Consider the following 288,358-nt stretch of genomic DNA (forward strand, 5'->3'; position numbering starts at 1 on the left):
GGTGACATTCATAGGTTCTGGGGATGAGAATGTGGACCGCCTCTCAACGTACTACAGACCCTATGGAGGTCTTTTTGTTAGTTTAAATCTTCTGACCTTTGCATGGGACAAAAATTTTCATATAAATGTAGCTAATGGCTATTTGCAGGATTAGTTTGCATGAGCGTTCCACAACCAGGTTAATTCTGCTAAGCAGCTGCTACTCTGCTCTTCAGAACTATTGCTCTAAATACGGGTGAGCATTTTCCAAACAGAAGAAGTCTCTGATAAAGTAACTCAAAACTAACCTCTTGGGGGGATGATGTGATGGTTAATTTTATGTGTTAACTTGACTGGGCTAAGAGGTGCCCCAATGGTTGGTAAAACATTAGTACTGGGTGTCTCAGTGAGGGTGTTTCTGGAAGAGCTTAGCACTTGAATCAGTAGATTGAGTAGAGATCTTCCTTACCAATGTGGGTAGGTACCATCCAATCCACTGAGGACCTGAATAGAATAAAAAGGTGCAGGAAGGATGAATTTGGTCTCTCCTTGAGCTGGGACATCCTTCTTTTATTTTTTTATTTTTATTTTTTAAAGATTTTATTTATTTATTTGACAAAGAGAGAGAGAGAGACAGCCAGCGAGAGAGAGAACACAGGCAGGGGGAGTGGGAGAGGAAGAACCAGGCTCCCTGTGGAGGAGCCTGATGCAGGGCTCGATCCCAGGACTCTGGGATCATGCCCTGAGCCAAAGGCAGACGCTTAACAACTGAGCCACCCAGGTGCCCCTGGGACATCCTTCTTCTCATGCCTTTGAACATCAGTGCTGCTGGCTCTTGGGTCTCTAGGCTCAGACTTACACCATCAGCTTTCCTGGTTCTCAGGCCTTCAGGTTTGGGCTGGAAATACACAATGTCTTTCCTGGGCCTCAGCTCCCAGATGTTGGGACTCCTCAGCCTCCATAATCACATGAGCCAGTCTGTCTTAATAAATCTCTTTTCCTGTACCTCTCCATGTCCTGTTGGTCCTGTTTCCCTGGAGAACCCTGACTTATGTACATGGTTGTCTAAGCTCTGACCGTGATACTCATTATGACTCAGCCCTAAACTTCAGTCTATGAGATTTCAGTGTTGAGAGGTTCATAGCTTGGCAGTAATAAGAAAACAATAATAATAAGTATTGTTTTTGAGTGTTTATAATGTTCCTGACTATAAGGACTCAAGGAAGGTTTAAATATACCCATTTGTAGATGAAAACTGAATTGTTTTTTTTAATTTTATTTGACAGAGATAGAGACAGCCAGTGAGAGAGGGAACACAAGCAGGGGGAGTTGGAGAGGAAGAAGCAGGCTCATAGCAGAGGAGCCTGATGTGGGGCTCGATCCCAGAACGCCGGGATCACGCCCTGAGCCGAAGGCAGACGCTTAACCTCTGTGCCACCCAAGTGCCCCGAAAACTGAATTTTTGAGAGGGCAAAATAAGAGATCCCTCCTATTGGGAACCTGGTATGGGACACAGTCAGGTTTTGAACCCAGGGCTGTAGGACTCCAGAGCTTGGTTGTTCCCACCACTGCATGCTGTATGTCAAGGCAGTACCCCCACTCCGTTAGGTTGTGTCTCAGCAGGACCAGCAGACTGCTGGGGCCCCGCACACATCTCTGGGCCTCCCTACATCAGTGGGGAGGGCTGACTTCCACCTGCTCCTACCTGTGTTGCTTTCCTGAAGGCTGCTTCACTGCCCACAGAGCAGATGAGAAGGTGGAAGCTGGGGGGCAGGGGGCGGGTGAGCTAGGGAGCAGGAGGGGCCTTTAGCCCACACACTGCCAGTAGATTTCAACCGGTGACAGGTGAAACTCAGCATATGAATACCCTAGCTCTCTGGGGGTATAAATCTAAGATTCACATTCTGTACCAGGGCTTTTAAAGCCTTCTTGCACATACAAACACTTAGGGTTTTGTTCCAAATCTGATTCTGACTCAGTAGTTTTGAAGTGGGACCTGAGACTTGGTGTTTAGAACCAAATCCCAGGCAATGCCAGTGGGGCTAGTCTGCTTTCTATCAGAGCTACTCCAAGTGTGATCCTCGCGGGCAGCACTGGCAGGACCTGGGAGCTTGCTAAAAATGCCAATTCCTGGACCCCACCCCAGACCTACTGAGTCAGAATCTCTGGGGGGTGGGACCCAGGTCCCAGGTATTTCTGATGCCTTACAAGTTTAAGAAGTCCTGCCCCACACTGTTTTCCCATTCCCTGCAGGGTTAAGCCCACAGTGGTAGTGACCTTGAAAAGTACCCAGCATTTCCTCACTTGCCTTCCAGATCTTACTTCCCTGATTCCCACGAGGTATTTCCCATCGCGTCCTAAATGAGTGATTTTTACTTGAATTCTGGTCTTAGGGCTGCCTTCTGGAGAACTCGAACTAGGATAACACTTTATGTAGTTTGCTTAATGATTGACTTTTTATCATGACAAAGCTCTGTGTAAGATGTACTTAGCTAGGTAACACAAAACTTTTATCTGCATCTCTTCGGCCACAGGCTAGATTTCAGCCCCCCCTCCCCTCCCCTCCATGCCTCCCCCTTTCTTTTCAAGGTACGCTTGTTTATTTGGGTCAAATGTCATTTATATCAGAGGTGGGCGAATCACGGTACCCTGCTTGTGTAAATACAGTGTATTTTGGAGCCCAGCCATGCCTAGCTGGGTATGTATTGCCCACAGCTGCTTTGGAGTTATAGTCTCCTAAGATAGAGATCATATGGCCTACAAAGTGGAAACTCTTCTCTCTCTTGTCCTTTATAGGGAAGTTGCTGACCCCCAATCTACATATCCCACTTCTCAACCCTCGTGTCACCTAACCTGGGAGAGCCTCTTTCTCTGCTTTCTTCCTGAGGGCTTTGCTGGGCCTGCCAGCCTCAGGTTGGTGTAAAGGAAAGAGCACTGGACCAGGAGTCAGGAGCCTTCTGGCCTGAGTCCTGGGTTGTCACTTTCTACCTGCGGGATGATGGGAAAATCACTTCCTAGAGCTCAGTGTCCCCACCGGTTAGATGAAGGGCCGCCCTGAATGGGAGTTGTACAAACTTGCCAAATCATAAGAAGCACCTGAGCCTTACTAAAAGCACATTCCTGGGCTCCACTCCCGACCGTAGTGAGCAGGTGGGGCTAGGGTGGGGCCTGAGAATCTGCACATTTGCCACGCAGCTCGGGAGTCCAGGAACCACTGACCTAAACCATTGCCAATGAACTTTTGGCACTCAAGTGCCATGTTGCTATAAATAACATTAGTGAACTGGATTTCTTCTACGGATATACACATTTTGTGCATAAATATTTTTATTCGTGCTGTGTTGCTGGCGAAGGAGCTGATATTACGATTGTCTCTTTGAATCTTTCAGAAGGCTCATGGGGACTTTCCTTGAGGTTACAATCTTTCCTTGTAGACTGTGTTGCTTGAAGAAGCTTCTTTGTTTTAAGGGCTATAGTACTATGTATACCATATTCAGGGGAGGATGGATAACCAACTGAAGTGTGAGAGTCCTACACTTTCTTATATACCCAAATGTTTATTTTTTGCATTCTGGAAGAGAGGAGATAGGATTAGTCTAGCAGTTTTCCACCAGGGGTGATTTGTGCCCCCAGCATCCAGTGGGTGGAGGCCAGGGATGCAGCTGAACGCCCTCCAGTGTTCCCAGCACAGCACCTACAACAGAATTACCCAGCTCTGAATACCGACATCCCTGAGGTCGAGAAGCCCTGCCTCAGACCTGGGTGCACATCAACAGCATTTCTGAGGTTGTGAGTGGACCTTGGATTTGTACCGAATGCCCAGTATTCCTACCTCCAGCACTGACTCTTCTGTGAAGCGACCTCACTGGATTCCCAGACAGACAGCTCCTTCTCCCCTTTCTCTGCAACAACCGATCACACCTGTGGCAATTGTTCGTTTGTCTTCTCTCCTCTATTTGTCAGGTTCTCCAGACACAAAGGACTCGTAGGATCTCTGTAGACAGAAAGAGAGTTATGATGAAGGATTGGCTTGTGTGATTATGGAGGCTGAGAAGTCCCATGGTCTCTGCTTGCAAGCTGGAGACCCAGCAAAGCTAGTGGTGTAGCTGTAGTCCCCCAAATGGCGGAAACAAGCAAAAGACACATTCCTACATCCTAAGAAGAGAATCTATTTAGGGGAAAAAAAATGAAGCTATAGCAGCTCCTCTCATACCAAAATAAGTTTGTAGGTGTGAACATTTAAATATAAAAAAACAAAATCATAAGTGAAAGAGAAAAATGTGCATAAATAGTTAAGTGATTCTAGAGAATGGATTCCCTTTCTTTAAAGATTTATTTATTTGCTTTAGAGAGAGAAAGAGCCCATGTGCACACATGTCCCTGCAAGCGTGTGCACAGGAGTGGAGGTAGGGGCAGAGGGAGAAAATCTTCAAGCGGACTCTGCACAGAGCATGGAGCCTGATGTGGGGCTCGATCTCATGACCCCGAGATGGTGACCTGAGCTGAAACCAAGAGTCAGATGCTTAACTGACTGAGCCACCCAGGTGCCCCTAGAGAATGGATTTCTATGAATTAAAAAAAAAAGTGAAAGACGTATTAATAAAACCGTAGATGGTTGTCATAAATATTAAGGGCAAAAATTGAATAACAAATATAACAGGCATTCATATCCATAATATATGTTACTATAAAATTAATAAGAAAACACCAACAACCTAATAGGTGAAGAACAGAATTTGCAACCACGTTATTTGATAAATGTGATGCTATTTGATAGACACACAGAAGTTTAACTTTATTAGCCAGTAAAAAAATATAAATAAAAACAAAGAGATATAACTTTCCGACTATAAAATTTTAGGCAAAGTTTCAAAAATAACAATATTTTAGCAAAGGTGTAATAGACGTGTGTGTGTATGTAAAACAGATGAGCAGGTGTAGAAAGAACCCAAGTAAAAGTAAAACCTTCAAAATGTTAATTCTGTATCATCAGTGGATGAGATTATAGGTGATTTGAGTTTTCTTTTTCAATACATTTTGGGGGGCAAGCAAATATTTATTACATTTATATGTAATACAAGAGTAGGTTTAAAAAGAAAGTTCTGATATTATAGAGCCATAGAGTTATTAGAATTTCATTTCTGAGAAGGACACTGGCCATTTTTCAGATGGAAAATGAAGACCCGGAGAGTGAGCTGCCGCCCCAAGTAAAACAGACTTTCAGCAGCACTTTTGAGACAGACTTAAAACAACAAAGAGACAAAGAAAAGGTGCGTGTCGGGGTCTCATCGGCCACCTGAACAGCAGCTGAAACCCAAGTGAGTCTGTAATTTGCAGCGATGTCCTTTGTATGGGCGTCTTGACGACTGGCATATCAAATGATCTCCTGAGTGAAACTCTGAGTGAGAAGCTGCATTTTAACATTGATCTAGCCTGTTATCTCAGAAAAATCCACTTAAGTACCATTTTCAATTTATTGGTGTATTTGTTTTATTAATTGCCAGGAGTCCCTTCCCCCCTCCTTTCATCCTCTCTTTCTCTATGTCTTCCTTCATCAACAAGGAAAGTCATTTGTCTACCAGGCACTGTAGTAGGAGCCAGGTAAGCTAAAATGAGCAAATAAATAAAAATGTCCCCCCCCCCCAAAGAAGTGCAAGTAAAACTGGTAAAATTTGAATAAACTCTGGACTTCCACGCGTGTGGATTTCCTGGTTTTGCTCATGCGCTGTAGCTATATAGGCTGTTACCATGGGGGGAGGTGGAGAAGTGTGCATGGAACCTGCTTGTACTCCCCGCCCCCACAATGTCCTGAAAATCTACAATTATTTCAAAATAAGAAGTAAAACAAAACAAAACAAAAAATAAGCAAACAGCAACCTACTAACTGTAAGAGGCAAACATGTTTTAAAATAATTAAAGAAGACAATTTAGGTGATATAAACTTCATTTAACACTTCATAAAGTGGGCGGTCTCCATTCCCAAGGGTCCGGAGAATTGCAAAATGGGGCAGAAGGCAGGAACCTTTTTTTTTTTTTTTTTTTTAAGATTTTATTTTTAAGTAATCTCTATACCCAGTGTGGGGCGCAAACCTACAACACTGAGATCAAGAGTTGCGCGATCCAGGGACTGAGCCAGCCAGGCGCCAAAGACAGGAAGCTTTTATAGGACAGAGAATAAGGAACAAGGAAATAAGAAGAAAACGCAGAGTTGGCTCCGCGATTGGGGGTTGGCGGACCTGATATACTGTGCTTCTGGCCAAGCAGAGCACTTCAAGGGACCTGAAGGTTACCTAAGTTTCCGTTCGCCCACGCCCACGTGGCGCCCTGGGCCTGAGCAGCTCGATCTTAGACCTAGAAATGTATTTCAACACGCGTGTACACAATGAGATAGAAACAGACAAGGGTGGGGAGAGCTTTGTGGCGCAGTAAATGAAAGGTTTGGAAGCTAGTAAAATGAAAAGTGGCGCCTGATAAATATCATAGACATTTCAGAACGGCCCGTGTTTCCTGAAGTTCACCTAGAGTTTGCAAATCGCCAACGTTTTACAGATAGAGGAAAGAGGGGTCCAAAGAAGCGAGGTAACTAATGTGGCAGGACCCTGACGCTGGCCCGTGTCCTCAAACTCCCTAGCTGTTAGGGCAGTGACACTTGTAAGGACTCAGATTCTTTTCTTTGGGCTCTAGGCTCACCACGAGTTTGGAGTTCCCTGGTCCAAGCCGGTCCTCCCCAGTTCCCCGGTCCCCAAGGCGTGCTCTCCGGACGCTTACCACGAGATGGCAGCAGAAGGTAAGCCATCCGCATCAGAGGCCCCGCGGGGGTCCTGTGGTCGGTGATCTTGGAGTCATCGCCTCCTGTTTTTCACTGGGGACCACGACCGGCACTGCTATCCTGACTTATTACCTACGTGATGACATACACCAACAGACAGAGTTAGGAGATGATGTCAAGATGAAGTAAGTAAATCACTTTCCTGTCTTCGGTCATTCTATGGTGAGCCAGCATCTTCGGGCAGAGTGTGTTCACACATACAGTGAGGTTCACAGTTGCGGATAGTGGATATAAGTCCATATTGCAAATGATGTTGATGATTTCACCCTTTGGGGGCTCACTTCCTATCAAGTCTTAGTAGATGGTCATTGCGTCTGCCTTATAACGTGGCTGATTGGCCGGCACTGGAAATAGAGCCGTTTTCTCCTTGTCTGCAAGCCTTAGTTTGAACCATACTAAATTGCTATTTTTCTTAGGTAGAAACTGAGCAAATATTAGAAATATCATGTGGGTTACCTTTACATGCATTCTTTGCATTACCTTCAGCCTGCATTTTCTTTGGCAGAATTTTTTTTAACTGCTCGTCCGTTTTGGAAGAATTGGTGATCTGAGTCATGTAACATCCATCTACTCCCTGGGCCCCCACTGTACAGTGTCACTGTACATTCAAGGCACAGACCGTGGCACTCCCGTGCTGTGGAGCTCTCTCTCCTGTCTCAGAGTTCCTTATGTGCTTTAAGAGACCACCATCGACCCTCTGACAGCCCGCAGGTGAGGTCCTGGGGTCGAGCCAGATGAGTAAAATCTTATTTTTTTTCTCATATTTTCAATAAAAAAATGTCACTCGAACATGATATTTTTGTGGCTGAAAATAGTTTTGCAATCCAACGCACATTTTACAAAAGAGGAAATAGGCCAAGACAAGCCTATTTATATTCCTTCTTTGGAGGAAGGTGACAATTTAGTTTCACACAACCTTGAACCACGTTAGATCACGTGCTGCCACACCAGCACATTCTATTCTACCCTGAAATGGGGCAGGGGAGAAAGCTTTAAAAGAATCCTCGTCTTGGATTCTCTCCTGGAGACCTATGTTGTCCCAGTGTACAAATCCTATTCCATCGCCCCACAGTTCCAGAGACCTTCACTTCAACTCTAAGATTGGAGACTTTCTGATGTGGTACCTTGTATAATTCCAGCCTCGGAAGAAATCGTGCTTCAGGAAAAGTTCCCTGAGTTCTTTCAGCCCCTGAAGCAGGTCAGGGGCAGTGGGCTTGTCTAATTTATTAGTTTCTCTGTCTTCCCCGGTGGTTGATTTGGTGTCTTGCATCTAGAAGCTGGTTAATAAATGTTTACTGAGGTGGATAGAAATTCCATGTAAGACGTTTGATTTTGGACAATGGCGCCCTGCATTGAAAATTGTATCTGTAAATGTGTAGTAGGACATGAGGGAAGGCTTTTCCCTTCTGAGCTCTACTTCTCAGTTCAGTCCAATAGAACTTTCTGCAATAATGGAAGTATTCTCTATTTGAGCTGTCTGATGCGGTGGCTGCTAGCCACAGTTATCTGTTGAGCACCTGAAATACGGCTAGTGAGATTGAGAAATTGAATCTTTAATTTTATTTAAAGTTTAAATAATCATATGTGTTTAGTGGCTACACATAGGACAGCACAGAAAATCTAGATGGTAAATTACTGAATTGTAGTAGCTTCAGACTTCAACACTCTTCCTTTCTCTTACAATGACCTCCTTCAAAGCACCTCACCATTTTGCACCACCTCACCATTAAATGTCCAATTTTCTCCCCTTCTCCCATATCCCTTAAGATCCCAAGGAAATATTCTCTCTTCTAAGTGCTTATTTTGTTCAGTTCATCATCTAAACAAAAATTACAAAAAATCTAAAACCAACAAGGAACATAATGCTAATTGAAATATAGGGTTGATCCCACCAATCTCTTAGGGAAGATGTGTCTTGGGTCCTTCCAGAGGGAGCAGTGACAGGACCGTTTGGCCATAGCTTTAAACTCAATGAGTCTCCAAATATTGGCTCCTCTATAAGGGCAAATGTGTAATCTGATCTTTTAAAAAATATATCCACATAGCTTCCTTTGCCAATGAAAAGGTTGGTATTGAGTCATGACATGCCGTGTTCCCTGGATTCAGTTCCTTGGGTATGCAGTCACCTGTTTAACTCCCACCCATTCTACAAGAGGTGACTTCATCATCACCTCCTCTGGATGAGTGTCTTGGTTTCCCTCGCTAATCAGATTTTCCTAGGATGCTTCCTCTCTGCATTTGGACCTCTCCTCATAGAGTTGTTGTAAAGACAAATAAAAGTGGGCACTATGGATGGGCTGGAATGTAAGTATAGAATAAGGCAGAGAAAGTGGTTCAGGAGTGTAACTGGGAAAGAGAAGAGATTGCTGTGTATTCATCGTAATTCAGGGTTACTGAAATGGAAATTTAAAGGATATGTGCAGGACCATCTGGTCAACCCCTTTATAGTTGGGCAAGGTAATATCTTAATCATTGAGACATTTGTCCATGTTACCTTTCAGTCCTTGTCCATAGACTTATTAAACTTGTACATATTCAGAAGAATATTTTGTTGTACATTTTATCAACTTGTATATTTTTTCTCTTTTTGTAGTATATTCCCTTATTTTCTCACATCCTATCTTGGCCATTCTGAAATAACCCAGACCATTTTGTATGTAACCCTTTACATCTTTCTCTGTGCTCATATCCATATACAAACAAATGTGTATTTCAAGCTTTTTTAATATTTATTTTTACATAAATTGGGTTGTATCGTATACATTTATTTGCCACTTGCTTTTCATACATCATATATATGCAACATCTGCTTGAATCGCTCCACAAAACCTGAGATGTGTAGTGCTGGATTTGGAGTCTGTTCTTATCCTGATTGAAAACAAACCAGTTTTCTATTTTTGTCAGAACGGTGGATAGGACACTGAACTACCCTCCCAGTGAAATCTTCAAATGCAGAATACAATTTTTAAAAATCCTAAAATTCATTAATGAGCTGTTAGGAGGGAAGGAAATCAAAGAGGCATACAGATTTCCAATGACACTTTCTTTCTGAGGACATCTGCTGAAACCCCAGTGAAGTTTGTGTTGATTGTAATGGGAAAAAGGAGAAAGACTAGATTCTACTGCAAGTGAGAAGAATAAGAGACCCCAAATATTGCTGCCACCCCACAAGCCAACAGAAGCTGAGTATGTAAGGGGAAACTAAAAATAAAGCTGCCAACTCCTCGAGCAGGGAACAGCAAGGAAAATGGTCTGCTTTGAGACTTGTACTAGATGAAGAGAGAAAAACCATCAGTGGATGGATTTTAATAGTAGAGGAGGCACAGTGAAAAAGAGAATTGATGAATTGAAACTTAGATCTGAAGAAAGTATCCAGGATGAAGCACAAAGAAATAAAGAGATGAAAAATAGTTAAGAAAGATTAGGAGACACAGGATAGAGTGAAGTGGTCTAATATTTGGAGTTTCAGTAGAGATGAGGTGTATGAGGGAGAGGAAAGGTTTGAAGAGAGAGTGATAAGTATTTTTCAGAACTGATGAAAAACACCAATCTTCATAGTTAGGAATCTATCTTTCCCTTCACCCCAATCAAGGTGAAGGGAAAGAAATACACAGCTAGAAACATCACAGTCAAACTTCAGAATCCCCAAAGAAAGAGAGTATCTTAAAAGCATATAGAGAAAAAGAGACTAGTTATAAAAGAATGGCAATTGAATGGGACTGACTTGTGAGCAGCAGGAATGAAAGCAAGTAGAGACAGTGGAATTTTGTGAATGTATAGAGAAAATAACTGTCAACCCAGGATTCTGCAGCTCAAAATCTACTAGTCAAGGTGTAATAAAGACATTTCAAGGAAGAACAAAAACAGAGAGTTTGCTACCAACAGGCTCTTACTACAGAGAATTCTGAAAGGATGTATTTGAGGGATGATAAAGGTGTTCCTAGATGGAAGGTTCGTAGATACAAGAAGGTATGATTAGTGAAAAAGCTGTGTGTGTGTGTGTGTGTGTGTGTGTGTGTGTATCTCTGAAACAAACATCAATTATATAAAACATTTATGGTGAAAAGCCGAGACAGAATTAAATAAACAGAACAACAATAGCATGCAACTTAGAAATGGCTGATTGAATAGAAAGCAATTTAAGGCTTTGCATTTCATGGGATGAGGATAAATGTATGATTAATTTTAGACTTTAGTAACTTAAATAGGCATGCTATAATCTATATGGAAATATGAAATAATAGAAATAGTGATTATAAATTCTAAATTGCTAGGAGTCCATGGAATAAGAAAAAAATTCAATCCAAGAGAGGAAAGAAACACAAAGTGTGAGACAAATAGAAAGTACAAACTAAACTGGTAGAAGTAAACCCAAATATATTTGTCATTGCAAAAAATTAACTTGCATATATTCCAGTTAAAAGACGAAGATTGTCAAACAGCGTTTTTAAAATTTTTTATTTTATTTTATTTTTTTTAAAGAGGCAAATTTAAAACATGAAGATACAAAAAAACCGAAAGTATAAAAAGTGATGTAACAGGCAAACGCTAGTCATAAGAAAGCAATATTAATAACTTCAGACTTTAAGGCCAAGAATGCTATGAGAAATAATGAAAGTTACTACATAATGACAAGGGTTCACATTATGAGAAAAATATAAAAATTCTAAACGTGTATTTGCCTAGCAACATACCCTCAGAATGATAAAACCAAAATTAGCTACAAGAAAAAATCGACAAATCCAATACCACACTAGGGAGATTTTAGTACAATTTTCTCAGTAATTGATAGGTCAAGTAGACAAAAGTATTAATAATAATATGAAAGAATTGAAAAGTTCAAACAATATACATAATCTCATGTTTAATAAAGTGTGAAAAAAAATTGTTTCAGGGGGTTCCTGGGTGGCTCAGTTGGTTAAGCGTCTACCTTCAGCTCAGGTCATGATCCCAGGGTCCTGGGATCAGCAGGGAGCCTGCTTCTCCTTCTGCCCCTCTCCCTGCTCATGCTCTCTCTCTCTCAAATAAATAAGTAAAATCTTTTAAAAAATTCTTTCAGAAGATTACATTTAACACATCACCTTTTTATTCAAGTTAAGAAAAGTTAAAATTAAATATGTAATTTTTAGGTATACACATATATGTCATAAAACTATAGTTTAAAGATTTAATTTATTTATGTATTTTAGAGATGGAAAGAGAGAGAGAGAATGAGAATGAGTGCTCAGGGGGAAGGAACAGAGGGAGAGGGACAAGCAGAGTCTGATGTGGGGCTTGGTCCCACAACCTGAGACCATGACCTGAGCCAAAAACAAGACTATATTCTAATAAATAAAAGTATGATAGTGACAAGATTCAGTATGATGATTAGTTCAGATGGCGAGAGGCACAGGAACAGAACTGGGGAAACACATAAGTACATGTAACTTGTCAACATTGTCGTTCGTGTATGGGGGGGTGCGTAGATAGGTGATTTTTCCTTATTAAAATAATAAATGAGGGCACCTGGGTGGCTCAGTAGGTTAAGCATTTGCCTTCAGCTCAGGTCATGATCCTAGGGTCCTGGTTTTGAGCCCCTGAATCAGGCTCCCTGCTCAGCGGGGAGTCTGCTTCTCCCTCTGCCGCTCCCCCTGCTCATGCTCTCTCTCTCAAATAAATAAATAAAATCTTTAAAAAAATAAATGAGCAAGAACCAAGGATATTAATCCGATTCCAATTCTGTAACTGAATATCCATATCTGTATCTCTACCTATATCTAGATCTATCTGAAGATGGACTGCCCAAGTTAAATTCCGGCTCTGCACTCAATCTCCTTTACCTTAGTTCCCTCTTTTGTAATGTGGAAATGATAATAATTGTCTTTATTACATCATGAACATGAAATGAACTAATACATACAAAGTCATTAGATCATTGTTTGACACATACCAGGGCGTCAATAAACGTTAGTAATTATTATTGCTTCGGAGAGAGAAAAGAACCTTTAGTGTCCTGGCTTTCTGTTTCACTTTGATTTACTCATGCTCTTCCCTGCTTCCTTCTCTTCTGAGAGAATCAGAGAAGGATTCCTCCACCTCTTTAAGGTCCTCTCCTTCACTCAAACTCTGAATCCCTTCCTCATCTCCATTACTTCCGTGTCCTTGTTCCATATACTGTCCTGTTCTCTCTTGATTTTCCCATCTCTTTGTATCAATAAGGTTGGTCTGCCAAGAAAACAGAATCCACTGTAGGTATTTCAAGCAGTGAGGGCTATATTACAGGGAATTAGAGGCTCACAAAACTATGGGTGTGGGTGAAGGTCAGGAAAGTCATTTCTAGCTTTCAGGGAAACAGAATATTCGTGCCATTTTTTTTTCCCCATCTGAGGCAACTTCCCTCCACTTTGATAAGTGAACTCTACTGAGCCTTCAGGATTTGGCTCCTTAATCCCCATGTCTGGAAAGATTGCCCTCAAATATTAGCCTTCCATAGTCTCCTAAATTCTGGCAGAGGACACGAGACCCCTGGGTCAGAGTGACAGAAATAGCCATTGCCAGAACAGCCTCATTTTCTTGCACTGGCTTCCTGAGCTCAATTTAGGTGAGTGACGTACTGAGGGCCTGGTGACCTCTGTACATGCGTGGGTTGAATCACAGGAGAGAAACCCATAGCTTAGAGGACGTAAATCTTTTATAGTGGGTTGCAAGCAAATCTGTCCCAAATTTACCCCAAGGAGAGACCTTAGCTTTATTATACTAGACAGTAAAAAAAAAAACAAACCAAAAACAAACCTTCTCTTTTCTCTGGAGGGCAATACTGTATCCTCCAAAGCTGTTTGCTATACAAACATTCTTGAAGAGACAGTGTGAGCGAAAGGGCAGTTAGTGCTTCTGCTGGCAAGATATGCAGAGATTTGAGAGACCCATGGCGAATGGTCTCCTACCACTTACTACAGCTAACTGTAATTGCTTGTTCATTTGACATTTTCTTTAACAGTACTGTAAGTTTCTTTTGGGTGGAGTGTAGTCTCTTTCCATTCCTTTATCCCTAAGATGGTAACCGGTGCATAGTAAATGTGAAGCAAGTGGTTGTGGAATGAATGAATGAATGAATGAATGAATGAATGAATGAATGAACACCACTGTTTGAGTTGTGACAGAAAGCTAGGATTGATGCTCCATGTCTGAAGTTAGAGCGGGACCTGGGAAGGAGCGCGGGGGTTCTCCTACCGGGTCGTGGATGCCCAGGGTCATGCATGGACAAGTATTTGGGAGTGTGATTGCAGGTGTAGGAAGATGAATGCAATTATGAGATACCCCAACATCCTCCTCCTCCTTTCCCCTCTTCCAGAGCATGCCAGCTGGATGTATGGAGTCTCCGAATAATTGTTGGGATACTTACTTGAATCCTAAGTCTGCCTCCAGGCTGGTGACTGGCAGATATTTCTGGGACGAGAAGAACCTTGAAACACCCGTCAAAGAATTTTGATAAAACAATAACATCCATCAGAATGAATGCTCCATGAGGGCATTTTTGGAGATAATAAGAGATGATAGATAATTTTGTTGACTGGATCAAAGAGTTTAATTTATGGAGCACTGACTATATGCCCAGGTGTGGGGCTAAGCACTTAATGTACTTCATTCATCCGTACAGGGAGCCTATGACCTAGGTACTAGAATAGCCCCATTTTGCTGACAAGGAAACTGAGGCCTAGAGAAAGTCAGACTTGTCCACTACGGCGCTGTTAGCAAATGCCAGGCTGGAGTTCAGACCCAGGCAGTGACTCTACACCAAACATCTCTCTGCCCATAAAATGTCAGCGATGGAGGGTTATCGTTTATTGAGAAGGAAGGTGGCAGAATATTAACCTATGTCATGCATTTTCGGTGGATCATTATCTGATTTTATGATCTGAAAATTTGTAGCTTGACAAGTATTTTGTGCTTGAACAAAGTCAAATTGCTGATCTTTAACCCTTTTTGCCCTACAAAAACGTCAGCTTCGTATAGTTCAACCTCAAACACGTGCTGTAAACATGATGTCAGGAAATGTTGCTTTCAAAAGGCAGCTTCAGAAACTTTAACTATCCCGAGTACAGGGTGTGCTTTGGATCCCCAAACCAGGCTGGGCACCACAGTTTTACTGTTTACCTAGACTCTGAGGTCACCCAGGGGACCTTTTCACAGAAAATAGGGACTAAGGGGAGGATGTTTCTTAACTGAGACCCATGCGGCCAAAAGCACAGTGGAAAGGAGCAGCAGTCAAGACCATAGCAGGTGCCGAAGGTGCCGAACTAGCAAGCAGCCCATCAGCCAAGAGGTCTTCGGGGGGATTAAAAATATTAAACTTCATATTGTCAGAATGAATTCCTGCCTGGAAATCTGAGGGGACAATTTTGCTGTTTCCAGCAATGACAAATCACCGTAGTATTCAATAAGTATAGTCATTACTGAGTTCGAGGACATAACCAGCATTGTGGCTCCAAGTTAATATTTGAGGCTAAATATTCATTTACATCATTAGCGTTATGAAATGCAGCCAGAAAATACTCGGTAGCTCAGTCTGTTGGCCGACTCCATCTGAAAGGAATCACAGCCCGTCAAGGACTGAACGGAAGGCGGAACTTTTGTTTGATTGGCATCGGTTCCAGTCATGCCAGCAGACACATAATTCCTCGTTTCCGTGTGAGCCACGCTTCCCCTTGCCTGTGGGGCAGGAGTGGTTTGATGTGACCTCTTGGAAGACTCAGTGCGGCATCTCACCCCCTTGTTAGATGAGGCTGGCAAGGCTAGATGCTACTAGAACGGTTACTGTGGCCTCCCTCCTCTCTCTGCATTCTGTCCCGTAGTTAGCAAGCCACACATACTAATGATAATTTAATAAGCATACCATTCCAACGGCAGATGACACTATTTGATTTTGCCGTGGAGGTCGTAGATCTGAAAGTCAAGAGGTTTCCGTGTCATTGTGACAGGAGTTCGCAGAGACTTCAACAAAATAAAATTGAGCGATTTTCCTCTCTTAATTAAGCTTTCTTTCGTCCAGAACATTATTTGTGATTAAGTACTGCCAATCAAATACATGACTTTTCTTCTGATGGACAAAATACAATTTTATAAGTTTATCGTGTCAGATGTTTTAAATGCAGAGTATAGGAAAGAAAGTCAAATCCTCACCATTTGGTGATAACCACGATTAGTATTTGTATACATATTTCTAATCCAGGCTCGTAAATGAATCCATTGATAAAACAAATTATATCGTACGACACATTACTTCTGGCATCAGGCCTTTTTTCCTGCTTCATATGTTGCAAACGTTTTCTCATCTGGATGAATATTCTTCTCTTCCCTGTTTTTGTGGCTGTTTGGTATCCCAAGGTGCAGATGACTGTGCACCAAGTTGATGGGACTTTTCATACATAGGATGTAGAGGAAAAGCGTTAGGGTTGGAATACAGAGCTCTAAACCTTAGCTCTTTGAGGGTCTTAGTTTCCTCAACTATAAAATGGGAATACTGACATTGGCCTGGCTGCCTTGTTGGCATGAAAGTTAGAGAGTTTCCGTGAAGCGTAGAACAGCATACGCTAGTATGCTGTTTTTTTTTTTTTTTTTTAAGATTTTATTTATTTTTTTGACAGAGGGAGAGAGAGTGCACAAGCAGAGGGAGCAGCAGGGGGAGAAGGAGAAGCAGGCTTCCCACTGAGCAGGGAGACTGACGTGGGCTGCTATCCCAGGACCCTGAGATCATGACCTGAGCCGAAGGCAGACGTTTAACCGACTGAGCCACCCAGGTGTCCCAAGGAATTCTTGCTTGTAAGTGCCTTCATGGGGCACGTGGGCAGGCCACAACACCGGAGTCAGCCTTAATCATTTGGTCTTAAAAATAGAAAAGTAAACCAACCAAACATCACCACCCAAGTTATGTCAAAACTTGAACCCCACAGTGTCTCATTATGCAGTTTTAGAATTTTGGTTAAAGTGGACTTTTTAAAAAACCAAAGTGCTATTTTAGGGATCTGTCTTCTTTTCAACAAAGAACTAACTAACTCCGAGTGACTAACTCAAGCTCCCGTGTGTGTGAGGCCTTCTGTCTTCAAACTATGTCACTGATGGGCTTCGATATTCAGTGGGAATTCAGGGAAGTCTCTCAGGTTCCTGGAATTAATCTATTTTGATGGTTGCTAGCTTTTAATAGTTCCCGAGTTCAGTTTCTTTTATCAAAAATGTAGTGAGAGGGACTTGCCTTCAAACCACCAAAATCAAGAGCTGGGTGAAAACCTGGAGCCCTCAGTATTTCCAGTTCCAAAAGCAAGCCTTTGCTTTCTTTGGACAACAGAAAACCCAGTTTAGACAAAATGCTTCCCGGGGTAAGCAGCCCTTGACTGAGTTCTTACGGTTACGGACCTCCCAGATGATTATCTCACGTGGATTATCTGACAAGAGGGTAGGGCTGGCAAGAAATTGTTCTCTTCTCACAGTGTGCAAAATTTTAGGTCTTGCATTGATCACAACCCAGGGCGAGGCAGGGTTTACCAAAAGAGAGGGAAAAAAAGGTAAAAGAAAAAAGAAAGAAAAAAGGGAACAAATCCCACAGTTTAAACCCTTCACATTGCTGCCCAGACTAAAAGCTAGTGCACCATTTTTAGTGTTGGCAAGAAACTCTCCTGTAGGGAAGGGACACACGTTCATTTTCCTTGCAGAGAAAGATGATTTTAGGAACAGGTTACAAATCCTTCAACTTGGAGGAGGCGAACTTGCTGAATTCGGCCTCCTCATTGTTACAGTGATCCCCCCCCCCTTTTTTTCTTTTTGAAAGAAGTCCCCTGGAATTGTCAGGCAATGTGGGAAAATATTGTGACAAACAAGGCTGTTTACGTTTGTGGTGGGGGCGACTGTTTTGTTTGCAGCTCGCTGCCTCTGCCCCTCCTTTTCATGGTTGGCGGTTCCCCGACAGCTCGGATTCCTCCGCTGACATCTGTTATAATGAGAGCTCTGACGGGAATAGATTTGCAAAATGATGGGCTCACAATGGGACGGGAGCTGTTCCCCAAACTTTCCTTGAGATAAGCAGATGGGGTCTGAAAATAGAGCATTTGAACCGATTAGGTCGAGGTGAACGCATTTATTCAGCGCTATTCTGCTCCTACCCCCACCCTACCCCAACTTCTCTCCCTACCCCCGTCACCCCTCGCCTCCCCCAGTTGAGAAACAGGAGGGTTTCTGATGCCTTCCTTTTCTTATTTGCCTCCTGAACACTTGCCTGGAGACAGGCCCCTTCCAGTTCCTAAAGCAGAAGCATGCTGGGTACTTACCTTGTGCCAACCGTCTGAACAACAGAGAAAAACCACCCCTCCTGCCTCATAAAGAGAAGCTGGGGCAACACATGGGGCTTTCCCACTCGTCACAAATGATAGCTGTTTGTGCTAGTTAACCTCTTCCAAGCCCGGGTCAGCTCCTGCTGGGAGGCAGGGGCAAGCTGGAGAGAGTGAAAGCCTGGCAGACCCCAGAGTCGCCAGCACGCCTCGGCCCCCCAACACACGCCACTGCCTTTCCAGAATACCAAACGAGCATGCGGCCCACTTCATAAGTCAGCCCGGCTCCATGTGCTGGTGACAGTTCGGATTCCAGAGGAGCACAGCCCCCAGCAAAACTCTGCAAACACTTCCTGATGCCTTTGATCTCCTGGCACCCGTCACCTTCTCTTCTCAGAGGCATCTCTGCAAAAGGGTTCAGGTGAAATGTTCCCATCCCAGCCTTCGTTATTTTCAGCATCTCCGCAAGCGCTGCTAGTATAAAGAGAAGATGTCCTTGTGCTTCTTAAACCTACAGTCAAGTCAGTAACATGCCCAAAGCATATTGATTGTAGCCAAACTACGACAGGATGATTGTAAGGTGTTCGGTCCTAAGATGTGTCCTGTGGGTCTCTGGGGAGAAGTTTGACCGTGTCAGAGGGTAAGGCTATCTAATGAAGTAGGAGAGAGGAGGGTGACCGCGGGGGGGAAATCTGGGAACTAGCTTTTCAGGGGACAGCAAACGCAGAAGTTTAAAAAGGATGAGAGGCCAATGCCCACGTAGGATGGGTCTCGCCTCCCCATTGGCATGCCACACGTCGTAAGAGAAATCAGATTTCTGCAAATGACAGGCTGAAATGATAATGGGAACGCATCTGTTAGAGCCGCCAGCGTTCTGAAGAGCCGCGCTCACACCCTCCAGTTGTCCGGAGAAAGCCGGCAGTCCGTAGAGCTCTGCTGCTCGGATCCCCCATCCCTGACTATCTCCTACTGCCAGCCCAGACCTGTGGATTGTGGTGCTAACTCAGCACAGGCTGTTTCCACGGTCGTATTGGTCAGGTTGGGTTGCTCGCCTGGCAGTGAACACTCTGAGTGGGGAGAATGAGCTGAGACCCAGCTGGACTAGTCCATTAACCCTGACAGCGGGTGGTGGGGAGGGGCTCCGACCTGAGCCACCGCAGCCCTTCTACGGGTAGGTCAAGGATGCTAATATTTCCAGGGTTACGTTCTGAAGGAATCCGCCTTGGAGTTACATCCCCGTTTCTCAGCAGAAATTGTAAGGGATCCGCTAGAGCTTAATATTTGTGGCTGTGAACAGTGGTAAAGAGAAGAGTGAAATAAGTAGACAGAGAGGTGGGGATCTTGTACCACTTGCATCAGGATTATTTGAGACGGGCTCTGTGTAGGGGGCAGGAATCACCTCTGTTTTTAGGTTGGGTCCTTCATGGAAGCTCTCAGGTACTTGGAGGAGAGGCATTTATTGGTTCTCATAAGATCATGGGACAAAATATTAAATTCACTTGGAATCGGTGCTTTTTTTTAAGGGCGTAAGCTCATAGTCCTTTGGAAACATTACTTGGTAGAAAGAACATTGCGTTTTGGGTCCAGAAAATTTGAATTTTGGCTTTACCGCTTACTGGCTGTGTGACTTTGAATACATTTCTTAACTTCTCTGAGTCTTGGTGCTGCAGAATGAATGTTGTGTCCCCCTAAAATTCATATATTGCAGACCTAACCCCTGACGTAATAATATTTCGAGGGGAGGTATTTGGGAGGTGATTAGGTCATGAGAGTGAAGCCCTCATGAATGGGATTAGCGTCCTTATAAAAAGAGACCCGAGAGGGATGATCTCACCCTACACCAGGGGAGGGTACAGCAAGAAGGTGGTTATTGGAAGCCAGAGTAGTTAAATATGCTTTAAAAAACCCGAGTACGTTTTATTCTGACTGAAGAGTAGAGTAGGTTATTTCGTCTCGGAGGTAGTTTCATAATTCTGTCATGAGTTTATTATTATGGATTCTCTGTCATTTTTTGTTGAGGACTAAAAGGTATAAAATTGGAAGTTCTGCACAGTTGAAGGAGGCAGCACATGACGGTGGTTGGTTTCTCGAAACCCGCACAGCCGGTCAGGAGAGCCGTCTCCGGAGAGACTGCCGCCACAGCGCCAGCTCGGCCTCTCGCTGGCTGGGTCATACTGACACTGCCTTAACTCCTTCAGTTGTCCTCACTTGTAAACTGGTGACCATGGTCTCACTTACCTGTTGGGGTTGTTATGAGGACAAACTGAATTAATATACACCAAGTGCATAGACCAGTGCTGTGTACCCCTCCAACCCCGCCATCACCATCACCGTCACCGTCACCATCACCATCACCGTCACCATCACACTGCGATGAACAGCTCTACAGCCAAACCTTGGCGTGTGCATTCAGAAGAATTCTGAGAGGAGCTCGATTGCTGGCTCAAAGAGCATTTGCCACCCTGCTTCTTTAAGACTCGGGAACTCCGCGGAGTAGATCTCATGGTTAATTGAGCAGCTGGGCCAGCTGTGTTTTGAGACTGGCATCCCTGGGACTCGGGAGAAGGCAACCCTGACCAAAACCAGATGTGGGTACTGTGGATGCTGGGTTTCCCTTGTCACTGTAGCATCATATGTGTCCCTGGAAACAGTTCCTGGAGATGTCCTGTGGCTGTGTTGGCACTTCTGTTTACCCACGTGCTGTCTGTGGATGGATCTGGGAAGAGTACTTCCGCTCATTGTGCTTCTGAGCAGTCCTTCGTCAGGAGACACCCTGTCAGGGAACGGCCCGGGCCATTGTGATGGATACATGTGCTCAGAGAATCACACATTTCAAATACATCAAAGTTGATTGGGTCCAGCCTCACCGTGTCACTGGGCTGACAGTCATTCTGTCGTAAGTAGCAGGGTTGATGGCTGCTTGGCTTTGCTGGGTTTGTTCACGGTGGCATTTTAAAGGGGGGACTTGCCCACAGTTAGCTGTTTCTCAGTGGGATTGTCCCTGATTTTGGAACAAAAAGGGCACACGTGGAAAACATGGCCACACATGTCTCTCTTGCCTCCACTCCGTGCCTCATGGAAGCGTGGCTGGACACGATGGGGCCCTGTACTTGCCAACATTTTGATTCCTTTCTACAGACCCAGCCTCTCCTCCCCAGCTAAAGGAAGGGACTGGGCTCTCAGAAGAGGTGCAAGTCACTGGGCTTGTCTCCTCTTTCACCTTTCTCTGTAGGCGAGTTAAAGGCCAGAGAACAAACAGGTGATAAAAGAACAAGAAATCCTTGAAAAAGGATAGGCAGCATGGGTCTTAGGGGCTGCGAAAAGAAGCCGAAAGACAAGGTCAGGTTCTGTTACTCTAAACCTGCTTAAGCTGAGCAGAAAGACAGAGTAATTGAATTAAATTGGCAGAAGAAAGATGTTTTGAGAAGCAGGGCTTAGATAGCGGCTGTGTTTTCCCAAAGTTTCTAGCACGTGCCATGTCCCCAGAGGTGCCTACCAGTGAGTGAATGAATGAATGAATGAATGAGAGTGATAATAAGGTCTCACAGGCCTGGGTTTTGATCTTCAGTTCATCACTTATTATCCCCGTGGCCTTAGGAAAGTCCCTTACACATTCTAAATCTGTTTTCTTACCTTTAAAATAAGACTAATAATACTTTCTTGCAGGATTGTGGAAAGGGTTAAGATAATATATGTAGGCACTCAGTGCATAGAGGTTATTATTAAGCAATTATTGTTTTTCATTCATATCACTTAAAACAGGGAGTTGTCAATCTTTTGGAACATGGCGCCCCTTTGTAATTTGCAAGTAGTTTGCAGATACCCCCCATGTTAGAATATGCACCACTGATGGAGAGCATACATCCTGGCTGAAATCAGTAACATTTTCATTCATTAATGAATGAATTTAGAGAGGGAGGGAGAGGAGCAGAAGGAAAGGGAGAGAGAGAATCTTAAGCAAGCTCCACACCCAGAGCAGAGCCCTCTGGGGGGCTTGATCTCACAGCCCTGAGATCATGACCTGAGCCAAAATCAAGAGTTGGGTGTTTAACCGACTGAGCCACCCAGGTGCCCCAAATCAGCAACATTTTTTAAATGAATTTCTCTCTGATTAATCACAACTCATCTACATGCATAGTAGTCAGATGAAAATGATGAGCCATTTATTCTCTCTGCATACAAGGCACGGTGCTCATATAAATTATCATGGGTTCTTGCAAAAGCCCCACTGACTTCCGGGTGACGAGGAGCCACCAGTGGAAAAGACTGAACTCTAACTGTGGGTGGGCCATTTCTAGAAGAGAGGATTAATTTATCTTACTATTGATAGTAAGCCACGTTGCATGCAGGAGATGGCCTCGCTACACACAGATGGTCCTTCGACTAACATCTTTCAAAGCTGGGATTATTTTCCTCTCTGAGAGTGATAGTTTCATGCTCATCCAGCCGCAGGATCCTGCTAGATACCATCTCTTTTTGTAATCCTCGTAACAATGGGACTGGTTTCCAAGCTGACCTGTTGAGGATAGAAGAGTGGTCTTTGTGGATGTTCTGTTTTTCTGTGTGCTTTACCATCAAAACCGTTGTGAACTTGTTATCTGAGCAGAGCCTGAGTCGAGGGCTTGTTTGCCGCAGTTTATTTTGGGAAGTGATTTCAAGGTATGTGTGGGGTGCTTGCTAGACAGAATGAAACTGGGAAGGCTTGAAAGCCAGTTGAAGGGTGTATTATTAACTGGTTACTGCTGAGGGCAACTGGAATGCAATCCATTGGGGACCTTTTAACAGCTGTGTAGAATGTCCCTCAACGTTGTTCCCCGAGACATGTAGGAGTGGGGCATTTTTTCCACCAGCTCCCATCTTGTGATGGTCAAGGGTTGCCCCATAGGATGTTAACTCTCTTTTCCGCTGTGGTTTGCACATGTGTCAAGATGGCTGGACGGGGCCGTGATGAAGAGATGGGGGTGTGGCTGAGGTACAAGGCTGCCATGTAATTCCTGGGCACAGCTGGTGCCACAGCAAGGGCTGGGTCAGAAAAGTGAGCCAAGAAAACAGGAAGTGGGACACAGGAGGTGCCCAAGCAGTGAGATAAAGCACAATGAAGGAGTGACTAATTCCTTCTGTAGTCCTGGGACGGTCTTACAGAGAAGGCAGTAAATAATTAAGCTGGGTCTTGAAGGATGAAGAGGAGCCCACCAGGTAGTGACAGGGATGAAGGGCATTCATGTAAGACAGAGGGAGTCAAAAGAGCCTATGTGGTGTGGGCCTGCCCGTGAAGTCTTCACCTTTCTACACTTTCTCTCAAGCCTTCCTGGCTCAGTTCACTATTTCACTTAGGTTTTTTATTTGTTTTGCTTTGACCGTCAGAAATAGAGAGTTATTCTGGGTGGGTGTTTACTGTAAGGTGATATTAGAAATCAGGGATTACAGGGGCACCTGGATGGCTCAGTCGGGGGCTCAGTCACTGGTCATGGCTTCTGCTCAGGTCATGATCTCGGGGTCCTGGGATCAGACCCCACATCAGGTTCCCCACTGGACAGGGAGTCTGCTTCTCCCCTTCTCCCTCTGCCTCTCCCCCTGCTTGTGCTCTCTCAGTCGCTCTCTCAAATAAATAAATCTTTAAAAAGAAAGAAATCAGGGATTACACATAGGAGGGATTTTTCTTTGGTCAGAAATGAATTCAGCCCTCTGTGCCTGAGGTCCACGTATGTCCCCTGAAGCCCCTCCTGCCCCCCTTACCTGGGACTGCCTGTGTCCAAGAGTTGCGGGTAGTTTGTGCCCTTTCCAAGGTGATGCAGGCACGGCCCAACCCAGTCTTTTGTGACTTCTATCCTAGAATCCCTATAATATGGGTTAGTTATACTCACGGCTCACTCTCTACATTGGGCAAATGGGGCTTGTTGTTTGTCACTTTGAGGAATATCTGGGCCACTTCAGTGGCTGCCTCACCCCTTCTTACTTCCAGGCAGTTCTCTGTGGTGTCTGTTTCCTGCCACTGCCAGACCAACAGCGTCCTTTGCCTTTTCCCCTCCTCTTCCCCTACAACGGCTCTCCGAATGGGCTCTCATAGCTACCACATCTGCCTCAATGTGGGTTACCCAAATCCATGCTCTTGTCAAACTCATTTCTCATGGCTAGAGCCCAGCATTCCCTGACTTCAGTCATCAGGGAGCAGATGTGTGTGAGTGTGTGTGTGTGTGTGTGTGTGTGTGTATTGGGGGCTGGTTGAGGGGTGGGAGGGTTTCCTGGGACCTTGGCAATCACACAGCTAGGTAGCTGCTTACTCCATTAAAGCATAAGGCTTGTGCACGTGTGGACCTGGTATTTATCGTGTGTCTATTCCAGTCCAGGCTTGTGCCCCATTTCCAAAAATGTCATCACATCAACTCTATGAGAAACGCATCGTTTCAATTTTGTGGAGGAGGAAGCAGACTCATAGGGTTGAGTAATTTGCCTAACATCACATAATTTCTAAGTGGCTGAACCAAGGCTCCCTTCCAAGCATTAAAAACATAACTGTTGGGGAGAAAAAAAAGAGCACAACTGTTGATATAAATTCAATTGCTGGGGCGCCTGGGTGGCACAGCGGTTGGGCGTCTGCCTTCGGCCCAGGGCGTGATCCCGGCGTTATGGGATCGAGCCCCACATCAGGCTCCTCTGCTATGAGCCTGCTTCTTCCTCTCCCACTCCCCCTGCTTGTGTTCCCTCTCTTGCTGGCTGTCTCTATCTCTGTCAAATAAATAAATAAAATCTTTAAAAAAAAAATTCAATTGCTATCTGCTTAGGACATGTTACTAAGGACCTGGTACTTGGATACTTGGGGAATAGTGGTGAGGGGTAGACTTTAAATAAAAACTTTTAAATATATAAATAAAGTTAAAAATAACTTTATATAAATGTTTAAACCAGTCAAAGAAGATTCTGGTGATTGCCACCAAGAGCTCTGACTGATTCAGCATTAGACTGTGGCAGGCCTACGAGCCAGGTTATGGCTTGGAGTTCAAAGTAACATCCGTGTGTCTTTCTCCTGATTCACAATTTCTTTAACCCTGATATCCTGACAGAAGTGCTTTAATTTCTGCTGGGTTTTCAGTGACATTAAAGTATTTCTATTGCCCTTTGAATATTGCTCACAATTTTTTTTGCCTTCAAATTTATGATGATAAAAAATAAAAAAACTGAAGGAAAAAATATGGAAGTGTTACCCACAAACCATTAATTTTTGTGCCCTTTCAGAAGCAATTATTTAAAAATTCTTTGCATTGAATTTTCTTTCAATTCTTAAAAAATATCACCTATGACTCTTTATTCTTTCCTCTAAGCAGAGCCTTTGCTAAGAGGCTGTTTTTAAATGCTAAATGCCAGGGATGGGAGGTTGATAATAGAGAAATATAAGAAACATAGAGTTCGGTTTGAGAGAAGAGACGTTCCCATTAAAAAATCAATAATTCAAAGCTCAAGGTAATACATTTCCCATAGGCCAACCTCTCTTGTGCTACTGGACTCCCTTGTGCTACTAAAATCTAAAATTAGATTTTATTTATTTATTTGAGAAAGAGAGAGAGAGAGCTAGTGAGCCTGAGCAGGGGGAGGGGCAGAGGGAAAGGGAGAAACAGGCTCCCTGTTGAGCAGGGAGCCTGATGCAGGGCTCCATCCCAGGACCCTGAGATCATGACATGAGCCGAAGTTAGACACTTAACCGACGACCACCTAGGGCCCTCCCCCCCGTAGGTATCTTTTATTCAGAAAAATATCAGAAAAGAAGTTTGAGTTCATTTGACTCTCCAACCACTCACCTGAAATGGTCTGTTTAATTTGTGGGTCATCCATCAGGTGGATCATGTCACTCTTGAACTTCAAGCAGGCTGACTACATTCCGTGTTTGGCATTGGCAAAGGCATCCTAAAGGCCTCCTTCCCACTCTGCCTTTGCTGCTCTAGCCTGGACTACTTCTGCCAGAATCTCATGGGCGAGCGAGCCATCCAGGCTGCAGGCTGCAAGCTTCCCAATCCGTAGCTTTGCTGGTGTGGGGGATGTTGACTGGCAGTCAAGGTGGAGCTATGTGGACATGCAGCTCCACAGTTGGTTAATTCTGCTGGTTTGACCAGAGCCAGCAGAAGAAGCTATTTGCCTGTCTCACCCAGAGAGTTCTTAAGCAGACAACTTTGGATGTATGCATGATTACAACAGAGAAAAATATATCGGGTCTGTCTTACTGTGTCACTAGACTGGTTTGCCCCAACCTCTTCCTTCTGTGGTTGTGTTATCACTGGGCAGGAATAGACTGTTGGGCAGCCTCATCTCACTGCTGTCCTGGTCTTCCGTGGTGGTTCCCTGCATAGCCCCATGCTTCCAGGTTCTCTTGGAAGGGATGTTGGGCCATGGCACGCGTCTGTGGTCAGAGCTGGGTGAGAACCTGTGTTTCCGATGAAATCAGGCAGATCCAAGTTGGTATTTAACCGATAAGTAGGATACTCGTTGCTTTTGTCATCCGTTTACCCTCCTATTGTAGTGCCCTGTTTCTCTTCAGCCATTTAAGCCTACCTGTTTATCAAAATGCTACTTGAACTTGAACTCAAGACAACTTAGGTTGTCTATTTTGCTTCCCATTGGGCTTATCTCTTAAATTCTTTGTATGTGGAATTTTTGTTTTAGTCCTTTTTAGAGAAAATACCAATTGGTAAAACAAACAAATTTCCATCTCTTTTTTTTTTTAAATATCAAATATCAGTTTATTTTTAAATATCAAGATAAAAACATCAAATGCCAGTGGCTTCTTTGAAGGATTACCTGTCTGCAGGTTGATCATAATAACATTTTAAATAACTCGTCAACTGAGGAATTTCTTATGTTTGCAGGTCCTCTATTTGTTGCTGTATTTTTTAGTTTTCTCAACTTTTGTTAAGGCAAATTTCCAAAGACCAATTATCTGTATAACCAAGCAGAAGGCTTAATCCGACACACGTACCTATTCTCAAATGTCTTTCTTACACATGATGTTAGCCAGAGCCCAAATAAAATTATTCAGTCTTCCTCTAAGTGAAACCGTCGGCGAGTTAAACATCCAGAAAGCATTCCTGCTGCCCCTATAAACTGGAAATTAATAGCCCTTCTTTCTTTTTAAAAACTCGATTATCGTTCCATTTTGCATAAAACATCACCTATGATAGCTTGCTTTCTTGTTCCGAGGCAACATTGCTTTCTATTAAATACGGTTTGCGTTTACAACTTAGCATATCATTAGAAAGCAGGCAGTTTGAAAACATAATATTTGTAGTTCACACTTTTTTTTGGAAACACCCCTTCTGTAGCAGTTGAAGGCCTTGGTTTGCACTGCGGTGATGAGGGGCCAGAGCATTGAGGGATTTCGCTTTTCAAGCTCAGATTCAACTCCAATGTGCTGGAAAGGAATACAAAGTACAGCTCTGCATTCATTAGCACTTAATTATACAACTAGTTGGGTTTTCAAAGGCATTTTCCTCCCCAAAGCAAAATCTCTGCCAGGTACTTTTGTTTCCCTGGAATGACATTTTATATTAAAAAAAAAAATTAAGTCTTCTCCCTGTTACAAATTGAGGAATATTCTTCTGTCCCTTCTTTTCCTAACGATCTACTGGAGAGCACAGGCCGCTCTTTTCTTATTTTCTTTTTCAATAAGCTGTTCTTAAATGGAAAACAGCAATGATAGCTTTTGTCTTTCAAATGATTAGCCCAAGGGGAAAATAATCCAGCTCCGTCCGTGCTTCTCTGATTTCATATTTCGTGCAAGAGTCACTAACACAAAAACTGAGAACAATGAATCTTTACACTCTGTAGACTAGGCTGTCTCCACCTCAGCACTATTGATATGTGAGGCTGGACGGCTCCGCTCATTGTTGTGTGGGGCTGTGTGGGGGCATTGTGGGTGTTTGGCGGCCTCCCTGGCCTCCACCCGCAAGGCGCCCGGAGCACTCCCCCCCCCCCCCCATTTGTGACAACCATCAAGGTCTCCAGACATTGCCAGATGTATCCTGGGGGAAAAACGGGTCCTTGATTAAGAACCACTGGTCTGGAACTATGAGGGACTAAAATCATAATTATTTATGTGCTCTGGTTTTGAACTCTTTCTCTGCAGGGGTATTTGAGAGTTGTTTTTTTAATACTCTTCATCTTCTGGCAGACTGTTTGGATTTAGAGGTTTTAAGCTATTTCCATCAGAGAGCTTGGGTCGAATTGGGACAGCATCTCTCAGCTTCTGTCCTTGCTCCCCCTTCCCCCCCCACCCCCCGCAACCCCCTAGTCCTACTCCTACCTATTTTCCACACAGCAGCTGCAGCCACCCTTTAAATGACTGGAGGTCACAGCTCTCCTCTTTGCAAAAACACTCCAATGGCTCCCAGCTCGCTCAAAGTCAAAGGAAAGTCCCTATGGTGTCTAGGGGGGTCCTACAGGATCTGGCCTCCCTTCTAACTCTGACTTTAGCTCCTGTGGATTCTTCCTAGCCATTCCACGGCCCTGCCCTGCACCTCCCCACCTCGGGCTTTTGCTCTTGCGCTGTCGTCTCCCTCAGAGAACGGCATGGCTCCCTTTCGCTTCTGCCTTCTGCTTGGATGACAGGCCTGCATGGCTCATCCCCCACTCCCTATCCTCCTTATCCTGCTTTATTTTTCTTCAAAACATAGGCCACCACGTGATGTAGCACTTCCTTGTTTACTTTCTGTTTTTCTCCACCTAAGTGTGAGCAAGGGGCCTGACTCCACCTCTTGCTCAGACTGTGTCCCAGTGCCTGGCACACCGACTTGTCCAGCACACATCTGGTGCTCAATAAATATATGGTAAAGGATTGAATACACTTTCTGTTAATAAATTGAGTTCAAATACTTTGGTTCTGTCTTCATTTTCTTCCTAATCCCGATCCCAAGATGGGCTATAATCCTTGCTCAAAGAAAGAGCCCATTTCCTAATCCAGATGAAACCTTTTTGTTGTTGTTATTTTATTGAGGGGAAGACTGATCATAGAGCTGGCTTTATTAATCAGGACTTTTTCAGTTGCAAAGGACAGAAAACCCAACTTAAGCAAAGAGGGGAAGGTATTTGCTCATGAAACTGAAAATTCAGGGCCTATCTGGCTTTAGGCGTGGCTGGTTCAGTGTGAAGTCATGTCCTCAGGAAACTCTCTTCGCTCCGCCTCCCTCCCTGGGACTTCATATTCTTCATCCAAGGACAAGAAATGGCCAAATGAATCCTTTTATCGGTTTAGCAACCCCCGTGGAGGGCAAGTTCCCTTTTCCTTAGGGTTCATGCAGACATCCTGACTCTCCCTGGTCTGGTGGGGCCACACGGCCTTCTCTGAACCAGTTATTGTGCTGGATCTGGGACACATGCCCCAGGGGACCCATGAACAGAGAGCAGAGGATGAGCATTTCTCCCAAAGGAATCTCAGCAAACTCTCACCTGAGGAAGCAGGAAGGATTGCTGGGCGGACAGAAGAGCAGAGGTCTGTTGCTCTAAGACCAGCTTCACCTCCACCCCCAACTCCAACCATCCTACAGATTCCCAGAGCCTCACTGGAGGACAGACCCCCTGGGCTGTTTGCTATACATTTCATAAAAGGAACCAAACTATCACTGAAAATGCAAGGAGACAGAGAAAATGCAGTATATTTCAGTACTTGTCACGATAGTGATAAAGGAAACATGGCTAACCCACTTGGGCAGGGGTCAAGGCTCCCCAGGAGCAGGCTCAAGTATGAACACTCTTATTTCCCAAACTGCTAAGAAGACTGGAGCAGGTACCTTTAGGGCTTCTGGTTTGCAGAGTAGATGAAGGCACATTTGTTTTTTGTGTTTTTTTTTTATAATTTTTATTTTGTTATATTAGTCACCATACAGTACATCCCCAGTTTTTGATGCAATGTTCCATGATTCATTAATTGGGTATAACACCCAGTGCACCATGCAATATGTGCCCTCCTTAATGACCATTGAAGGCCCATTTGAGGCAAGAAATTGACCTTCCAATACATACAAGTGAAACATGACATCAGTGTGAAAATATTTAAAGAATAACAGTTGGAAAAGGCATGAAAACATCACAGTACCAGGGATGTCATATAACTGGTCAACTTGGAGGCCAAGGAACATGGGTCCCCTTGCCCTGGCTTCAGGTGTACTAACTTTTATCGATAAAGTAACTCATCAGTGGCTCTTTTGAGTAATTGAATGCATTTATCTATGCCTCTAGAGAGCATGTGGGTTGAGGTAGAAGAAACAAGGAAAAGGGGAGTGGGACAATGGAGTGAGCCAGCCTGGAAAACCTTGCACCCGCAATTGAGGGTTAAAGGGTGCTTTTATAGTGTGACAATCTTTGTTACATCTCAGTTCTATATATACATATATATATATAATATATACACATATGCAGTACATACACAAGTATTATAAAATTTCATCAAATATATTTTATAATATATTTATATAGAAGTAAATTATATATTATAACTTACATAAAATACAAACATAATTTTATTAAATATATATAGCATTTGTTTTAGTTCTTGGTTCTTTTTTACTTCTTAGACCTTCCAAACATCCCTGGGATCCAACTGAAAGTCCTAATGAGACTAAAATCTTGGGTGAATGAAATTCTATTTTCTTCCCAAAGGTGTTTCTGTTGTCCCCCCCATTTCTTCTCTGGGGGCTTTAAAAATGACAGCTTCACTAGTGAGCCTCTTTTTTTTTTTTTTTAAGAGTTTTTGTGTATTTATTTGAGAGAGAGAGAGAGCACTCACCAGCGGGGGGGGTGGGAGGGTGGGGGGGAGGGGAGCAGAGGGAGAGGGAGAAGCAGACTCCCTGCTAAGCAGGGAGCCCGACATGGGACTTGGGGCTCAATCCCAGGACCCCAGGATCATGACCTGAGCCGAAGGCAGATGCTTAAGGGACTGAGCCACCCAGTGAGCCTCTTGAGTCAGGATGGGCAAGCCTCTTCCATCAGGATGGGCAAGCCTCTTCCCTGGCCTCATGGAAGGGAACCTTGACAACTGTCCAAAATGGTCAGGTAATGTCTTTCACTTTCTAGCTTGGGTCCACCCAACAACGTGCAGGCTCCTGGAAGAAGGGGGTGCTGGACCTGACGTGCAATGGACATGATATAAAAGAAGGTGCAAGCAGCATGAGGGATGGTCCATGAACCAAATTGCAGCCATTAAAGAAGGGACAAAATGTAAGATTATTGATGTCACATAAAAGTTTCCTTCTCTCCAATATCTACGATCTGGCCTCTCTTAAGCCTACAGCACAAAGGGAAGGAAGCCAGGGCAGGAGTGTGATACTGTAATTTTATCACAAATTAAATGATTGCTTCAGGGGGTTTTAAAGAAAATTGTATCTCCATGTCAGAACTCCCTAGGTTCAGAAAGTCTGAAGGTCTAAGATAAAACAGGATGTGGAAATTGTTGTGGTGGATTTTAGGGAAGAAAAGAGAAAGCCTCTCTCTTCGGATTTATTATATCCCACATCTGAGTATGGCTTCTGACAGTGAGCTGAGTTGCACTGCTCCAAACAGAAATTCAGAATAAAAATGAAACTTGGTTAGGGGTCAGTGTAGCCATGCATAATATTTAGTACCTGCTTTGCTCAGAAATGATGGTAAGTTGGTTCGGACTTGGAAACCTGCTTTGATTTACCTATTTTCTTTCTTTGGCAATATCATCTATATTTTACACAAAGATGCTTTTTTAAGTTTTTTTAAAATTGCACTTTCAAGCCTGACTATAGGTGTTCAAGCTTGGCTCAGGGGCTGAGATTTATTTTTTCCCTTTGAAGATGGCAGATTTGGAAATATTCCAGGAAAATGGTTCTTCCTTGAAGCTCTCAGTTGGGTGGTGATTAACTTCAGAAGGAGTGAGTTACTTTATAGATTATTCTTGTATCCACCACCCTCCTCCCCCATTCTTCAGCAACAAACATTATATGATTAGAGCGTAAGGTAGTTTAGGGTTGCTAACTGCTGAAGGGCACAGATGAGGAATCCCTGGAAAAGCTCAGTCTAGGCATACAACTGCTGCTCTGAGCCCTTTACGAGCATTCCATCACTCTAGTATTCAGTACATTAGGTTTAAACGCCACCTCAATCACCTATTGGCTGTGCGACTCTGAGCAAGTTATTTAACATTCTTTTGCCTCAGTTGGCCTCATCTATAAAATGGGGAGATGAACTGTAGCTACCTCAAAGGGTTCTTATGGGGTTGACTAGAACACTTAGAATCCTTAGCCCCTGCCTGGCACAGAAGCATTTATAGATGTGAGCTATTATTCAATTTCTTAAATGATTACTACCTTTTTAGAGGTGAGGGAACTAACATTTAGAGAGGTCAAATAATTTGCATAAGAACATACAGTTGGCAAGTGGTCAACCCAGGACCTGAATCCAGGCTCTTTGCCTCTGGTGCTTTGGTTATTGACCCTCAATATTATGTTGCCCTAAAGGAACTTACAATGCAGGAAGGAAGATGCATATGTTTGTAAGTAACTGTAATTTCCAGAAATCAAGGAAAGGTCCTAGGAGAGATTCTGTCCAACGAAGGAGAGGAAGGCTGTTTCATTTATAATTATTTTTTATTTTATTATGTTAGTCACCGTACAGTACATCCCCGGTTTCCGATGTAAGGCTCGATGATTCATTAGTTGTGTATAACACCCAGTGCACCATGCAATACGTGCGCTCCTTACTACCCATCACCGGCCTATCCCATTCCCCCACCCCCTCCCCTCTGAGGCCCTTAGTTTGTTTCTCAGAGTACATAGGAAGGCTGTTTCAGAGGAGAGCAACATCTCTTCCCATCAATGTTCTGGACGATTGTAATACTGTCAGTTGTATATCGACTGAATTGCATTTCTGGTTATTGGTTGTGGGCTTTCGAATTTGGTGTGGAACCTTTTTTCTTCCTATGTAAGGGTTAAATTTGGAAGCATACCATAAAAATGACATCCCCAGTGGCTTCAGTGTTGCTCAGACAAATTCAAAAGCTTACAAGGCCACTGGGAAATCAGTTCTCCATGATTCCCATGTTCAGCCTGACTGGAAAACCATCCCCCCACTCACAAGATCCATTGAACTTTGCTGATCTTATGGCCACGTTCCATTTCTTTTCCTCTAGTCTTTGTATTTTCATAACCATCAAGTAAGATTTTAATCTTACAATTCTTCATGGCATCAGACATTTTCCCAGTGATTTTAAGTCCTCACAGAATCTCCAGCTTTCTTTTTAACATGTGTCTGCATTTTTCCCCCCATCTTGTTCATTTGCTGAGTTCACCGCTAGGCGTTCATCCTTCACGTCGCCATTTCTTCAAAGGGACTGGAGGGACTTTTGGATTTGCTTCTAACAGGTTCTCTAGAATTTTGTTTGTCGGGGTGTTAGGTATCACTAAAACAGGCAAGGAAATGATAGTAATTTACTGTGACAAATGAGGCTGGGTTTGTGGTACCGTCTGATCAGTGCTGAACCGAACTACAGTAACCCAGAAGGAACAACGCACTAACGATGAGCCACAGCATTCCTTAACATGCATGATGTTCCTTCCTCATTCTTTCCATCATCCCATGGGCGGGGTGTTCCTAAATTGGTGCACATCACGGGTAGCTTAATAAAAGCATAGGTTGACAGGCCCCACCACTGGGGAATTCTGATGTGGAGGTCCAGGGGATTATCTAAGATATGTCACAAAGGGATGTGATAGAGGGTCATTGAAAGGAGCCTGGTAGGGACGGAGGCTGCTGTGCTAGACTGTGGATGTCCAGGGACAAAGCCTGTCTGAAGATGTGCAGTTGATTCGTCCTGTGACCTGAATGAGGTGAAGGAATCTATGAAGATTTGGGAAAGAACATTCCAGTTGGCAAGAGTATAATTGTGGTGTGTGTGAAGGAGAAAGGGAAACAATGTGACTAAAGAACAGGGAAAGTGTCCAAATCACATAGTCCTTTAAGGACCATTTTAAGGAGTTTGTGTCCCATTATAATTCCCTGTGCCATGATCCGACTTACATTTTAAAAAGACCACTCCGAGTGCTCTGTGGTGCATGGTATGGGTATAAGCAGGCTGAAGGCTACTTGGGAGTCTCGCTGAGAGCTGGTTGGAATGGAAGGATGAGTGGGAGTTGGCCAAGTGAAAAGAGTGGGGAGTGGAGTATTTCAGGAAGAAGAATGGCAGGTGCGAGGCCCTGGGGTGGAAAGATGGTTCTAGAAACCGAGAGGAGGTAGAGGAGGGGCTTCAGAGGAGAATGGAGTCTAGATAACATGGATTCCAGGATATCAGGGTAAAAATGCTGAGTATAAAATGTCAGCCAGGGTGGGCTGAAGGATCGGACATCTTTTGAATGACGCGCTTTTTGTAGGCAGAAGCACTTTTCATTTGTTCATAATGCAGCCTGCTCTGATTTTCCCAAGACAATCCAGAAATTAGGACTTTTGTTTTCTTATTTTTTAATTTTGGCAAGCTAGTTTTTATTTTTATTTTTATCTTTTATTAAGTTTTTTATTCTAACCCAGTAGAGTTAACATACAGCGTAATACTAGTTTCAGGTGTACAATATAGTGATTCAGCACTTCCATACAACACCCAGTGCTCATCCCAGCGAGTGCACTCCTTAATCCCCATCTCTTTTTTCTTTTTTTTTTTTTTAAAGATTTTATTTATTTATTTTGACAGAGAGAGAGAGCCAGTGAGAGAGGGAACACAAGCAGGGGGAGTGGGAGAGGAAGAAGCAGGCTCATAGCGGAGGAGCCTGATGTGGGGCTCGATCCCAGGACTCTGGGATCATGCCCTGAGCCGAAGGCAGACGCTTAACCGCTGTGCCACCCAGGCGCCCCTTAATCCCCATCTCTAATTTCATCCACCCCCCCATCCACCTCCCCTCTGGTAACCATTACTTTGTTCTCTATACTTGAGTCTGTTTCTTGGTTTGTCTCTCTTTCTGTCTTTTTTCTTTTGCTCATTTGTTTTGTTTCTTAAATTCCACATATAAGTGAAATCATATGGGATTTGTCTTTCTCCTGCCGACTTATTTCACTTAGCATTATACTCTCTAGCTCCATCCATGTCATTGCAAATGGCAAGATTTCATTCTTTTTTATGGCCGAATAATATTCCAATGGGCTTGTAATATACCACATCTTCTTTATCCATTCAATACAGAAACACTAACTCAAAGGGATACATGCACCCCTATGTTTATTGCAGCATTACTTACAATAGCCAAATTAGGAAAGCAGCCCAAGGGTCCATCAATAGATGGATGGCAAATTTGTTTTTAAAAAACAAACATTTTAAAATTCCATGTGAGCTAAAGAAAAAGGTGCCTGTGGGGTGGATTTCCAGTATGTGGTCTTTGAGCTGCATGACAAGCAAATGGTGTCTCTATGCAACAGTCTCCTGTTCTCTACACTTACCAACCATCTGAAGGAAAGATTTATATTACATGTATGTGTCAGTGATGACTGTGATGAACATGGTTCTGCCAAAATTGTGCCGTGTATAGTTGCCCAAGTTAGCAGCCCTACCTTTGAACAAGAATACAGAGTGGGAAGAAGTAACAGGAGAACATGAAATAGACAAGGGCAATGGTGTGTTGGAACCAATTTGCACCGGCTCATCAGAGCTGACTGTGCACATCTTTTGCTAACTCTGCACTCACTAATGTCAGCCCAGAAGCTGAAGTCAACCATGGCGGGAGTATTTACAGCAGGGGTATTGGGAGATGTTACAAATTAGGACTTTATCCTCTCAGAGAGCTGGTTGTTACACATTTACCAGGGCGCCACTGGACTCAATCATCTCTTGAAGGGCTTCAGTGACCTTTAAGTATTTAGATTTTAGACTGTAGGCAAGGGAGAGACAAGAAAGGGACCTCTGCATCCTTGGCCTCTTCATTCAAAGAGCCCTCCACTTTTGCCCTAACTGAAACCTTGTTTTCCTTTGAAGAGATGCCTGCTTTTGCACCCTGCTGCAGTGGATGCCTTACCCTTGCTCATCTGTGTCCAGCACAGAGCAAAGAAGGGAACAACATGCTTTCATCCCCCTCTGCCTCTTTCAACCGTGACTCCTCTGATCTCCAGTAACCTCCTCTCCTTGGACACTCAGTATGTTTCTAAACACTCTTTACCTGACCATTGAGTAGAGTTACTGCCAACTTCCCCAAATGAGAGCTTTGGTACTCCCTCCAAGACTTTCCACCCACACCAAGGGACATCAGCTCCCTAGAAGACTCACTGGTCACGTGGATAATCCATTAAGCACCTTAATCTCATGATCTTGTCACTTCACCAATACCAGGGACATTTCACCTCTGTTCCACTTCAGACACACCCAGAGTCGCACCCTGGACAGCAGAGCCAACTTTGGAACTGATGAGTCTTTGCAATGTGGCTGTGAGGACTTTTCTGCAGGTTGGAGGTAAGGATGAAATGAAATGATGTATGAAAAGTGTCTAGTAAATGCCTGGCATATAGTAGGTATCCAACAAATATTTCTTTCTTTGTCTTTTGTTTTCTTTTAAAGACAGAAACACAATCTTGAAGGCCTGGTGTTTCTTCCCCCTTTATTTTGAAGTATCATTTGAATTTGACATAAATGGCTCATGCGTATGTAGTAAACTTTCTGGTAGGTGACATCTTTAGGAATCTGTGTTTTCTCCAGCGCTCAGGAGCTGCTGGCATCCGATATTATTGGCAGCAATTGTGCTAACATGCACAACACAATACCCACCCTTTTAATTACAGAACATTCTTGCAGTAAAGTGACACTGATTCTCATCTGATTAATATTTATAGTTTTCACTTTTGGCTAAATGCCAGCTATCTTCATCATGTGAATTTCCTTGGCTTCCCAGCTCCCCTTTGCCGCTTCTCTTCCATTAGCTTATTTGCAAGAGCATGTATCTTTGTTTTACCCAGTCCATAATTTGTGGTTTCCTTAAGTCACAGGTTTTCTACCCAGGAGGGGCCTTTAATCAGCAATCATACCTAAATATAAGTGAGCAATATTATATGTGATTTTTATATGGCTTTTTAAGAACAACACCTGAATGCTTACATTTGAGGCGGTGGGGGGAAGGGTCACTGTTCACCATAACTTTGATTATTGCACAAAAATTGGTCCTCCTGGTTATTGATTAAGGGAGTACTGGACCTCTCTCATCTGTGCCCTCCTTTTTGCTGTTTTTCTAAATCATCCATTTGCTCCTCTTAGAATCCAAAAATCAATATTCTGAGATACAAGCCATACTTTACCTACTCACTGCAAAGGAATTTGTGTTTTTTCCACAAACTTTTGCAAGTGTGGGAAGGTGTTGGCCATAATAACAGCTATAATGTACTTTGTTATATATTATCATTTTAAAATCCAGATGTACGAGAGGTGAAATTATTTTCCCTGAAGTAGAAGGACCATACATATTAAGGAGTCCATCTTCAAAATGTCTTTATCTTCCATTTCAGTACAACTGTCACTGGTCTAATTTAAATCCTCATTATTTTGTGCTTGGACAGTTTCAATAGCATCCTAACTGTTCTTCTTGGCTTCTTTCCATCCAAACTCGCATTGTCATGTCCAATAATGTTCAGTGATGACCCACTGACCATGACACTGGTTTTCAAAGAGTGTTCCAAGGGGCATGCTGGGTTCTCCAGCAGTGGCTAGGCAGTGAGATTGTGGCCAGAGGACAGGGTGTCAGGTCCTACCCCTGTTTCAAGTAGGGTAGCTCTGTTTTGATTGATTTTATTGTATTTGTGTTCCTTGTAAGATTCTATTTAAAGCAAGCATTCTGCTGTTGAAAAATTTATTCATCCTTAAGACAAAGTCCACCTCCTTGGCATGATTTGTAAATCCCTCCTCCACATGCCTCCACACTGGCATTCCATCTTCCTCTTTCTTCTCCTTACATTGTTTGCCTTACAGTGAATTGCTCACTCATCATCCCTTTAATAGTATTTCCTGGCGCCTTTGTTCATACTGTGACATCTTTGCCTGGATTGTCTTCCCTTTGTCTACTTGAAAACTACGTCATTTATTCATTTAACTAATTATTGAGCACCTGCGATGTCCATGCCCTGTTTTAGGTGCTGGGGACTCCTACTAATTCTTCATGGCCCGATTTATCACGTTTCTGTGGTGCTATCCAGGCAAATTTATCTGATGCATCCTCTTTACTTCCATGATACTTTGTCCTACTGGTATTTTCTAATTAACTATGTGATGCCCTAATTTTTTTGTGTGTTTTTCTCTTTTTGAGAGAGGTATCCCTATCTTATGTATGGATATATTTTTTTCCCTCTTATCATAGTACTTGATTAGTTGCTCAGGAAATGTTTATTGGATAAATGAGTAAAGAAAAGAGTTTTTTTTTTTTTTTAAATCTATTTACCCCTACTAAACAGTGAGTGCCATAAGGGTGGGATCTTTGTCTAGCTTGCCTGACATGTGGCAGGTGTTCAATGATTATTTGTTGAATTGATGAAGAGTTCTCATCTCTGCTGTGAAGCCAGCAGCTGTCGGAATAGGAATAGAGCGGTTTATAAAAGGCACTTTGAGGTGTTCTTGGTGTGGAAAGGGCTCCCTCGGGAGGTTTGTGGGGTTGAGAGTGCCCTGGGCATCCTCAGCTACTGTCTGTAACAGTCTTGGGCTGGTTACTTGTACTTCTGTTTCAGTTACCTTGTCGATAGAGAGGATGGTCGGACTCAGACTCATCCTTCTTTAAATAGGAATGATGCCATGATTCTATGATTTTGGAAGTACAGCTGACCCTTGAGTAACATGGGTTTGAACCGCATGGGTCCACTTCTATGCAGATTTTTACAGTATTATAAATGTATTTTCTTCTTATGATTTTCCTAATAACTTTTTTTATTGTCTAGCTTATTGTAAAAATACAGTATATATACATATAACATACAAATTATGTGCTATTTATGTTATAGGTAAGGCTTTTGGTCAACGGTAGGCTATTAGTAGTTAATTTGGGGGGAGTCAAATGTTCTCTGTGGATTTTTGACTATGTAGGAGGTCAGTGCTCCTAACCCCCATGTTGTTCCAGGGTCAACTATACCTTGTGAATTGAAGAGCCTGCCTTCTCAGAACTCTCAACTTTAATCCATGAAAGTCATAATTAACAGCAGTTTTGGATGGGTAGAATTTTCTTTATCTTTTGAGCAAGTTAATACATTACACACTTGTTTTTTTTCCCTTCATCTGTTATGTCAGAACACATGGGTATTTGTATAATTGACTTTCTTCTCTTGCATATAAATGATAGGAACAGCAAATAAAATGGTGGCAACAGTAAATTTTAAAACCATAATTTTAATCATGAAATTAGTCTAATTTTTATGCTCATATCTAGAAATCATAAAAGGATGAGAGAAATGGTATTTGATGATTCTGAGATTTTAGTTGGAGGAATACATAGGATCGATATTACCAACTTGTATATAGTGTAACTTTAAATAAGGCTTTGGTTAAAGAGAAGAAAAATGGCTGGACTCAAAGACAGGAGAAAATCTGAGAAGGTTAATGGACAGTTTAATAATATCTTCAGCACAAAGGGTTGACTGGAAAAAAGGCCAATTTCTCTGTTTCTTCAGAAAGCAGGACTGTAGGAAAAGGGTTGAAGTGACTAAGTTGTCAAAGAAAGACTAGATTCTCAAGAGCTGCCAGCCCCTGGGAGAGCTAACAAGACAGGTTTGGGGCTTGCTTGACTCAGATATCTTTAGAAACGGGCTGGGATTTTACCTGGCTGGGAAGGTTTCAGATATGGGTCTGGGAGGTCCAGCCTGGGATTTGGTGAACTTTTTGCTGCTTCAGGTTGTTCTGCAGGGGAATAAAAGTACTTAGCCGGCCCAGAAAGAAAACACCATCTATTACCATTACGGTTAAAGCTTAATAACATGTTGCTTCCGTGGAGTCCATGGAAAATTTAGGTAAGGGAGTTTAAGGGGCATGGAATCCTTTGGCAGATAGGAAGGACCTTTGTTGGTGACTTTGGAGCAAATGTAATCCCAAGGCGGACACTCCTTTCCATCCACAGCCTCGCTCTGCCCCCTGCTGTTGGCTGCGTCTCTCATTGTACAAAAGCATTTCTAGTGAGAGGAACAGAACTAAGGGGATTTCAGGATTTCTGGGGATTTTCATCCCCAGAACCACTTTCTCCATGGAAAATAAACCCGTTTTGATAAACCTTGGGACCATCCGCCCCCAAAGAGCAAGAGTCACTCGTATTCTGATGTCAAAGGCTCCCCAGTCTGGGCGTTGGGCGGCAGACCAAAATATCAGATGAGCGGTGCGGAAGTTATCTGTAACTTAGGTGACAGGAGCCAGGAAGGGTCTGCCTGCCATGCGCACCCCATTGTGGTTGCCCAGCGACTGCGGGGCGCTCAGAACGGCGTTGCAGGGGCGTTGCTCAGAACGGTTCCAGGGACCGGGCTGGGCGGGTCAGTTGCCCTGCAGGAGGCTGCAGACGCCGGTCCTGGGACATGGCCCAAGAAGCTCCAGGTAGACGCGAAGGTCACACTTCTCGCCTTCTGGGTGGGTTCAAAGGGCTGGATCTATTGCTGTCTGCTCCTCCTCGGGACACCAGCCACCTCCGCGAGGGAAGGCGGTCCGGCTGTCTTTGCAAAGCCGGAGGGGCAGCGGCGAACGGCTGAGCCAGCCACTGTGGTCGCGGGCCCCCTCCGCGCGGCCGACCGTCCCAGGCCGGGGGCGGCTGAGGAACGCCCCACCCCCGCCGCCGCAGCCCGGACCGAGACGCACACGCTCCTTAATCCCCCCCCCCCCCCCCCGCCCCACGTTGCCCCGGCGACGGCCCAGACGAGCAGGTGATGCATTGACAGCGAGCAGATGGTCCCCCGCGGAGGCGAGCGCGGCCCACAATGCGCCCCGCGCGGCGATCTCACTGCCGCCCTCCCCCGCCCGGCTGGCCCTCTGCGGCCCGCATGCTAATACGGTGTGGGTGGGGGGTTCCGCGGGGGCGGGGCCGCGGGGGCTGCGGAGGGCACGCCCCGCCTTGCTCTCTGTGGCCCCGCGCACCTCGGATTTCTGAACGCCCTCCCCAAATCACTGCACCAGAAGAGTTCCTCTCTTTAAACTCACTGAGAGACACTCTCCCCCCGCCCAGCCTGCTCCGGCCCTCTCCTAATTCTCCCCAAGTGGTTAATTTCCATTGAGATAAACGCTTAACCCCCTCCTTCCGTGCTCTTACCCCCACTCTGCAGCCCCTACCCGCATCTGCTCCCTGCTGGCATTTAATATTCAATCTTAGAAGACCAGAGGAATGGATTTACCATCACACCTCCCCCCTCGCCCTTGCCCCAGTCCCTGCTTCTAGAGTTGGCGCTGACACTTGCTAAATGTGTGCAGACGTATTATTTATCTCACACCCCCTACCCCAGGGTTCGGGATCTCTTAGGCAGCTTCTCTTGGCCTTTCTTCCTGGAATTTCAAAAATAAATCACTCTTCCCCGTGACTACCATGCTGCTCCCTCTAGGGAGACCCTCCCATTCACATACCCTCCTCCTCCCATTCATTTGACACCCCCCCCCTTCTTTACCCTATTCACCGCTGTGTGGCAAATTGAGGCGATCTTATAGTAAGGGCATGAAAACTGCTAGGGCACTATTCACAATTTTAATACTAACTTCATAGCTGTCACATAAATTCATTCCCGAGCCTCCCCTATAATGGCCAAGAAGGAACTTTAAGGGAAGAAAAAAAAAAACCCCACAAAAAACAACACTGAAGACACTGCAATGGTGTCTTTCTTTGATTTGCAGGTGTTTTTTGAAACCATTACTACAGTAACTACAGATAGCTTTTTCTGGCTGCCACATAGGGTGCTTTAAAAAAAAAAGCCATCCTCCTTTTTATTTTACAGTAGATAAAAAAATGCCAGTAGGCTTTAAAAAAAGAAATAGAGAAAAAGAGAAAAAGAGACTAGTGAATAAAGTTGGGATAATACCGGGTCACAGAGCTGTCGAAACTAATGTCATAGTGCGGCTGCTGGGCGGGAGTACAGAAAACTTCTTGTTTCTTGATTTTTATGGAGATTTGGTCTAAGGCACGGAGCACTCTCTGAACAGGTTTAGAACAAGTGGCAAAGAAAGAACTCTGTACAATAAACTCCCTTCCTGATGGGCATTATGCCCACAAACACCTGTGATTTACAAAGAGGCGTTGCAGAGGACAAAGGGAGGCGAGAGGGTCAGGCTATTGTGGGGAAATGATGCCTCATGTACCCATGGCCCTAAGGGAGGGTTGTTTTATTTTAAAACTTGTCTTGGATGCTTGCTGTGCAAACTCACAATGAGAAAAGCAGCATTAGACTCTTCTAGTGGCTCCTAATGACGTCTTCAAATACTTCTAACTCATTTTGAACCTTCATTTTGATAAGTTCTTCAACTAGAGAATATTGTAGTTGCCAGAATTCAAGGAAGATCCACTGACATAAATCTTGAAGGCAGGAAAGCTAGAAATCATTTCATTAGACTTAGAAATTCAGAATGCTCACTGGAGGGGTGGACAACATTTGCGCTTATTAATTTTATGAACTTTTTTCTCTAAGGAATTTGGTAATTTTATGTCGATTTCCTTTCAATTTCTTTCTTCCTCTCCTTTCTCTTAGTTTTTGACTCTTCTTATGGCTTTTGCTTTCTCTCTGTCTTTTTGTAGTTTCTTTCCCTGTAATTTAGGGGGATAGGCAAAATATGAAAGCACAAGGCAATGACATAAAGAATTACATACAAGTCAGGGGATATTTCCTTTGGACAGAGTGGCCAAGGAAGGACTCTTCAGAGAAGATCCCCCATCTAAAGCAAGTGAAGGAACAAAGTGAGGAGCAAGCAAGCGGAGGCTTGTGCAGAGGCCCTAAGGCAGGAAAGAGCTTCAGGGGTCGTGAGTCAACCGGGAGAAGTTTCGTATGCCTGGCACACTGTGGGTGGGGGCGGCAAACTGTGAGATCAGGTGGAGACATTAGTCAGGACCAGATCATGGGAAACTGTGTCAGGCATGAGAAAAGACTGGATTTTATTCTAAGGGAAATAGGGAACTACTGAAGGATTTAAAGTGAGGGCGCTGTACAATTGAATGTATATTTTAAGAAGATCCTTATTGCTGCTGTGAGGAATGTGGACAGAATGATGGAAAGAATCAAAAGTGTAATAGCTCGTTAGGGAGCTGTTAGCAGGGTGTGCTAATAATCCAGATAGGAAATAATGATGTCCTGGATTAAGGAGATGCTAATGGGAATTAGAAGAATGGACGGATTTGGGACCTACCTTAGAGAAAGAATGATAAGACGATAAGACGTGATGAATGAGAGTGTGTGAGTGAGGTGAAGGGGGAAAGGGAGAAACCAAGGAGAACACATAGGAGAACCAAGGAGAACAACTTGGCAGATGGTGGTCACATTATGGAGATGGGGAATGTACATTAAGGACTGAAAAAGAGTACGGATCAAGAATTCTGTTTCAACATGCTAATTTTGAACTGTTATTGAGGAGGCCAAATGGAGAGGGTAGGCTTAGGAGCAGACACTTGACTGGCCCTGGGCCGTAGTCATTCCCTAAGATTCTCAGGATCAGTGATGTGGCTTGGCGTGAAGGCATGAGCAGGCTGGTAAGATGCCCTACGTCCTGAATCCAAAGTGGATATCCTGAGACAGCTGGTGGTTAGTGTCAGAGGAGTTGCTGAAAAGTTATGAGCTGGAGGAAGAACTATTAAGGGTCGTGATCAAATGGTTGACATGAATAAGCAGAAACTATGAAACCTGGCTTGGAGGGGGTTGTAATGTGTTAGAGGGAGAGAAGGTGGCTGGGGGAAGCAAGTTCATGTGAAGAAGCTGCAATGTGTGACTAGAGTAACATTAGAGGGAAGATCTATAAAGCCATGCACTTGAGGTCTTTACAGTTGCTTTTGACCCAGACTGAATCTCTTATCTTAGACTGTGAAACAACGACATGCAAATTTCTGGAAAGGTGTTTTGAGAAAAAAGGACAAACTACAAACACATAAAATTGAGAATGGAAAGAGGTCTCTAATATGTTAGGGGTTATGTTTGGGAAGTCAATAATTCCTTCCTCCCGTTCAGAGTCCTGCTTTGTAGAGTAAACACCTGTTTTGCATCAACATATCAGCTCTATTAACGTAGGCCAGAGGACTCTCTCACGTAAAGGGCTCCCTGGTAAAAATGAATTGGGGATTGAGACTTGACTTTTAAGCTAGATGGGTTTCCTACTCTCTCCAATCTGAATTGACTGAAGATAACTCACAAGTCACAGTGGAGAAGCTGAGTAGGTAAAATAATGACTGGCAGGCATGTTGGTCGAAGTGTGTGAATTCTGCTCACCAGATAGCAATCAGGAGCTTGCCAGAACCCAGGCCTGCTGTGTCGGGAACCAGAAAGCAGAAGAGGAAGCAAGAGGGCAGCCTGGGTGGCTCGGTCGGTTAGGCATCTGCCTTCGGCTCAGGTCATGATCTCAGGGTCCTGGGATCAAGTCCCACATTTGGCTCTTTGCTCAGCAGGGAGCCTGCTTCTCCCTCTACCCACCACTCTCCCTGCTTGTGTGCTCTCTCTCTGACAAATAAATAAATAAAATCTTAAAAAAAAAAAAAAGCAGCAGCAAGATAAAGACACACAGCGAGAGATATACCCTTATTACTTTTAAAATTGTGTAACTCCTGGTAAATTTGGCCCAATTATTTCTTGAGGGGAGGGGTGTTTGTTTCTAAAACTTCTCTTGAGAAGCAGAATAGAAGCTACTATACCTATAATTCCAAGGAAATGGAATGGATAAACTAGTTTCCTCTTGCTATAGTACATATAAAGATTTAAAATTTAAGAAAACACTATGTAGAATTTTGTGGTGATACATCCAAAATTCTCACAAAATTATTATATTGTATTTATAGGCAAAATAATTAAAATTAACTCAAGGGGAGATGGAAGACCTAACTAGAACAGCAGTCATGATAAAAATGAAAAATGTTTTCAAATAATTAACTCTGAAAAAGGCTCTGAGCCCAGGCAGTTTTACAAATGAGTTCTTTCGATGTTTTAAAGAATTAGAAGTTCCACTTTATAGATCATGTTGAATAAACTAATTGATGCCAAATAAGAGTAGAAATTTAATTATTAAAGGTATTCATAAAGATAAGTTGAAAAATATAATAAGGGTTTTCTATTTCTAAGGAAACTGTAGGCTAATTATCTCATATTATCATCTAAACTGACCAAATATGCTGGATAAAATATTTTAAAAACCAAGTATCAATGGGCTAAGAGCAGTGGAATAAACTCCCAAAATGTATAAGAAAAACGATAATTTAAAAGACACAATAAAAACTAATGAATCAGAAAATAAGCATATAAACAAGATCAATAAAGATAAAAGTTGGTTCTTTGAAAAGGATAATAAAATTGATAAGCCTCTGGCGAGATTTGTCAAGAAAAAGAGAGAAATGCAATATAAATAATATTAAGAATTTAAAAAAGAACATATATTGAATAGATTAAAAACAAAAGTGGATATTAATGTACACTTCATTGTCAAATTTGGAAACTTAAAAAACAAAAATTTCTTAGAAAAACACAATTTACTAAAATGGACTCAAAAGAAATAGAAAAAAAGTAGCCCTATAACCATTAAATAAATTAAATGAATAACTAAAAATTTTCTCACATGAAAAACATCAGAAGATAGTTTTACGAATATAGTCATCCAAATATTTAAGGGACAGGTATTTCAATCCTATGCAAACTCTATCAGCAACCAGAAAAAGAGAATATTCTCCAGGTCATTTTAGGAGGCTTTCACAACTTGATAACAAAGCAAGGCAAGGACATTATAAGGGGGAAAGAAGTCAATTTCAACATGATCATTAAAGAAATAAAAAGAAATAAAACAAAATATTAACAGAAAATCCAGCCATATGCTAAAAAGAATATATATTATGACCAAGTTGTTTTTATTCCAAGAAGGCCCAGCTGGTTTAATATTGGAAATTTGATTAATGTAACATCACTTTAACAAATTAAAAGGAAAAATATGATCATCTTACCAGATGTAGAGAAGACATTCAATAAAATTCACCATTTCTTTCTAATGAAAAAGCAAACAAACAACCTACCCCAACCCCAAAGCTTTTGCAAACTGGAAATAGAAGGAATTTATTTAACCTGATAAAGCAATCTACAAAGAATAAGTAAATAAAAAATACAGCAAACATTGTATTTGCTGGGAGAAATGTTGTATAAGTTCCTGTTTACATCAGAAACGATCAGGCATATATAATTTTTGTAAAGGCTGAAGCTTATGTTGTTTTGGTGGCTCCATTCCTTGAGCGTTAACACCTTGTCGCGTGTCCGTATCACCTCTTCTTATTTTTTGCAACTCCACACACCTCTTCTTTTCTTTTTCAGCATCTTTGCATGCAATTTCCCATCTTAACTTCCTTTTGATTGAAATATTTCATAGTTCAAGTCTCAATACTATAATTAAAAAATATGTACCAAAATGAATATGACAATAAAACACAAAAAATTAGAGACTTAGAGATGTAGGTCATTTCATTCTGAGACCTTCTTTTAGGTCTTTAGTAGTTTTAGGTCCATAGAAGAACCCAAAAGTAGGTACAGAGATATCTGATATACCTGACCACACAAAATCCTGGCCTCCCCCATGGTCAAAGTCCTCCACCCGAGTTGCACAGTTGTTTTAGTTGATGAACTTACAATGACACATCATTGTCACACCAAGTCCCTAGTTCCCGTTAGGGTTCACCTTTGGTGTTACACATTCTATGGGTTTGGACAAATGTATTAAAGACATGTGTCCATGGTTTTGGTATGATACAGAGCATTTTCACTGCCCCCCAAATCCTCTGTGCTCTGCCTATTCATCCCATCCTCACCAATTCCTGGCAACCACAATCTTTTTACTGTCTCCATAGTTTCGTCTGTTCCAGAATGTCATATACAGTGCATATAGTTGAAATCATACAGTATGTAGCCTTTTCAGATTGGCTCCTTTCCCTTAATAATATACATTTAAAGTTCCTCTATGTCTTTTCTTGACTTGATAGCTTAATTCTTTTTATTGATGAATAGTATTCCATTTTCTGGATACACCATAGTATATTAAACCATTTACCTATTGAAGGACATCTTGTTTGCTTCCAAGTTTTGGCCATTACCAACAAAGCTGCTATAAACATCCATCCAAGTGCAGGTTTTGTATGGACATGTTTTTAACCTCTTTGAGTAAATACCAAGAAGCACGATTGCTGGGTCATATGGTAAGAATATGTTTAGTTTTGTCATTTTGAAAACCTTTTATAGCAATTTATCAAAAGTGTTTCTCAATTTCACTAGGTTTTCCCTCTCTACCTACAATACCCTGTAAATCCTAATGATTCTTAGAGCTCACAGGGGCCTGTGCAAGCAACCTTTATTTGCTTTAGTAAATAAATAATAAATGTGTCTGTAGGAAAGACACAGATGTCCACTATTACGACTGTTGTTCAACACTATTTTAGAGTTGTAAGTTAGTGCAATAAGATAAGAAATTTAAAGTATAAAAAACTGAAAGGAAGAAACAAAGCTGTCACTATTAGCAGGTGATTAGCAATTGTTCACGTCAAAACCCCCAAATAATCTACAGGCATATAATTCAGAATTAATATGGTAGTTGAGCTAGCTTGCAGTTTTAAAAGTCTATAAAATTGGGGGAGCCTGAGTGGCTCAGTTGGTTGAGTGCCGGCCATCAGCTCAGGTCATGATCCCAGGGTCCTGGGATTGAACCCCACGATGGGCTCCCTGCTCAGTCTGCTTGTCCCTCTCCTTCTGCTCCTTCTCCCGTGCTCGCTCTCTGTCAAATAAATAAATAAAATCTTAAAAAAAATAACAGTGTATAAAATTGAATCACATTTCTATACCCTGGAAATTATTAGAAAAAATTTAATTTGAAAGATATCATTTATAATGCAAAACAACCAAAACCAAACAAACAAAAAATCCAACAATACCTAGGATTGTATCTTACAAAAGGTGGTCATGAACTTCTTACAGAATGGTATAAAATTTTATTGACAACCCTTGGAAAGAAATATGTTCATAGTTAGGATGGCTCAACTTCTTAAAAATGTCAGATTCCCCATTGGTGCATTATTGTAAGCCTGCTCTTCTTTCTCCATCCATCATTTATAGGGAGCTGAACTCACCAAATGGACGTCTAAGTGACGTACTATGGAGCAATGGGAGAAGAAACACTCTTGCTGACCATATATCAGATCCTTTGCAACGAGGATGCAGGTAGCGTATGAGAAAAAATATACTTTCATATTTTTTAGCTTCATTTCAGCCAATAATTTTGATTCTTGATTTAGTGCCATTTGTTATATTTTGGAACATTCACTTGGTTTCCATGTTTACCCACGTTATTGTGAATGATAGCATAGTTTTACACGCCCTCATAAAGTACACGTGTCTTTGCTACCGTAGGGACACCCTATACCTCCGCTAGGAAAACCTGGAGACACAGCCCATGTTTCCTTTACCAGTCTTTCATTTGTGTATTTGTAAGGTGACCCCAGACCATTTTAGGGTGGGACATGTGTACTCACTTTGACGTAACTGGTGCTGCTCCTGACAAGTTGTGAAAGTCAAGGCTTTTCAAGACAGAAGGAAACTTTCGGGCCTGGAAAGAAAGCAAGAATCCTCTGGAAATTAGAGAACGATACTGTATAGTTTTCTGTGGCTCCTGTAACAAATCGCCACAAACATAGTGGCTTCAAAGCACAAATGTATTATTTTACAGCTCTGTAGGCCCTAAGTCTGACATGGGTGTTACTGGGTTAAAATCAAGGTGTTGGCAAGGTTGCATTCCTTTCTGAAGACTTTAGGAGACATTCTATTTCCCGGCCTTTTCCAGCTTCTAGGGGCTACTTGCATTTTGTGGCTCATGTCACTTTTATGCCATCTTCAAAGCCAGTAACATCAGATGGGTCTTCCTCATATCACATCACTCTAACCTCCTCTTTTACCTCCCTTTTTAACCTTTTAAGGACCCTTGTGATTACACTGGGCCCATCTGGATAATCTAGGATAATGTCCCATCACAAGGTCCTTAACTTAATCTCATCTGCAGAGTCCCTTTTGCTATGTAAAGTCACATTTTCTCAGGTTCTGGGGATTAGGACATGAACATCCTGGAGGGGGGGGCAAGCTGTTCAACATTGCTTCCTATCTCCTTCACCTGCTCACTCCACTCTGGCCACACTGTTAGACTCCAGACTTCGTACTCACTGTTCCCTCAGTGTAGAATGCTGTTCCCTCCAAGGATGTTCTCTTTAATTTGTTCATGTCTCCGCCCGGATGTCCCTTCCTCAGAGGGCCTGCCTCTACCTAAAGTCCATTCTGTGCTTTTCAACCTCTTATTATGTTTCATTGTTCTCCATAATGCTTCTCACTACTCTCCAGCTTCCCTTCTGGAAAGTAAGCTCCTTCTATATAACTGACTTGATCCCTTTGGCTCCCGTTACCACCCAGCGTCTAACCTAGTGCCTGGCACATAAAAGCTCAAGTAAATGCATGAGTGAATCAATTTCTTACTTTCATCCTTTGCTTCAGTGAACTGGACCAAAGTGAAATCTGTATAATTCAAATTAATAGTTGAATTCAAATTGAAGTACAAAAAGTATGACCATTCCACTTAGTTACTTCACTGAGAGTGCTCTTTGAGTACATAGTCTAAGTAGCCAGATTACTAACATCAGTGAGTGATGAACTCCATGTTCATCGATGTTATGTTTCTGTGAATGCCCCTATTATTGCTTATAACTTTGGAGACTAGGGATTGATAATAATGAGACAGTAATAATTACCATCATCTTTGTTGCCATCTATGGAAATGCTTTCTAAGTGCCCAGGTACTAAATCCTTTACATGGATTATTTTAATCTTCTCACTCTGTGACATCACAGATCATGCATTTACTGTTTTGTCTACCCCAGAAAAGTATCCCCCCCCTACTCAACACCTCTTTTGGGAAACTACTCTTACCCACTCCCAGTGAGTGAGTGGTTCTAGGGGTAGCCCAACCATAGTACCCCGGCTATGGATGGGTGTATGACCTTGTCTGGACCAATCAGAGTGGGAGTCCAGAGGTTGACAGATAACCTCAGTCAAGCCGATCAGAATTCTTCCCATCAGTTTTTGAGCTCAGGCTGGGAAGAGAGGTTTCCTTTTTCTCTTGGGCCAAAAACTGCCAAGGATATGAGCCCACAGCTGCCTGTGGTCTGTGGAGAAGTAAATCATCAGAGAAAATGGAACAGAGATGGGAGTTGAGAAGTCCTCACTTATACATTATAAATTTTTCTCTGTTTTATAGATGAACAAACATATCTCAGAACAGTTAAATACTGGCCAGAGCTCAGGTAGCTGGTAAATAGCTAGCATATAAGGGAATTTGACCCTAAGTCAGCCTAACTGCAATATCCATCTTTTCTTTCCCTTTGCTGTTCCATGTCCTGGTACCCCAGATTCATAAATCTAACTACTCTTGCCATTTTACCTGGTTTCTGAAAACACACAGCAGGAAAAATGCATGCTCTATAGTACTAGTAGGGGACAATTTTTTAAAAAATCACGTACACATCTTATATTCTGATACATTTGTTCACTTGAGGCTCAAGGACTAGCTAGAATGACAGATAGGCTCCATAATTTGTACTAGTTCCAGTGGGATGGGAGTGGCTACTTAGACCTTTGTGTTGAGAAGGATTCTGAGGCTTCATCTGGGCTAGCAGAAGAGGAAGCAATGAAGACGTGAGCTACTCATTACCTCTATGTCTCATGATGTTTGAGAATTTGGATTATGTTTTGCAACTACTGAGCTATACATTGTAGCATATACAGTTTTCAGGGAGTGTTCAAACAAGGACTCTCATTTTTCAGTTCAAAGAATGTTTCCGTTGTTAGCCAGGGGCTCACCAGTGTACCAGACCAAATCCCTTAATAGTCTCTTCCTTAACAAATACCTTCCTCTACTAAACTCCCAGACAGTCCTGTCCCACAGTGATAGGGGCAGCAACATGACCTGAATTTTTAGCTTCTAGAGCTGAATGTCGTTTACTGGGATCCCTCTTTCCTGGTGAGGGGGATGTTAAATCACAGCCACCCTGAAAAATTGTCATGCACTGGTATTGTTGAACATTTTCTTACAATCAAATTGGGCCTCACATTTTGTTGGGTGGAAGTTCCATTTCTTCATCTTTGGCCCAAGTTACTTAGCAATGGCCAATCAAACTATGCACCCACCATATTGTTTTGCATGTTTGACTAGAACATTGACAGATTAATAGGAAGGGTAAATAGCAGAGCACAACTGCAGGGGCCCAGTGAGGGGCGGCAGGATTGACTGCTCCGGACTTTGTTGTGTTTGCTCAGAGGAAGCCGCAGCAAAAGCCTGCTGGGAGGAGGTGACCCGGGTCATGGGCGTTTGTTTCTTGTCTCTATAGAAAACAATTGTCTTCTCAGTGGAAGATGGCTTTTTCTGAATCTACATGGTTCCACCGAGGAGGAAGCATTTGCCATTCTGGGGTGCTTGCTAAAACACACACATACAAATACAAAGGCCACACAAAAGTTCACATTTACTGTATTCCCCCAGAGAATCCTTTGTCTTAGGTAAACCAGGAGAGAAGTCTAACTTTGGAAAGTTTATCTAGAGGGTCTCTAAACCTTCACCTCTTCACAGTTAACTCCCAATATTCGATGTCTATGAAGTTTTTATGAAGTTTCAAAACGATCCAGCCGCCTTCCCATACCCCCGGTTGATGAGGGCGGAATCCATTAACATTTAGCACTGTTGACTTTGTGGAGTCTAGCTTTGCTGGCAAGCTATTTTGATCTCAGAATTGCTCTATTTGGAATTAATATGAATGAAATATGTTAACGGTGAAGAAAAATCTACTTTGGGCAAAATTGAATCAACCAAAAGTAGTATAGTGGCTTTATTTAAAAGTGAGAACTATGTTTCTGGCTGATAGATTTTTTTGAACGTGACTGATTTTACATTTGCTGTGTTCTAGGAGTTTTTAGAATAAGGTTTACTTCTAATAAAAGATTGCAAAGGATTCCACACTGATTTTTGATTAATATTTCTTGATCTTTCTCTGTGTCTGTTTCTCTCTGTAATACATATAATATGTAATATATTTTGTAAACAAATAACATGTAATAATTATTATAGCTTTATACATTATATCTATATTCTATCTATCTATCTATCTATCTATCTATCTATCTATCTATCTACCTATCTAATCAGCCAGACCTTCTTCTGGATTTGGTGGGAAAGAGGTGTGGACCGATGGCACTTTACAATTCCTCCTTTTGGTACTTTTAATCAGTTTTGCTTTGTCATGCCCGGATGGCTGTGAACTGTATTCCACCATCTTTCTCACCTTCACTTCCTTTTCTCTCTTCTCTACCCTTTTGCTTACTTTTCTCTTCTGCCTTCATCTCCCTAGAGCTCAGGGCTTGGGAATTGCACGGAAGTGTTGCTGGTGGTTGGTGGAAGCCATTTCAATTCCTGGCTGTTTACTTCAGATTCCGTTGAGCTTTATGTGCCTCTTCAACAGAAAACCCACCATGGGGGAAAAAACACAAACTCAAAACACTCGAAGGAATAAAAACTTTTCATGACACTAAAAACTAGGACCAATCTGAGCATGAAGAAAAACCAAGTCAGCTGCATTGATATGAGAAGCTCCCTTTTATTCAGTTAAAACCAACCGACTCGGGCGCCTGGGTGGCTCAGTTGGTTAAGCAGCTGCCTTTGGCTCAAGTCCTGATCTCGGGGTCCTGGGATTGAGCCCCACATTGGGCTCCTTGCTCAGCAGGGAGTCTGCTTCTCCTTCTCCCTCTGCCTGCTGCACCCCGTGCTTGTCCTCTCTCTCTGTCAAATAAATAAAATCTTAAAAAAAAAAAATCAACCCACTCTGTGCTCCAAGGATAGTTCTTGTTCTTAGGGAGCTGACAGTCTTGGGTTGAGGCATGGGGGACAGATCATTATCCAGACAGTTACAAAACAGCACACCCAGTGCTGTGGTAGAGTGACCCCAGGAGGCTGTGGACAGGCACAGAGGGAGCACCAACACTAATTTCTCAAGATACTGGAAGACACATGCATAATTGTGTGCCTCTGTACTGTAGCTTAATTTAAACTCCTTTGCAGGGCATAAAACAAAGAGCAACTATCTAGTTGATGCCTGTATTGTAGACACATGAGAAGCCATGGGGAAGAGCCCTTGAATGTGGACGTAGAAATCACATCCATCACATTCACTGTGTAGAGTGTGGGCCTGACCCTGATCCTGGGACTCCATGAAAACCTGTGGAATGAAAGATGGATGACGCAAAGTCCAAAGACCTTAATTACCACTTATCAGCTGTGTAACCTTTAGTGTGGCCCTGGGTCTCTCCACGTGTCCCATTTCTTTACCTATCAGAGGACTCTATAACGTCTACCCGTGTTCCAGTATGATCAAGAGTCAGGTCCTATCCGTTGAGCACTTACTATGTGGGAGGTACTAGTCCAAGGATTTTTCACATGTTTCACTCATTTCATCTCCACAACAAAAATAGGAAGAAGGTAATATTATCCCCACTTTACAGACGATTATGTGTCACCAGTTTTTTGGTGGACTATAAAGTCTTGTATCATTTAAATAAAAGGCATTGCCATTAATATCATTAATATTTCCAAAGGCAAAACATGGGACTAGTCCTCTAGGAGGTCCTGTTTGTTGCCTGTAACTCTGTGGCTGTCCCACACTCAATTCTCACTGTAAGAATATTTTTGGCATCCATTTTTAGTAAGGATCTTTGGATCATAAAGAAGTAAAAGCCTTCCAAATTTTCAGAAAGAAAGATAGGTCTTTATTTTGAGTGTACATGTCACTGGAATTGGAAAGCCAATTCCCAAAGAACTAGCAGGACTGGCTGCCCCGTGAGGGACCAGCTTCTCTTTGACTCTGTCTGGAGGGCACAGGGCCTCTGCCTCCCTAATGAGTCCTCCGTTCTCTTCTCCCTTCAGTGGCATCTTTGGTTTTTTCACCATTGTGCTTTGTCTGTGGTCACCAAGGCCCCTCCAGCCCCAGTGCTGCATCATGACCTTTCAGCATCTTCTCCCAATTCTTGGGGTTACCTTCCTGTCATCCTCATTCTAGCTTCTGACATTGGTCCAGTGTATTTTCTCATGCGAGAGTCATGTCATGACTCTTAAGTCACTGATGGTCTGAACAGCTGGAACGAGGAGGGACCAGCTGTATTCTGTGCCCTCGAGCCCATTGGGAGCTGTGGCCGGTGCCCTTCTGGAAAGAGGAGAAAAAGGCAAACCTGAGATGGCCATCTGTCCTACATCTTATTCCTGCCCAGCAACTAGATCTAGTGTGAACTGAAGCATCAATTTTATTGTTCATTAAATTTACCCAATAGAGCTTTTTATTGAAGAGTCTCATATTACAAAGGAGAGAGGTGGATAGAACTTTTTTAAAAAATTATTTTCAGAGGTAGAATTTAGTGACTCATCAGTTACATATAACACCCAGGGCTCATTACATCAAGTGCCCTCCTTAATGTGCATCCCCCCACCCACCTCCCCTCCAGCAACCCTCAGTTTGTTTCCTAGAGTTCAGCATCTCTTATGGCTTGCCTCCCTCTCAATTTTCATCTTATTCTACTTTCCCTTCCCTTCCCTATGTTCATCTGTTTTGTTTCTCAAATTCCACATTGAGTGAAATCATATGGTATTTGTCTTTCTCCGACTATTTTGCTTGCATAACACCCTCTAGTTCCATCCATGTCATTGCAAATGGCAAGGCGTCATTCTTTTTGATGGCTGAGTAATATTCCCTTATACACGCGTGTGCGTGCGCGCGCGCACACACACACCCCCCACATCTTCTTTATTCATTTATCTGTCGATAGACAGCTGGGCTCTTTCCATATTTTGGCTATTGTAGACATTGCTGCTAGAAACATTGGGGTGCATGCAGCCCTTGGAAAAACTGTTTGCATCCTTTGGATAAATACCTAGTAGTGATTTTGTAGTATCCATGCTGTGAACAATTAGTAGCAGGTTATGCAATTGATTTGATGGGTTACTACCTACATTTTAACAATAGAAAATAAACAGAAAAGAATAGAGGTCAATGTGCTGTGTCCATGATAAGGTATTCATTGTTTCCTGACACTTTCATTGTGGTCATCTATGTGTGGCGGTGTTCACTGGTCACGATACATTTCTTACTATGGGATGTGACCAAAGACTTGAAAACTACTGATAGTGGTAAACACCGGGGTCTGGGGTCCTGTACTCCTGGTTCAAATCTTGACTCTACCATTTTGGAGCTGTATTACTTTGCCTCACTAAGCCACAGTTTCCTCTTCAGGAGAATGGGTTAAGAAGACTTAACTCATGCAATCAAGATGCTAAGATAATATGGGGAAAGTGTTTAGCATATCACTCAAGTAAATAGTAGCTTTTTTTTTTTTAATGAAATTGACTCCTGTTAATTGTTTACTTGATTGAGTATGGGAAGTTTCTGGAAATTCTCTACATTCAAGACGTGGATAGGCATCAGGAACTGGGAAATGGATGACAAAAAAAAGAGCAGAGAAAACATTTGACATTTTAATGTCATCTGGAAAGTCCGTTTCTAGGTCCCCTTGTGTTCTACGTGACTTCCAAGTCTCCTTTTCAATGCAACCATCAACGATATTCATAGTAAATATTGTTAGGAATGCCCCCAATCCAGTCCTCAGAGATTTTTGAAAGAAAGGTAGGGGAAACAGTAGCTCACGGGCTGTGTAAGGAAAAGGAAAGGATGGAGAAGAGTTGTCTTAGTTCATTAGGACGGTTATAACAAAATACCACAGACTGGTAGATTATAAGCAACCAAAATTTACATCTCATAGTTCTGGAGGTTGAAGTCCAAGATCATAGTGCCCTCATGGTCAGGTTCCGGTGAGGGCCCTCTTCCAGGTTATGGACTGCTGATTTCTTGCTGTGTCCTCATGTGGTGTGAGGGGACCTCTCTGGGGCCTCTTTTATAAGGGCCCTAATTCCATCCATAACGCTCCTCATGACTTAACCACCTTTCAAGGGTCCCATCTCCTAAGACCATCGTGCTAGGCATTAGGATTTCGACATATGAATTTGGGGTGTGGGGGGCAGGTGCAAACCTTCGATCATAGCAGTAATGCAATAAGAGGGGGGTATTTCAGCTACTTACTGGTACACAACCAATGCCTCAAACATCGTGCCATAAAACAACAGTCATTCTATTATGTTCATTAATTGTGAGAGCCAGGAATTCAGCCAAAGCATAGGGGGATGGCTTGCTTTGGTTCCATGATGCCTGGGATATTAGCTGGGAAGACATGAAAGTCAAGGTTGACTCAAATGGCTGGGTACTGGACACTTCTTCACTCCCCTGTCTGGCATCTGAGCTGAATGACTTAAAGGCTAGAACCGTCAGTCAGCACATCTACCTGTGGCTTCCCCATGTGATGTGAATTTCTTCATTGTATGGTGGCCTCAGCATGGTCAGACTTCTTATATGGTGGCTCATGGCTCCCAGCACAAGTGTTCCCAGCAGGTAAGGAGGAGGCTGTATTGCTTTCTGTCACTTAGCCCAGTGCATCATGTGACATCACTTCTCCTATGCTCGATTTGTCAAAGCAGTCACAAGCTTGCCCAGATTCAAGGGGTGGGGACGTAGATCTCCTGGCATCAGGAAGAATTTGTGACTCTGTTCTAAAGCCACGACAGGGTCAGATGGAGAGGCATCTGAATGCAGAAATTAAAAGGTGATTTTAGATGGGAAGGGTGGTATCACCAGGAGTCTTCAGTCGGGCCCATGACTTTCATGTTCTTGCCATAAAAGGGCCACAGAGACAACTTGGGAGGAAAGACAGAGAGGCAAGAAGGAGTCATTTATATTTGATTTTAGGTTGTCACTTGAGATATTTTCAGGATGGGCTGAGCTTCCCCCTGACAACTGGCTCTGGTTAATCCAGAAACAAATCCGCATTTTGTGACCCCTCTCCTCCAAAAGCACCCTCTCGGAGAGGTGGAAGGTGATGATGAACTGCTGCGAGCGGAGTGCCTGCCTCGTGCACTGCTGTAAGGATGTGGACGATGGATGGGGACGAAGTTTGTCTAAGGACCATTAAAACTCCTCCCCATCTCTCTGTTCTTTCTGCATTTTAAAGTAGGCTTTATTTTTACTAAAAATCTCTACTTAACAACAATGGGATGGGAATTAGAACAATTCTTGGTTTTACTTCCAAGTTCATCACCAAATGTTTGTGTGACCCTGGGCAAACCACTTTACCTGACGGATCATACGCTCTGTGAGGTCACTTTCAGTTCTCAGTGACTGATTTTATGCCTTCCCAAATGCGCCAGATATGTTCATTTAATGAGCAAACCAAGCTATACATAATGCATTTTGTATCCATAAACTGAAAAAGTGACTTTCCATCTGTAATTTTGCCTGTCAAAGGAGCACAGATTAAAAACCGAATGTGACTGAAGGGCATTAATATGGGACTCCTGTTCCGTCTAATGGCTGCAGCTTTTCTGGAAAGCAATTTGACTCGATTTTTTTGTACCAGGTATGTTGACATGTCCGTATCTGTCGATACCATTCATCCCTTCTGAGAATGCATCTTGATAAAATAGAGTGTGAGACCAAGATTTCTGTACAAGGACGGTCCCTACAATGTTATTTGTAGTTATGCAATAATGAGAGCCACCGCTGTGATCCACTAACAGGATCATTCTATGACTTACAGAGTTTACAGACAATGATATTAGGTGGCTACAAGAATCCTATTTTCAGAACAAAAAAGGGTTCATTCACAATAAAGTTGCATACAGTAATTAAATTCTGTATAGAAAAAGACTGGAAGGGGACACCTGGGTGGCTCAGTCGGTTAAGCGTCTGCTTTTGGTTCAGGTCATGATCCTGGGGTCCTGGGATCCAGCCCCTGAAACAGGCTCCCTGCTCAGCGGGGCGTCTTCTTCTCCCTCTCCCTCTCCACTCCCCCTGCTTGTGTGCCCTCTCTCTTTCTTGCACACATGCTTTCTCTCTCAAATAAATAAATAAAATCTTTAAAAAAAAATACTGGAAGGAACTGAATCAAGAGGTCTAGATAGAATTATTGGTGATTTTGTCCCCTTTTGGGTCTTCCAGGTTTTTGAAAATCTATGAGTGTGTACCTTCATAATCAGAAAAGAAAATGAATAGTATCGATAGATGTCTGTTACAAATCTTTTTTTCTTTTTTGTCTTGTTCTTGACAGCCTGCCCCAAAAGAGAGCTATCAGGGTAAGACCTCTCAGAGTTTGAGTGTCCTGAACACCAAGCCTTCTGCCTGACCCCTCCCCAAACTCCTGGCTCCCTCTCACCCCAGCTGGGCTTCCCTCCCCAGGCGCTGGCGCTGAGGCTGTAAGGTGGGGGAAGCGGGCAGGGCAGGGGGGTCCTACAGGTCCAGGGGAACAAAGTTTAGGAGGGGAGCTGTGAGTGGCTATGGGAGCCTGCAGGCACCAGACAGCCTGTGGGCTTGTGTGCGATCTCCCTGAAGAAGGCCCCAGATCTCTAAGACTATTAGCTGGATTTTACTGCAGTAAATTACCCCAGCTCTGCAAGAACATTAACAAATTACCATGAAAATGCTGTCCTCACCAGCACCAGTGTCTCTCAAAGGCTCACTTCAGTGGGTTTTTTTTGTCTGCGCTATAAGATTCACTTGTTAGTTCTACAGAAAAGGGGAGCCTGAGTCTCGAGGTAATTTGCACTTTGGCTGAATTCATCCACCCGTTTTTTTTGTTTTTGTTTTTTTTGTTTTTTGTTTTTCCCCCATAGGGTTTGTTTTTACAGCCAGGCCTCTGGATGCTTGTAAAAGACAGGAGCAGTTCTGTGGGCTCTTGAAATGGGGGAGAATTCCAAAGTCTTCTTCTGTTAAACACCACGAACGAGGAGATTGCCTCTTTGTCACGAGAGCGAGTGGTCTGAGTTAAGAACAGTGAGAATTTTACCTTTAAAAATCTGATCAGGACACAACCGCAGGTTGCAATGTGCATGCAGTTTGCCTTCTAGAAGTTTGTTCTCTGGGTGATAGAATTATTTAGCCATTCTATGAATAACTGTCACATGCATTATGTTTACAGAGCTTTGGAGAATAAACCCCTTTCTTAACCCAGCAAGTCTTAAGCTGTGTAGGGGCTAAGTCTGGGATTCGGGAGGGCAGGTGCCATTTATGAGGAGAAAAACTGTACTTTATACATCAACTCCTCTCTGAATGCTAGCATTTTAGGCTTTTCTGAACATTACATCTCATTAAGATGTAAAAGCGGGCTAAAAAAAATCAGGAGGGTGGTTAGCAGGTTATGAAGTAGAAATAGTATTGAAAATAAGCATTTATGGGCCGAACTTCTATTCTCAATGAGAGTTTTATTCTGTAAATGCAATCACATTCAGAAATAAGTTGTTTTCCAAAGCGCATTGAATGAAACTTTACCTATCTTGTATCTATCAATGAAAGTTTGCTGTTGCATTGTTTCCATTTTAAAATGGAAGCCTCTCATCAGGTCAATCGGCCAGTCCCAGATAGAAAAAACTGTAGCTTTCCTGCAGTCTTTTCTAATCTGCAGATAGATATATTTACCGACCAGAAGCGTTCAATATGTGCTTTAAAAAAACCAGCAAAATGGACAGAAAAACAAGAACTTCTCTTCCCCCCCCAAATAAACAAATAGCAAATAAACAAAAATCCATCAAAATAGAGAAGTTTGGCTTTCTGTAGTATGTCAGAAAGTTTGTAGTCAGAACAGCTAGACCACAGCATACACGAAGTTTTGCAGCTTTAAAAAACACATTATTTTGAATTGCATAAAGCAGTGGGCACCATGATCTTGCTAATGCTTTCAGTTTCAAAATATCTTAGTCGTGTCTAAGCCTTTTTGGCATCTGAGCTCTTCAAATAGATGCTATTTATTGAGGGGCAAGTGGCCCAAGGGAAATACAATGCATCTGCCACCATCGGAGGTCTGCAGGTTTGTGGTCCCCTGGTTGCAGACAAGAAGAGCACCTGTGCTGAAAGGTGCTTTCTCAGCCCGGTGTCCGCCCCTGGTCGTGGAGGGCCCACAGTCACTCCTTCCAAGGAAACCAGGGCAGAGCAGTCTTGCTTTTCAGCCAGGACAAGCCAGTGTCTTTGAAGAGACAGGGAGGGAGAAAGAGAGAGAGAGAGAGGCCCTCCATGATGATCCCAGCTGCTTGACCTGAGATGCCATCAGTACCTTCTTCTAATTGTATTCAGAGATGGGGAGCAGTCTCCGAGCACATCGTGTGCAGAGATTCATATCCATCAAATATTCAGCAGAAATCCCCTCTCTCGGAGCAAATACCCTCCTGTCTACCCTCCCCACTCCCCATGAATGAAGTGATGGATACTTTAAGTGATAGTATACAATGGTTACATGATGATTACGTCTATATGTGTATATTTTATAATTCTAATAAACAGTAAATTCTACCAAATTTTATAAATAAAATTCTGGTAAGTATATAGAATCTCATCAGTGATCTACATTTAGAGCAAAGTGCTTTCTCTTATCATATTATCAAATTTGTAACAGACAATGACAGTAGTGACTATGTTGCTCAGGTGTTTGAGGGCTTTAGCTGATATGGTCTGGACCGGGTTGATCTCAGCGTGGCTCCCTCACACACCTGTGCTCAGCTTTGAGTCTGTCTGTTAGGCAGCTCTGCTGATTTTGGCTCAGGGATTGGTTGGCTATTGGCTGATCTAGAATGGCATTGACCTGGAGGACTGGGGTGACCTGGCTCTGCCTTATGTGTCGTTCAGCCTCCAGCAGGCTAGCCAGGACACATGTTCGGGTAATGACACAGGGCAAGAGTGAGCAAGTCCAACAGTGCAAGGTCTTCGAGCCTATGCTTGTGTTTGCATTTGCTAGCATCCCACTGGCCAAAGCAAGTCACGTGGCTGGGCCCGGCTTTGAGCGGGAGCTACTACACGTTTATGGGGCACGGATACAGGGAGAGATATACAGGGAGCCGGTCATGCAATCAACCACATGGGACAACATTTTGAAATGTTATATGATTTATTTTGCATTTTTCAGAGTTCTTGCTTTTCTACCCATTCTATCCCTTGGGACTAAGCTAAATTTAACATGGCATTTCAGAAACAATGGCGTTGGAGGCCAGCTTTCAATTGTGAGAGTCAGGTATCTGAGAGAGAAGAGAGCTTTTGCATTCCAAGAGGCTTTCCTAGCAATAAGGTTGGCGAATTGATCAAAGCTTTATCATTACAGAGTAGATTGGATCCTGGAAAAGATTATCTGGCAGCTTCCTTCCAGATAGAGTAGAGATGGAATCACTTTCTGAGCTCGGGAGAGTGGGCGGGGGAGGGCTGATGAGATATGGAAGGGAATGCCCTGTGGATGATGGGCTGTGAGAGAGAGAGAGAGAGAGAGGAAGCAAAATGAAACAGTTCTCACTCGAGAGGGCTATAGGCAAAGTGGGGTCCTCAGTGAGAACCTGGGTTCAGATAGAACAGTCTTCTCAATATGTTCCTCCAGATTAGCATCATCAGTTGGGAACTCGACAGAATTCCAAATCCTGGGCCCCACCCCTGACATACTGAATCAGGACCTCTGGGGTCAGGCTCAGCAATATGCGTTTTAACAAGCCTGTATTGGTTATGTGCTGCTGTGTAACAAATTATGCCCAAACTCGGCAACTGAAAACAACGGACATCATCTTACAGTGTTTGAGGGTCTCGAATCTGGGCACATTAGCTGGGTGCCTCTGTTTCAAGGTCTGTCATTGGGCTATAGTCAAGCTGTTGGCTGGTCTGCAGTCATCTTAAGGCTGGTGTAGTCTTAGAAGTGATAAACAATGACTTCTGTGTTCTATTCCTAAGAAGCGAGTTGTGATTTCAGCTCACATTGGAAGGCATTACATAGTGTGTGAATACTAGGAGTGAGGAATTGTTAGGGACTCTTTCAGTGGCTGTCTGCTACAGAGTTTTCCAGGAGACCCTGATGCACTTAAAGTTTGAAAACCACTGAGTTACAGTAAGAGGTCAAGAGGACCATTCAGAAAAGAGTCTGAGAATATAGGGAATTTTGTTCACCATGGGCCATTGATTCCAGAAGGCACAATGGAAAAGCTTAGGGTTGTAGTTTTGAAACATTTTTGATAGCATCCCACATTAGAAAATATATTTTTCATCCTACCTCAGTAACACACACACACACACACACACACACACACACACACACACCCCTGGCCCTCCTCCCCCCAATTGCACATGACAAGATTAATCTCATTACATGTGATCTATTTCTTATTCTATTTTATCCTATTTTATTCTTTTATGTTCTGTCCCTTTGCATTGCATTGCATTCCATTCCATTTTTCTCTAAATAATTGCTGATTGTATCCCACTAAATTGACCCTATGATGTACTAATAGGTCATAACTAGCAGTTATAAAATATTTAGGGGAGGTAGAGAGAATTAGAAGATAGGGTCAGAATGTATAGAAAGCCTTAATCTCACAGCGAGTCTTGATAATCCTGGCTGATAGTAACTGTATTCTTACTCCATGCCAGGCATGGTACTGAGCGGTTTATGTATATATCTGTATGTAATATATACAGACCTTATTATATGTCATTGTTCTATTACAGTTGGAAATTGAGGGGCAGTTTCCTTAATACAGGGGGAGACTGAGGCACAAAGAATTTAAGCACCTTGCCTAATTCCACAGAGCAGGCAAATGACACAACCAGGATTCAAACCTGTCAGTGGCAGCTCCAAAGGCTGGCTCTTCTATTACAACGTTCTTTTTTTTTTTTTTTTTAAGATTTTATTTATTTATTCAGGGGAGACAGAGAGAGCGAGAGGCAGAGGCAGAGGGAGAAGCAGATGTGGTACTCGATCCCAGGACCCCAGGATCATGACACGAGCCGAAGGCCGACATTTAATCAATTGAGCCACCCAGGTGTCCAAGATTACCACGTTCTTGTTCAGGACACTGCCTGGACCAGAGGGAGGCGAGAAACAAAAGGTGTGGATGCACTGATTTTTAGGACATTCTCCACTGATGGGCTTTAGTGAGTAATGGGATCAAGGACCCGACAACACCTTTGATAGTACGTGCCATCACGCCGACAGTGTGCACAGACACCCCTCGTGTTCTTCACATCAAGTCGGGTCTGTTGGGCTTCCATGTCTTCCATGCCGGATTTTGCAGGCCCGGCTGTCTCATAGTAAATAATGCCCTTATTAATGGCAGTAACGCTTGACCTTTACCTAAGGAGTTTGCTTTCCTGTATTTTAGTCTGGTGGACACGTTGTGTGTGTGGCTTTTAGGGGACATTCCAGTTTGAGTTGCTAAAGAATGCAGCCTACAGCAGCACCCTGTTGTGTATTGTGGTGTTAGGAGGATGCTTCAGTTTCTGGCTGTAAACAACGTTTCTTTGTCTGGAGTGTAGGGCATCTTCCACAGCTTGTCAAAAATGGAAGGAACTCTCCGCTTCCTAGATGACGGGTAGATGGATCAGCACAGCGGAGTCTTAAACTCCACTGTATGTACGTTGGGGTCCAGACTAAATGAACATGCAAACGATTTGGACGGTATGAATGTGACTATTTTTTTTTTAAAGATCTTACGTTTGCATAGCACCTTGCAATTTCCAAAGCTCGTTTCCATATACTTTTTCTTTTGATCCTTAAGAGAATCCTAAGATAAAAAAAGGGTGGATAGTTTTATAACCAGTTTTCTATTTGTGGAAATGGAGACCCAAAAAGGGTAAAGATATCATTTAGAATGCTGGATGTGGCAAAGCCATTTATTATTTATTTATTATTAATTAATTAATTTTAAAGATTTATTCATTCATTTATTTGACAGAGAGAGAGAGAGAAAGGGAGGGAGAGGGAGAAGGAGCCTCCTTCTGAGCAGGGAGCCTGATGCGGGGCTCAATCCCAGGACCCCAGGATCATGACCTGAGCTGAAGGCAGACACTTAACCCATTGAACCACCCAGGTACCCCTGGATGTGGAAAAGTCATTTAATCCAAATCCCTGTTTTACAAACGAGGGAACCAAAGCCTGGAGAAGTCAGGTGGCTTATTCAGGGTCACACAGCTAGTAAAGGCAGAGCTGAATCAAGAATTCAAGTCTCCTCTTCTTATCACAATCTGCTATCTCTAATCTAATTTCATGAACATAAGTGCAGACATGGCAAATACGATATCATTTATGTCCACATGTCTATAAGTGTTATGGAAATGTTTTACAAATGCAAAGTGCATCTGGAAGGCGGTCTTTGCATATTTCTCTAATCATGAATGTATTGTTCCACTTCTTCGCAGACCTAAAATTTCCAGACTTGAATTTGTAAGCCCGTGATATTGTCTGTCCTCTAAAATAGACGAGGCAATGCAGGATTATGTTGTTAGGGGATTATGAAGAGCTATTTGTCATCTTCAAAGTAAGGGCAAGTTCTGATGTAGCTTGAAAAAAAGATACTATTGTTAGTTGTCTGAGCTAAGTGGCTGGATTGCCAGCAGTCTTCACGTTCTCTCTAAGCATATGTTCAAAATGGCATATTTGCATAAGTGTGAGAATATCAAATGAAATTTCACCATAATGCAATAAATGGGGTCCTAAAATTTTATTCTTATAAGACAGATTGCTTCATTGGAGGTTAGTGGAAGATGGTATTTTTAGTCGATCTGTCACAAAGACCACGGAAGTAAAGATCAATTTAATAGTGTTTTCAACAGACAGTATATTGCACCGAGGAAATACTGAAATGATCACGAGTGTCCCTTCCTAACATACTTTGGATCTAATCATGCCAATGATAAGACTTTAAGTTTGTTAGAGATTGGGAACCAATTGTCTATTACTTGATATCCAGATTCACATTTAACATACGCACTTTCACTCACACGTGTAATTTACAGATGGACTTTTTTACTAAAGTCTGCTTATTATAGGTTGTTTATAACTCAAAATACAGTTTCTCATAGAAATTTTCCCCCTGAAAACACTTACCGAGTGTTCGAAGCTGAACCCTCAAGTAGCTCAGTCCTGTGGGTCGGTTCTGAAGCCAACCTCAAAAACCTTTGCAGCTCTCATCGCACAGAGAGTAATTCAGTTAGCCTGAGACCCCAGCCCCCAGGCCCCAGTACTGGATCCTTCTTTGCAGAGATGGCTAGGTGTTAATCAAATCTTACTCTTGCTCCAGAGCACACAGTGGGACCACAATTCCCAGCCTCCCTTGCAGTTAGATGTGGCCATGGAATTTGTTCTGGTCAACAAATAAGTGAGGAAGTCATCGATTTCATGTCCAGGCTTGGCCCAGGAAAGTCTCCCAGGATTTCCTACATTTTATTCTCTTCTGTCCACTGGCTGGAAGAGAAGGTCCCCAAGTCCTAAGGGGTTGGTCATGCGAGAGGTTCCTGACTGATTGTGTTGAAGGCTGCCTGTTACATATCTGTAGGGATTGTTGGACGTACAAAAAATAAATTCCAATTGTGTGAAGTCATTGAGCTTTTGGGATTTATCTGTCACAGCAGTGAGTGTTAACAAATACTCTTTTTATGAATCCTGTGCCCACAGAGTTAAGCCACTTTGGTCTGAGCTTTTCAGGAAGATGGGATGGCTTAGGGTATGGGGAGCTCTCAAGGTAGCTGAGGAGGAAGGCTGCTTGTAGCAGAAGTATGGAGAGGACAGGAGTATAAGGGTCCTCAAAAGTGGGTGAAAGAGTGTCTTCTATCTGTGGCAGCAGCTCCAGGAAGAGCAAAAGCAGTGTCTTCAGCAGCTCTCTGCAATGCTTGCTTCATGTAAAACTCTTCTTTTTTTTTGTTTTAAAGATTTTATTTATTTATTCGACAGAGATAGAGACAGCCAGTGAGAGAGGGAACACAAGCAGGGGGAGTGGGAGAGGAAGAAGCAGGCTCACAGCGGAGGAGCCCGATGTGGGGCTCGATCCCATAACGCCGGGATCACGCCCTGAGCTGAAGGCAGATGCTTTAACCGCTGTGCCACCCAGGCGCCCCCATGTAAAACTCTTCTTAATTGAGAGATTGGCGCCACACACACACACACACACATACTCCTTTTTGAAACACCTAAATTTTAATTTAAGGTTGTGTCTACATCTGGAGAAGATGTGAAAGCTAATTAGGAAGCTGCGGCTGTCATGAGAATTCTACTCTCCAGTCTGTCAGGAGGCCAGCATGCTAGGGATACGCAGGCCCATCCTGGGAGATAAGGGACTCCTCTGATGGCCGACTTTGGCTTGAGGACTCCCAGACCTTCTAGATGCACTTTCCTTAGATTGTGTGTCAGTCTCAGAAGCTTCCACCCAGCCTCCCCTCTTTTCCTTTCTCCTTGCCTGGGGTCAGACTTGTTTTTCCCCATTTTTTTCCCACAGGTATTTCCCCTAATACTTTTCTTGCTTGTTTAATCTGTCGTGGCATCTGCTTCTCAGAAGATCTGAACCAACACAAAAATCATTCTAATCTGTTTGGAAGTATTGAAAGGGACCAATTCTCTTAAAACATGAGGGAGCTGTGGTTGTGTCATCTAGTTCCTTGACCAGGTGCGACTCCATTGTGGAACATGAGCATTGGCACTTGGGCTATCTTGGGTATGGTGGCAGAGACCCCAGTGGTCCACTCAAGAAACAGGGCAACCAAGTTGCAAAAGTCCCTGGGAAAGAGAATTTCTAGCTTTTAGATGCGGAGATCCCTGATGGAGATGGGGACAACAGAAAAGGAGGAACATTTACTAAGACCTTGCTAAGCTGGATGTTTTCCACAGGGATCTCATTGAATTATTAATGGAAATCCATTTCAGGTACTGTTTTTATCCCAAAGGGGATGAGGTTCAGAGACTGTAAGCAACATGCCTGACATCACAATCCGGTAAGAAGCAGAGCTGGCATTTGAACCCAGATTTCCAAACCACTGTCCATCACGCCCTTTCTCCTTTGCCACATGCCTTTTCAGAGAGCAGTTTTGTCGTGAATTCTTGGAAAAGCACTGTCTGTTTTCTTTCTTACAAGCTGGTGCTAGAAACCTACTGGTTTCAGAGTCTGTGGAGAAGGAAAGGCCTCCTCCCATGGTTGTAGGATTTGCCCCTGCCCCCCACGTCTTCTTTATGTGAAATGTCTCATAATTAAAAAGTGCAGATTCTATACAGACACAGAAGCTTTTCAGTATAGACCACATTTCCAAAAGTGGTTATTATGCATGGATGTGCTTGGAGAATTAGATTTCTGTGCTCTTGACTTTAATTGCCCTGTCTAGATATGTGATTAAGCTTTTGTTCTTTGTTTCAAGATGACCAGTCAATGGAGTTGTGTGGTTTTCATTTGATCTGAAGTGCAGTTGGAGGACGGGCAATGGAGCCCACTGCTTTTCTCCCTCCTTCTCAGTTGCTATGATTATTATTTCAATATATTCAGGTCTTATTAAACACCAAGAGTGATATGGAATAGCACTACATTATGGCCAATTTTTTGTGTGCAATGTGGAGTTTTTTTATTTAAAAAAAGTATCATATAAAGAGGGAATGAAGATTGAAAATTTTAGTTATGCCTTTACCCGACCCTGCCAAGACAGAGCATATAGACATGAAGTTTGTGGGAAGTCGGAGAAAACATAGTTTAATATAAAATTGTAGTCCCCTGTCTTTGAACATCTGTTACCATGGCAACTGATTGAAAAGCTTGAAAGATCAGGCTATTTAGGCAACTTAACTAGATGTTTTTAAAAGTATGAGAACTAAAAATATTTTAAAAACAGACCCATGTAGCTCCCCATTCAGCTGACCTGGCTGACACAGCAGTAAGACATTGTTGTGACAACTGGAGAGACTGCACAAAGGAACGTGTCTGGTAAACAACAGCTCCAGCCAGGGGAGCCGGCCTCGCACCAAAGCGGCCATTTTCTTGCTGTTTTCCGGGAGATGGTCAGCTGGATGGAGTTTACAGCACCCCCGCTACACCAGTACAAGGGCTCTAGTCGCTTCATCTTCTCTGCACCTTTCAGCCACAGATGAAGGAGCAGACTGTGTCTTCTGGGGCACAAGCAGGGCAAGGAGAAAAGTGAACTTCCTCAGAGAAACGGCCCCAGTGTCTTCTGTGGCTAACTCTACTAAAAGTGACTTTCTGGGAGGAACGTGATACAGAAACTCACTCTTACCTTTATGTTCATTTGGAATCGAAAACTGCCAGAATTCTCTCTGTAGCATCTTATGTCTAGGTTCAAAGTAGAAAGTAAACAGGTAACAGTTTCTAGTGACCACAAGCAACAAGGTTGAAGTTCTATGAACACAGTTCTTCAGTCATACCGATGAACAAGTTAACTGAGGAAATGTCACAAAAGGAAGAGGAAACATCAGGTTCCTGCATCCTTCTCCTCTGTGTCCCATGCGTGGACCATTTAGGCTTCTTAGGAATTGCATTTTTAGGATGGTGGTTGGACAGAGATAATCTCTTTCTTTGAGAAGTCTTTTCACCATCCTGGTGAATTTTTCAAAGCCGATTATAGTAGTTTAAAAATCATACAAAGAAAACAAATTATAAATGACTGTGTGATGGATTTTACTAGAAAGCGAGGCAGGGTCTGGCCTGGTTAGTACTTGGATGGGAGTATTTTACTAGCTTATTAATTTATTGCATAGAGTCACACATAAGAAACATCCCTAAATCTGCAAGGGATTTCTATTTATTTATTTAGAAAGAGAGAGAAAGAGTGAGATTGCAAGCAGTGGGTGAGGGGCAGAGGGCGAGAGAGGATCTTAAGCAGGCTCCACACGCAGCATGGAGGCTGACGTGGGGCTCTGATCTCACCACCCTGAGATCATGACCTGAGCCAAAATCAAGACTCGGATTTAACCAATTGAGCCAACCAGGCACCCCTGCGAGGAATTTCTAGAAGAAAAGAAAAGTGGATTAGTTCAGACTGAAGGGAAAAACTATACCCCGATTTCAATGGCCTACTGAACAACCTCAAGTCTTTTAGCAAGAACTGATTTGTATGGAAATGTGTGGAGTACCATGTACTTGGGCAGACATCAGAAGAAATATCCGGTGTAATTTCCAAATGCTTACTTTACGTTTGGCTGTTGGTTCTTTTCTCATGTGTGCTATGTTTCTACTGTTTGCCTAATGGAAATTGTGGGTATGGAGTTAAAAGTCTGCTTTTCCTGGTACAGTGAGCATGGCAGCTCTCAAATGATGGACTTTTGAACCCAAACATTAGTGAACTGAGGCAGGAATGAAATGTCTTTGTACTGACCTTTGACAAGATTTGAAAAATCCCTTTTGTTTCCAGAAAATGTCCTATAAATGTCAAAAGCCATCCTATTCAAAGGGGCTCTGTTCTAGAGCCATCAGTGACAGCAACATCGAGTAGACAAAGGACATGTAAGTCTGGGATTCTTAGTAAGTGAAGTGCGTCCTGGATAAAGTAAAAAGGAATATTGTGCAAGTAGATGTTTTTTTGTAGAAAACAAGTAGATAATTTTAGATGTCTCCTATTAAACTCATAAATACTTATTCTAAGGTTGACGGGATAAAAATTAACATGCAGGTCCATATCTTTCCTTTCCCTCTCTCTAAAGAGAGAAAAGAATGAAAAGAGCCCCGGGTTTATTCTTAAGAGAAAATCAGTGAAGGTGGAAAGAGGAACCTCACGTCTTAGGGGACATGCAGGAGAAAGGAGAACTCTCAGACAGTGTCATGAGAAACAGAAGGAAAGGGCTGTCCAAGATGGTGGCAGGAGACCCCGACGGTGGTGGGAGACCCACATGGTGCAGATGAGAGCTTATTTGAGGAAGAAGAACAAAAGACTATCTCAGCAAAGATAAAATGCAATGGAATATTACTCAGCCATAAAAAGAATGAAATCTTACTATTTGCAACAACCTGGATGGAGCTAGAGAGCATTATGCTAAGACAAATACCGTATGATTTCACTTATGTGGAATTTAAGAAACAAAATAAAAGATCATGGGGGAAAAAGAGGAAACCCAAGAAATAGACTCTTAACTCTACAGAACAAACAGATGGTTACCAGAGGGTGGTGTGTGGAGGGATGGCTTAAATAGGTGATGGGGATTAAGGAGTGCACTACTTGTGATGAGCACTGGTGATGTGTGGAAGTGTTGAATCACTAAATTGTACACCTGAAACTAATATTACACTGTATGTTAATTAACTAACTAGAATTTAAATTAAAACTTTAAAACATTTTCTAATAAACATTGCTTGGCACCGTGTTTTTGAACCCCCTCAAACCCATATCAAGGGTTATGATGGACATTTCTACTTATTTCACTCTTCTTTGAAAATTATATCACTCCAGATCTAGAATATAAGAGCCATTGCTTTATATGAGTAATGCAGATGAATTTAATTCAAGACACATTTGTAGGTGTGGGAGACTGCAGGGTGTACTCAGGTCATCATTTTGTTTTTTTTTTTAAGATTTTATTTATTTATTTGACAGAGATAGAGACAGTCAGCGAGAGAGGGGACACAAGCAGGGGAAGTGGGAGAGGAAGAAGCAGGCTCATAGTGGAGGAGCCTGACGTGGGGCTCGGTCCCATAACGCCGGGATCACGCCCTGAGCCGAAGGCAGACGCTTAACCGCTGTGCCACCCAGGCGCCCCTCAGGTCATCATTTTGAAATGGAAGTCTCCATGGCTTCCTTTTACATGGTTTTTCTACCTAGCCTTTTCCCTATATTATCTGAAAGATAAAAAGATGAGAAGGTAGAGTTCTTCCTTCTGAGAGCTAATAATGTAGTAGAACAAAGACTTGCATTCCTTGGTGTAACACTACTATGATTGCTAATAACATATATATATGTATATACATATATATATAATAACAGTTATATTTATATTTAAGTGCTGTTATATTTATATTTATATTTAAGTGCTGTTCTAACTGTGGGGAGAATTCCAGCAAGAAGGCGAGCAGATGGGATCGTTATTACTATTATTATTGTTGTTGTTGCAGATTGGTGATGAAACTAGGAACTTTTCAACAAACGGTGCTTGGAAAATTGCTTACCCCTAGATATACCTAGACTATCCCTAGGAAAAAAAGAAGTTTAACTCTTATCTCATACTATATATAAGAATCATTTCAAGATAGATTAGAGACTTAAAAGACAAATCTATAAACATTTTAAAAGATAATATAGAAGGACATCCTCATGACCTCTAGGAGAGATTTTTGGGAACAATATAAAAAGAGTACTAATTGTAAAATTAATTATAAAATTTTGTATTTGTGGAAGTCTCGATAAGGACAACATATTAAAAATTAGTTCCGTTCATTTAGACACCATAAAGAAAATGAAACAATAAGTTGAAAAAAGGGAGAAGATATTTGTAATACCCATAATCCAGAAAGTATTAATATCTAGGATATATAAACAACTTTTTATAACCACTTTATTCTTGAGAGATTTTTTTTTTAAAGATTTTATTTATTTGACAGAGAGAGACAGCCAGCAAGAGAGGGAACACAAGCAGGGGGAGTGGGAGAGGAAGAAGCAGGCTCCCAGCAGAGGGGCCCGATGTGGGGCTTGATCCCAGAACGCCGGGATCACGCCCTGAGCCGAAGGCAGACGCTTAACGACTGTGCCACCCAGGCGCCCGAGAGATTTTTTTTTTAAGTGGTCTCCATGCCCAGCATGGGTCTTGAACTCACAACCCTGAGGTTGGTTGAGAGTCACACGCTCTACTGACTGAGCCAGCCAGGCACCCCTATAACCACTTTATTTTTAAAAAACAAACACCACGACAGAAAAATGAGCAAACGACTTGGCCAAGCATTTTATAGAACGGCCTATGTAAATAATGGCCAATCAGAATATGAGGATGCTCATTCTCATTAAGACATCAAGGAAATGCAAGTTAAATTCAAGACGAGGGGCGCCTGGGTGGCTCAGTCGTTGGGCATCTGCCTTCAGCTCAGGACCTGATCCCAGAGTCCTGGGATCGAGCCCCACATCAGGCTCCTCCGCTAGGAGCCTGCTTCTTCCTCTTTCACTCCCCCTGCTTGTGTTCCCTCTCTCGCTGGCTGTCTCTCTCTCTGTCAAATAAATAAATAAATAAATAAATAAATAAATAAATAAATAAATAAAATCTTTAAAAAAATAATAAATTCAAGATGAGACAGCACTAGGTGAACGTGAAGGAGGGAATGGTGTCACCCCCACATTCATAAGCTGAAGGCCTAATTCGCACAAACTCAGAATGTGACTGCATTTGGAAATAGGACTTTCAAAGAGGTAATTAGGTTAAATGAGGTCACATGGGTGGGCCCTAATCAATTAGACTGGTGACCTCATAAGACGAGGACACAGAGAGACACAGGGATGTCTGTGCGGAGAGGAAGGACAAGGTGAAGACATAGAAAATAGCTGTCTACAAGCTGAGAGAAGCCTCAGAGTGAGCCCAATCTGCTGACACCTTGACTTTGGACTTTTAGCCTCCAGAACTGTGAGAAAATAAATTTCTATTGTTTAAGCCACCCAGTCTGTGGTATTTTTTATGTCAGCCCCAGGAAACTAATACAGTGGACTCCCTCTGTGCCCCGCCCCCAATAATTAAATAGAATATTGGTGAGAAAGTAGAACAATCAGAAATGCTACAAATTTATACAACGACTTTGAAAAGACCAATTTTGTATTATCTTGCATATTTGAATTTATGACCCATCAGTTTCAAATGCATACCCTGGATGAGAAGCTCTTGGTCAATTATGTTCAAGAATGCTTATAATAATGTTGTTTGTAATAGGAAAAAAATGAACACACAAAACAACCAAACATTGGATGTAAACAAAATATAAAATATTCACCCAAAGGAACATTATACCACAATAAAATGAATCAATGACAGTAACATGCAGCAGCACCGGATGATTCTTAAAATACATGAGATTAAAAACAAAACAAGTCATGGAAGAACAGAAAGTGTTAGTCTACTTACATAAAGCACAAAAAGGAGTAGAACCAAACCAGGTATTGTTAGGAATACAGATATATTTAGTTAAACTTTTTTTTTTTAATCGAGAGAATGATAATCCAATTCACAAAATATTTACCCCCCCGGGTAAAGAGCCAGAGATTGGCAAGGAGCACACAGAAAGCTTCAACTATTAGGGGAAATTCTTCTTCATGAAGAGGATTGTGAGTTCACTTATATTTGTTATTATGTCTACAATTTATGCATGACTATATGTATTCTCTATATATACCAAATATATGTTTAAAAAGATAAAAATAATATATTTACATGAAAGAATTTAGGAGGTAACATGACCGAGAAAGCACGTGCACTAACATTAATTTCAGACAAAATAATTTCAATGCAAAGGATATTTAAAAGGAAAAAGAAGAGAATTCTGATATTTATACAAGGATCAACCACTTAAGAAGGTATGATGGCAAACATTACGTGTATGTGCGTATGTATGTATCTCCTGATAGAGGAGAAAAGAATGTGCTTATTTGTATAATTGAAATACCCGTAAGGAGAAATTGAACGTGGGTAAATCTTCAGGACAGAAATAAATGAATCAAGTAGTCAAAAATGATTATGCCCGTGGAGAATATAAGTAACACAATTAACAAGTACACACATACATATATGTATCTGTGTCTATAAATACAAATAGGTAGTAAGCATCATTTTAAAATACATTTGGAAAATTTATAAGATTCAATCATGTACTTACACATTATGTACATAGGAGCACTCAACAATTCTCAAAATTAGATATCATAGAAGCCACATTGACTGATGACAAAGAATCATGCAATAAAACCTTAGAAAATGCTTGAAGTTTTGGAAGTTATAAACTAAGAACTAAAGGGTAATAAATGAAAACCCTTCATATCAAAACCTACTGGACATCAGCCATGCAGGGGCCAGGGAAACATATGTAGCTTTCAGTGGCATTTAATTAAAAACAAAAAACAGTAATAAAAAAAAAAGAATCAAGCTTTCAGTTTAAGAAGCTTCTAAATGAATAACAATATCCAGCCTGATCATTACAGTTACTGAAGATAAACTCAGATATTATTGAAATGGGAAACAAAGCTAGTGACATTGACCCATAAAACCGAAAGTTGCATGTTTGCAAAAAACAGTAAAAAAAACTTTGCTATATATAATAATAATAAAAAAAGAAAGGACAGAAGAAGAATTTTTATTTGACACTGGTGATAAGATACAAACAGACTTTAGAAACACAAAAATGTTAAAAGAAGTGCAGAATTAAATCTGGAAATAGGGAATTAAATTTCAAGGATTTAGCCACGCCCACTCAATGCAAATCTATGAAGTGTGTAGTAGGCTCTGTCTTTCACATTCTAATCCCCCGAAGAAAATAAATTTAGGACTGATGCCAACGCAACACGACTGCATATGCCGCCTCTGGTGGTGTTTATGGTCCGTGTCTCCCCAGTTCAGTTCGGTAATTTCTGCTGAGCGAGATGTTGGGGAGGTTTCAAATGCACCGTCCGCATTTGATTACAGATGTGTTTTGTTTGGTCTGCATAGCATTTACAGATTATTTTTGAATTATTACCGATTAAAAAAAAGAGAAATCCAGAGATTTTACTAGGGCATTTTACTAGCAATCTAGATTTCTAGGGCATCTGGGTGGCTCAGTAGTTAAGGGTCTGACTCTTGATTTCTGCTCAGATCATGATCTCAGGCTCCTGGGATTGAGCCTCGCCTCTGGCTCTGGGCTCATTGGAGAGTTTGCTTGAGATCCTCTCTCTCTCTCCCTCTCTGTCTGCCCTCCCCACCCCAAATACATAAATCTTTTTTTTTTTTAAGATTTTTATTTATTTATTCAACAGAGATAGAGACAGCCAGCGAGAGAGGGAACACAAGCAGGGGGAGTGGGAGAGGAAGAAGCAGGCTCATAGCGGAGGAGCCTGATGTGGGGCTCGATCCCAGAACGCTGGGATCACGCCCTGAGCCGAAGGCAGACGCTTAACCGCTGTGCCACCCAGGCACCCCCAAATACATAAATCTTAAAAAAAAAAATCTAGATTTCGGTCACGGCAAAATTGGAGTTACTGAGCCTTGGGTGCGGCCTGTGTGTTTCTACTTCCTGCATTCCCTGTGGAGTGAAGGGGCCCAAGTTTTAACCCCACCTCTGCCATCCACCAGCAAGATTGTTTTGAGAAAGTTACCCCACTCTGGAGTCTGTCGGTTTTCCGTATTTGCAGGGTGGAGGAAATATTAGGCTTATAAAGTGTTGGTTCAGGTTCATGGATATTAACTAAGATCCTGAACATGGAAACATCTAGCAGTTTCCTCTTTACCCTTGGTGGTTGTTCTTTTATAAAATCACTGCCCCCTGTTATTTACACAATTATTTGACAGAATATTCTGTAGTAACTGATATCCTCTGCTTAGTTATTTGCACAATGATCCGTGTGCTGTTTGGTTTTGGTTTAATCTAACGTGCAGAGGTCACTAGCCAGGTACCTCTTCACTAACTTGCAAACTCAAGACCTGTTTCTTTTCACAGCCTCCCCTATCCTAGCTTCACCTGGCAGCTCTCTTCATTAGACTGCATCTCCTTTTAGGAAAGCCCCACTTACGCCTCCATTCTTAGCTCCTAGAGCAAAACTTGGCACCTAATAGGCACTTCATACGTATTTGTTGAGTGAGTGATTTTAAGGAAGAGATTATTATATACAGAAGTATATATTATCTATAGTTATCTATAATCAAATACAAAATATATAGTTAATATATTTATATTATGTAATATAGATCTATAACTAACCATGTAATTATAAAAATATAAATATATTATGAGACAGAAATAGTGTATGTATAATTTCCAAGGCAATTTTCCTTTCAAATAATATGAAAAATTGTTTCTTTGCTCCTTGATGTATCTGTTATTTTTTAATTCATTCATTTTTTCATTTAAAAATTATGTGTAACAAAAAGAAAGCATGCAGTACAGTGTCTTGGCACATAGAAAGAATTTATTTGCTCATTCAAGAAATTGATCTCCACTATTGTGATCACAAAGCAGTGTGATTTGGTGATTTGTTAAAAAATAAAAAATAAGAATTCAGGGACTAGCAGGACGTGCATAGAAAGGTGGCACCAGGACATAACAAGGAACGGGCCGAATGCAGGGTTGATTTGATTTCAGCAGGAAGGAGCCATGGTAGAATAATCTAGTGCTCCATTTGCCGGACTGGAACATCCACGATAGGGTTTTCCAGGGAAATCTACCTGGTCTTCAGCCTGCTGAAGGTCTTGGGCAATCTGCTGACTTATACATCAGTGCTGTTCAGTGCTTGCAGGCGTCGTTGGTTGCAGAGCTGTCACACCCGCGTGACCGTGGCCAGGAAAGCAGATAGGAGATCATCAGTTACTTCTCTCCTTGCTTCTGCGGAGAGATGGCTGCGAGTGTACACAGGCATTAGGGTTACTGGCTCAATGATCTTGTAAGAATCGGAGAAGTGTATGTGGACCAGATTTCAGAAGATGGAACAGAGACTAGGGTAAAGGTGTGAACATGGAGGAAAATGAGCGTGTTGTGAAAATTTTAGCGGAAGTTGTAAAGGTTATGATACAGATCCTTGATTTTTTTTTAAAGATTTTATTTATTTATTTATTTATTTATTTATTTATTTATTTTTAAAGATTTTATTTATTTATGTGACAGAGAGACAGCCAGCGAGAGAGGGAACACAGCAGGGGGAGTGGGAAAGGAAGTAGCAGGCTCCCAGCGGAGGAGCCCGATGTGGGACTCGATCCCGGTAAGCCGGGATCACGCCCTGAGCCGAAGGCAGACGCTTTAACGACTGCGCTACCCAGGCGCCCCTGAAGATTTTATTTATTTATGTGACAGAGAGATAGCCAGCGAGAGAGGGAACACAGCAGGGGAGTGGGAGAGGAAGAAGCAGGATCCCAGTGGAGGAGCCCGATGTGGGACTCGATCCCAGAACTCCAGGATCACGCCCTGAGCCGAAGGCAGACACCTAACGACTGCACTACCCAGGCACCCTTGATTTTTAAGAGAGAAGAATTTGTTTTGAACAATTGCATTTTCTTTCAAGTGGAATGCCATTTCTCCCTTTCTTAACAGAGGGTTCTGTGTTTCTTTCTGGCATTTGAGAACACATTTCCTGATTTCACAATTGCCCATCTGAAAATTGCACGGGGCCTGAAACATGAGGGAGGCTGCGGAGCGCGTCCTGAAGACGGGGTTTTCTTTACACAGCTCCTCAGCTCAGTTCTCTGTCCTGGCGGCCGGGGACTCTCCCACGGTGAACTGTAACGGTTCTCGTCTGATCGGGGCTGCATCGGGTGCTGCTCACGGCCTCAGAGGCTGTTGCTGTCGGGATCCACAGAAATGTCTGAGTTCAGAAATGTATAAAAAATAGGGGCATATGGAGACGGAAGAAGAGGTGACAAGTTTTTGGGTATGTGTGGAAAGCATTTCTTAAAATAGCCCAGTTTGACATTATTGTGCCATTTTCCCTTTTTCTTTTAATAATCAAGTTTCAGAAGTTCAAAGTCTTTTACATCTGGAGAGAATTTTTTTTTCTCATTTCTGTTAAATTTGGCCCAATGCCTTGGGCTGGAATTAATAATATTAACAGCAGCATAAAAGTACAAGACCGTCTTGCAAAGTGTAAATTTCCTCCCCCTTTTTCTGTCCACTCTTCTAGGAAATCAGCTTTCCAATGAGCTTGTGAGGTTGGCGAAGGGGTGTCTAAAATCTCATGGCCTTTTGGAAAGTATAATACTTAGGAGTCTAAATACTTGGAAATAAATAATACAGCTTTTCACAGCATAAAAATAATTGCTCGTCAATTAGAAATGATGCTGGTCACATATAATCAACTGCTTCCTAAATAAGTGGATTTATTCCTTTCCCACTCAATGGTATGCGTTAATATCCCCAAATCGAAAATGGCAGAAATACAGTAAGATTTCACCCATTGCTGGCACAGAGCAAAGCACATTTTTCAAGGTGTGCTCCATGGGCAAATGTGAAGTTAACAGATGTTGAATGTAAAAAAAATGTCCATGGTCAAAGATTTTGACTAAGCCAATGTTGGCCGTGATTCACCAAGAGAAGGAAGCTACGGTATGCAGTGACTGCCTTGCTGATTTGGCCCCAGGGCCAAGGATCTGAATTTCTCTTTTGATGTAAAGTCAGACAGACCTAGGTTTGACTCCTGTGCCACTTTGGGCAAATCACAAAACCTCTCTGAACTCTAGTTCCTCTGCAAACTGGGTCCAATAGCATACACTCCATGGGTGTACGGGAACATCAGATGAGGTAATGCATCTAAAACACTCGGCAAAGTTACTGCAAATTTAAATGTTAATTTAAAATTTATGCCCTTATCCTTAATTTTGGAGTTAGGGGTCTATAGTGAAATAGCCACATGCATGGGACTAGGAGTTAGAAGAAGCAGGTCCTGACACTTTCTGACTAATCTCGGTAAACCTCTTAACCAAAAGAATTGGGTTCCTGGTGCCTTCACCTTAAAAAATCCTCCTCCTCCTCCTCCTCCTCCTCCCCCTCCTCCTCCTCCCCCTCCTCCCCCTCCTCCTCCTCCTCCTCCGCCTCCTCCTCCTCCCCCTCCTCCCCCTCCTCCTCCTCCTCCTCCGCCTCCTCCTCCCCCTCCTCCCCCTCCCCCTCCTCCTCCTCCCCCTCCTCCTCCTCCCCCTCCTCCCCCTCCTCCTCCTCCCCCTCCTCCTCCTCCTCCCCCTCCTCCTCCTCCTCCCCTCCCCCTCCCCCTCCCCCTCCCCCTCCTCCTCCCCCTCCTCCTCCTCCTCCCCCTCCTCCTCCAGAACAGCAACAACAAGATCTGTGCTCTTTTACATAGCACGTTTATGAGAATCAAGTTAGTTTTAAACTTGTTATGGAAATTCTCCAACATCATGCCATTTTATACACGAATTCTTCAGTATGTATCATTAATTGATAAGGATATCTATATTCATACCTAAATTTACATCTTTCTATATTTGCACATACTTACCATGCTGTTATTATTCCTGAGAAAATTATCGATAATTCATCAACACAGTGTAATGTAGTCCACATTTCTTTTTCCCAGATTGTCTCAAAGTGTCATTTTTCCACTTGATAGGATTAGGTCAAGACTCCAGGCAATGGCACGTTCTGTGTATGTTGTTATGTCTCTTGAGTTCACTTTCATTTGTAACTCTCTCCCTGTCCTTTTCCCTCCAACCCATATCACTCTTCTGTTAGAGAAAGTGGGTCATTTCTTTGCAAATGTCCTGCATCCTGGATTTTGCTGATTGCTTCATGGATGTGTCTTTTAACTTGTTCTTCTATCCCCTGTAATTTTGTAAACAGGTAGTTGGATCTAGAGGTTCAGTAGACACTGGTATAGTTTTTTTAGGGAAGATACTTCCAAGGTGGTGCTATGTTCTTCTTGTTGCATCACGTCATAAGTCACAAAATATCTAGTCTTAGTAGATATCTGAGGATTGATCAATGAACACAGATGGTGTCAACATGATCCTCTCTTTGTAAATTCCTCATCAACCATTCACCAATAATTTCAGCATCTATTTTTAATGATTGGCTAGAGCCATTTTTGCAGTAAGGATTACAAGATGGTGATTGCCTAATTTTGTCATTGTGTCTGCATTTTTTAGCTACAGTGTTTCTCGAAAGAAGAACTTTTCTGTCATTGACTATTTGGTTACCGTGAAACACAGGAAAGGAAGGATAAAACATTGCTCATGATTTTATTTATTAAATGAGTTATCTATTGGGTGCCAGGAACTGCACTGGTTGTGGGGGACACCAGAGCAAACATATCTCCACCCTACGGTCTAGGTAATACAGATGAGGAAATAAACACTCACCATATTGTGTGAAGTATTATAAAGATAGTATATAGTTCTATGGGAGTCCTTCTGGGTTTGGGGTTCTTTGTTCCTCTATTAGTGTTTTTAATCTATTTTATATGGTCTGTTCATTTGCTGGGGCTGCCATAAGAAAATGCCACAGTCTAGGTGACTTAAACCACAGAAATGTATTTTTTCACAGCTCTGGAGGCTAGAAGTCCAAGATCAAGGGTAAGTTTTTTCTGAGCCCTCTCTCCTTGGCTTGCAGATGGCTACATCCTTGCTGTGTTTTCACATGGTTTTCCTCTGGTCTGCATGTTGCCTGCATCCTAATCCCCTCTTTCTTATAAGGTCGCTGGTCAGATTGCATCAGGCCCCACCCATATGACCTCATTTAATTTTAATGACCTCTTTAAAGGCCTTTCTCCAAGTACAGTCACATTCAGAGGTACTGGAGATTAGCATTTCCACAGATAAATTGGGGGGGGGGGGCACAATTCAGCCCACACCGTAGAGTGAAGCTGAGAATTTACATGTTTTTCTCCCTCACTAGCTGGGAGCCTCCTTAGGGACCTTCTATGATACCTCCTGAATTCCTCACATGGTTCTAGTAAGTTTATAGTGAGAGGTTTCTAGAGAGTTAGATCACGATAGAAAACACTCACTGAAAGCTGTGTGAAGGAGAGGATAACACAGCTGTTGTTCCTTGAGCACTTATTATGGGTCAGGTTATTACCTCATTGCACCTTCAAAATGACCCTCAACTTTGACGTTTATTACTATCATTACCATTCCCACTTCTAAGGATGAGGAACTTGGGAGGAAAAAGATGTGTGTTTGTCTGGGCTGCCATGACAACGAAGTGCAAGATGCAGAATTTGAACCCAGCGCCCATGGTTTTACCACAATATTATGCTGCCCAAGATATTTAGGGAAATGATTTATAAATGGTAGATCTCCATAAAAGGTTAGATGTTTGTGTCGTTTGGTGGAAATAGCATGGACTCTAGAGTCAAAATAATCCTGTTTACCTCTTGACTTCATCTCTCCCAGCTGTGCGGTTTTGGGCTCCTAATTCCTCTGAGTCACAGTTTTTCAATCAAGAAAGGGGAAATAATGATGTGTAACTTGATGAATTTTTGTGAGCATTTGAGAACCTGTGTATGGAGACCCTAGCACAATGTCTGAAAGAGTAGATTCTAGATCAGTGATAACTATTATGCCAGACCCCTCACAGTCCCTTGCATGCTTTTATACTCAGTGATTTTTTTGTCATTCAATGCTTCTCCTCAAGAAGTGGAGACACAGGGGTAGTAGTAGCAGGTTTCGTTATTACAGCTGACCCCAGAGATACAGATCTAGTTCGTAGATTCATTTAGCAGCTCGTCCCCACCCCATTTATTTCGTGCCCATGGTGTATGAGAAACTGGGAGAGGCATTGTCTGCAGGGCAGGCAGCAGTCGCAGGTGGAGTGTGTCCTCGAAGGGCTTCACTTCTGCGTGGTGACTGGTGTCGATGTGTTTCTAACAGGTAGGTGCCAATACTTTCTATCCGTCCATTTGCCAAAGTGGCCAAATGTCATCCAATGCACACGATTATTACAAAAGTATGAACTGCACGAACCACCAGTGTCATGTACTTCTTGAAAAATCCATCTTTGGTTGATAGAGTTGAGTGAATTTTTATATTAAGCAAATAAAAAGTCATTTCATATATATATTTCAATAGAATTACAAATCACTTGGGAATAATTTTCAACTTGTTATCTTTTAAAGGGGATGCCTAGAGCTCTGACTCCCTTTGGAACATTCATTTGCCATAATTCTTTTTTTTTTTTTTGAAACTCATTAAATTTTAACTAGATGCATGCTCTTTCTGCTCCACTTGGGGGAAAAACATATTTTAAATATCTGTCAAGTCCGTCATCATTGCTCATAGAAATGCACCTAATTGTAAGCCTCGAAACGCTCATCTGCTCGGAGGAATGCCACGCATGTCAGCCAGTGAACATGCAGGGGACTCACATGTACAAATAGAGGGGCACAAAATCTTCCCAGAAGTTTCCCGGTACGTTAAAACGGAAGGTTTGGTTTGGAACTTTCTCATTCAACCCTACTAAGGACTTGGGGAGTGGGGTGGGGAGAGAAACCCACTTATCTTAAAGATTCATGATTCAAGCGCCTGATAGAATCTGCAGTTTCCATAGTGCTGGGCTCTAGATTTCCCTTTAATGTAATTAAGCCTCAAGATTTATGAATACAACAGGCCAGAACTTGATCCGTGTTCATTTTCAATTACTGCAGTGAAAGGGCCCTATCCAGATGTCTCTATTTACAGCATTCAGGCAGGCCGGACCAGGGGCCGAGGGGGGAGGGCCCACAAATTGTCACACTTGTTAATTCTTCACAGAGGATACTCAGCCGAGGTCCTGGCTTTGACCCTGTGACAAAAGGCTGGGGGCCCCTGGGGCAAGGGCATCAATGCTTCCAGGGACAACACGTTGACCCACGGGGGTCACTCCCTCTGCTTTGTAGGTATTTGTGTAATAATGGGGTCCATTCCTTATTTTTATTTCTGTTACAGTTCTGGGAGCATCCAAGGGAAAAGACTGGCTCTGATGTGAAAGACAAACATATATAATGAGAGCATCAAGTGTCCCCTGGCAACAGTAACCACGATAAAATGCTACAGGGGAAATACACAGTATGCAGTGACCCACATAATCGGGCCGATTTTGGGAGCATTGTTTTATTTTTCTTTTGAAGGGTGTTGTGTTTTTTTTTCTTCTTTCTTTTCTTTTTCTTTCTTTCTTTCTTTCTTTCTTTCTTTCTTTCTTTCTTTCTTTCTTTCTTTCTCTTTCTTTCTTTCTTTTCTCCAGTTCTTTCTTTCTCTCTCCCTCTCTCTCTTTCTTTCTTTTTTTTTAATGTTCCCAGGTCTGCAATTTAGTTTTGTTGGGATGATTAGAACACAAGTGTGTTTTCTATTGTTACAGTTACAGTCCTGCTTGTGTGAGAGCCGGTTTTCAACCACCAAATACCCACCTGCTAGGGCAGCCCAAAATATTCCATTTTATTCCCTCTATTTTTGCTTTAAAATGTTTCTGCGCTTTCTATGACCATTCTACAGGTTTCTTAGGCGTGTGCTAAGTGTTTTCTTACACTGATGTGGACGTTTGCATTGAGGTATCATTTTAAAAGGAAAATCCCACACAAAAGGCTTAGAAATAAGAGCCCAGCGGGAGACTCAGAACCTCTAATGAAATGAACTGCAGCCAGTAAAAAGCCCCAAATCCTACCCCACGCTTTTCCTCTGCGGCGTGTGTCCGGTCCACCATTTCATAGTCTCAGCTCAGACCAGAGTCGTTACCTTGTGAAAAAGAATGAATTGGGATATTGCTTTTGCCGAACAATAATTGGCTGTTCTATTAACGGGACGCTCAGGAAAATGGAATTGTTGGCCAATTCTCTTCCATTTCAGAAGGCTGTTTCGTGAAAGTATTGCAAATCTCTCCTTGATGAGCCCCTTTAAATCAATTTGGGATTCTTTTTTCAGTCATGACCTTCACAGGCCTCAAATTCATTCCCATCAATTTAAAGAGATTTGAATAGAACAAGGGATCCTTCAAAAACAGAGCTTTTTCCCCCAGATTTATTCCATTCTCCACCCTCAGAGCGACACCTCTTTTTTTCTTTAAGAACTGATTTAATAATTCAATACCGAATCCAATCAAATTCAATACTTCATTATACATACACTTATCCCTCTGGTTCCAGTGAATATATTTCAGATACAAATGGCATCATTTCTGACCATCTCGTATTTCCTTTTTTGGAAAATGAATGTACCAGGTGTGTAAGACCCGAGAATAAGGACTGAAGCTTTTTGTGACTAGTCATTCCTTCTGGAAAGCTGTTATCTTGACAATTTCAGCAATTTATCTGTACCTTTTGCAGAAACACTTGTGATCACTCAGATAGTACTGTGAGGGAATCATAGCCCCGTAGTATAACCTGGAACAGTTGTTTCGGAACAACACTGAAACTGTTCAAATGGACCGGAATATTTGTTTCATTAAGTTGTATTTACTTCTTTTGCTATTTCTGATTGCTATATTGATATCAGTACATTTTGTCTTCTAAAGTATTTTCAAGTTCACATTGATTTGGTCTGCCTCTTCTTGTGGCCTCTTTTCTTCTCTCTACAGTCTTTCCCTCCCTTCTCTCTTGTTCTCATTTTCTATTCATCTCTGGATTTCCATGTTTAAGATTATAGCAATAATGACCATGTAAAATGGGTGTATAGGAAGGGCAGTGCACCTTCTTCCCTTTCTCACATTTCCTTTGGCTTTTAAAAATGCTATTTTGGATGCAATATATATCTTTGTATACTTTTGTACAGCTAATAATAACTGGAAATTTCTGTTGCAGGGAACTCCCCACAGGTTCAGTTTTGTGCCAGAAAACACTTTGTGTAGGCTCCCTAGTGTCAAAATCCCTGCTCAGGCAGCACTGGAGGGATTTGATACCAGGTTTGGGCTCTAGGAGGCAGAGCTATGGCACTGTATCCCCAGAGGAGGCCAGGAATGCAACTGCCAAAGGGTGACTCTCAGCTAAGTTTCTCTGAAAGTGCCAAGGTCAGGCCGTAGAAGCCAAGTTCAGTTAAAGGAGTGGACTCAAACACATCTGGAGGACTGGCGTGGGTGCCAAGCAGAGCTGGAGAACTTGGGAGCCCAGCCTGCGAAACTCCAGGCAGTGGCCGTGCCAAGAGCTGGAGTTACTGGGATCCTTTCAATCATCAATGGCATGGTCTCCTATGTCCTTACTCTGCCTCTAGTCTATTTCATCCCATAAAACCTCCCCATTTGGGGCCAAGGTGATCTTTCTAAAATGTATCTTTGCTTTGAAGTCACACCTTGGCTTACAAACTTCTACTGCCCTCCCATTGCCTCCAAGATAAATTCACAAATTTATAATGTCCTTTGCCATGCTAAGCCCTGCTTCCTCTCTAGCTTTTTTTCTGCCACTAAACTCCCTTTCTTCTCTCCTCTGCCATTTCTCTGAACTATGTGTGGTTCTCTGCATGTGCTGTCTTTCTATCACTGCATATGCTGCCTTCCCACTCATCCTCCAGTCTGGGCTAGGTTTGGATGGTGCTTCCTTTAGGAAGTCTTCCGTGATTTCCCAGGACCAGGTAAATGACTCTCCTCTAGTGCGGCTGTGTGGGACACATCTATTTGATTTTCTCTTTTACTGACGAGTTCAGAAAACCAGAAGCACATGTGTAGAGAAGGCTGGGCTTTTGTCAACAGTAGAGACAACATAAATAAGCTGTTTGTGGCTTATATACATGGCTACCAAAAAACCCCCAAAACCCAAAACCAAGAAACCAACAAAGAACTTAATGAAATGTGGCATACAGAAAATTAACTTCTTGGGGCACCTAGGGTGGCTCAGTCTGTTAAGCATCTGCCTTCAGCTCAGGTCATGATCCCGGAGTCCTGGGATCGAGCCCCGCATTGGGCTCTCTGCTCAGCTGGGAGCCTGCTTCTCCCTCTCCCTCTGCCTGCTGCTCCCCCTGCTTGTGCTCCCTCTCTCTCTCTCTCTCTTTTTTTTTTAAGATTTTATTAATTTATTCGACAGAGATAGAGACAGCCAGCGAGAGAGGGAACACAAACAGGGGGAGTGGGAGAGGAAGAAGCAGGCTCATATTGGAAGAGCCTGATGTGGGGCTCGATCCCATAACACCGGGATCACACCCTGAGCCGAAGGCAGACGCTTAACCGCTGTGCCACCCAGGCGCCCCACTCCCTCTCTCTTTTAAATAAGTAAATAAAATCTCAAAAAAAAAAAAAAAAGAAAGAAAGAAAGAAAGAAAGAAAGAAGAAAGAAAGAAAGAAAACAAGCTTCTTAAAACAGTTTTCAAAAGTGTTCCTGAAAAAAAAAAGTGTTCCTGCAACCCGCTTGGCAGTTGGCTATAAATCATTAGTTTTGACTGCAGTAAATACACTGGTTTATGCCAGGTCCTCCTGCTGTATCCAAGTAGCTGCTTGCAATCTGCAGCTTGGTGCAGATCAAATGATCTTGGTAGCATTGTGTGTTGTCTACGAGTCTGTAGGCTTTCAGTGAAGGCTGCAAACCCCTATCTAAAAAGAGCACATGTCTACTGATATCAGACTTCTATCATCATTGTTTTGGAATCTCAAAGACCCGTGTTGATAGTTCTAGAAACCTGAATTTTTCAGATGGAAGATTGTTGTGTTGAGAAAACAAAATATTTTCTGAGTCAGTGAAAGGAGGATTTGGCTAGGTAGTACTTTAGAAATAGATCTGGGTTGAGATTAATTTAAATACCACTCCCATGCTAACCTAGAAATGAATGGCTATTCCAAATAGCTCTAGGCTGCAGAGTAGCAAAGTTATCTTTTAAAAATGTCTTTGACAACAAGTTGGGTTAGACTAGAATCAGAGTTCAACTGATGTTCTTTTCCAGAAATTGGTGTCAAGTGACATTATTAGATGTTGTTTCTCTTACTTGGATCTCCTGTAATAAGATACCCTTCATTAGCTCATTCGTCTAACGCTGACTCATCCATTCATCCACTTACTTATTCATTCATTCATCCTCCCACCTACCCATCAATCTCACCATCTTTCTTCCTGTCCATCTTCTGCGTCCGTCCATTTATCCATCCAGTAAATCTTTTGTAAACATCTACCCAGAGTGAGACATTCTTAGTTACAGAAGGGATTTAAAAACAAGCAAGACAGTCTATCCTCTCAAAGCACTTGAAGGTCACTAATGGGCTCTTAGGTCACTACAATGGGGGTCTGGATAGAGCTAAGGAGAGAAGAGTATCAAGGCAGAGGACAGACTATGAATGCTGCCACGCACTGGGAAACGGGAAGCATGGTGGGAACAGTGAGGTGTGTGGAAGGGGGGGCCCAGGGTGGTGTGCAGGGGAAAACGGTGGCTCTGGCTGGAAAGGCAGTTTGGATAAAGAGACAGAACGTTACATGCCAAACAAAAGAGTGTGGAGAAACTGGTGATTTTTCACCAGGGAAAATGATGTGAAGGTTAACTAGTCTTTTGGAAGATCAATCCGGTCGACTGGGGAGATGGGTTGGAAGAGGGGCATAAGAGAGAGGTAAAAGGCAGAGTCAGTGCTTCAGGATAATTAGGTTGGTCTGATTTGGGTCACTTATCACACATGGACTGGGCTACAGTTAAGTCAGGGAACTTTCCCATTCAAGCTCATCAGGTGCTGGTCACATGTCAGGGATAGACAGAGAAGTTGTTTGTGTTGTTCATTTTGGCTTACGTTTAATGTTGACTGTCTCCTAATTATTGAGGAGGGTGCTTTGTTTATTCAAAAGAACTGTTTCTGAGCTGAATATTCAGGTGGCTTTTGCTTAGGATGAAGACACAATTACCAAGCATGAACTGGAGAGTGCGGGAAGGAGAGGCCCTTTCTCTTAGTAAAATAACATCAACCTTAGAAACCAGTCTTTCGTCCTTGCGCATACCAGTTGTAATATCTTTTGTGTAACTACCGTGAAAACAAATATTTGACTCATTAGTGAGGTAGCTTTGACACGCAGTGCTCTGGGTATGGAGAGCTAAAACAGAGGCGAAGAATTTGGGATCAATTCTCAAGGTTACCAGTATAAAAGAAAACAAAATCAGAATCATGCAAAATATGGAAGAGTAGATTCTTTTTACAGAGGGGATAAAATGTTTCTAAAGTTGTTTCTTCAGGGCAAAAATATCTTTGCTGTCTCGGAAGCAAACTGTTTCAACTCCCTGCATACAGCAGTAAACATGGCACATGTATGAAGAAAGTTGCTCCTTTTTTGGGAGCAGGCCACTTTAATGCTTTCTTCTGTATTAAGAAAATGTCTTGTCCCCATGAATTTATTATTTCTGCATAGCCACGTTGAAGATAACCAACCTCAAACCTCACTGCACAAATGTTCTCTGGCTGCCACTGGATTTTCAGCCTCCCAAGAAAATTGTCCTAGTACGTCGAGCTCAGCCCAGGGCTGACTGCATGTCATCCCCTAAAATGCACTAATCCTTTTGGTTCATAGAATGATCTCTCAGATCTTGAGGGCTTGCCCAGCATCTCAGATCAACTGAAAAATTCTGGAAGTCAAAACTCTTTTTCTACTTTGCTTTTCTATCAACTTCTGTAGTATTTATATAAATGCACATGCCTTCATGGAATAAGACACATTTTAATTATAACAAAACCCAGCAGCCCAAGTGATACGCCACGACACACGTGGACATGCACTCAATTGCAAAAAAGGCCAGGAAGAAACACTTTGAACTGAAGACAAAGGTGCCTTAGGAATTGCTGCTAAATCATCAGGACCCATTGGAGAATGAGGACACTTGAAAGAGAAGGCAGAGGGGTTTTCTCTTCCTGGAAACAGGGGGGAAAAATGAATAAAATTTGGCACTTTCTCAGTGTAACAGCTGTGCCTGTCTCCACAAGAAAACACCATCAAGCAATTCGTGAATTCATGTTAAATAATTGCTCTTCATGTAAGGTGACTATTGTGTTCTGTCCCTTATTATGAAAATCTTGTGGTCTGATTTTCAGCACATTTAATCCTGTTCAAAACCAAATTAAACTCTGAAAGCATATGTTACTGTAAAGTATGAGTCACAGACTGTCATGATATTTTGCAGAAGATTATTCGGCAGCTGTCTTACAAACAAAAAAGCAAAGAGCTACATCTTCTCTGTGCTTGTTATGTGCCAGAGCCTGTGCTAACTGATGCATGGGCCAGCGTTAGGGGAGCATGGTGGGAGAAGCGTGAGCTTTGTATTCAGGGGGCCTGGGATTAGAACCCACAACATCACCTCTTACCAGAGAGGAGAGCTCTCCTGATGAAGGACCTGCTTCGTTGTCTAGCAAATGCTGGCAAGAGACAGTTTGGCCGAGCTTCCTCTGGGCTGGCCCTACGTTCCCCAGGCCATGCCGGGAGAACGGGAGGCCGTTAAGAACAGGCCACCTCACGGCTCTGGTGTCTCAGACTGTAGCTTCCTCCCAGTAGCAGGGTTGAGGGGTTTGAGGGACACGTGAGACAATGTGAATGCGTTGTTAGAAAATGTATTAATTTCATAGATTGGACCAGAATCCCCAAGAAAGGGGTCTGTGATGCCCAGGAGTTTTCAGACAGGTTTAAGCAATTACTCCCCTCTAAATATTCATTTTCTTATTGTTTCTTTTGATTTCCATAAAGTCCCCTGCCTCCGGGGGCAGCCTGTACCCCACTCAGGAGAGTCTCACCAGGCTGCCTAACTGACCAGAGTAGGCACATTCCTGACCATCTTTATCACCATCAGCATCATGGCGCCCTAGGCCACCCTCATGACTGGCCATGCAGTTCTCCCTCAGCTGAAACCAAGTATACACAGTTCTACTGGGCTGCTGGGGTTGAAATCATGAAGTGATCCTTCGCTCAATTCCATTACCTTTTCCAGACCCGTGTGGTCTGACACTAAGAGGTCTCCACTGCCGCTGTGTATTTGGTTCTCTTGTTTGGGGAAGACCGGTGGCATTTCCTCAGATGGTTAAAAAAAAAAGTTTCTTTCTCAAATACAACTTTAACTTGGGATTCAGAGAGCTAATGCATGTGGACGCCTGGCACAGCGTAGGTGTTTGATAAATGGTTGCTTTTGTTATTAGTCACTGAGGTCACAAAGCCAGCAAAGGAAGGAAGAGACAAATGAAACATGTCAGGCTCCGGAGGCCATGTTTTACCCGCTTCACACACGATTCAGCCTCTCCTGTGAAAAGAGAAGCCAAGTTTGCTCTTTGATAAGGGAGATTGGTATCTCTCAAATTTTGTTCCAGTTTATCTGATAAACACCACAGTGTGTTTGTATCACCATGATATTTATTTGGTTATTACTGTTCAGTTGAGGTAAAATTATCTTAGTGTTCAGTTGAAAGGCTGTTAATAGAAAAGGGCTTGGTGTTCAGTGCATTTCTCATTTTGATTTTGAAATATGGCATTTCACTGGTGCTCTTTCAAAGGTTAAAAATTTGGACCTAGTTAAAATGTTAGTGAGCAGAAAGAGTTCCAGAACATGTGCTTTACAAAGCGGGGGTATCAGATGGTGTTTGCTGCCTTGGTAACCAGTCCAGTTGTGGCTCCTGTGTTTATGTGTCGTCGACTTAATTGTACTCTATGAACTCAGGGCACCCTTGTTAGCTGTGAGGGCTCATTGCACGGGTCACTCAGCCCGTTTCCAGGGGAAACTATATTGGGCTCCTTCAGGACTTATGTTTGTATGAGTGGGAGTAGTGGATGGAATTCAAGTGATCAGGTTTTTGGGTTTTTTTTAAAGGATTTTATTTATTCATTTATTTGAGGAGGGGGTAAGGGGGCAGGGAGACGGACAAGCAGACTCCGCACTGAGCATGGAGCCTGACACAGGGCTCGACCTCATGACCATGAGATCACGATCAAGAGTCCGATACTTAACCAGCTGAGCCACCCAGGTGCCCCTCAAATGATCAGCTTTATGTCTCTTTCTCTCTCTCCCTTTCTCTCTCTGTCTCTAATTGTCCATATCACAGATTTACTTTCTGTGATTTTACTTTTGGATAATAACTGTATTTTATACTACCTGATGATACATACCCAATGGAAGGAAAGAATAGAGGGTTCTGTGAAGAATATATTGTTACAGAATTGTGTAATAAAATGGACAGTAAGTCCTCCTTGTACATTACTTCTTTTAAAATATTTGCTTATTAGGAAAGATTAATAGGGTTAGACATATATCCCTGTTAGAATAGTGTTATTACTGTAAAAGAAGGATGGTTCTTTAGGTACATAGCAAGTTAATTAGTTGCGTGTTAGCTCGAGATCGTGGATGAGACTGGTGAATGAATCTGCAGTTACACGATGCAGCAGAACGGACGAGAGGGGTTGGGAACAACACAGCACAGTCTTTTGCTGTCCTTTCCATCTTGAAGGGAATTAAGACAACAGTGAAAGCTCCTGAGGGTATATTTAGAGGTATTTTGAGGACAGATCTTAGTGCAAATCCCCCTTATTTAGTAGCTGAGTATCCTTGGGACTGACAGCTAATCGCTCAGTCAGTGTTTTCATCTGAAGAGAGACCATAATACCTACCCTGTAGGGCTGTTGAGATGTGCTCAGTAATGCTGGTCCCTCTCTCTCCGTAACCTACTGCTTAACTTTCAAGACAGTGAATGGATGTGAGCTTAGAGAGTCTCCTACTTTTAACCAGATTTGCCAATCAAAGGTTGATCTAATCTCTAAAACGAGAACCTCTCTGGAAATAATTTTCACCTGTACCAGTCTCCCAGCTATTCTTGCTAGACAAAGTTAACAGCCCCAAATGTCCTTCTCATAGCTCTTTTCTAGGCATTCCCTAGAGCTAAGGTGGTAAATAGGGGCATATGGTCCTCATCCATCCTGAGATTGGTTGTGCCCATGAGAATCATGGCAATCAGTCTCGATGCTCTTTCCCAAGAAACCTGGAAAAGCTCAATGTCCTGATAACAGTCCAGGTAGCTAATGCCAGTTGATCTGAGTTGATGTTCAAGTTGGAGGGGATTCGCCATCCTGATCGAACAGCTCTATAAGAAACAATTTACAGCACACACATTTGAACACAAGGGTCTCAGAGATGGGCACGCAAATATTTTTACCTTTTATTTACACAAGCACAGAGAGATTAAATGAGTTACTCCAAATCCCAAACTGGCTGCAGAACCAGGATTAAAATTTGGGGCCCTCGATCTCAAAATTAAGGCTCCTTTTACTCTAGGTTTTCACTCTGTGCTTATGAAAGAGTTGTTTCCCTGCAAACACTGGCTGCAGGAAGCAGTGAGTTCAAAGTCTTTGTGGAATCGTCCAACTACGAATTGGACGAGAGAGGGTGGGAGTGTTACTGGGGGGGATTCAAACATCAGCTAGGATGTTGGATTAAATGGTCTTGAGGATGACTTCAGAAGGGCCCCAGATTCTAAGATTCTCCTAACAGTGTCACTGAAAAATGCAATTTCCTAAACATGAAACATCTCAGGAAGTAAGTTCCATGTCTGGGGCTCATTTGCAATTACACATGCAAGACTCTAAATAAAATTTAGGTTAATTAGCTTTTGTCTGGTTTCGTGAAACACAGTTAGTACTTCTGACCACATGAGTGTGTTCGCTCATTGAAAGGTTGTTAGCAGACCTGTGAAAATGGTGAAATTTGGAAAATAAGGATTGCTATGTAAATGCTTTTACTCTTTTAAAGTCAAGGAGCTCCTAAATGCATGACCAGATATCATTTTCTTCTTGATAGGGAAGAAATCTTATTCATCTAAATATCACTTTTAAATAGGATCTATAAGAAAGTTGGCAATTTAACATAATTCTAGGACATGACATATCAGAAGTGCACATCTGTCCATTTTTGACAACAATGCATGTTAAGTAGATTTTCAAGTTTTTTTTTTATGGGGAACACAGTGATGTTCTTATTGAACCTTAAAAGCCATAGTGAGCCTCTCTTGTCTCCCACCTTCCCCTTGCAGCGCTGTAAATCTAACTTCTGCCTGTCCTATTGTTCAGAAAAAAGCAGCCATATTGTGCTGATTGCTATTAAATTAAAGCAGAAAGAGAGAGACACAAATGTGGGAGCCCATCTTACCAGCAGGGACACCACTATCTTTTATTTTGCATTTTGGGAGGGTCAGAAAGTCAGGACAGGCATCTGACCTCTGATAACCTCTTTGGTGCTTCTGTGTGCAGTTTTTGGGGGAAGAACTTAATTAAATACAATTGAATTTCCCTGCTAACATTGCCACTGAAAAGACTCCTTTTTAAATGGCTTGGTGTTTGCTGGTGAGGAACAAACAAAGATGCTTCTTTTGTTCCTCAAAGAAAAGTTAGCATATGTTAGTTAAGGATTTGTGATTTCTTTTGACTAGACTGGCGGGTTCCTAAAAATTGAATGAGTCTTCTGAAATGAGACCCACAATAAAAGATAAAGCATAGGACTGGCTGGAACTCTAACTCTTCTTATTCCTGACAATTATAGTGAAGGTTAATGTTTTTAAGACTTCACTACATTTATTTATACTCAACTAAAAATGATGATCTTAGATTTATGATGAAGTTGCTAATATTTGGCCACAAAACATATAACTGGTCTGTCTCTTTGATTCTCTGGCTACCAGAGGAAGAGAAGAACAGCCAGCCTCAGATGTATTGCTAGTACTTTCTGTTAGGAAACTATTACAAGAGGTGCCGACAGAAAGAATGTACAGTTTTTGGTTGTGAACAATTTGTCATGCATATTCATTGTTGATAAGAAGGTCATCTACAAGTTACACTTTAATAAGAAGCAATAAGCACATATATACGTGGGTTGAAAATCCATATTCCCATTTTGATAATGGGAGAATCCATTTTGATAACTGTTTGGTAATTATTTGTTATTTTTAGGCTTCTGAAATCAGAGGAATTGAGGAATCAATTTTATAATCAAGACCTACAGAAAGAGTGAGTTATTTTATTCAAGTTTGAGTCTTAGTGCTTATTTTGAGAGGAATCAGGTTTGTGTCTTAGATTCAAAGAATCTTTTAATCCCGCATGATTTTGTTTTCCTTGAAGAGAGGATTAGAATGAGGAATTGATGCTTTTGAATTTAAAGTTGACTATTGTGTGCATTAAGCCGACTTCCTAGACCACACCCCCTTCCTCTGTTTCTGAGTTCAGGTCTCTGTAATTATTTAGAGGGTGGGGGGAAGTCAACACTTGACCCCGCTGACCTGTCTGGCCTCTGTCTCATCTCTTGTTTAATACTCATGGTTGAACTCCTAAAAGTATTGTGTGCTACTCCCACAGCTTTTCTTTCCATCTCACTCTCTCTCTGGAGCTTAGTCTCCAGGATCACCCATGTGCCACATACTATGTCCCCCAGCTGAAGTCTCCAACTTTGGGGCCACCATGTGAGGTTGGAAGAATTTTTCCTACGCAAGGCTTCTAGGCCAAGGGGATACGTCGAGGCTGAAATCCAGGTGCATTGGAGCCCCCACCAAACCCTGTCATGGGGACGTATCAGTCTAGAGGGGGCAACATTTTGATTTTTGTACTTTGCCCGAAGGTTCCATAGCGCTAGCTGTGGCTCTGTCAACAATTCCCTTGGCCCGATCTTGATCTTATTCTTCGAAATCTAGATCTTTAATAAGACAATAAATAAGCATGTAATCAAGAGTGAAATCGTTAGTTTTTTTATGGGTACAAAATTCTTTGTAAACTGGAGTCTGCCCCAGACTGTTAAAATCTTAAATCACCATGGGATTGGGATGGGTTATTTTTCTGTTTTTTGAGCAAAATACCAGTTGAGGGAAGGAAAAATCAGGGCTGGGATCCTCATGGAAAATATGGTGTTGCTTCCTTATCAGATCAGTCCTGGGGTGCCTGGGTGGCACAGCGGTTAAGCGTCTGCCTTCGGCTCAGGGCGTGATCCTGGCGTTCTGGGATCGGGTCCCACATCGGGCTCCTCCGCTATGAGCCTGCTTCTTCCTCTCCCACTCCCCCTGCTTGTGTTCCCTCTCTCGCTGGCTGTCTCTGTCGAATAAATAAATAAAATCTTTAAAAAAAAAAAAAAAGATCAGTCCTGCCTTACATTCCACAGCCCAGGTGCTGAAATACTTAGGGGAGACGTCAGAACACAGGCAGAGAGCAGAGGGTGCAGAACCAGGCAGACTCATGCTGGCCTCTCCGTGCCACCACTTACTTAGGGATACCGCCTGTCAGAAATTCTCTGGGCTTCAGATTTCTCACCTACAAAATAGTGATAAGAATAGTCGCCTCTCAATAGTCCTCTGGTGGAGGATTAGGGGAGCTCTTGCAGGGATACACCTTCTATCTTGCCCGCAGTTGGAATGTTCTCACAATCTAGACGTTTCCCCATGCTGATCACCTGCTAACAATACTCTTAGTTCCTCTTCTTGAACTAGAAATTTTTTTCGCTCAAGCTTCGAGATTCAGTATCTTTTCCGAGAAGTGTCTCCTGATATATATTTTTAAATATTTGTTTATTTATTTGAGAGAGATAGCGCGAATGAGAGAGTATGCAAGCGGGGGGAGGGGTAGAGAGAGAGGGAGAGCGGGAATCTCAAGCAGACTCCCTGATATGGCGATGAAGTCTTGGTCAAAACCAGGAAGTAATTTTGTGACCAAGAAAACCTCAAATAAAACACTCCATATTAGATTAGAACAAGGCAGACTATCTAAATATTTAAAATGGTTTCAAGTAAGTGAGAAATGAGTTTTTCAGCTTAAGGTCTTGATTCTCTGCTTGGAAATAATAGTGTTGATCTTTTTAAAGAAGGACCATATTTCTGTAAAGAAATGCACACACCCCATCATGGCGAACACATTTTTTTTTGATAGCAGTTAAATGACCTGAGTGAGGATTTCAGAGCTCTCTCCTGGTTTCCGTTTTCTGTTCCGAATCCAAGGCAATGCAAGTATTTGCTTTTAGCATAGTTGATACCCGAGCACCTCGCAAATGTTTCCACAAAGCCAGCTGCCCTTTATAGATCCCCCTGGGAACCTTTCTTTTGGTTACCAACCCTCAAGCACCCACAGACCCTGTTTGCGAAGGTATTTGTCATATGGGAAGGGCTCACGAATCTTCCGATTTTTCGGAGGAAGATGCTCAACCTCCAGTTTGGAAAATTCTGTCCTTTGGCTCAGACCTCTGGGCTCATCTGAAGACTAGTTCCTCTGGCTGAGGAAAGGAAAAAAAAAATAAGCAAAAAACCAAACCAAACAGCACCTCTGTAGTGTGTCTTGGCTGACTCTGGTAGGCTGGAAAACTCTGACAAAATTCATCTTGACAGCTTTCTTGGATCTTGAATGTATTTTTGGAGCAAAGTTTGTGGTTCTGAGTGTTGTGGCCGCATGGAATGTCGAGTTTGCTTCCTTTGCTTCCTCATAGTTCAGTACTGAGTCTTCCCCCGGGGGGTTCGCTCATCACACCTCATTCTGCTCCTCTTTCCCCTGGATGTGACTGGCCTTTAATGCCAGGTGTCAAATTGAGTAAAGGACTTTAGTCAAATACTAGGGGGAACCAAGTTGCAAAACCGTCAGTGACAGAACCCTGGTGACTCCTGCGATGCGTGCTGTCCAAAAATTGGATTGTGGATTCAGATTTTACTCTTCACACATCTAAGACGTAGTTCAAGTATGTAGGCTGTGTGTGTGTGTGTGTGTGTGTGCGTGCGCACATGTATGTGCATGCCTGTGTGCACAAATAGAAAACTTGAACTCTCCAGCATATACCACCTGTTTTCACATCATTGTTGTCACAAAAGGATTTTCTTTCTTTCTTTCTCTCTCTTTTTTTAATTAGCTGAGCTGTCCTATTTTTCAATAACTGGCCTCTTCCCTAACATATGGGCTGTAACCGTATTTCTTTTCATTAGACCTGGGCCTCGTTTGTCATTTACACCATACTTTTGCCTTTCTCTTTCATTTTGAAAGAAAGAGAGGTTTTTCTATTATTTTAGAGCAAAGCACCTCTGGTTTATGTGGCGACTCTTGTGGCTTTCTAAATGCACTTGATTTAGCTTTCAATGTGTAATTACAGCCAAACAAGTTAATTGCTTTATAAGTGTCCAAAATTCCCTGGTTTAATTTTGCTTTCATTTACCAACCTTCATTATACATCCACTGTTCAACATAAACACAAATGATTGTTAATGAATGCCTAATGCCATATTCATTAGAAAATCAGGTTAATGACTGGCAATGAATACCCCAGCTCCTTTATTCTTTCAAGACATTTTTTTTTGCTTGTTGATTACAATAGTTTTTTTGTTTACAAGGAAATTCTACCTGCATTAGAGGCTTGCTTAAAAGTTCAAGATAAAGCTTTTCTAAGAAATCAGATAACCCCACTCCCTGATTCTTCTTTCTGTTTACTGGTGCCTTTACCCTTTACAAAGAATCTCCTATAAAATGGGACAGTCAGAATGCATATGATTTCCTTGAACCATTGGCTATCATGAAGCCTTATTGTTCAGACAGCAAAAATCTCAGGATTGTCCTGTACAGGTGTTCAAGTGGTGCACTGAACAATCTTTGGAGGTATTGTTTGCTTTGTACTCTGAATGATGTGAAATGTGCTATCCACAACCTGCATAACTCAGGCAGTGGCACTAAGAAATCCGCATTGAAATAAGAAATGTGTCACAGCAGTATGGCTTGGGACGGCACTCAGTGCTTGGTGCTGATTGTCCTAGACAAGAATTATCTACTCAGAAGACAACCAGATATGTGAAGATACATGGTTGGAGTGCATGGCAGGAAGTCCATTGAGGAGGAGAACTGAGGTACACATCATAGAGATGGGCCTTACACTCCACCTGGTGATTATTGTTTTATAAGTGAGACCCCTTTCCTTTCCCACAGATGTGGAGTTATTTTCGTAATCAAACTCGACAGCTGTGTTTTGAAGGCCATTTGTGTGCTGACAACAGAACAGAAGATTATGTATGGGCTTAAACACAGAACCCAGATGCAGAAATTTGGTTGCTGGCCAGTCACTACATGCTGGTGTGGACTGAGCAGTTTCCCCATCTATCCAATGAGAATGTTGGTGGTATGGTATTCCTTCCGGTTCTTATGCTCTGTGACTCCTTTTTGGGATCATGGGAGAGTCCACTTGCTTTCTTTGAAGCTATTGATTGGATGCTTACCGTGTGCCTGGCATGGAGGTGATGTCAGGGCTACTGTGTAAAAGATACATTTCCTTGTGTCATGGGAAGACAAGTAAGTGTGACCCAAGGCCCCCACTACACCTGTCAGGCAGTACAAGTGTGTGATACTTACAGTACCGTTCAGTGTCCGCGCTCTGAAATCTTGTTATGCTCCCTACTCTTCTCTCGATCTTCTTTCTTTATTCTTCCATCTGGACACTTCTTCTACTTTTCTTGTCACATTCCTTTAGTTTTGATACTTTGATCTCAGAGACATCCCTGTCTCTTCCAGTTTTGTCTCTTTTTGGGGTTCTGCTTCCATCAGCTGAGTCGGCAACACCTGTGCTCCTTGGCTGCACATATGTCTGTCCTCCACATGTCTCTCCCTCATAACATTCAGTGCCCCTGAAATTTCGCCCTGATTAGTGTGATTCTCTGGATACTATTTCTGCCTTAGACTCTAATCTCCTCAGGGAAACGATGTGGCAGACTAATTGTCTTTCTGGTGTCTGGACATACGCTTGTATCCTGGTCATAGAACTGTGAGGATATTGTCTTCGCCACAGCAGGCTCTGCAGGTCAATAAAAGGCCGAGGCACAATTTTAGCAAATATTAAACAATAAAAGGTCAAGGACCCTGAAGATTGCAACTAACTAAACAAATAAAAAGTATCAAATTGAAAAGCAGAAGTATGAAAAGAAATCCTGATTGTATTTTATTGAGGTTTGAATTGTGTCTGTCTGGCCTCACTGTTGTTCCCTTAGCACCTAGCACAGTGTTCTGGATGATGTCAAGTACTCAATGAATGAACAGCCATTGTTCAAATGAATTAACTCTGGTCTACCTAAAAATCATCTCAGGCATGGAAATATCTTTGTGGGAATTACTGACATGATACTAAGTGCCTTGTTTCAAATCTTTCAGAAATCCTTTTGCTACATTCCCATTGTGAGACCTGCTACCCTGTGGGAGAGAAACATATCCCATGCAAATGTGAGTAAGCAGAGTGGAACTGTGGTTGAATGATTTTGGCTTCGGTTGCTTGATACATAAGAAAACTTGTTCCTTTGTATTGTGTTTTTACTTTATAACTGGGAAAGATTTTCTTTTAAATTTCAAAACAGGGAGAACATTAAAAAACAATATCCTATGGAACTCTGGGTCTCTGTCTGGGATTTGCACTACTCTTGTATCCTTTACATGCAGATTCTGTACACTGAGAAAATAACTTGTTCATTGGCTAAGCAGCAGTAGAAATCACCACGCATCAGGTGTGTGGGCAGTGCTTGCGTCTGGCACAACATACAGCAACTAGGACAATAATTCCACCTAATATAACCAATAACAATAAATGACTGAGTTCATCAAGGGAAAGGCCGACCCGTTGGTCATGTTCTCCCCTCATCCCATCTTCTACCCCCGGGTTGCTAATGATCTCCTGTTGGTGAGAGCCACAGTGAGTGTTTGTTGCTACAGCGTGCAAATGCGTGTCTATGAATGACTGCAATGTGCACACGGAGATGGTCGCCATGGCTGGCCTGTCCAGTTGTCATGGAGCTGTGGGAGCTTCCCAGGTTCCCTCCCGCCAGAGCTGTGTTGACAAAAGCAGGATCTGCAAAGAAAAAAACCTTTCAGCCAACACTTAAATTTACATCCGAAGAGCTCTAATTGCCTTCATTTCCTTCCTATTTACCACACAGGGAATGGCAATGTCTTTTGGAGAGGACCACACAGCTCACTGACACTGAGGAAAGCAGAAAGTCCCAAGCATGTGGGGAGGGGGTCATGCTAGCGATGTCTTTCAGAGTCTCTACTTTCCAAAATTTGTGAGCAGAGTAGCTCCAAATTACTGCTTGCTGACAAGTAGCATATGGTAACTGCAAATAGCGTTCAAGAGTAGAAATCAAGAGATGTGGAAAATCATATTCTAAGAGTAAAGAAAAAGGCCAAGTGCGGGAAGAGGAGAAACATGACCCAGTTGAAAAACATGACCTGGTTTTCTGACTGTTCTTCTACACCCCCGAAGCACAGAATGTATCTAAATAAGGTGTCTGAAATATGCTGTTCTGGTAATCACTTTCCCATCAAGCAATTGACCTCTTAGGAACCTCTTAAGAATCAACTAAGGGATTCTGTGATTCCCAGCATGGACTGTGTTGAGGAGGAAACAGACCCCAATGAAGTCCCCGTATTGCTGCCATTCCACCACTAGCACCTTAAGACTCTAAGAAGGCAAAACTTCGTGGAAGGGAACCACAGGCCCATTCACCTGACAAGGAGTGACACAGGTCACAGGGAAAATCGGAGGTTGCTAATTAGCTTATATACTGCAGAGACATAGGGCTTCTCAAGCTCACAGACAGGTGCTGCCTGGGTGCCTCCCCCTCTTCCTCCCATAGCTCAACTAAGCACCAGGAAGCAAGTGCATGAAATCAGGGGCTTGGCATAGTTGGAGCCTCTTTCAGATTGTTCTGTCCCCTGTTTTTCTTTTCCCTCTTTCTTCTCCTCTTTCTGCATTTGTGTGACTTTGGAGGAATTATAGAAGAGGACTAAAAACTTTTAAGGTGTGTGTCTTTAAAAAACTTTTATATTATTTGTCATTGTTTATATTATATTGACTACTATACATTTTATTACATATTATATAGAAACCATATAATTGGGTCACACTGTTATTGTTTATTTCTGTGGCATACATTATTAGTCTATGGTTTCCAAAAATAATTACTTTGGAATGATTCATGGGTTAAAGAAGAAATAATGATGAAAAGAAGAAGAATACTCAGAATGGAATGATAATAATTTTAAAAATGAGAGATGCAGCTTAAGTGGTTCTTAGGGGTAGATTTATGCCTTAAATGTCATCGTAGAGAGAAATGAAGGCTGAACATTAAAGAGCGAGGCATCCAACTCAAACAACAAAATGAATTCAAAGGAAGCAGAAAAAAAGGAAAGAGAAGAGGAAAAAGTCACCAAAATAGGAACCAAAAAATACAGTCAGAGATAATTAACAAAACCAAAAACCTGTTGTTGGAAGGAGTGTATAAAATAGATAAACCAAGCAAGACTGATCAAGAAAAAAAAAGGAGAAACAATATTATGGATGAAAAGGAAAACATAAGTACCAATACGATGGTACTTATAAAATGCAGAGTCAATACTATAAATAACTTATGTCAACACATAAAAACACACTATTAAATCAATATTCAGAAATTTCCATTTTCTCAAATTTTCTCAAAAATAGCATGCCAAGAGTTTTGTAGCTGTTTTATTAAAATTTCAAATGTCAGATAATCCTTATATAGAGGAAAAGGAGAAGCCACCTAAGTTATTTTTTGAAGGTAGCAAAACATTTAAAATAAAATGGGGTAAACTATGCATTAATCTCATTAAATTAAATACTAGCAAAATCAAATTCAGCAACATACACAATAAAATACATCATAATCAAGTAGAATTTATTCTAGGGATACAAGAATAGTTTCCTATCAAAAAATCAATCCATGAAATATATATTAATAGATTTACAGAGTAAAATCATATAACCATCCCAGTGGATATGTCAAGATTAATTTATGGGAGGAAAAAAATCTTAGAAAAGTGGGAATAGAAGGGAACTTCCTTAACCTAAAAAAAATCTATAAAAATCTACAGAAAACACAATTCGATTTAATAGTGAGCCTTTGAAAGCATTTCTATTAAAGTAAGGAAAAACAAGAATGTTGACTATTATTGCTTCTATTCAAAAATGTCCTGGGGGCCCAAGGTAATGAAATACAAGAAAAAAAAGAGATACAAGAATTTTTTAAAAAAGATTTTATTTTTTTATTCAACACAGAGAAAGAGAGCACACAAATGGGGGAGGGGGAAAGGGAGAGGGAGAAGCAGGCTCCTTGCTCAGCAGGGAGCCTGATGTGGGGCCTGATCCCAGGGCCCTGGGATCATGACCTGAGCCGAAAGTAGATGCTTAACTGAATGAGCCACCCAGGCACCCCGAGATATAAGAATATTTGAAAAAAAAAAGATAATACTGATTATATACCTTCAAAATCTAAAATTATATTCATATTATTAAACCCTATAAATTATTAAAACCAAAGCTATAAATTACTTTGGAATAAACCTAACAAAATATTTGTAAGACACATATGGATAAGAGGACAAAGCATTACGTAAGGATATGTAAAGGAGGGTCTGAATAAAGGAAGAGGTGCTGTGCTAATGAGTGAGAAGATTATCACGGAATTTTCCTGAAGTTAAAGAGCGGATCCTACAAATTACATGAAAGATTAAAGACTAAGAGTAAATGAAAGAGTAATGAAGAATAAAATGTGCAAACTTGTCTGACCAGATATCAAAACTTTTTAGAAAGCTATAAGACGACAATGAGCCCAAGAATAGGCCGATAGGGGGTGCCTAGGTGGCACCATGGGTTAGGGATCCGACTCTTGGTTTCGGCTCAGCTCATGGTCTCGGGGTCATGAGATCAAGCCCTGTGATGGGCTCTGCACTCAGTATGAATTCTGCTTGACATTCTCTCCCTGCCCCCTCCCTCCTCCTCTGCTCCTCCCTCTGCTTGTGCTCGTGCATGCACGTGGGCACACGTGCTCTCTCTCTCTCTCTCTCAAATAAATAAATAAAATCTTTAAGAAAAAAAAAAGAATAGGCTGATAGAACATAGTAGAAAACATACTGCTTTCTGGAAAGTCTGGTTTCACGTGGTTCTACATTTTAAACACAGAGCCACATCAGTGATCGTACAGTAAATACATATTCTAGAGTCATGTCTATTCAAGGCTTGTATATAAGCTGTGGTGGATTCGAATGGGGAAAGATGCAGGAGAGTCAGTCATAAACGGGTTAGTAACCTTGCAGTGCATCGTTTCCACGGCAAGAGGTAAAACGGGCATTTGAGGGAATGAACCAGGAGGTAGCTAGTCATGGGTGAGCTGACGGCTGTGAGAAGTAAGGTAAATGTAGGGCAGGTCGTGACACTTGTGACCTAGAAAAGAGCATCCGTTCCTCAGTGGGTGTGAGTGAGTTAGATTTGTGTGAGGAAGGCATTTTCAGATCTTTGACGAATGAGTTATCTGAGAAGAGGAGTGTCTTCACCTCAGCATACCATGGTAGCAAGCTGATTCTCTATCTCTTCTGTGATTTCAGTGGGAAATTAATCTTGCTGTGGCTGAGATGGTCTGGGGACACCTTTTATATTCAACTAAGTGCTTCCGCAGACATTTAAGTGTGGCCTCTGAATGATTTTCAATATCCACTATGATTTTGTAATATCCACTATGAAAATCTGAGAATAAAAGAGAGGAATGGCCATTTGCTTTGACCCAAAGCTGATAGTAATTGGGCCAGAGGATAGCTGGAGAGTCCGTGTCCTAGAGGAATGACACAAGGGGGCATGTCTGCATCCCTGGGGAAGGTCCCACTAGCGACTCCGCTGGTGCCCAGGAATTTGCTCTGCCCAGAATCATCGGGCATAGAGCTGGAGAGCGCTGCACTGCAGAGCTGGAATCACAGGCATAGGACTGTGAATGAACAGCCCTGGGTAGTTGTCAGAGTTAAATGAGTTAACAAGGGTTAGATGTTATATTCTTTCAACAAACTGTATTAAGTGCAGTATATACCAGGCATGGTTTTCAGCTTCTAGCAGTGAACAAAATAAATGACCTTGACCTCATGGAGATTCCACTCCAGTGTGAGAGTCAGACAATTCATTGAGAGGTCAGATGCTGGTACGTACTGTAGAGCAAAAGTCGATCAGAGAACGGGGGTATGTGCCGTTGTTGATAGTGTTTCAAAAAGGATTCTTAATTGGACTCAACAGAAGCTAACTCAGGTCAATTCATCAGAAAAGGGAGTAAGCAAAATAAAATTGGGTAGTTCGCAGGATCTGCGGGAGGGCTATGGAACCAGATCCGAGGGTAGGCTTCCTGGAACAGTGACTCCAAGAACATGGCACAGCTGACCCAGTACCTGTTGCCACCTCCGTTGCCTCCACCACCGAGAATGAGCTGCCGCGGTTTGTACCACTGTCACTTCTGTGGGACACTCAAACTTGTGGCAGGAGGAGAAAGAGCTTCCTGCTCTTTCCCCACCTGTGACTGGTTCATGAGTCTGGCTGCTGATGTCAGTGCCTGGGCCTTGACAATGTCCATTTTTCAGATTTATTTCAAGATTCAGTGAGTTCAGGCTAATAACTTCAGCAAAGCTGCAGGACACAAAATCAACATGCGAAAACCAGCTCTGTTTCTACATGCCAGCAATGAACAATCTGAAAAGGAAATGAAAACAATTCTATTTACCTATTTATTCCATTTATGTACCTAGGAATAAATTTAAGCAAAAAAGCTCAGGATTGTATGTTGACTACTATAAAAAATGCTGAAAGAAATTAAAGAAGACCCAAATAAATGGACAGGCATCCTGCATTCATAGATTGGAAGGCTTGGCATTACTAATATGATAACACTATCCAAAGTGATCTTGATTGACAATGCAATCCGAGCAACATCCCAACTTTTCCTTTTAAGAAATAGAAAAATTCATCCTAAAAATCTATGGAAACTCAAGGGACCCCAAATGGCCAAAGCAATGTTGAAAATGTACAGATTTGGAGAGCTCATATTTCTTGATTTCAAAACTTACTACAAAGCTACAGAAATCTGAATAGTGTAGTACTCTAAGGCTAAACATATAGACCAATGGAATAGAAATGACAGCCCAGAAATAAACCCTCACTCATACGGTCAATTGATTTTTGACAAGCATGTTAAGACCATTCAATAGGGAAAGGACAGTCTTTTCAAGAAATTGTGTTAGGAGAACTGGATATTCACATGGAAAAGAATGCAATTGGACCTTGCAGAATATATGCAAATTAACTTAGAGTGGCTCAAAGACCTAAATAAGAGCTAAAACAGTAAAACTCCTAGAAGAAAACGGGAAAAAAAAATCCTCATTCGTTGCCATAAATATGGCAATGATTTCTTAAATATGATACCAAAGCACAGGCAACAAAAGAAAAAATGAGCTGGATTTCATCAGAATTAAACACTTTTGTACATCAAAGGACACTATCAAGAGAATGAAAAGACAGCCCACAGAATGGGAGAACACATTTGCAAATTATATCTGATAAGGGGTTAATATCCAGAATACATAAAGAGTTCCTAGAACTCAACAACAAAAAACAAATAATCTGGTTAAAAATGGCCAAAGGGCTTGAATAGACATTTCCCTGAAGAGCATATACAAATGGCTAATAAACATATGAAAAGATACTCCACACTATTAGTCATTAAGGAAATGCAAAACAAAACCTCAATAAGAAACCAGTTTACACCCATTAGATGACCATTATTACAAAAACGGAAACTACCAAGTGTTGGTAAGAATATGGAAAAATTGGAACCCCCTGTGCATTGCTGGTAGGAATGTAAAAAGTTTTGATACATACTACAACGTGAATGAACCCTGGAAACATTTTGCTGAGGGAAGATTATTGTATGATTACACTTATATGCAGTATGTGGTTCCAAGGTCAGAAACTAATTGGATGGCTTCTTGAATGAATACACAAACATTGGGTAGAAAGAAGAGGGGAACTCAATGAATGTGTTTTTCATTCATTGAAAGGGAAAGGATGGTCCTTGGGCCATCAGGTTAAGAAAGTCATGACATACAGAGGAAGAATGTTCTGGGCAGAAAGACCTGTAAGTGCAAAGGTACCGAGACAGTAAGATAGGCTAGGATGTTGAGGGAATAGCAAAGCCTCTGGAGAAGAGTCATGAGGGGAGAGTACTAGGTGAAATAAGAGAGGTAAGAAGGACTTCCCTCATTGCCTGGGACAGTCCAGGTTTACACCCGTTGTTTCCAGATAATTGTTAGTAAGCTTCTTTTTTATGCTAAAACATGTACTGAATTGGTCAAAGCCATGGTGCAGGTGCCAGATCCTGTTCAGTCTGTCTGTCTGTCTGTCTGTAAGTATGTGGGTACCAGTCCTGTTCAGTTCAGTAAGAAGCTGTTGGGGATCATACTCTGAATGAGATGAGGAGCCCCTGGAGGGCTGTGAGTGGCACGATATGACTTCGGTTTAACAGGACTGTTCAGCTGACTTCTTGGAGGTGGCAGACAAGCTTGCAGGCGTGGGTTTGCCCCAAGAGACGGGGCTCCTGCCGGAGGGGTGCCCAGGCAGCTGGCCTCATTCTCAGGACATCCTCCTGGGTCTAACACCTGGCGCCTGAGGCAACACTCCAGGGTACGTGGGGGTGTTCAGCCCACTTCAAAGCTGCCTGGCTTCGTGAGGGAGGGAGGGCGACGGCAGTCTGCTCTGTGTCTTTTAAGCAATCCCCCACTGCAGGACCGGTTGCTATCATTTGGGTCATGTGAGCTCTCTTCTGTGACACACACTTGTGCTTGAGGATCAGGGGCTCATATTAGTAACAATTTCAGGAGGACTCCCGAGTGGCAGAGGACTTGGAGCGCTCAAGCAGCCTCCTTCCCTCATGCTGGATGTGACATGGTTCCGATGAGTTTTGGGGCTTTAGAGTGATGCAAAAGGATGAAGTAAGCCAGAGATAACCTGGGGGCAGGACAAGATGGATTTCCAAAAGGCCAGTTCAGTTCCAGAGTAGAGTTTGGAATTGCCATCGAGCCCTTGACTGTATCCCAGGTTCCTTAGCAATGTGGTGCTGAGGATTCCGGCACCTGCTTTCGGAAGGTTGTTGATTGAATAGGTGGCAAATGGGATGAATGGTAAGGGATGGTGATTACACCAGCAAACCCTGGGGTCAGCGGCCTGAATTCAAACCTGTCTCTGCTGCTTGCCGCCCTGCATCCCGGATGCCTTAGCTTCCTCATCTGCAACATGGGATAATAATAGCACCAACCTCGTCAGGCTGTTGTGGGTTGAATGTAAAGTGCCTAGAGCGGTGCCTGGCACACATGGAAAGTCTGCCACACTTGTTAGCTTTTACTACTATTTCTTCTGACGAATGCACTCTATATTTACGCCCCTCTTTCTCATGAGGCCAGTCCTTTTTTTTTTTTTTTTAAATGAAACGTCTTTTTTTTTTTTTTTTGACTTTGGAAGTTAACTGGTGTTGAATCTTATAGACTAATCCGTTGAAGGCTGGTGTTTGGAGGCTGGTCTATTCTGATCACAGTGATTGGGCACGCTATCATCTTTCTGTTTTGGGAAGTAGGTGGATTTTTTTCCTGTGGAGTCCTCTGTACATCCGTCAGCCAATGTTGTTGGTATTAAGCAAAGGCAAGCATAGCCTTTATCTCAAATTTTCACTTTCATTTCAAATATGAGAAAAGCAAACTAAACTTGCCAAATTTCTAGGGGAAACCTTGTTTGGTTTTTTTAAATCTGACTAGACAGGTAAAATTTAAAACCCTGGTAAACAGAAATGATGAAATCAATTATCCTCAGAAAAATAAGGCAAGGATTCGCTAATATGGAATGTGACATCATTACAGTTCATTATAATCTTTTAAAAACTTTATTGAGTATTATCTGGATGGATTTATGAATCTGTCTTACCTGAGTAGTTTTCATATTCTGTTAATGGGTTACTTACATAACACAAGAATGAGTACATCTCAAGGAAAGATATATTTGGATTCATTACTCATCATAAGTATAATTATTGTTTAACAATATTATGAAGGGCTAATGATGAGATGCAGGTGTTTAAACACACAGTGCCAGTAGATCTGACACGGTATTCAGTTCTAGGCATATATATTTTTAAAGGCTTCTATTCACCAGGGGGACAATAAAACTCCACACAATGGTAAGTGTGTTTGCTAAAAACATGACGTGACTGGTTAATTTTTAGTCTTTAGATTTTGAAATGGATTTTTGTGTGTGTGTGCGGTGATACTTGTTTCTTAACTTGCTGGTCTATACTTTAAACCTTAGAGCAAAAAATTAAACAGAGCTCTATTGATAAAGTCCACCTCTCTGGGCTCTTCCAGTCATCTCTGGAAGGTGCTGGGAGGTTGGAGGACACATGTACGGTTCGACGTCAGACTGAGCGAATAAACTCCAGGTGGTGGTCTGAAGCTTTGACAAGTATTTTTTACCTGGAATTATTGGTACCTTATGAAGGATGCAGCTCAACCTTCTCATTTCCCAAGTGAGAAAACTGAGGCTGGAGAAGGTCATGGTTTGCCCAAGGAAACAGGGCTGGTGGACCACACTCTTTGTACACTCAAACCTGAGCCTCTTAATTGTTGTGGCAGAACTCTTCCTAGCATGCTGTGTTGCCTCCTGTCAAATGTGAGACTCTAACTATTTGAATTCTTTTTTTTAAAAAAGATTTTATTTATTTATTTGACAGAGATAGAGACAGCCAGTGAGAGAGGGAACACAAGCAGGGGGAGTGGGAGAGGAAGAAGCAGGCTCATAGCAGAGGAGCCTGATGTGGGGCTCGATCCCATAACGCTGGGATCACGCCCTGAGCCGAAGGCAGACGCTTAACCACTGTGCCACCCAGGCGACCCTCTAACTATTTGAATTCTTGATTAATATATCCAGTCAGTAGACATTTTTGAGTATTAACTATGTGCCCGTTTTAGGCTCCAGGATCTCTAAATTCTTAAACTTGGTTTTGATGTCACTATTCTGCTCTTTATTCTTCTATAAGCTAATGTTTTCTTCACTAAGTTCTGTGAGTGTGTTAAAATGTTTATGGCTTATCTTGAATTTTTAGCCCTTAATTGGGAAGGAGCAGGAAGAAACCAACATTTACTGAACAATGCTGTGCACTTTATAAGTGCCTTTATGAAAAGCTTAAGAGTTGGCATTGCATCCTGGAAAAAGAGAAGCTAAGTCATTTGATAAGGTTTAAATATCTTTTAAGTGACAATGCAGGAAATTTGTTCACCCACAGTTAAGATAGTGTCTGGCATTCAAACCATTTAAGTTTTGTTGAATGAGTGAATGAATGAATGAATGAATGCTGGGCTTTTTAAACCGAGGTCTATATGGCTCCAAAGATCTTTCCACTAGATTCAGTGGCCTTTTTGGTATCCTCAAGGTCAGAAACACACTGGCTTTAAATATTACCTAGCATATAAGCAATGGTTTCATAAATACTTTTGCTTATGATGGCATATAAATTCCCTACGGCTTAGAATGCTTGCATAGCTGTCATTGTACTTATCTTTTAAGAATAAGAAACTGTGCACCTAAAAGATTAATTTTTGAAATTGTCATTGGAAGATCAAAGGAGATAACAATGAGCATAATAGAGCTGTGACTACTCCTTGAAATCCTGGAGGCACGAACATGCCCTCCAGTATTTGAGGCAGCTCTGTCTGCATTGTGGAGCTCAAGCACTTCTGGTGATTTTCCCAATCCATGAAAGGGTCGCGGCACCCAGAGTTCACTTAATTAAATGATTTACATGGATGTATGATTTTAGTTCAAAGTATCTTACATTTCCCTGAGTTAAGCAACTTTTTGATATTACCTAATCTAATTTTTCAAAGGTTTTTAAAAACATGTTCCCATTTTACAGGTGGGGAATGTTGAATTCAAGAACAGCTAAGTAGAGGGGCACGTGAGTGGGTTAGTAGTTAAGCGTCTGACTCTTGGTTTCAGCTCAGATCATGATCTCAGGGTCCTGGGATCCAGCTCCACTTCGGGCTCCCTGTTCAGTGGGAAGTCTGCTTGTCTCCCTTTCCTTCTGCCCCTCCCCCTGCTCGTGTTTGCATGCACGCTCTCTCTTCCTCCCTTACAAAAAAAGAAAAAAAAAAGAATAGCTAAGTAGAGTTTAAATCCTATAGCACAAGTCCAACTACTACATCCTTTCCCTTGGTTGTGGTTTATTATCACACTCCCAGTTATTTGCCAATTTATTCATTCAAGGAATGAATTTAAAGAATTCATTTAAAGAATGTGCATTTGTTATTATATTATATGAAGCTGAGCCAGAGAAACATAAGTCAAATGGTTGCCAAGAGCACGCATCTACATTTCCTCATGTATAAAGAGATATGGGAACAGGGTTTATTCATTGCAGTATTCCCTGAGATAGCAAAAAACCAGAAACAGCCTATATATTTATCAGCAGGGACTGGTTAAATGCATTCTGGACACTATAGAATGCTAGAGCCTTTTAAAAAGAATGAGGCAGGATGTTATGTGCTGATGAGAAGAGATGCCCATAATGAATTTATAAGTAGAAGAAGCAAATCGTAGGCAGTAAGTATCATACTGTGACAAGGGTGACAAAGACAAGGTGCATGTGTGTATTCACAACCTTGACCTCTCCACTGGCCTTGGAAGAGAAAAGTGCCTTTGTTGCTTTGGCCCACCAGCCACGTCAGACCTTTCACTGGCTATGGAGGGGAACTGAGAGAATCCCAGGAAAGCTAGTGATTTGGGAATGAACTAAAGCTACTAAGGAATAAAATTATATTTAGAAGAGGCAGGAGGAAAGGGGAAAACTAAAGCTAGCATAGATTGAATTTTGAGGAGATTTTTTGGGGGTGGGGAGGACAAAGGTATGGGGGGGAGAAAGGCAGGGGGAAGGAAGTGGGAGGACTGGAGAGTGAGAGAGAGATAGAGAGAGAGAGAGAGAGCGCGCTACCATGCTGTGAAGAGCAGGACTTTAAGGAGAAAAGGGGAGATATGAGACCAATTTGAGAACACACTGCTGTTTGCCATGTAAGGCAACACTTTTCTTATTTTTTAAAAGATTACTGATGGAAAGATTTTACTTGCTTTCCAACTGGTTTTTGGATGTAGGGATTGGGCTTGCTTTCTTTTCACTGTGGCACCCATACTGAAGTGGATGGACGATGAGGAAACAGCTTTATCTGGCTTACATTGTGCTCTTGTGTGTAAAAAAAAAAGTATATATGTGTATAATGGCACTATATATGTATTCAAACTTTCTGAATGCAACTAAGAACATTTTTGCAATGTTAATTACCTTTTGAGAGTGGTGAAATTGACATACTCTTCTATACTGTTTACGATTTTTAGAGTGAGCATTTATTACTTTTAAAATTTAAAAAATAGATATATTTTAGTGATACTGTTTATGTTTCTCTTAAATGGAATAGGAATACGAAGAGGAGGAGTTGTCCCAAGCAGCAGTTATGTTTCTTGCCTCAAAAGACTTTAAATATGTAAGATTGTGGAGAAAACTGCTTCTGATGCCTAACTGAAGTTTAAACAATTGCATCAAGACTTATTGGAAACGGAATAGTGCACAGACCAAAGGGAAGATCTAGCTAAATCACTAAGTGCCAATTCCTCGAAGGGAGTGTATCAGGGAGGACCTTTCTATTCTCAAATTGCAGAAAGGGCATCAGGGGCTCATAGCATCTGTGAGAATCTAGACAGCTGAGTTTGGAAAATGGCATCTAAAGTATTTCTGAAGGTTAAGAAACAAAGATATTTGCCAAGAATTGGGGAGATGATGGGTGTCTGTCTTTCCAACTTATACTGGGTGCTGCCTCTTCACATGGCAAATAATTGGCTTGATGCTGAATAGACCAGAATAAAAAACAACCAAAAAAGCCAGACAAATGTTTATAGTAAGGTCTAAGGGATCAATACACAACACTCCTCTCTGCATGTATTTTGAACCAGTGAGAGAGACAGAGAAGCTGGGTGATAGAAGTCAAGATAGCAGATAGGTTAGGAATGTGATTTAGGTGTGTGGCCAAAATGGGCTTTCTGTTTTGACCTCCAAAATGGCAGCCTTGCCTGAACCATCATGGTAGCACTTGGAAATGACAGAACTCCTGAAGAGTGGGAGACAATAGACCCTTCCTGATAGTCTTACCTCGTGACTAAAGGCATACTGGAGCCACCTGCTTTCTGTAGATCTCAAAGATGAAGGAGAGTGCAACAAGTCAAGCATGCTCAGTTCTTTCCTCCAAACTCCCCAGTCAAGTGAATCACTGCACCTCCAGGGATCGATGAGAAGGCAGGAGTGATTTGCAGGTGGGGTCTTCTCTCCAGGACAAAACTGGAATATACTTTTTTTCTTAAAAAAGTGAGAAGTTTTAATGGGGGAGGACCTGGACCCTTCATATGGGAGTTGGTGTCTTAAAATGAAGCCCTCTCATTCTGGTGTTTGGAAGCCCCAGCCAGCTCACCCACCCAGAAGTGAAGCCAGTCAGTTCACATGTCTTGACCACCTCTACCAAGCTCACGGTCATGGGAAGGAGCCCTGAATTCTCCAAAAAGAGAAGCATATCTGCGCAAACAGAAAGGAAACGCATCAACAAGGCTTTTATTCATAATATAGGCCTACCTTTCAGATATTGTGGATTTGGTCCCAGACCACTGTAAAAAAGTGAAAATCACAATAAAATCAGTCTAATGATTTTTTTTTGTTTTTCAGTGCTTATAAAAGTTATGTTTACACTATGCTGCACTCTATTAAGTGTGAAATAACATTATGTCTAAAAAAACCCCAATATACATATACCTTAATTAAATAATACTTTATTGCTAAAAAATGCTAACCATCATCTGAGCTTTCAGCAAGTTGTAATCATCAATCACATATCACCATAAGAAATATAAGAAATAATGAAAAAGTTTGAAATATTGCAAGAATCATCAATATGTGACACAGACGCACCAAGCGAGCAAATGCTGTGGGGGAAGAGTGCTGATGGACTTGCTCTATGCAGGATTGCCACAAAACTCCAACTTGTAAAAAATGCACTATCTGTGAAGCACAATAAAGTAAAACACTATAAAACGAGGTATGCCTGTGCCAAGGACTGCCAGTTGCACAACTGAAGGGAAACCAATTGCACAAAAAGGACCAAGAAGACCCAACAAATAGAGAAATTGTCATAGAAGAAACAGACATAATTCAGAAGCCAGAAGAAAATTTTCACTCTAGAAGATATCTAATTCTGGGGAATTCTGAGAAAATCCATAAAATAAGAATGGCTGTGTCCTTGAAAAAGAAGCACTCAACAAACAAAGAGTTCATGGAATCAAATATATGCTGGCTAAAAGTAAATCATTTAACAGAAGACTGCAAGAAGAAGTTGCAGAACATCTCCCAGAGTGTAATGCAAAAAAAAAAAAAAAAAAAAAAAGCAAGAGGATAGTTAAGGCCAGGAAATCAATCAAAAAGTAATCAAAGCAAACATGGAAGACAGGAGGAGAAGCACAGGGTAGACTTGGCCTGAAGCACCAATGCCTCCTCACTGGTGCATCAGCGAGGCTGCAAGCAGGAGTGTGTAGGGCTGCCATGCCCAGGCACTGATCTTCATCTCCTTCATCAAGTTCTGTGTCACCCTCTCTCCTACTTCTGTTGTTCCCATTTGACTTCTTTTTTTTTTAATTATTATTATGTTCAATTAGCCAACATATAGTACCTCATTAGTTTTTGATGTAGTGTCCAGTGATTCATTAGTTGCATTTGACTTCTGTTGAACGGAGAGCTTAGCAATGTGCCCAAGGCTGGGGAGCTCATTGTTAGTGCCTAGCCAGCAGTGGAACTACTCCGACCAGTCCTGATGAACCTTTTGCCTCAGGATGGTGTCAGAGTGAGCATTGCTGTAATACAAGTAGCCTCAGTATAAACTTCACAGAATAAATTCTAGACACCCAGGGGAAAAATGACTTAAATGAAAGATTAGAAGTTTGATATCTAAAACCAAATTGAATTATGAAGATGAATAAAATTGAGAATCTTATATATATGTAAGTTTGGGGTATGGAGTGCCATTTTGGCAGTTATTTGGACCTGTGTGTGACTCATTTTCCTCCTCTGTAAAATGGGGAGGGAAAAGTAGTGATTTCATCGGGTTACCATAAGGATTTGATGAGCTCACATGTCTAAAGTGTTTGAAACAATGCCTGGTTTATACAAGGTAGTCAACAGAGTGTTTTTTGCTACAAATATAATGAATAGTAGATTAATAATATATATGTATATATATATATAATGAATAGTAGATTAATAATATATATGTATATATATATAATGAATAGTAGATTAATAATATATATGTATATATATATAATGAATAGTAGATTAATAATATATATGTATATATATAATGAATAGTAGATTAATAATATATATGTATATATATATAATGAATAGTAGATTAATAATATATATGTGTATATATATAATGAATAGTAGATTAATAATATATATGTGTATATATATAATGAATAGTAGATTAATAATATATATGTGTATATATATAATGAATAGTAGATTAATAATATATATGTGTATATATATAATGAATAGTAGATTAATAATAAAAGTTATTCCTAAAAAAATAAAAATCTATAGGTAAGGACAAGCATGCCATCTTTCTCTTCCAAAAGCAGGTGCTTCTTTATGTTTTGGAAGATCTCAACATTCTTATTTTAGAAATTTCACAACTTGATTTTCTTTCCATCCTTCTAATTAGATCTGCTTTTGTATATCAAACGTCTAACCCCTTCAAATAACTTTTCCCTCTGAGTTCCCAAAATTGATTCTGCGTGTTGCTTGTTTGTATTATAGCAATGCTCACTCTGACACCATCGTCTTTGCCGAGAGGTGCTTTTCAATCTTCAGAATTTTGGTATTGTTCGGTGAGAAGCATTGCATTTCTTTTCAACAGCACAGGATTAAGAAGTAACACTTTATGAAAGAAAAAATATCTCACTGTAGAAGCTTAACATCTGTTTGTGCAATGACCCCAATAGGTAACTCTGAATCCCCTTTGGTAAATTTCCTATTAGAATTCTGGCTGGTCTACTTCTTATTTGTTAGAAATAACTTTCACCAGAGGAAATTGGGCAGAAAACCTTGCCAGCATATTTAACTTCTTGTCCTTTAAGAAATTATACTTTGATTTTAGAGGTTTGACTTTGCTAGATAATGAAATTATCATGGTGGAACAAGCCATAGAAATAATAAATACAGTAATTCTTCTTTGCCTATTGTGTGTCTTTGCTATTCATAAATTTTAGGGCCTTAGATATTAGATACACTTACGTAAGGCCTCATGAACGGTAATTATCTTTTGGCCAAAGAAAAAGCCCAAACGAATGCTAAGCTGCATTATCGCTTGGCTTCTGACATGAGCTGATAATCAGATTTTCTTGCTTAAATCCATGGTGCTCGAACAATGCTACCCACTGTCTGTGCTTCCCGATATTACCCTTAATTAGAAAGAACAGAAACACAAATCTGAATTATTTCAAAATCTGGTTTCCATGGTCAGTGGTTTGAAGGGCTTAACTTTATTATAAATAAACCTGGCTTTATTGGCTAATGAAATCTGAAATGTGAAGCCTGGGATAGAGGGAGTGTAATACTCTGATGTTTACACATCAAAATATCCAGTGTGGGCAAAGTGTTTTGTAATAAATCTTTGGATAATTGAATTATGGTTCCTTTGTCCAAGGACAATCTGAAACCCCAACACTAAGGAGAACCTGAAAGGAACTTCAGTTTATGTTTTCTTTAGAAGTAACACCTTTAGATTTAATAATATATGTACCCATAGCTGTCAAGAAGGTGTTGACCTTTTATTTATTCTCTTCCACTTTAGTCATTTTTTTTTGGACAAATTTGGCACATAGTTATAAGTGCGTGATGGTCTGGCCCTGTGCACGTGCACATCCCTCAATGTAGTAGTTTTAAATATTCACATTGGGCTCTTTTTGCTACATAGGATTGTGTGTGGGCTGGCCTCTGAGCAAGACAGATGATAAAATGAGAGATCAGCTGTATTTTTATTTATGGTCTTGTAAAAAGAAGGCTAACAATAGGCAAGGATGCCTGACACCATTTGAAGGGCTAATTAATAACTAAATGGAGATGATAACTTCGTTCATTTCCTGGAAAACAATATCGGGAAGCTAATTCCTAGAATTGCTATCACATGTAAGGACCTCAGATGCTGTTGACAATGTATGTATACATACATACACATCATGCATGTATATTTACACATATGCCTTATTTTATATATAGTAAATCTCTATATATCTCTTGCTTCTCTGTAGATGGTAGGGGCCTAAGTATCAGTGTGTTTGTAAACAGTGGCTCTGATTCCTTCTATTCTCTGTTTAATGGTAATTTTTTCTAAGACCCTATCTTTTCTCCTTTGTGAATGTTATCTTTTTCCTTTCAACCCCTCATTAATATTTTCTTCCCACTCATTCCCCCATGACCTCTGTGCTAGGCACTTTGCAATTGCTTTCTCACTTAGACATTCAGGGCAACAGGAATTACTTTTCAATCTGTTTTCCAGATGAAGATATTGACTCTTAGAGAGCTAGAATAATTTTCCTAGGATCACATATCTAGCAAATGGTGGAGGCAGATTCCAACACAGGTATTATCAATTCCAAATCCCATGATCTTGCGTACTGGGTTGTACTGTCCTATCAAACTGTACGTTAGTGTCTTTTAGTTTATTTCTTTTGTCTTCTTTGCCATTGTATTTCATTGGCTGGGGTAGATGGCCCTCTTTCTCCAGTCACCAGGGACCAAGCTGGATGTGTCTGGAGTTCAGGCTCCTGTGACATAAGAGACATCATGGAGCTAGGTACTTGCTTTGGGTGAGATATTGGGGCAAGAAGTGTTGCCTTTACCACTTCCAGGGATAGCAATCATAGAGAAGCCATTGGTGCCTCTGGTGTTCCTGGTAAGAAGTATGAGGAAGAAGCCATTTTGATCAGCTGGATGGATACTCTGGGCTATGAAATGGATGAGCACAGGGGCAAAATATCATCTAACCTGGACAATATAAAAGAGTGAGCAGTGAGGGGTGACTGGTTAAACATGGTAGACTGACGCCATCTATTCATCTCTTCTCCTTCTCCCCAGACCCCTCAGAATCAACAACAGAACAAAGCCTCCCAAATGTACGTTGCAAATGGGTCACAGGTGGGCAGAGATAGTAATCTCTTTAGTCCTCTCAGTAGTGTTGTGAGGGCTGGGATAGCAGGTAAAGTCAGACCAGTTGGCCTTGGCCTTGAATAGTCTTATCCATTTACCCCAGTGTTCCCTACAAATGCTATATATTTTTTGTCTCATGGAATTTTGAAAATGATTGGGAAGCACTGCTTTAAAACAAAATGCATTCACCCCCAAGATAAAAAACAAAGACAAAGAGAGGAGTTAACATTTCAACAATTCTTTGTTGAAAGCTGTAAAATTGGCTAAAATGTGGTCACTGACCTAACAGAATGGAGTGATTCCCAACACAATTTTATGCGGGGGTCCTACAAGAAGAAGTGAATCAATTCATTCTACCCCCAAGAGACCTGGAACTTGAAGGTTTCACATAACTTCTAAAGCAGGAAACAGGCACAGGGCTTAAAACAAGGGGCTGGCAATAGTCTGGATCCAGAACCCCATTTTTCCTTGGCTCACCCTGTAGAGTCAAGGTAAGGATTTATTGTCTGGCAAAATTAAGCTAGAGAGGCTCTCAACCCAGAGACACTGGGCTCAGAAATGAGGTGGAATCTCCAAATAGGGATTTCTGGAAATTTTAGGTAGTAGCCTTTGGGACCTCCAGGCCCTTTTCCCTGTTCTATTCCCAGAATTCGATCAGCCAGACAAATATTTCCTGGGCCGGCATTCGGAGCATTCTTTGTGGAGAAGTCAGAGAAAAGCCCTTCACTTTCTGACATGGAGGGATCTGTCATGAGAAAGGCAGGCTTACTGCCTGATGCCACGGTGAAGCCTTGCTCTAGGGAATCCAGAGTTTGCAGGCAGCATTTTCGTGCTTTACTATTAAATATCAATGGGTAGCCAACATTGCAAATAATTTTTTATAATTTTTAATTTTCAGAAGAATCTTTCTGCCGATACAAATGTTACTCAAGCTGTTAAGAGTATTTTTATAGATGGTGACAACATTGGGATACATTTATGATAAATTGTTTTGAAATATAAATTTTAGTACATCTAGAGTCGATGATTTTTTCAGACAATTTTTCTAAAAATATTTAACTCTTCCTACAAATTTGTTTTGTGTAAATCTGAATTTAATTTTAAACTTAAAGTTTGTACGATGGTAGTTTCACGTTTCCTCTGACATTTCTGTCATTTGTGGAGGTCTTACAAGAAACTGAAGGTGGCTTAATGATTTTCACATAATTCAAAACATTTGTTATGCAATTCCAGGAAGATCTTCCTAACTCAATGCAAATAGGGAAGCTGGTTTTATCTCCTTACTCTGTGGCTCATTACATATATTGACAAAAGCAAAATACCTCTTTCTTTTGGTTGTAAGGGTTTGTAGCAACTATCATATTTTTCATTCTGGGGATAAGGAAAGTACCTAGGATTTTTGGACTCAGCTGATTGGAGAATGATGCCAACTAATGCAAAGTGGGCATCATCCTTACCAGTATCAGTACCATCTTTGTCAGAATTATCAGTTTTACCCAGAGTGAAATAAACCATTCCATGACCATAGACTGCATTTTAAATCCTCATATCACAAATACAGGTCCCTGGGCACCAGGCAGAACAGGCAAGAGAGTTCAGCTCACCCAATTCAAGCTTTTTTTTTTTTTTTTAAGATTTTATTTATTTATTTGACAGAGAGAGTGACAGCCAGCGAGAGAGGGAACACAAGCAGGGGGAGTGGGAGAGGAAGAAGCAGGCTCCGAGCAGAGGAGCCTGATGTGGGGCTCAATCCCAGGACTCTGGAATCATGCCCTGAGCCGAAGGCAGACGCTTAATGACTGAGCCACCCAGGCACCCCCCAATTCAAACTGTTTTACCCAAAAAGCAATTCAAGGCCGACTTGTGCTTGCCACGTTGGTAAGGTGCCACATTGGTAAGGTGGCTGTGGGAACCCCAGACTCTATGCTCTCTCACAGCCAAACCTTGAACCTGGACGTCGCGACAAAAATCTCATGCTCTCCCATTGGTTCTGAATTTCAGTCCCTGGAGCCAACAGAATGTAATGCACTGCTGTGCTCAGATGTGGGCATTTGCTTTATCCCTGAAGTTTGGGGGAGGCACGCATGTTAAGCACAGGGATCATGATTTGAAGTCACATGGATGCCCGAAGACTTGCTCCTGGAGGTAGAATAAAAGTATGTAGGGGCTGAAAGGGCACAAATACCTTCCCCTGTCATGGTGGTAATAGAGGCTATAACCCTCTCTTCGGAGGAGACGTCAGCTTTGGGTTAGAGAAAGCGCTCAGGCTTTACGTGTGGACTGTTTATTTGCCCCTGCACTCGTCCTCGGCACTGGCCAGTCGCAACGCCTGGCTGCAGTTCGTTTCACTCTAACGCTCAGTGGGAAGAGATGAAGAGCAGTGATCCAGGTCACACAGGGCATGATGCTACTTCACCACATGGTGGGTAATGCTTCATGTAGACGAAATAATAGTTTTACTCCATATTTATATTCAGATCCCTGGGGTAATATTCTACGTGGCTATTCTCAATCACAATTTGAATTTCCTCTTGCTGAAATCCCGCCCTTATTTCTTGTTGTGGGTCTTTATGTTCAGTTAAAGAATGATTCTGGATTTCCCAAAATGGAGTCGAAGAGCTCTCTGCCAAGGAATACGGCTAGTGAGGAAATCCAAGCCTTTCTTTCTGGACTGCAGCGGTGGTCCATTTTCATTATCATACGGGGACAAGTATACTGTCAGAGAAGCTCCAATTTCTGTTCTCCTCTTCCCGTGTCCTCTAATTACAGTCGCTGCTAGGTGTCCTGAGGCTGATGCTTCCCCTACAGGTTGCCAAGAGAGAAAGAAAACACACTGTCATTGGCTACTGTACTTAGAATGGTTCCTAAACCCGAGCAAGAAAACCACAGTGAGGTTGGCAAGCAGACAATTGGAAAGTACAGGTGCTGGCAGTACGCACAGCCCCAAATCAACATGACTTGGGAGGAGAGGGGGTTGGAGAACAAAGAAAGGTGCTTTTCATTCAGAGAAATTTATTTCTTTTAAATATTTGCAATCTGCGGCCGATAGCGCAGGAGGCCACTTGGCATTATTTCCCCACAAAAGGGAGGGCTGGGTGGTAATGAGCAGGTGCTGGAGTGGCCTGTGGCGCGAGGTGCACCATCCGTCAAGAATATCAATATTGACTGTTCTTGTATCTTTGTGGTGGAAGTTTGCTCTTCTTAAACAACAACAGAAAAAGGTGCGGGTTGTGCTTTAATTTATAGAGCATGGATTTGACTTCAGGCTGTAAATCAACTGCGAACAGCAAGGACTTCACAGGCAGAACTAAGTACCCCCCATCCCTGCCCAATGATGACATGTTCAGTGTTTTAAGGAGTAAAATGTATCTGGCTCATGACATTGACGGTCTTTTCTCCATCCATTCTTTCTCTTTCCTGTTAAATCATACCTTGAAGAAGATACAATATGAATGTTATGCTATACTTCAAAATATGTTTTAAAATATACACTGATTTAGTTCACTTTGACTCAACATGTCAATACAGCAGCGTGTCTTATGCAGCAGGGACTGTGCTAGGCACTGGGGTGACCAAGATGGAGAAGACAGTTGCTTTTTGGTGCCTTAGTTTCCCCGGTTTGTCAAGCTTAGATCACAGCAGGAATCCTGGTCATGACCAGCCTCCTATACCATGGAAAGATGTGATATTTTATCCTTCAGATCAAAGTGTAGCCTACACCTTTGACATGCATACAAATCAGCTGGGAACTTTGTTAGAATTCAGATTTTGATTTGGTAGGACTCAGGCCAGGTTGTAGAATCTCGAGTCTTAACAAGCTCTCGAATGACGTTAATAACGCTGGTCCATGGATACACTTTGAGTAAGAAACATCTACATATTACTTGTATCAATCACCTGTATGATGCCTATGAACCATGCCCATTCCTGGGCCCCCTCTCAACTTTTTGAATCAAAATCTGCATTTTAACATGTTCTCCAGGTGACTTGTATGCACAACAAAGTTTTAGAGCCATCAACTAGTTGATAGGAAGCCATCGAACGGTTGAGAAGGTGAGTGTTATGTCTATTATTATACTTATTATTTTGGGTTTTAGAAAGAGAAGGTGAAAAGGGAATTCCACTGAGGTGAATGGTGGAAATGGGTGGAGAAGCTAAGACAGGACTGTAGCAGGGGGATGGGTCTGAAGGACATTGAGAGGGTGGGGCTGACAGAATTCGGTTATGAGTGGGTCTGGGGGTGAAGAGGGTAGGAGGAGGCCAGAGTGACTTTCCACGTTCTGGTTTGGATGTCTCCATTTCTGGTTGTGCCAATAAGATGGGGAAGCAGTATGGTGTGGGGTTAAGAAGGTGGGCTTGGGAGTGGCAAAGAGTAGATTTGAGACCGGTCTTCAACGCTGACTTACACAGCCTTGGCAAGTTAATTTTTCATCAGCAAAACACGGGTGATGGTTGTTGTGAGGTAATATTAGCCCCATTTTGCAGAGGTAGAGCCTGAGGAGTGGAGGATAAGTTGTCCTGCTCCCACAGGTGCAGAGGAGTGGAGATGAGTTTTCCACATGGGGTCTTCCTTGTTGGGCAGTCCCTGCTCTGAACCTTTAGCTCCAAGGTTTGTCCAAGGAGAGATGCGCTCCAGTAGTTAGCGGCGCTCACTCAGCCACCCAAAGTCTCTTCTCACTTCACGTTCTCTCAAGGTCTCTTACTGTCACCTCTGAGACACCCCCTCCCTTTAAATTATAGCAAGCCCCTCCCTTTCGCTTGTCTTAGCTCATCTAAGATGATTTTCAAAAAGACTTGACTTAAGATGGAACAAATACTGTCAGAAATAAAGCAAATGCTGGCAGCAGTGGAGACTTAGAAAGTATGGGTGTCTGACCTTGACTCGGTTAATCTCCCATACCCTGTGGCTGGTGCAGCTGGCCTGGGCCACTGGGTTCCTGGCTCCCTTTCCACCTTTTAACAGACTATGTGTCCTCTTGTTTCATCCCTCCTTGGTCTGTAGTCACGGCCAAGGAAATGTTTCTCTTCTGTTCCCTCCTAAGGCTCTCCCTCTCACCTTAAAGATTCTGGCTTGAGATACAAGGCTTTTCCACAGGGAATGGATGGGGCTGGGGGAATATGGCGGTGGGATGAAAACCTCACCCTTCAGGTAAGATCCTGTTCCTCATGCAAGCGTGGTTTGGTCTCATAGACCCAGTGGGTTGACACCACCTTGAACATATATTATCCGAACAATCATATCCAATCATATCCAAACCACCAGCATTACACACAAACACTAATGGGCAGTTGGTACTGACTACATGTTTGCTGAATTGATTTATTTCAAATTGAATCGGGCCATCCTAATTTATGACCTTATTCCTATTAATTATCCAATATCTGTCTCTTTCTCCTCCTTGTTTTCCCCTTTTATTTTTATTATTTCAAAGAGACAAAGCCCAATTTCAAACCTTTCCCCACTTCAATCTTCTGTCATCCTTCTTCCTACCCTATGTCTCCACTGACTGTACTCGGAATTACCCTCATCAAGACATCCCATGGCTATGACATCTCTGCTTTCAAATCTTTGCTTTAAAGTCACCCTGTCCAAGAAGGCATCTCATATTTATGTATATAAATTAGTATGTTATCCTCAATATTTTCCATTCCCCTTACCTTATTTTTCTTCTTAGCAATAAAAAATCGCCACCTAATATATTATAGATGAATTTATTTATTTTATGTCACCTCGACTAGTATGTCAATTTCATGAGGACAGAGACTTCATCTGTTATATCCCCAGTTTCTAGAACAACATCCAGCATGTAGTGTAACTCAATAAAAATTTGTTGAATGAAGAGATAAATAATTAGCCACTTTAATGAAGTATTTGGGAAGAGTTTGCATATATATTGGTAACTGGCGTCGATTGCAGTTACTTTCAGAATTATCTTATTTAAAAAATAAAGACACAAAAAGAGTTTTGAAATATCATTCATTTATGGAAGTAAGCATGACAGGTGGCATGGATTATTTTAGGAGCCGCAGATCTAATTTTATTTTGTGTATTTTCCCCCTTTACCTTATAGCCCAGCCCTCCTCATGAAAGAGCTGCCTTACCTTGCTCCAGATTCACTCATCACATGAAGAATTTCTCTGAATCTCTTAAACTTAGAAGTTTATGTTTTCTGCACTTCCCAGGTAAGTTTGGAGATAATCCCAAGAAAGACCAGAGTTTCTAAAGAAACTCTAAACTAGGTACAGGTAAAAGCATAAAGACTCTATTGAAGAACACTTGAAATATGTTCCAAATAGCAACAATAAAGAATTTATTGGCTTGTGACGTTAGCAAATCCATGGGAGGGACTGGCTCAAAGTATGGTTGGATCCACTCTTCACTGATAGTATCATGATTTTCTTTTTCTTTTTCTTTTCCTCCATATTGATATAATTCTTTTTGAGTTATTTTAATGGATAGCAATAATGGGTGTTGGCAGCTACAGGTTTATATGATTCTTAGAGCTTGTAAGTTCATAAGTAGAGAGACTCTCTTTGGCCCTGCACCTTTAACAGTCCCCACCTTCTATCCACTGACTCTGCTTGGCCAAACTTGAGTCTCATGTTCATTCCTGGAACACTCAGGGCGTGTGGGAGAATAGAGCACAGGAGTCAACTTTTGCTACCCCAGCATTTAGCTCTGACAGTTGCATTTAAATTACACAAAATATGTGTGTGTGGGGGGGGGAGGGTAGGAGGAAGGAGAATGGGAAGCACAGTTTCCCAAAATAAATTGATAAAGGACATGCAAAAAGTATTGTTTTGTGTCAAACCAAAATAATAAGTGGCTGCATTACTTATATTCTATACAGTGCTGTCACCATAAACTATTTTGACAACTTTGGACCATTTCCCTGACCTGAAAGGATAAATGAATTTATGTGTCCAATTTCCTACCTAAGAGAAAACAAGTTTTTAGGGCAATTGATAAAGCAGATAACTGCTACACTCTCATTTGGACAATGTCTTAGTTTAGAATGTATTTATTTATTTACTTGTATTTATATAGCAATAAAGTTTGTGGCATATATGTACATATCAGGACTGTTTGAAAGGTTTTGTTGATTTTATACTTCCAAAGTTCTGGAGTAATACGATTTCAATGGGATCTTGTCACATTGTGATACCCACTCAAACTCTTCTTCCTCTTTTTTTTTTTTTTTTTAACAAAAGTTAGGAAACTGAGTTGGGGGGGGCAGAAATACATTTGCATGGCTCAAAACCCAAAATATGAACAGGTATACAGTGGAAAGTCCTGTTCCCACCCTTCCTCCAATCTGCTTCATTCCCCCTCCCCCACAGGACCCTGCTTTTTCTGGTTTCTTGGGAATCCATCCACATTTTCTCTAAGCCAAGAAAAGTGTGTCCATGAGCAAATATAAGTGTATAGGTTAGTAGCAGCGTTCTGGCCTTTGCTGTCTTCGCTTAACACTATAACTTGGGGCTCTAAACACAGCGGTGCACTGAGAGTTTCTTCTTTCATTTTTCTTGCAACTTCAGAGTAACATACTTTATGAATATACTTTAACCAGTTTCCTTTGATAAACACTAGTGATTCCCCCTCCCCTGCCAAAAACCTCAATGAAATAATTAGGATTTCATATTTAGAGCCTTGATGGCATGTATTAAAAATTATTGAAAATTTTGACCCAGTCCACTTTTGTTAGTTTTAGAGAAAGAGTAATTTAGGCTTTGTTCTAGCCAACTAATATAATTCAATGCCAACCCCTTAATTCTTTTTGAAATACAATGGAAGAACGGAAAATAATTGCCACTCTCAGTATCTGAAAAATGTGTGGCTTCAAGAGTCAGTGTACTAGGATTTGATGGTTGAGAGAATGGGTATAACTTTGAGACATGTCATGGTTAACAATTACACGGCTTGCTCTGATAGCTCTAAATTCCTTGCCATGTTGATATGTGTCTTAAATTTGGGGACATGAAGTCTTTAGGCATGCTGGAATTGAGGGAGCACTGAGGAGTGGGGTTATGAAGACTGCAGGGACTCTTCCAGAGACGAGGCGCTCACTTGGCTGGAGGCAGGACAAGAGGAGCGGCAACATCTTGGTTCTGGGAGGTAGAAAAGAGGGCACTTAGGGTTAGGCACTTAGGAGAAGAGGAGAGTCAAACTAGATTGGTTTGATTGGTCGGCAGTGGGGAACATTTATTTATTTATTTATTTATTCATTCATTCATTCATTCATTCATTCATTCATTCATTTGCAAGGGAGTGATGTAATTCGATTGTACCTAGCAGTAGCCATAGACAGTGATTGAGGGGGCAGGATTATAGCCAGGAAAACCACTTTTGAGGTTATTATAATCATCTAAGTGAAAAATGGTAAGAGCAGGAACATGGCAGTGAGGTTAGAGGGAGGAAGGTAACTAAAAGAGATATTTAAGAGGTAATATCTATAGGACGTGGTCATGGATTACAGATGAGGACTGAGGGAGAGGGCCAAGTTGGGGAGGGTTATGTATTCACTAAGTCATTCAACAAAGGAAGAGGGAGCACCTATTTAATGACTGGCCCCATGCGAGTTTCTAGAGACACAGAAGTGAGCAAGATGTATAAGGTTCCTGTCCTCTTGGGATGTGCCTTTTGAGGAAGGCAACAATTAATAAGCAAGCAAACAAATAAACAAGATGGGTGAGTTGCCTCATGCCCCTTCCTAGTCAGCTTCCCTTCTACTTCAGTCCCTGACAATGTTCCTATAGTTTTACCTTTTCTAGAATGTCATATACTTATTTGTGATAATGGTTACAAATCTTTATGTGTTTGATGAAACTCATAGCTGGACACTAAAAAGAGTGAAGTTTATTTTATATAAATCATGTCTCTGTAAAACTCACATTAAAAATGCTTGTATACCCAAAATTTTAAAAAATTAGAAAAGACTAGAAGAAAAAGTGGATTAATAAATGAGAATAACTGAGATGGCAGAGGGCTGGGGGCTGTTTAAGATATGGAGGTCAAGAAAATGGTCTCTGAAGAACTGACATTCAGCCCAAGATTTGTGTATTTCATGTGTTCAGAAAAGAAAAAAAAAGAGACCAGTGTGGCTAGAATATAGTTAATAAAGAAGAAAGCTGTATAAATTAAGATTAAGAGGCAAGCAGAGTCCATATTGTAAAGAGCATTTTAGGTCACACGGAGGGGCTTTGGATTTTATCCTAAATGCTGTGGGAAGCCATGGAGATTTTAAGTGGAGCTGTACAATCTTCTGATTTACTTTTTAAAATGATTCCAATGTGGTTGTTTGGATAATTAATTATAAAGGGGACAAGTGAGGAAGCAGGGAGACCAATTAGGAGACTATAATAGAAATCCAAGTGAAAGATGAAGGGGAACCAGATGGCAGTAATGGCAGTGAGGATGGGAACAGGTGGGTGGAAGTTAGAAATAAATTGTAGGTAGAAAAAACCAATAAGCCTGCTGACGGTTAGGATATGGGGATAAGGTACAGGTAGGAATCCAGAATGATTCTCATTTCTTTGGCTTGAACCAACTGGATGATGGTACTGTCACTTACCGGGTTGGAGAATTACTGGGTGAGGAGCTGTTTTAGGGAGAAAAGTAAGGAGTAGAGTAAGAGCTTATTTCTGTCATAGTCACAAAGTTTGGGAGATTTTGGAGATTGCCATCTTGATCAGTCTAGAGCAATCACTTTCACCCTTGAAATGGCTTCTCACAGATATTGCCTCTCAACACACTGCTTCTTGAATAACTCCAGTAATCTTACATCCCTGGGATCTTTCAAGCTTCTATTTTTATGACATGACTAAGGAAAGTCCACAAAATTACAAACATGGCCACAGTAATTCATTGTACCCCTAAAGGTATGCCTCTTTGAAATATGTCTTTTTAAATCCTCCTATGAAGAGGTAGAGTTCATTTCTCTACTCCTTGAATCTGTACTTGGCCACATGATTTGTTCTGGCTGATGGGATCTTAGAAAATATGGCATAAATAGAAAATTGGAAAGTGCTTGTATATTGAGGCTGGCCTCTCTCACCGCGGGAAACTCTTCCATCATTCCATAAATGAGTTCAGGCTATCCTACTGGATGATGAGGAACTTGAGGCTGTCACCCCAGCTAACACTATGAGGGGACCATCAGCCTTTGACTCTCCCCTCCTGGCTATGATCATGAAGTCAGGTCCGGGCCCAGGCTGATGGCAATGGCCAAAGAAGGACCTTTTGGAGTCCTGATTGGTCTGAGAAACCGGGACCTTCCCTTCAGCAGACAGGTGCAACATTTCTCGTAACATACCTAACCCTTTGGCTAAAAGCAACAAGTACACATTTACTAAAATATAACAAGAAAGAATTAGAGTGCTAGTTTTGCTTTGAATGAACCAAACCCAAGTGGCATGAAGAGAAAAAGGAAGCTAAACCCATTTTCTTATCAGCTGAGCAGAAGTGAGCAAAGGTGACAGTTCTAATGGACCCGAAGAGACACAGACATTCAAATGGGCATGTTTATAGATGTTTTATTTCTTTGTGACTTAGAATAAGGCTCTGAACTGGAGGAAACATTATGAAGTCCTGAGGAGGCTATAAGGAAGTCTTGAGAGAAGATGACCTGTTGAAGACAGGGGAGAAATTCTGGGGGCTGAGATTAGAACTCAAAGAAATAGTATTTAAGGAACATGCATGGGAGGGGAACTGAGGTGTGTGGTCTAGAAAGGTGAGAAAGAAGCAGGAGTCAACAAGAGGCACTGCGGCTAGGAGTGCCCAGTCTGCACTTAGATTTTTGAGTTTGCATTCCAAATTAACCAATGACTAGCTGTATAACCTTGGGCAAGTCTCTTAACCTCTCTTTACTTTAGCTTTCCTAAGTTAAAATGGGGGGATACCAATATATTTAACTCCTAAGGTTTATTGTGAGGGGTGAGTATCACAACATGTTCGAGTTTTGGGGACAGTGCCTGGCCCATACTACATGCCCAGTAATCATTAGCATTACTGGTATGACAATCAAAGGACGTGATGGGTTTTAAAAGAAGGGAGAGGTTAGCTGGCATCAAGTACTAAGGAAAGACAAATAAGAAATGCACTAAGAATGCTCATTTTATTTAATAAGCAGGATGTCTTGGGAACACTGGAAAGAAAAGTTTTTGCAGAGTCACAGGGCTCAAAGTAGGCTACTGAGACTGGAGGCATAAGGAAGAAGTGAGACCACCAGTGATCCAAGCCTGGCTTCCTCATTGGCTGTGTGACCTCACACAAGCCACCTAACCTCTCTGGATTAGTCTCTTCTGCTATAAACCAAAAGGAGGAGGACACTCGGTGGTCTGTTCTCCTTTTTGAAATATTTTTCAATCAACCAATGGGAGCTTAGACGGTCATCCAGCAGAATGTGGTAGAAATGATTTTTTTATTTTCAAATGGGAGGGTTGATGACCTGCCAAAGTTTATGGCCTCCCCCTTCTCGTTTTCCTTGGTGCTCTTCCTTTCAGAGCCAGACACATACACCAATATGGGTATAAATGCAGACAAGAGTGTGGGCACGTCTGTGTGCACCCACAAACACAAATCCTGCTGTCCCGAGACCCATAAGACAAGACAGTACATAAGCAGATTATGCCACAGACCACAGATTCACCCACCACTTACTAAAAACCTACCATGTTCTGGGTGTTCTGCTAGGTGTTAGGGATACCTATCCTGGGGATAAATCCATCAGGATGATTGTCCTTAAAGATCTTATAGTTTAATGGGAAGATTAGGAATTTACCAAAGGACAAGGTAGCTGACTGGTAATGAGATCTACAATACAATTCAACAAATATTTATTAAATGCTAACTCCTTGGCAACCACTGTACTGGGTATTGGGGGAGAGCCCTGAGAAAAAGGAGAGTGTAAAATTATTTCTAATAAAGAAGTCTCATAAACTTTCAGTTTTTTAATGAGGTCCATCAGTTGATAGTCCCCAGGTGATCTCAACATGTCACCTGGGAGGTTTGCTGCTGGCCTCAGTCTGGGCAGTAGAGTAAGGGAACTGTGGAAAGAGGGGGGGATGGGACAGGGGAATGAGATGACACTTCCTGTGTCCCTAGGTGTGCTTTGGGAAGGTTTCTGTGATTACTACCCCATACTACCGTTCTGTTGGCGCTAATATCAGCCTCAACACAATGCATTGTCTGGAAAAGTCTCACCAAGATTGGAGACTCCTGTGTTACAGACCATAGGGACTTCCTGGAGAAGACTCATTTCTGCTCTTCCCAGGTAGAATAGGAAAAGAGGAAATGGCTTAAAAATGTCTTATTTTGTCCAGACATATCTCCTGCCAGTTTGCAGAATCACATCATAGCCGACCACAGGTGGGTGAAGCTGAATGGGTCTAGCAGGGACAGCTTCCTCTCTGTTTTCCTGAAACTCTCTTGCTCTTTCTTTGCCATATCCAAAGGCTCTCATTTCCTCTCCTACTAAAACTAGTGAGAAAACTCTCGGATTCTGACAGGACTCTTTCCTGCCACTTACCCTGGTGAAGAAATGCTGGCTCTCACTGGAACCTTAAATGCTCTCTACCTTTCTCACCACTTTCTTGCAAAGAGCTTGGAGTGGGATTTACCATCCACCCATCCCTTGGTGAAAATCACTTTCCATGAGTTGACAGAAATCTGCATTTGGGGCAATTTCCAGTTGTTTGGCTTTTGAGAGGAAACAGTGCAAATATAAACCCAGGGCTTAGTTCTTGGGAAATTCAGGAAGCGTCTTGCAGAAGAGGAGGGGGAGAAGGACACTTGTCAAACTGCCTGCGCTGCTCGTCCTCATATAAATGCTCTTTCTCCTTTGTTCCCACCGGACTCTGAAGAATACAACTCAAGCACAAAGCGGAGGAGGCACTGGCAAGTGAAAGCAACAGTGTTTTCTAATCCGAGTGGATCAAAACCACACAAGTTTTGATTCTGTAAAGAGTCTTCCTTAGCATGCTGGATTAATCCCATGGATTAATAAGACACAGTCGCCTCCGCTCACTGGTGCCTCCTAGCCTTTGTACTTGCCCTCCGCCTCCCCCTTTGCTTTTTAAAATTCTGTGGAACTCTGAAAGAACAAAAGGCATTTTCTATGAGTATCCCGGCCAATGGTCCATTAGTTCAACCCGCCTGGAAGGTAGGCTCTCTGAATTTCTCAGTTGTGTGGAACTCCTGTTTGAGCCTATATGGTGACCTCTGTGCCTTGGGGAGAACTCAGGGTGTCTTTTGGACCCTACACTTGGCATAGTTTGCTGTGAGGGAAAAGTAGCACACTGCAGTTCTTTACCTGTAAACAAGACAAAGACTACATCAAAGGCATTTCATGTGTAGTGGAGGATATTAGATAAGGGCTTGGTGAGGGATGTGTATGTTGGTCTCAATTCTGTTTAGCCTGTTTCACATTCACGAACCCAAGCCTCCCTGTCTTCTGGGGTAAGATCAGTCAGCCTGTGTCTAAGTCAACAACAGCTAAAGCTTGAGGACTGTGACTATGGTGCCAGACATCGTTTTACCTCTTCACCTGAAGTATTCACTTCATCCTCACAGAGACCTTAGGAGGCGTCATGGTGTTATTTCTATTTCCTGAAACAAGAACTGGGACCAGAGATGTGCAGCGTCTGACTGGAGTTCATGCCACTGCTAAATGCTGTAGCTGAGATTGTGCAGATCCAGCATGCTCCCAAGTTGTGATCCTAACCATGGTCCCTCCCTGCCTAAAGCCGGTTCCTTTAAGCCCTGGTAAATGGTGCCTTCTTCCAGAAGATAGATTCCTAGGCTATGTTGGAACACGCCTTCATGAATTGTGCCTTTTTCAAAATGATAACATGGCAGACAATTTCCTATTTTAGCCCCAGCTCATAGTTACCATCATTAGGTGGAAAACCCTGATGAACCTCATAGGGAAAAACAACAGAGGGGAAAATGGATGGAGAACAGGGAGCAGCTAGTAATGCAAGAAAAAGCAATGTCTTGAAATGGACAGGCACATACAGACACTTCGGCACCTTGTACTTATTGTTCGAGTGCCATTATGATGTGGTGAAGGGACTTGGTTTTACTCTTCAGAGTCTATCTCTTGTACAGCCGCCGCCTCCTTCACCTTCCCTCCAGAGGAAGAATTCTTTCTTTTTTCTCAGGCCACTTGGTCTCTTCTTCAAATCGATCAGCAAAGAAGAATTCTGCCCTCACTGATTAGCTCCTTGGCTTTCAATATCAGACCAGGGTAATGGTGAGTGAAGAAGCAGGAAAGTAGCAAGGACAAGAGAAGAAGAAAAATGATGGCGTGGAGGGGGGCCAAGAGGAAAGGGCAGGGAGCCTGTGGTGCCAGCTGGTGTGAAGGGGGGGGCTTTGGGGGTCTGGGAGTGGGGCAGCATGGTGGGGGGGATATGGGGACAGCTGCTATTTATACAGGAGAGAGAATGAGGGGAGAAAAAGGGCAAAGAAGGGGCAGAATGGGGGGAGGGGGAGAGGGAGAAAATGAGGAAGAATGGGGGAAAGAGGCTTTCAAGGAATTTGTTGTGCCTTATGAATGTAGACTTCCTTCAGTATTTTCAAAATAGACTGAAATTAAGATGCAGATTGATCTTCAGTAATCGTTAGACAACAGTTAAATTTACTTTATTGAGACTTCTAGATGCATCTAGGCAAGAAGGAGCCACAGGTGGGCTCCCCTCCTTAGGGGTTACTCATCTTAAAATCTCCAGGGTGTGGGCACATGCACCATCCTTTTCTTGGTCCAACTTGAGCCCCATTGCTAGAAGATGTGGACCATGCCTGTTGTTTCTCTTTGCACATACATGGTGTAGCTGATTTATCTCTTCACTTTCGATTCAAAATAATATTTGCTGAGTGCCTACTCTGGGCAAACCAGTACCAAACAAGACATAGTTCTTGGCATTTAGAACTGGCTTTCTAGGGGAGGATGCAGAAAGTAAACCACTAAAATATATAAACAACATAATTACAGATTGTGCAAAAAAAAAAATAGTAGAAATAAACTTGGAGCAATTCCCTGCAAAAGTGACGGTTAAATCTGGATCCGAAAGATAAAAAGGACCTAGTTACGTGAAGAGCTCTGGGAAGAGAAGTATGCTACTAATTTTTAGGAAAACGCCTTGGAAATATATTTTTAATAAGAGTTCCTCACATCTCTATTTTTTTTAAAAATCAAAGTCTTCAGAAAGATCAATAGAACTTACCCAACCTGAACGAAAGAAAGAACATTCTAGCTGTTATGTGGGACAATGACCAAAGTGTTAGCATTTTTATTGTTGGAGCCCAGAAGGTGAGGAGGAAGAGTGAGACTGAAGAAGCATTTGGAGGAATAAAAGCATTTGGTGAAAAGCATAAACCCACACATTTAAGAAGCTGAGAGAATCCCAAATAGATTTAAAACAAAATCCACATAAAAACACATCCAAATTAAACTTCTGAAAATTGAAGATAAAATCAGTGTATTCTGTTACCCTAAAATCGCCGGTATAAATTTTTAAAAAGTGAAGACTTAGTGTCTTAGGGGCAGGGAAAAGTGATAACTGGTTTTATCAGTAGGACACAGCAAGAAATATTTGACACAGTTGAAAGGGTTTTACAGAAGATAAGTTAATGAAAGGGTTAATATGCAGAAAGGAGTCTCACCTATCTTTTCTTCTGAGGAAAGATTTTAATCTCTCTGTACCTTTTCCTCCCACTGTAACATGCAGATAATAATAGGATCCTATTTTAGTAGCTACCTTAAATATTTTACAAAATATTCTCCCATCTGTATTTCTATGATGGAAATTTTATACAAAAGGTGCATTTTGACTTTTCCTTCAAACAAGCAAGTTAGCAAACCATGCTTAATCCCAGTGCCCCTTCACTTCCCGGTCTTCAGTTATAGAACTTGGAATACTATTTTTAGTAAATATTTTATTTAATTAATTATGAATGCATTGGTTTTAATTCAATTATATAGCTCCTCTTGTTTCTGAATCATATTATTTACCACAATCCTGTAAAGCTAATCTATGTGCTTTTATTTTTTTTCTATGTCCACCCTCAGCCTTCTGCTAACTCTCATTTTTAATTCTTACTCTAGATTAATTTTTCAGTTTATTAGGGACATTTTCAAGTAAAATTTTAAAGGAACACGTTTACTTGTTTTTTGGTTTTTTTGTTTGTTTGTTTGTTTTGTTTTTAATTTCAGAAACAGTGAACTTCTTGTTTGTCCTGCACATCAGTATTCTTTTAAATCCAACGAGCAGAAGCCTGCCAAGCCCAGTGTGGGCTTGAATTAGTTCCCCCCATGTTAGTAAGACATCACCTTCCAGAAGAGCAGTCTTCCTGCGTGTGGATATCTTCATGAGCAAACTCTTCTCGCAACCCTCCTCAGACTTGCCTGCCGGTCTCTTTACGTTGAACCCAGTCACATGTCCTCCCCTCAACCAATCACCGTGGACGGAATGAGATTACCGTTAATAGGGATTTTCCCCTGAGCTGGGGAGAGGGCTACTTCTCGGAGGTGTGGATGCCTCAATGAAAGGCGGCTTCTGTTTGTAGAGATCGTGGTTTCTACTGCACCAACAGTGTCTGCTGCATCTTCCTTACTCTGGATTTTTTTTTTTTTTTGTAATGTTGGTTATTCCATTTAGTCATCCAAAGAAGATCTTGATTTTGCTATTGGACATTTAATTTACTTGGGATTGCTCCTCATCTCACCCTGCTCTGTCTTGTCTCTGCTCACTGGTCTTTGCCAGTCATCCTGTTGTTTGTTTCTCATCCTGTTCTTTTGCTGATTTCTCTTCCTGTCCAGTAAGGCTGTATCCTCTTTCCATTAAGTATGCCAACCTTGGTGGTGTTTGTTTGTTCTTTCCTGACTCAAAAATCATTTCATCTTTCTCCATCAGACACTTTCATGTTCCTTCCATATTCGAAGCTGCCTCTCCAAAAATCCCTTATAGGGTCCAGAGCAAGGGTGCCTCGCTTCATGTTCATTCCCTACCCTGAGCCCCAGACCATCCAAGCAGCTTGACAACTGGATCTGCCATCTCATCTTTTATCATTGAACTGGACAGAATGCACAAGTCTTCAAGCCAGTCCTGAAAATCTGCTTCTATGCAGCTGTCAGTACGATCTTCTGAAACCCTTCACGTCAGCTCTCTCTTACTCAACGTCTTTCAGTGGCTTCTTCTTAAAAGGATGGTCTGGTTGCAAGATTCTGCCTCTCACTGGCCTGTGTCTACATTGCCAAGCTCTGTTTTTGAAATTTCCTAAAATGATTGGTTGGGGTTTTTTGTGAGCCTTTGGGATGATGCATTCTCTCCTTCATTTTGCTGTATGTAACTACATTTCCATTTTATATAACATTATATGAATTCATTGTTTGTCTTCTTTGAGTGAGCAGGAATCTCTGCTCCTTGGTGCTTTCTAGAAGACATGATGTACAAGTGTCATTTGCCTCTGTGCATTATCCACTCGGAAGTTGTTAGAATCTTTTTTCAGGCCTACTGCTGAAAAGTAAGGTGATGGTACAGGGCCAGACCTGTGCCCAGGTTTAGCCTCCACTGTAACCCTAACCCCACCTCCACCTAGCACTGCTTTCCCATGAGAAGCTGGGACTTCCCGCCCACTGCCCGATTCTCTGGTACTCATGGATTATACGAAGGATTACACTCCAGCGAGCATTGTTACCATGCTCTTCTCTAACCTAACGCTCGGGATGGAGGATCTACATCTTTTGGGATAGACTGTACCTCTGCCACTGTCCCTCTGTCCCTCATACGTCCAAGCGGGGTGTCGGGCAGGGATTGGAAAAACACATGGCCTGCCTCAAAAATCACTGGGTATGGTATGTAGAGGTGACTATGCATTGTTGTTGTTGTTTTTATTTTTATCTTGGCCACAGACCCTTGTAATCTGGGCTGGTTGGGGAGGTGGACACCTGGATGAGGCAAAGCATCTTCCTCCCATTTTCCCATGAGCTGGGCCTTTTTGCTAATCTTCTAAAGTGTAGATATGGTATTGGCAGTTCTCTTTCCATGTCATTCTTCATAAAAATGCCCCTTAGAATTCATCATGGAGCGTCTCGCAGACTTAGAGTTAGTAAAATGTGTGGAGAAACTGCACCTGGGAACAATGGCTGGAAGTTCACACCATACTTCCAATAATGGATTTTTCACTTGGTAATATGGAGATTATAGAATTTTGGCCGTATAACCTTGTTTACATTTCATAGCATCCATACAAGTGGCAATTACAAGAGATGGCACAGACTGTCGTGGCCCTGTGATGTCAGCTCTGGGATGGGCTGACAACAGCTCTTCCATACTTCTCATCGCTTGGTACCTCATTTCATTTTTTAACATGGAGCTTATGGCCTCTTCCTCTCCCCATTAATGCTAGGAATAAGACTACACAGAAATGCAAGAGTGAAATTTTGATGTTATGTAGTTTGAAACTTGTCTTCATTCATAAATACCTTGTGACCTAGTCTTTGCTTCAGCCTGCGGCTTTGTCAAGATGGTACCTGACTTGATAACAGAATTCCTAGGAGCAATGTCACAGAGCATCTCGATACAGGAGGCCTATTTGGGGAAACCGTGTCAGTTGCTGAGGGCTTCTGCCTGGAATGGCCAAACCACTGGGAACAGATGCATTTGTGTAGGAGTGCCTCCTAAATTCACACTGAGGCTTCTAGAGAGGAATAAACATTCTTTCCCAGTTACATCTGGTAGAGGCTCACTTGATTTCAACATTCTCTAGCATGGTGTAGAGATGATTTATAAAAAGGGTCTTTTTTTAATAAATCATCTGTTTTATAAATCAACTGTTACACAGTTGACCCTTGAACATGGGTTTAAACCACATGGGTCCACTTATATGCAATGAAAAAAAGTAAATACAATACAGTACTGGAAATTTATTTTCTCTTCCTTATGATTTCCTTAATAACAATTTCTTGTGCTAGCTTATTTTATTGTAAATATACAGTATATAAGACATATAACATACAAAATATGTGCTAATTGACCATTTATGGTATTGGTAAGGCTTCCGGTCAACAGTAGGCTATTAGTAGTTAAGTTTTTGGGGAGTCAGGAGCTACATACAGATTTTTGACTGTGCAGGGATTGGTGCTTCTAGTGCCCATGCTGTTCAACGGTCAACTATACACGGCTAAGTGCTAGTGTTTATAGTGTTTATCCATTCATGCACCACTGTTACATGCTGCAATGAATGAAGTTAGGTTAGCCCATTGTTATATCAGCAATAACATATTATTTATTTAAAGATTTAACCTTTGACAATTTTTTGATGTTTAAACATCATTTTATTTTATTTATTTATTATTTATTTATTTTTTGCTTAAATTCAATTAGCCAGTATAGTACCTATTTAGTTTTTGATATAATGTTTAATGATTCATTAGTTGCATGTGGGACCCAGTGCTCATCACATCAGGTGCCCTTCTTCTTGCCGAGTTACCTCTGACAAATTTTAATTTAATATTTGATGGAGTGTGATTAAGGAAAGTGATTACTATCAAAATTGTGGAGGATTATCATAGGCTTCCTCTTTATTTTGAAAACAACAGGATTTGCTTTCGATGACTTTCCTTGTCACTTCACGTTGGAGGAATCTAATTACCAGAGTACAATGCAAGCATTTCTACTATGAAAAATTCATTGCAGAAAGTGTGGCCAAAAGAGTGAGAATTCTCGGATCCTCCTAACTTAACAAAACTTATCATTGTTTCGAAGACTTATTTAGACTGTCCCCATATGCATAGATATTATCATAGGGTTTCAATCATAGAAAATGTATGACTCTATAATGCTTTAACTTACCATCACATCATTTTTCTATAAAGCCTCATAGTTCAGCTCAACAAACATTTTTACATATTCTTGTAATGGCTCAACAATTTACTCAGTTGACCTACTATCATTGAATTAAGCATTTCTCCCTTATGGGACATACAGGTTGCTTTTACTCATTTTTTCCCTTTCATGAATAACTTCAAAATGCTTGCCTCGATAGAATTCAAGCACCACATTAACGTCAACTATTGCCCTTGCTGTATATTTAATAGGAGTGTCAGCAAGAATAACCCCAATGAAGCGTCCAAGATTTACAAAGTTCTGAACAGAGGCAAACATAATTCCATCATTTGCTGATTGACTAGCTTAATCTGCAAATGTGGTGACATTAAAAGCACTGCTGGGTTCTGCAAGGTGCTGGGATTACAATAAAATAATAGTAATAGTAATCCTGAAAATAAGAACAACAATATCAACAATGGTAGTAGTGATAAGAACAGCCACTAAAATTTGTGGAGCACTTTATGCTGAGTGCTCTTCTAAATGCCTTAAGTGTATAAACTCATTTGACTCTCACAGCAACCCTATGAGTAAGATGCCATTTTATATATATATATACATATATTATATATATATATTATATATATATATTTTTTTATATTTTATATATATATAATATATATATTTTTTTTTACAGAAGAGGAGACATACACAGAGAGGTTAAAAATTCCTTATTATTGTGGTGCAAATTAATATTTCTTGGATACTTCATGTCAATGACTTTACTAACTGCTTTCCATGTATCTTTTTATTTATTTCTCCCCAAATCCTTATTAGGCATGTAATTTTTCGGTTTTACATGTGAAGTGTTGAAGCCAAAGGGGCAAGTCAGGGGACAAGGTCACAGTACTTATAAAGCTCAAAGCACAGACTTAAACCCAACTTTGCTGGATCCCAAAGTTGCTGAAAGGAGCTTACCTGGGACTGAGACTATTGGTGTGGAACCAAAATCCAGGGACATCAAATGATTTACCCAGAGCCACCTGATGTGCAGTAGGAAATCCCAGATTGAAACCCATCTCCTTCCTCCTAGGCCCATGCCCTTCGAGCACCCTGCTGTGCTTTCTATTATCTTTTCCAGGGTTGCTCGCTCGCACTCGCTCGCTCTCTGCTCCTTACTCCATGCACACCTGCCTCCGTCAGCTTCTATAGACCAGCTTCCTCTGCTGTACTTGTGCCTGAACTATCATAGACAGTCCCAAGTGTGCCCTCATCCCCAGGTCCACCAGACTTTAAGGCCAGCTGACTTAGCCCCTGGGTCTGGATTTCAGATTTCTGAGAGTGGAAGTCTGATTGGTCCAATGTGGGCCAGGATTATCCAACCACCTGTGTTGGGTGAGTGTGTGTCACATGGTTCAAGGCTGTGGTGAGCCTGTTTCTCTCAGAAGGGGATATGGGCAGCAAAGCGGGTTTATTGCTGACTGGAATCAGATAGGAAAACCCAGAGCTTTCCCAGTAGAGGAATGGGACTGTGTGGTCCTTGCCACCTACTAGTGCTTTCGTTGGTCAGCCCACCGAGTTCTCATATACTGTTCTTCATGGAAGACTTCAGTGTCCATTGGCTCCGGCATCATCCTGAGCATTTCAGCGTGGCCCCCTTTGTGCCATGAGAACACAGCTTGGGGAAGTTTGAATTAGATTAATTTTCATCTTTGTGGATGAGGTCAGGAGGACTTCTTTATCTTGATCTGAGACCCAGCTGCCCCATCTTCCCTCTTTATTTGTATCACAAAGATGAAAATGGTTGAAAACAACTTAATTTTATACAAATACAGGAGGGGCCTCTGATACATGGCCTTTCCCTGTTTTGGTCGCATCAGCTGACAACTGGTAACATGCCTGCGCCTAGCTACTACTCCTTGTCCAGATTTAAAGATGAAAAAGATAAAAATCTTTCCTTCCAGAGACGTACATTCAGGGCACATGGATACACTAATTGGTAGTGCTTATTATGGTGCCAATTCAATGAGTTTGTACCATTAGTGTTAGTGGCCCTGGAGAAAAATGTTGGACTTTCTCCCCATGATCCTATTCAAGCATTACTAAAATTCTGGCTTCTGAAATGCCATTAGAAAGCATGTCAGGAAGTATTCCTTAGCTGACCTTATTGCTTCTCTTAAGATTGTTCAACTACATAATGACTTTTATAAATATTCTTTTTGAAATAGAGAACCTTGTTCACAGTCTCATTTGAGAAAAATCTTTGATTTCAGCATGTTTCCCTTTTCAAAGCAATGTTTTAATTTTGGTGCACTGAGGTTTTCTCCCCTCAAGGTAAAAAGAAGTCAGATTGAATTGATTTTGTGTTTCAAATGCCTACACAAAAACATATTAAAAGAAGATATTAAATATCTCCATTTTTTATGGGAAGGCATTTGGGGGAATCATTTTGTGTGTGCTGGGGTATAGAAGAGTTTTGCTTTCATTTGTGAACATTAGAATTTCATTTTGTTAAATCACATTGGCAGCAAACTTCGGTGTTTTGAAAGTGGATCACTCCGTTTGGATTTGTACTAAAATTTTAATAATTACATATTTTCCTTTTATTGTTTTCAATGTTACAACATCTCTGCCAGGTTTTTTAAAACTCTCTACTCCCTGGATGTGGAGTATGAGTTGTAAACAGGGGAGTGGGCAAAGGGTTCTCAAGCACTGCTCTTGAATCTGTCCCCCGTACTTGTCTGGTTATTTTCTTTCTGGCATCTGGAAGGGTGGCAGAGACCTGGTGACAGGACAATGAAGTTTTCCTATCAATGCTGACCCTCGGAAGCAGACATCATCTCTGTAATGTAATTCAGTCCCACTGGCTGTGCATTCTGTAGCTTCTGTCGTGGAGTTTTATTCAAGAGTAGGCTTGTTTTTATAGAGAGATAGAGGAAAATGCATATTTAATCTTTGAATTTGCATTTCTATTTTTTTAACCTGAAAGAGTTAGGATGTTTTCTAATTTACAAGCTTTTTTTTTTTTTTTAAAAGATTTTATTTATTTATTTGACAGAGAGAGACAGCCAGCGAGAGAGGGAACACAAGCAGGGGGAGTGGGAGAGGAAGAAGCAGGCTCATAGTGGAGGAGCCTGATGTGGGGCTCGATCCCATAACGCCGGGATCACGCCCTGAGCCGAAGGCAGACGCTTAACCGCTGTGCCACCCAGGCGCCCCTAATTTACAAGCTTTCTAATTAACTTTGCTTAAGCTTCTCCGGGAGTATGTACTATGAGGTAATAATGCTATATATACCGCAGGCAGATTGAAAGACTAGAGTGTGTGTAGAACACCTAGTACAGTGCCCAGCACAACAGGTTCTCAATGCGTATGCGTTATTCTCCGTCACCTCTCTTTATCTGAGCATCATGTGTCATGGAATCCAATAAGACATCATTCCTTGTCTAGATCTCTGTAAGAAGAAACTAAATGTATCCCAGACTAAACGGGATCAGAGATGAAGTCTGGCCTGACGCTTGATATCTTTATAACCTTTTTAGTCTTAGAGAGTTGGCTCTTCTGTTGAAAGTAAAAGGTCGAGAAGGCTCATAAGTGTTTTGAGTATCTGCTGAGTTTTGAGGTTCATCATGTGCACATGTGTCTAACCCAGTACCCCTCCACCTGGGAGATCCGTAGAAATGCAGACATGCTGGCAAATCGATCAGCTCGGTGTAGATATTTTATCCATCAATCCACCCATATCATCTATCTATCTATCTATCTATCTATCTATCTATCTATCTATCTATCATCTTCTTTTTCCTCCTCCTCTTCTTCTTTATCATAATCACCATTATCATCGATCTACGTACTTATTTGAAATACTGATTATGCTACATAGCTAATAGATGCATGGTAGGTAGTGAATATCATAGACTAGGAGGAAACTGAGAGATGATGGGCCCGTAACACCAAAGCATATTCCCTCTAGTTAAGGGAACTTTTCTCTCTCTCTTTCTTTTTAAAATGTAAAATGGGCTTAAGCTAAGTGACCTTTTAATCAGGGCATAATTGGCATAAAATAAATGGCACCTATTTAAGGTACACAAATGTAATAAATTTTGACATATGTAGACACCTTTGAAACCTTCAGCATGCTCATGACCGTAAACATACCCATCATGCCCCAAAGCTTCCTCCTTTACCTTGTAATCCCTCCTTCTGGTCCCTCCAGGCTTCCCCTCCCTGGACAACCCACTCACTGGTCTGCTTTCTGTCACTATAAGGTAGTTTGCGTTTTCTAGAATTTTATGAAACTGGTATCAGGCAGTATGTCCTCTTTTTGGCAGGGGAAGAGGAGGCCTGTCTTCTTTCACTGTAATTATTTTGAGATTCACCCACGCTCTTGCACAGACCAGTAGTTTGCTCCTTATCATTGTTCGGTATCATTGTAAGGTATACCACAATTTGTTTATTCCTTCATCTCTTGAGAGGCTTTGGATTGTTTCCAGTTTGGAACTAGGACAAAGTGAGTGCAAACGTCTGAGTACAAGCCTTCATACAGACATATGTTTTCATTTCTCTTGGATAAATACCTAGGAGGGAGTGGTTGGGTCATCTGGTAGTTGAACGTTTTTCTTCCCTGTTGGTCTGTGTTAAGTCCCATCAGCAGTGTGGGGCATTCCAGTTGCTCCACAACGCTTCCCTGGTTTTGATTCCCATTCTAACAGGGGTGTAATGGCTTTCATGTGCATGTTAATGACTAATGTTGAGAATCTTGTCACATGCTCATTTGTTATCCACGTATCTTCTTGGGTGAATTGGCTGTTCAAATTTTTTGTCAAGGCTCAGGGACTCTTTGAAGGTGGTGAGCTGGACAATCTCAGTGATTACTTAGGTTTCTGCCACCCCTCCAGAGTCCCTGTGCTTTCTGATTTACATGTTAATTTTTTACTAGCAGCTTTTTAAGAAGTCTTTCCAGCGTTCCAAGAAACACTGTTAAAGGCATTTTATAATGTGACAGTAGTTTATTTTATTTAAATTCTGATTGAATTATTTGAGTGCAGATGATTCTTTGCAGATCACTTGAAGTTCTGAAATAAATGTTCTTGCTGGAGTAGCACACAGATGAAATATAAATCCAAATGTGTATTTGAATTTACTCAATAAAATATGTATCTCAATATGTCATCCTGCCTTAGAGACTCAAAATGCAAATAATATTTATGTCTTAAATTGTTCTTATTGTGGAAGTTAAGAAAAGAGAAATCTTCTAAATGTAATCTGTTTGTAGCTTAAAAATCAGTAAAATGATGAAACATGGACATATTTATGTTTAATATGGATGAATATTCCAGATTGCTTTTATAAAAATGTGCTTTTCTATGAATCTTTAGCCCAAAAGAGAGATGAGCTCGTGCCCTGAGGCTAGGTGGCTGTGTCTTAACGGAATTGGATTCAGCTAATGATTTGGTAAAAGTGTTGAAATCAGTCAAAATGTCTCCTGTTGTCCTCCTCCTCTCCTGCTCCCACTCCTGTTGCACTGTTTCCCATGCCAGCTCTTTCTGCAAATGTACACGTCACCAGCCTTTGTGAACTGAGAATCAGCCAGAGAATCCACAGAACACCTCTGTTATTGGGCATGCTTCAGGGACCCAAGAACTATAAGTAACAAGGTAAATCTGTGGCCTTAAAACTGAAAGGGGTAAAAGTGTTGGGGAAAAAAAAGAAACCCTTTAAGAAGTTCTTACCTTCAGAAAGGGCTTTATGAAGAAATACAATCTGGAAGGAAAGGATTAAAAGATTAAATGCTACAGAGCAATTCCAAGTGACCAGGAAACACTTATTCGGTCCTCATTAGAAGAGTTTGCTGAACTGAAGCCAGATGCTACTCTGAACTTTGCCAGGATGACATCAGTTTCAAGTGCATAAGTATAGCAGTAAAACACAGAATCTGAAATGTTGAGTTCCAGGTGTTCGTGAGAGAGTTGTTACAGATTTTCAAAGGGAACCTGGAAACATGGGTTTCTTTGTCCTGTTAGAGAGTTTTGGTTGTCCTTTGCAGAGAGGAGATAGGGCAAGCTAGAAGAGAAGGTAGTCTTTAAGGAAGAATGCACAAAAGAAGAGACAGAACTTTATGGCTGTGCTGCTTAATATACTAGCCACTAGCCATATCTAGCAGCTTAAATGTAACTTAATTAAACTAAAATAAAATGTAAAATTGATTTCTTCCATTGTGCTAGCCACATTTCCTATATTGATTAGCCACATCTGGCTAGTGGCTGCTGTATTGGACCACACAAATAGAGAACATTTCCATCTGTGTGGAAAGTTCTTGTACAATGCTGCTTTAGGGAAGGCTTACATTTTAGACGGGTGGATGGAAGCAGAGAGGACAGTGTCTGAAGAGAAAAGGAAAGTCACAGAAGTAAGGAGCAGATGAAATAGCAAAATGCTGCAAAAAAAAAAAAAAAAAAAAAGTAAGATGCTGCCTGGTGGACCAGAAGGAAGAGGACATAGAAGAGGTTGCTGGGTTGGGTCTCTGTGGTGCAGTGATGACCATCTGGAGAGCAGTTTCAGTAGTGGAGGCCAAATTCAAATAGGATTAAGGAATAAATTAGGAGTGAGAAAATGGAGGCATTCAGAGTGGGCCCCCTTCCTCAAAAGTTTGGTTGTACAGGAAAAGAGAAAGAGAAAATAGCAGTATCAGAACTAAAAGATCTGAGTTGTTCACAGGTGCAGAGGAAGAGATGGAAATTTCCAACAGAAACAGGGACAGTCAACACAATAAGATGCTGGGAGAAGGAGAAAGTGTGAAAGGAAGAGGCCCGGTAGAGGTTTACCTGTGTCCTGAGGAAGGAAAGAGGACGAAGAGTGGATGCGAGGGACAGACAGGTAGCCCACGAAGGGGTTCCTGGTAGAAGGTTTCGTCTTCTCAACGGTGTTAGGGTCAGGCTGGGAATGAGGTTCTGGGCTTGAGGAGTACGGAGGAGTTTTGTATGGCCACCATGGCAAGCCCACAGAGATGAAGTCATGAGTGTGAAGGAACTCATGCAGCAGCCCCTCCCAAATTAAATGTTGGCTTTCTAGTGGAGAACTTCTAGAGGCAATACCTTAACCCCAGGCCATGACTCTATGTAAGGAAAAGAATTTCAGGGTCACTTACTAAGCCCAAGTAGACATACACTGGACAAGGCAAGGAGACTTGATAGCACACGTCAGCTCAACACACGTGGGTAGGGCCCCACTCCTCCCTCCGTAGAGTTAACCCTGATTGTCACCCCCTATTTACCCAACCAGCTCGTTCGAAGCAGGGCAGTTTTGTCCAGGGGGATGTTCAGAGAATCATTTTTACACAGCAGCCATTTAACCATTGATTAGGGAGGTTGGGTAGCATGAGCATGGAGAGGGAAGAGGAGAGGATGGGCTTGGACTGGTGGCAGGGTGCCATGGTGTGTGTGGCTTACTACAGAAGACCCCACTAGAGGGACACAGTCCAAGTGAGAAGCCATATGTTATATTAAAATTCCCTGTCCCTCCAGGTTTCTGGTCTGCTCCTCCTCACGGACCCAGGCCGTTGTCCCCAGCCATATACCAGGGACCCCAGCCGTATACCTTGTCCCCAGCCGTATACCTAGGCTGCCGGATAGGAGCAAACCTGCAGCAGCTACTCCAGTGACACTGGACTTGACACTTTCTGCTTTGGCTTCTCCTTGGATACCTTTCTCGGCCACAGACCAATCAGAACAGCAACTCTGCTTTAATGTCTCCAACTCATTTAACTATAACTTTCCATTATAATGTTTTTGAGAATGCAGCAGAAGTACTTTCTTTAAGAGCAGATTCATTGGTGAAGCAACCCAACCTTCTCTCAAGGGCTGAGCTTTGAACCAGATTTGATGCCCACCAGCAGGATGAAAATAGGGTGCCAGAGACTTGAGAAGCCTTTGTTTGACCAAGTTATTGTTAATTCTCCTCAGGATGGAATCAGAAGGGGGCTTGTTTCTAATGCCTGTGTGAACCATGAAGGGAGCCACTTCAAGCTGGGTTTTTTTTTTTTCCCCCAGTGAGGCATTTTTAGTGTTTTATGAATTGATATGTATGGGGGGAAAAGGCTTGGCTCAAAGTAAGAGAGTAGACCCATAAGAAACTCCTCTCATGTTCCAAGTTAGCATTTGTTAATGGTTTCTTCGAATCGGAAACCCCGGGATTAAGCAGATTTGATGTTTTGAGAATAAATTCATTGATTGTGAACTCAAAAATAGCCAAGCTTTGTAATCTGCTGTGTTGTTCCACACTATCTGGGGAAGTTTGCATAACTTACTTTTTAAACCACAAAACGCCACAAAGGAAGTATTATTTTTTTTCCCTTTCCTACCACATTTTATCAACAGATAAGAAAACAGACTTGGAGGAATCAAGAGACAGGTAGTAATGGCGAAGTGTGGAGGGAAGTGTGGGATAGATGACTTTCAAATTATGCTGTTGTCTCTTCATTTTCTGGCTAAAAATATATAGAAAACACTTTGTCAGCTGTTCTTTGACCCAAAATAGAGCCTGTTTATTCTACAATTCGAATTTTAGAGCAGAAATACATAAAGACTATAATTTTTAAAGTTTTTATTGATTGATTGATTGATTGAGACTATAATTATAGGCCAGTCAGAGGGACAATGCTGTTAAATAGATATAATGTCCAATATCAGCTTACAGTGTCCACTGGCAGGGATTCTCCAACTGTGATCTAGAAAATGCTCGTGGTTCCTAGACTGGTCTTGCGCCATATTCAAGATTATTTAAAATATTGAAAGTATTTACTCTACAATTGCGTATTGAAAATTTATCCACTGTAGCCCCAAGCATCCAGCTGCAATTAAGAATAGAGCAGGGAGCAAAAAGAAGCCATCGTGTCTTCGGTGAGTTTGCAGTCTAGAAGGTGATGCAGGTGTTATTCTGACTGATCACAAGTATAAAGAGAAAATGACAGTCGTCACTCATTGTTTCTGGCACTGATTCAGATTTTGCTTGTGAGATTCCTCTCAACTGTCTCATTAAATCAGCACCCCTCTGGTGATTTATTCCGGCAAAGCATTTCTTTTTCACCCGCAAATAAGAGGGAGGATCTTTAGGAACTTCTGACATGGTACGGTGGTCTGCAAACTGAAGATATTTGAGAACCACTGACCTATAGCCAGACTTTGAGAATTGAATTAGAGAACATGTCAATTGCCCATCTCTTTTTCTCAGGGTTTCTACGTTTGCATGCAGAGTATGTGAAGGCCAAGGTCAGAAAGCAGTCAGATTAAAAAAAAAAAATCTGAAAAACTTATCGGGAGTAAATCAGTGTTGCCTTGCCCTAGAAAATGCAAAAATGGGTGCAAACTTAGGTATTTTTGTCTTGCAGCATATCTACTAAGTGCATGTTTATTTTCTGTCTGCTTGAAGATCTTTTTGCCTTGAGAGAAATTATCTGCCTATTAAGGCTTTTACTCTTGGGGTAGTGAACTTGAAATCCTAACCGGGTTCCTAAATCTTCATGCTAAGAGCATCAAGTGCATTTTCTGTCGGAGGAAGGCGGTGAGTGTTTAAAGAGGCCAAGAAGGGCATCCTGCTTGAGACAGCACTAATGGCATTCAGCGTAAATTTATGCCTACCTCTTATGCATCAGGGGCAAAAAGCATGCTGGTGCTCGGCTTGGACGTCCCAATCTTTATGTGGACTGAATTCATCATTTTGGGGAAAAAAAAAAAAAGAAGATTAAAGCCATTTTATTAAAAGAAAGGTATTTGGTTGTGAAATCTGGGCATCTCCCATTGGGTTGTAGCCTTTCATGAAGAGAAAACAACATCGACAGCAACACAAAATTACAGTTTGCTCCTAAATGCCATGGACTCTAGACTGTCACCTATTTGAAAGGAAGCAAAAGCAAAAGGGACAGAGCTTGAAGCTGGAAAAGAAAACACACACACAAACACACACACACACACACACACACAACTTTTGTTAATGTATAGGCATTCAACTCGCACTGTTCATTAACACACATATTGCTAACGCTTGGCAATGAAGCGGACATTTTTCTTGAGTGGGGTCGAGAAACTAATTATTCGCCATATGGTGGTTGGCTCAGGAACAATTGCTGAAGCCGTGGAAGCAAAGGGAAGTTGGCCGAGCGATTTCTTTGGGCAGTTTGCACAGCTCTGACTCTCTTGACATATGCCATTCATGTGGCCTCTGGAGAACAGATGGGCCAGGGCTGGGAACGGAGGGGAAATCATGGCTGGGATCTAGTGGCAGCCCCTGTCTCTTTATCCTTCAGAATGACTTGGAGTCACATGGCCTGTGAAAATAACAAGTAGGGGATTGTACTCCGAGGACTTCCCTGCCTTCTTTTTAGAAAGCCGCAGCGTAATTTTGACTGCCTTTTCGTATTTTGTTTATTAAAGGGATCAGGGTTTTAGATGAAAGAGATTCCTGGGTTGTGGGTAGGGTCTGGCCTATGCCAATGACACTTGGTCATTGTCAGCAGGAAAAATGCTGGCAGTTTGATAAGGGATAAGAAAATAGAGGGTTTTTTAAATTAAAATTTAAATTACTCTTTATTTGTTCTCTTCCCATTTGTAAATCTCACATAGGCAAGTTAAGATAAGGGCTGGCTCAGATTCAGGAGACTTAAACCTCCTGAAACTCGTTAGGGTGGGTTCTTCCCCGCCCCCCCCCCCCCCCCCGGGGAGCCAATGCAGGAAAGCCAAGAGTAATGTAGACATTGTGGAGGCACAACTTGGGTGCTTTCTGGATTTTACATTGTCCAAAAGAAACAAAAGAGGAGAAAGAGAAGATATTGCCAATTAGAGATTAACTGGGCATTTATATGCATAAAAACAGCTGAAGCTAAAATTGTTCACTCAGCAACTTAAATTTTAATTAAGAAGCCCTTGCAGTGAGGGCACCAAAGTTACAGCCCTGGGAAGGTATTTATGCTGCTGTTCTTACTTTTCAATTATAGCCCTGGTACTCCTACTAAATATGAGGTGTGGTTCTTGGTCTTAATTCTGGAGATTGGCTTCCCAAGCCGACTCCTCACAGAGAGACACCCTGAAGGCCAGCTGCCGTCGTTTACATTTTATGAGCTTCTAAAAGCAAAATCACTTGGTGATTTGAAGTTCAAGAATTATAGGTCTTTTGTTTTTCTTTTGACTTTTTACATTTCGAATTTCTATTACTGAATGTTTGGTGCTACTACAAGATGGTTTTGAAAGAGGACACTGGGAGTTTTTCAGCTCATCTGGGAAGTGGGTGTTCTGAGCTTTTACAGGCAGTACACAGTTTCCCTGCTAGAGCTGGAAAAGGGAAAATGGGTTTTGTTCTTCTTTATGTTTGTTTCTTGTTTCTGAAATTTATTCTTAACTTAAAAAAAAAGATTTATTTGTTTGTTTTGAGAGGTGGGGGGAGAGAAAGAGAGAGAGAGACAGAGAAGGGGAGAGGCAGGGACAGATGCAGAGGGAAAGAGAGAGAGAAAATCCCAAAGCACACTTCCTGCTGAGTGTGGAGCCCGACCCAGGGCTAGATCTTATGACCCTGAGATCACCACCTGAGCTGAAATCAAGAGTTGGTCCCTTAACCGAATGAGCCACGCAGATGCTCCTGAAATTTATTTTAACTTTGGGTAAGTTTTAGGCAGAGGTCATCACCCTGTTCTCAAATTTGTGTAGTTTTCCTTTGTGGCCCTATGAGGCAAGCATGATCAGCATTTTATATTTTCATTTCTTTTTTTTTTATTATGTTAGTTACCATACAGTCCATCATTAGTTTTTGATGTAAAGTTCCATGATTCATTGTTTGCGTATAACACCCAGTGCTCCATGCAATACGTGCCCTCCTTACTACCCCTCACTGGGCTAGCCCATCCCCCACCCCATATTTTCATTTCTTGCCACCTGAAGTCCCTCTTTTTGTGTATCATGTCTTCAGATGACATGTTATGCAGCTTAGAGTGGCTTCCTAAAAATTCGTTTGATTCTTAAAACAGAGAGGCAGACTGGTTACTCCACAGTCAGCAAACTCCCTCTGTAAAGGTCGAGATAGTGAATAGTTTAGGATTTGCAGGGCATGGGTGGGCCACATTTGGTCCCTGGGCCATGGATTGTAGATTTATGCAGCGTTGCTGAGCAAGTGTTGTACTCAGTCAAGTATTAACATCTTTCCAGCCAGGCCATTTTTTCATTTCAGCCTCTCCTGGTCTTGCGGAATCCATCCTTCAGAGTCCCTTTAAAAGTAATGTGCTCTCGTCCCTCCCCCGCTGCTCAAAGTGTGGTCTGAGGGCCAGCCGCCCGGGCATCAGCACTCAGGAGCTTGTTGGGAATGCAGAGTCACAGGCTCTTCCCCAGATCTCCTGAAACAGAGTCTGCTTTTTAAAGAGGAAGTGCTGGGTAGACAGCAGAGCCCTCTCAGAGATGTCCAATAACTCAAGAGTAAGGCATTTAATGAGACAGGCATAAGAAAAATCTGGGCTTGGTTTCTGATCGGAGGTGTGACCTTGGTGTAATTTAAACGCAACTGTCAGAGCTAAATGCTGGGGTAGCAAAAGTTGACTCCTGTGCTCTATTCTCCCACACACCCTGAGTGTTTCAGGAATGAACATGAGACTCAAGTTTGGCCAAACAGAGTCAGTGGATAGAAGATAACTCTCCAAGGTCACACCTCTGATCAGAAACCAAGCCCAGATTTTTCTTATGCCTGTCTCATTAAATGCCTTACTCTTAATCTCTGGTAGACCACCTGTATAGATCTAGAACTCTGGAATTTGAGGATCCGCAATGAGAATCTTCCCAAATCAGAGTGAATCCTTTCGAGAATGACTTTCCAGCTGCAAGATGGAAACTCAGACTGGGTCCTTCCTAACAAGTCCTGTCGATGCTTCCAGTGCACCTGATTCCCGTTCTTTCCATCCATTCCCACATTCAATACTCACTTCTTTCAACTTGTATCACTGCACAGTTCATTCATTCAAAGGATATTTGTCAAGTGCTGTATGAGTTTCCTGGGGTGGTTATAAAAGGTAGCACAAAGCAGGTGACTTCCCCCACACAAGTTCACTCCCTCACTGTTCTGGAGGCTGGAAACTTGAAATCGAGGTGTCGCGGGGTCATGCTCTCAGCAGGGTCTAGGGGAGGATTCGCAGGCCCCTTCCTAGCTTTTGGTGCTTGCCAGCAGCCCTTGGTGTTTCTCCACTTGGAGCTGTGTGGTTCTAACCTCTGCTTCCATTGTCAACTGACCTTCTCCCTGTGTGTCTCTGGGCCTCTTCTCCCTGTCTTAGAAGGACACTGGTCACTGTAAATTAAGAGCCCTCTTTACTCCAGTATGAGCTCCTCTTAACTTACATCTTAATTACATCTCTAATGACTCTTTTCTTTTTTTTTAAAGATTTTATTTATTTATTTGACAGAGAGAGACAGCCAGCGAGAGAGGGAACACAAGCAGGGGGAGTGGGAAAGGAAGAAGCAGGCTCCTAGTGAAGCCTGATGTGGGGCTCAATCCCAGAACACTGGGATCACTCCCTGAGCCGAAGGCAGATGCTTAACGACTGAGCCACCCAGGCGCCCCTCTAATGACTCTTTTCAAATAAGGTCGCATTCATAGGTGTTAGCAGTTAGGAATTCAACATCTGCTTTCTGGGGACACAATTCAGCCCACGACAAGTGCTGACCATGTACAGGCATTCCAGTGGATACAGTGGCAAACCAGCTACACACAGGGGCCTCTATGGAACAGAAAGAATATTTTCATAAAATATTTTCAGTTAGGGATGAGTGCTATTTAGAAATCAAACAGGGTACCTATATAAAAACTCAAGGGACTTTTTTAGCTGGTGAAATCATTTAAGGCCTCCTTTGTCCTCCCCCGATTTATTGAGATATGATTGACAAAAATTGTATATGTTTAAGGTGTCTAAGGTGGTGTTTTGAAATATGCGTACATTGTGAAACGATTGCCAAAATCATTACCCAAATCTAACTAACACATTGATCATTTCACATAGTTACTGTGTGTGTGTGTGTGTGTGTGTGTGTGTGTGTGTGTGTGTGTGGTGAGGACCCTTAAAACCTCGTCTTGTAGCAAATGTCAGGGATATAATGTAGTGTTATTAACTGTAGCCACCATGCCGTACACGAGGTCTCCAGAACTTTTAATCTTATAACTGAAAGTTGGTACCCTTGGACCAAGGTCTCCCCATTTCTCCCACCCTCAGCCCCTGGTAACCACTTTTCTACTCTCTGTTTCTATGAGTTCGGCTTTTGAGATTCTACATATAAGTGAGATCATGCAGTATTTTGCCTCTCCGTGTCTGGCTTACTTCACCCAGCACAATGTTCTCTGCAGCTCTAGGGTCATCCATGTTGTTGCAAATGACACATTTCCTTCTTTCTTAAGGCAGAATTATATTCCATTATCCACAGACACCACATTTTCATTATCCATTCATCTGCTGATGAACACTCTAGGTTTTTTTTTTCGCATATCTTAGCTGTTGTGAATAATGCTGCCATGAATGTGGGAATGCAGGTATCTTTTTGAGACATCTTCATCTCTTCATCTTCTTTGGAAATATACCAGAAGTGGGATTGTTGGATCATATAGTATCTTATTTTTAAGTTTTTTTAAAAGATTTTATTTATTTGAGATAGAGAGAGAGAGCATGAAAGGGGGGAGGGTCAGAGGGAGAAACGGACTCCCCACTCAGCAGGGAGTCTGATGTGGGACTTGATCCTGGGACTCCAGGATCATGACCTGAGCCAAAGGCAGTCACTTAACCAACTGAGCCACCCAGGCGCTCTCTTATTTTTAAGTTTTTGAAGAACCTTTATATTGTTTTCCATAATGAGTGTACCAACTTATATTCCCACCAACAGTGTATAAGGGTTCCCCCATCTCTACATCCTTGTCAACATTTGTTATACGACTTTTTGATAATAGACATCCTACCAGGTGTGAGATGATATCCCATTGTGGTTTTGATTTGCATTTCCCTGGTGATTGGTAATACTGAGCACATTTTCATATACCTGTTGGCTATTCATATGTCTTCTTTGGAAAAGTGTGTATTCAAGTCCTGTGCTCATTTTTTAATCAGTTTGGTTTTGTGCTACTGAGTTATATGGATTCCCGTATATGCTTTAAATATTAACTCCTTATCAGATATATGGTTTGCTAATATTTTCCATTATTCCATTGGTTACATTTTGATTTTGTTGATTGTCTCCTCTGTTGTGCAGGCAATTTCGTTTGATGTAGTCCCTTTTCTTTATTTTTGCTCTTGTTTCCTATTCCTCCTGATCCTTTTAGTTTGCTAGGACTTTGTTGATGGTTTTGCATCTATGTGGGTCAGGAATATTGGCCTGTGATTTCATTTTCTTGTTGTATCCTTGTCTGGTTTTGGTATTCGTTCGGGTATGGTGGACTTGTAAAATGAGTTTTGAAGTGTTCCCTCCTCTTCATTTTTTTTTTTTTTGAAAAATTTGAGAAGGATTGGTATGAACTCTTCTTTAAATGTTTGGTAGAGGGGCGCCTGGGTGGCTCAGTCCTTAAGCGGCTGCCTTCGGCTCAGGGCGTGATCCCAGTGTTCTGGGATCGAGCCCCGCACCATGCTCCTCTGCTGGGAGCCGGCTTCTTCCTCTCCCACTCCCCTTGCTTGTGTTCCCTCTCTCGTGGCTGTCTCTCTCTGTCAAATAAATAAATAAATAAAATCTTAAAAAAAAAGTGTTTGGTAGAGTTCACCAGTAAAGCCATCTGGTCCTGGGCTTTTTTGTTGTTGTTGTTGTTGGGAGATTTTTGATAATTAAGGACGCTTAAATGTCAGCAAACTCCCTGTGCTGTCCTTAGTCTCACACTTCAAATCACCTTGTATTTCATGCTTGAGGAATTTGCCCCAAACACTGATTTCATCACTCTGACTTATTTCCTCTGGAGTAAATTTTAGGTATGGTGAGTCAACCAGAGAGGTCACCATTTACTTAATGACCTTAAAGAAAGCAACTTTCGAAGAAAGCTTCAGTACTGTTATCAGTGAAATGGTATTATTATGAAAATTAAATGAGCTACTTTGCATACCATGCTAAGGCCAGAGCCTAGCACCCAGGTCCTTGATGAACAATTGCTGTACAGTGTATGATTTTTCATTTCCTTCTTTTACCTCTTCTTTATACCTCCTTTTGCACAAATTGCTTTCATTGTTACTCTCTTAATTTCTGTATCTCTGTGTCCTTCCTAGAATTCCCCCCCTCCCAATTTCCATTAATTGAAATCCTCTCCATTTTCCAGAGCCCATCTCAAATGCTGAACATCTTTTCCTATACTCCCCACTGTGGAGGGTGGAGAGGTTAGAACCCTTCCCTATTCTAACTCTCCATAGGACTTCACGCCGAAGAGCCTGTATCCTAACCTGCCTCCCCTTGTGGGCAAGAACCATCTCTACCTCATTTATTTAACTATATGTGTCTAAGCTAATGACACATTTGCTAAGGCCCTGCCTGATTTAGCCCTGCTTACCTCCCCAGCATCCTTGTTCTCCATGGTGCGCTCCCATGCTGGGCTTCTCTCACTGTCCTGTTTTTCAATCCTACACTATCTCTCCCATCTTTCACAATGCAGTTCCCTCTGTAATGTGAGTACTTCCGCCCCTTTACATCAGTGAACTGGGCCACATGCTCCTCCCATGTGCCCCCTTAGCTCCCTGGGCTTACCTTTCCGTTGTATTTTCTACATTGTATGAGAATTGCTATATTTCCATCAGACATAAATGAGAAATAGCCTTATAGAGTCTCCTTCCACATAACAATCACTCAAACATTTTATGAAGAAATGAGTGGACACTTCCTTGCAGTTCAAGTAGTTAAAACTTTCATCAGGGCTAATCATGAACTATTAGATCTTTTATGCTTGTTTTATTAAGAAGGAGCTACCAGTTAGCAGACGCGAGTCTTCTATATCATTCTAGGTACTTTATGTTTGGCTGTTGGCCATACTTTTTAATAAGATAAATATATTATTTATTTGATTATGGACTTGAACTTCATGAACTAACTTTCTTTTCTTTCTTTCTTTCTTTCTTTCTTTCTTTCTTTCTTTCTTTCTTTCTTTCTTTCTTTCTTTCTTTCACTGCTTTCCACTGCATATCTGATAGTTAGATTTGGCCTGCGGAACCACTATCATCAACTGTCAGTCTAATATATCCAACAGTCCTTCAAATACAGTTCTAACCCTCAGAAAATCCCTGATGAAGTTCATGAATGAGCTAGTATTCATTTCCAGGTCTTCTGTCTCTATGCCTAGTTGCACCCCTATAGTCATTAAAAGAGACAGTGGGCTGTTGTTCAAAACATTTGCTGCCCTGAATTGTGAGGGGTTTATGCTTCTCTGCCTCATTGACAGAAGGTTGGCTATGTGATTGTTCAGGCTGATGAAGTACGAACAGAAGTGTGTCACTTCTTGGCCTCTTTCCCCCCTGCTATGATACGAGCAGCATCCCACATAGAGACTGCTCTTTCCACATGAGGCCCAGAATGAAGCTGATGTGGAGCAGAGCTGAAGCTGACTTGATAATGAATTGTGAAGTACTGAGAATAATTCTTTTTTTCTATTACCCACCAAGACTTGGGAGATGTTTGTCATTGCACCGTAACCTAGACTTAAACTGACCAATAGATAGGACTCGAAATCAGATGCTAGTTGATTTCCCCTCAGCAGTAAGGTCTAGAAGAGTGGTTCAGAGAATCATAATAGCTACATAGGCTAGAGCAATCTGGCATAAACCTAAGGCAAGAATGGCTGACTTCCTTAGCCATCTTCACTTCCCTTCCATTCTAGGATAGATGAGGTCCTACGATTCCACAGAGGTGCCATGCTGTAGTGCAAATGCAATGAACCAGAGCTTTCTCTAGCTCTAACTATCTTGTGCTATTTAACCTTGGGGAACTTAGTGTTTCTGAGCCTCTGTTATCTCATCAGTAAAGTGGGAATATTAATGTCTGCTGACTCTATATCCCAGGACTTCTATGAGAGGTTCCTATTCCATTGGTGCAGGATTCCATGACAGCCTTTATCACATTATGTGATTATTTAGTTACCTTGCTGTCTCTAGGCTGGAGCAGCTGGGGGTAGAGATTGGGCTTCATTTATTTATTGCTCTAAGACCAATGTTTAGCACAATGCCTTGTGTGTCAGAGAAGGCAACAATGACTAGTTAGGTGAACTTTGAAAGTTGTAAGTCGTCTTTGAGAGAGAATGATGCATGGAGCAAAGGCCTTTCCAGGAGGTGGTGTGTGTGTCTGGTACAGGATGCCGATTGCACTCTCACTGAAACACATCAAGCCGTGTATGCCTTTGTGCACGTCCGTAGAATGGGAGTGATGGAGGGGTGGAGGGAGGCAGTCACTAATCTTTCCCCATCCAATTGACAATAGACACCAGGAGCCAGAATAGGAGCAAAGCTTCAGTTTCATCAGCGAATGGTAAACCTGGGTGGGAGAATGTGGCGGTTTTTCCTGGGGTGCTTACAGCATGGGCAAAGGAGGCACCAGGTGAGCCTGCCCCTCATAAGAGCAGACATATAAGAAAATAGCAGTGTGACAGAAGGCATTACTCCTTTTTCCTGCTTTGGGGTACAGTGATCCCGTAGCTGCTAGTCTGTCCAGTCCTACTCTGAGGAAGGGAGTAAGGTGAGGGGTAAGAGAGAGGGCTGGTGAGACCTTGACATTGAGTTCCTCCTACCCTTCAGTTTAGATGCATGGAAACAAAATAGATGAGGAAGACATAAATAATCTTTGCAAACAGAGGAGTCAGGTAAGGACACAGATGACTGTAATTCAAAATAATACAGTTGGTGAGAAATTAAGCTGTCTGGGAGTTAGAGCAGGAAAAGATAAAGAAAAGTCATACAGTCGGGAAGCAGAAGGTGAGGGTTTAAGAACAACAGTGATGGTGGACAAATGGCCTTCATCCTTCCCCACAGAGTCATGCTTGTCTTGGCCAACTATCCGCAATAAATTCAGATCCAAATAGTGCTTCTACGCTGTGGGCCGGAGCAGCGAACCACATCAGTTTAAAGTTAATAGTTACAGATTATCCAGACTTTGACACCAAGGGATTCATTGAGACTAATGGGTCTAATCCTATTAGAACTCCCTGTGCGCTCCTGGGAGCAATTCCTTTACCTCCAATGAAACGACCTCATTTTTGAATTTACAAAATAAGATAAGATAATCTGAAAATCATTACTGGTATTTAACACAGATGCACGTCCATGAAATCAAGAGCCACAGCCTCTATATATAGGTCCACCTGGAATAAGATTAAATTCCTTTCAGTGGGGTATTAAAAGCAACTGATATTCCTCCCAACCCACCACTACAAATATAATAAAAAATGCTTTGATGCTGGTCTGAATGGGAAGGAAGATATTATAAAATCACACAAGAATTATTTGTTAATTATAACTGCTTGTACACTTGGAGAAAGGTGAATGAGCAAAGGAAGTCCAGTGACATGGTTTTTTAAAGTAGGCTCCACGCTCAGAGTGGAGCCCAACCTTGGGATCAAGACACGAGCTGAGATCAAGGGTCTGATGCTTATCCGATGGAACCACCCAGGCACCCCAAGGAAGTGCAGTGACATTTTTATCTCCCTAAAAGTTTATGGCACTTCAATTTTCTTAAATTTTTGGAGTTGTGAATCTCAGTCTGTTTTGAAGTTTGATGTCTTGGCCTGCCAAAATGAGTCATTTCACTTGACAATTTCTCTTCTCTTCTTTTTTTTTTTTAAGATTTCATTTATTTATTCGACAGAGATAGAGACAGTCAGCGAGAGAGGGAACACAGGCAGGGGGAGTGGGAGAGGAAGAAGCAGGCTCATAGCGGAGGAGCCTGATGTGGGGCTCGATCCCATAACGCCGGGATCACGCCCTGAGCCGAAGGCAGACACTTAACCGCTATGCCACCCAGGCGCCCCTCACTTGACAATTTCTTTTTATTGCTTCTGTCAAAAAGACTGTCCAGAAGGAACGATGATATTATCACACAACCATATTATAAAGTCATAAAAAAGTCTTCAAGGGATATTTATTGGCATTGCAAATGTGTGGTGATGGAGGGTTAAGTTAAAAATAGAATATAAAATCTCTATTACTATAGGTGTCATTATATCTTCATGGATATACCTCTACATTATACATTTGACATAGATCTCATCAATACATACAATGATCCATTTTTAGACAGAGAAAGGAGGAAGACTGGATAAAAATAACATTAAAGTGCTAAGAGTGGTTATGTATTTTTTCCTTGTTCCCATGTCTTTTCTTCATTTGCCAAATTTTGTACAATGAATATGTATGCTTTTATTAGCAAACAAAAAGCCTTTATGTTTTGTAAAAAGCAATGGCTCATCATTTTGTCTCTTTTGGACTATCTTACTAACCGTTGAAACAGCAAGGTGACAAACTAAAAGATGTTAGAAATCCTTACACACAAATGCGCAGCCCCTGCACTTGAAAAGCACAGAGATGCGAGCCCTCTGTGTGGCCCCATTGTGTGAAGTACCGCCTCCTGTGCGGTCATGGTCCTGAATGTCTCTCTGCCTCGCTACCCTCATCACATCATTTTATAATCTCCTCTGTACTCTTTCTTTCTCCCTCACTAGGTCTGGATAGTCCGAAGTGCACTAATTATCTTTGTATTCCTAGTTTTGGGGGCACAGTACCTGGACCATACTAGGTGCTCAATAATTGTTTTCAATTCAGAAATGTCCAAGAAATACAAAGGAGGGCCCTCTGTCTGTCTCCTTCCAAGGTACTGAATTTACTGGTGTCGGAGCAGTCTGTGGGATTGATCCACCCCCACCTAGAACAGACTGCCTTCCTCAACATTCATTCCATTTTTTTCAACCCTATGACTTGCATGAAAACCACCGCTCAAGAGGCAACCCTTTCCACCATTGCCCACCTATATATGTTAGAAAGCTTGTCTTTCCAAAGAATGGAGATGTGTTCTGTTCAAGAGCTGTTTCACTCAATGAAACCCAACAGTGGGCAAGGGATGGAGTTTTGGGAAGGTGGGGAGATGCATCTTCCTACTGTGAGGGAAGAACTGACTGAAATTGTGGAGGCATGGCTGGAGGAGGATGAGTGAAATAAGTGTGCTAGCTTGTGTGATACTATTAATATCACTGACATAGACTGAATTTGAAATATAGGACTTTCTGGTATTTTTATCTGCCTGGAATCCAATGTCCTTTTTTTCTAGTAACATCACCCTCCTCCCCGACTCTCAGTCCCTGTAACTTGGGTGGCGCTGAGCCTACTCCCAATTTCATGAGCACACGACCCAGTGAGTCTCACCAGAGCATTTGAATCTCCTTGGCATTGTAATATTGGTTCGAGGGTTGGCATCTGACCCAAAGCAGGCCATCAGATGCTGTCCTTGCAGTTTTGCTGAAACTATTGAGAAAAAGAATCCCTGTTTCCTGATGAGATTGCTAACCTGTTAAGATGTTGGCCTGGAACACAGATGATCATTTTATCACCATGAAAGAACAGACTGCCCAAGAATGAAGCCAATGCATGGAAAAATAGTGCTGAGACTTGGATCTGAATCTTGATGACATCATTTCTACATATCTGAATTCAGTCATTCCTGAATCAAGATCCTCCTGGACTTTTCAGTGCAAAATAATAAACTCAGTTTTTTGCATAAGCCCGTTTGTATTGGATCTTGGTTACTTTCAACGAATGGAGTCCCGTCTAATACAGAGAAGGTCTGTCTGTTCTCACTCCGTCTGTGAAACTGAATTCCTAGTGTTGGAACAGTCTTTGGAAGTGATCCACCTTCACCCAGAAGAGACTCCTTTCATCAACATTCAGTTCTTTCCGCAGCGTGGCTTACGTACTCTTGGAGGTGGAAAACCACTGGTGCTGAGCAGCAATCCTTACCACCGCTGCCCACCTGTAGTTATTGAAAAGATGGTGTCAGTGTCTGGTCTTAGTTCTGTCCTCTAGAGTGACAGAGACTAGAGGTCTTTTCTCTCTTTTTTTTTTTTTTAAGATTTTATTTATTTGACAGAGATAGAGACAGCCAGCAAGAGAGGGAACACAAGCAGGGGGAGTGGGAGAGGAAGAAGCAGGCTCATAGCGGAGGAGCCTGATGTGGGGCTCGATCCCATAACGCCGGGATCACGCCCTGAGCCGAAGGCAGACGCTTAACCGCTGTGCCACCCAGGCGCCCCTAGAGGTCTTTTCTCTTCAGGTATTTGAGTATCACTGTGAATCATGTCTCTTTCTCAATCAAACTGATTTTCTCCAGACGGAATATCATCTCTCCCTCTAATATAGGGGTTTTCTCTGAGTGTGATCCACAGTGTTTTCAAATAGACTATAAGACACTCCGTTTACCCTTCAGAATATTTTTTAGTATAACCATGTCCCATGCACTATAACATTTCTCTGAAATTCAGGCTTATCGAGGCATCCTATAGGTTATTTGCTAAGTCTGACAACTTTATCCACATATCACTTGAGTTAGAGTCACCTAGGAGCTCCCCGCCTTAGAGGTCCTGCCACTAAAGGTACATAGTTGTTCACTGGCGTTTGAGAACCACTTCTTTAACCATTTTGTACACCCCTACATGTCCTACTCTGGGCATACTTTCGTTGGTTAGTGTCCCAAGTTTTTGAAACTTTTGCGGTCTTAAGCAACACCAAGGCTCTGGGATAGTTCATTAAATGTATTGAGTCTTTTTTATATGGCAGACACGGGTCTAGGTAATAAACAACACAAAGAGTTCTGCCTTATGGAACATACATTCTAGTGGGACAGCCAGACTGCAAACAAGTAAACATGCAAATATGTCATAACATGATTTCAGGCGCTGGTGAGTCCTATGAAGAAAAGTAGATCAGGGTAGGGAGAGAGCAATGAGATTAAGAGATGCTGTTTTAGAGAAGGTGACCAGGAAGGCCTCTCAGAGGAGTGAGATTTGCACAGAGCCTGGTGGAGACAAGGGGTTGAACCAATACCAAGGTCTAGAGAAGTAACATTCTAAAGTAGAGGCACCAGGAAAGGCATGGAAGCTGGGTGGAAACAAGAAACAAGCGTGGAGTGGTCAAGAAGCTGGAGTGGAGTTAAAAAAGATGGAGGGTGGGAAGGCATGTAGGCAGAGAGATTAAGAGGGGGCAGATTGTGTAAGGCTTTGTGACTGTGGTAAGACACTTTGATTTTTTGTAAGTGCAATGGGAAGCGATTGGAAGGGTTTGAGTGAGGAAATTAACAGGATCTGACTTAACTTTTAAAAGGCTCCTTCTGGTGGCTTTATTGAGAATGAACTGAAGAGCACGAGAATGGACACTGGACCATGGTTGTGAGACTTTGAACAAAGTTTTGGTTCCTGCCTTTGACAACCTGCTGTTGTCTTGCTGATCTTTTTCCAGTTTTCTCAAGAGCATCACAACATGATGGTGAAAGAATATGGGCTCCGAAGCCGAAGGGCCTTGGGTTTGAACCCCAACGCTGTCAATTACTATCTGTGGGACATTGGCCCAGATTCTTAACTACCCTGGGCCTTATTTTCTTAATTTGAATAAGATGAGGGTCATAATTATACCTACCTCATCAGGTTGTTGTGGGGAATTAAATTAGTTAATGTAAGTAAAATGTTTTGAACGGTTCCTGGCCCATCGTGAACATCCAATAAACGTTAGACGTTATTATGATTATTGAGCACAACCTGCTCTTTCTTGCCTTAGGACACTGCTGTCCGTTTTCCTCTTCTATCAGGCTAATGTCTGTTCATCCTTCATGCTCTGAGTTGTTACAGGAAGCCTTTCCGATCACTTTCACCACATCCTCCTGGGCAAAACGAGTCACAAGACCAGCCCAGATTAAGAGATGGGGAGGGGCTCCTGGGTGGCTCAGTCGTTGAGCGTCTGCCTTCGCCTCCGGGCGTGATCCTGGAGTTCTGGAATCGAGCCCCATGTCAGGCTCTTCCACTGGGAGCCTGCTTCTTTCTCTCCCACTCCTCCTTTCTCACTGGCTGTCTCTCTCTCTGTCAAATGAATAAATCAAATCTTAAAAAAAAAAAAGAGATGGGGAAACACGCTCTCTCTTGAGATGGGACAGAGTCACACTGCGGAGAAAGGGCGGAGTTAGGGCCATTTTGCAATCTATAACCAGAGAAACCAAGAGAACTATTGTCAAAAGCTGCCAGAACGCACACTTTCAGTCACCTCAGAACCCAAAAGACCCCGTCTCAAGACAGCGTGTGACCGTCTACCTTGGCATTACAAGCCTGCGCTCTCCTGTTGTCCAGAATGCTGGCTCTTCTCTTGGCCGGATTCGCTGCCTTCTAAATGGAAGGGTTGCCAGCAGCAGTCTGGGGGCATGAGAGAGTGGGATGGGGGGTGGGGGGGAGAACCTATGCTCCAGCAGCCACATGCCCCTCGGGCTGCATACTGAGTCCTCAGGGGAGAACGCTCCGGTTTGATGCCAGCTCCGAACAGCTCGGGGCCACAGACCTCGAGGTCTGTAAACATCAGATGCTTTTAACGCTGCCTTTCTTGCTTTGCCACAGGAGCGAGGCTCAAAGAGGGAGTCCCTCCCTCTGCCCATGAATGCGGCCCGCCTGCCAACACCAATTCCAGCTGTGAACATGTAATCAGCTCTTCTATGGCCCCAAAAGGGGAGTCCCAGAGGCCTAAATTTAATTTTCATGCACATTTGTCTTCTCCTTCCACGTTATGCAAACACTATTTTGTCGCCAACACAGGCGCCAACTGTTTTGTTTGGATAATTGCTCGAAGTCAACCCCAAACTACAGGGAGCTCCCTTTTTCGGAAAGCGCGTTTTGGTTAATTTTCGGTTCACCAAATGATATCTTCCTTCAGCTCTTCCTTCAGGGTTTCAGCGAGGATTTCTGTCAACATTTTATTCATTCGGAAGCAGTTCGACCCCAGCGTCAGGCTCATTCGCCTGCATCCCGGGTCGGTTGGAATGAGCAAAGAAAACAGGAGCTCGGCAGCCCTGCGGTCATCTGCCACTGCTGTTTTTCTTTCAAATAATTCGCTATTCATCTTGCCACAATCAGCTGGTCCTAGAGTGGCTGTAATAACCCAAGTGAAGGTTTGTGGCCATAATAGGGAGGAGGGGAGAGAGAAAAATGAACTCTTGTAAAACAAAGATCTTATTTTTATGGAAATGAATAGAAACTCTGAAGTAAGGATGAGACATATGGAAAAGCATAAAATATGAACAGAACGTTTTAAAATAGAAGGTCCTCAGAAATGCTCCATATGGCCCGGCAGTGTTTAAGGTAACAGAAAACAGTTCATGTCGCAGCTGCAAGTGTTCATTCCTGGGGTTCAGGACTCAGTTCACAAAACTGTACTCTCCAATTTGTCTTGAAGAATGCTTGCTTTGTCTAGCTCCTGGGGCTAATTCTCTTAGCGTTAGAGGGAGAGTTAAATGAGTAAGTTATTAATTAAGACCGACAATTTTAATTAATTGTATTTCATTCTTAATGAAAGGATAAATTGCGCATAAATGATCTCTCCTCCTACCTTACTTAATAATCAATAGTTATGAAATAGTTATGAAAACTTCATGCTGTCTTAGAGCCTCTTCAGAGCTTAGGGGATCTCCGTATTAGAGCATAGTAATAACACGGGGCTCATAATGGAAACATCATTCCAAAAAACACTACCCGGGACATTCGAATGGCATCTCCTAAAAGCACAGCTCATATTCACCATTAATGCTAGTCCGTGATTACTATCTAAAGAGTCAACCAACAAAAATCGCACATTTTACCGAGGATTTTCTGATGTTTGCCATGGTGTTGAAAATGACTTGGGAAAATCAGTGTGCACATCAAATGAGTTTTGTGAGTTAGAATTCGCCATCGATAATATGCATCTCAATATCCTTCGTGCCCTGCAGAGAATGAAGGGAAGATTTAATTCACCAAATAGGAAACTAAGTCATGTTCAATGCTTGCATCATAATATGTCCTCTGCTGCCCTAACTGTAGGAAGGCGTTCCTTTTTAATATCCTGGGCTAGGGTGTGACTCAAATCTTTGGATACTGGCTTTGTTTTTTCGCGATTTCCATCTTAAATTCGAATGCAGAAAATGCGATAGAAGGAAACGGGAACAGAATAACAAAATGAAGGAGTCTATTTTTGTTTGCTCAATAAGACCTTTTTATTTTTCTGACAGCATCAAAAGTCTCATTCTTACTTTTCTCTCCTTTAAGTTTGTAAATTCTGCCAGAACATTTACCATGCCATTGTAGTGCCATTCGTTTCTCATTTTACTTTCTCTGCACAGTCCTGATCAACTAATTTCATTTTTCCTGCCGCTAAACTATTTTTTTTTTTTTTGGCTGAATTGACTGGATGTTTGGCTTTGTGTAGACACAGCCTCACTGTAAGTTGGCCCCCTAATTCAATAATTCACCATGAAGACTGGTTTTCATCTTCAGTGTGTTGAACAGGCATCTAATCAACCATTAATTTCCTTTTTGTTGGATGAACATAGTAACTATTTCTTTCCTTCTGATGAGAAACAGAGGCAGAGAGGATGAGGGGTTGCCCTAAGTCAGAAAGGGAGGTTGCAGAATTCAGCCTCAGGAATCCTTCCAGTATTCAGGAGTGATGTGGTGGAGAAAGGCCAGAATTTGGGGGGGAAAAGAGCTGGAGAAGAACTAATGGTTAGGTGCACCTATGCGGGGGTAGACATGGCGTTCAGCACTTTAAGTCAAACCTGACTTTTACCGATGAAGAGTTGGACAACCTAGACAAGTCCCTTAGCTTTTCTAAACCTATTTCTTTATCATCCTAGAGTGAAACAGATCGAGCAGAATTCAGCAATGTTTTATTTTTTTATGATGCATAATTGTAATATTTCCAATGACAAATGTGAAATTATGCATATTGTTACTTGGTGCCTTGTCATTTTCATTCTTGTCTTTTGAATTTATTAAGAGTTGGTAATAAATTTCACCATATTTATGAGGATGAAAAGTCTTCATTACTTATCTAAGTAACTTTATTATAAGCCACTCCATTTACTTAAGAGAAATAGCAGATGAGCCTAAGAGCATTCTTAGGAATTTAGACACTTGTGGTGGAGATCAATTCAAACTTAAAAAAAAGTGCAGTTACAGTTTATGTAATACAATAATATTGACTAGTTTTGAGGCACCTGGGTGGTTCAGTCGGTTAAGCGTCTGCCTTTGGCTCAGGTTATGATCCTGGGGTCCTGGGGTTGAGCCTTGTGCTGGGCTCCCTGCTTGTGGGGAGTCTGCTTCTCCGTCTTCCTTTGACCTGCCCCCCTTCTCTCTGTCTCTCAAATAAATAAATAAATAAATAAATAAATAAAATCTTTAAAAAATATATTGACTAGTTTTATTAAAGTTATTTTGAGTAGACATCATGGATATCAGTCTGAATTACATTGATTTTATTTCTCTAAAGTAAATGGAATTTGGGCTGAAGCCTCAGGGCTTATCTGAACCAGGAACTATGAGAGCCTCTAGGACCCTCCATCTTGTGCTCCCTCATTCTTCTTGCATGTTACCTTTATTTCCTCAGAGTAGCTTCTTCAATGAAGACTGAAAACATGGTCTCCAATAACTCATAGCTCATATTTCAGAGCATCTTTCTGGAAGGGAATAGAGATGTCGTGTCTTAGGTCCTAAGAATAAAAATATCTGGAAAGAATCTGAGCTTGAGTCAGTTGCACAAAACTGTGTAGTGGGAGTGTTACCATCTTGGGTGATTTTCCCATTGTAGCTGAAGGGAAGAATCTAATAATAAGGAAACTCTCCTTTAAACCACTTTGAGTCATAGGATCATTGGCCTGAAGAAAGTGTGTGTGTGTGTGTGTGTGTGTGTGTGTGTGTGTGTGTGTGTGCAGACAGAATAAAACATGATTACTAAAGTTTAATAAAGCATTGACAAAAGAAATTCTTTTTTTAAAATTTTTTTTAAAAAATTTGCTTAAATACTTCGAATGGTTACTTTTGTATGTTAATGCATTTATTTAGAAAACATTCCTGACCTCTCACAGAGTGTAACATGCTAGGCACTGGGCTGAATTCAGAGAAGTACAAAAATGCAGATTCTTTCCTCAAATGATTTACAACATTTTTTTTGTTAAAAAAATACTCACCTAAGACATTTTAAAAAACTATTTTTATTTTTATTTGTTTTTTTTTTTAAGAGAGGGAGAGGTGGGGGAGGGGCAGAGGAAGAGAGAGAATCTTAAGCAGGCCCCATACCTAGTGTGGAGACTGACCCAGGCTTGATCTCACAGCCCTGAGATCATGACCCACGCTGAATTCAAGAGTTGAATGCTTAACCGACAGAGCCACCCAGGTGCCCTCTCATCTAAGATTTTTAGTTACAATGTAGTTAGTGTCCAGTGAGAATACAGGAAGAACTAGAACCACTTACCCTGAGTGTTGGCAAAGTGCTGTGAACATGGGCAGCAGGGGAAGGCTTCACAAAACGAGTGGTACTTACCCTGGGCCTTGAAGACTAATAGGATGTAGACAGGTAGTCAACATTCCACGTGGAGAGTGTTCTAAGTGGAGTCAATGTACAGGGATGGAAAGAGGACTCAATGCCAAGGCAAGTGGCTGAGTGTTTCAAAACACCTTCCTGATATATTATGTATACAATTATTTTGCCTAAAATATGCCCTTTTCACAGATAATTCAAAAGTTGGCTTCCTTTTATCCTTTATCTGGTTATGCCTTGTTATGAAATAATAGAATATGAATTTGTGAGGCTGTATTGTAGTTAGTTGGTGTCTTGTCTATAGTACACTAAAAGTAAATTGTTCCAATGCTGAATCCTTCCTTAATGTGTATGAGAATTTCTTTTACTTAACAGAAACTTATTATAGGTCAAGAGCTGATGAATTGAGACTTTGATCCTGTTTTATTATTGAAAGTTACTATTTATGTACAAAAATTTATGGAGTACCTACGATGATGAAATTGACATATTCTGTCTCTCTTCTCATGGAGCTTGGACTAATTTTGAAGACAGGATAATTCGATAAGCAATTTCAAGTGTTGATTGTTATGATAAAGCAAGTCCAAGGAACTATGAGAACATGCAGAGAGGGAGCTAAGCAGTTCAGAGCTTAGGGAAAAGAACAAGAAAAGGAGAGGGGTAGAGATTGGTCAGAGGAACAGGGACTGTGGAAGATATGCCACATAGAAAATATCTGGATGTCAGGAGATAGTATTGAAAGTCTGATGTATCCAAGGAACTAAAAAGAACTGTCTCTCTTCTTTCTCTTTCCATTTCTTGTCTCTCCCTTCCTGAGCCACACCATGACTATGACTGAGGTCAGAGTGACCCAGCTGAGGGATACATGCTTATTCACTAATCTTTCTCATGCTTATATTCTTTTCAGATCTCTTAGGTTGAAATAAATTCTAACTTCTTTTCAAGATGGTGCTTAATAACCAGAACCCTATATTTCTAATATCGAACGTAGAACTGGTTCTAACCAAGACTGTCAAATAAGGAAGCTTGCCGTCTGCGCCTGGGTTTCGTAATAAATACATGTGATACAATTTAGCTTTGTTCAATTCTGCCATCATACTTCCCTTTGGATAGCCTTTACCCAAGACTCAGTGTAATCAATAGACCTAGGTCTTTGAGTTCTTTTGTACCAACTGTATTAAATCTCACTGATAGAAATTTCATGGGCTTGTTGGTCTTTACTATTAAGAAGACCATTCGAGGCTCTGAGATGTTAAAATAAGCGATTTCTCTTTTCAGTGTGGAAGGTTATTCCTGTCAAGAGGAGATGCCATTTGGTCTAATGATTACATGTTATTAAATTAATATTTTGATTGGGTTGCCTGGTTATTCTAACCCCCTATGGCCTCGAGGTATATTCCTTCAAGATGATCTCTCACCATAATGTCTGCTGCTGATTCAAAGAAGTGAAAGGGTATTTGTTAAAAGAGGAGATCATCGCTCAAGATCCTTTGCCTCGTTGGTGTCAGCCGTCAGGCTAATACATTTACTTGGACAACAGTAGGGTCTGACAGAACTTAGAAAGTTCTCTTTCTCGGTTGTGAAATATGATGGATGTGCCATACTCGTGACCTTTACACAAGGCCACATGTTAATATTCAGGACCTCCCTTTGTTGGCCTCCAACAATGGCTGTCATTAAGAAAGCTTGGTTTGCCAATATGCCCTCTGTTAGGATGTTGGACCACTTCTGATTGGTCACCAGGAAGTATCATGTGCCTTTGATGGAAATGACATGGAAGATGTATGGTCAAAGTGCTGTGCTCAGCACCACTGCTGTGCAGGGGAGAAAACCACTATGACCCAAATAGCCCTGCGCTCAAACAATGTCGCACCAACCAAAGACAACATATTGGGAAGAAAAATGCTTGTAAACTGCGTGTGTTGGAAGATGTATTGGCCAGACGGCCATAGGGCAATCTTTGAACTATTGAAATCTTTAGAAATATTGTTTGGTTCTGAAACAATACTTACAAACCTAATTAATCAAGCATAGATGGTTTATTTTCAGGCTTTCCACAGTGTGTTGCTTTAATGCAAGAATAGGGTCTGTCGGGTTCTTTCTGCAGTTTCACAGAGGCGCGCAGAAACTCAGCATGGGCATTCATGTTCATACAAGTTGAAGCTCTAAATTTCAAAATAATATCTACATAGATCTCTGGTGATCCCTTCAACAAAGGCCGGGGTAAGAGGTAGCCTGGATTCCTCTTTCAATTGTTCCTGATTCTATGTGTGACTTTTTTTTTTCCACCCTTCTTCATTTTGTTTGTCAGAATCAGAATCATTTATTCACAGAATCATTTAAGAAAGATCCACCTTTCTGTTGCATTCTCTAGCTTGCGGGGAAAACACTTTTTCTTTCTTTCTTTCTTTCTTTCTTTCTTTCTTTCTTTCTTTCTTTCTTTCTTTCTTTCTTTCTTTCTTTCTTTCTTTCTTTCTTTCTTTCTTTCTTTCTTTCTTTCTTTCTTTCTTTCTTTCTTTCTTTCTTTCTTTCTTTCTTTCTTTCTTTCTTTCTTTCTTTCTTTCTTTCTTTCTTATTTTAACAGAATACCTATCATGAAGGGTTGCTTTCCTGAACATGTGCTATTGAATAGTGTGATTTAAAATGTTTTCCAGTCTTAGTATCACATTTAAAAGGGTCATTGGGAAACTTCACGTCCTTCGGGGGAAGGGTGAGAGATGTGAAGCACATTTCATGCACAAAAGCTAAGGTGCCGTCTGGAGTGATAGCACAGGCAGGTAGCACAAGCCTTTGTGTCTCGAGCAAGCCGTGGCTGAAATAAGCTAATCACTCAGATGAAAGAATTGTCCAAGTCCTTAGCTGCATGCAAAATACTGCGGGGCCGGAGTTTTAGCAAGACATGAAATATTGCACTGGGTCATGGCAGTTGAATGGCGTGAGTACAGTCCCCGAGGGTCAAGTCCTGGTTATTTATTTAGACGCAGGTTATCAACTTGGTGGATTACCCAAGTGCTTCCCACTGTGTCCTCCAGGGCGAATGTCACTATTCACCAGCTGGTTAGACTATGAAGGGGCAGGAGAAGGAAAAGAGGCTGAAACTCAACCCATGATTCTAAAGCTTGTAAGCAATTTAGATGAAAGATTTGGTGAGAAGGGAGATGCTCGAGCTCATTATTTAACAGGAAAATGTACGGATTAAAGCCGCAGTAGCAGAACTGTTTCATACTTGCCAGGATGGTAAAGATCGAGAAACCTAATCAAGGAATAGCAAGTGTTGGCAAGGCTGGGGGACAGTAAGAAGCCTTCTACACTGCCGGTGGAGTGTAAATTGGTAAAAACACTTGGAAAACAGTGGGTAGTGTATAATGAGGCGGAAGACATGCACACCCAGTGACTTGGCTCTTGCACTTCTAGAGAAACTAGTGTACAGGCAGCAGGAGCCGTGTGCAAAAATGTTCACAGCAGTCTTGTTTGTGATATAAAACAACAAAACGACTTCACCCGCATACCCATCAATAAGACAATGGATGAATAAGTAGTGGAGATTTGTGTATTGAAATTGGGTTGGTCTGTGGCTATTTGTTTTCTTTAAACTATGTGTATATGTCATGCGTACTCTTCTAAGCGTATTAAATTGTAAAATATGAAATTGCCCACGTTTGACCATTTTTGTCCTACAAAATAGCAATTTCATCTGGTAACGTAATGCTCCAAAAATAAATCAAGAAAAAAAATGTTCAGTGTAGTTTAAAAAACTCAGAGACTCATAGGCCTGGAGGCCTGGAGAATAGGGCTGGAGAATAATTAAGAGATCATAGTATTTCATCTATAGATGAGGAAACCAGGGTCTGGAAACGTTCATTCAATGAATCCACTAGAAACCCAGTGTGCTGGTTCTCAAATTATGTTCTGTGTTTGAAAGAATCTAGGGTCTAACTACAGATCCAGTCCGCTTCTATGTCCCTAGACTGGAAAGTTTCTGCAATTCCGTGTACTTAGAACTGAGTAAGGCTGATGTATGATGGGGAAGAGGTGGTGTCATGGGAGGACGGTGAGGTATGTTTGAACGCTCTTCAGTTACCTTTGATGTGCAGTGAGAGGCTGGCTCTGTGTGTCCTTTTACTAGAATGATATCAGAAGAAACACCCTGTTGCAGAAAGCAGGGACAGGACCCTCACACTTTCCAGAGTACCTGAGCTGTGACAGGTGCCTGCCCTTTTAGTGACCGCTTCATTCTCCTAAACCCATGGTAGACATCGGCAACTTCCCCATGAACCAAGACACGGCTGTGGAACTCCTCTTTAAAACTCAGTGCCACCTCCAATTTGGGCTTCTGGTGTTTGAGATGAAACTTGTTTGCCCTTTTTGGTAGTGAGAGCTGGGTGGTGACTGGGGTGAACTGAGCAGTGTGGACCAATCCCAAAGGAAAGAAAAGGGAAGTGGTTACTCTCAGACAAATCTGCAGAAAGGGAGGATACAGGGTGATGTGCACATGGATAAAGGTAATGTTATAACGCCAAAGAGCATCCATCGGAGAGGTGAGAGATTCATTCGTTTTTTCCAAGAGAAGTTTCTGAGCATGAACTTCCTGCCTAGTGTTTGAGATACTGTGGGGAATGATTGAGAGATGGTACTTGCCCTCATAGAGCTAGGAATATTGGCATAAACTTGTAAATGATTAGATATACAAAATATTATTATACTATGTTGAATAAAAACAGATCAGGGAACGGAGACATGATGGAGGTCAGGAGGCCATTTGGGAATGAAATGGAGGAGTAGGCTTCTTTTAGAAGCAGTTACCTTTTAGATTAAAAATAAAAAAATTAAAGATTTTACTTATTCCTCTCTGAGTTCTTCCTTTCTTTATGTAGATCTGAATTTATGACCTCTATTATTTTCCTTCTCCTTGAGAACTTGTTTTAACATTTCTTGTAAGGAAGGTCTGTGGACAATAAATTTTCTCCAATTTTTGAAAAGATTTTATTTATTTGGAAAGAGAGAGAGAGAGAGAGAGAACCAGCGGGGGAGGGGGGCAGAAGCAGAGAGAAGCAGACTCCTCACTGAGCAGGGAGCTCAACTCAGGGTTTGATCCCAGGACCCCTGGGATCATGACCTGAGGTGGAGGCAGACGCTTAACCGACTGAGCCACCCAGGTGCCCCTCTCCACTTTTTTATTATTATTTGAGAAAGTATTTCTCCGTAAGTGTTGAAGTGTAATTTTGCTGGATATAGAACTCAAGGCTGCTGTTTTTGGTTTTTTTCTTCCAATACTTTGTAACTATTTCATTCCACTCTCTTCCTGCTTGCTGTTTCTGATGAGAAATCCACTTTAATTCTTATCCTTATTCTTCTAAAAGGTGCTCCCTGCCTCTCCCCACCCCTGATTCTTCCAAGATCTTCTCTTTGTGTTTGGATTTCTGCAGTTTGAACATGATATGCCTAGATGTCATTTTTTTTTCTTTTTGTCATTTCTCTTGCTTAATGTTCTTTGAGCAACCTGGGTCTATGGTTTGGTGTCTGTCATTAATTTTTGAAAGTTCTCAGCCATCATTACTTCAAATATTTCTTCTGCCTCATTCTCTCTCTTTTCATCTTCCAAAAAGGATGTGTATGTTGTATCTCATAAAATTGTCCCACAGTTCTTGTATGTTCTGTACTGTTTTTTAAATTTTTAAATTTTTAATTTTTCCTCCAATCCTTTCTCTCTGCATTTTAGTTCAGAAGTCCTTAATGACCTATTTTCATGCTCACTGATTCTTTCCAGTGTACTGAGGAGCCCATTGAAGACATTCTTCATTTCTGTTACAGTGTATTGTATTTATAGCATTTCTTTTTTTGTTGTATTTTTATTGTATTTCATTTTTTAATAAAAACTGTATATATTTAAAGTGTACAACATGATGATTTGATACACACACACACACACACACACATAGTGAAATGATTACTACTATAAAGCTAATTAACATGTCATCTCCTTACATAGTCACCATTTTTCTGGTGTGTGATGATAGCACCTGAAATCTACCCTCTTAGCAAATTCCCAGGATTCAGTACAGTATTAGTAACTATAGTTACCATGCTGCACATTAGATCTCTAGATTTATTCATCCTATGTAACTGCGACTTTGTACCCTTGACTAACACCCCATCTCCCCCACCTCCCTGCCCCTGGTAACTAGCGTTCTGCTCTCTGCTTCTATGTGTTCAACTTTGTTGAATTTCACATATAAGTGAAATCAAGTAGTGTTTCTTTTTGGTTCTTTGAGTTTCCATCTCTCTGCTTACCTTACTTATGTGCTCTTTCTTGTTGTGTGCTTTCTCTATTAGAGCCCTAAGCATATTAATCAGAGTTATTTTAAATGCCTTCTCTGATAATTCCAACATCAGTGTCATATCTGAGTCTGGTTCTTAGGCTTTGCTTTGTCTCTTCCACTGTGTTTCTTCTTGCTTTTTGGCATGCCTCATAATGTTTTGTGGAAGGCCAATCTTGATATAGGAGGAAATAGGAACTGAGATAAACAGATCCTTGCGTGGAGGGGGGTATTGATGTGAATCTGGCTAGGTGTTGGGTTGTGTTTAATGTTTGTTATAGCTGTAGGTGTCAGAGGCTTCGTATTTCCTCAGTGTTCCTGCTTTTGTCTTTGGCTTTTCCCCCTTCGTCTTCAGCTTCTTCAGCTGTAATACACTAGGGACCTAGTGTTGTGATGATAAGATGTATGCCTTTGCTATGGAGAGGGCTCTAGGCATATTTTACAATGACTCTTCTTCCCTTTTCGGTGTCAGAAGTGTGAAAGGATCTTTCTTAGATCCTCAGCTTGAGAAACTAGGGTGGGGGACTGTGAGTGGGATTCTTCTAAGGCAAAACCCACTGAAATACGTATACAGACCCCCCAAAACTGTAGCCCTCAGGATTTTCTCGCTCTCAAACTCTTCTACACTTAGCCTCCAACAATTCATCAAAATTACCATTTAAATGATCCTACCAGTTTATGGCTTCAGAGGCTTCTACTCTAGGGAAACAGACCTTGGTTTGAGTCTTTGGGTTCACCTGTGTCCAGATTATAGAGTGCCAGTTTGTTCTGTGAACTCAGTCTCTGATGGGTCCAAATAAAGTTATTGATTTTTAGTTCATTTAGCTCTTTCTCGTTGCAAGGATAGGAATGTCAGTTTCCAAGCTGTTTCCATGTTGGAGCTAAAACTGGAAGTCCATTTCTTATATTTTCCCCCATTTTTGTTATCATTTTCCCCATTTTACGGATGAGACAGAGCCACACAGACTCTCTAGCTCATAACCGCTGTACAAAACGACCATGCACATCCATTTGAGTTTTCCGCTTGAGTCCTTATCACTGAAAGAGCCCAGCCAGGAGCTACAGAGGGAGAGAGGAAGGAACGTTTTCAATAACAACAACAATAATAATAACAGCTAAGCCTCGCTGAGTACTTCCTGTGTGCCAGGCATTGCTTTGTTTTTAATTTAGTCTGCACTTGAACCCTGTCATAATACCTGTAGGTATTATGATTATTGACATTATGAGTGAGAAAACTAAGAGAGCATTTGAGCAACTTGGTCTTAGTAACACAGCCAGAAAGAGGTAAGAGAGATTTGGGCCGAGGAGTCTGGGTGCAGAACTTGTACACTTGGTCTTTAAGCTCTACCACTGCTCAGGGCTTGATGCGTCATCGACTCCTTCTGTAGACTCAACCCCATTGGCTCACAAAGGACTCTCACTCCACAGCCAGGAGAGATGGTGTAAAGTGGCAGATTCTATTAAACTCCATGGTGTGGTTTAAGAATCCTTTTAAAGAGTATGTTGTTGGAGTTTTCAGCATTAATTAAAGACCTGTTTCAGGGTTGCGTTTGGTTTTATATGCAGGAGATGACATAAATTAGCTTCAGTTCCTATTTGTGCCGACCGTCAAGGGCAAATGAGCTTTGGGAAATTAATTGTCTCTGGGTTTTAGTTCTCCTTCCAAGACAGTCGCCTCTGGTCCTCCCATAACATGAACATGCTAGTCAAGAAAGCAAAGAGACAGAGGGGGGATGCAAACACATAGGAGTTATATATTGAGGGGTACCTGCTGGGCTCAGGCACAAAGGGCTGCGGCACCGTGCCTGCTGGTGTCGTGGAGGGGCGGAAAGTGCAGGAGTTACAGGACTAGAAAATGAATAAAATGAATGAATCAGAATCTGTCATGACTTATCATGAACTATTTTGCTGCTCAAGAGAAAGATAAATTGCTTCTGTGGAACACGTTCAGCTCTGAGGCTTATTTTACTGTACCTTGAAATCTCCTGTCTGCCACAATATTGCTTCCAATGAAATTAGCAACAGATGGAAGACCTGAGAGCAAGATGACAGGCGGAGTCGCCTACACATGAAAAGAACTCGCAAACCTGGGATAATGGGAAGAATTTTTTTTAGCAAACAACACACCACAAAACAAGGGCCTCGATTAGTGAGAAAAGTTGGACGGGTGGCTGGGGGAGCCACAAGAATGTGGGCTTTCATGGGGGCGAGTTCCAGGCATTGGGCCATAGGCAGATGCCCTTTCTTCCTTGGCACATCAGAAGCCCTGCTGACAGCATTGACGACGGCCCGAAGCGTGGACCTAGGACCGTGTCAGAGCTGTGGTCAGGCGCCACCGCTTGTTAGCTGTTCTTGTGCCCACTTCTATCCCTCCCTTCATCAAAACCGGTTCCCGTAGTTTGCTCTGGCAAAGCCGGCATTGACTGTGTGGGAAAAAAACAAAACCCCCTCAACATCTAAGACGTGGGTCCCCACCCCAGCTTCTGTGATGCACGGTGAGTGGTGTGGACAAGGTGCTCACTCGCTGACTTCAGTTTTCTCCTCAGAAAAATGAGGAAGCAAAAGGGTTGTTGTCAGACGCAAGGGGGATTACTGATGGGAAAAGAAATAAGATGTAAAGGAGTATACAAGCTGTAAAGTGATACAGAATGCTGGTTTTTGAAATGAAGACTTGTCCACAGAGAGGTAATACTCTGAGGAGAAAGACGCCTCGGACTTCATGTTTCAGCACGTTCATGATTGCTGGGACTAACTCATAGTTAACAGTACCTGAACTTCCTTCCGAGTGAATTAGACAAATGTTTCCCTGATCACTCATTATAATCCCCAAGAGGCTCGCAAACCACAGGTCCTGGGGTCCTGGGACCATGTGTCCGTATTTTTCAAAGCATGCTGGGTATTGGCTAATGCACAGCCAGGATTGGAAAATACCACATTAGATTCAAGAGATGTGAGACCTAACAACGTGCACTGGGCTTGAAATCATGAGCGGTGGATTTGGGCTCAAGGTCTGTCACTATCTTGGTGGGGAAATTTGAAAACTTAAAAAAAAAAAAAGACTGGAAACCATTGGAGATTGCAAAATACCCTTCCATTTGCCACAGTCTCAGGGTGTTTAATGCTAAAACAACTGGTGGTTCTATTCAATCAGGCAACCTGGTAATTGTATTGTAAAGGAAACTTGAAATTCACTCCAGTGTCTGTGAGATTGAGAGGCTCTGCTTTGCTGCACTAATGTCCATTTTGCTGTAAATCAACTGGTCAATGTAGTCTCAAAATGATCCATTTTGTTGGCCTGGGTAACATTTTGTCATTGGCGTAGTACCTGGTATCTGATAGGATCGCGATAAATATTGGTTGAATAACTAAATAAGCATAGTCACCACCTGTCCCAACACCATATAAGGAGGCTTTAATAATTATTCCCCATATATAGTATTACATATATCCATGTATATAATACGCTTATTATATTGCAAATACAATGTTATTTGCTCTTCTAATAATCGAGGAAATCTCTGTTGCAGAGGTAGTGAGATTCAGCCTCCTAGAGGTGTTTTTTTAAAAAGATTTTATTTATTTGAGAGAAGGAGAGAGAGCACAAACAGGGGGAGGGGCAGAGGGAGAGGGAGAAGCAGACTCCCGGCAGAGCAGGGAGCCCGATGGAGGACTCGATCCCAGGACCCTGAGATCATGACCTGAGCCGAAGGCAGATGCTTAACCGATTGAGCCACCCCGACGCCCCACAGGCTCCTGGAGGTATTTAAGCAGCGGTGGATGATGAGGGTGGTGGGTCAGCCTCAGATGATCTATAAGGTCTCTTTCAACTCCTAACTTTTAGGATGAGAAGGTGTGTGAAGTGTCTTTGAAACTTCCATCCTGTCCTTGATGTTTGAACAATAGAACAAGGGCAGATCAAATGGCGATGGTTCTAATGCTATGGATTTTCCTTTGGGATCCAGAGTCCCAGAGCTGCTGTCCTGAAAGATTCTAGCTATTGCTTTGCATTTGGGAAAGCCTGGTGCATTTGTGCGCCATTTCGAATTCTGGGCTTAAAATGAAATGAGGCAATCAATTAAAATGAAAACAGAGCTCAATCTTCCTAAAGTGTTGGAGGTAGACAAAACTTCTAGAACTCTAAAATTTGCTTACGCACAAAGCTTGCACATGCATTCCCATGGTGCCCAGCTGAATATTTATAAAATCATATTCTGAGATGAAGATGGTATGAAGGGACGCAAATGATACTGTGACTTTTATAGGGCTGGCCGTGGGCCAAAGATGCAAATTGATGGCCTGTAGTGATTCAGAGAGCAGATGTGTTTTGTGGAGCTCACGCTGTGTTTTTTTCAAAAATTGAGTGAGTTACCAACACTGAAAAATTATAAATGTTTATATATATAAAAAATATATTTCTGCTTCTCCTGAGAATCCAGAAAAATCTGTCTACACTGGGTCCACCTGCCCTCACGGCAACATATAAGGCGTGATCTGAGAAGTGGTTAGCCCCAGTTGACAGGACATGTACTCCCAGGGTACCCTTCCTTGGCCCTTTGTCTCATTTCTATTATCTGCAAACCCCCAGAGGCATTCGCTTTGATTCCTCCTTTTGCAGACAAGGCTGTGGTTTAGGAGGAGTGTGTCCTGGTCGCTAACATGACCAGCATCCTCTTTGCCCCTTGCCCACAGCTGGAGCACAGGGAATAGGAATCTTGCTAAGACTTTTTGCACCCTGGCACCGTTCTGACACACAGTAGAACTCATGCAATAGATTCCCTTCCCCTTCCACACTTCCCAGCTCCTGGTTTTTCCTCTTTTCTACCTTTTACTCCCCAAATCTGAACATCTTTTTATTTTTTTCTTTTTTTAAGTATGAAAAGGCTGCTGTTAATAACTGCTCTGGGACAATAGGAGCTGTTGTGGATACCTGTTTCCTAGCACTGCTGTCATAAAGAATCACAAATGGGATGGCTGAAAACCAAATTGTTTTCTCCCAGTTCTGGCAGCCAGAAGTGAGAAATCCAGGTGTCAGTAGGATTGACGCCTTCTGGAGATTCTCACGGAGAATTCCTTCCATACCCTCTTTTGAGCTGCTGCTGCTGGTTGCTGTAATCCTTGGCATAGCTTGGCTCGGAGATCCCACACTGCCGTCCCTGCCTCCGTCATCACCTGGTGTTCTTCCTGTGCGCCCATGTCTGTTTCTCCTTCCGACAAGGATGCTTGTCATATTGGATTATGGCCTCACTCTAACAACCTCAACTTGATTGCACCTGCAAAGACCCTATTTCCAAATAATTCCCAGGTGCAGAGGGTTAGGACTTCCACATATCCTCTTAGGGACACAATTCAACCCATTAGCTTCAAACTAGCTTTCTGACCTATAAAATGGAGGTAATAATAGCATCTGTCAGATACAGTTCGTGTGAGGACTGATTGACCAACATGTCTAGGCTTCCAACAGAAGCACTTTCAGCCTTTTACCACCCTTGCCATATCTTTTCCCTCCTCTGCTTCTCCCACTTAGGCTCTCAGGTCCTTGGCTTCTTTGTCCTTTCTGTTTGCTTGGTACAGAAATGTGAAACAAACAAATAATCCACATATTGCTTGATTTCATTCTTCCTACCATTAATCTCGAAGGTAATACTGAAGTGCATTCTTTTAAACTAACATGCTTACCTTTTGCAGTGTCTCCAGGAAAGATTCAGACTCCAGTGGCATGTGAAAGCCTGCTTTGTGCCCACCTGCACACCGTCCCCAGGTCTCCTGTGGTGAGTGTAGCTTCTTCGGAAGAAGAGAGCCATGGAGAATCCAGCTCCTCCCAGTTACCATCCAATGAATGCGATGAGACCCTAGTGATCCCCACTGTCAGACGAGAAATTAGGAGAGCCAGAGGAGCACCCAGTGAGGCCTGGAGCAGTCCCATTTTGGCAAAGCACGTGACAAAAAAGCCTATTAGATCGCAGTCAGTCATTCCCTTGCACCTGGAGGCTGCAGGCACGCACATCAGTAGGCACGCGAGACTTCAGAACCGGCCCTCCCGCAGTTCCAGGGGAGATTCTGCCCCACTCGGTAAGGATCACTTTGTGGTTCTTGGGTTTTGTTTTTGTTTTTAATTAATTATTTTAGAGAGAAAGAGCACAAGTGGGAGGAGCAGAGGGAGAGAATCTCAAGCAGACTCCACACTGAGCTCAGAGCCTGATGTGACCTTGAGATCATGATCTGAGCGGAAACCAAGAGTCAGATGCTTAACTGACTGCACCCAGGCGCCCTGACTTCGTGATTCTTAATTCTTTGTTTCTCTCTTCAATTGGTCACACTTTGTTTTTAACTTCATATAAACAGTAAAATTACTGACTCAATGGCAGATCCTATTCTAGAAGGTTCTGTAAGAGCTATATCAGTCAGTCTTGAATGGAAGTCTACTCGTTGCCAAGTATTGTATTGGAGGAGGGAACAAGTGTGCTTTGATGACAAGTAATGTGATGATTCAGGTATTGCACCAGATAATAATGATAATGACAATTATTGCTGTCATGGTCAATCCAGCTCTCATTTAATTAGCTCTCACCATGTGCCAGACAGTGTGCTGAGCATTTCACATTATTTTATGAAACCGTCTCATAACACTTTTAGGCAGGTAATGCCATTATCCCCATTTTACAGGTAAGGAAACTGTGAATTCATAGCACACGATAATGTGTATGACGACAAAGTGTTTCAAAATTGCTCATAGGAGGAATGAGTAAAAATAAGGAAATGGACCAGGAGGAATAAGCTTTGAAACCAGGGACACCTAGGCTCAAATCTCCCCCTTCTCCCATTTCCATTCTGTAGCCATGATCAGTCCTACACATGTTCTTTGAGCTCCGTATTTTCATCTGCAAACTAATGACAGTTACTGCCTTGAAGAGATGTTGTCATTAGGGTACTGGTATAAATGAAGTCCGCTGGACACAGCAGGGACCAAACTGCGGTGGGGGTGATGGCGGCGGTGTTTATGGTGCTGTCGTCCGGACTGGAGGTAAGAAAATGTGAGTAAACAACGTATATTCCAGATGCTCTAGAACCATCATGTAGAAAGATTAGATTAATTTTACATAACTTTTTTTTTGGAAACTTTTTTGGTAGATTTCACTTCATATGTTTATGCAGTTTGTTGGAATTGACCAATAGAAGAAAGAGACAGATTTTTACTCAATACAAAGGAGAATTTTCTTTGAACTGGAGGAGAGTGTCCTGCTTGGACTGGAGGTGGCGGAGGAGGAGCTGGTAGACCTCCTACCAAAGATGCTCATTCAGAGATCGCTTCATTTCTGGGAAGACGGGCTTGAGGATGGGATGCTGAGGATACTGGCTGGTCAACATTTTTTTTGTCTTACTATGTATAAGGCCATGTGCTAAAATCTGAACATACATCTTCAGTTTTGATCCACGTGGCCATCCTCTGAGACAGGAACTGCTATCTTCCCATGCTTTAGATGCAAAACCTGAAGCCCATGGAGATTCTGTAGCGTTAGGGCTGGAGCAGGATTCAAGCCCTCCATTGTGACTCCAGGTCAGAGTATACCTGTGCTGATTTTAAACATGATGATAACAGCTCTTGGGTATGGAGCGCTTACTGCTTACTAGATGCTTTACTTTTAGCACGCGCTTCTCTCAGATACTTAACTAGCTTGCTTTTTCACTTCCTTCAAGTCTTTTTTGAAATTGCCACCTATGTGTGCATTACTTTTCTACTTTGGATTTATTACCAGCTGACACTCACTCAGTTCTTCATTTGCTTCTTTAGTCACCTACTTTCCCATCCCGATCCCCTTTCCCCACAACTAGAACGTGAGCTCTGTAAGTGCAGGGATATGGCCTGCTTTGTGCTTCTCTGAATCGCCAGTGTCTAGAATACCGGCAGACATATAACAGACGAATCTAAAAGAACGAATAAATGAATGAACAAACTTAATCCTATTAGTGACCTTGTGAAGTAGGTAATACAATCCTCATGGTTCAGGTAAGGACAAAGGGGCTTAGGCCAGGTGATGTGTCAGGATTTGCATCTACGATGGTCTGACACCAAAGCCTTGTTGATTCCATTACACCACACTCCCTCCCTAAGAGAGTCTGTTACAAAATGCATCATTACCGAATTGCATTCAGGGAAGGAATTCCTATTCTTTGTTTATGGCACAGCCTTGACCTGTCTTGACCTGCCTAGGTTATATTCTGTGGCTCTAAATTCCAAAACCATATCCATGTTCTCTTATAGAATTCTCTTGCACTGATTATTGATAGCAATGAATTGGTCATCTGCCACAGCTGCAAGTCCAAATCCACAAACAGCTATTAAGCATCTAGTTTTCAGAAAGCAGTGTGTTTGGCGTTCTGAAAGCTTTTACTTACCTGGAGATATTGAAATGCCATTCCACCTTTATCTCCAGGAAATAATTCTTACACTGAAAAATCAAAGTCACGAAAAGTTTTTCTTGGGTAGGTTGACTTGGGTAGGTTGAGTGTGTAGTGGGAGATGTCCAGTACGTACAAGGCATAGTGTGTAATGAACTAATTGAATTGCCTGGATATAGACTAGCTGTTTGACACCCACTGTAAAGAGGGTACTGTGCATTTTTAATCTCATGCATAATTTTTGAAATGTGAATGCTGTGGATTGCTCCAAATTCTATATATCTACATGCTAGTCAAAGCCCTTTAAAACTTGTGGAAAGTGATTTAAAGCACAAAAATTTTCTTAATTTACTACTGAAGAATTAGACTTTATATAGGTCAACGGGTAGAATTTCTCAGGGAAAAACTTTACATAAGGAAATATATATATATATATATATATGGAAATGCAGGTGGAATATATATATTCTTTTACAGTATTGACTGTATTATTGTAAAAAAAATCTCGACTTTTTCATAAAATTATTTGACTGGGCAAATAAAGAAAAACATCAAACTGATTATTAGTATTAGTGTGTATGGATGTGTTATATAGATCCAGATCAGATTAATTCCTTGATTGTTTTAATTTTCAGCTGTTTGAAACTTCTAAAACTTCCAGAATATTCCCTCTTGGGTGTTTAAATGATCAGTTGGACGTCTACATGGGTTATGGATCCGTTTGTTTGCCTGCTCTCTCATTTCACTTAATTTTCCACTCAAACTTTTCCCTGATTTAGAATTTGTGGCCCTATTTTCATCACCAATTCTTCTGTTTCATCTCCCTCGAGCCGTTTCGGACAGCTTTCCTTGAAATAACAAGTTTTATGAAGAGTCTGTAAAAATGATTTTTTTGGAGACGGTGCTTTTAAACAGCAGGAAAGGAATAGATTGCATTTTATTTTCTTAAGGCAATGCCGGGAAAGCACGCAAGGGGAATGAATGTCCGGGGCCTCTCTCTCTCTCTCTCTCTCTTTCTCTCAGCACACTGCAAATGTTGATTTCTCACACATCCAGTTATCAGCAGAGATTTTCTGCAAGTCGCGGCGGGGCGGGTGAATTCCGCACGCTTCAGGGCCACTCCTCCCTTGTCTGCCTTCCAGGTCCCGCAGCGAGGCCTTACACGGCCATCGGCCTCTGCAGGAGAAGCCAGACCCTCTTGGCCTCGTCGGGGGTCCCCCGGAGCTCCTCGGAGCCGGAGATGGAGGACAGGAAGGCAGCCCCAGGAGGCGCTCAGGCAGACCCCCATCGCCAAAGCCGGCCCCTGGGCGCGCCCCTGAGTCCTGCCGGAGGAGGCGCGGTTGCCGTGGCACCGGAGATGCTCCCCAAGCATCCTAGTCCCCCAGGGAAAAGGGGGCCCAGGGCGGACGCCTCCCTTCACGGCAATCTGGCAGGAGCGCCCCTTCCTCTGCTCCCCGGTGCTCCCACCCATCTCCCCTCAAAGAAGTTAATCAAGGTTTGCTCTTCTCCCCCCGCCCGCCCACCCCAGCGTTTCCATACGGTTTGTTCACAGGCCCCTCCTAGGCCGGGGGTGAATGCTCACTTACACTGACCGCTGCGAGGGAATTGTCCGCGGGCGCTGCCCATCTTCCAATCAATGCCTGCCCGCGACAGAAAGGACCTCAGATGTACGGGTTTCCACAGAACCATTGTTAGGCTTTTGTGAAGCAGTTTTGAACCTAATAAATAATGTCAAAAGTCTCTATCGCAGCCAAAAATGTTCCTTTTGAAGCATTTCTAAGAGTATTTTTGTTCTGCGGTGTCTCCCAGTGTCACAAAGAATTTGTGCCTCACAATGGGGATGGGGTACATCGCGTGCCACTTCGCAATGTGCCTGCGGGGATCGGACCCCTCTTTGTGTTGCTCGCACAGGTAAAGGGTTTCATTTGCCAACTTGAGCTCTGGTTTAAGGATGTTTTCTAAGGGCCTTTTGAGTCTCTAAACAGAGGTTTGGAAAACATAATTGAATGTCTGTAATTTAATAGTTAACATGAAATTTGATTACTCCTGATGTGCCTCGGGGAATTCTTCAGACTGTGTTAGGGTTTTTTAATGTCAGGAACCTGAAGCTGGCTGCTCCGCTGAGGTCTCGAAACACTTGGAACTCAGTTTAATGCAAAAGAGATACTGAGTTTTCTTATTTTGGAATAAACCTTAGGTAACATTCTATCAAATTGGCCATTTTAGGCAATATTTTTTTACTTCAGTTAACGTAGGTTCGACAGCACATTTCACCATGATTTAATGCAGAAACTGACTTTATCAAATGATTTTATGTTTTTTTAAAATGTAGTATTCTTTTTTTCAGCATTGAAAGAGAAACACGATTCAATGAGACCGATACATCCATGTGTACTTATGCAATCAAGTTCTTTGCAATTTTTCCCCCAGGCTTGGATTCAGAGTCTGATAAATGGAGTTTATAAATCCTACTGCATTTTCCCCCATTCAGTTCGAATTAATAGAGTATGCCCATATTCAAGACTTACCATCAAGTCTACAAGTCCAAATTTAAGTCTCCAAGTTTTAATAGGAATGAAATGTCGTTAACTCGTAACTGCTTAACATTTAGAACTCTGTTTAGTCCTTTTGAGGTTGACTTGATTTCTGAGCATTCCCTAGGGGGTAATGCACTTTAAAGGAAAACAAACGAACAAACAAAAAACAATTCCCAGGCTTTAGAGCATTCCTTCGTCCAGACTATGATTATTTTTATTATTTATTTATTAACACGATTTTATTGTAATAGAGCAAACAGGTTACCAGGGGTGGTTGCTGTATTTCCCTGAGGGGATAGTGGCATCTGCTACCAGAGTGCACATGACAATCCCAAGTTCAACTTCATGACATTTGGTTGGAGAGAATGTGTGGGTAAATTCAGGCTTTAGGTGAAATTTTGATTCTGGGATATTTTAATTTGCTATTTATTAATTAGGACCACTGATATTTTTTTTCAGATAAAGAAATCATTGCTTTGCTTGAAGTGATTTTAAAACAACTAACCAGAAATCTGTAATGGTCAATTGCAGGAGTAAGAAATGTTTCTGATATAGTAAATCGATTCTCTCATCTGTGGAAGTGCAAAATAGTGAATTTACTAAAAATACGATAGAGAAGAAGCAATTCTATTCATAATGGAGAAAGGAGGTATAAACGAAAGATGTGAAATATGTGGTATACCATATTTTATCTTTAAAAAATTTCTTTATTTTTTAGAGAGAGAGAGTTCAGGGGTGGAGGTGGGCAGGGGCAGAGGGAGAGAGAATCTTGAGCAGACTCCAACACAGCGTGGAGCCTAACGTGGACCCTGAGATCACGACCTGAGCCGAAATCCAGAGTCAGATGCTTAACCCACCCAGGCACCCCGATATACCATATTTTAAAGCAGTTTCTCAAAGTGTGTTCCATGGAACATTGGAATTAGAAAGATGCTTTGTGAGATGGGGAGTCTATAAATAGATACGTCTGAGGGATGTGATCCGAGCAAGCTCCCTCTTAGAGAGTCGCAGTAATATATTAGGGAGCCTCAGAAATTACATCATAAAAAAATGATAAACTCTGTTTAGCCTAGTGTTTTTCAATTTTATTTGATCAGGAAATCCTGATATTTATTTATTTATTTATTTATTTATTTATTTATTTATTTATTTATTTATACACACACACATATATTTAAAAATAGCACCTGCCAATATCTTTCACACTAGTTCCTGCGGAACACATGTGAGAAAACTTTGCTCCAACTCTATTCTAAATATACCAAAATTCATGTAAACCGGTAGGGTTCAAAATAAGGATTTCTCTTCAGACGTAGTGAAGAAAGAAGAATCAGAGCTAAGAAAGCAACCCTTAATAAATACCTCCAGGACCCCATGCTTCTTTGGAGGAATGTCTAGCTGTTATGCTTATTTTTTCTCCTTTGGGTGCACCTGGTTGGAAGAAGGTTAGTCAGTCCAGCCAGGACCCTGTTTTGGTAGTGATGGATGTGGAGCGTTTCCAACGTGACCGTGAGAGTGAGGGGCTACAGGCACTCAGGGTCTTCGGAATGATGACCACTTTTGTATTAGAACTTAGACATGAATGCACCAACGTGAATGTAGTTAAATCTTTCCCAATGCTATTATTTCTGAAAACAATGCCGAATTAAACAGCCATAACTGAGGATGAATCAATTTTAAGATATAAATTATATATATTTATTTATAGTACTTTCACTGAGGAATAGAATAAAGTCCTATGGTATAAAATAACTGTTACTAAGGTTCTGAATTACAACTTGTTTATATTTCTTCAAGGGTGTCTGATTCGACTTATGATACATTTATTACACATACTGTAAGTGTCTTCTAAGGAAGATAATATGCCACTTTAGCCAAAAAATGTTTTTCTGAAAATCGCATTGGCAAATAGATATTGATGAATTTTTTAAATGGATGTGTTGAAGAAACTAAGTATTTAACACACTCTCTAGTGAATGATGTTTACAAATGAGGATTCCTTTTATAATATATAAAATAAACAATTACAATGACAGATAACATTTATTGAGTGTGCATTATGTATTAGGGACTATTCTAGATAGTAGATATTAATTCATTTAGTTCTCATGATGGCTTTATGAAGTACTCATTATTACTCTTGTCTATTTCACTGATGGACGAAGCTTTATTTTTAGCAGTTGTAAGATACATATGTATGTGTATAGACACCCATATACACACATATAAGCTTTAAAAACTATATTGTTATGCAATTTTATTTCATTATAAATGCATATTATATACTGTATTATTAAAGCTGACGTATGTGTATGTATGTCTCTCTGGGTGTATTCCACTTACACAGATAGCATCTATAAATCCATACACCATGCTCTTGCTGCCTAAGTGAGGGAGGCATAGAAAGTCTATTTATAGATCCCTTTCCCTCTGATGACAAGGTGCAGAATGGGAGTTGGTAACTGTGGGTTGACGTCTTTGAAGAGCAAAGTCGGGCCAGAGACTGATCGAATAGTTCTTTTTGTCTGACACGTCATCTCTGTGAACGAAGGCTCCAAAAATAAGGGTAGAGAAGATGGTTTTGAGGTTCATTAGAGATGGCAGCACTTTTTCAAGGCAGCGCTGGAGCTCATTGACATCAGACTTGTGGAAGGGATGGGATGTGGCAGAGTGAGGAGTAAGGAAGAGCTAAGGTGTTGGGGTCTGTCTAGATCCGAAGAACCAAGAATGCATTCTGGTAAATGTGACCTGAACTTAGGCTCCCTCCATCTTTTGGCTGGAGTTTCTTCACTGTGAAATGGCGATGACATCTTTTGTTCGCTGCAAAGGTGAATTTGGGAATTAAGTTTTCTATCACATCAAAGCATTTTGAAAAGTAAGAGAACATGCAAATGGAAGTCATTCTTTGTGACTAATAACAATAACTGTCCTGAGCGTCAGCACTGGCTGTGCAGGGGTGAGTTAGGGCCTTGGCATTCAATGGCTGCTCACGCTGACAGTAGTAAGTATTCTTTCTGGTGACCACGAGACCCATCATGTCCCTCTCTGAGAAGGTTTTATATGCTATATTCTTTACCTTGTCTCAGTGCTGTGGGGTAAGCCGTAGTGTCCCATTTACTGACGCAGAAACCGAAACAGAGAAACAAAGCAATTTGCCGCAGTGATGATTGCCGCCAGCAGAGATGTTTGCAGACATTCCTTATGAAAAACGATGTACATCGCTGAGAAATTATCAAATCATTCCATTTAGAGCCTCCAATTTAGAAAAGTTCAGTTCAGAGCACAGAATGCCCAAGGCAGTCTCTATCATCACATGCCATCTTTGGTTCAACTTTCTCCAAAAGTCTCAAGCTACCCAGATAGGGGCGGAATAAGGCAACGTTTTTGTAAACTACAGATGTGATGTTAAGGATTCAAAGTCACACAGGGATCCAGGAAAGAGCTTGTTGTCAGGAGAAGACTTGACATTAAGAAAGACGCTCCAGCATCCGTAGATGGGTGGCATCCCTCCCGCACAGGCCAAGGTCGTTGTGAAATGGTAGCTGCTGCATCAGAACTTCTGAACAAGTTCGTCCCTCTGTCTGGGCTTTTTCTCCTATTGCTTCCTCCATACACACCACCCTGTGTTTTCCCACTCCTATGGGAATCAATCTGATTTTTAAGTCAGTGATATCAGGATCAGTAATTGTAAAGTGTCTGTTGGGTGCTTCCTGTCCTAGGTAGCTCTTGTGAGAGATCTGAGATGTGTGACTTCACTCAACCGCATTTATCGGGCATTCCCCAGGCGCCAGACACTGGCCTTGGTGTTGGGGATATTGACTGAAAAGGACAAGGTCCTTTTCCTTGACAAGCTCCCCCTGGTCTAAGACTCAGCTCTTTCATTCATTCATTCTATCAAATTTAATGAACACCCACGATATTCTTGATAGCTTAGTGGTGAAGAGCCGTTTTGGTCAAGTAAAACCTAAGGGGTGAGACATGAAATAATGACACGATGATAAGGTCTATAATCCTTTAAACATCATTCAGAAATCCAAAATCTCGGAAGACTGAAAATTCTTTTATAACTCATTTGGCATTGGCAATGACCCGAACTGGAGTAAGGCAATTTGTAGTTCTGTCTCACTTAGTGTGAATAGTCATGTATTTTGATAAAGATGTATTAATATATTTGATTATGGGTGTTGCCTTGGACCCTAATGAATAGTGTTACATGAAAAATAATTTATGCACCATTATAAATACATAGTAAACTATATAATACATAGTTTATGCACTATCATATACAAAAACATTCAAATTCCCAAACTCAACCTGGAGGGTTTTGGACAAAGGATTTTGAAGTTGTCTAATGGATAAACTCAGTGGAAACTTACAGAAGGGAGAAGTCAATCCAAGTTGGAACTGTCACAGAAGGCTTCCTGTGGCAGGATTTAAACTTGACTTTGAAGAGTGGAGGATTTGAAAGAACAAAGTAGTGAATGTGATGGGAAATAACAAGGAAGAGATCCACTTCTGTGGGCCCTGAAGGTTATACATTTTGAGGGGGTCTTTTTAAGGAAAAGAATACAAAATTATGGATATTGTTAGTTAGATGGGCTGGGAAAGACCTTTGCAGATGAAAGGGCTTAAAGCTTAAGTTATTTGTTTTTTAGTAAATTCATCTTTGAGCAAGGCCAAAAGCATAGATCATTTATTTTACAAAGTGAAATACACCTGTAGGTCTACGAATAAATATATATGTTGGTATGTGGGAGAGAAAAGACTTGAGTTCTTGTAGGAGAAAGGAGCGAATTTGACTGTTTTCATCTTTTTGAATTGTTTGAGATTTTGAAAATTGATAACCACAACATACTGTCTTTTTAAAAAACAATCTAGGCATAATATGTATGGCCTTTGAAAAATGGTCCAAAAAGTTGTTTTTTTTTAAAGAATGAATCTAATTATGAGTGTATTTCAGAATGAATGGCCTTTCTTAGTTTTCTCATGTTTGATTCTGTAGCTAGTCAACTTCTAAAGTGATAAGAAGATTTGACAATCATAAATAATATAATATATTTAAGTGGCCAAACTCTTTAAAGGGAAGATAAAGCCATATTTCATTTGAAAATTTCTTTTTAATTTTCTTTAGATTTCAGGGGATACACTAGAAGGTACCTGGGTGGCTCAGATGGTTAAGCATCTGCCTTCAGCTCAGGTCAGGATCTCGGGGTCCTGGGATTGAGCCCCACGTCTGGATCAAGCTCCCTGCTCGGCGGGGAGCCTGCTTCTCCCTCTCCCTCTGCTGTTCCCCCTGCTTGTGCTCTCTCATTCTCTCTGTCAAATAGATAAACAAAATCTTAAAAAAAAATCTTTAGAGATGAATAATTTAAGATTAAAATGGAAATGTCAATTAGACTACCTAGCAATACTCTTTTCCAAAGCTATGCACATTTATTTCAATTTATTCATAAAAATAATACTGATAGTCCATGTTTTGTGGGAACTTCCTATGGGCCACGTACCGCTCTGATCCCTTTATCACAGTGGACCTCCACCCTCCTTTCTTTTTTGAGTCTTTTGTTTTTGCCGTGAAGATCTGATTGTAATTCTTGCTTGACTTCTTATTTATTTATTTTTAATAGCTTTATTAAGATATAACTCACATGTCATATACAAGTCCTCTGCTGACATTGTACCCTTTGCTGGTTTTTCAGTATTTTCACAGATCTGTGCGGCCATCTTCACAACTAGTTGTGCATTTTCATCAGCTCACGTAGAAACTCTATACCCTTAGCGATTATCTTTCCCCCTCCTGGCTCTAAATGATCACTAATCTCCTTTCTGTCCCTATACATTTCCCTATTCTGGGAATTCAGTATGAATGGGATCATATAATATGTGGCATTTTGTGGCTGGCTTTTCCATTTCATGTAATTTGTCAAGAGTCATGCATGTGGTAGCAAGTGTTGGTATTCATTCCTGTTCATGGCCAAACAATATTCCATCGGCTGCCTAGACCACATTTTGCTTATGCGTTCATCAGTTGATGGACATTGGGGTTGTTCCCACTTTTTGGTTATCATGAATCATGCTGCTGAAAACACTTGTATGCAAGTTTTTGGGTGGGCATATGTCTTGATTCCTCCTGGAGGCAGTGTCTGCATGAATCCTGCCGGTACTGCCTGGCCTGTTGTTCTTATCCCCTTTCCCACAGGCGGAAACAGGGTTGCGAGGTTAGGGCACTTGTCCAAAGTCACATGACCTGTGCAAGGTGAAGCCAGGCCATAAACCACACGCTTCTCTCTAGACCAGTCCTTCTCCGAAGGTTATCCAGGCTCTCCTTTTAAGGACGTCTGAGAAATTGTACAAAAGTAATAACTGCCATTTAAATATACCCACCTCCAGCCATTTACCTGTCATCTGACTAAGTGCTACCCCTGTTTCCTAAAGTGCATCCAGAAAATATCATTCTTACAAATGTTATGAGCTGCAGGGAATTAGCGCCCCTTGCACATCTTACATCATTTGTTTTTAATCACGTTTTTCTCACTTTGCCCCAAATTACACTTATGTTTCTAATATGCAGTGTGGGTAGAGTTTCGGAATGGCAAAGACCATCCCGAAACCGTCTATTAACGAGTCCCCTCCCCCTCCCTGAATTTTTCTTTGGGATGAAATCAGTATTGCGTGTTAGTTCCTTCCTTCCCACACCTCCTCTAGGTTAAAGCTGAATTCTTTGAGATCGCGATTTTTTGTGTGTGTGTGCGACTTTAACAATATTCTCTTCACATGTCCTTGCATAAGCCCAACAATTGCTTGTTGACCCATTTTAACCTCTTTTGAGCGTCATCTTCAAAGTGTAACTGTCCTTGACAATGAAAGAGACCTTCCTATTGTCTGGTCCTTCCAGGCAATCTTTAGCACGGAGCTAAATGGCTTTCAGATGGAGGCGTTGGCCAGAGGAATGAGACAAAGTAAGCTGTTGTTCCTGAGTGACTTTGCTAAAGTTTCCCTTTTCTCTCTTAGAATGGTGCCTTTCTATAGAAGATGACAGACGTTTTGACAGGTGCAATATGCTTTGAACTGTTGTGTCCAATAATTCTTTTGTCTTGGGTTTTCCCAGCAGAGTGGTACATCTTAGGATGCTGATATGCGTATTGTTTGCTTTTCATTTACTGTGGTGAAGCCTTCCTCCTTGCTTTCCCTCCTCTTCACTCTTGAGGCCCTTTGCACGCATGTCACTAACCCAGATGGGAAGGCAGGCACTGGTGCAGGAACCTCTCCCCGAACCTCCCCCACCCTTTTTTTTCTCAAAATGGAAATCACTTCTAGCTTTAGTTTTCTCATTATTGTTTTAAAAAAAGAAAGAAAAGAAAAAAATTACTTACAGAAGGACAAAACACAGTGGCACATCAGAGGCAATGGTCGACAGAGCTAAAACCCTAATAATACTAATGCCTAACACGTAGTGAGACCCTCCGTGTGTCAGATAGTATGCTAAGACCTTGACATGCCTTGTCTATTGTGGAAACAGTGGAAATTACCTATGACCTAATAACCCAATGACACCCATTGTTTACATTTTGGAGCATACCCTTTCATACATTTTTCTTAGCATATTACATTTTGTACTTTTGGGGGGGATGAGCCCACACTGAACACACTGTTTTTTACACAGATTTATTTCCCATCACAATGAATGTGGCTATCTTTGCCAAATCAGCAAATAGTTTATATCATACCATGTTAAATACCTACATCGAATTTTGTTGTACCACCATAATTTAATTAACCAATTAATTATGTGAGGACACTTCTGGGACTTCCACATTTCACTATTGCAAATATTTTTTTGTGATGAATTTGATGAATATATCTTATGTATTCTTATATGTACTTTTCTGATTATTTTTATAATGTAAATTTCTAAGTGTGGAATCGCTGGTCAAAATGCATGCAAGATTTAGCTTTTGATTATCTTTTGCCCCGTCCAGAAAAATTCCTAAGTATTTCATCTGACATGTTCTCTGACTTCCAGAACTTAAAAAAGAGATGATGTTACGAAAGAGTTAGCTTAAACAAAAATAGACACCAGAGACCCTAAATTAAATCATTTTGCCTCTTCACCTTTTGCCATGGTGAATTTGATCTACATTGATTTTTCCGCTTTGGTATAACAGGGGAAAGTGTTTATCTGACAAAATAGAGGATTCCTCTTACTTCAGGAGCTAAAACTGGGAGCATCCATGTATATAATGAAATAGTAGTAATTGTCCAACATCTAAACTGATATGGAAACAGAAATGTAATATTGTCCAGTTTGTTTCTCTGGATGTTCTTTTGTGTATTTCCATTAATTGTGGTCATTGCCTAACACCTTGTCCCAAGTATGACTAAAAAGAACAGGCTGAACCAAGATAGGAGGGAATTGTCTAGGAAAGAAAAGGAAAAAAAAAAAAAGAAAGAAAGAAAAAAGAAAAGAAAAGAAAAGTTACCCCATCCCCTGTAATAAGTAATTTTACTTTTGTTTTAATTTATATTTTTCATTTTATTTTTTTTCATATTTTTCATATTAAGAAAATTTTAGAATTGGAGGAAGAAGGAACCAACAGAGTTTGGATTTGGGGTATTGCTAACATCAGAAATAGATGCTGGGATGTTCATGTGTCTACTTTCAGAGCCATTTAAAGATACTTACAAATAAAGTGCTTCCCTACAAGCAGTATGGAGCAGAAGCGAATGCAGGGCAACATCTGTCACAAGTCTGACGTCATGGCATCTGGTTGAGAGAATGCCTGAAAAATCAAAATACCGTGCACTGTGGAAAATGACAAAGTATGGCATCGGTGGTTTGGACTGGAAAAAAAAAAAAGACAAGATTAAATGTAAATGTTTATTGAAACTAATGGGAAAAAATACTTAGAATTTTCAAATAAGGACACATTAAGTTGCGTAGTGTGCTCCATGTAATTTTTATTTCCAATTTGTTTTTCTTGTAAACAGTACGGCCAGCTTACCCTTCTTACTTGGGGACTCCCCAGCCCCCACCCTTTGGCCCCCACCTCCAGCTTTCTACTTTGTCTTACACGGCAGCTCGCTGCAGCCTGAGCTAAACGGTGGCAATGAGAAATTGACTTATGCTGTGAATTCTGCTAAGCGGGACTGCTGCTTTCGCTGAAGCAGCAGGACACGGGCAGTTTGGCAGGCCATGGGTCATGTGATCCGCTGACCTCTATCTGGGCTCCGTGACTCTGCCTAGTAACAATTGATTAATGGTGTATGGTAACTCTGAGAGCAGGTCTCATCCGTTCCCCTGAGTTTGAAGACTTCCTCATTATCTTAGGCCTTTCACTGCTGCCCTTAGGAAATTTTACTCACAAATTAGGTTGAACAAAGTCTTCTCAAAGAAAATTATTTTCGGTGTTTGGTCATTTACTGCATTGACAAAGGGTATGGGAGGCAAGTGGCGATTATAGGGCCCGGACCCCGTTCGGGCCTCCGTCCTCTGTGCTGCGGGGCTGGGTTTTCAGAAGAGGCAATGTAATGAAAACTATCCCTCGAGGGACAAGTTGGCCTCAAACTTTTTTGGGGGTGGGGGAAGAATATCTGATTTTCGTGCTGGCCTAGAGGTTATGCATGCACTTATTTACTGAGCTTTATTACCCAATAGCCATCTGGATTTGTGACAGGCGCTGCTAATTGTCTACCCACTACTCATTCTCTGCTTCTTAGTAACGGAACCCCGGTTTTATTTAGGGCAACAATATGCTAGGTTAAAAGTACTCTCATCTCTACACTTCCTGGTAGTTAGAGTCATGCTGTCCACCTGTTCTGGTCAACGAGTTATAAACAGAATTCTACGGAGAAAGCTGCCATTTTTCTGATACAAGGAGCACACACAGCTGGCATGTCCTTTGTCCCTTACTTTTCTCCTTCCTGCTTCCTGACACATGCAATACCCGGGGAGGGAGCAGCCATCTCCTGACCCTGAGGACAAGAGCCACAGGCAAAGAATGGTATGGTGGGAAGGTAGAAGGAAACTGAACTGAGGGGTGAGCCCTAAATTCTCTACCCTTGGATTTCGTCTTATGTAAGAAAGATTGAACTCATTTGGTTAAGCCCCTGAAGTCCGGTGTCTATCATATATAATTGAGTATGTTCAAATCCTGGCCTATCATTTTCCACTTGGGGGATGCTCTCTGGACCTCCGTTTTCTCCTTCTACCAGGTGGGGTTGGCAAGAGCTATCCCTACCTCAGAAGGTCGTCGTGAGGATTCAATGCAGCAGACCATGTGTGTCAAGGTCTTAGCATAATATCTGACATGGGGAAGGTGCTGATTATGTATTAGCTATTATTGTTATTACTAAGGATTTAGTGCTGGTTGCCACTGTCTCTGACGTGCCACTGTGTTTTATCTCTGATACTCAAGTTTATCTCATCTTTTTAGAATCCAAAAGACGATCAGATATTTACGTTACTTATGCTGAGCTAGCATTTGACACATCATTTACTTCTCATCTATTGCATGTGTACCCAATCCGTGGACAAATTGCTAAAACACAAAACAAAGTCAAATATAAACATTAGATATAATTGGATTATGATTTCTTAAATTTAAAATCAATTAACATATAGTGTATGATTAGTTTCGGGGTAGAGCTTAGTGATTCATCAGTCCATATAACCCCCAGTGCTCATCACATCACATGCCCTCCTTAATGTCTATCACCCAATTACCCCATCCCCACACTCACCTCCCCTCCAGCAGCCCTCAGTTTGTTTCCTAGAGTTAAGAGTCTCTTATGGTTTGCCTCCCTCTCTGATTTCATTTTATTTTTCTTTCCCTTCCCCTATGTTTTTCTGTTTTGTTTCTTAGATTCCACATATGAGTGAAGTCATACGATATTTGTCTTTCTCTGAATGACTTATTTTGCTTAGCATAATACCCTCTATTTCCATCTGTGTCATTGCAAATGGCAGGATTTCCTCCTTTTTGATGGCTGAGTAATATTCTAGTGTGTGTGTGTGTGTGTGTGTGTGTGTGTGTACACATATCACATTTTCTTTATCCATTCTTCTGTCGATGGACATGATTTGAGTGGCTGTTTCTATTTCCAGAGGGACAAAGAAACTAGACTTTTTTCAAGGGAAAACAAACCATGATTCGTATCCAGATCCCCTATTTGAGTACTAAATTAGAGATTCCCCTTTGTTACCAGGGGCAAGGAATCAAAAGTTGGGCTTGTGATTAAACACACACGATAGACTCAGAAGTCTTTTGCAAGCACATTACATCCACCTGGATTTTGTGCCATCACCTAACCAAAGAAACTTTAGAATTCTCTGTTGTTAACAATCAGAGAACTTTTATTTAGTAAACCCTCTTATGCCAGGATGGAGGGATAAAAATATGTCAGTTTGACAGCAATCCATTCCACAAATAATTTGAGTCTATTTTAGGTATTTTTTTTCTCTGTTACCCTTAAAGTGCGTTTTTGTAACAATGTTTTTGTAAAGCATAAGCTTCAGGAGAACTGATTTCTATTCTATTTTATTTTTTTAAAGATTTTATTTATTTATTTGAGAGAGAGAGATTACGAGAGATAGAACACAATCGGGGGAGGGGGAGAAGCAGGCTTCCCACTGAGCAGGGAGCCTGACATGGGGCTCGATCCCAGGACCCTGGGATCATCACCTGATCAGAAGACAGACACTTAACCGAGTGAGCCACCCAGGCACCCCAAATAAATAAATCTTAAAAAAAAATACTGATGATGATGATGATGGCTAAAGTGTATTGTTTACTTAGTACGCGCCAGCCTACGCTAAGCATTGTATACATACCTCTGGCCAGTGAAGCATCAAAGAACCATGTTGGGCTTCTCAGGAAAGACCTACTCAACATCGCTAAAGGAGAGGTGTGTGAGAAGTCCCAGTTCAGAGCAGTGGCAGCCATTTTTACACCGGGAAGGCAGGTCAAGAGAGTTCCAGAGATGCTGGATAATATCCCTGTTATTGCTAAACAGTCAATGGACAGCCCATCTCCAGACTTCTTGTCAACAGAATAACAAATATTTGCATGATTTAAGCCAGGTTTTCTGCCCCTTGTAAGCAAAAGCATTCCAACTGGTATAAACGATTATGTATCAGACAGTGCTAAGCCTTTTATACCTTAGTCTCACAGCAATTCTAAGAGGTGGGTGCTGTCACTGCCCTCAATTTTACAGGTGAGGAAACAGGTCGAGACAGCTCATGCATCAGACCCAAATCACAGACCGTTGGTGACTCTGTGGTGGTGTCTGTGTTCCCCACAAGGCCCTGAACCTGTGGTCGGGAGCATCAGTCACTCCTCCTTGTACCTCTAGGGGGCAGGTGGATCTCCAGAAAGCCAGCGGACTGATTACCGAATGACTGCTCTATTTTTCATGTCCAGTTCACTCTACCCCCCATTTTTTTTTTCATATTTGTCTCAAGCGAATATAAGGTCATGGTCAAGGGACGATGCTTGTGAACAAAACCTTCCCTTTCCCTATGTTACCAAACAGGCATGATGGAATGAAAAATAAAAAGTCCAGATAGTTGTTTATATCTACAGCAGTTTTGAAATTTTGGAAATGTGAGAAGCCCTTGCCGTGTCATTTGATGTTCTCGGGGGCGGCTTTGATTAGGAACACTTAGGGGTCAAGACTCAGGAGAGATTCATAAATTCTGTCACAAGTCTTTGACGATACTCTGCTGCTCAAAAGCTCTCCTCATCCCCAAATTTACCTAAATGGTGTCTTAGATGAAGCTGGCACAAAGTTTTCAGGCTTTTTTCCCCCTCCTAATAATTAGAGTGGACTATTAACAAAATATGTATTGCGTTTGAAAATACTTACAAGTTACCTATTCTCTCTCTGTTCTGGTTTTCTGGACCTGAAAGAGGACAAACTATTTACCAGCTCATTCATTTCATTGTCATTCACAAAACATTTATTGAACAACCACTACACGTCAAGGAAGGTGACAGGCACCAGAAACTGACTAGGGTAGAAAGAAGACATTACCTTTTTCTGTAAATGTGGATAGAACCAAGTAATAGCACAGATGGCCCGCATGGATGTCTGGGTGATACGAGATAATCAGCGTCTAACCCGATGGCTTTCAAATTCAAATCTATGAAAATGAAAAGTAAAATGATAACGGTTTGGCCTGCCTTTCTTTTCTTTCCTAGTAAATGTAAAAGATAACAATTATAGCTATGAACTTTATGAATGTAATTAAAAGTAGTGGTTTGCTCTTGAAAAGTGAAGGTAACACTGAATTCAGGTCAATTCTTGGGCAAGTGGCGAGGTTCTTCAAAGCCAGGGGGAGTCTGGAAAGTGGGAGCTGGCCCTGGTGATCGGGGCCATTTGTTGATACCCAATCTGAAGAGGAATGGAACCAGCTTTCCTGAAAGACCATTTGCCCCAGTGTCTAGAGGGTGGGGACACTTTGGAAGGATCCATGGCACAGCTAAAGAAGGGCCTTGGAAGTGAACAGTGCCGATCCAGTGCAAGCCTTCTAGAATTCGGGTAAGAATTCACCCTTCATCTGGTTGTATGGTCGATGGAGTGCTTGCTTAAGCTGTTCAGGGCCTCTCCAGCATCTACCGGTTGGAGCCAAGCCCTCAACCGAGGGTTGTGACTAGACTTCACAGTTTTGTTTGAGTCAGAAGTGCAAGGAGATCAGAGTCATACCCTGATGCCCTCTCTCTAATATTAGATGACCTTTTCAAAGAAAAAAAATGCTTAAACTGGAAAACCATTTCGTCTTACCCATCCCACTGGTACTGCCCTAGAGAGCTCCAGCTCCCACTGCTCAATTTCCTATCTTTGGAGACTAGGGCTGGGACTATTGACACTGTTAATTTAATATAGTTGTTCCATAGCAACCCTTCAGCCAATGTTTCTGTAATTTACCCTTAGTTTCACAACTTCTTAGAACTACATTCTGGTAAGATGAGAACAAAGCACATTAACATAAAAATTAGTAATTTTTCATAAAACTAAGCAGTCCTCTAAAATTTTTTTTTGCTTTTGCTAAAAAATTGTTATTTGTGTTTTAACATTTTCATTTTTGAATGAATTTGTTAAATTCCCTCACGCCCACCCCCCCAAGAAAAAAATCTTGCTGCAATTTTGATTGCAACTTTTTCGGTATACATTGAGAAATTTTGAGAAAGAAATTTACTTTAAAAAATGTTGTCAACCTATTCGTGAAAATGATTTATTTTCCAATTTATTCAGGACTTTTCTGTATCCCTTAATAGAGTTAAAAATTGTCCTGTTGAGGGTCAAATGTGTTTGTTTATCAGTGGTTCTCGAGCGTGGTCCAGAAGCTCCTAGGGGTCCTTGATACCCTTTCAAGGAGTCTGCAAGATCAAAATGATTTTCATAATTATATCAGAAGTTATTTATTTTTTTAGTCTCATTTTCCAAAAGCTAAATGACATGTGATATAACAGATTGAATGCAGGAGATATGACAATTAGCCAAACATTAGAGATTTCCAAAAATGTAAAACAATGCCATTCTCATTAATTTTTTGGAAGCACAGCTATTTTTCATTTAATAATATTATTTATGTTATATGTAATAACTTTATTATAATTCTTAATATAATTTAAATTTATCATTCTTAATGTTAGGGACCTCAATAAATTGTCCAGTGTGTAAAAGGGTCCTAAAATTTAAAAATTGGAAAACCTCTGTCCTGGGTTACGGTTTGTTGCTGTTGCAAGTAGTATTTTATTTTCTATTACATTCACTAATTGGTTATTGCCATTGGTATCTTTCAAGTAAACTTTATGTTTTAGAATAGTTTTAGACTTTGAGAAAAGAGAAGGTAGTACAGACACACCCAGTTATTCCTATTGTTAGCATCTTACATTAGTCTCGAATATTTTATACAGCTAATATACTGATATTAATATATTGTTATTAACTAAAGTCTAGCACTTTATTCAGATCCCCTTAGTTTTTACCTGGTGCCATTTTTCTCTTCCGGGATTCTATCGAGGATACCAACTACATTTAGCAGTGAGGCCTCCTAAGGGTTCCTCTCGGCTGTGACAATTTTTTAGACTTTCTTTATTTTTGAAGACCTTGACCAATTTGTCAGGCATTTCATAGAAGTTCCCTCAGTTAGGATTTGAATGCTATTTTCCTCATGATTAGGCTGGGGTTGGGGATTTTGTGAGGAAGCCCACAGAAGTCAAGTCCCTTCTCATTGCACCATACTATCAACATGACAGTATCAATGTTAACCTTGGTCACTCAGCTGAGGTGGTGTTTGTCAGGTTCTTCCCCTTAATGTCACTCTTTTTATTCCCTTTTCATATGGAATTCATTATGGGCAGCCCAAACATAAGAGATGGGGAGTTATGGCCCCAAAGAGATGGACCATAACTCCCTATCTCTTTGAGAGAAGAGTATCATTTGTTGGTGGAAGTTATTGATGCTTTGGCTGGTTTTGTATCCAGTAAGCTCCTTCAACTTTATTGGTTCTAATAGTTGTTTGCATTTCTTGGATTTTTATTGTAAATGATTCTGAAAATTTTGTCTTTTCTCTTTCAGTCCTTATATCTAATTAGAAAATTTTTCATATTGAAACATTCCTTCAGGACTGTATCGGTCAGCTTTAATTAGGTTATGACATGAGAAGAAACATTCTCAGATCTCGAGGTTTACAAAATCAAAATTTATTTCTTGATCATATTTACCTCTTAGTAACAAGTTGGTTGCAGTTGGCTGTAACTCTGTCTTCCTTCTTTAGTGGCTCAAGTGGAAGAAACAGCTCTTATCAGAAATAGCCTTCTAGGGGCACCTGGGTGGCTCAGTCAGGTAAACATCTGCCTTCCACTCTGGTCATGATCTCAGGGTGCTGGGGTCAAGCCCTGTATTGAGCTCCCTGCTCAGCAGGAAGTCTGCTTCTCCCTCTCCCTCTGCCCTGCTCGTGCTCTCTCTCTCAAATAAATAAATAAATAAAATCTGAAAGAAAGAAAGAAAGAAAGAAAGAAAGAAAGAAAGAAAGAAAGAAAAAGAAAGACTTTTAATGGCAAAGGGAAAGGAGCAATGGTTGAACCATGTGGTAACTCTGTTTCTTCTTGTGTCAATATTGACTTTTTACATTTTTTCCCAAAACTGATGTGTTTAATATAGGTTTCAAAATTATTGATGTGTGGTTATTCATGATATTCTTTTATGGTATAAAGGATAACTATTATATCCTTTCCCCCCTAATTCTATCAACTCATTTTCTTTCATCTTTGTCAATTAAATTATTTTCAATTTTCAAAAATTTATTTTCAATAAAATTATTATCCCTAATGCTTCTAGATGAATTATCCCCAGAAATAAGGTCTTTTTTCCAAATGGTCAGCCATAGGAAAGTGGAGATGTAGTATATGCCAATAAAAACACGGAGTTGGTATTCAAGGGTTAAAATTCAACTGAACTTAGGTAAGGCATTTACTCTAAGTCTTTTAAAAAACTATAGATGGGGAAAAAAGAGTGATTTTTTTTCCTCCAAAACTTGTCTCTTTTCTCACAAAAGAAAACTCCGAAATGTGCTAAATGTGGATAGAACCAAGTAGTTAAGATATCAGGGGGAAAGAGAGTTCAATTCTGGCATATCGGTCAGGGCTCTGGAAACTAAAGGAAACTAATTTCAAATTGAGCATTGAGTGTTTGGCTAGATCGAAAGAATAACAGCTGGAAACTTCCACTTATTAAATTTGAAAAATCTGTATTTCTGGGTTTTTTTCAGGCAGTAAATGTTAAAGCTTGAGAAGGATTCATTTATTTAGTACATCTGAAAATATGGTTTCCCACAGTGTGTGCGTGCATGCCACACACACGCACACACACACACACACACACTCAGAAACCCCAGGAAAAGCAAGTACCTATTTCTGTGCCCAGATGAACCAATGTGTGATAAGTCAGGTCCCCAGATCAGCCTCAATGAGAAAGAAGAGCGAACAAGGATTACGTGAGAGAAGAGTTATAGCTCCGTAGGCTGCAAAATGGAGAGGACTAACTTGAGACTTCCCAGGGAAAGAGAAGAAAATTAAGCTTTTCATATATACTGAGTATCATACATATTTAATACCCACTGTAACCCAGAGAAATGGGTTTTATTGTTCTCAATTTAAAGATGAGGCGTGCATCGGAAACCGGGGATGTACTGTATGGTGACTAACATAATATAATAAAAAATCATTAAAAAAATAAATAAAGATGAGGCGTGGTTTATTATTTTTTCATTTTTTTTGAAAGGGAGAGATACGTTAAACTTTTTATTGTGATAAATACATATGACATGAAATTTATTATTTTTACCATTTTAAAGTGTACAATTCAGTGTCATTTAGTACCTTCCCAATGGCTTGGTTGGTTTAAAGATGTCCCCGAGGTCAACCACCTCATATGCAGAGACAGGGGAACATCCGATTCCAGACAGCCGAGGAGATGTTTGGAGCACAGACTTTGCAGCTGCTCTGAGTTTCAGAGCTGCTCTGCTGCCTGGGAGCTGTGTGGCCTTGGGTAAACTACTTCACCTCTCTGTGTCTCAGATTCCCGATCTGTAGAACGGAATCTCTAACAGTACCTATGGCCTTGGGTTGTTGTGAGGATTAAATGAATGAATGCATAGTAGAGCAAGGGGGAATGGTTTCTGTCCCCGAAGATGTCCTTGATAATACCCTACCGTGAACCTGGAAAGGAGAAAAATGTGGAACCAGGGGAGGGCATAGGAATGCTCTTGGGAGGACTTTTCTGGACCCTGGACAGCACATTGAATACTTACAATTCTGCTTTCCCTTCTTGGACTTGACCTTTCTAGCTAAAAGAGCCAGTATCCGAGCCATCCCATAAGCGTGTCATCTTGAAACTGCAGATGCCGGTGCTGCTTCAGACCGATTAAATAATCCAGTAAGAGGCTGAGGCTTCTCTTCTTCCCCTTCCTGTCTCCCCCCTTCTGCCTCTCCCTCCTCCCCCTTCTCCTCTTTTTCCTTTCTCCAGTTTCTGGTTTCTTAGGTTGCTTGTCCTATTCCCATACCACCTCCTTATTCTTACTCCTTAGACCTTTAGACATAGCATCCTGCATTTTAATAAACCTGACAGATTTTCAGGCATGGAATTAGGAATGAAAGGGTCCAGACTTTTCATTTCCTCGATGAGAAAATGTGCCAGGAGAGTGAATTGATGTGCTGAAGGTGACAGAGGTGGTAGAGTGAAAATGATGAAGCCCGGGAGTGTCCTCCAGCAGTTAGAATGGCCTGCTCTCCAGTACAGCGGGGTAGGGAGGCCGTTATTCAATGATGTGTTTATGTTTTAAATAATTATTATAAGCAATCGTTATGGCCATCAACATTTTGTATATCACTTCAATTAGATAATTATTAGATAATTAGATAAATTATGTACATGCAACACATTCTTGTTCTTTTGTTATTACTTTTTTTTTTTTTAACCTTAGTGACCCTAAGTGGAAAAAGAAGGCCATGCTCTTTTCCTTATCAAGCTGAACCCCGGCCAAAGGCTTCACTGCGTGGGTCACTGGTGGATCCAGGCTGGAAATGTGAATTTGAGCTTCCAGATGGTCCGATACTGAGTCACACCAGCACAGAAAGAGTGACTAATATCCTGACAGCTAAACATCAGCAGGTGTTAAGATGTAAGGAGGAAAACAACCTGTATTAAAAATATTCTTCTATTTAGTGTCTAACAGGGAACACACTTGCTTAAAAGGTAGCATAAAAATAAGCTGGAACAAATGAGCAAATTAGACTTCATGTGCAAAGATAATGAACTTGTGATTTACTGGAAGATGAGAGCCTGACCAAGGACCGAGCAGAAAGCACGTTTGGGTGACAGTTGAGAGACAGAGAAAAGCAGGTCACACTCTGGTCAGGAGGCCTGAGCGGTCCTGCCATGGCCTCTAGCCAGCTGTGTGGCCCACCGACCCGGGCCTGTTTTTTTCCAGGCAAAAGGAATGGACTGGTCTCGAAATTCTCTCTAAAGGAAGACACTTACAATGATTCAAAGTCTACAGTTCTATCTCGTTGTGATCTTACACTACTTTCTACAAAGCCTACCTTCTGTGGGAGAAAGAAACCCCTGCAGTCCCTATGGCAGGTGTCAGAGGTCATAGGTTAGAAGGCAAGGGTGCTCTTTATTGGAAATGTAGGAAATACAATCTAGTTTTCAAACCAGTTTCCCATGGGGGGCGCAATTCGACGTAATGATTGGGAGCCTAGGCCTTGGAGACAGATGCCTGGTTCCATCCCTGATGAGCTGCGTGCCCTCCATCAAGATGTGAAATCGCCATCGGCCTCGGTCCGCTCAGGGGGCCGTGGTGAGCGTGCAGTGATCTCACACAGTGCTGGGCACATAGTAGGCGCTCAGTGTTCTTGTCATTCCCTTACCAACTCAGCAGACTACCTGAGTGTCTCTTTAAGGTCAACGTTGTTGAGTCAATACTAAAGAACTAGGAATAACACGGTCACGGTCATTGTGATGGACGCGTGGACAGTGTGTTCCTCGTCCTGCCCGTGGTTATTCCACAGCACCGTCTAACGTCATGCTTCGTTTAGTCATCCTAGTTCGCACCACCTCTTTATTCTCACCTCTCAGGTCTTTCATCACTGTGTTCTACATATTAGTAAACTTGACAGATGTACAATCATGAAATTAGAGAGTCCCCACTTATCATTTCACGGATGAGAAAATGTGCCAGGAGAGTTCGGGGATGTGCCCGACAGTACAGAGTTGGCGGTGGAGCTCAAATTCTGTTGTGAGGGTGGCCGTTCGTCACAGCCATGTGGCCAGTACTAGGGTTGTGTTTGGTTTTGAAATAATGATCAAAAGCTGTCAACATGGTGCAAACAAGTCAGTCCATTTAAATGCACTTAAATGAACCTCCTGGAAGTAAGTGTCGGTTGTCACCTGCTTGTGGAGTAGAACAGGCTCCATGATTGACTCTTCCACTGGCGGGTGTCCTTGTTCTTACTCATCCCGGTGTTAACAATCCAGCCTCGCCGTCATCCGCCCCGAGTTCGCATTTACTCCACACTCTTGCAGTGCTAGCCGTAGTCCCGAGCGCTCTCTTTACGCTGTCTTGTTTATCTCCCCATGAAAATCCAGGGAAATAGACATCATTGTCTCCATTTTATGGATGAGTAAACTAAGGCTCCAAAAGAGTGTCTTGCTGAGTCACACAAGTGGCACGGAGGCAGACTCGGGATCACAGCAGATGGGTTTTTGTTCCTCTGCAATGTACTTTCCTGCTCTCCCTCCGACTCAAAGCCCCTCTCCAGGACCACCTGTTTCATAGGCACGGACAGGCAAGCAAAGAGTGGATTTAGTCTCACCTCTCTGTGAAAATCCCATCTGAACATTGTATCTTCCTAAGGACAACTGTTTCAAAGTGGCTCGTTTGTCTTAGTTGTTGGGGTTAAGCTCTTGTACTCAATCTGGGAACAAGCGATTTCCAACTTGGAGTGCAAACAGGACACGTAGGTGCTAAACCCTCAAACAGAGAGGAGGGCTGCCAACGCCCCTGTCCCGGTCTATAGGGGAGGCCACTGTGGCTTGCGAAAGTCACACAGCTCTTGGTGACACACAGCAAGGTGCCGTCGGGCTATTTTAGAGCTGAGAAAAAACAAACAGTTCTAGAATTACTGCTTTGTCCCTAGCAGAGAAGAGAATACAATTCACGTTTCTGGGTTCTTGGTTTTGTTCTCTATTTCATTATTCTTTCCTACCCTGCTCTGGGGAACTGTCAAAATTATCTCACTTAGCTATCACTGTAATTAAAGAATACCAGTAGGTTCAATTTTAATAAACTGAGTACTGGTTATCGCTCCTTTGATGTATCAATCTGACATGCTTGTGTTTTTTTTTCATTTTTAAGATCTAAATGCTGTAAAATTATTAAAAATGGAAAACCAATAATCAAAATCTAATCTGAGGTTTCTTTAGTTTTTCACACTCTGTTGAAATTTTTTCTCTTTTTTTCCTTCCTCCCTCTCTCCCTCTCCCCCTCCCTTTCTCTTTCTCTCTCTCTCTCAATCTTTCCCCCATCCCACCCCCACCCCAGGCCCAATCTAGTAGAAATGCTTTCCATTCCTTCGTGTCTGGTGTACTCCTACTGATACTCTAAAACCCATCCTAAGTGTGACTTTTTCACTTTCCTTCTCTCCATCCCCAGAGGGAAGAGCTGCTTTTCTGTATGTGCATAGCACCTAGCTCGTGTGTCAGAGTGCCCGCCATGTTGTATTATAAATATTTGCTGCCAAACATTTATGGATCTCATGGTTCATCTACTCAAATCCTTTAGGGACTTCTCATTAATTTCAGTATAAATTTTGAACTCCTTAGACTGAAATCCAGAATCCTTTGCTGTTAAACCCTGAGAACCTCTCCTTCCCATCTTATCATCCACACTTTTATTCTGAGCTCCAGACATAAAGCTGAGATGCCAAAAAGAGTTATGCTATTCATGTCTACATCTCTGGCCCATTCTTTCCCCACTGTCCGGAGGACCTCCCTTCCTCCACCCTTTGCCAGGGGACATTTGAAAGTCACCTCTCTTTGGAGCCCTTTCTGAGCCTCCCTGGCTGCCAGGGTGCAACCTCCATGCTCTCCCAGGACACTCCTGGTACCCTTACCACCATGCTGAGCATTCTGCTTTGAATTTGTCCGTCCCCCACCCGACCAGGACTTCAGGAGAGAATCTGGGTCTTTTGTCTGTCCATCTCCAACACCCAGCTGAGTGTCACGCAGTTTTTGGGTGCTCCATAAATCCTTGTTGAATTTGATAAATTAAGAGCAGCCACGGCCAGTGGTGATTCCAATAGTCATTGCATGAATAATGAAAACTGATTTATAAAACTTGTCCTAGGATCACCTGTGTTGGGCAGATAGACTTTAATAGAACACGCAGATTCCCAAAACCATGATTACGATTGCTACCGTTGTTCTTATTTTTTTTTTTTTGTTCTGGGCTTTGGAGAACGAAACACAAGACGAGTATGGCCCTATTCGATGGGGTTGGCTTGGGCAGCTGGGCCAGAGGGCGTCCCCAGCGTCCAGCCCAGGTGCTTCCTCTCAAACGAAGCTCCAGCCACACTTCACCTTTGCTTTACCTTGTCACTTGTCTATTTAGGCCATTTATTTGCTTTCACTGACCAGTTCTCTCTCAGCTCGGGTTTTTTATTTGACTTCGGCAGGTGTAACATAATATTTTGAGGTAGTGCCTGGTTGTTTTAAAACAGCACTTCATTTTACAGGTTAGAGAACTAACAGAGACCCTTGAAATCCCACAAAGATAATGAAGACAAAAAGTAAACACCTCTGAAGTTGTAGTCAGAAGTCATTTCCCTCCTAGTTTCTGGTTACTTTCCCTCTTAATTCCTGGCAGCCTGCAATCACAGGGCTCTGGTCGCAGGCACCAAATGGTAATTTATCATCTTTCTTGGCAGGCTTCCTGCTTCATCCTGCACCTGCCTTCTTGAAAGAAAACAAGACATCAGATACTTATTCAAATAATGGAATAGCTGATCAACTGGGTCTCCACACAATAGTGAGTTATCCATGATAAAAGAACAACTTTTTCATGCATTCTATGTGACATATGCATCCTTTCTCTTAAGATTTATGAACCCATGACTATTAGTATTGTTAATATAATCAAACCTTTTACAGCCTCTCTCCGAAGCTTAAACTTATTATCAATTGGCTGCTGGAGGGGAGTCAATCAATTTCATAAATGCTTAAACACCTGCACTCTCTTTGGATCAGGAGGAAAAAATCAATACTAAGTCTTCATTTTTCTCCAAGTATAATGCAACCAAATCTTGCTTACAAGTTTAGGAGGACTTGTAATTCAGACAGCCACACTTCAAAGACATGGTGAGCTTGATCCTGAATGGTGATGTGTGTGTGTGTGTTCTTTAATCACTCTTCCCCTTTTTTATTCTTGAATCCTAATGGAAGAGCAGGCCACTAAGGAAAAAATAAATAAATAAAAGAAACAGCCTCTGCTAATATCCTTTAGAGTTAAGTTCCCTGTTTGTGGTGTATTTCGCAACAAACATTTATTACATACTTGTTAACGAGGCATGGTGACAGTCCCTGAATATGGGAGCGTGCCTGAGACGGGCCTTCAGGATGCTCTCTTCGATGATGGACAAAGACCTGTAAACAGCTTGTTCTCATGGCTATGTAAGTCAGAATCATGTAATTGTTGGAGGTGGGGAAAAAGAAAAGAGGGAAAAAAACAAAGGAAAGGAAATGAAAAAGAAAATAGAAAGGACAGTTTATTAGAAGCTAATTGCTGTTACTAACACAGGCTAGGACGTCCGCTCCTGGAGGACATTTAATGTTTGCAAGATACGGTGAAAACATGGAGGGAAGTGCAAGCATTCTAAAAATGCTATCAATTCCTTTTTGGTCATAGTTTTTTCCTTCTTTGTTATTTTTAAAAGATGTTTTTCAAAACGCGGAAGGACTGCGTCGCATGCAGGAACTGCTTACTCAGCACCAAGAACTAAGCGAAGTTCACTTTTTGCACTTCTGCTTCAGATCTTATTTAAATAAAAGCAATGGAATGTTGCCTACAAACTTGCCGTCACCTTGGGGCCTTTTCCCCTCCCCACGCCTTGTCTCTCCGCCCTTTCTAGAGGCAGCTCCTTGCTGAATTTGCTGCCCCTTCCCAGCTCCTGTGTTTATAGCTATATGCCGCTGGCTTACCCTGTGCTTTGTCATCTGTAAAAAGAAGTCATTGAGGCTAGCTGTCCTTGCCATCCCAAGTGGCTTGTCTGAGCCTCCAATCCGACCCTGATGTAAAAGTGCTTTCAGAGGGGAGGGTGGGGGGGAACGGGACAGACCGGTGATGGGTAGTAAGGAGGGCATGTATTGCATGGTGCACTGGGTGTTATACACAACTAATGAATCATCGAGCCTTACATCGGAAACCGGGGATGTACTGTATGGTGACTAACATAATATAATAAAAAATCATTAAAAAAAAAAAAGAGAAGTACAAAAAACCACTCATTGCTTTGGCTCGAAAATCTTCAAATTGTCATCAATCTACAAGTGAAGCCCTGAAATGAGAACCATGGATGTATTTGGTAGTTATGACATTTTTGTTGAACAATGGACTATGATTTTTTTAATATATAGCCATTTGAAAATCAAAAAAAAGTGCTTTGTAAACTATAAATTATGATTGAAACATTATTATTTTTTAATGATGCTAATCCAATTTATGAATAATTGTGATACTGCTTATGTGCTTATAACTTCATAGAAACTCACACACACACACACACACACACACACACACACACTACAACTACCTTTTTTCCCTCTCTCAATCCTAGGCTCTGTTATCTACCATGTGAATGGTAGAATGTCAATGAATGTTTGTTGACTGTGTGGTGCCTCTCTTTCCATTAAATGCTCAGCAATATGAGGCCAATGTCTATTTTCATTGTGCTGACTCCTCACTACCTGGAATGGTGTTGCTGAATTGACCGGAACCAGAGAAAGTTTCCAGAGTGATGGCATTCTCTCCGAGACGGGAAGATTATACAGGATTTCCACAGATGAATGATGGGTGGACACTGCCACTGGGAATTACCTGAGAAAAAGCTGGTGATGGTGGAAACAGGCACCCTGGGCTTCTACTCTGCTCTCTATATGCTTCTCCCTGGATTTGGATTAGAAGGTGTTCCTAATTAGCATACATCTTTTTAATAGTCATATTTTCTTTGTAGTTAAGTTGCAAAGCAAAATGGCTGCCAGGGGTTAGAATAATTACTGTCTGGCCTTTCTTGGAATTTTCCCCAGATACCCTAGAAGGTTATTTTTCCACTTTTTACACCTGGCGTGCTGTTTGATAGTGTGACACCTGGTGACTGGAATTTTCTAGCTCCCCACCTGCTCACAAAATATGTTATTTCTTTAATCTAAAAATACTCTACTTTTTTTTAAAGATGTAGAACAGAAAAGAACGAAATTAAAAAGTTTAAACAGTCAAATTCAGCAAGAAACATTCCAGACCAACCTGGGTTCCATCTGACTAATGTTTTTATACCCCAAATCTACAGAGAAATGGAAGAGAGAGCCCCCACTTTTGCACATGCTTATCTTGACCAAGCTGACATTCCCTTGCTTTGCTTTTTATTATTTTTAAAATTTCTTTAGATACAAATACAGCTACTTTAACAATAGAGAAAAAGAACTTTGCAAAAGGGGCTGCTCAGACTAGCTAATCTAATAGAAATTTCCCATCCCTGACTTCTCCGGTAACGCAGTATGGACACATTCTCTTCAATAATAGCCATCAGCTGGACTGGCCAGGGCGAGGCCATCTGCCTTATAACATACAGGATGCAGACAGAAACACAACCAGTCCTGGAGATTTTGTTTTATAAGATTTCTTCCTTCTATTTCGGATACCAAGTTTTCAGAGTTTTGGTATCATTTCCAAATAAAAATATACTTTTGTATTGAATTATGATGATTTGATCTTAAAGAGACCTCTTCAATAATACACTTGTCTGGTGCCTTTAGAAGGTTTGTGTGGGAGGTGATCAAAGGAAGACACAGTGCCTGCCCTCCGAGAGGGCCAACTCCACCACAGATGACGTTGGCTGACTTGTCTGGACAAGGATCGTGTTCTCTGCTTATAAGGCTGGTAGGTTATACCCTGAGAGGAGTCTTTCCACCAAATGCCAGCTACAGGATACCTGTTTAAGATGATCAAAGGTAGCTTTGGTCAACAGATCTTGCAAGACAAGGTGTTCAGGCATGGAGGTAGTTAGAGCCGTGGCAGTGGCATGACCCACCACCAAACAAACCAGTCTGAGAAGTTTCAAAGGGTGGTGGTGGGCAGTGTGTGTGGACCGTATTTTCTCCGACAGATGCTATGGCTTTTGTCGTCTCACTTCCCCTTTTGCCATGCCTCCTACCCAAAGTGTGTCTCAGTTTCTACGTATCCTTGGAACGACTCCAGCTACCATCATTATGTGCAATGCCTTGACTTTGTCATCTGTAAAATGACATCAGTAAAACCAGTCCCCCGTCTGATGCCATGGGGCATTTTTGAGCATCAGAAAGATACTGGGTATAAAACCCTAGTCTCTTTGTTAGTTTTAAATTACTATTAAAACAATAGTTATCATTTTATGATATAATTCTAATCTATTAAAATAGAACAAGATGAAATAGTATCAAAATATGGGAAGCACTTGTCTGCCACTTTGGTAAAAGATAAACAGGTCAGGGACATAATCAGTCTCGTTTGTTGTTGCATCCCTGACACCTGGCATAGCACTGACACATGAAAGTCACTGGATAAGTATTTGCTAAAGGAAAGCAAGTATTGCAAAGAATGAGAGGCGATGTTGCTTGGGCCCATTTACCTGGGTAGCCAGGTCAATAAAGGAGAGGAGGAGAAACCATCAGGAAATGTCAGGCTTCAGGAATTTGTAGGCTAAACTAGCTTGAATTACATAGAGTGGCACTGAAACCCATTATTTGGCGAGCTAATAAGTATGTGTAGAGGGCCTACTGCATGCCAGGGCTGTGCTGGGGACTGCGGGTGCCAGGGTCTGTAGGGCTCTCTCTTTGGCTCATTGGGAGTTGTGCTGATTGGACAGTGGTGGCTCGTTTCCTTTCTGAATCCTCTGGGACACAGCAGTCACTGGGGCAGTCCACTGTGAATTAGACCCCTTCCTCTTCTAACCATCTCAGCAGTATCCATGACGATGATTCCTATCAGTTTAGATTGGGTGAAGCGACAGAACTCATTCCACTGCTACAGCGCTGCCCTCCCTCTAAGACCTAAAACCAGGCGAAGCTTTAAGTGCAAGTTTACTCCAAGAATGCGTTTTAGAAGTATCGTCACTCTCTCAGGTTTGAAGCTAGCAATACAGAGCATTAAATAAATATAGTCCAAGACAGGGTACATGCTGATTCCATGAACTCCACCAGAACTCAGTTTTTTGGGGGGGTGGGGGTAGAGGGCAAACAGTGTTTCATAAGCCACAGTGAGAAACATAGAAAACAGGTAACCCACCCTCAAGCCTGGTGGTAGAGGATGAAAAACAGCCCTGCTCTAATAAGGATTGGCTTCAGGGGACAGTCAGGTTTCAGTTAAAGAGCAAAAGTAAGGGGATGTTCAAAGAAGAGGTTGCCAGTCTGGGGCATTTGGCTGCTGACCAGTCTTTCCCAGGCTGCAGGGGAAGGGTCTGGAGTCATGAAGGAGATTGAATCAGATTAGGGGATGTACAGAGATGTAAAGGGGTGAGAGACGACATGGGAGGTCCTGGGGTCATCAGTAAATATGCAAGGGCACGGCCGTGTTAGCCTTATGGTCTCAGATGCAGGCCGGCGGGGGAGGCCGGGAGCCTGTGGAGCAGGACGAGCGCAGAGCCTGGCGGGGTCGCGTGGCCAGGCTGCCATGGGTCTGCATCTTCTTGGAGCACGTATAGCACTGTGGGCAGTCCGCTCTGAATTAGACCCCTTCCTCTTCTAACCCTGCCCCTCGGTTCGGTCCAGATAGAAAAGAGGACATCATGGCAGGCCAGCAGCAAAGAGACCATTAAAAAGTTTAAAATAGAGAGCTATTATGGCTGTACTTAATTTTTTTTCTTGTGGGTGCCACCTGCTCGGTGTACCTTGAATAGAAGGTATGCTTAAGATAACATTCCTTTTCGCTCCCCTTTTATACATGCATATGTGTTTGTTTTATAAAATTGGATATGCAGAAAAAAATAAAAGAAGAAAATTAAAGCCGTGGGTAATTCTATTACCAAAAAATAGACCAAACTCATCAGGGTGGTTATAATCACAGTTACAAGTTTGGTCTACTTTTTTCAGACTAGAATGTACTATCTCGCACACCCAATTTCATTTCACTGAACTGAAATTAGACTGCAGGCATTTTAACCTTTTAAAAACTTGACATTATCCCAAGTAAATTTGGTGCATGACTACACACCCTTTGAAACTTCATAATATTCTATTGGACGGGTGTCGCCTAATTTACGGTTGGACATTTTGATAAAAGGCCAGCAATCATCGACTTGTACATGATTCTTTGTGTGTCTCTCTTGATTATTTCACTAGGATACATCCCTAAGAGTGGAATTACTGAATCAAAGCGTGCAAATATTTTAAAGTTTCTTCACTATGATTATAAACATTCTTACTACAGATTTATTTGTCTTCTATTAAAGCAGAATCACTGTAACAAGAAATAACCCGTACCCATTTCAAGCTATAATACATGGCATACTTTGATGAACTTCTCATGTATAAACAGACTAGAAAATTTTAAAAAGTCACTCATGACAAGGGAAAGCCTGGCATCAAAGTCAAGAGATCTGGATGTTAGTTCCCATTGTGGCACTAGCCAGATTTTCCCTGAGGCTCGATACTCTTTTTACAAACTTATGCAAACTCCTGCAAAATGCCCTCATCTTCTCTAAAGTAAGTATGTTGAACCGGTCACCCCCGAGGGACCTTCCATCTGTCAAGTTCTATGATCTTGTTTTTTGTAATTCTGTGAAAAAAATTGCTTCACAGGAAATGGGATACTAACATGTTCCCAGCACATGGTAGGGAAGCAATAAACAGTTGTTGAATGAGGGGAAAACTGAAAATTACAGAATTTAGTATAGTTAAATCTTTTAAAAAAGTAATTAAACAAATTTATTTATCCTCTGAGTAATAATCTCTGTGAAGTTTTAGGAAAGACAGAAATATAAACAGCAAACTTTGCAGAACTTTTGCATAAAGAATCCTATGTGGGGACGCCTGGGTGGCTCAGTTGGTTAAGCATCTGACTTTGGCTCAGGTCATGATCCCAGGGTCCTGGGCTCGAGTCCTGCATCAGGCTTCTCCCTCTGCCTGCCACTCCCCCTGCTTGTGTGCTCTCTCTGATAAATAAATTGAGAAAATCTTAAAAAGAAAAGAATCTTATATGAATTTTGATGGGGAAATAATTTACAAATAAATAGGAATTTCAACAATTACTCTTAGGGTAATATACTGTCATAAACAGAGACAGAGTTTGTGGACCCTGGGGAGATACATCAAATAAAATGGTAATAAAACGCTAAAGATGTAAATGATGCAACTGAGAAATTTTGTAGCAAGTGTTATGTTTATCCGAAGTGTGATGCTCTTAAATTTCTTGAAGGAAAATATCAGAAGAAATAATATTCTATTTTTAGGAAAACTATCGTCCACTTCATTAGGTGAGAATTCAGCAGACCACGAGGATGGACATGAAAACTAGCTGAGTTTGGCACTTCTGCGGAGACTCACGATATGCCTGCAAAGCCACCACTCTACGAAGGTGGAAAAACTCACCTCAACTTCCTGGAAATCGTTTCTGAAAAAGCCATGAGAAAACAGATATGCATTTGCATGGCATCCTAATTGTGAGTTTCAGAGTCTGGCAAGATTCCGAAGATCTCTCTGCCCACATTTAGTGAGCACCACATGATATCCAGTAAATTAATCTCCTGGCTATTTTTGTTTGGGGTCTTGTGGTTTATTGTTATTATTATTTATTATTATTATTAATTTTTAATTTGCTGGGTCATCTTGTACTGTCTGCCACTGGTTAGCATATCCTAATTTTCCCAAGGAACAGCTGAGTAGAAAATCATTTACTTAAGGCAACCTTAATGCCCATGACTTAGAAGGTTCACTCAGAAGCCAGAAGAGCAGACCTAGTGCACAAAGCTGGGTGTATCTGGTTGCCTGGGCAAGTCCACTTGCCTTGCATATGTGAAGATATTAAATTCCTACCCAGTTAATTAAAAGAGCTTCTTCATGTGTCCGTGCAAGACCTGCTCCATAAATGGGGCATTAGGGGCTTACTCATGTTTCAGGACACAGCACACTCTCCAAGTTTCTCACACTTTTAAAATTTGGTTTTGTTTTGTTTTTCGGAAGTGCCTGCTGGTCACTGGTGCCTTTCTTGGCAGCAGACTACAAAGTTTTATTAAAAAATAAAGTTGATCTAGTTCTATAATGATGTTTTTGGGAGAGATAACTGGTTGGTTTTAATTTGTTCAGATTATATGAGTTTTCCTTTCCTCTGATGTTAAGGTGAAAATGTACCAGTTCCATTTCAAACAGGGCAATGGCAGACTGCAGAGACCGCAATGGACACTGCGGCGTAGTAAGTAAGAGACTGGGCGCTGTTGTTCAACAGACACAGATACAAGTCCTCGCTCCATTACTTACTATGCAATTGACCTTGACCTTTGGAAAGTTACCTAATTCCTCCCAACCTCAATGTGCCAACCATAACCTGAGGATGATAATTGCACTTCCCTCACAAGGTAGTTCTCAGGATTAACTCCCATATATAATTCATATAAAGTGTTCGGTACAGTGTTTGGGTCATGATAAAGGCTCCAACAGCTACTAACTCTTATTATTGCTTTTGGCCATGAGACAGAAGAATACCTGAGAAGTTTTTAAGCACTTTTGTGAATACTGTCACATTTTATCCTCAAATGAGAAAAGGATGGAGTCGCTCACAATGAACCTTTGACAAAAGACAACATTGCAATTAAACTACCCGAGCTTCCATGCCAAAGTCTTCTACTCTACCTTCGTGGATGGTCTAAAAAAACAAAAAAACAAACAAACAAAAAAACCCAAACAAACAAAAAAACCTGTATGAAAATTGAACATCCCAAAATATGAAGTTATTTTACATATAACAAGGTAAGATGACAAATTGTGGGAGAATAGATCTTGTCATAGTCCAATTTCAGTTCAGGGTCTTATATTAATAGTGAAATCTGAGACCTGACAAAATACTGGGTTACAGACTGTAAAACAGAATCAACTAAAACAATTATGACTCAGGGTTCCAATTTTCATTTATATGTTTCTGTTTCTGGATCCTTTAACCTATTCAGTTGGCCTATAAATTTATCTTAATCATTACAACTTTCTAATATAATAAATCTTGATGTTTGGTAGGGAGAGGACACCATCTTGTCTTTTTTTTTTTTAATTTAAATTCCAGTACACTTAACGTTCAGTAGAATATTACTTTCAGGTGTACAGTATAGTGATTCGAAACTTCCATACAACCGTCTTGTCTTTTGAAATCGTCTGGCCGTTTGACCTCTCATGCAAACTTTAGGATCAATTTGAAGCGTTTGAATTAAAATCATGTCAAATTGATAGATTAATTTGAGGAAACTTGATATGTTTATAATGTTGAATCTTCCTGTCCATGAATATAGTATCTTTCCTTTTATTTTAACCATTTTTTGTGTCTTTAAATGAAATTTTATAATTTTTTTCCATTAAAATTTTGCACGTCTTGACTTATGTTTGTTCCTAGGTATCATATAGGTTTCGATGCTATTATCAAAGTTACCTATCTGCCCTTTCAGAATGAGGCAGGATTCAGGAAAGCTTTTCTATGGCCACGAAGCTCCCTGATTGTTTTTACTGATATATGGAAATGTAAATTTTTTGTACATTGATTTTATATCCAGAACTTCATTATTTTTTTTAAGATTTTATTTATTTATTTGACAGAGATAGAGACAGCCAGCGAGAGAGGGAACACAAGCAGGGGGAGTGGGAGAGGAAGAAGCAGGCTCTTAGAAGAGGAGCCTGATGTGGGGCTCGATCTCATAACGCCGGGATCACGCCCTGAGCCGAAGGCAGACGCTTAACCTCTGTGCCACGCAGGCGCCCCCCAGAACTTTAAAAACCCTTATTAGTTCTAATAGTTTGTATCATCTCTTGAACCATCGTGTCTGAGTCATAACAGTTTTCAATACTTTTTTATTTAGTGTAAACTTTTTGCCTTTATACTTTTGTACTGGTTTGAGCCCTGGTATAATGCTGAATAGAAGTGGGGATGGGGCATCTCTGTTCTTGATTTGGAAATCTTGTTCATGTCTTCCAATTGAATGCTTTATCATGAAATGTACATTTGCTCCATGGTTTTGTGGAGTATTTCTTGCCATTCTGATGTATTTCTTGCCATTCTGATCACATTTGATCTACATTATGATATCTACTTTATCAGAGCCTCTGCCTATTATATAATATACTCTCTCCCCCAAGCTCTTAATTAGTCTTAGGTCTCCATTCATCTAAGTTGTTTGAAACTTCCTCTGTAGTAAATTCCGCAGGAAGGGCCATTTAGAATAGTATTCCATTAGTTCTTGCACATTGATAACAGTTCTTCTGTGTCTGGTATTCTTTAAAGTCAGTTTTAATGGATATGAAAACCGTTGCTCACACTTTTGTCCCTTAAATATCTTAGAGATGCTATTGATTTTCTTTGGAATAAAATATTGCTGTTTAAAGTCTGGTATAAATCTAATAGGTTTCCTTTTTAAGTCATATGATCTTTTTTACTAGATGCACAAAGGATTTTTTCCCTTCCTCTTTAAAGTTTATTGATTTTGCTAGGATTTTTCTTTGATAGTGGTCATTTTAAGTCAACAATGTCAGGTAGTCAGTATGATGTTTCAATATGTGGTTTCAAAATTTTTTTTCTAATTTCAGAGGATTTTTTTTTAATTAAAAATATTTGAGCAGCAATGTCTACTATAGATGAACTGTGAAAGGAGCTGTGATGCCCTTCAACAGATGAATGGATAAAGAAGATGTGGCTCATATATACAATGGAATATTACTCAGCCATCAGAAAGGATGAAACCCACCATTTGCATTGACATGGATGGAACTGGAGGGGATTATTCTAAGTGAAATAAGTCAAGCAGAGAAAGGCAATTGTCATATGATTTCACTCATATGTGGAACATAAGGAATAGTGGGACCACAGGGGAAGGGAAGGAGAACTGAATGGGAAGAAATCAGAGAGGGAGACAATTCGTGAGAGATTCTGGACTCCAGAAACCAAACTGAGGGTTACAGAAGAGAAGGGAGTGGGGGTATGGGGTAACCAGGTGATGGGTATTAAGAAGGGCACATGTTGTGATGAGCGCTGGGTGTTATATGCAACTAATGAATCATTGAACACTCATCAAAAACTAATGATGTACTATATCCTGGTTAATTGAACATAATAGAAAAAATAATAGAAAGTGGAAAAAAGAAAAAAAATAAATACAAAATTAAAAAATAAGAATGTTTATACTTGTTCTATTCTTTTTCTCTCGTTTTATTCCTCAGGGACTCCTAGTATCTGTATGTTAGATCTTCTTTGTCCATCTTTGTATTTGTCACTTTCTCTTGAGCCCTTTTTAATATCCTTATTTCCTCTGATTTAAAAAAAATCCTTTTTCATTTTCTATTTCCTTTAATTCATTTGCTGTGATTTTTTTCCCAGATAGTATTCTTCTATTTTACTCTTACTTTCTTAAAGCATATTTTCTTTTATTTTTAATTCTTTCCTGAGTTCTGTCATTTTAGGTCTCAGCTTGAAAATTTTTGATTCGTATTATTTTTTCATATCCTGTATAATTTTCTTACTGTCTTTTAACTAATTTTGAAATGGTAAGTTCCATGTTGATCTGTTTGTGAACATACTTTTCTGGCTTTCATCATCTCTAGAAATGTTATGCTCCTCATTGCTTCATTTCTTATTACTTTATGTGGTATTTGACCTTGATACTTCTCCGTTGCTCATATTTACATGAAATTAGTTATCCTGAACTTTCAGACTGAGGCAGGATTCAGGAAAGCTTTTCTAATGTCACAAAGCTCCCTCTTCTGTTATTTTTATGTAATGTTAAAAAAATATGGCTGCTTGGTCCCTAAGACTTTCTGACTGTCTTCCCTACTCTACTTGGGTCTGAATCTTCTCTCTTTTAATCTTAATTTTCCTTAAATTAATCAACTTAATTCTACTTCTAGTAGTTTCTCCACAGCATGGTTTCTTTATTGAAAGGAAGCCCAATTTAGGATTGAGAGTCCATAAGAGTTAAACTGCTCCAACCCTTTCAGTCACTTGGTTTTAGAGAGAGGAAAATCTATTCTCGGTTTCATCTGGTGTTCTCAAATTGTCCCACTATGCTTCCTAATAAATAACTATCTGTTCTTTTGGGGTTCTGGTCAACATTAGACACAACCCTATTTGCTTCCCTGTGCTTTGTCCTGCACAGATGCTAATACCATGTGTGTCTTGTGGCTGTTGGTGGTGCGTCTTCACTTGCTTATATTATGGGATACATTATTGCCTAATTCTGTTGTAATTTTGTACATGGATCTTTGGTTTTGTCATTTAATTGTGGTGACTGCTTTAATGTAGAGGGGATTCAAACAAGACCAAAAACTACACTGTCACTCTCACTACCATTTCCCCAGAACCTCTAGATTAGACTTTAAAAGCAAAAATTACAAATATAGTAACACATTCAATTATTTTTTTAATAAGAGGTGTACCTAAGACCCAGTTATGTGGAAAATTTTAATGTAAAGGGATAAATATATACCATGCATTTATTAATCAAAATATGACTGGAATAATAATATTGACTTAAATTAAATAGACTTTAAGACAAAAAGCATTATTAGTAAAAAAAAAAAAAAAACTACATAGAAAACAATTCACCAGGAATATATATATCATGACTCTGTATTTCCCTAAGAAAATAACCCTTAAAACTGTATAGAGCAAAAGCTGAATGAATTGCAAAGAGAAATTGACAAATCTGTAATTTACGTGGACAATTTTAACATATCAATACCATGCATAGTACGATGATCAAAGTTGATCTAATGAACATATATAGAGAGAATCCTGCATTAAACAATTATAGGGTGTTTTTTAAAGATATATGGAAATTTATAAACTATGAGTCTGTGGAAGGTCACAAATGGAAACTTAATAAATATCAGAATTAATATTACACAGGCCACGTTCTTCAGCCACAAAACAAAACAATTGGACAGAAGGATTATCCCTCTTTCCAAATCCACATGCTTGGAAATTTTAAAAACACCCATAATATGCCATGAAGCAAAGAAGGAATATAATGAAAATTTAAAATATTTAGAACTTGAGAAGGAAAACACTTACTGCAAAACTAAGGGGATACGACTAAAGCTGTAGTCTTAAATGTATATACCCAAAAGAAAGATAAAAAATTAATGAGCTAAGTGTTCCACTTAAGAAGTTAAAAAAAAAACAAACACAGAATGAACTCAAGGAGGAAAAAGAGAACATTTTGAAAAAAAAATAACCTAATAAAACAGAAAAAAAGAGGAGATTTTTAAAAAGATAAAAGATGGTTCTTTGAGCATTATCGAGAAGCCAAAATTCTAGCAAGACTCATTCTTTTAGAGTTCACGTAACCTTGTATCTTTTAAAGATTTTTTTGTTGTTGTCAAACCTAGTTCGTTCACAACAATGTAGAAAAATTCCTGGCACTTCTTTGAGACCCTTTGATACTTTACTTCCCTCAAGGCTGCATTTCTTGCATGTAAGAAAATACAAGGAAATCCGTACACAAATTTACCTCCTCTGCGGAAAAACAAATATCACATGCATAACACACGGCAATTTTTTTTTAAGATTTTATTTATTTATTTGACAGAGAGAGAGACAGCCAGCGAGAGAGGGAACACAAGCAGGGGGAGTGGGAGAGGAAGAAGCAGGCTCCTAGCAGAGGAGCCTGATGTGGGGCTCGATCCCATAACGCCGGGATCACGCCCTGAGCCGAAGGCAGACGCTTAACCGTTGTGCCACCCAGGCGCCCCAACACATGGCAATTTTTAAAAGGAGAGTGTTACCTAACATGACAAAGGAAAATTCAGTTGCTGGTAAATGATTAATTACTTACCAATGGATACTTGGTTCTGCAAATGGGTTCATAAGTTAATTCCTTTAACTAGCAAGTTCCCCTACTGCATTTAAGCTGGGTTTTTTTCCTTTTAATAAATTTTGAGTAATACAACTTACCTACAAAATGAATAACTCCTATATAAACTGTACACCCACCAGGAATTAAAATACCGAAAGCCTAGCCCTCCGGCTCTTCTCTTTAAAGCCACGACATAGACACTTGCATGATCCTGAGCACAAGTGCCCCCTTCAGTATCGAGCTCTATGCATCTCACTCTCTTCACCCTAGTCCTGATTCTGGGTACATCTTCTTTTTTTCTAAAGCCGCTCTTAAACTGTGGGAGAGCCAGCCAGGGAGCAGAGAGAGTGATCACATTGAGCACAATCTCAGAAGGGGTACCTTTCAATCATTTCTCACATATAAGTCTGATGACTGTTAGGTCTGTGGTGTGGGGACACAGAGGGGGAAGGGTGAAAGCAGAGTCAGCCTGCAGCAGGTGAAAAGAAGGGCCATATGCACCCCGATGTTCATAGCAGCTTTGTCCACAATAGCTAAATTGTGGAAGGAGCCGAGATGCCCTTCAACAGATGACTGGATTAAGAAGATGTGGTCCATATATACAATGGAATATTACTCAGCCATCAGAAAGGATGAATACCCAACATTTGCAGCAACATGGATGGGACTGGAGGAGACTATGCTAAGTGAAATAAGTCAAGCAAAGAAAGACAATTATCATATGGTTTCACTCATTTATGGAACATAAGGAATAGCAGGGAGATCGGCAGGAGAAGGAAGGGAAGACTGAAGGGGGGGTAAACAGAAGGGGGAATAAACCACGAAAGACTATGGACTCTGGGAAACAAACTGAGGTTTTAGAGGGGAGGGGAGTAGGGGGATGGGTTAGCCTGGTGATGGGTATTAAGGAGGGCACGTATTCCATGGAGCACTGGGTGTTATACTCAAACAATGAATCATGGAACACTACATCAAAAACTAATGATGTACTGTATGGTGACTAACATATCATAATTTTAAAAAAAAAGGATATTGGTGTGAGGCTGCCAGGCTTGAACTGATACTTGCTAACACAAATGCAGTTAATTTAATCTTCACAATATTGTAAAAGGGATGCTATTCTGATCCCATCTTCCAACTTGCTCAAAGTCACAAAGTTACTACGTGGCAGAGCCAAGGTTGGCATGTAGGCAGTCTGGACTCTCAATCCCACTGGCCAAAAATGAGTCTTTTCAATGCCCCACTAACCAAAGATGCAGGGCCCACACGGAAGCCAGCTACCTGGATGTTAGATCTTGGCTACACTGCAACCCTTAATTAGAAACCTAAGCTCCACCGTATAGCTCCACGGTCTAGACCTCTTCCCCATGTTTCTCACCCTCCATTTCCATCACATTTCCAAGTGGGAAGTTGCGCTTTGCTTATCGAACCCTGTCTGCTCCGCTCTATCAGGTCGGTCCAGGGACATCATTATCCTGTCTTCTCAGTGATGGGGAAAGTCAACTCATCCCAGCGCACCTTGCCATGTTCTTATCACCAGGGGCCTTTGACACAGCCTGTAAGTTATTCTTTACTTCTTTCATTCTCTGTGTGTTCGTTTGTAGAAGCAGCGTGATAATGGTACAACCTCCTAGCTGGATCAGGAGAATTAAATGAGATAATGCTTGATAGTCCTCAGGACAGTGCCTGGTATGTAGTAAGCACCCAACATAGGTAACTTCTGTTGTTCATTATGAGTTTTTTATTTCCTCAAGCATCTGGGTTTGTACAATTGGGGATGGTGGATATGCAAGACTCCTGCTGAGCTGTCTCCACAAGCCAAGGAGAGTCCCCTTGGGGCTCCCATGGATTTCTTAGCAATGAATATAGTCAGGGGCATCTCCCCTTGGGAACACAGCACCTCCTTTATTCCTATAGGCTGAGATTTCTCTGTGTCTCCCCTCTAGGCATTACTTTGTCTAGAAGAGGTAGTGGGCCCATGACCTATGCCTTTCCAAGGGTCTCCAGGACCTTTGCATTCCTTATATTCTGGAAATACTTCCAACATACCTTCACTTCCTGTTCCCTGACAACTGGGAAGCTCACACCACTCTGGCTTGGGAGCAGGGAAGAGAAGGTCAGACGTCGTTGCTGTCAATCCCTGAGACTACTTCAGAGGAAACTCACCTGTGGAAGGTGCAGGGCTACCTTTGCTCTTGCTCTGCTTTGACACTGGTAACAGGTTTGCTAACTCTTCCTTGGCTCAGGCTAGTTCTCCCCATCCTAGGGGGTCACACGTGGTCTAGCCGAAAGAGGGGATGTCGTGTCAAGCATGTCTGGGATGGAGAATACGTCTATGACCTCAGACCCACTGTAGAAGCTCGAGTCGGACAAACTTGTGTCCAACTCTATGAGCCTAAGTTGCTCCTCTTTTTAATCCTCAGTTTCCCCATCTGTAGGTAAATAACATGATGGCTAAGATTTCCCTGTTCCTTGTGATACAAATAAAATGAGCTCAAATATAAAAATTCCAGGACCCTTCCCTGGCTTTCTGAGAGTACCTTAAGGTGCTTATCTCTCGTGGTCACATCAGTGAGGTTTTCCTGGACACCCTTTCGGCATTTAAGTTCCGCCCCGCTGTTCTCCTTTTCTCCCATTTCCTTGACCATCTTTATTTTCCTTGGGTTCCTGCTAACATCCACACCTTCAGGATTCCAACTTCTATTCCAAGCAGTTTATCAAGATATCCCCCCCTTATAGTTTTTGTCCTAAAAGGCATTTTGATGGCCACTATTAAAAAAATGTATATTTCGGGGGGCGCCTGGGTGGCTCAGTCCATTGAGCATCTGCCTTCGGCTCAGGTCATGATCTCGGGGTCCTGGGATCAAGCCCCACATGGGGCTTCCTGCTCAGCAGGGAGCCTGCTTCTCCCTCTGCCTCTCACCTCATGCTCTCTGTCTCTCTCTCAAATAAATAAATAAAATATTTTTTTAAAAAGAGAATGTATATTTTTATTTCAGCACATGTGAAAATTTGATTTCGTTACATTGTGAAGATCAGACAGACTGATAAAGGTCTGGTATGTGCTGTGCACACAGTAGGGAATGATACACGTGCGTTAGTGACAACTGTGAAGAATAATTGATACATGGCAAAACAGTAAAAAAACTAAACACACTGTAATGTAAAGTATCCTCACTGTCAATGCTGGTACTTAAGCCCTGGTAGATGTTACACTGTGCAGGCCATGTTCAAAATTAGTTGAGATAATGACAGTACATGGCCAAGTTCCTATTTCTTTGAGAAACCTTCTTTACAGTAGGAGATATATAAAACAAACTAAAGAAAAATCCTTGGGTATGAGCTCAGCACATGGACTACATGTATCAGAACAGGGAAGAAGGGATGCCTGAGTGGCTCAGTTGGTTAAGCATCTGCTCTTGGCTCAGGTCATAACCCTAGCATTGGGCTCCTTGCTCCACGGGGAGCTTGCTTCCTCTGCTTGTGCTCTCTCTCTCTCCCTCTGACAAATAAATAAATAAAATCTTTAAAAAAATAAAAAGAATGGGTAAGAAAATGCAAATGCAGGTTTCATACAAGACATTGTTATGAAAATGTTAAAGGAAAAAAATGTAGACATTAATTCACAGAGTCCCTTCTTCACATGGCAGCTGATGACATAAAAGAGTATATGATTGACCCTCCAGAGCCAGAGTTCCAGGACCGAATGAGAAGGCATGAGCACCTAAACAGATTCTTAGGAAGATCTCCCATGAGATCAGTCACAGAACAAGGTTTCTGCAGACAATCAAGGATATAACTAGCACAATAAAAGAATCTGAGATAGTGAATAATATCCTCAGGAAATATCAGTACCAGAACTCCAAGGCAGTGGAGCACCAAAAGAAAGAACTTGTAAAGTAGTCCAGAAGTTTCACGGACACTCTGAAAACCTCTTTTAAAGATAACAAGGCAATCAATATGTTTGTAAGTGCCGACCGACTCATTTGTCAAACGGACTCGAAACTTCAGATCAACTGTGGCCTCCTAGTTGAACATGCTAAGAGATGCACTTCTCAGGACGCCTGGGTGGTGCAGTCATTAAGCGTCTGCCTTCGGCTCAGGGCGTGATCCCGGCGTTCTGGAATCAAGCCCCACATCAGGCTCCTCCGCTATGAGCCTGCTTCTTCCTCTCCCACTCCCCCTGCTTGTGTTCCCTCTCTCGCTGGCTGTCTCTCTCTCTGTCGAATAAATAAATTAATAAATCTTAAAAAAAAAAAAAAAAGAGATGCACTTCTCAGTGGCAGTCCTGACCTGCCTTATCTGTAGATTTTCAAGTTTGACTGTCTAAATGACCCATCTCTCCTGAAGGGATCGAATCCAGGATGCTGAATGGGATTATTGCCATCTTCCACCATATTTTTGTAAAACGTAGCTTAATCATAATCTCATGCTGAGGATTTCCCATCACTTTTGCTAGTATCATTTTTTTAAGAATTATAAGCCAAAAGAATTTATGCCCTGATGTGTCATTATATAACATTCCTTAAAAGAATTATAAATATTAGTGTTTGTGTCTGAAGTTTTGACTTGAAAGCAATTTACTGCCAGATAATTTATTTAATAGTATTTGGTGGCAAATAGTCAATAAATAGTTTATATCTGTTAAAAAAAGAAAAGCAGAACACTCTATGAATTGTATGGATTAAGGAATGTGTTGTAGGCATGGACTTTATACAACATGGAATGAGCTGGGGAAAGAAGGTCTGTAAAGGAGAATTGAAGGGTCAGAGAAGAGGTACCCATCACCCACCATGAGACACAGATACCAGTGCACAAACTGGAGCTTGCAGAAAACTGGAGCTCTCAGCTCCTGGAGTAGGGGTGTGAAGGGGGCTGGTGTAGAAGTCTTTTGCCCTCTGTGGATGCTGTTCTGTGAGTTTGAAGCCAGGTTCCGGGTGATGGGCTTAGGTTTGCTTTCAGTCTGGAAATCAAGCAGTGGGAACAAACTGGAATTTGCTGATACCTGTGCAACTGAATTTTGCCACCTCTAGCCACAGTAACCTTTAAGAGTGTAGGGGCTACTGCCTCGCTTCTGCCTTCTAAACCTCCCACAAGTTTCTTTTTGACCAAGTCTACCCCAGGACCATACAGAAAGGGGATTCTGAGAAGTGTGATTCCAGCTTAGTCAAGCTGACACAACATAAAACCACCGTAGCACATAGTGGAGATGGGGTCTTACCCGATGTGAAGTGCTTACCAATAATACTATTTTAATCCAGTGGCGGAAATGGTAGGAAGACATCTCTCATCTACACATTCATTTATTCATTTTGTATTTAATGATAATCTGCTATATTCTAAGCACCTTTTTACAGCCAGAAAATAGAAAAAACTCTGACCCATGATATCATATAGCTTAATGTCCTGTTTCTAGTAAAATAAGTTGAGAGGTTCATGCAAAGGGTCTTGGAGGTAGAAAGTGAGACAGGAAGAATGAATTGTGAAGATGACTCCGGGGGTTAGGAGTAGCGTGTGAAAGAGTATATGAAATTCAAGGTGTCTGAAGTTCACTGAAGCTAGAGTTAGCATGCAGAGAGAAATACAATTCAGTAAGATTTAGTAAACTGAGACAAGAGAAGAGGCAAGAGTTGAGGCTTCCAATCTGAGAGATTATGTGGTTGGTGGTTTCATTATGTGTAACACCGAATATGGAACATGATTTGGGGGAGAAGATGGTGAAATCATATTTGCAGTTATGAAGACATTGGAGAACACCGAGTAGAGGCATCCAGCAAGCACTTAACCATGCGGATCTAGGGACCACTGGTCCACCCTGTTCTTCTCTTGTCATAGCATGAATTACATTTGTGAGTACTCAGTACCTACCTTCCATGCCAGAATGAGTACTCTTTGAGGTCAGGAACCGTCCTGCTTTTGCTTTGCTGTTGTCATAGCATATCAAGTAATGAATGGCATATTGCAGGTGCTTAATAAATACTAGGTGAGTGCAATTTTAGAGCCCCCAAAAGGGGTGTTCTTTGGGAGCACCAAAGAGGGGATCTGAATTTGAGATATGGATTTGAACAGTGCTTGAAGCCACGGAAGTGGATGGACAAGTGGATGGACTTATGCAGGGATATATACGCAATGATAAACTGATCCCCAGGGGAGGTCTTGAAGTACACCCACTCAAGGGAATGACGAAGAAGAAAAATCTGGTGAAGGATTCTGAGAAGTGATTAGAAAAAGTGGCATTTGTGAAAACAAAACAAAAAAGAAACCCATCATTTAAAAATAAAGCTTGATATTGTAGTAGTGTGACCAGTCTGCTATAAATCAGCCTTTCCCCGAACATCCCCTTGAAGACCAGCTTGATTTGCTTTTATTCTCTTCCTTTTCCCCTTTGAAGAACCCTTGGACTATATTTCAGGAACACTGTGTATTCATTGTTCACCTCTCCCTTCCCTGGATCATGCACATATTGCATTTGTGGCCATAATGACTGTTTTCTTCCGGGGTGGGCTCGGTGCAAAGCTATACCAATTGGATTGTATCTCAGAACCTTTTCCGGTGTTGAGGAAAAGGCTTGCCTTTCCTACTGGATGTGAAGGTGAGAGGTATGAGGTTTGTGGCCGCTTAAGCCATCTTGCAACAACGAGGGGAGAAGGGAGTCAACATGAAAGAGAGAAGATCTAAGAAACAGGAAAACCAGGGCCCGGTGACATCACTGGAACCGCCAGTCACACCATGCCTAAGGCAAGCCCTATCTCTATTGTAGGAGCTGATAAACCTCTTTGCATTTTTATCTCAGCATCTTAACTGACATTTTAGAAATAAAATATATTAGAGTCCCTTATAAAATTAAACACACACACACACAGAGAGATTTAATTTTTGTAAAAGTAGGAAAACAATTTTTGTGTACCTCAACCCAGATCATGACTTTAACTATGCAGAGACTGATGGTCTATAGGGAACATTGTCATAAATTGAACAAAAACCTTGTGGGTGTAACGAGGCTCTCTTTCCAAATAGCAACCGGCCCTGCTGAGTCAATGTTGACATATGTAACTCTTTCCTGGAAGGCAAGAAAATCTAAGGGTTGACAGGTTTGTTCACTCACCCTGGCTTTTGTTTCCTAACGAATGGGTAATATTAGTCTTTCAGTAAGATAACAGAAAGCTGACTGATTAGCCTCACTTGGCCTTGTCTGCCCTGTGTGTTTGAGTTTGTTCTCTGATTTAATATGAGCTGTACTGAAACTAGGTAGTCTCTGTTTATTCAGTGGCCTCTTGTGAGTGCCTGCCTTCTCTCCTGGATTGATTTGGACCAGGGAAAAGGGAGATGTGGGATGACATGAGGAGGTTTTCTTAGCTACTGTGGACATTCCCTAACTTCTCACCATTCCAAGACTTCTGATGGGGCCTTTGGCGTCTTTAGAACGCCACTCACTCCAGCCTGGAAGAGGGTTGATTTTTGTCTCTCGCTTCACTTACGCTAACATTCTGGCACAACTCCTTGGTTTTAGTCAGCTACCCTCTTTTGCCATGTCTTCGAATCGTGGTACCCTACCATTGCCATCCCTATTTATTCTCTGGTATTCGTACTTGTCAACACTGGGAAGCACTCTCCAGGCCCTGCTCTTTCGTCATCTGGAAAGTGGGAAGGGTTATAAGTAACTTGCAGGTTTGTTGTGAGGTTTAAAGGAGAAACAAAGTGAGGAACGTCCCTCTCAGTCTCTTGGAGTGTTCCCAAGCTTGGACCACCCTGTGCAGACCCATCTTCTCAGAGAGCCCCCACTCCAACCTGGGTCATCACCCCAGTCCGTGCTCATATCTGTGCAGCACGGGTTATGTTGTGTTTTGTTCGTTGGTCTTCTGATCATTCTTATTAAACTGCAGACTGTTTTGGAGGTTCCATTCTGCCTTCAATGTCTGTATTCCCAGGAGTGAACCATGAGTAGAACACTAGTAGGGGTTCGATAAAGGTATGTAAAATGTTAAAAGAAAGAGAAAAAGAATTAATTTTTTTAAAAAGCTGACAAAGTACCAAACATTGTTAAGGCACTTTCACATGCACAATTACATTTAATTCTTTCAATCAACCCGTTTTTACAGATGAAAAAGAGACAAAGGAGTTAAGTGCTTTGTGTAAGGTCCCACAGCTAGAGGGCGCCAGACAGGAATCCCATTCTATTTTTATTTGGCTCCAAAGAGATTGCCTCAAGACAATAGAAAATCCATGTCCTTCATGACTTCCTTAAACTTTGGAATTATCAAGGTCACTCTTACATCTTTATATTTCCCAAAAGAATGAGAAAATCTTTTTTATATATTATGTAATATGTCTGTATGTGCATATATATATATACTTATGCATATATATGTACTTCTATGTATATATAAATACTTTTTTAAAAAATAGTTGGAAGAATGACAACTTAATTTTCAAATTAAAACTGCTTTGTTCACATGGAACCCGTAAATGAATAATTGCCTTGCCTTGACTTGAATTATCATTTAGCCATGAAGACTGTGCCAGAGATAGTTTAAATCAAACTATTAGTTGCATATAACACCCAGTGCTCAACACATCATGTGCCCTCCTTAATGCCGATCACCCAATTATCCCATCCCTCCACCCACCTCCCCTCCAGCAACGCAACTGATAAATTATCGAACACTGCATCTGAAACTAATGACATACTGTAAGTTGACTAATTGAATTTAAATTAAAAAAAATAAATCAAACAATTTCGAGTGCCTTATTGTTGACTTACTGTATTGTCAGGTCATGATGTTTGACTAGCGAGTGTTAAACATCATCATGTTGGTTTCCATAGACGTAAATGAATAAGGGTAGTGTATGCTAAAAATTCATTCTATAATGGCTAAACATTTGATAAGAAAAACCAATTCATTGTTTTAAAAAGACAATGAAGTTGTTTTCTTTTCATAAATGCTTTTTATAAATTTTGAATTTACATCTCAAAGGAGTTTAAGTCTTGAGCATAGACTAAAACCCTAGGGAAAGGTAGTACACCACAGTGACTAAGAGGACAGGTTCTGAAGTCAGGGAGACCTGGGTTGAAGTGTTCTCTCACTGCAAATGACTTGCAGCATGACCTTAGGTAGATTGCTTCTCTCAAGCGCCAGTGTCCTTCTCTGTAAGATGGGAATAATAATAGTGCATACCAGTCGGGAGGGTGGAATGATAATCCATACAATAGGACCGAGCAGAGCCTGGCATCCAATGAACACTTCAGAACTATTAGCTATTTTTCCCTTTTATAACTCGGTCTTGAGTAGCTCATTAAGGCTAAATGATCATTTTAATACAAACTTTACATTCTCAGTCTGTATAACCAAGTTCAACCACTAGAGATAAATACAGAGTAGTCAAGAAGCTTGCCCACCTGGACTAGGGGCAATCAGGCAGGGTCCCAGAGAGAAGGTGTTGGGTTAGGTTAGTCTTAACGTAGGGAGAATTCATGAGAAAAGAGGAAAGAATTGGGGTGTGTGTAGGGAAGACAAACTGGCCTAGAGGTACTCAGGGAAACTAGAGAGTCAGGGCTTCGCTTCTGCTTTCTCATTTCAACCTCACAGCATTTCAACACTTTATTCCTGAATGGAATAATGAATAGCTACCTTTTGGAATTGTGTGAGAATACTGATTTCATAAATGATATGCTCAAAACATAAAAATTTCTTTGCAGGGTGCCTGGGTGGCTCAGTCGGTTAAATGTCCAACTCTTGGTTTGGGCTCAGGTCATGATCTCAGGGTTGTAAGATTGAGCCCAGTGGAGGGCTCCCTGCTGGGGGGGGAGTCAAGATTCTCTCCTTCTGCCCACCACAACCCCCCCCCGTGTGCACACACATGCTCGCTCTCTCTCAAATAAATAAATAAATAAATAAATAAATCTTTAAAAAATTCTTTGACGTAAAATGAATAGCATGTTAGACAGGATCCTAATTATTTTATGGTGTCAGGGAACAAACGAAATCTTTGTTTTTGCTCTATTTTTCAAGCAAAACTGCAGAAACCTCAAGGCACTTAGCTATCTTAGGTTGTGTTATATGTGTGACATGTACATTTCTAGTATATTTTTCTCGATATCAGTTGATTAAATGTTAACTCAAAATATTAACATGATGAGACTACTGATAATAATTTTTTTTTTTTGAGAAAATGGTGCTTGTTTCAGTGAAAAAGAGGCTTTCATTTGATCAGGTTAAGAGTTCCCAGGCTTGAAATTTCTTACCAAATATTGATTTTTACAGTTGGTTCTTTTTTAAAGATCATAAAAATTTTTCATTTCTTGCAAAGCATAGTGTTATCAAGATAAATATTAAAGGAACTGAAATAAATTATTGCAAGTAGAGAAAAAATATGATAATTTTACTTAACTCAGCTTTTTATAACATTAACTATGCATATTAAAAGCAAGCCTTCCTACTGATGAATAAATAATAGAGACTCAGAAATTTCAGACCCAGAAGACTTCCGTGTTTCCTTATACCTGTAATGATGAGCCTGCAGGCTCACACTGAGTAGGGAAGAAGGTTTTGTAAAACATAGTTCGAATGGTCATTTTAAGCTCTGCATTTTTATTCTTCTCTGCTTTCTCCTTCCCAGATTCAAAGCCTCCATCTGTTGGGCCCAAAAGTGGGTTGTTTACTCTGACCATATGAACAGATAATCCCTTTCTCTCAGGTCTACGTCTTTAAAAAGATATTAAATCTTTGCACGGTTGAACTACTTTTATGACTTCATTTCCAATATTTGGAATGTTTAGGTTCCAAGGGTTATATCCACACTGTAGGCAAACAATGACATCTTTTTTTTAAAATCAGTTTAATTACGTTTGATCACATATGGTACAGGGTCATATGGCATAAGATCATTTGAATATATTCTGGTATTCTTCCAAATCCTTTAAATCCTGCCCTCTTAAAATAGCATTAATTGCTAAAGAGGTAAATTAATGTATGGCAAATGTTTATCCAAGGAAACTTCCCTAGTAAAAGTCACTTCAGTTTCCAGTTATGTTCTCTTAAAAGAAACTGACAATCCAGTTTCCTTTGGTACAGGGAGAGTTGATATCCTCAGTTACATGGCGTCTTTCTGGCGCAATGTTCTCAAATGACATTTCTAGAGTTATATAGAATGCTTCCATGTCTTGGCTTTTAAAATGCTAGTTTATTTTGGATTTACTTTGACTGACTCTGTAACCTGGAATCAAGTTGACAATTTCAGAATGACTTATAACAATTGGTTAGCGATCGAACTACTGCCGATCACGCCTGGTCTGCCAAAAATATGACCAAATTAAGTAAACTCCACCTATTATTTTGGATGCTTTGTTGACTAACTTATATTTGTCCTGCCTGGATGTTCTTTTGGCCCACCCAACTCCTTCAAGGTCCAAATGAAAAGCCCCTTCTTCCCTCTAGAATCTAAATTACTCTAGCTGGAAACTTCTCGTTTTCTACTGTCTTGAGGCCCTTGGTCTGGGCAGGTACTGGCACTTAGTTTCTAACATACTGATTGGTCCAACAGTTATTTGTATAAGTATCATATGTCCGTTCTAAATTATTACTAATTGATGGCAAAGGAATGCTGTATACATGTATTTTTTTACCTCTCCGTAGTGGTTTCCATGCACCAAGGCTTAATATATATTTATGGAACAAATTAAGAATTTTTGGCCCAGTTTTTGGCTCTTACAATTGCTAATCTTTGCTGTAGCTTCCAACTTTAGGAGAAATAATAATCAATATCAATTATAAAGTGCTTAGAGTACTCAGAGCCTTTAAACAGCCACTTTATACATGTTATCTTATTAATCTGTTAAATAACAGTCTACATTAAGAGATTATTTCACTCTTTTTCACATGAAAAATGTGAAGCTCGGAAAGGTTCATTAACTTGCCTGTAATTGCTCAGCAAGTACTTAACAGAAGTGGAATTCAATGACATGCCTTTTTTACTCCATAGCCATGCTCTTCTGTGAAGCAATTATGTCCCTCAAGAATTACCAGCACTTTACAGGTAAAAGCACTGGAGCTAAGAGAGCTTAATAATTTTGCCTAAGGTTGTATAGCAAATAACCATTCGTAATTTCTTCACTAGGTGGGTTTTCTAATGTCTGTTTCCAAAGAATTTTTCTTATCTCAAGATACTAGTGTTAGATGCTTTTTATACTGTTGGAATGGGGCTCAAATTTTGAAAAATAAACCTTTATATCAATCTTCTGAGATTACTTAAATTCTATTCATTTCACACAGTTATTAATTTCATTTGTCCCTGATACTTGGTGGAAATAGGATAATACAAATAATAGCCTCTTTCCTTTTTTTTCTTTGCTTCTGTTTACTGCTTACCATTAAATATGTTCTTTGAAAAGATGAAATAACACTTGCTTTTGAAATCAGCTGAGATAAAGACCTAAAAAAGATGTTTATGTATCTGGGAATTATCATGCTAGCAGGAATATTAGTTTGAAGATGGTGTATCCTGACACACTGGATAAATCTCTAGAAGTAACTGGAGAACATTAATGGCATTAAAGGGGGTTGGGAGTAAAGTGGGGAAAAAAAGTGAAAAGTACATTATGTCCAAGTAAAAAATAAGCTATATATGTGGCCTTGGAGTCAAGAGAAGAAAGGACCTTTTGGTATAGTTATTTATTTACAGTATAGTATGATATGTCTACAGCACCATTTTTGATCAGAATTCTACCTTGGTATTAACTCAGGTATTTTTCACCTCTGTTTTCTTCTTCACAAATGCGGGACATTGCTTAGGGGAAGAGAGAAACTTGGAATTGATAGGCAATTGTCAGAATGGGTCTTCAGGAGCTAAGAATGAACACATGGCAAGACTCCTGTAGTAGTGATACCATCACTACCCTTGTCTAAGCATCCACACGTGAGCCAAGCTACACATGGACCAAGCCATGTGAAGCAGATGACCTCAGAGGGGAAGCCATGCTGCTGGTGGAGGGACTTGGAGCAGATGGCCTCCATCTTCTCAGAGCACACAGCTCTTCCCTGGAAGAACCCTTCTTAGATTGACATCAGCCCCAAGACCCCAGCAAGCCAGGGATTGGGGCCCTTGCCTGTTATGGGATTAGGACTTTTAAGAGCGAAAGGTCCAAGTGGCTGAATGTTTTATTTGGTCACCTCAGGAATGTGGTCTACCGGAAATGAGAGCTATGAAGGCCATCAAGGTCAGATTCTTTCTTCCTCTTGTGTGCCAAGTTCTCAACTTGGTTGCCTGTTTGAGTCCATTCTGAGAGCTTTACCAAATACTGGTGTGTGGGCCACACCTCCTGGAGATTCTGATCTAATTAGAATGAGCGTAGCCTCTGGAACGAAATTTTTAGAAGCTTCTCAGATTAATTCTAATGTGCAACGAATATTGAAAGCCAGTGCCCTCAAGTACATCTTTCCTGCTGATATGACACATTCATTTTCTGTTCTTTCTCTTCCGGTATTGCCAGAAATAACAATCATTTTTCTAACAAAACATAAGTGACTTTACTTTGTCCTCAACAGCTGGGAAAAAGGGACAAACCTAAGCATTTTCATAGAATTAAATCTAGTAGCTAAGAATAATTGTCAGTACGTTGTTAAGCTTATTGTGGATAAAGTTTTGCTAACAAAAAGAAACATTTTCTACTTGTAAGGGCAAGATAGATCATTAAGTGTATAATTATAATATTAATATGCCTTTCAGGCAGATATTAAATATGCAAATGGTAAGACACTGAATAAAACAAGGCATTATTTCCTGAATATCTAATTGAAATTATTTTAATGATTATAAAAAAGTTATTGTGAACATTTTTGCAGAGATTGTGGCATGTACAGCAAGGGGACATTTGCCAACTACTTGTCTTTTTCAAAATTTTGTTTTCCCATCATAACTTCAAATACATTATATGGTAGGGTTGTCCATAACATTCAGATACTCAGTGATTTCCCACAGAAATTCAGAGAGTTAGTTATGATTAAATGACAGTAAATGACAAGTAGCAAAATAAGAGCATTGTAATATAATAATACTGAAGATAGTAATTAGCATAATAGGTAAGTGCCACTAAAATTGGATTTAAGTAAAATCTATATTAATAAACTTCCTTTCAATGTATCAGGGAAATTTAATATTCAATATAATTTTATTGTGAATCCTTTTGGAAAGTGAATCATCACATAGTTTTTGTATACATGTGGATTTTCATATCTTTTTCTCCTAAGTAGCTACTAAAATATTGTTTTTTATTTCTTAAAAAAGATGTTTAATCACCTAACCCAAATTGATTGCCGTATATTTCTATCCAAATGTTAGGGTGGCAATATCTTGTGAGTACACATCTGATACTTATTTTTTTGCAGATGGTTAGTGGGATAAAGTGACTTCTCGGAAATTAGAATTTTGGTGTTTAGTGACCTTTTAAGATTTTTTTAGTGGTAGAAATAATTTGGAAACTGTCATAAACAACATTCTTTTAGACAGACTGAAGTATGGCAATATATTAAAATAATATATCACAGGATGAAATTTTCTATGCAAACTGATACTATAAAAAAAGATATTTCCATGGTTATATTGGTGTAGAAAACACAACTTAGCTATGGATCCAAGAGTTTCTGTTTCAAAAATTAAGACCAAAATGCAGTCTGGAGAAATGCTTCATACAGCAAATGGAAGAAAATAAATTTAAGTGAAGCACAAAGGCAATCTCCAGCATCCTCACGTTTTCCCATTTCAGAACAAATGGGTCTCAGAGCCGGGTTCTGGGGCTGACTTTGGAAAGCTCATGAGGAGAAGGTTAACAATTAGTTCCTTTGTTGGTTTATTGGTGGAAAGAGGTTAGAGAATCCTGTGATTCATGTTCTAAGACTTGAAATAGTAGTTAAATTCCATGAGCCACATGAAGGAGAAGAAAGAGAAAAAGATGCATCCATCATGGGAAAATGTTTCTCTCACTTCCGGCTTTCATTTTTAATTGTCCTTAGAGGAGCTTTCTAGATTACTTAGGACTCAGCAAGTGTTTAAGTAAATGAGTGAATAGGTATAAATCAGTAGGATTAATCACTAAGACCATTCTTTGAACATTCATAACATAGACTAAATAGATAGCCCTAAAACGAATGAGTTTAACACATATTTCAAGCTTGTTTTCCATCCTGTGTCCGCGTTTCAAGCCCTGAGACATGGCAGAAGCCATGTGGTCTTGCAACTCTGTATCCCCAGCAATGCCTTGCAGAGCGCCTTAATCAGAATGGGTCTTGAGCAAATATTTATTAAATGAATGAATGTAGAATTTTAAGACTGGAAAGACTTTTAGAGGAAATTTGGTCCAACCCTCCATTTAAAGACCAGGAAGAGGAGACCCAGAGAGGAAAGTGACCAGCCAACAGTCACGCTGCTTTTAAGATCAAAGCTCTGGCTGTGACCCAGATCTCCTAACTCTTGTTCCAGTGCTCTTTCTACTCCCTTCAGAAGGTAAATACAAAAATTTGCCAGATATTTTTCAAATTGCTCATGGAAAGTGGTCTGAATGGCAGGTGCAGCCACCGGATGTAGTTACTTGATCTGTTCGGTTGTATTTACTTTTCAGTATGTTTGTTTTCTGTAGGAGAGAGACCAGCTCCATTAGGTAAATGACTAATCCACTAAAATGGAATCTAAATAAATGAAGTGGCATCTTAGTGCTGCGTGATGTTATGGGGTGAGGAAAGGGAAAACACGGATAGGGGAAGGAGGAAGTAACACCTAACAAAAAATTTTTTTAAAGAAAAACAGCTATGTTTTTCACAGAGATTTTAATACAACGTCATGGTATATTTTGAGATCGATGATTTTTATAATCTTTGTCAATAAATTTGATCATTTTTTCCCTAAAGGTGTAATAGAATTTAATGATAATACATAAATCACAAATAAATGTATTGGAAATTTTATTAGATATTTGCATTTCTTTTAGTGGTGCTAGCTGACTCTCTTTTCACAGTCATTGGATGATATAAGAACATAGACTTCTACCATGAGAAATTTGTTATGTCAGCCATTCATTCATTCTTCCTTCCATTTAACAATGTGTAGGGTATCCACTATGTCCTAAATGTTACATTAATACTTGGAACACAGACTCAAAAGAGCCACAGTCCTTGACATCTAGGAGCTCACTTCTCGGGGAAGTGTACGTATACTTAAGTTCAATGCAATGTGGGAAACTGTTTGGTAGAGGTACGTACAAAGTATTGCTTATGCAAGGAAGATGTGTCTCTAATTCTGTGTATGGAGCAAAGTGGAGACACTCTGGAAAGGCTGCAAGGATTGGACTGAGGTCCAGTGTTTGGAATGATCTTGAAGTAGAAATTGATTAGCACTCCTGTTATCCTGGGACATGAAAACATTAAATCCTTGCATTAAATAAAAACTCTAGCTAGAGGCCTATACGTAATCCAACTACTATTTGGCTGGTGGGTACCATTACTTCCAACTCCAGGTAATTCAGGAATATGTATGACTCTTCAGAGCTCCAAATTTTGTAGGTAAGGATGTGAGAACTCTCTGGAACCACATGCCTTAGCTTCAAATACCCAGCACTATGATTTGCCAGCATGTGTCTTTCCTTCTGTGTCTTTAGTTTCCTCATTTACTAATGGTGATAATAATACAAACCACATCTAGAGTTGATGTTACACCCATGTCTCCTGTATGGTCTTACCAATTGTGTCTAGCTGGCATCTGCTCAGACTTCTTAATGTCTGGGCCATATAGGCTGTGGGGCATTTTGATGGTCTCCCTGTCTGACCCCTATTTGTGGTGAGGTCTAAATAAAAAATGCATGTTAAGGCCTTATCTCACTACCTGGTACGTGGTAACAACCAGTAAATGTTGATATTAAAATAGTAATACTAATATTTGTTATTATAAGTAACAAGTTACATAGAAATGCTCAGTGGTGCTTGCTAACTCTACGAAGTTCTCAATAAGGGTCCGTGCACAGGATGGGATTCCTAACTGTGGGTTGAATGTCTAGTTTTCAGAGTTGTAGTTATTGGTAGTATCGCCTCGTCCTTATTTATCCCAATTTCTTTCCACAGTTCCTCCAGGCTGGAACCTCAGCCAGCCTCCAGCTGGAAATTCAGTCACACTTTATCTCTCGCTTTTACCTAATTAAACCTTAATATGAATTAACTCAATGCCGACAAGACATCCACAAGGAACGTTCTGTGTTATTCCAGTTTACGGAGTGCCTATTTATAGCCTCATAGAAACCCCTCGTGTGCATTTATTGTCATTCATATATTCTTGAGAAATTAAAAACCTAAAATCCCAAGGAAACAACCTGAGCAGGGACTCTACCCCACCAGCGAGTGCAGGCACAGTGGCCCAGTCTCAGTTGCTCCACGGGTCTCAGCTGACAGCCACGCTCAATGTCTGCAGTACTAGGTGGTCCCGGAATTGCCTGCCTCTTTACCCTTCTGGACCCCACCCAGTTTATAGCACTGGCTTCTGCCACCTCGATTCAGACCAGGCTCCCGACTGTTCCCTGGTCCTTCCTCCTCTGGTCCCTCAGAAATCAGAGCCCATTCCCGACCAACTGATCTGCCTGGGGCATCCCATAGCCTCATTGTCACCAGTGTGCCCTTAAGGGACCTCTATTCCCTTCTGTATCCCTAGGTCAAGGGCATGGTCTCTGCCAAAGGTGGACAGAGCTCCTGGAACCAGCACACAGCCAGGCTGGCTCCCGAATGAACAACAGCTGCTGGGCCTTATGGCCAGGGCCCGTCTCTTCAGGGGTGATCACTGGGGCCCCTACACTCCTCAGATTGTGTCCAAGCCACCTAGCTGCTATCCACGCTAGCAGCGCTCAAACTTCAGTGCGCGTTACCAGAGGAATCTTGCTGCAGATTCTGAAACAGTAGACCTGAGATTCTGCATTTCTAACAAGCTCTCAGGTGATAGCAAATCTGCTGGTCCATGCGGCTGCAGTTTGGGGAAGTAAAGCTCTGGAGTGGACTTCCTCCATACGGACCAAAGGTAAGTATCTTGGGCTTTGGAGGCTATAGCGTCCGTGTTGTTACCAGTCACCTGTGCTACGGTAGTGGAAGAAGCCATAGGCAGTGTGTCCACACGTGGGTGTGGCTGTGTTCCTACAGAATTTTATTTACAAAACCAGCAGTGGCTTACTCTACTCCAGGGGGCAGATTTGTCTCTCTATTTGTCTCTCTGTCCATACTGTAGTATATTTTTTACACTGGTGACATCCACAAATGGCTTCCCTGTATCTATGCCCTTTGCAGTATGACTTCACAGATCGTTTCTTTAAGAAACAGAATTTATTTCCTTTTCCTTGAAGTTAGGCCTTCCTTGTGACTTGCTTGGGCCAACAGAACATGGCAGAAGTAACACTGGCCAATGAAAGCTCAGTTCTCAGAAGGCTTTCTGCACTTCTGCCCTCTTGGATCTCCAGGCTCCACCAAAGGAACCATGTGCACTAATTGACACAGGATAAGAAAACACAAGGAGGGGCCCTGAAAATGGCGGAAGCAGGGCTGTTGAGAGGTGTGTGAAGGGCCAGCCAGGACCAGAACGGCCCAGCTAAGCCCAGTCTAAACGGCCATGTTTCAGAACAACAAGCTAACGAAATAATTTTTTTTATGCCACAGAGTTTGGGTTGGTTTGTTATGCAGTGAAAACTAACTGCTACACCTACTATGGGATAAACTGCATACGTTGTCAAGAATCCTTCCAACTACCACTTCATTAAGTATGATCCCCGCTTGCCATGTTAAGAGCCATGGTTCGGCTACTGAACTTGCCCAAGGTAGCATGGCGGATAAGTGACAAAGCTGGGGTTTGAACTAAACCCAGGGCCAAGGCTCTTGTTACTATACCAACACTGTTTGTCATTTCAGTTTGGTCTGCTGTCCCCCTCTTCATCTCCACCCACAACCACAACAATGCCCCTACACACACACACACACACACACACACACACACAGAGACCATTGTAGAGGATTTGACACTGGAAGTTCAAGCCCACCAGGAAACAACAGCTCACTCGGATGCTGAGGGTCCTTTTATAACAACTCTACAGCCTATGGGATTGCTCCCAGTGCAGGCCACGTGTGTTACGTTTCAGACCATGCAAGCTTGAACTTCAAATATATCCAAACCCACAAGCCAATAAGCTACTTAAGGAACGTTGGCATCAGTGTACCTGTGTAAAACTTAAAAAAAAAATCAAATGGTACTTTCTTAAAAGAAAATATTAATGTACATTCTGCCGAGTGCGGGCGTTGGGCGAGGAGTAATGCTTTCCTGGACACAGTATGTTTGACACTGCTGGATCTGCAGGCCTACACTCCTTTTGGTAAGCACAATTTCTGGTCTCACAGATTTAATGAAAGATTGATTTTCTTCCTTCCCAGACAAAGATAAACCTCATGAAATGGTGATTTAATTCACAACACAAAAGCATAAAAGCCCTCCTTAAAATTAAAAGAAGTCTTCACACACACACACACACACACACACACGCACACACACACACACACACAGCAGGTTCATTCACGATAATTGACCACTTTATAATTTTTTTTAAGGCAATAGAACTTTGCTAATTCTCACTAATGACAGAGGAGGCCCATTGTAGAAGAACCAATTTTACTGATTACTGAATCGTATAAAATATTCTGAGAAAGAGATGAAATCTTGGTCATTCAAGACCCTGTTGTGGCTCCATGTGTCTTGCTGAGAAATAGGCAACCACTGCTGTTTTAATTGGGAGAATAATCAGGTTTGTAGTTTAGTGAACTGAGATAATCGCAAATACCATCCACGTGCAAACCTACATTTCAGCCATTATTTAAAAAGACACTTTCAGGTGATACAAACCAGGAAGTCCCATGGGGCAAATTCACAACTCACGGAGTTCAAGGTAAGTGTGCTTTTTAGAAGTGTGCTTAATTTTTTGAGCCGGTAGAAGAATAAGGTTTCAAGTTACACTTGATAAAGTTTACTCATCTGGCCAAGTCTGACCAGTAACGTATTATCTCAAGGTACACTTAGAACCCCGGTATTCACATAGCATTTGACATAAAAGGTCAAAGCCAGATGTGGAGTTGGAATACATACCCAACTCACAATGGATGATTAATATATTGAAAAATATGGTTAATTAAAATGTTTAAATCAAATGGAATTGTTCATAAAATAAAAAAGAAACAATAAAACACTTGGAAAATAAAGGAATTCCTAAAATATAAACTCAGAGCATCTCAAACAATGGCAACTGGGAGGCGGATACTCCCAGAGAAATTGTCTTGCATTTGACTGAGAATAGTTTCTGACTCTCTTTCTAAGGCCGTCAGGAACATTTCTGAGCTATTCTGTCCACATCGGATACCACCAGAATTGGCAAGAATCTTAAACAAGTTACTCCAAAGTTATTGCATGTATATATTTTAAGTTAGAATTTCTTCGTTGTTTTATTTAAGAAACACATGGATTCATCATTTAAATGAAGAGGCAGTTGTAGTTGGATCTCTAAGCATAATATTAATGTGATAGGAAAGCAATGCCTACCATATGAGAAAGACACTATTCTAGAAGCTTTGCATATATGAATTCTCTTAATGCTCATGTCAACACTATTCGATGAGTACTATAATTAAGGCCACATACAGATGAGGAAATTGAAGTACAGAGAAGTTACATATAACTCGCTCAGGATCCCATGCTAGTTGAGTGCTGAAGTTACAATTCAGACCCTGGCAGTGTGGCTCACTCTGTACTCAGACCTCCACTGCCTTGAAAGCATGACAGGATGCACCTGTCCATCTAGACTTCTTTTTTTTTTTTTTTTAAGATTTTATTTATTTATTTGACAGAGATAGAGACAGCCAGCGAGAGAGGGAACACAAGCAGGGGGAGTGGGAAAGGAAGAGGCAGGCTCATAGCGGAGGAGCCTGATGTGGGGCTCGATCCCATAACGCCGGGATCACGCCCTGAGCTGAAGGCAGACGCTCAACCGCTGTGCCACCCAGGCGCCCCGTCCATCTAGACTTCGAAGAAGAAAAAAACTCTTTTGAAAATTGTTACAAACATAATTTTGTCTAAAATAAGGTCATATTTATTAATAATGCCATGAAAAGTTCAAATTTAAATGAAACTGCTAAAACGACCGGTAGAAAATTATTTTCTTGACCCTCACATCGAGCCTCTCTTGATGCCTCTACCTTGAGCCAGTCATGTTGGAGAAAATGAGGACAAATCCAGCTAAAGAGAAAATGTGACTTGACTTGTCACAAAACCTGTCACGGGTGTGAACTGAGTCAAATTGATTCAAGTTGTTTTCGTACAACAAATCTGGAACATCTGGGTCTTGAATTACACGACAATTAATGTAAAAAATGTCAGTAGTATTTATGGAAGCTTATTCACATGCTATAATTAGTTTGCTCTAACTTAGAACACTTATGACGTTCAGGCAGACAGACTCTTTCAAAGTGATTTTTAATTAGTGAAGTTACAGCCATGAATGTTTCTGCATTTAAACATGGAAATGTGCATATTCTTTTATCATTTATATATTGGGTCCTTCCTAGGTAATGTTGGGCTACAAAAATGACCAAGATTAAGTTCCAGCCTTCAAGGTCCTTAATAATCCAGTAGGAGAAATAATATGTGTTCACAAAAAATATTCAGTGCAAAATAGAGCAATTCATAACTGGGAAATAGAGTAAGTGCCACGACTTCATAAAGAACGTGTTTGGTACGTGTATGTGGGTTGGGGAAGTTCACTGTAAGAGGAGGGAACAGCAGGAGAAAAGGCAACTCATGGCAGGGAAATAAACCAAGGTAAGTGGTCCAATGTGTCAGCAATAGTGAATGTGTGAGGGATTTGGGGGAAAAGTGTAAGAAAGTAAATTAAATGCAAAGTTGTAGAGAGCATGTATGATCTTCCGGCACACCAGCCAGTACGTGGAATGTGCTGTGCACCAACAGGGCATGGGCAGGCGAGAGTGCATCAAGTGTTGCTCTTACCCATGCAGATTTCTTTCGGGAGACATAACACCATCATAGCCCGAAGTACTCTTTCCTCAGTCCTCCCACTTCCTCAACAGCCACCATCCACAAAACATTACCATGACAAATCTCTCTAGAACAGGAATCAGACAAAAGCTTATAAGCTATCAAGACTTGAAGACTAATATTAATGATTATTCTAAGAGACAAATATGTAATAGTGCCTAAGCACATGAGAAACAGTTCTAGAGATCGACCACATTATATATCATAAAAGATACACCAACAAATTTTTTAAAAATAGTGTATAAAGATCACAATTAAAGATTGATATCAAAAAGGGATTGTTGTTTAAAACCCCAGACATTTGGAAATGTAAAGTATACTTCTAAATAATTTATGGATTATAGAGGAATTATACTGGAAACTATAGTATAAGTACCATGTGAATAATATAAAAGATACTTAGAAAACTTGTGGGATGTAGCTATAGCAGGAACCTTTACACCCTTGAATGCTTATATCTAGAAAAAGAAAGGCCAGAAGCTAGTAAACTAAATCTTTAACTTCAGTTGTAAAAAAAAAACAGCATAATAAGTCCAAAAAATTGAAAAGAAAATGTGTTTAATATAAGAGCAAAAATAAATGAAAAAGCAAACAAAAATAGAACTGAGAAAATCAATAAAGCTAAAAGCTAATTCTTTTGAATGACCAATATTCTTGCCTCTGGCAGGATCAGTGGAGAAAGTCAGAGAAGGAAAAACTCAATAGTATTAGGAATAAAAAAAGGAACATAATCATAACTGCAATAGAAATTTAAAAAGATAATAAGAGAAAGCTACAAATATCTTTGTACCCAAAAGTTGGAACCAAATTCCTAGAAAGTTACTGCAAATAACTGAAGCAGACTACAAATTAAATAGAAAATCGGTATGGTCTAATATCCAATAAGAGAAATTGGATCTGTTGTTTAAAACCTTACCACAAAGAAAACACCAGGCCCAGATGATTTTTATGGGCTCTAGAAAACATTCAACAAATAGCCAATTCCAACTTTGAACTTTAAAAAAAAAAATTTTACTTTCCAGCTTATTTTATAAGCTAATGTTAGATTGATACCGGCAGACAAGAAAACTATAACAGAGGAAAACCAAGTTAATTAAATTAATAACTCAACTCATAAATGTAGATGAAATCCTCAAAAATCATTAGCAAAGAAAATTCAGAAATGAACTATATAATTTGAAATCATTCCAGAAATGGATATTTGGATCAACATTAGAAAATTTATTATTGTAATTCATCATGTAAACAGATACAGAAAAATCCATAAAATTAAAGCATATTTATTAAAAAAAAAAACCTCTTAGCAACCTAAAAATAGAATATGCTTCACCTGGCAAAAGATATCTAACAAATAATTACTGAAAACACTAAAGGAATTCCCTTTAAACTGTGCAGTAAGACAAAGATACTCGCTGTAAACACTTCTAGTCAATCCTACATTAGAGACTTAAGACAGAGCAATACAACAAGAAAAAGAATGGAAAATTAGAAAAATGGAAAAAGGAAGAAACAGACGTTCTATAAAAAGAATTTATAGTTTACGAATGAATGAATGAGTTGAGCATGTTTGTAGACTGAATAGAAGCTGATGCGGAGGGAAAGCCTGGAGATGTAGAAGATGAGGGAAATGTCGGATCAAGATTCCCAAGGGAAAAGCAGGAAAGGTAAGGCTTCTGAGCTTGATGGCGCCCCCTTCTTGTACCCTACACTGGGTAAGTTCACTGTTGTGTTGTGATTTTAGGTGAGACACCCAGGTGGGGACAAGAAGTAGATCCACACAGAGATGGGAGAAAATGTTCTCTTGGGCAAAATATGCTCATTATGAGGGAAATGTAAAATTTAAATTTCCATAGCTGTTAAAATTTCCATAGCTGGGGCGCCTGGGTGGCACAGCGGTTGAGCGTCTGCCTTCAGCTCAGGGCGTGATCCCGGCGTTGCGGGATCGAGCCCCACATCAGGCTCCTCTGCTATGAGCCTGCTTCTTCCTCTCCCACTCCCCCTGCTTGTGTTCCCTCTCTCGTTGGCTGTCTCTGTCTCTGTCAAATAAATAAATAAAATCTTTAAAAAAAAAAAAAATTTCCATAGCTAGTATCTCAAGATCTACCAAGGCCGCAGCCTTGCTTTATCCCCAGTCCCGCTGCCTATACATTCTTACCTGGAAGCCCCTGATGAGATTATCTGCTTCTATCTGCAAGCCTCATGGACACTGGTGGCTATTGGTTGCTTCAAAAATAACCATATATGATCTTGGGTCTGATCTAGACTTAAGCCTATCCCCATTGCTTTCTTTTCTGCTTCATAGACTCAACATAAATTTCAAGTGCGTAGATCTTTACTGCAGGGCACTGTATCCCTGGGAATTCAATGAGAGAAGTAAGCTCTGTCCTCAAGGTGTTTAAAATTGAATACGGGCCCCTAATCCTGTTATTTAGTCTCCTTGAACTGAGGTCAAGGAATCACAGACATTGGCACTGGAAGGGATGATGGAAGGGGGCTTTCTTCATATTATAAATGCAGAAAGTCAAGGGCCCACTGATTAAGGGGTTTGCCCGTGATCATGAAATCAGAGACAGAGTCAGAGCCTCTGATTCCTGATTAGTGCCTTTCCCTATACCGTGAGCAGCTACAATTTGGAAAATCAGTGTGGAGGGCAGTAAGGGATGGTACAGGATGAAGGCATCATCCTTGACCTTTAAGGTTGCACAAGAACAGAGGCAGAGGCCCGGGTAATTACCTTCTTAGAGGCTTTTTTTTATGCCTAAATGCTGAAATTAGTATATAAGTGAGTGCAATAGAAGATTTTTGAAAACTGGGACTGGATTTTATTCATTTCTATTCCAGCACAGTACTTAGCACATAGTAGGTTTTCAATAAATGAATGCTATGTGGATATTGAACCACAAAATATTTAATGTGTTTGGAGTAAAGGAGTCTGGACTTACAGTAGATGTTTTACAGATTTTTCTTTGAGATGGGTTTGGCTGTGATATAACATTTTTCAAAATGATGGCTGCATAAAAAACAACAGAAATACAAATGTTGTTAGAGTTATCAGTCTGTCCATGTTAAATTCCACTCTGGAATAAATTCCTCTCTGGAATGTTCTAGAATCCTCTCTATGTGGTATTTTTTTTTTTTTCTATGTGGCATTTTCTCCCAATTTATTGCAAACATTTGTATGGCTTCAGTCACAATAAGACCAGTATTTCCTGAATCATTTGACATTCAGCTGTTGCTGAAGATGTTGAAACTACAAGCAAACCTGCTAATCATTGGCAACAAAGCAGCTTAATCCTGGCTGACCGGCGATTTGTTTTGGAGCCTTTGGAGCAACAGAGAGATTCAAGTTTATAAAAAGAGGTAAATAGTCGGTTAGAGATTAGAAGCGAAAAAAGGAAAAGACTTCTTTCCCCCAGACCACACACTGATAGGGAATCTTCCTTGAGCAATTGTTTGAGAATGTTTCATGTTTTGTCCCCCTCCCTTCCCCTCAGCTCCGCTGCCCATTCCTCCCCCTTCCTCAGCCACAGAAACTTTGATTGACACTTGTCACCGCTGATAGAGAGAGAAAGATGCTTGGGGAGGGGAGGGAGGAGGCGGGGGTAGCAGTCTCGTCAAAAGCAGCCGTCGTCAAGAGATGATTCCTTCTTTCTGCATGTGTTTTGTCTCTCTCTAAATTATTCAAATCTGGGTGGCATCTAGGATAACTGGCATTTTGACACAGCTTAAGGGATTGTCTCCCTAACACTATTGAATCGAAGCTACCACCCTTTAAAAATGTATAAAGAGATCTTTGGTATAATCTGATATGTCTACAAATGAAAGACAGTTTCATGAAAAAGGCCTTAAATATTTTTGACTTATTATTTTGTTTCATCCATCTTAAGAGTAATCTTTACAAGCTTGAAAAAGAGAAAAGCTCTTCCTTGGATTTCTTCAAAGCATATGCATAATAGCTTGGCGGGTGCTGGTCGGGTACACAGCTGAGGCAGCTGATTGAGAACATAGGTGTGGAATTTCATGTCCAGAAAGGTCTGCCTTTGTTAGAAATATCTTTAGCGTGGGGTGTGGAAGGAGCACTGAGGAGTTGGGGTGATCTGATTATAGCTGCAGAAATGCCACTGCCAATTGCAAGGTCTTAGACAAGTCATAGAAGGACTCTAGGCCACATTTCCCCCACTGGTGGTCCCTACCTCCTTCCAGCTTTAGGGGTATGTAATTATTGTCTTATTCTTTTATTCATTCATTTTAGTAGCATTTTCCTGTCATGGTCCTTTGTGGATGGAGATACTTAGTGACATTTTAAAACTTTAGTTCAGGTCAGCAATCGATATTGGTGCCTCTGGGTCAAGCCCTGTGCTGGGCACCCCAGGGGGGGTGTATGTGCACGTGTGTGTGTGTGTGTGTGTGTGTGTGTGTGTGTGTGTGTGTGTTGTGTGTGTGTGTGTGTGTGTGTGTGTGTGTATGTGAGAATGGGTGGGGCAGGTACTAAGGTAAGTGCCCTGGTTCCTATTCTCAAGGAGTCTGCAATTTTCACCTCTCTTGTTGGCTTGTTTAAACTTTCTTTTTTTTTTTTTTAAAGATTTATTTATTTATTTATTCGACAGAGATAGAGACAGCCAGCGAGAGAGGGAACACAAGCAGGGGGAGTGGGAGAGGAAGAAGCAGGCTCATAGCGGAAGAGCCTGATGTGGGGCTCGATCCCATAACGCCGGGATCAAGCCCTGAGCTGAAGGCAGATGCTTAACCGCTATGCCACCCAGGCGCCCCTAAACTTTCTGTTAATAAGATCCTTTGAATAGAGGATCACTAGATTTAGTAGTTAAAAGCACAGAACGCCCAGTTAAATATAAAATGTAGATAAGTGACAAATAATAATGATGCAATATTTGGTACAAACTTAGACTAAAACATCATTTGTTGCTTATCTGAGATTCACATTAACTGGGCACCCTGTATACCCTGGCTATCCTAAATGACGTCACCCCTGAGCGCTTTCCTCAGATGCTCTTACCAGAATTTTTGAGGCTTGAGTAAACTGAGTCTGAGAGAAAATTAGAGATATATATCTTTAACCTGGTAGGATTGGTTTATTCATGCATTTAACAAATGTGTCTTGAGGACTTACTATGTGCTGGGAACTAGGCCAGGTCTTGGAGTTAAAAGTGGAAGAAGAAGAAAGCATAGCCCATGATGTTATGAAGGTTATGGATTCCTGGGAGAGAAACAGACATTTAAAAATTAATCACCTTTCATAAGGACTTAATTCCAGTGGTCGTAATGCTCATGAAGGAAAATGTAAGGTGCAACGAGAATGGTTAACACCGAGGTGCCTAATCTCATCTTGGAGGTTGGAGCAGGCATCTTCGGAGAAGTGATATTTAACCCAAGACAAGTGGATTTTGGAAAAGAGTGTTCTAGACAGAGGAGCCACGAAGGAGTTTTTGTTGCACCCATGGAGGGTAAGTTCGAACCCAAGGGAAACTGAAATCACAGTGGGTAGTTTGTTGTCGTTGTTGTTTAGTATAAATGCAAGAGCAGCTACTACCTCAGAAACAATCATGTTTCCAGAATCAAATATTAGTGTTGCCAGAGCCCATATAGCCGATGCCCAGATCCGAAGGAAGGAGGGAAGACAGAGAAAGTTGTCTTGGTTTCTTTGTCAGGATGCCAGTGAGTCTATGCTTGTCACTAAGAGCCCATGATCTGTGAACTTAAACACAACTGGGAGAAGCTGCCCATCAAGAGAGCAATTCAACACGATTTTTACCACTCTGCTATGGTGAGTGGTGTATTCGTTTGCTAGGTCCGCCATAACAAAGTACCAGGCTAAGTGGTTTAACTCAACAACAGAAATTTATTTCCGTTCTAGAGGCTAGAAGTCCAAGACAAAGATGTTGACAGGGTTGGTTTCTCCTGAGGTCTCTCCTTGGCTTGTAGTTGGCTGTCTCTTTTCTGTGTTTCACATGATCTTTCCTCTGAGTTTATGCATGTTTGTGTTCAAAGTTCTTATAAGGACACGAATCATATTGATTAGGGGTCTCCCTAATGACTTCATTTAACTTAATCACCTCTTTAAAGCTCTTATCTCCAAATATAGTTATATTCTGAGGTCCTGGAGGTTAGGACTTCAACATGATTTCGGAGTCGGATACAATTGATTCCATAACAGGTGGCATGGAAAAACAAATAATCTTTGTTACTTCCTCTCTCAGAGGGCGAGAGGGGCCACTTAGCTAGGCAAATGGGCTGGCTTGCTCTCTGTGCCACCAGCCCTCAAAATCCAAGCTTTCAGGCAGGGCCTCAAGGACACTGAGTCCTATAGACACTCTTACCCAGGATTACTGCTTGTTGTGGGCAGTGGTTGGATAGAGATGAAAAAAGAATAACTCTTCAGGGATTATAGCCTTTTAATTGATCAGTGGCTGCTACTCATCCATTAAGCTACTCATTTCTTCTCCATGGAGAGGAATAGGTAAGAAAGGAGGTAAGAGACCACGAGCGTTGTTCTCATAGAGGTCCATCCATGTGGGGAAAAAACCTGAGAAATGGTTGATTAGTACCAGTACCAGTATCAGTCTTTGCATTAGTATTGGTACTGGTAGGTAGTATCAGTATTTGTATTAGCATTTGTGCTAGTATTGATGTCAACATTATCATCAGTATTGGTGTCAGTATTTGTTAGCATTAAAAGTGCTATTGGCATTCGTATTAATATAATAAAACATCTAGAACAATGTTTTGGGACAAATAGGAGCTCAAGAAAGGTTTTGTTTTGTTTTGTTTTGTTTTTTCCACCTCATGCTTCCCTTCACTGAAATTTCTCCTTTTATTCTAAGGAAAAAATGATTATTTTTCTTCCTCGTAATAAATATTTATTGAGAATCATTTTACTGAATCAAATGAACCGCCATGGCAGAGTATTGACCATGGGGTGTAGAAAAGATTCCCGGTTGAAAAGTACTTTGAATGGTAGCGTCATTCTTGGGGAATATGGGGGAGCCCCCAATAGAGAAGGGAACCTTTTTTGGCAGTTTCGGTGAGGTGCTGTCCTGGAGAGATGAGTAGAGAGATTAGGGTAGTAATGGGGGTGGGGGGTGGGGAGGGTGGCATGAACAGAACTCCTCCCCAGTGTCCAGCCTTGCAGAGACACAACAGGAAGAATGAACAACCATTTCAGGGGAGTCAGTGAGAACAAGGGTCTTGGGGTTTTCAGGGGTGTCCCTTTATGATGACAGTTGTTTCCATACAACAAACAAAGATAGTGGGGATGTTTCATCTTAAGATGTCTTGCCTGAGAACGATCTGCTCTCCAGTGGGTTTGATTTTGATATGTTTTTACATCAGCAATCTTATTACTCGGGATACATTTTTTCAGTAACAGCTTGTCGGCCTACTTTGTTAAATATAGAATGCCACATGCTAGATAGACTGGACCTTTGTGTGTGGGGGAGGATTGAGCTGTTAGTGCTGAAATGAAGCAGGGCATAGTCAGTGGAAACTGCATTCGTCAGTATTTTGGAAAGGGGGATATTTAGATCGTTGTTACACACCATGGTTTCTTCCCTGCTAAGTGAGATGTCATTGGCAAGTCTTCATGAAGCATCTAAAATATCCCCTAAGTCATCACTACAAGACAAAAACGAGAGAGATCACAATGTACCAGTAGACTATACAATATGATTCTTATATTTATATTCTGAGAGCTCAAGGAGAACTAATATTCTAAAGTCTAAGCAACCAGCCGTGGTAACTCAGGTGCAATTGTTCAGAGTGCAGTAATCCCCCTCATCTGTGGGGGATATGTTCCAAGACCCCCAGTGGATGATGGGCGTTGGATGCCTGAAACTGTGGATAGTGCCAAACCTATGTATATCTATATCTATCTATCTATATATAGATAGATAGATATCTGTATATATATCTATCTGTCGATATTATCTATAATATTGACATCAATACTAGTACAAATACTAATATATATATAATACTAATATACATATGTAAAAACAGCATATATGCTGTTTTTTCCTATACATACTTACCCATAATAAAGTTTAATTTATAAATTTGGCATAGTAAGATATTAACAATAATTAATAATAAAATAAATAATAACAATAATTGATAATTACTACTAATAATTAATAATAAAATAGAACAATTAGAACAATATATTGTAATGAAAGTTATGTGAATGTGTTCTCTACCTCTCAAAATATCTTATTGTACTATTTCATTGTTCTTGTGATTGTTCTTGTGATGGTGTGAGATGATAAAATAACTATGTAAGGAGATGAAGCAAGGTGAATGCTACAGTCACTGTAACGTAGTGTTAGGCTACTATTGACCTTCTGGCAATATGTCAGAAGGAGACCATCTGCTTCCAGACCATGGCTGCCTGCAGATAATTGATACTGTGGAAAACAAAACCATGGATCAGGGAAGGGGGGACTACTGTATAGGCTCCTAGGTCAAACTGTATGGGTCCAACTTCAAGTATTATAATTTACCAGTTGTGTAATTTTATTTTTTTTTATTTTTATTTTTTTTATTTTTTTTTTTTTAAAGATTTTATTTATTTATTCGACAGAGATAGAGACAGCCAGCGAGAGAGGGAACACAAGCAGGGGGAGTGGGAGAGGAAGAAGCAGGCTCATAGCAGAGGAGCCTGATGTGGGGCTCGAACCCATAACACCGGGATCACGCCCTGAGCCGAAGGCAGACGCTTAACCGCTGTGCCACCCAGGCGCCCCTCAGTTGTGTAATTTTAATCTACTCTTAGTGTACTAATCTACCCAAAGAATATGAAAACATTAATTTGAAAAGATATATGCACTCCTGTGTTTATTGCAATGTTATTAACAATAGCCTAGATATGGAAGCAACCCAAGTGCCCATCAATAGATGAATGGATAAAGAAGATGTGGTATGGGGCGCCTGGGTGGCTCAGTCGTTAAGCGTCTGCCTTCGGCTCAGGGCTTGATCCCAGCATTATGGGATCGAGCCCCGCATCAGGCTCCTCCACTGGGAGCCTGCTTCTTCCTCTCGCACTCCCCCTGCTTGTGTTCCCTCTCTCGCTGGCTGTCTCTCTCTCTCTGTCAAATAAATAAATAAAATCTTTAAAAAAAAAAAAGAAGAAGATGTGGTATATATACACAACGGAATATTACTCAGCCATTGAAAAGGGTGAGCTCTTGCCATTTGTTACAATATGGATGGACCTAGAAGGTATTACGTTTAATGAAATAAATTAGAGAGAGAAAGACAAATGCCATGTGATTTCACTCATATGGAATCTAAAAAACAAAACAAACGAATAAGCAACAAAAAGCAGAATCAGACCTATAAACACAGAGAACAAACTGATGGTTGCAAAGGGATATACTATTAAAAAAAGCACACTTATAATGCAATCAAATAAATATGAACACAGGCCAGTTATTTGATGTTATTAAGGAATAATTATTAAATTTGGTGAGTAATAATGATAGTGAAACTATGTTTAAAAAAGGCTCAAGTCAAATACTCTTTTCTTTTACCTAAACACTTAAAGCTATTAAAGCTATAAACTACTGCAAAAGGAAAGATCTCTCTCTCTCTCTTTGATCTTATGCACCAAAAAAGGGTCATATTGACACAGAGCCACAAGGCAGCCATCTACAAGTCAGGACGAAAACACTTGCCAGAATCTGACCATGATGACTAAGATATCTCAGGCTTCCAGCCTATAGATCTTTGGCAGAACAAATTTCTGTTGTTTAAGTCACTCAGTCTATAGTATTTTGTTATGACAGCCACAGATGACTACGACACATACCATCACTTCTGCCATATGCTATTGCTCTCACAGACCAACCCTGATACAACGTAGGAAGAACGGATTACACAAGGAAGCAGGGAACGCTGGAGGCCATCTTGAAGGCTGGCTGCCATAGCTTATCTCCAAAATATAAAAATAATTGTTTAAAACAAGTAAGACAAATGCCCCCAATAAAAATGGGTAAAAAATTTAAACACACATACACAAAAGAAGATATATGGGTGACCAATAGGCCCATGAGAAGATGCTCAGTTGTCAGAAAAATGCTAAATTGAAACTACAATAAGACCCTGCATACTCACTAGAATGTTTAGAGTAGGAAGATAGGCAATCCCAAGTGTTGGTGAACGACCACAGCTGTCCTACATTGCTGGTAAGAATACATAATGCTACAGTCATTTTTGAAAGAGTTTGCCAGTTTTCTTATAAAGTTAAACATGTTCTTTCCACATAACCTGGCACTCCCCTTCTTAAATATTATCTAAGGGAAATGAAGGTATGTGTCCATACAAAGACTGCATGCAAATATTCATAGCATTATTCATAGAAGCAAAGACGTGGAAACAACCAAATGTCCATTAGCTAGCAAAGGAATAAGTGAACTCTGGTGTACCCAAGCTCAGAAGCACTTTCCAACAGAAAACACTGCGCGGTTAATGCACACACCACATGGATGGATCTCAAAACAGCATGTGAAGTAAAAAAAACACCAAACAAACAAACAAACAAACACAAAAGACTATATATTGTATGACACCATTGACAGCAATTCTAGAACAGGAAAAACTATAGTTACAGAGAGCAGATTTCTTGGGCCAAAGGTTGAAGGAGTGAATTGTCCACAAAGAATACGAAGGAGCTTTTGGGCATGATGGAAGTGTTCTTTATCGTAATTATGGTAGAGTTTACACAAGTGCCTCTAACTATCAAAATTCAACAAGCTGAATACCAAAAATGGATGAATTTTATTCTATGGAAATTATACCTCAAGAGAGCTATTAGCAAAGAGTGAACAAGAAGAAAGGATGAAAGTTTCGAGGTATTCTTTTTACACATTCGTACTACTCACATTCCACTTGCAAGAGAGGCTGGGAAGCATAGCCTCTCAGTGGAGGCCATATTACTTTGCAAGATATTTTTAGGTAGACGTCTTTTAGAAATCCAGAAGACACGGCTGACACACAGGGAAGGGGTGGCTTTTACAGAGCAGGGCAGGATTCTGCTGGGGTTTTGGAGCACACTTGTTCAGTTTTTCTCCTGAAAAATCGTGGAAGGAGCCGAGATGCCCTTCAACAGATGACTGGATTAAGAAGTTGTGGTCCATATATACAATGGAATATTACTCAGCTATCAGAAAGAACGAGTTCTCAACATTTGCTGCAACATGGACGGCACTGGAGGAGATAATGCTAAGTGAAATAAGTCAAGCAGAGAAAGACAATTATCATATGGTTTCTCTCATCTATGGAACATAAGAACTAGGAAGATTGGTAGGAGAAGAAAGGGATAAAGAAAGGGGGGTTAATCAGAAGGGGGAATGAAGCATGAGAGACTATGGACTCTGAGAAACAAACTGAGGGCTTCAGAGGGGAGGGGGGTGGGAGAATGGGATAGACTGGTGATGGGTAGTAAGGAGGGCACGTATTGCACGGTGCACTGGGTGTTATACGCAACTAATGAATCATCGAGCCTTACATCGGAAACCGGGGATGTACTGTACGGTGACTAACATAATATAATAAAAAATCATTAAAAAAATGTGTATGGATGCTATGCTTTGATAAAAGCAAAATTTCATCTCATCGGGAAAAAAACTGTTTGGAGGATGAACACTAAAAATCAAGAACAGAGAAAACACTCTTTCCATCTGCCTCTGGGCGTGTGGTTACTAAGGGACTGAGCCAGCCCCGCGGGGTTGCCTGGTCATGCGAGACAAGGTGGAGACTCGCGAAGGGATCATCAGGGACCAGGGAAAGGTTGAGCCCCTCCAATCTGCTGGGAGGTAATTTCAGGAATGAGAGTTTCTCCAAAGATTGCCCTCTGAGACCTCTCCTTTGAAAAACGGTCCCAATTCTGTGACTCACTACTGGCTGCTCTGTGGGTATGAGTCAGATTCAGGGCATTTTAAGAATGGATGACACTGGTAGACTTTTATTGGCTTGCAAATCATCTTTTATGAATCCTGTGTCCTAAGGACTGTGTGACATAAGCTAACGAATGGAGACCGGAGAGAGAAATTTGCTGGAGAGATGCTTGCATACATGGCTTTCTAATGAATTATATATACTCTAAATATCGAAGCAGGAGTCTGTTCTGTTCTCTGCTATGTCTCCTAGACCACGTTACAATGAAGACATATAGTGGATATATGGATATATAATGGGTATCGTTCCACCCAGTGGAATGAATAAATTGCCAGCTGTTGAAATTTTAAGCGCTTTTTGTATTTCCAAGTGAGGTAAATAGTCTGCCCAGTTACATAGATCTTATGACAGATATTTGAAGACGTGTCATTCCATAGAACAGATGTATTGAGTACATTCTGAGGAAAGTTCATTTTTGAACATTTCAACATTTCACATTCCGTCCATAACCTCTCACCTCAAAACCACATTAGGGAGTTGCATTAATGATCCTCAAATGTCGTCATTTATCCAATTTACCCTGCTTTTTACCAAACTTGAGGAAAAGCACTGTGGAAAGGAAATGGGAAAGAACTGCAGCCCATCTTGACTAAATCAGTTGGAACCATTAACAGTCCACTGGGACTCAGATAAAAAGAATTTCACTTTGTTTCTATGAAAATGAGAAGATTAGAAAAGGGGCAAACTCTGTCCATGAGGATAATTCTTCCTCACTCGAAGGGCTGAGGGCTTTTCTAATGAGGAACAAACACTAAGCCCGTTTGACATCGCCCAGAACCCAGAATTGCCACCTGCTTCTGCACACTGAGTAAAAATAACACACATGAATGTAAAAAGTTACCTCAAAATGGCCCTGCTCAAAGCTTCAAGTGGGAAAATGCACACACATTTTCTGTTGCAAAAATGTGGGTGAAGAACGGAATTGCTGTTGTTCTGAATGTTTTCCCTAAATCGAGTCTGATCAGAGTCTAAGAGAAATATGTCCAAGATAAGGCCAGGAAGTTGCTCTCTTAGTAAAAGTGGTATTAATTCCCTTCGTCGTAATGTAATGCCTTCCTCTAACCTTTACATTTTTCTCCAGTCAACAACGTAAAGACAATCTATTACAGATCCGAAAGTTGTTTTTTTCCATGGGGCGTAAAAACGCTTCATGGTTTATATAAATGTAATAATTCTCGAGATTACCATTTCATGGTACACTGCACACCAAAGAAAGCAACCTGTGTCTTTCTCCAAAATGTGCGGGTGGGTGGGGGAGGCCCGGAGGGTGGGTGTGGGGAGCCCCCAGCCCCAGAATGTAATCAGATAAAGCTAGTGGCGTGGTATTAGTGTGTCAGCTTTGCCTAAGTCCCAGCAGCTTCAATGGGCCAGCCCTCTCCTCATTTGTCACCCCAGCGCACCTTTTGTGCACACAATTTCCCACTGGTATTACCCAGAGCTTGGAGTCGATAGCCAACTAGCCTCTTTGCTTGTACCATTATTTCCAGCAAGCTTGCTACATCTGCAATAAATCCTGGAGGATTTGTGGGTGGACTGAGAAGTATGAGTGACAGAAAGAGGTGATAAGACCTGGATGCGGCTGAAACAAAAGCCTTTCCATGCTGGCCTGATGTGACCCAGCCGCAGCCTCGGAAGGTTCGATTTGATCAAGTTTTTGCCAGCTGTCTCGCAGAGTTCAAGCAGGTTGAAAATGGAGCCTGTGAGCATTTCTTTCAATCTCTATTAAGCTTGCCTGAGAGGACCAGTGATGAAAATCTCTCTTTTCTTAGCCGTTTTATGTCGCAGTGCTGGTGGTGAACACGGGATGTTCAAGAAGATGTGTCAGCTGTGCCCGGCAACTGTTTTCAGCGACAGACCCGGATGAAAAGGCAGGCTGTGGCTTTATGCGGCAGTCACAGACCATTTTCAGGTGCGGGAGCAAGAAAGGTGACTTAATCGAAATTTCTCAGCTTGCTGGCAGAGGGGCTAAGACAAGCTCTTCAAAGCAGAGTCGTTTTTAAGCAAGATCAAATCGTGACTGTCATTTTAAATAAATTTTTCTCTTCTTGGGTTTTATTACTAGTATTATTTTTATCCGGGAAAGCTTAGCTTAGAAGTGGTGTCCGTTTATCGGCGATGGTACCTTATGTCTTTGTATGTGCGTGCATTTCAACATGTAAATGCTGGGAGGGACTGCAGCTTCTGGAAAGCGTATTGCATGAGAATCTGCACCATTGCTGAGATCTCTTCATGTGCTGCTTGGGATTTTGGGGTTCCTTGCTAGTTCTGGGTATCAGTCAGAACAGTCTGAGTTGTATCTGGATAACAAATACCTCTAAAATTTCAGAGGTTTACACGGAATGAATTGTTGTCTATGCTATGAGGCTGCTATGGACTGAATGTTTGTGCCCCCCGCCCCCAAATCCACACGCTGAAGCCCTAATCTCCAGTGTGATGGAATTTGGAAGTAGGCCTTGGGGAGGTAATTAAGTTTAGTTGAGGTCATGAGGATTTAACCATCATGATGGAATTGGTGACCTTCCCAGGGACTGAAGAGACCAGAACTTAGTCTCTCTCTCTCTCTCTCTCTCTCTCTCTCTCTGTCATGTGAGGATACAACCAGAAGACAGCCATCTGCAAACAAGGGAGAGAGCTCTCCCCAGGCACTAGCACCTTGATCTTGGACTTCCCAGCCTCTAGAACTATGAGAAATAAATGCTTATTGTTGAAGCTACACAGCCTATGGTACCCGTTGTGGCAACTCGAGCTGACTAAGGCGGTGTCCATTGTGGTTCAGCTCGGCTCCGTGCTGGGACCCAGGTGGCCGGAGCAACCTCTGTCTGGGACATTGCTTGTGTCATAGCAGAGGGAGGAGGGAGAATGACGAATCATGCGATGACTCTTAAGACCTCTGCTTATGAGACATGTGTCTCTTCCACTCACATTTCCTTGACAAAGTATGGCCCAGAGCTAAGCTTGTCATCCACGAGGTGAGGAAAGAGAAACATTGCACATCAAGGGGACAGACCTGCTTGGAACCATAGTAATGCTATCTTAAGCAGGCCTCAGTTTCCCCATACGTAATGTAAGGGAATTGGATGTCTCTGATTTCATTCAGTGGCACTGCGAGGTAGCACTTTTGGCCACAAACCTGTTGGAGATGCTCTGGTGCAGAGAAAGTTCCAGACTCGTCATGACGTGGCTGATGAATGTAAAGTTCCAAGTTGGTTGGCTGCAAGGTATATTGTTCACAGCCAAATAATAGTTGTGTAAAGGAGGAAACACCAAAAGAGAAACTATTTCAAACATTACACTTCACTTATATGAGAAATAATTTTTCCCCCGTGAGGAATAAAAGTCATTTTTAATCTGGTTTTATGTGTGTGAGATACAAAGATTACAAAAAAATCCGAAAAGATGAAAGTAGCTTAATGACTTATTATAGAGAGAACATATTTGCAACTACCACCCAGTTCTAAAAATAGAACATTGCCAGTATTCTGGAAGCCCCACGGTGTCTCTTTCTGATAATGGCTCCCCTCACTTACTTTTTCTCAGAGATAACTGGTAAAGGCTCTTTTAGAGTTTCCTGAAAAAGACTCAAAAATGGAAAGCTATAGGCAGAAAATTTACTGGGGATGTTCTTGGGATATGCACCTGTAAGAAAATCAGGAAGGCAAGATGAGCAGAGGGAGAAGCTGGTTCACAGTGTGGTGGCCCCAGAGGCCATAGCCAACCCTGCAGGTGTCTCTGAGATGGGCTAGCCCTTCAGAGTTGTCCTAAATTGAAACAAGTGGGCTGGGCTTTCTTATTTCCACACGAGCCAATCATTTAGACATAAGTCAACCCCAAGGGAGGCCGGGGTGTGGCCTTGGGTGTACAGTTTCCTATGGCCAAGTGTAATGCCCAGTGAGAGGGACCCAGCTATGAGCCATCAAAAGAGAGTATTCTCAGCAGCTAAGGAAGGTGCAGGTCTCCTGAAGAGGGGAACCCATGGAACAACACAACATCTGCAACTCTAGTTCTTACAGTAACCACTTCATATACTTTTAAATTTTAGCATTTAAGCATGCCACATACATTTTTTAACATATCTGGTTTGTCTTACTCCACATTACATTTTTAATATTCACCATTATTGTCTGTGATTGTAGTTCATTCATTTCCATGAGAATATTGTATTCTATTTCATTATACCCTAGTTTATTCATCCATTCCCCTGCAGAAGGACGTTTGGTCTGTCTCCCACCTTTGGCTGTATATATACATCATACTATGAATATCACCATATAAATGGTTCCTGGTGCATATTTTTATGTGTGTGTCTAGACTGGGCAGCGAGGAGCTGCACTGCTGGGATGTGGGCTATACAGACTTTCAACTTTCTAGAGAATGCCAACCAGCTTCCTTTCCCACCAACTGCATTCGCACTTCCGTCGTTCCCATCCTCCTTGGAACTTAGTATCTTTATTTTTGTTGTTGTTGTTGTTGTTTTTGAATGTAGTCACCTGGTGGCTATCCAGCCATGTGTCATCATTGTTTTATTTTCCATTTCTTTGATGACTAATCAATTTGAGCACTTTTTCACCTATTTTTTTAATCTGTTTAGATTTTCTTCTTTTGTGAGTAAAGCCTGGTTTTGTCCATTTTTCTTTTGAGTTCTCTTTTTCTTAGTAAATTAAGTAAGATCTTTATATATTTCAGATGTATAAGATGTTACAAATTAGATAAATACTACAAATGCTTTGTCATGCTCTATGGTTGCTTTTCTTAATGATGTCTCTGAAGTTCTTAATTTTAAAATAACCAAAGTGTATCAAATTTTTTCCTTTTGGTTAGTGCTTGTGAAAAATGCGTCTTGTGAAATATGTTTATCTTATGCTTGCAAAAGTATTTTAGATGCAGAAACCTTGTGAAATAAATTGTCTCATTTAGTTCTCAGATGAGAAGGTATCTTGTACTATTCTTTCCTTGAAAAAAAGCATTTTGAGTACCTGGAAAAAGAAACCATTTTCTCTGCAAAAAGATCAATTTACCTTCATTTTAGCTTCCAGTTCTTTTAAGTCTGGCCATTGAATCCATAAGAAATGGAGCTGGTTGTTTAAACAGAAAAAAAGAAATCACCTTGCAAAAACATACAAATGCCATTCCAATTCAGCTGAATTTTTAAAGTTGAAATCTCTTTTCAGGAGGCATGATCATTGGGATAGTTAAAAGGAAAAAAAAATTAACTCTTAGCAGGAGGTGGCAAAGAAAATCTGTCAGATGTAGTCTGGAAAAATGAACAGATCCAAAAAGGTTTAGATAAGTTCATGGACTGATGGTTTTATAATGGGATTATTTAAGGAAGTTGAGAGTTTTAGGGTCTATCCATAACCTTTTAAGACCTATGTCACTTAGGGCAGTGACTCCCAGCGGTGCCCTAGAGCCATCTCATTGGACATTAGGAAGACCATTGACCCTAACATATTCCCAAGTGCTAATTCCCCTTTCCCCTATGCATCTCTCAGGACCAAGAATGTAGCCATGCATTTAAGATGGCGGAGGCCAAAGCTGTGCCTTCAAGCTGGAGCTGGACCTGCGCATCTGGCTGGTTTGACCAGCTGAAGGAGTGACTTCTTCATCATTGCTGTTGTAGCTTATTGGGGGAAAGTGAGCTGATCCTGTGAGGGGGTTTTCCCCCAATTATGCCCTTTCTACCAAAAACAAGTTCCTGCTCTTCCCCTTCTCTGGCCTGAGAGGTTGGGTGCTCATCTTTCCTAGAGCTACAGCTCATTTTTCTGTAGACATTGCTTACACTTAACTGTGCTGTACCCCCACGGCTGAGAATCACTGACACCTAGCAACCGTGCCTTCCTTTGTAACTACCTCATACTCTTCGGCATGGGAATTTCCATGCTCTTATAAGTTTGGGAAACTCAACCTGTCATTGTACTGCGGTGGTGCCATTGATGATTTCTTATTTCTGTGTCCTTGTCCCAGGAAGGGGTTCCATCTGAAAAGATAAATTTCCGTTTCCGTTTCAAGAAAGGATGTGAGCAAACCATGGCTTCCAACTAATCAACCTGGGCAGGAAGTTCTTCAAAATGTAGTTATGAGCTTTAATTGCCCATGTTTCTACAAGTTTTGGTGAAGATTAACCTGCTTGGCTTCAATCACAACTAAAAATCAACATTTTCTTAGTAGCCTCTTCAGGAGCCCAGTAAATACTCTTTTCACTGCCTAGATTCTGAAGCACATTGAGAAAGTAAAGATATTGAGAACTAAGGGAGCTACAATAAAAATCTTGTTATAGCATGCTTCATGATCGTGTAGGATTAGAGATTGGGGTCAGCTCCCTATCCAGCCCTCTTTCTCAAGTTTAGAAGGAAAGGAGAATGTGGAAGGGAGGTCAAACCCAAGCAAGGTAACTTCAGATAACTCCATCTAGAAAAATGGGAAGGTGAGGGGTGGGTCTCCAGATCTCCAGGATTTTCCTGGTCTGATATACTTGAATCAGTATGAGAAAGCAGGTATCAAGTAGCGGGGAGAGTCTGGAGCTGTTGCCACCATTCAGTCCCCACTGGCCACAAAATTTTGAATTGATCATTCTCAATGAGGTGGTGTCACCAATTAATCCACCAGTCTCCTAATTACCTATCCTATAACTGAATTGTTTAGTCGCCACTTACTATGTTAAGGCAAGGATTTTACCTTCTGTCCTCTATTACAGATGAAGGCTAAGTTGAAGGAAATAGTTTAGTTTGAGATAAATCAGCCTGCTGACTGAAACCCAGGAGTGGACAGATTTATCCACCAGATATAAGCAATATTCCCCATGTTAGACTTAGGGAAGAGCAACCTGAGTAAGACTTACAGCATAGAAAGGCAAGGAACTTTCTATGAGCAGCCCTCTCCGAAGAGGAGAAGTGCAAGAGCTGACTGAAGCATATGTAGTTTATTTTTTCCAGATTTTCCAGTTAGACACAACTGCTAACACCCAGGGGTCTTCTTTCGACCAGACATGTGCTAAGTACCCTCTAGGTATTTTCAGGATGCATCGTTCGTCCCTGTACACTTAAACATTGTGGAAAGATCATTTGTAGGGACCTATCTGAATAATGAGTAAACTATACATTTCTCTAGGTCACTAGTTCTTAAAAGAATTTTGTTCATTTGTTCAAAATCTCTCTAGTAAAAATCCCCCCCCCTCTCTTTTTTAAGTAAGGTATGTAAACAGATCCAAGCAGAGACGCTAGTTAAAGAGTGACTGGGGGACACAGATCCTTTTTCACTTATCCCTGATTTTTGTGAGTTTCAGAGAGGGCTCCAGGGGTCATTGGGACTCCCCTAAGGCCCTACAGGAAATCATGACTCCAGAGAATCAGAAACACTTCCCTGGATTAATCCAGGGCTACAGAAAGCTAGATTCTAGACCCTGGTAGAGTTATTTTTACTAAACTATATTTGGTTGTGATGTTTCAGCCTGCATTAAGGGAGGTTATGCAAATGCTAACAGGCACACAAAACTAATTTTCTTTATTGTAAGGATATTATTGAAGATATTGCTTACCACATTAAATAAGGTTCTCTTTATGAAGACCCAAGGGAAATTTTTTCTTAGGTTGTTGTTTCTAAGAATAGATGCTCTTTTTCTAAGCATCCGGCTTCTTTTAATCTATAGACTCTATGAAACCTGAAAACAACTCTCTTACTTAGTTCAGGCTGCTATACCAGAATATTGTAGACTTGGTGGCTTATAAACAACAAATCTATTTCTTCACAGTTCTGGAACCTGGGATATCGAAGATCAAGGTGCCAGCAGGTTTGGTATCTGGTGAGGGCCCATGTCCTAGTTCATAGATGTTTGTCTTCTTGCTGTGTCTTCACAGGTGGAAGGGGAAAGAGAGCTGTCTGGGACATCTTTTAATTTTATAAGGCACTAATCCCATTCATAAGGTCTCTGCCTTCATGACCTAATTACCCCCCAAAGGCCCTGCCTCCAAATAGTATCACATTAGGGATAGATTTCAACATATGAATTTGGGGGGACACATTCAGTATGTGACAACAGCTGTTCATCCTTCTACTTTGGTATTGACTGCTAAAAAGGTCAGACCCAAATTGGTGACTACCTGAAGCAAGTGGATGCGTTTCATGTATTAACTCCAGCCTTGCCTTCTTCTTGCGCTCCTTACTCTGTCTTTTGATCTATGTATTAATTAGCAGTCTTCGGCAGCTGACAGCTAATCCAACTCAACCTATTTGGACCTAAAGATGAGATTGATTCCATGCAAGACACGTTTATGTATGAGAGAGAGGGATTTCCAAAGGAAATTCAGGATAGTCTTAGCAGAAGGAGAGAAATGGAGAGAAATCATGGCAGCAGGATTTGCTGCTGTGGTTCCAAATCTCATATCCAATCATTACCAAGTCAAGTGAAAGAAAAGAAGATTATTTCTCCCCCCAAAACTTTGGGAAATATCCATTTTTTTTTTCATCACTGGGTGCGTTAGGGTTAAGTGCCTATCCTTGAACCAAGTTAGTAGAAACGTTGCTCGGCTTAGGAAGCCATTAACCAATACACCTAATGTTATAACATGAGTAGGACGTGGGTAGAATATGGTTCTCTTGACCTATAACTATTCCTGCTCTGCCCCTCCCCATGCCATTTTCCTTAGAATTTATCTATTTCATGTCTGTTTTTTTGCAGTTTTGCCCTAAGCTAGAATGGGTCAATAAGATAACTAATCCCTGCTCTGCTGGTAATTTCCAGGTAACATAGTACCTTCACCTCATTTACAAGGCCCTAAAGAGCCATAAATGCAGGGGCCCTGGTTACTTTTTATTTAAGGACATAAAGTAGAAGTAAGAACAAGGCTACTAAAAACACACCTAATAATTGAGTCCCCTCTTCTTGCTACTGATGGTGAGTAATTCAGACATTTGTTTTTTCAGCAGCCCAAATGAAAGGGGATGATGGTAGGAGTAAGGGTACAAGAGATGATGGGTCATCTTCATTGAGGGGTGGATACATGGATCGATTGTAGGTCTTACAGGCAATCTCTATAAATGCTTTTTCTTGGAGGAGTTTTTGATGGATATTGTACAATTCCAGAACTTAGGCAGTGCTTAGCACAGAGTAGAATTTGCTAGGCGAATGAGGAACTTCACGCTGGCACGCTCATGGTTTATGTAGAACTAATCTCGCTGGGCCCCCCATGAAGACCAGTGTCTGCCAGTGGATTCACTCCTCCTTTCCAATTTACACAGGCCCCTGATGTTTCAAGCTGAAACAACTATAGCAACATTGCCAGATCTCCCTCTGCCTCTGTCTTTCTTCTTTTATGAAGAGTGACGGGTTGCCCGCTCTAAGGTTTGGCAAATGAGATCCATGCTCCCAAATTCCACTTACAGGATTCTGGTGCTTTCACATTCTTTCTTCTCCTTTCAATTTCATACCACCATTAGGATATTATTGCCTCTGAATCCTGGCTGAGATCCCTGTATTTTTTAATTGGTTAGGGCAGGGAGTGAGAAGCAATTAGTCAGTTTATTTAAAATGCAGATTCCTGGGCTTTACTCATATGGAATTCTGAATCAGTATCCTAGGAGGTGGGAGTCCTAGAATCAGCATTTCAATACACAAGCCAGATTCACATTTCAGCCATTGAAGCCAGCTTTTAACACCCTACAATAAAACCATGGTTTAAGTTAGTCTTTCTCAACCTTTGGCTCATTAATGCCCTCCCAAGGAGCTTTTATTGTTGTTGTTTTTTTTTTTTTCTTACTCACCACCTACCTTCTCATCCCCCACCATGAAAATTTAATACTACCAGTATACGATAAATATGTTTAGGCTGTGGTCCTTTGAGGAGATACAAACCATGGTAATATTTAAGTGTTTTTCCATCCCCCACCATGAATAAATTTTCATCCCTTGGGGAGACATTGGTCTTATTGGGAATACATGGTTTAAATCAAAGGCTTTGGAAGCTCACTGTGCCCGTCCCTGGATGCCCGCTGTGCCAATGGGCACCAGAACTCACCATGCTTCTTAGTCACTTCATCTCTCCTCCTCCACCTTCAGACTATCCTTTCTGAATGTCTTCTGTCGATCAACGGCACTGTCCAGTCAGAAGCGTTGGAATTATCCTAACTGCTCCTTTCCCCCTGATCCTGCTAATTTTACCTGCCACACACTTTACAAACATAAATCTTCTATAAACCAACCACCAAATATCTCATTCTGAATGTCATGCTTTCTTCTCTGAATGGCTGCAACAGTCTGCTAACCTCTTTCTCATATCTGGTCTTCAAGCCCAAAGATTTGACTAAAGATGTACACAAAATCTGACTCAATTCAAATCTGATCCCCTTCACACCCTTGCTGTAACCTTTCAGTGGCTCCCTGATGCCTCTGAGATGAAGCACAGATGCTTCAAAATGGCGGCTGACTGTCTAAAGTTTGGTCGCCTATGCTATTTCTCCACCCCAATCCCCACGTTCCTGTCTTCACATTTTATGTTCCGGTTTCCTGAACTGCGAATCTTACTGTTTTATGCTTCTTTGTCTTCCTTATGTGGTTCCTTCTTCCTGAGATTCCGTTTCCATTCTTTGCTAACTGGCTTGTTACTCCATAGCCTTCAAAACTCAGCCCAGTCTTTGCCTCCTTGAAGAGCCATTCCCAAGAGCCCAGACTGTGCTAAAACGTCCTCCCCAGAATCCCGGGCCGCTCTGAGCTTCTTTTTGTGGCATCACTTTGAAATCACGTCTGTCTCTCATTAAATCCCAAACTTGTGGATGGCAGCAACCTCCTCTTTTTATTTTTCCATCTCCAGAAGCTGGCGGAGTGCTTGGCACATGACGAATGTTCAATAAAATGTTTGTTGAAGTAAACCCAACTACCCTTCCCAAAGTTGGGGGTACTAATTAGTATTAAAATGGACCAAAAAAGCAGGTGCCCAGGAAGGAAATAGAAAGGCCTTGAGAATCCACCAATGGGATAATTACTTCTAAATAATTCCATTTGAACCAGAGTTGTTCCTGAAAGATGCCAAAACAACTGGTCAGTTCATTGGAAAAGTCAGCCAGTTGGCATCACAGAGACCAAAACATTCAACCAGTCATTTCACTAGACTTGTGACTTTTCAGCAGGTGTCCGTGCAGCCCGGAATGGAAGAAGTTACTGATCACTCTTTGTCTGTTTCTACTTTCTCCTCTTTCCTAACCTCCCACCCACACCCCGCAGCCTATGCTGCTGTTTCAGCACCCGTGTGAATATAGGAACCCTTTCAAATACTTATATTTGAGAAAATTCCCTCGGCTGGCCAGAAAATGCCCTGAACTGTCCGCCTGAAAAATCCTACAGAAGAAAAGGCAAGTTTAACCACGTTGCTCTAAAGCACTAGCCCCTTTCAGGTTTTGGACACGTGGCCTCTCTGGCTGAATGGACAGAAAGTCTGAATGTGTAAGAGCAGCTAAAAACAACAACGCAAACAAGACAGCCATTCTCACTCCCCTCAGACCACCGCTCCGAGAGGCTTGCTCTCCGACGGGCTCTACATGCTAAATAACCCCCTATTCTTCGTTCACGTTGACTTGGTGGCCCGAGCCAGGTGAAAAGACAATTGACCCAAACAGCCAACTTGAGCTCCAAACTTCGCTAACGAGGTGAATATTTTCTAATCCCAGTCTGCATTGTCCCTCACCGAGTGCCACTTTCTAAAAATATGTCCTTCACGTCAAAGGAAAATTGTTAAAAGAAGGTGGGGGTGGGCAGAAAAGGAGTCCCTTAATGGACTGTTTTATAGTTTTGTTGTGTGCTTTCTTGCAGGCGACTTTTTGGCAAATACTGCATCTTCAGCCGGGAGGAGCTGGCTGAGTACAAAAGAGCTTTTGAAGCGGTGAGTGTAAATTCAGACTCCTTTTCTTTCTTCCTTCCTTCCTTTCTTCGCCCTCTCTCTTCTCCTGTGTCTGGAGACCACTAAGCAGAAATAATAAGCGCCGTTGCTTGCAGGACACGTCCCATGAATGACTCAAACATCAAATGTAACTTTAGGATGGAGACACACTTTATTCTTTTCTGCAGAAGTTTCCCTATCCATTCTTTATTTACATGTTGTGGTAAGGCTAAACGATGTCCAGCCAGTCAGAACACACACGCACACACACACACACACGCACGCACACACACAGAGGAGGCCATTAAACAAATTAAAAGGGATGGGGATGACTAATACAGTACTCTTGGAATCCCCAATTTGATTAGTCTGAGTTTAATACACAAAAGCAGCGCCGGAGAAAGAGAGGAGGCGAACTGCTCTTTAATAACCTGTACAATTAAATTATGGTGATGAATTTAACTATTCTGTGCTTCTCAAAGGAGTCTTATTATCTGATTGCTTGTGCGAGAAAGTCAGTCTTTCTTCAGGGTTTCGGAGTGTGTCCCCAGAAGTCTCATGGTGGCAGTTCTGTGCTTGAAAAGATGTTTCTTTCCTCTTTTGAAACTGCTTTCCTGTTTCTGAAGTGTGTCTCCAGAAATTACTCAGATGGTTTTAGCTCCTTGCGAGTCCTTACTTTTCTTTAGCTCTCTGGAAATCTGGAGTTGGAAAGGGTCATACAGAGTAAGAAGACTGGTTTTCCCTTTGGTAACTATAGCTGGATGCTTTGGGATGACTTTTGGCAGTAATATGCTTTAGATATGTAGAGAGCATCCTGGTTTTTTTCTTGAAGGAGGCCCATTCTATCTTAGGAATAGAGGCATCTCACCAAACATCAGGGGGCATACTGCGTCAGAAGTTGACCCTGATTTTCTAGGGGCCAGGCTGCCCTATTTGCTCCCTCTTGGCAGTCATCATTCCATTATAAAGCAGTGTGTGAATCTCCATCCAACAGTTCTTTATAGAAATGTGTCTTCCATTGCCTTTACTTGTAAGGTATAATTCAGGCAGGCGCTATCCCAACAGGCTGTTACTTTATACAGGGCACATTCCCATAAACTGTTGAATGATAAGGTAAAATGGAGCAGGCAAGGGGCAAGGGTAGGGAGAATTCTTGTACTGCTGGCTTCTAGCCTAGCTTCTACTGGACCTCAGGTGCTATTATAAAACAGACTTACCTGTTTCCACCTCAGGTGTAAGTGATGAGTAACAATTACTCACAGTGACTTCATTTTCCAATGTGAATGGAGTCGGTTTCTTACTGGCACCTGAGTCCCAAGAGAGTTAAGTGTAATATTCCTCTGTGGTTACCAGATTGGACTTTGTTTCGAGGTGGTACAAAATATGAGTCAAAAGCACAGATTCTGGAGCCTGAAAGCCTGACTTCACATCCTGGTTCTGCCACTGCTCACTTCAAGATCTTCGGTATGTTGTACATCTCAGTGGGCCTCAGTTTCCTTGTTGCAAAATGAAGAACTTTTGTGGATGATGATGATACCACAAAAAGTTGTGGTAAGAGTTAAATGACATGTGTAAAGCCATTGAACAGGGTCCGATATGTGAATTGGGACCTCATTAATTATGGAGCAGTTACCATAAGCCAGGCACTCTGCTAACCCCTTATGGGCATTCTTACCTCAGGTATACAACCAACCAAAAATGTAGTTGCTAACTTCCGTATTCGAGAGATGGGAAACTGAGGTTTCTTGAAACTAAGCCACTTGGCCAAGGTCACGGAATACAAAGTGGTGAATCACAGAGTTACATCTATGAATGTGGCTAGCCTGACTCCGGAACATGGGTGCTCAGCCACTTGTTATACGATGTATATTTGAAAATATATACTTGTTCCTCAGGACAGTATTATCCAATAGGGGAGAAAACAGTGAAAACATGTGGAAATGCAGATAGAATGCTCCCCTTTACTCAGATTCATCATCTCTTCATTTGCTTCCCAAATCTGTGAGTATTTACAGTAGGCGCTGTAAGAGTGAGTGTGTGGAAATTGCCACAGTGACCCCATCAGGTAGGACGTGATGAGAGAACGCTGAGCGTGAGGCCAAAGTGGCGAAGGAGCCATGACAGTGATCAGGAGGCAGAAAAAATAAGTAAGAGTTGCCTGCCTCTGTTGCCTTCTTTTGGCACAGGAGAGAATCATGGGAAACAGGCTTTAAAGAGGGAAGAAGCACTTGTTTAATGGAAGCTATCGACCTGAGAAAATGAACAAGGGACAGAGATCTAATGAAAGTTACAAAGACTCTTCCACTGCTTTCCCTTAAAGGTCTAAGATACAGGGGCAGAGGTAAAATTTGTCTTCTCATAGCTTGAGGTACTCAAACCTGCATGAGAAAATGGTAATGTCAGGACTCAGAAGGTTCTCAGGTCTTCTTTAGGTTTCCTGAGTGACTACCAGAAATCATGATCCAGTTAGTCCAGTTAGAGTGGGAAGCAGATTTTCTTTAACACAGGAAGCTGTCCGTGGAGTGTACTTAGGGAAGCAGGCTCCTATACGAAATGTCCAGAGAGGGAATGAGGAGGTCCGGGTGTCAGCTTTTGCTGATCGCCCCTGTGAAATCAGACTCATCACTTAGCTGCTCTGCACCTGTCTTCTGCATTATAAAATGACGGTGTTGAACTCAATAATCCCTGATTAATTATATTTCATGATTTTATATATTGGGCATATAGAAGTCAATAAAAATGCAAAACTACAACTACGTGGATTTAATAAACTGCTCTGTCAGCCCTGGAACCTTGAGAATATCACTAAAATCTCTGGTAACCTTAGTTACCTTAGTGCAGTCTGTAATACGAGGAACCTGGGCCGGATTACCTCTAACAGCCATCGTGGTGCTGATTTTTCCGAAGGACCATTTTGTTCCTGGAGAGAAGAGGACACACACTTCAAAACCTTGTTTGGGGGAAGCTCTGTCCCTGGACATCAACTCTTGGGCAATCCAAAGAAAAACACCCATGGAAATTATGTGGTGGGAACTTTAATTATTAACACAGGGTGTGAGTTCAAGAGATACATTTGATGAAATTCGGATTCTAGGCACAAAGGAAGCTGATGTTAGCTTTAGAATTGGGTTATTACGCCATGTTCTTTTTTTGGATAAAATTCCAGGAAAAAAAGAAAACACTAAAACTGTTGGAAAGATTTTGTAAGGCTATCCTTGAAACAGGCCAATAAAATCTGGGGATGGTTTATTAGGAAACAAAACTGTGTTGGCAGAGGACTTTGTGGGTTTGCTACATGACAATGCAGTGAGAATTGGCTCGGGGACTGGGAACCTTCCGGCAAGTCCTTTGCTTTTCTGAGCCTCTGTTTACTTATCCATAAATAAAGGTGGGATAGTATCTCTCACCTATAACATGAAGAATGAATCAGACATGTGGGCAGACATATGGCCAGACATGTCCTCATAGAACTCACTCTCTAGGAAAGGAAGATGGGCAAAAGGCAAATTAATAAACGTATACTTAGGTGCTTATATAATGTCAAGTAGTGATGAGTGATATGAAGTAAAATTTAGCAGGGTGAGTGGAGAGATGGTATCCGAGGGCTACTATTTTAGCGGCCCCTTCTGAGTAGGTGATACTTAAGCAGAAATCCCAATGAAGTGAGAGTGAGAAGGTGGCTATATGAGGTAATAGTCATCTTGAAGAAAGAATAGCCATCCTAGAAGCCCCAGGATTATTCTAGGAACAAGAGCAGATATAGCAGGGTGGAAAGAGTATTGAGTAGAAAGATCAGAGTGAGCAACCTGATAAGCAAAAGCAAGGGAGTCATTCCACCTGTCGGCATTGAAAGAATTAGATTGGATGATCTCTAACATATGGTCAGGCTCTGAAATATTTTATCCTCTCAACCAGACCACCAGTCATCTGAAGGCATGGAATTCATATTTATATCCTTTGTAGTGACACAGCAGTAGCATACACTGCATTAAATTGAGTACATTGGGTATTAATTGTGTATAAAAAGGAGGTGGAGATGAGGACAGAAAGCAGAGGACAGTTCCTGCGGGAACTTGTTGAGGACTATGATAAGTCTCAGATTCTACTGAGATGATCAGTGGGGGATTTTGAGCAAGACAACAGCACGACTTGACTTCCTTTCTTAAAAATGATCACTCTGACTACTATGGAGAGAACAGACAATCTGTGTGTGTGGAGAAGAGAGCAGGAGAGGTGAGTGAGGGAAGTGGGAGGCTGATGGGAACTTGGACTAGGGCATGAGGGAAGGAAAGTGGTCAAAATTGAAAAGAGAGAGAGAGAGAGCCAGTTTGTCGGTAAAGAGTGTGAAAAAGAGGAGTCAAGACTGACCTTGTCCACCAAATGGAGAAGAAGCAAGTTTTAGAGGAATACCAAATTGTCAGCTTTCCATCTGGCTACATTTAAGTCTAGACATTCAAGTGAAAATGTTGAGTATGTAGTTTGGAATCACCAGCATAGGTAGGGCATTTAGAGTCATGAAATAAGGACGTAAGTATAAATAGAGAAGAAAAGAGATTTATTAGTGTAAATCTGGGGCACTCCAGGGTCAAGAAGATGAAGAGTATCCAAAAAGAGAGACTCAAAGGCATAGCCTGTGGGTTGGAAGAAAACCAGACTGTTCACCACCCAAGCTTGGATTACTGCACTGGTGTCTTGCATTTCAGCCTCTTGACTTTCCCATTTTTTCTGATGTGTTGTTATTGGTTTCATCTTTATACAAAACTGAGAATAATTTTTCAATTATTTATGTTTAAAGACTTCCATTGTGGAAAATAAAAGCAGAAAGTATCCACAACAGTAATCATTTCCTGGTTCCCCTCACCCCAATATCTCTCCCCCACTCCCTAATAAAGACATGTACATACATGTGAACATAGACACGATTTAAAAAATGGAGATTATTTAGAATTCAATTGTGAGTGAGAGCTGTTTGTAAGCATTTATATATTCTCACACACACATATGCACATACCCCTTGGGGAGAGTTTGTTAAATACTTCTTTCTGTTTCTGGCTTACTTTCCTTCATACCTCCATTTGTAACTTTTTTTTTTCATTTACTGTTGGTTTGTCCTGTGACTCTGAAAGTTCTTCAAGAAAAAGTCTAATTTATATTTTTGTTTTGTTCAGTGTTTGAGCCCAGGGATGATGTTTACTATATGATTATTGAAATGAAGTTTTAAAATCTCATCCAGGGAGTGGAAGAAATGCAACAGGAGATTTTGATCACCAGTGGGCCAAGGATAGCATATTTTTCCAGGAGAATCCATTGGATTGAAGAAAGAAAGCAGCCAATGGCTAAGGAAATGGAAGAGGCAAAAATTTATCAGGGCTTCAGTGGATTCAAGATAGGACACAGCTTCCAGAGATGACTAGTGTACAAATCAAGGACTAGAGATTTGTGGTCTGAGCCCACACAGAGGAGACTAGTGGAAGGAGCCTCGATTTTGGGAAACACGGAATTTTCCAGTGATTCTCCAGGTACCCCAGGGACCAGGCTTAGGGAAGTAAAGCTAAATATATGCATGATTTACATGTGGAGATCTAACTTTTAATCTCTTGCCAGATGTAATTCTTTTTGGAAAGGGACCTTAGTGATGTTGACTTGAACCTGAAGGTCCTTGGTGTCTGGAGCTGGGCCAAGTTGGAGCAGGTTAGGACATACACCTGGAAAGATCTGCATGTGAAAAAGACCATGATTACACAACCAAAGAAGCTACCAGGGTCAGAGAGACCTGCCAAACCAGAGATGTAAGGTGATATATAGGGGCCATATATACTGATGAGTACAGCAATTCACTTCAGAAGCATGAATATTTGGAGAGCAGCAGAAAGAATTATTGTAGAATTAGAAATACCAAAATGGCTTTCAGGTAGATGTTTTTTAAAGAGTCAGGAAAGACAAAGACTAATAATAATAATAATAATAATAACAACAACCAATCTCCTGAGCCATTAATAAGTACCAAGCTCAGTCCTGAGATTTTCATCTGTAGAGCAATTTGAACAAAAGAATCAATGCATGAAACTTTGCCCCCAGAAATTAATTAGCATGTTGAAAAGGAAAAATCTGCCCATCATTAACATAAAACCAAATCAAATGGATATGAAGAGAGAGAGTGAAGACAGTGTGAGAAAAAGGAAAACGATAGATGTGAAACGAAACATCTCTACTCATCCCAGGTAAGAATTTTAAAAATGGAAGAAGAGCTTATTGTCTTTGAATTGAAGGATTTATTCAGTAATATTGGATAGTTGAAAGAGCATTATCTTAGGGAACAAATAGGCTTCACTTCAGACCTTGAGTTCATTTATTATGAGATCATAATAAAATTATTCTAAATTTTTCGAATCTTTATATTCTTATCTGTAAAATGGGAATAATATGACCTGCTTCACGGGGTTGTTGTGACAGTCAAGTGGAATGAGATAAAATACCCAAAATGTTTATTAGAGTATCTGATTCTTGAAGCTAAGGGCATTTCCTTTATTATATTATATATTATACGTTATATATGTTGTATTTTATATATTATAACAATAATAGCTCATCTTTTTGGGGGGGGAGGAGTTGAGAGCAGAGGTGGGGAAGAACAGAGGGAGAGGGAGACAGAGAATCTTAAGCAGGCTCCACGCTTCAGCACAGAGCACTGCACGGGGCTCAGTCTCACAACCCTGAGACCATGACCTGAGCTGAAGTCAAGTGTCAGACGCTTAACTGACTGAGCCACCCAGGCACCCCAACAGCTAACCTTTATTAAGCATTTATCTTAAGGAACATCACTAAGTTCTTCCTATATAAGATCTCATTAGATATTCAGAATAACCACCCTATGACACCCATCCTATGTTCTCACCACTGCATAGGTGAGGAAACCGAGGCACAGAGCCATTCACATTTCTTGCACAAAGACTGAGACTCAACTTGCTGTGAAGCAAGGGTTCAAAGGTAGGAAGGCTGACTGCAGGGCCCATGCTCCTGACCACAGTGCCATGTGGTTTCTTCTGATTATGAGCTCCGAAGCACAGTGATCTGGTTTGGTCTCGTCATGCTCTGTCCACAGCTCTTGGTACAATACCAAGCTCATAGCAGGTTGAAAGACTAACCTGTGTGGTTTTCTCAAGGTTTTTGTTAAAGAAAGACAAAAGGGAAAGCATCCCTAGTTGGCTACGTTACATGAGTTTGAAGGCCTTCCTACTATTGTTTCCATACCTCTTAGACCTGTTATTATCTTTGATGTACACTTGCCACCCTCTCCCTTGCCGAAGAGGTGGATTTCAGCGTGAAGGAAATGCACTGGATTGCATGCCGGTTGTGGTAAACCTTACCGGCTTTATCTGAAGATACTTAGGAGTGTCATGGGTCCCTTTACCCGAGATTCTCTTAACTCTGCACATATCTCACGCTAATATCCTAATATTCTAATATTCCACATTTGGGAATATATTTTTAGGCACATGTTATCTGCCAACTTATCTTGTCTCTTTTTTTTTTTAATCTTTTTTTTTTTTATCTTGTTTCTTCTACTAAGCCAGTAATTCAATGCAATATGACATAATGCAAGCCTATTTCTGTGTAGGGTATTGTCTAGAGTAAATAAATGGTTCCCTCTCTCCAGGAGCTTAGAATCTGGATGGGAATAAAAGGCTGACACAACTGACACAAACAACAGTGCCAGGATGGAAATACTAGTGTGAGTATGAGTATATGGAAAATACTGTGACACGTAAATTTCTTGAGGACAATGTCTGCTTAGACGGTCACCCCTCTGGGCCTACCCAGGAGTTATGAAGGCAGTCAGTCCTGTGAAAAGTAAAGAGAAGCATTCACTCATTCATTCATTTATTCATTTAGGTTTTCATTAACATCTGTTTGCTCAGAGCTTATCATGTTTTAGGCTCTGCGCCAGGTTCGAGAAGGTCAGATAGGATCTGGTAATACCTTGTTTTCAAGGAAGAAAGAGTGTATATAAATTGATACTTTCCATGAAATGTGAGGCAAGATTCTAGAAGGATATAGACACAGCTGCGATGTCAGAGAGCAAAGAGTGACTACTAATGTCCCCAAGACTCAAGGCTGGTTGCGGGGGATCTTATGGAGATAGGAATAGTGTTGTCACTTCTGTAGTGACACAGAGTCTCTTCGGGGAGTCTTAATCTGCTTATGGTGAGCACTAAACATACGTGCTCATTATCTGGACTGCTTCTGAGACCAAAAAAAAAAATGATACACTGGATTTCGTTCACAATCTCTCTTTACAAATCTTAGCACAGAGCACATCGCGGAGCGCATCTAACAATCGCTTTGCATCATGGCCAGCTGTCAGGGAGGAAGTCGTTTAGATTTCGGTGACCAGTAAATCCAATTTGGATTCCCTAATTTTGTGACTTATTAGCGATGGGATCTGAGACAAATCATCTTCCCTGAGCTTCTTCCCCTATGTATAAATTGAGGATTACCACTTTGAATCCTTCACTATCTCTATCCCAATTTTACAGATGAGAAAACTGAGTTTCAGGGAGCCTATGTCACTTGACCCAAATCCACAGCTAATCCTTAGAAGCTGGGAGTCACCCCCCACCCCACGTACTCCTTCTCCATAATACTCCACAGCTGACTTTTCAGGTCTATGGTATGAAAAATCATTTTGCAAACCATCTAGCCAGGTTCAGAGACTCAGTGGGTCCTCTCTGCTATTGCTGTTTAATTAATTGGTGATAGAGGGTCAAATGCAAACTTGCAAAGCTGCAGACACCACAAAGGACACAATGCCTAGATCTTATTTCTCTGGTTCTTTTTTTTCTGAGCCTATGCCTTCTCTCCCTCCGTTCAGAAGAAAGGGCAGTCTTGGAGCCAGGACTCGGCAGCCCCTGTGTTTTCAGGGGTAACACAACCAACACGAAAGGAAGGTATTTTTGCTCCTTGAAGTCCGACTCCCAACCTAGAAACAGGGGAGTGCCTGATTTCTTCCCCTGATCACACATCACACCTCAATCTGCCATTGATTGGGTCTAGATGAAGGACCCTTTCTATGGAGCAGGATCAATTTAGCTCGTTTGTCTGATTTAGGTGCTGCTGAGATCAGTTCCTCGAAGCCCAGGATCGGCAAAGGGCAAACTCCTTTATGTGAATTTGTATTTAATTAAACTGCTCCCTGTTGCATTAGTGAAATTCTCCCCCTAGTTGCCAGACGCTGGTGTGAGCCAAAAGTGACCTCCGAAGTTGGACAACCGGTGTTAAGTGTTGCCATCATGCAAGCAGAGCAGCTCCCGGGGAAGGGAAGAATTTTTTTTTTCCCTTCAATAGAAATGGTTTTCAAATATAATTTACTGTTTCTACCTGGTGAAAGGGCATCTCTCCCCATGAATCCACGGGATGCTGAGATGAGTGCCATTTCTTTCCAGAAGGCCATGTTTCCAAATTAACTTGTTCCGCTGCTAAGCAGAGAAGCAGCCACGCTGCTAAGAAGAACAATTACCTTCCCAGGGTCGCCTGCACGCTGGTTCGTTCAGCTCTCTCTGTGTGCCAAACCTTGGCCGGCTCTGGAATGGTGATTCAGTACTGCGGGGGCTCTGAGTTTTTATTTCAGTCAAACTGGTGAAAGAGAAAAATGAGAGCCTGGCGAGAATCTTGTCACGTGCCAGGTCTGTGCAACCTGTCTTTGGGGTGACTCAGGCAGATGTTGTGTGCACATACACACACACACACCATGCACACACGCACCACGCGCACACACACACACACACACACATCCGGTTCCCCATCACTGTAGCCTCAGATGTGTAACGGAAGGTGCCTTTGAAAGGCCCTTTCAGCTGTGGTTACAGCTTGCCTCTGGCCAGCCTTGCAAAGCAGGCCCTGCAGGGGGTTTGGACGCGGACACTCTTTCCATTGCAGAGTCTGGTGAGGCAGCAGCCTGCCCTGGTGGGGCCTGCCCTCAAGGTAGAGGCTCGTCAGGACGATGGGTGGTGGCGCGGCCCCCACACGCCTGCTCCAGACTGTCGCTGTCACTGTTCATGGCCCAAAAGGTGCCGCCTCTTTACCGAGTGCTGCTGATGCCAATTCACTCTCGGGGGAAACAGGACAAAGGCGCACGCTGGATCTTCACATTTTAGAATGAGGATAATCAATCTTACTCCATGTATAGAATGAAGCCAATGTCAGGCAAGAGCAATAAACTCTACCAGCTGCTCGGGGGCATTGGAAGGCAAACGGGAGGGGGGCTGGGGGGATGGAGGCTTTTTTTTTCTTCCCCAAACCTGTGGGAACAGATTCTATCGTAGATTACTACACAAAGAAAGAGTGAGAGGCAAAAACATATTGGTGTCGAATGGAGCTGATCTATTTTCTAAGGAAGACAACTCTCTTTTGAAAAAAAAGCAAAAACAAAATCAAAATCAAGCTATCTGTGCTTAGTAAGTACATAAAGCTTTTCACAAACAGGTCGTCTGTGTGTATGGGACTCCTGTCACTGTCCCTGAGTCTCTGAGACCTCAGTTTTGCGGCCAGGTGTGATCATTTTATGAAAGGAAAGCTTAACTGTGACAATACTAACAACAGCATTTTAAAAAATGTTTTCTGAGAATTTGGGAAAATTGATTGGTGTCTGTTTCCAGTACTTCATCTCGCATACTATCTCTGCCATTTATTTTACTGCAGACCCTTTTGTTAATATCTTGGAAGTCGTATTCTTAGGAGGATTTGGGATAAGAAGTGGAGACACAGGGAACTTCAAGAGGAACCCTGAGAATTAGAATCCCTGCAATGACACGAATGGGAACCCCCTCCCCTCCTTGAGAGGGGATGGTATTCATTCCACTTTTGTGTCTGAGATCCATTGGAGAGGGATCAATAAAAATCGAGCACTCAGGTATGTGAGACATTACGCTCAAAATTTCCCTGGGTCATTTAGTCCTCCAAATAGTTCAGTGAGGGTTGCTGTTACCACTCGACTTCTGAGGAAAGCGGAGTTAAGCAAATTGCCCCACGGCGTAATTGTTTAACCGGTGGTAGAGCCAGGATTTAAACCCAGACACAGTGTCCCGAACAAAATGAGGCAATCCGACTTTTAGCCACTGGGTTATGTTGACATATCTGTATATCTTACCTCGTCCAAGTCACAGTTTACTGGAGTCCCAGAACTTTATTTTCTCGTGGAGACGGAAACCCTCAAGGCTATTAAGCTAGCTCTGTAGGAGTCAAAATGCCTTTGGGACGATAAGAGCCAGGATTCAGTAAGGATTGGGGGTGGCCATCTGTCTAGTGGCTCCCCAGCAAGGGATCTTATGAGCAAGTGGGAAGAGTTGTGTTTGCAGTAGGCTTGAGAGCTTGTCTTTGAGGGATCCAGCCCATCCCCTGCAAATGGTGACCTCAAGTCCCACTACTGATTAATTTTTGCTTTATTTGGGGCAACCTGTATTTGAGAACAGTTAGTCTATGCCACAAGGTAATCCCCTATAAGCCTTAGTCACTAACCTCTAGAATACCTGAACCCCTTTATGGGAAAAGAGGGATGGGGATGGACTAGCCCTGGGAGCCTTTGCTCAGAGGAATTCCACGCGTGGTTATAGGGATTATTCGACTCTCCTTTGTTGTAGAATCGCAGGAGTTTTTGATATCAGGCCAGATTCTGGGAAGGACCAAAGATTGCATTTTTATTTAATGCTCTCTGGATACTTTTTCTCACTGAATTAACTTTAATAAGGAACTCGTAGTGCTCATTATCAGTCACCTTTGGCAAACTCTCAGCAGCTGATAACATTAAACACCACGAGGTGAACAGCCCATCGACTAGTGCCCTGTTGTTTCACCTCTGGTGACCTCATCCCAGAGAAGCTTTTCTGGATTAGCCAACCTGGTTTGTTACAGGGGATAGGTGGTCTCAGAGTCATTCAGCCAATCAGTCAGTTGATCGACAGTATGCCTTTCGCTAAGTTGAGTGAACAAGGCATTCTAAGCATGCACAAATTAAAACACAGAGCTCTTGCCTTCAAAGAGTCGGGGAGATCTAGTTGGGAAGATGAAACCCATGCACACGCATATGCGTGCACGTGCCCGGGCAGACATACACACCACTGAAGGGTGCCACGAACACAGCATAGGAACAGCTGAGGCCGTGAAAAGGAAAGTGTGACCATGACTGTGGAGGGGAGAGTAAATGGATGGCAAAAAGGGTTTGTTGGAGAAGGCAAATGCCATGGCAAATAAAAGGTTGGAGGTGTCTCAGCTGGCTTGATCTAAGCAAAACCAGTGGTCCTGGGAGCAATCTACAGAAGGAGGCCCGCTCTGAGGTGGTTGTGAGGCTCGTGGATCCCAAATCCATTAGTGGCAAGAGTGGAAGCCCGAGAGCAGGAAAAATGTCTGACTCACTGCTGTATCCTCAGGATCCAATACGTAACACATCTGGTATATATGGCAGGCTCTTGGTGAAGTTTTGATTTAAGGACACGATGAACCCCTGTGCCATCCCTAGCATTAGGCCAGGGACTCCCACATGCACCCTTGGAGCTCAAGCAAAAGCAGCATGACTTTGATGGGGCAGAAGTAAGTGGAGAGGACTCTGTCCATGAAAGCAATCCTATCAGCCTAATTTGGGCCTTCATGTACATTTTTTTCTTAAAAGCCCCCTATGAATAACTTTACTTCCTCATCTCCTTGCAAAGAGACAGGTAAAACCTCTGAAATTGTCATGTGCCACAACAGGGATGGACCTAGAAAGCGTTAGGCTAAGAGAAATAAGCCAGACAAATACCATACGATTTCCCTTATACGTCGATTCTAAAAAATACAACAAACAAAAACAGAAACAGAGAACAGACCGGTGGTTGCCAGAGCGGGGGTGGTTGGGGGAATGGGTGAAATGAGTGAAGGGGATTAAAAAAAGACAAGAGCTGAAATTGAAGCACTGATACATATCACGGAACTCCAAGCAGCATCTAAATAAGACGACCCCTTATTAGGAGGACCGAGGTAAAAAGTGCATGGACGAAGGCTTCACTGGGGAAGGGAGACGAAGGCACAGGAGTTCTCCATCTTTAGACTGCAGCGCTGATGGTCAGCCGCTCCTCTGTGTCCAGGGCACATTTCAACAAGCTGGTGTCATCCTGAAAAGCAGACACATGCATGATGTGGTATCATGTAAAAGGAACAAGTTTGGGAATGAAACAAACCTGAGTTAAAAAAAAAAAAATCTGTGTGGCCTGGGGGAATGATTTTATGTCTCTGAGCCTTGGTTACCCCATCTGCAAAAAGGAATAACAAAACTCATCTCACCAGATGCTTGTTAATTAGAGACGATACATGCAATGCTTCTGACATATATTAGACATTCAAAAACATGTACCACTTTTATGGTTGACATCCTTGCCCCCAGAATGAAAAGACTTTTCCTTATTTCTAAATCACCTTTTTAGAACATAACAGAGTGGAAATTTAAAAAAACAAAAACAACAACAAAAAACCAAACAAAAAACCAACCACATCATCAAGCAAGTATTCCTTAGTACAAGTGATACACTGATGGATGAGGAAGATGTTGTAACATCAGGAAAACACAAGTTTATAAAATTAGAATTTGTAAATTTCCATGCCATTTGTGTACAGTAATTTTAATGTAAATCATTTATTGACAACGATGTGAACAAATTACCTTTTTATTTTACATTTTATCAGAGCATAACGCTTGTGCAGAGAAGTCCACAGAGAAGCACACGTGCGGCTCAGTGGCCTCTTCCAATGAGCACCCACGCCGAGAAGAGCATTACGGCACCCTCGAAGCCCTGCCCCCTTCATGGCCCTTCCTTCGTCACGACCACCCCCAAATGCGACTGCACCACAGGTTGGTTTGGCCTATTTGTATACTTACATAAATAGATCCATATACTAGGTATGATTTTGTGGCCGAGTCGTACAATTCATGTTTTTAAACATCGAAAGAAACCGTGTGGTCTGGAGATTTAAACATTCCGAATGATCTGGAAGGGATCATTTTTCAGCTCTGACCTGCCCCCAAGGCAACAACAGGCAGTAGTCTATGAACCAATAGATAGTAGAAAATAGGATTATAATGATAATTAATATAATTATTGCTATTCTTAATGCTTATTCATAATAATATGAAATATTATTTGGTATTCATAGGTATTCAGAACACATTAGCAGGTATCTATTTTATACTAATGAAAAAGTAAATGCCAGATGTAGGAGACGGCATAAGGCAACTTTCTTCAAAAGAAGTGTATGTATCATTGTAACCCACTAGCAGATAATCTTAATAACTTCTTTTTAAAATTTTTTTTAAAAGATTTTATTTATTTATTTGACGCAGAGAGCGCGAGAGAGAGCACAAGCAGGGGGAGCGGCAGAGGGAGAGGGAGAAGCAGGCTCTCCTTGACCAGGGATTCCCAATGTGGGACTTGATCCCAGGACCCCGGGATCATGACCTGAGCTGAAGGCAGACGCTTAACCAACTGAGCCACCCAACTGAGCCAGCCCCTTAATAACTTCTTTAGAAATACTGTACATGAGCAATGGGAGCATTCTGCGGGCTCTCTGATAGAGGGAGGGGTCTGCAGCTCCACTGTGCCCCGTCATTCCCCTGCAATGCAGCCCACCTATCCTTGCTCACAAATTGGCTCATTATTTCTGTTTAATTGTGAGTAATTGGAACAGCCTTTGTCATTAGTGCCTTTGCGGCTCATCCGGAAGGTATAGTTGAAGGACAAAATCCACATTTGTGACCAGGTTTCACTGCGGCAGTCCCTACAGCCTGAGGTCGCACACCTATTGGATATGCCTGCCACCCACCCCAGTCCCACTCAAATGTGACTCACCCTCCCTGCCCCCACCAGCATGGTGGTTTGTTCATAGGGCTGGAGGTAGAAGAAACTAAGGCAAAAAAATAATTTAGGAAGACCCTGTTCAAGCTTGATTGTAAAGAGCCTGAACTAGGGCAGGAGCAGCGAGAACAAAGAGAAACGGGTATGTTTGGATTAATTTCAGGAAAATGTTGTAGTAGTATATAAAGGGTGTATACTGACTTAGGACACACACAGAGAGATGGAGGTTTTCCGCTTTAAGCACCAGCTCACTAACAGAACACAGGACTAGGCATTTTGTCAGAGAGACAGCGGTGGTTGGCTTGGCAAGTTCTATTCCAGACATGTGAAATTTAAAGTACAACATGGATAGACCTAGAGCATATTATGCTAAGTGAAATAAGTCAGATAGAAAAAGACAAATACCATAGGGTTTCATCCATATGTGGAATTTAAGAAACAAAACAAACAAAGGAAAAAGGAGAAATGAAAAAACAGATTCAAATACAGAGAGCCAACTGGTGGTTGCCAGAGGGGAGGTGGGTGTGGGGAGGGGTGAAAAAAGTGAAGGGGAGTAAGAGTACAGTTGTCATGCTGAGCACTGAGTAATGTATAGAAATGTTGAACCATTATATTTTACACCCAAAACTAATGTAATACTGGATGTTAATTCTACTTCAATTTTTTAAAATTTCAAAATAAAAATTAAAAAAAACCACAAAGTACAGCTGAAAATCAATACACCAGTGCAAATATATAATCGTAAATTCAACTCATTTTTTAAATGGAAAGTTATTAGTAGTTAAGCAAACAATATGACAAACCTCATTTTCTGGCTTTGTTTTGTCTGAGTATATGATTGTCTTCTGGAAAAAAAACAATTTTCCTCTTTTTTTCCCTTATGAAAGTAATTTATCCTCAGTAAAGAAAATCTGGAAGATAGAAATAAATTGAACAGGAAGAAAGAAAACATTCATCATCCTATCCCCAAATAAATTATTATTATTTAAGTCTATTTCTTCCTATTCAACACTTAAACTTAAGGCTTTTCCATGTTATTGCAACACCCTACATAATATTGAATGATTGCCTAATGTCTTATTGAATCAATGAAAGTAATAGGGTCTATTTATCATTACCTTTTGTCACATATTTGAATGTTTTCTCTGTTTCATCATTATAAATACTCCTTCAAAATACAATGTTAGTCATAGGCTTCCTCTGTAACTCATCTTATTTCCTTGGTTTACGTTGCCAGAAGAAGAATTACTAGATGAAAGAATCAAAAGAAAAAAAACCTTTTTAGATTCCAGTTATGTATCACCAAAATACTTTCCAAGTGTGGTTTAATCAACTTGTTTCCTCACCCAAAAATATCACCGTTCCTTCACAGCACAGGCATGGGCATTTGCTTCCCAGTTTGACAGGTAAAAATAATATTTCTCCATTTAATATGCATTTCTCGACTACTAATTAGGCCGACACATTTTTTATATGTCTTGCATTTCTGCAAATAATTTTTGATCGAATCTGAAACTAGGACGGGTCCCATCACCCAGTGTGAATGAACTGCCCGCTTCCGCTAGAAGCATCCCTCCAGGCTGGTCATGACGCTGATGGATGCCTGACCTGCCTGCAAAGCGTGGGGGTTTGGTTTGCTTGTTTTTAAGGTTTACTTTTTATTGAAGTAAAATATTCCAGCAGAGAAAAAAATGCATATATAATTACATAGCTAGATGAATTTTCACCGACTAAATCTAACCTGCCCCTAAATTAGGAAATAGACCATTACCAGCACCCCCAGAAACCCCTCCCCCAATTTCACAGCCCATTCCAGTTACCTCCCTACACAAGGTAGCCTCCATCTTGATATCTGTCCACAATAATTAGTTTTGTCTACTTCGTACTTTTTATATAAAAGGAATTTCATCGCATGACCTCATGTGTCTGGCTTCATTTATGAGTATTATTTTTCTGAGATTCATCCCCATTCTTGTATGTCCTTGTAGATTGTTCATGCTCCCTGTTGTGTAGTATTGCTTTCTGTGATTACACCACAATTTACTTACTAGTATTGAAGGGGATTTTGGCAGTTTCCAGTTTTTTACTATTACGAATAGTGAGGCTATCAAATATTGTAGTATGTGTTTTTGGTGGACATATGTTTTAATTTCTATTAGACACACACTTGGGAGTAGAAATGCTGGGCCATAAAATATGCATATATTCAGATATTATAGATACTCTATTTTCCACAATGGTTGCACCAATTTATACTCCTGCCACTAGTACATGAGAGTTTCACATGCTCCATGTCTTAGTCAATACTTCATCTTTTTCATTTTAACCCTTTTAGTGTGGGTGTAATATTTTAATTTCCCTGATGACTAATGAATTTGAGTACCTTTTATAAGTCATTGGTGATTCGAATATCCATTTTTATGAAGTATTTGCTCAAGGTTTTTGATCATTTTTCTATTGGGAAGTCTGCTTTTTTCTTCTTGAATTGTTGATGTTCTTTATATATTTAGGGTATGAATTCTTTGTTGAAAAATGCATTGACAATACCTTGTCCCACTCCATAGGTTTGCTTCTAATTCTCTTATTTGTATCTTTTGAGGAACACAAAATTTTAATTATGTATAGTTTGATTTAACAGATGGTTTTCTTTTATAGTTTTGCCTTATATATCATGTTTTTTAAAAAAATCTTTGCTACACCCAAGTCAGGAAGATGTTCTCCTGCAATTTCTCTCTAAATGACATATTGTTTTATTCTTCACAATTAAATCTGCAATCCACCTGGAATTTACTTTTCTGTACAATGTGTGGTAGGAATTCAGATACATTTTTTCTATAATGATATTCAATTGATACAGTACTATTTATTGAAAAAACTATTCTCTCTCTACCTAACTGATGTGTCATAATAATCTTTTCTTAGCTCTTCTTAGACCCTTGCATACTAGTTTGATATTTCTTGTGGATTTTTAAAACACAGTTTTGAGTTATTTTTCCATTGCTGCATAACAAATTACAAATTCAGCAACTTAAAACAACACAAATTTATTATCTCACAGTTTTATAGATCAGAAGTCTAGGCAGAGTCCGACTGGATTCTCTATTAAGGGTCTCCTAAGGCTGAAATCATGGTGCCAGCTGAGGGTGGGTTTTTGTCTGGACATTTGGGTCCTCTTCTAAGATCATTCATTGGTTGAATTCAGTTCCTTATGATCATGAGATTGAGGTCCCTATTTTGTTTTCTGTTGTTTTCCCTGACTGGGGGTTTCATCAAGCTCCTAGTGGCCACACTCAAGTCCTGGCCATTCGGTCTCTTCCCTCTTCAAAGCTAGCAGTGGGAAATCCTCTTTACCTCAAATCTCTCCAACATTAGGGAGGTCTCAATCCCTTTTAATGGCTCACCTGATTAGGTCAGGCCCACTTGGATAATCTGCTCTTTGATTAACTTGACATCACTAATTAGTACCTTAATTGTGAAGTGATATCTCATCATATTTACAGGCTCTGCCACACTCAAGGTGAGGGAGCCATACAGAGAATTCTTTATTGATTAATAAATCTATAGCTAGCTTGCCAAGAGTTATTTTCATAAATGTGTATTAAATCTTATCAAATTTTCGCATCTCTTGAGATGACTAATACTTTTTTTCTTTTTTAAATATGTGAATTATATTGATTGATTTTTTCAAACCTCATTTGATTATGATGCTACTCTTCTTAAAGAATATGCTGATGTTAGTTTGAATCATATGAAACGGCTGCCGTTTGACCATATTTCACCTACATGTGGTAATCTATATGGTTAAATCTAATATTTTCACAGATTTTATATCTGTTTTACAAGAGATACTGATCTATAACTTTTCCTTCTTGAAAATATTCTTGTTGGGTTATAGAACTGAGGGTATTCTTGCCTCCGACAGTGTTAGGAAGTATCCCATTTATTCTCATCTCTAGCAGAGTTTGTGCAATGTGGGTATTATTCCATTCCTAAGTGTTTGAATTAATTCATTGGCGAAGCTATTTGAGTAGCTGCCAGTATTAATCACGTTCGAAGATTCTCTGCCTTCAGATGATAGACAGGGTAAGAAAGCAAGGCTGTAATCTATGATGGTTTTCTGGAGCAAAGTCATGTTGATGGGAAAAAGAATGAGTCCGTCTACTAGAGAGAAACTCCAATATAAGCAGTTACCAGTCCAACAGTACTCAGTTATTTCAGTATTTTGTATTAGAAATAGGTGCTCTGCTATTAGTGATCCCTCAGAGAATCTACTTTGAACAAACAAAAACCATGAATCACTTTGACTCAATCCTATATCCCAGTTCTTTTTATTCATTGGGGACACCAGTTGGGCCCCTTTCCGAAGAGGTGTGCCCTTGGGCTCTGATTCTGTCTTGCTGTGCCTCGGTTTTCTCACTGCAAAAAGGGAATCATAAAATAATGCATGTCATAGAATTAGGAGGCTTCACTGGGATTGTGGATTAACCTACATTAGCACAGAGGCTGGCCCACAATAAGCATTCATTAAAAGCTAACTTCAAAAATGTTTATCTAGTCCCTGTGTTAGAAGCACTTTGGTTTTTTGGAACATGTCTTCTTAGCAGAAGTAACACATTTGTGGGTGGTATTTCCGAGATATTTTAGCGACAATGACACTTTCTTGCAGTTAACTTACCTTTTCTGTTGTTGTTGTTGCCAATTTCACTATGAGATTCTTGAAGAAAGGGACATTGCTTCCTTCATATTTATACATCCAGTGCCTGACGCAGCACAGGTGCTCAATAATCTCTACTAAGTGACCAAATAAAAAGAAAAATCTCAAAGTATCAGTGACAGAGATTTATTAAATCATGTCATTATCTTAAGTTTTAAGAACATACGTATTCCTAAAAACTTTGGTTTGACAATTCATCTCCCAAAATTTACTTTTATAAATTCCTTAGATTTGGGATAACTTGGTATTTTTAATATAGGTGCAAAAATAAGTCATTTTGTTTAAAAAAAGCGACTTTATGAAAGTAATGAGCAGTATTTCATTGATACATTTATGAGAGACTAGACATTGCCAGATTATTAATTCCAACCTTAAATATCCTTTTCACTAAAGAAACTTTGAACAAAGAGAATAAATTAAAAATGAAAGCTTGTGGCTCCTGGGTGGCTCAGTTGGTTAAGAGTTCAACTCTTGGTTTCGGCTCAGATCATAATCTCGGGGTTGTGAGACCAAGCCCTGTGTCAGGCTCTGCACTCAGCACTGAGTCTGCTTGAGAGTCTCTCTCCCTCTCTCTCTGCTCCTCCCACTCGTGCACATGTGCTCCCTCTCTCTCTCAAATACATAAATCTTTTTTTAAAGAAAAGAAATCATAACATCATGACTAGATTGGTTCTTAAGTATTTTCAGAAGGCAGAGAAATATACTTACATTTCTGTTTATTAGGAAATACACATCGTTTATCTGAAATTCAAACTTAACTGGGTGTCCTGCATTTTCATTTGCTAAACTGGCAACATGAAATATGCTATTTTTAAGGATGAACCAAATCTTGAGCCAGTCTATGTCATACAGTGTTCGGTGGGGGCACGGTTTAAGAATTGCTATTTTTTTCTTTTTGGCCCCAAAATCAGAATGAAAACTTCAGCTGTTCTGACAGAAAACTAACTCTAAGCAAGGGTTTCGTTTTAAAAGTCAATGAAAAGGGAATACACTTGAAGCTCAATCTTTGAAAATAGTTTTGCTTCCTTTGTACCTCAAAATGGATTTTTGAAGACAAGTAAACTTTTAGGTAGCAAGTAGGTAGGTATCGGGGCTCCCTGACCAAATTTGCCTTCCAGGATAAATGAGAACAGGGAATTGTATACCAACTATGTTCAGGGCCCCGTTTTATAGTCTTAATATAAATCTGTATAAGGCAATGCCATGATATACAAATTCCTTCTTGAGTGATTAAAGGACCCATAATTCTCTGGCCGCACAAGCCTCTTGGGAGCTTCTTCCGAAGTTTCCCTAGCCCTGGTTTTTAACCAGGTGCACGCTAGAGCGTGATTTTTTATAACGCTTAACCAATCTGCATTTAGTTTCCCGTATGGAAAGTAGAACTAAGAGCTATGTCCACATATATTACATTACAGGGATAATTAAAGAAAGGCTGATATAATATGAAATGGATACCAATTTATTTCTTGGTTATTCCAAGACACCTCACTTTATTAAAATGGACACTATTATTTATATCCGCTAGCAAATCCCAGTAGCTGCAGTGATCCCCATTTAGCATCTGCTTAGCTCATGTCCCGGGGCCCAGAGAACAACACAGACAGGGCTAAAGGAAGAAGCTGAAAAAAGGCCTTCATGATGTAAATCCAATCACCGAAAGAAAAGGAAGCTTCTCTATTCACACTCTTCCAAAATGCTCTAATATTTCAAACACGGGTGGTAGATAAAGAAGTAATTTGGTGAACAAAAAGCACTGAACTGTAAATAAGGTGGGATTTGCAGAGAATTTCCAGCTAGGTGTTCCAGTTAGTACAGTATGGGCCACACAAGACCATAACAAATCCAGGTTACAAACGAGACTTAAAAACATAATTAGAACTATGGGAGTGCCTTGATTAAAGGAAAACATACTTTGGTCTGAAACCGGTAACACTGAAGTTATACTCAAGGACTTGACTCTTGATACAGGCATACACTGATAACTACAATAACAACCTGCATTAATTAGCAAAGCTCTGTAAGTGCAAGAACCTAAAATAACCTAAAGTAATTGGCTTTCTAGCAGACCCACACGTAAACCTGACCACGTCTCTGGTATGCCACAGCGAGGATTCAATTCCACAAACCTACCTTTTTTTGCTTTTATTGAACGAAACCAATTTATTTTTCCATCTGTCCGTGTTACTGTCACCCATCAATGATACATAGAGGGAGGTATGATTCTCCCACACATGCTAGTCCTTTTAAAATTAAATGGCCCTCTTTTGTATGACTAACAAAAAGAGGAGGGGATGCTACCAACATTTATTTCTCCCATTGTTCCCCAGGAGCTTTGTCCTGTGGTCCCTACTTATGAAAAGTTAAACCACAAAGTTGGTCAGGCTATTTTGGTTTCTGGTCCATGTGCCTTGGGTAAACAGACTTTCTCTGCAATTGCTTCCCCCCCCCCCCCCCGGGGTTTGCAGGGCATTTTGTTCTCTCTTGCAACGGCTGAACAAGGTTTTTCAAAGCAAGATAGAAAAGGGGGCCAGGGACCTAAACAAGATGACGTGTACTGTACCAACACTCGAAGCGAACACCAGCCTCACACAATCGCGGCTTTACAGAGCACACGTTGTGCAGTAGTGACTGTTGTGCCGTGCAGAAAAGGGAGGGAACACAGGCGAGGTCCGGTGGGTTGCATTCAATTCTGAGACACAAAGACAACTGGCAGGAAAAAAAGAGAGAAAATTTCATTAGAAAGAAAAGAAAAAAACCAAAAAAAAAAAAAAATTAACCTCTGCATTGCCCCTGGGTCATAACCATGGATTTCTCTGTAGAAAATGCTTCATTCATTGCAAAGGCCCAAACTTTGGCATAATGCTGGTTCCCCATTTTACAGAGTGTCTTTCATCATATGGACCTGAAGGTTCTTAATAAGCATCTGAATTAGAAAATAGTTGTTGAGAAAAATGAAAGTTAGAAGCCAGATAAGGGGAAAAGCAGTAGGCTAAACTGTTTTCATGCTTTGGAACTCCAGTTTGACCACAGCACAGGGAAACATTTTAATGCTTGCTTTCCTGTCTCTTTTCTGGGGCTCCCCTTACTTACAGAAAACCAACTATTAAGGCTTAATTTAAATAAAAAGTGTACAAATTCATCCTGAGCTGCTCTAGATGAGCCCATCTTCTGCATCTTAAGGCCCTCTGAAGTATGCTCCAGGAGCCAATTTTGTCCTTCTGGAAATAAGGGATTGGGCCAATCCACTCGCTGCTTCATCTGTTGATCTCACATCTAGGCCACGTCCAAATGGCATTTCCGGTTACCTTAGTGGGCCTTCTGTTTATTTGGCAAAATGCAGTTTTCTACTCTTCTACCCATGAGCAAAGGAAGGCAGCTTTTCCCAGTGTCCCATGGTATATGCAAACCACATTAGTAGATAATTTTTTTTAAATGCCTTAGCCTCATGGTGTGAACAAAGACGTAAGAAAGAATATTATGATCTGTCTTATAAACACGTAAGGGTGCTTTCAAGATGTTCTCCACTTGTGTAAAGAGTCTTTTTTTCCCTGAAATAGCACAATTTACACAAAGCACTTTCTGAAATAGTACCTGTGACATCGATCTTGCCTCTGCGTGCTTATTTATGTTAGCCTATATATATACATATTTTTTAAGATTTTATTTATTTATTCGACAGGATAGAGACAGCCAGCGAGAGAGGGAACACAAGCAGGGGGAGTGGGAGAGGAAGAAGCAGGCTCCTAGCGGAGGAACCTGATGTGGGGCTCGATCCCAGAACGCCGGGATCACGCCCCGAGCCGAAGGCAGACGCTTAACCGCTGTGCCACCCTGGCGCCCCTAGCTTATATATTCTTAACCTAAAAAGGCCTTATTAAAAATGTTTATTATATTTCTATTATATTTACAGTACATAAAGAAAAAAAATCAAACAAAAAGCACAAAGAAAAACATAAAAATCACCCATAATCCAATCTCCTGCAGCTATCATTATTAGCACATTGGGGTGGCTTTCCGAACTTTGTTTCTCTTTCTATATTTTTACATATATTAATCCATACAAACTGTATTTCTGTTTTTTAAATAAAAACTTTGCCATACTTCATATGCTCCCTTCTAACTTCTTTTGTTCACCAACAACATATCACAAACATCTTAAAATGTTGATAAAAAAATTCCATGTCTTTTAATAACCAGAAAGTATTTCGTTCTATGGTTGTATCACAGTATAATCAACCAATCTACCTTATGTTGGATATTTTTGTGATTTCTGATTTTTCACAATTATACACAATGTTGCAATAAACATCCTTGTGCTTACATTAATTTTTCCTCTAGGATAAACTCCTAGAAATGAAATTATTAGGTCAGGGGATGTGGACTTTTTTTTTAAAGGATTTATTTATTCGTGGGGAGGGCAGAGGGAGAGGATCTCAAGCGGACTCTACCCTGAGTGCAAAGCTGAAGGGCAGTGGGGGGTGGGGGGGTCTCCATCCCAGAAGCCATGATATCATGACCTGAGCTGAAATCAAG

General features: G+C 41.3%; 1 protein-coding gene across 1 annotated transcript; it reads left to right on the forward strand.

Moving 5' to 3' along the window:
• The first annotated feature begins 5,147 nt into the window (after positions 1-5,147).
• Positions 5,148-181,616, forward strand: C17H12orf42 (chromosome 17 C12orf42 homolog). The gene is made up of 4 exons (XM_087869097.1): positions 5,148-5,249; positions 6,664-6,766; positions 177,209-177,592; positions 181,063-181,616. Exons 1-4 carry the CDS (start codon positions 5,148-5,150, stop codon positions 181,509-181,511), a joined length of 1,038 nt encoding a protein of 345 aa, XP_087725223.1. The 3' UTR covers positions 181,512-181,616.
• Positions 181,617-288,358: the final 106,742 nt, after the last annotated feature.

This window comes from Ursus americanus, chromosome 17, assembly GCF_024610735.1.
Source record: "Ursus americanus isolate L20-20 chromosome 17, mUrsAme1.1.p, whole genome shotgun sequence".
In the NCBI taxonomy this organism is placed as follows: domain Eukaryota; kingdom Metazoa; phylum Chordata; class Mammalia; order Carnivora; family Ursidae; genus Ursus; species Ursus americanus.

Coding starts and splice junctions, on each gene's coding strand:
- C17H12orf42 (XM_087869097.1), top strand. CDS start 5,148: ATGGAAAATGAAGACCCGGAGAGTGAGCTGCCGCCCCAAGTAAAACAG. Junction 5,250..6,663: donor AACAAAGAGACAAAGAAAAG/GTGCGTGTCGGG, acceptor TTTGGGCTCTAG/GCTCACCACGAGTTTGGAGT. Junction 6,767..177,208: donor CCACGAGATGGCAGCAGAAG/GTAAGCCATCCG, acceptor TACCTTTTGCAG/TGTCTCCAGGAAAGATTCAG.